Source organism: Rhinopithecus roxellana, chromosome 1 (assembly GCF_007565055.1).
Source record: "Rhinopithecus roxellana isolate Shanxi Qingling chromosome 1, ASM756505v1, whole genome shotgun sequence".
Classification (NCBI taxonomy): domain Eukaryota; kingdom Metazoa; phylum Chordata; class Mammalia; order Primates; family Cercopithecidae; genus Rhinopithecus; species Rhinopithecus roxellana.
Genome location: NC_044549.1, coordinates 132,574,746 through 132,863,103, shown reverse-complemented (window position 1 = coordinate 132,863,103; position 288,358 = coordinate 132,574,746). Strand labels below are relative to the sequence as shown.

General features: G+C 38.6%; 2 pseudogenes; one reads left to right on the top strand and one right to left on the bottom strand.

Annotated features, from left to right (window-relative positions):
- Window positions 1–110,802: 110,802 nt before the first annotated feature.
- Window positions 110,803–111,456, bottom strand: LOC104662511 (annotated as a pseudogene).
- Window positions 111,457–167,054: 55,598 nt separating this feature from the next.
- LOC104664668 lies at window positions 167,055–285,243 on the top strand (annotated as a pseudogene).
- The last annotated feature ends 3,115 nt before the right edge of the window (window positions 285,244–288,358 follow it).

Below are 288,358 nucleotides of genomic sequence, written 5' to 3'. Positions count from 1 at the left end.
TCCTGAATTTGAATGTTGGCCTGCCCTACTAGGTTGGGGAAGTTCTCCTGGATGATATCGTGAAGAGTGTTTTCCAACTTGGTTCCATTTTCCCCCTCACTTTCAGGCACCCCAATCAGAAGTAGATTTGGTCTTTTTACATAATCCCATACTTCTTGCAGGCTTTGTTCATTTCTTTTTCTTCTTTTTTCTTTTGGTTTCTCTTCTCGCTTCATTTCATTCATTTGATCCTCAATCGCTGATACTCTTCCTTCCAGTTGATCGAGTCGGTTACTGAAGCTTGTGGATTTATCACATATTTCTCGTGTCATGGTTTTCATCTCTGTCATTTCGTTTATGACCTTCTCTGCATTAATTAGTCTAGCTGTCAATTCTTCCACTCTTTTTTCAAGATTTTTAGTTTCTTTGCGCTGGGTACGTAATTCCTCCTTTAGCTCTGAGAAGTTTGATGGACTGAAGCCTTCTTCTCTCATCTCGTCAAAGTCATTCTCTGACCAGCTTTGATCCGTTGCTGGCGATGAGCTGCGCTCCTTTGCAGGGGGCGATGTGCTCTTATTTTTTGAATTTCCAGCTTTTCTGCCCTGCTTTTCCCCCATCTTTGTGGTTTTATCTGCCTCTGGTCTTTGATGATGGTGACGTACTGATGGGGTTTTGGTATAGGTGTCCTTCCTGTTTGATAGTTTTCCTTCTAACAGTCAGGACCCTCAGCTGTAGGTCTGTTGGAGATTGCTTGAGGTCCACTCCAGACCCTGTTTGCCTGGGTATCAGCAGCAGAGGTTGCAGAAGATAGAATATTGCTGAACAGCAAGTGTACCTGTCTGATTCTTACTTTGGAAGCTTCCTCTCAGGGGTGTACTCCACCCTGTGAGGTGTGGGGTGTCAGAATGCCCCTAGTGGGGGATGTCTCCCAGTTAGGCTACTCAGGGGTCAGGGACCCACTTGAGCAGGCAGTCTGTCCGTTCTCAGATCTCAACCTCTGTGTTGGGAGATCCACTGCTCTCTCCAAAGCTGTCAGACAGAGACGTTTGCATCTGCAAAGGTTTCTGCTGCTTTTGTTGTTGTTGTTGTTGTTGTTGTTGTTAACTATGCCCTGTCCCCAGAGGTGAAGTCTACAGAGACAGGCAGGTTTCCTTGAGCTGCTGTGAGCTCCACCCAGTTCGAGCTTCCCAGCGGCTTTGTTTACCTACTTAAGCCTCAGCAATGGCGGGCGCACCTCCCCCAGCCTCGCTGCTGCCTTGCGGTTAGATTGCAGACTGCTGTGTTAGCAATGAGGGAGGCTCCGTGGGCGTGGGACCCTCCCGGCCAGGTGTGGGATATATTCTCCTGGTGTGCCCGTTTGCTTAAAGCACAGTATTGGGGTGGGAGTTACCCGATTTTCCAGGTGTTGTGTGTCTCAGTTCCCCTGGCTAGGAAAAGGGATTCCCTTCCCCCTTGCACTTCCCAGGTGAGGCGATGCCTCACCCTGCTTCAGCTCTCGCTGGTTGGGCTGCAGCAACTGTCCAGCACCAATTGTCCGGCACTCCCTAGTGAGATGACCCCAGTACCTCAGTTGAAAATGCATAAATCACCGGTCTTCTGTGTCGCTCGCGCTGGGAGTTGGAGACTGGAGCTGTTCCTATTCGGCCATCTTGCTCCGCCCCCTTTAGATCTTAAGTTCAAAGAACACAGACATTATTCAACAACTCTTAGATATTTTTATTTTATATCCTAACAAAGGATTTGATGTGACTTACAATTTTATAGCACTTGTAAAGTAGCAATCATTTTGAGGCAGAACAGAAATCACCTAGGAAAAAAAGCATTATTGTGTCAGGAAGCTACAACGATATTGTTTCTGATATTGAGTATTAAATATAGCCCTGAGACTCCTGGCAGTCAATGCAACAAGGGGAATGTGAAGCCTTACTCTCTTATAAAGGAAGGTATGTAGTTTATTTGAAAGGGAAATACTATCTTATTGCTAAAGTCTGGGAGGAATGTATTACCAATGGAAAGAACATTGCATAACATAATGAAAAATACCTTTAATTCTTTTGTTCATCCACAACTTGGAGAACTTTGCTGATTTCAACTCATGCTGAGACTAAGGTCTCTCTACGGTGAATTTTTAATTCACCTTCGTTTGCTGAGATTAATCAGACCAAAATGATGTGCCCATTCTATTTAGAGAAATGTATACCTGCTACAATCGCTCAACATGGGAGAAAATACCAGCACTGATCTTTCCACTTTCTGGCTTTGTTGATGTCTTAGCATACACAATCTGTAAACCTTGTATTTTAATTCCTCTTTGGTGCCAAGTACAATGCTTAAAGAATCATTTGCCCACCTATATTGTTCCCAATGCATCACATTCTTAAAAGGAAACATAGTTAGTAAAACCCTCTTGAAATTTAAGGCATTTGAAGGAGTTATATTCTTAAGGCATTAATTCATCATATTAAGGTATATAAGCAAATTCTTATAAGCTTTCACATGCCCAATTTGGCAAGGGATCATCCATATGAATAGTCCTTTGTTTTCACTCCAATGATGTGTACAGGTTTTCACAGAACTCAAATTGATTCTAGTAATTATTTAAAATTCCTCAGAAATACCTTAAATCTCGTATCTTCATTTCTGAGTAGGGACAATGCCAAAATGCCAACAGCTGAGTACTTTTAGATTAAAGGCAACATCCCTTTTGACAGCCTTTCACACAGATCCCGGCAAACAGCAATTCATATAAATCACACACATCTAGTGTCTCGCTTTATATGACCTGATGGGGAAATCCTGTGGTTGACTAGTGGAAGATACGAACCTGGGCAATAATTTCTTGAGACTGCTTCAAAGCCAGTCCTACTCAAAAACGATGCTACATGCAACAGGTCATGTTTTAAGTAGACGGTTGTACGTTGAGGTCTATTATTGCATTGCCTTGTAAGATCACATATCAACTTTTTTGACACTTTTAATTATAGCTATAGCAGCAAATTATGTCATACCTATCTACATGTCTACATTTTTAAAGTATTGCCCTTTATTTGAGAAATCCTCCTCATAAATATACTGAGTTGTTTTCTAAGAATACACCTAATGTTGAACCATGCTCTCGTTTCCTCTTCAGACCAACAAAATTTGTCATGTACAATAACTGGATGGGGTTCAAGACTCAGTCATTGAACATGAACAGAAAGGCATGGAAACAGTTTCACATGAAAATGCAGGTCACAATCAACTTGCTGAATTTTCCAGAACAGAGATGGCAAACACACTTATACACACTAATGCTTTTTACAGAAAGTGGACGTAAACTAATTGATCACACATGTTTCTACCCAAGAGTTTGGACATGGTCTCAGAACTCTCTTCAACCAAGCACATTATGTAGACATTAATGATTGATCAAAGGGGCACTTTGTTGAAACTGATTTGCCATCCCTCTCCCAAGTCCTCATATTGGCATAGGCCCAGGAGGGAACCAACCCGACCCATCTTAACAGCCCAACTCAAAATTGTATAAACCCTTTCACAAACATCTCCAGCAAGTAACCAATCAGCTTCTTCTTGAACATCTTCACCAACATGCTGAGTGAACCAGACACATGCAAAAGGGTCCACAAACTCATGTGCAAAAAGACTGAATGATTAACTGACTGTAAATAAGTAGAAACAACTAGAAAGGTATGAATTACCTTCTAGGTAGACTTCTATTGCCATGCTTACTATTCACTCTTACCACAGCTCTTTGAAAATAAAGGCAGTGGAGGTGGAGTTTGGGAGGAGGTGAGGTTAATTGCTTTGTACTTTATTTCCTAAGAAGAATATTTTATACCTAGGAGTGAACTCTCAACTCTCTGGCATACTTGCATTACTAGGAACAGTTTGTAGAGTTCTCTAAGGATAGGGCAGTCTAAAAATTATCTTAATAAAGGGAAAGATGAGTTGGGAAGGGTCCAGGGATAGAAGAGTCTGGGGAAGGGGCAGGAGTCCCATGCCTTTTGGTTCAGTTTTTACCGTGATTATTCTTGTCCCTTATCCAGCTTCTGTGACATCAAACCCCCTCTTCCTTTTATCTCCAAAATACTGCATCTTATTGAACTAATTAAGGAAATTTACACTAAAGTATAACTAACCAGCACTTTCAGAAAACATTTGAATCCAAAAGAAAGACTTGTTAATGTAAATGAACCTCTAATTTTTGAATGAATCTCTAATCACATAGCTTATCATCTCTTAATTTCCCTACCCAAGTCAATTAGTGTCCCAGGAAATAAAATTCATGGTATTTGCTATCATTTCATAAATTGCAGCTAAATGCTGTACCTTTCCTAAACCTTAAAAGTTACTGTGCCTTCCAGCATTCCAGTGTCCATGAACACTTGAAAATCTTTGAAACGCTTCTATTAAAAATATTGTACCCTAGAAACTACAAATTCTTGCAAATCATCAGCATTGTTTGGGGCGGGGGTGGAGGGAGTTAAATAGCAACTTTCCTTGTGAAGTTTCTAACTATTCTTCATTCAGTGTAGATCTCAACCAAAGGTTAGTTGTTTAGCTGTAAGATGCATATACTCAAAAGCAAAGACATAATCACAAAAGGAAGTAATACGAGTACTTCTAAGATCTAAACAACATTGCAGGGATTATTCTAATTGTACTGGTGGCCAAAAAGACTGCAGTGATTATTCTAGCGTTCTATGTGAATTTTATTGGCTGAACCACATAATTTTTGTAGTCAAGGATATTTGGAAATTGTAACTGTGACAAAGGTTTTTTTTAAATAAATATGGTATATATACTGTCTTATCTGATAGCTGTTCCAGATATTTATAGGAAACTCCTTTCTTCAAATGATTTGGTGAGGCATAGTCATTGATGTGCCCTAAGCCTAATGTAAAGCAGGCAAAATGGAATAAAAGTTAAGTCATACACCCAATATTAAAGGTGGAGTTGATCCCTTTTATGCCTAGGATTTCATTCAGCCCCTTCGGTTAATAATAATAATTAATGGCATGCCTCAAAAGATTAGAAAACCAGCTCCTCTGCATTTCAAATAAACCAAGTCTTACAAGAGCACAAAGTATGAACAGGTAATTTTTGTCATGAAAACGTTCATCTTTTTCTTTTATACACAAGTAAAAGTATCACGTCTCACATTGAGTTGATGAGAACACATCAGTCTCTGATCACTTGGTACTTTAAGAGCAGATTCTGGAGGACTCGTCCATTCAACAAGTTTATTTGTATGGTATAATTTCTAAGTTTATTTTTCCCCTGAACCCTGGGGCAAAAATGTCACCTTCTGCTACCATGCTAATTCAAAAATAAGAGGCAGGTAGTTGTCCCTATGGTGACAGAGTCTCATTTTACCCCCCAGTCCATCTCCAACCTGTTACTAAATTACTAAGCACTGGAGCGATGCATCAAAGAGCACAGGGAGATGCTGTTAAGGTAATGAAACCAAAAACCATTCACTTAAAACATGTTGTGTCAGCTTGGAAATAAGGGTGAAATAAACCCTTTATTTTCTATTGCCATCCTTCTAGCCAACCACCTAACAACTGTTCCATTTTCTAGGTTACAGAACCAGGTCCTCACCCGGCACAAAAAAAAATTACCTCCCAGAGGTGGAACTGACTTTCTAAAGCTCTTGCAGTTTGGGCATAAAAATTATTTTTTAATATGCTCAAAAACATGTATTTTGACTTTTTCTCATCTTCATTATGCTATATTAAAAATAAGCAGTTAGACATACTTTCTTTGGAAGCAATTTTAAGTGTCTATTAGCTATAAAAAGCAATTACATTTCTTTAGAGCATCTAAGAATCCAGGAGGCCAAGAACAAGATTTTTCCCTCAGTCATGGTTTTCAAAGGGTCGGCCAAGAGAATTGGGACAGGCTGCATTCCTTACTAATAGTGCACCACAACACGCTTTAATATCCTGCCGAGAAGAATCTTTTACTTTGAAATTTAAAGTCTCATCTGACAGGACCCATGCCTGCAGGAGCCTCAATTTATCTGCTCTAGAGGAAGAACGGCAAAATCCAATCTGAGAATCCAAACCTTTGTTTCCATGGTGAGGTTTCCAAAAAGCTACTGAACGTTCAATTCTGCCCACTATAGTTATGGGGTGCGGGTATATTTAAGAATCTACCTTAAGTTAACACAAAGGCACACAAAACATCAGTCATTTCTGCAACTAGAAGCGAGGTCATTGTGGGATGACATTATATTTACCTTGAAAGGTATTGGGATTGTGTGCACCTGTTCACTTTTCTGAAAAATGAAGGGGTTGAACTAGATGATCTCTAGGGTCCATTTTAGGTTACACTTTAACTAAGAGGTTAGCTAACACTAACCTTGATCAAGTCACTCAGCCTCACCAATGTGTAAGTTTCCTTCCAGTTCTAAAACCAGTCCACAAATCTCTATATTATTTTAGGGGGTATTTTTTCCTTTAATATAAACAGATAATTTTAGAAATAAGATTAGTGTTCTCCATACTATCTGAGATTGAGGGTGGAGGTGAAGGGTAAGGAGCAACTTTTTGTTCCAGTAGTCACCTTTGTGGGGAAGTAAGATGGGCAAATAAATAACCAGAATTCAGATCAAGGAAAACAGGTTTAAAAAGGTAAAAATATGGTAATAAAATAAAATAACAATTGTGAAAAGCAATATTTCCCTTTGAAACTAATGTCATAGGTCTTTGCCTACTTGCCTTTTTAATGTCAAAAGTCTCTTCCCAAGCAGCCTTAAGTTTTTCAATGAACATACAACTAGCTTTTTCAAGAGTCATTACTTGAAACTACTCCACCAAGTTTAGGTAGACTTGGGACCAGTATGAGGTTTCCCTATAGACTAGGAGATATATTAATTAACCTGAGGCCCATGCAACAAAATAAAATTCCTGAAGACAAGACAGTGTGATGTAACAAAAGGATGTGGAATTTGGGTTTAGAGGGCCCAAGCAAAGTGAACTTTGTATTCCTCACTCTGTCCTTTTCTAGCTGTGAAGTTGGACAGTGCTTTTAACATCTCTGGGCTTTGGTTTCATCATCTGTAAAATGATGGATAATTACCCTCCAGAAATTGTTGTCATAAGGATTAAATGACATAATGGGGTAAGTGGTACAACTTCAATAAATACTTGAATTACCTGTTGAATTTATTCAATTTCAACTCAATAAATGTTTACTAATGGCCTACAACATGCCAGGTACTGCATAAGGTGCTATAGATTAAATGATGGGGGGAAAAAAAAACCCCATGCCATTGTTACTCTCTGAATAGAAACAATCCAACATGGCCATTGGCATCTGAAGAACTGACTTGTCAGATTAGACATCAGATGCTATGCTGCTCACTTGTTCCACAGCGTAATCCTTAAGAGGAAACAGTTGTTTAAACTGCCCAATCACACCATTCTTCAGAGGCATGATATTCTCCTTTGCTCAAGAAATACTGATAGATCAACTGCTACATGTGGAACACAAAAGTCTTAGCTGTAGTTTCAGCTGTTAGGATGTATATACTTCTATAGGGAAAGAAGACAGTAACCTATGGCAAGAGTTAAGAAAAAGATGTAACTAATTAAATTTAGGAAATGCTCACTATGTCTTCAGAATTTTGCTAGGGCTCTAGAGGATAAAGTAGGAAATACATATGGCTTCCATCCTCAAGGTATTTACAGTCTATTGGAGAGAAGGGAACTAAGGCACATAATTTGCTCCTACAAAATAGTGCATGATTATATGTCAGTTGAATCAATGAGATGCCTAAGCAGAGGTTCTGTTGTTGGCTCTATAGGAACTGTGGGCTACTATCCTCAGAGAATGACCTAAGGAGAAGATTAGGTTTTGCTGAACTTTTAAGAATGGGTAGAATTTTAAATAGATGACAATGACAGGAGAAAAGTTAAGGTTAGGGGAACCTATATCCGAAAGTCTTCATGTTAAAAGAAAAATGAGCACAGCATATTCAGAGGTTAAGGAGCAATATAAGATCAGGGTGGAAAGACAGGGCACCTTCCAATGGTAGAAGAATCTACAGTTCTACAATTTTGTGTTTTAAGTTCTACAGTTTAATGTATTCTACAATTGTTTTCCCGTGGTCCTGTGGCAGATAGCCGAGAAACCCACTGTTACTTCGTGTTCCTGTCAATTGAATACTTAGACCATGAATGATGAGTTCCACCAAAATGTACCAGTTATTATTATTATTATTATTATTATTATTATTTTGTTACTGAAAATATGCCCAAAGTTCGAACCACTCAGTCCATTAAAGAAGCTGTATTTTAGGGCCTAATTACCATTTGACAGTGAATAAGGTGGGGATACATTCAGACAAGGCCCAGAAAGGAAATTGGAAAGGGGGCAAGGGATCTGGTTCTCAAAAGTGAGGGTATTTTTACATTACTGTTTCCTATTTCAAAATACAAAACAGTGGGGAAGTGTTGGAGCCAGATGTAAGGAAAGAGATCAAGAGTTGAGAATATGGGCACTGCTTCTGGACACTCCAACTTACTCAAGCTAATATTTTACTCCTTTAAAAGCCATGTTTATATACATTATCTTTTCCCCAATACATGCCTTTGCAAGTGACTTCTAAGTACATATTAAAAGTTGTTACATACAACCTTTTCTTTTACTTTTCTTTTTTTTTTTTTTTTTTGAGACGGAGTCTCGCTCTGTCGCCCAGGCTGGAGTGCAGTGGCCGGATCTCAGCTCACTGCAAGCTCCGCCTCCCGGGTTTATGCCATTCTCCTGCCTCAGCCTCCGGGTAGCTGGGACTACAGGCGCCCGCCACCGCAACTGGCTTGTTTTTTGTATTTTTTTAGTAGAGACGGGGTTTCACCATGTTAGCCAGGATGGTCTGGATCTCCTGACCTCGTGATCCGCCTGTCTCGGCCTCCCAAAGTGCTGGGATTACAGGCTTAAGCCACCGCGCCCGGCCTACATACAACCTTTTCAAATAAGGAATCAATAATACCTGTATGGATGGCTGAGTGCACTTTGAATTAAAAATGTATGCATATATTTACTAATCATTATCGAGCCTCAGTGAGAACCTTAAGGTTTTTCTAGAGTGGTGGCAAAGGCCCAAGGCTCTTAAACTAACTACTCCACTTCAGTCATCTGGAAGTACCAGTGATATAGAAATATAGAGAGAATATATAGAAAAATAGAAAAACCGAATGAAAATAATACAACTCTTTCTCTTCTAATTCAGTGTCTGATTTAAGCATTTGAACATTTTTCAAAGTAATCATTATCTAATATGATGTTGTTTTGGCTCAATTTAACTTAAGAAGTCAATTTTAATAAATCTGTCTATCCTGGAACCCTTATGCTAAATATTGCTGAAAAGGTATATATAACAGAAAGCCTTGAGTTTCTCTGTTTGTAAGATGATAAAAATTTATCATAATTTGAAAACTCTTCTAGGTCTTTTTCTACAACCCAGCTACCTAACAGTATCAGGAAATAGGACCAAAGGAAAGATAATTTTAGATAGTTAATGTGCTAGTAGTAGGTTTCTCCCTGCAAGCAAAACCTGGAACTTAGCTTTAGATGGCAGATAATTTCCCCCCTCCCCTGCCTGCTAACTTGTTTGTTGTTTCTAAACAAGCCCTTCAGTTGATATTTATTTTTAATTTAATCTATAGGTCCTTTGTCTATAATTACAATTTATTTGAGCCAGTCCTTTGTGACTGTAAGTTTAAAGGTAAAAACATTTTAACCAGGTGCATTTTACCATTTTGTTATTGCTATTGTCAAAAGAGTAAGAAGGAAGGAGGAAGGAAGAGCACATAAGGCAAACGTGTCATGTGGAATACCTAGATCAGAGAGCAGAGCATATGTCCCAGAGGCAGGCTGTCGAGTGCAAATCCACAGTGCACTATGAGACTTACTATTGGAATTCAAAATTATAATACATCTCTTTTGGATGAAAAAGTTCTGCTACATTGGCAATGGCTAGTACTATTGAAGACTTGCTCACCTTTGACCCAGCAATTCTAGTCCTTGGTATATAGATAGAAAAACTTTCATACTTAGGCACAAAGAGACATGTAAAAGATCTTAAAGAAATAAAAACAATGCTGACAAACAACATACATACTCATCGTTAACAGGGGAATGGATATAGCATGTCATGGTCATACAACTGATAAAGTAAAGGGAATTAACTAGAACTCTGTGAACCAACATAGAAAAAAGCTCACAAACACAATTTGGAGCAAAATAAATAATACTTGTACAAGTAGATATGTGGCATATTACCAGGTATTGAAACTTTTAAATTGTGCAAAACAACATTATGTAGTGATTATTGATACAAACATTTGTGGTAAAAGCATAAAAGCAGTGTAGAGTACTGAATGCAATAGTGGAGGGGTAGACAGTGGACTTCACCTATGTCTGTAAAGGTGTATTTCTCAAATAATTTGAAGCAAATATGGCAAAATGTTTAGAAAACCAAAAAGGGATACTTAGGTATTAATAGAGTACTGTACTTTTCTGTAAGGTTGTAATATTTCATTTAAAAAAATTGAACAAGAACAAAAGCTTACTGGCCTTGATGAATTTTTTTTAAGTTTTAAAAATTTTATGGGAGGGGCAGAGCAACATGGCCGAATAGGAACAGCTCCAGTCTCCAACTCCCAGCACGAGCAACACAGAAGACCGGTGATTTCTGTATTTTCAACTGAGGTACTGGGGTCATCTCACCAGGGAGTGCCGGACAATTGGTGCTGGTCAGCTGCTACAGCCTGACCAGCGAGAGCTGAAGCAGGGTGAGGCATCGCCTCACCTGGGAAGCGCAAGGGGGAAGGGAATCCCTTTTCCTAGCCAGGGGAACTGAGACACACAACACCCGGAAAATCGGGTAACTCCCACCCCAATACTGCGCTTTAAGCAAACGGGCACACCAGGAGAATATATCCCACACCTGGCCGGGAGGGTCCCACGCCCACGGAGCCTCCCTCATTGCTAACACAGCAGTTTGTGATCTAACCGCAAGGCAGCAGCGAGGCTGGGGAAAGGGCACCCGCCATGGCTGAGGCTTAAGTAGGTAAACAAAGCCGCTGGGAGGCTCGAACTGGGTGGAGCTCACAGCAGCTCAAGGAAACCTGCCTGTCTCTGTAGACTCCACCTCTGGGGACAGGGCACAGCTAAACAACAACAAAAAAAAGCAGCAGAACCTCTGCAGATTCAAACGACTCTGTCTCGACTCTGTCTGACAGCTTTGAAGAGAGCAGTGGATCTCCCAACACGGAGGTTGAGATCTGAGAACGGACAGACTGCCTGCTCAAGTGGGTCCCTGACCCCTGAGTAGCCTAACTGGGAGACATCCCCCACTAGGGGCATTCTGACACCCCACACCTCACAGGGTGGAGTACACCCTGAGAGGAAGCTTCCAAAGGAAGAATCAGACAGGTACACTCGCTATTCAGCAATATTCTATCTTCTGCAACCTCTGCTGCTGATACCCAGGCAAACAGGGTCTGGAGTGGACCTCAAGCAATCTCCAACAGACCTACAGCTGAGAGTCCTGACTGTTAGAAAGAAAACTATCAAACAGGAAGGACACCTATACCAAAACCTCATCAGTACGTCACCATCATCAAAGACCAGAGGCAGATAAAACCACAAAGATGGGGAAAAAGCAGGGCAGAAAAGCTGGAAATTCAAAAAATAAGAGTGCATTTCCCCCTGCAAAGGAGCGCAGCCTGTCGCCAGCAACGGATCAAAGCTGGTCAGAGAATGACTTTGACGAGATGACAGAAGAAGGCTTCAGTCCATCAAACTTCTCAGAGCTAAAGGAGGAATTACGTACCCAGTGCAAAGAAACTAAAAATCTTGAAAAAAGAGTGGAAGAATTGACAGCTAGACTAATTAATGCAGAGAAGGTCATAAACGAAATGACAGAAATGAAAACCATGACACGAGAAATACATGACAAATGCACAAGCTTCAGTAACCGACTCGATCAACTGGAAGAAAGAGTATCAGCGATTGAGGATCAAATGAATGAAATGAAGTGAGAACAGAAACCAAAAGAAAAAAGAAGAAAAAGAAACGAACAAAGCCTGCAAGAAGTATGGGATTATGTAAAAAGACCAAATCTACGTCTGATTGGAGTGCCTGAAAGTGAGGGGGAAAATGGAACCAAGTTGGAAAACACTCTTCAGGTTATCATCCAGGAGAACTTCCCCAACCTAGTAGGGCAGGCCAACATTCAAATTCAGGAAATACAGAGAACACCACAAAGATACTCCTCAAGAAGAGCAACTCCACGACACATAATTGCCAGATTCACCAAAGTTGAAATGAAGGAAAAAATCTTAAGGGCAGCCAGAGAGAAAGGTCGGGTTACCCACAAAGGGAAGCCCATCAGACTAACAGCAGATCTCTCGGCAGAAACTCTACAAGCCAGAAGAGAGTGGGGGCCAATATTCAACGTTCTTAAAGAAAAGAATTTTAAACCCAGAATTTCATATCCAGCCAAACTAAGTTTCATAAGTGAGGGAGAAATAAAATCCTTTACAGATAAGCAAATGCTTAGAGATTTTGTCACCACCAGGCCTGCCTTACAAGAGACCCTGAAGGAAGCCCTAAACATGGAAAGGAACAACCGGTACCAGCCATTGCAAAAACATGCCAAAATGTAAAGACCATCAAGGCTAGAAAGAAACTGCATCAACTAACGAGCAAAATAACCAGTTAATATCATAATGGCAGGATCAAGTTCACACATAACAATATTAACCTTAAATGTAAATGGACTAAATGCTCCAATTAAAAGACACAGACTGGCAAACTGGATAAAGAGTCAAGACCCATCAGTCTGCTGTATTCAGGAGACCCATGTCACATGCAGAGACATACATAGGCTCAAAATAAAGGGATGGAGGAAGATCTACCAAGCAAATGGAGAACAAAAAAAAAGCAGGGGTTGCAATCCTAGTCTCTGATAAAATAGACTTTAAACCATCAAAGATCAAAAGAGACAAAGAAGGCCATTACATACTGGTAAAGGGATCAATTCAACAGGAAGAGCTAACTCTCCTAAATATATATGCACCCAATACAGGAGCACCCAAATTCATAAAGCAAGTCCTTAGAGACTTACAAAGAGACTTAGACTCCCATACAATAAAAATGGGAGACTTCAACACTCCACTGTCAACATTAGACAGATCAACGAGACAGAAAGTTAACAAGGATATCCAGGAATTGAACTCATCTCTGCAGCAAGCGGACCTAATAGACATCTATAGAACTCTCCACCCCAAATCAACAAAATATACATTCTTCTAAGCACCACATCGCACTTATTCCAAAATTGACCACATAAGTGGAAGTAAAGCACTCCTCAGCAAATGTACAAGAACAGAAATTATAACAAACTGTCTCTCAGACCACAGTGCAATCAAACTAGAACTCAGGACTAAGAAACTCAATCAAAACTGCTCAACTACATGGAAACTGAACAACCTGCTCCTGAATGACTACTGGGTGCATAACGAAATGAAGGCAGAAATAAAGATGTTCTTTGAAACCAATGAGAACAAAGATACAACATACCAGAATCTCTGGGACACATTTAAAGCAGTGTGTAGAGGGAAATTTATAGCACTAAATGCCCACAAGAGAAAGCAGGAAAGATCTAAAATGGACACTCTAACATCACAATTAAAAGAACTGGAGAGGCAAGAGTAAACACATTCAAAAGCTAGCAGAAGGCAAGAAATAACTAAGATCAGAGCAGAACTGAAGGAGATGGAGACACAAAAAACCCTCCAAAAAATCAATGAATCCAGGAGTTGGTTTTTTGAAAAGATCAACAAAATTGACAGACCGCTAGCAAGACTAATAAAGAAGAAAAGAGAGAGGAATCAAATAAACACAATAAAAAATGATAAAGGGGATATCACCACAGACCCCACAGAAATACAAATTACCATCAGAGAATACTATAAACACCTCTATGCAAATCAACTAGAAAATCTAGAAGAAATGGATAATTTCCTGGACACTTACAGTCTTCCAAGACTAAACCAGGAAGAAGTTGAATCCCTGAATAGACCAATAGCAGGCTCTGAAATTGAGGCAATAATTAATAGCCTACCAACCAAAAAAAGTCCAGGACCAGATGGATTCACAGCTGAATTCTACCAGAGGTACAAGGAGGAGCTGGTACCATTCCTTCTGAAACTATTCCAATCAATAGAAAAAGAGGGAATGCTTCCTAACTCATTTTATGAGGCCAACATCATCCTGATACCAAAGCCTGGCAGAGACACAACAAAAAAAGAGAATTTTAGACCAATATCCCTGATGAACATCGATGCAAAAATCCTCAATAAAATACTGGCAAACCGGATTCAGCAGCACATCAAAAAGCTTATCCACCATGATCAAGTGGGCTTCATCCCTGGGATGCAAGGCTGTTTCAACATTCGCAAATCAATAAACGTAATCCAGCATACAAACAGAACCAAAGACAAGAGCCACATGACTATCTCAATAGATGCATAAAAGGCTTTTGACAAAATTCAACAGCCCTTCATGCTAAAAACGCTCAATAAATTTGGTATTGATGGAACGTACCTCAAAATAATAAGAGCTATTTATGACAAACCCACAGCTAATATCATACTGAATGGGCAAAAACTAGAAAAATTCCCTTTGAAAACTGGCACAAGACAGGGATGCCCTCTCTCACCACTCCTATTCAACATAGTGTTGGAAGTTCTGGCTAGGGCAATCAGGCAAGAGAAAGAAATCAAGGGTATTCAGTTAGGAAAAGAAGAAGTGGGGCCGGGCGTGGTGGCTCAAGCCTGTAATCCCAGCACTTTGGGAGGCCGAGACAGGCGGATCACGATGTCAGGTGTTCGAGACCATCCTGGCTAACACGGTGAAACCCCATCTCTACTAAAAATACAAAAATCTAGCAGGGCGTGATGGCAGGCGCCTGTAGTCCCAGCTACTCGGGAGGCTGAGGCAGGAGAATGGCGTGAACCCGGGAGGCGGAGCTTGCAGTGAGCTGAGATCCGGCCACTGCACTCCAGCCTGGGCGACAGAGCAAGACTCCGTCTCAAAAAAAATAAATAAATAAAAGAAGAAGTCAAATTGTCCCTGTTTGCAGATGACATGATTGTATATTTAGAAAACCCCATTGTCTCAGCCCAAAATCTCCTTAAGCTGATAAGCAATTTCAGCAAGTCTCAGGATACAAAATTAATGTGCAAAAATCACAAGCATTCTTAAACACCAGTAACAGACAAACAGAGAGCCAAATCAGGAATGAACTTCCATTCACAATTGCTTCAAAGAGAATAAAATACCTAGGAATCCAACTTACAAGGGATGTAAAGGACCTCTTCAAGGGGAACTACAAACCACTGCTCAGTGAAATCAAAGAGGACACAAACAAATGGAAGAACATACCATGCTCATGGATAGGAAGAATCAATATTGTAAAAATGGCCATACTGCCCAAGGTAATTTATAGATTCAATGCCATCCCCATCAAGCTACCAATGAGTTTCTTCACAGAATTGGAAAAAAACGGCTTTAAAGTTCACATGGAACCAAAAAAGAGCCCGCATTGCCAAGACAATCCTAAGTCAAAAGGACAAAGCTGGAGGCGTCATGCTACCTGACTTCAAACTATACTACAAGGCCACAGTAACCAAAACAGCATGGTACTGGTACCAAAACAGAGATATAGACCAATGGAACAGAACAGAGTCCTCAGAAATAATACATCTACAGCCATCTGATCTTTGACAAACCTGAGAGAAACAAGAAATGGGGAAAGGATTCCCTATTTAATAAATGGTGCTGGGAAAATTGGCTAGCCATAAGTAGAAAGCTGAAACTGGATCCTTTCCTTACTCCTTATACGAAGATCAATTCAAGATGGATTAGAGACCTAAATGTTAGACCTAATACCATAAAAACCCTACAAGAAAACCTAGGGAATACCATTCAGGACATGGGCATGGGCAAGGACTTCATGTCTAAAACACCAAAAGCAATGGCAGCAAAAGCCAAAATTGTCAAATGGGATCTAATTAAACTAAGGAGCTTCTGCACAGCAAAAGAAACTACCATCAGAGTGAACAGGCAACCTACAGAATGGGAGAAAATTTTTGCAATCTACTCATCTGACAAAGGGCTAATATCCAGAATCTATAAAGAACTCAAACAAATCTACAAGAAAAAAACAAACAGCCCCATCAAAAAGTGGGCAAAGGACATGAACAGACATTTCTCAAAAGAAGACATTCATACAGCCAACAGACACATGAAAAAATGCTCATCATCACTCGCCATCAGAGAAATACAAATCAAATCCACAATGAGATACCATCTCACACCAGTTAGAATGGCAATCATTAAAAAGTCAGGAAACAACAGGTGTTGGAGAGGATGTGGAGAAATAGCAACACTTTTACACTGTTGGTGGGATTGTAAACTAGTTCAACCATTATGGAAAACAGTATGGCAATTCCTCAAGGATCTAGAACTAGATGTACCATATGACCCAGCCATCCCACTACTGGGTATATACCCAAAGGATTATAAATCATGCTGCTATAAAGACACATGCACACGTATGTTTATTGCGGCACTATTCACAATAGCAAAGACTTGGAATCAACCCAAATGTCCATCTGTGACAGACTGGACTAAGAAAATGTGGCACGTATACACCATGGAATACTATGCAGCCATAAAAAAGGATGAGTTTGCATCCTTTGTAGGGACATGGATGCAGCTGGATACCATCATTCTTAGCAAACTATCACAAGAACAGAAAACCAAACACCGCATGTTCTCACTCATAGGTGGGAACTGAACAATGAGATCACTTGGACTCGGGAAGGGGAACATCACACAATGGGGCCTATCATGGGGAGGCGGTCGGGGGGAGGGATTGCATTGGAAGTTATACATGATATAAATGATGAATTGATGGGTGCTGACGGGTTGATGGGTGCAGCACACCAACATGGCACAAGTATACATATGTAACAAACCTGCACGTTATGCACATGTACCCTAGAACTTAAAGTATAGTAAAAAATAAATAAATAAAAAAAATTTCTTTATATTTAAAATGGATGTTCCTAAATATAATGACACCTGTGCCTATAATTGTTACGTATATCAAATTTTATGCAGCCAGAAAAATAAAATGCAATATGTAAAAAAAAAAAAAAAAAAAATTATGTACCACATTTCTTTCTTTCTCTCTTCTATTTAAGTTTTTGCTTCTCCACACGCACATGCAAGAGCTTTAGAAAAAAGATTTACTAATAATTCTTCAAAGAAATTAAACAGGGAATGACAAACAGAAGAATCTTCTATAGTTCTAACCAGATTATTTTCAACTGGGCTGAATTTTTGAAATGATAGGTCATTTATCACACATATTAAAGTTAGAGAATTTGAAGACTTCCCAAAATATCAGAGCCCAGAAGGCTCTGAGGATGCTCCAAGCATTTGAAAATGGTTGTCTATTTTCTCCTCAATCATTTCTAGGGGCTTTAACTTCTCAAGTTTAACTAAACTTCTTCCAATATTGCACCCCTCATCAGTGTCATTCTGGAACAACATATTCTCTTTGGGCACATGTGCACTGTCCATTTTTATCTGCATCCACTTTTGAGAGCTTTTAATAGTTGCCTTTCAGGCTACACAGTAAGGTTTGCCATTCTCGTGGAAAAATGAATGAACGCTTACTTCCTTTCACCTGTAAGGTAAACTGAATCTAAGTAAATCAACTTATAAAGGGTTGGTCTGGCCCCATGAAGTTTCCATTTGCAGATGAAAGTTTTCAATTTAATCAATCTGTACTTTGAAAATAATCAAAAAAGAAAGAAGATATCAAGGTAGGATTCCTCTTATTAAAGATATGTTTTCCATGGTTACATTTCTCTATTTTCTTATTTTTTATTTCTGAGGAGCTCAGTGTCGTGTAATCTTCAACAGAATGGAAAATTCTCCAACCAGCAATAATCCAGGAAGACATCAAAAACACCCAGACGGAATAAGGCTAATATTTCTTCACCAGGTGTCTAGCCTCTTAATCTAGTGATAATATCACATTCCAAAGGAAAAGGCACTGAGACCCTCCCAACTACTGCTCTAAGCACTTACTTCTGCACCTAGGATTACCAGCTTGTTGAGCAGCAAACATTCTCACCTGCACCTGAGGTGGGGGCTGATCTCCAGTTGCTGAGAACAGCAGCATTTAAGGAGTGAATGAGAGCCCAGGAAAGATTTTTCTTTAGAAACCAAAACTCAGCAGCAAACTTGCTGGTTTCAGGTGCAGGTGTCAAATTATCTGGGGATTCATTTATGCTTCCTGAGACTGTGGCCTTTCTCTGGAATTTAGAATTTAAAAGGTGGTCTTTTCTGAAAGGGTGTATTTTAGGAGGCTGTATTTTATTGGTGTGTTTCAGATTCGGTTAAAAGGATGGCACGGCACACCCTCCTTGTCAGAGGATAAAGCCAGAGACTCCTCTGTGGGTGATATCACATCAGACCCTGAGTAGGCCAACGGTCTGATCTGATAGAATGCTTGGTGAAGAGAAGTACAGGGAAACAAAGCAAAGGACATTTTGGATCCCATGTATTGTCCTGTTGCTGTGAACTCACCTTAGACAATACAATTTCCCTCTGAAAAATAAAGCGTGGCTATCAGACTACCCTTTGTAGGATTGCTGAGTGATCACTCCGAGGCTGTCTTGTGGAGGAGAGGACACAGAAATGGAGTAAAAAAACATAGGTTCTAACACAACTTAGCCACTAAATTGCTGTACCATTAGAGAGGAAGGGCCTGAGTCAAGAAATCTGAATTCCAGCTACAACACTTTGGAATCACTTGGAAAGTTAAAAAGTAACAATGCCCTGGCTGGCCTCTCCCTAGAATAACAGAATTAGCATCTCTGGGAGGTGGGCCTTGCATTACGATTGGTTAAAAGTTCCCAAGATGGCTGGACGAGGTGGCTCATGCCTGTAATCCAAGCACTTTGGGAGGCCGAGGCGGGTGGATCACGAGGTCAGGAGTTCGAGACCAGCCTGGCCAAGATGGTGAAACTCTGTCTCTACTAAAAAGACAAAAATTAGCTGGGCGTTGTGGCAGGCGCCTGTAATCTACTTGGGAGACTGAGGCAGGAGAATCGCTTGAACCTGGGAGGTGGAGGTTGCAGTGAGCCAAGATCATGCCATTGTACTCCAGCCTGGGCGACAGGAGCAAGACTCCATCTCAAAAAAAAAAAACAAAAAGTTCCCAAGATTATTTTAATATGGAGTCAGATTGAGAATTCGGGTAGCATTTTCATACTTCAAGTAAATCACCTGGGAGCTTACTAAATGTAGATTCTGATCCAGTACGTAAGGGATGAGGCATTTTTAACAAGCTCTCAAGTGACGCAATGCTGCTGGTGCACAGATCATACTTAGAGTAGCAAGACACTGGATGATTTCTAAGCACCCTTCCAGCATAGTGATTCAGTGAGTCTAGTTTAGCTTTTGCTTTCAACAGAACAGCCCCACCACAGACTGTTGTTGGATAATTGAGAAACTTAAGTCTCCCTTGCTTTCTCTGCCTCACCACTGCTGCTCACTCAAGTGAGCTACCTCACCCTTCCCACTCAAGATCGCCTAGATCAGAGAAATGCTTTCTCTATTACAATGCGCTATGCTAGGCTTTGTTAAATAATGTCATGTTCTTTAGAATTTAGGAGATACTTTAGAATCTTTTGTTGCTTACGTGACACCAAGGATATTAATTACCATTGAGTGGTATGATAGATATAAAAACTACAGGAGATTTGTGGGGGATTCACACAAATAACGAGGCGCTCATGATGTGCAGAGCTGAGGCTATGAGGGGATACGTACTGGAACATCTCACCCAGGAAGGTGGATGCACGTGGGTGTACAGGAGTAGGATGCAGGCTGGAGATTGGAGTGGCTTAGGGAAAGCTTCCCAGGGAAAATTACTTTCAAGCTAAGATCTAAAGATGAGTAAAATTTGGTGGTTGGGAAGGGTGTCCAAGCAGAAGAAATTGTGGTGTAAATGCCTATATGTGAAGGACACACTGAGGAAATTGGAAGTAGCTCCATTTGGCTGGAACATTAGGAAAAAAAAAACATGAAAATTGCAGCTAAGGGGTAAGCTGTGGCTAGACAAGACTGGGTAAACCATAAGAAGGAGTTGAGTCATTATTCTAAAGGAAGAGGAAGGCATCAAACGGTTTTAAGCAGAAGAGCAACATGACACGCATTTTCAGAAATGACTTACCGTGTGCTGTGTGGGCAATGGATCATGGAGGCAGGCATATGCGTTAGAGGATATCTCAGTATGCTAATACTAGTGAAGAGTGAGTCAGGCCAGCTATTCCATGTCCAAGAAATTCTGAAGATACTTACATGCACAAAGATGTTTGAGCACTAATGCTTATAATAACAGAAATTTGGAAACACAAAAAGTGTCTATTAACTTGGCACCAGTTGTATAGTTTCTGCTATATCCATATTATGAAATACCATGTGGCCATTAAAAAGAATATAGTAGATCTGTATGTACTAACATGTAAAAAGTTCCAAGACATTTTATACAGTGAAAAAAGCAAGTCACAAGATAATTTATATAGTATGGATCCCATTATATAAAAACAAAAATAATATATTCTCTATATTTATATTGTATATGCGCATGTAAATAAGTAGAACAAGGACTGAAAGGATACATCTCAAACTGAGAACAATGGCCTTCCTTAAGAAGAGGAATGGAAGATAAAGTGAAACTTTCACTCTCTATGCTTCTATTTCGTTTAAGATATTTACAAAAAGTAGTTACCACTTGTGTAATAGAAAAAAAAGAACATGAATGAATTGCTACATTGCATAGTTTAATTCATCAATAGCACGAGTTTTATCTTCATTATGTCTGACGATTCCTATGATTTTGAATTCCAAATTTCTAAACAAAAATTAAAAATAAAAAATCTTTTAAGAATTTAAGATTCTAAAAATTCCTCCTCTTTCCCTTCCAAGGCTATGTCCCAAGGCCACCTTTCTTTCCCCTTAACAATCCTCTTCACTTTAATCTTTCCTCTAGTTTTCACTATTCAGCTACCCTAAACCTAAGATAACTCAGGACACAATCTAAACTTCCAGCAGTTGAAAATAATTTTAAAAGATTAAGTAACAAACAGAAATCAACAGAGATTGAAAGAAAGAAGTTTTTCTCTTCACCCTTCTGGGCACTGAGAATTTTCAGTGCTGCCATAATTTTCTAGAAAGATCCTCTGATGACCCCTGAAAACAATCCAGGACCCCCCACAGCTGCCCTTGGATCCTAGTATAACCAATTCAGCTGTGCACTGAAGAGAAAGTTATAAATTGCTTAGAGGAGGAGGTTACAAAAGAGAGCGACCAGCCTGGCTTTTGTTAGGGTAAATCTGGGCTCCCCAACCTGTTAAGATGCTTTGAAAGAGGTAACAAAATGATCTATAAAGGCGAACCAGTGGGTGTCATTTCTTTAGATAATCAAAAACCTTTTGATTGGGGAATACACAAAAGGCTGAGGAAGGTTAGTAACCCTGGGATAAAAGAAAAATTTCCTTCATCAATTAAAAAACAGTTATGGAAAAATGGGAACTAGAACTCCAATTTCCCAAATGGAGAAAGATTAAAATCTTGGCACCATTCAACATTTATTATATTCAATGTACAATTTAAGGGGATCTCTTGTAAGAAATCAATTACCTAAAATTAATTTGAAATATTGTAAATCAAAACATGAAGTGTAAAAACAAGGATTTATTTTCTAATTAATAAAAGTAACAATAAAGATTTTTATTTCCATTCTAGTAGACATTCTTTGGCCTAGTAACCTAAGATGCATTCACCAGCACTGACACAGCATCACATTCTAATATTGTTCATCCTTTTCTCTCCTATTCTTAATTTTTTACTTGCATTTTATTCAAATTCTGTGGAGACTCCAATATTTAATCTGAATTGTTTTTGCTGTTTTACTTAGTTCAAAGTCATTAAGTATTAGTCTTATCTAAACAAAGTCAGCACAAAAATGACAGCAACACTAAGCTTATAGATAATAAAATTTGTAGCTTGTTTTTTTTTCCTAGAGAAACTAAAAAACTCTTCAAAGACACTTACCACTTAATAATCATTTAATATGGCCAATGTGCTAATATGGTACATGTGTTAGAGAAAGAATAACAAAGTCAGTATCATACCAATTTAATCCTACAGTCTCTAGAAAACCTCCAAATTGGTGAAGCATCATAGAGGCATTGTATTTGCAATGGGTACTTAGAATTATTTGGCTGGCAAAGGAGAGCAGAGCAAGAAGATGCCAACCATATGTAAGAACAGAGTTGACACAGTGACGGCCAAAGCAGCATGTCTGTCTCATCAGCCGGCTCCAAAATACAAAGGCATGCAATGGAGCCAGCTTCTTGAAGGCCAAGGAGTCTATGTGAAGAGGAGATCAGAACAAACTCAATGCTTTACATCCTGTAGAGCAACTAAGATGGAAAAAAAACCCGACTATCTCCAGGGTTGAATGATAAATAATCCAAGTACACAGATCTGATACAGTAAAGTACCCGTACAATGAAGGATATTACCCAATGCAGGATAACTATGGCAAGGGCTGACACTTTGTTGCAGCGTTGCAAGAACTTGAAGAGGATTCCAGCAATCTGGAGTCTTCTGAGCCTGCTCATAGTTCAGCAGCCGGCTTTACATGCACTGAGTTTCTCCTACAGCATCCTGCGCAGTTCCCTACCACCAGTTCCAACCCAATGCCTATCTGTGACCCTGTTTTCACCACTCCATGGAAAAATCTGAAAAATATGGGCAATAAAGTGACATTTTTTTAAAAAAAGTAAAACTAATTTATTTATTTTCAAATGCTCTTACCTTTATGAAATGATGGCTATAAGAGATAGTGGTGACATTGTTGCAGTAATTGTTGTGTTATTGCAAAAAAAAAAAAAAAAAAAAAAAGATGTGGATAAGCTGTGGTTTTTTTCCATTAAAAAATAATTTGTTAAATCTAAAGATTTGGCGACTTCTGATGAAATGGTAACAATTCTGGCTGAAATCAAGTAGATTTGGTCAAGTCTCAGCTCTGTCACTTTATTAGCTAGGTGACCTCTTCTAAGTCTCTGTTTCCTCACCTATTAAGTAGAAATAACAGTAGTGCCTACTTCATAGGTTGCCATGAAGATTATTGAGATAATGCTTAGCACAGAGCACAGTATAGAATAATGCTCAAATGTTAGCTTTAAAGAAAAAAAAAAGCCGGAAGAAACACTAGTCATCATTTCTGGTCCTCAGTTTTTTCATCTCTCAGATGAGGCATTTGGCCTCAGAAATGTCTACATACCCTCTAAATGTGGCATCCTATATTTCACCCCATGATTCTAGTTCTAATTCTTCTCATCTATTCAAATCCACAACTTTTCACAGGCTCAGGCTGAATAAATTATGATCCATCCATATAATGAACCACCATCCAGCCATGGGATGACATCCACATATATTATTGAGGGGGAAGAACATAGTTACAAACAGTTATTAAGAGCATAATTTGATTTTTATAAAACCAAATAACAGCATAATTTGATTTTTATAAAACAAAATACATAGAAATGGTAATTTCTAACTCATCCTCCACCCGCCCCGATTACTCTAGGCCAACACTGTCTCATAGAAATATAATGTGAGCCACAATATAAGCCATATGTGGAATGTCAAATTTCTAGTTGCCACATTAAAAGAAACAGATGAAATTTATTTTAATTATATATTTTATTTATTCCAATATAAGCAAAATATTCTCATTTCCATATGTAATCATTACAAAAAATTATTAATCAGATATTTTACATCTTTTATATTGTCTTTGGAATCTGGTGTGTATCTTATACTTACAGTACCTTTTAATATAGACTAGCTGTAACCAATAGCCACATGTGGTTAACGGCTACTACATCAGACAGCAGCTCTATGCAAGTAGTCCCCCTCCTCACATTGAATTGGAATTGTCAGACTGAATGGAGATTCCATTTTATTTATCTCATATGCCTATTGTCTAAAACCATTTCCAATGCCTATTGGATACTCAACAGCGATTAATTTGAATGAATACATTTAGTTCCAAGATGGGAGACTTTGCGTTTTTAGTCCCCATGTTAATCATAGAATAAAAGGCATTGCACAACTCCTTAAGAAAGAGCATAGAAATTTGGAAAAGCATCTCCCCTAATCACACCTCGCAAGTCATCTCCTACCTTGTATAGGAGTAAAATCAGCCATACAGAAATGTAAGATATGCCCACAAAATAACCAAAAAAATTTCTAAAAGACTAAAGCTAATATCAAAATATGTATTATAGACAAACAAATGTTAAAAGATAGGTGGGTTAAAATAAATGAATAATAAAAATTTTATTAAATGCCTATTATGCTTTAAATAATTTACATATCTCCTTTATAATCTTCACTAAAGCTCTGTAAGGTAAGTTAAGTTGGAGGAATGACAGAGGAGAAAAATTTGGCAGTGAAATTGTTAAAAGAAACAAAACCACTTTGGGTTTAAATCTTAGCTCTATGACTTAAGGCAGTTTTCTTAATGTCTCGGTTTTTTTGTCTATAAAATGATCATTAAAATAAATACCCTTGATTGCTGTGAGGATTTGATTAGTTGTCACATAAACTTGTGAATGATAGCTAGCATTATTATAGTAGGACTCAATTAAAAACAGGAGCTACTGTTATCATCTTGGTTTACAGAAGGAGAGACAAGTTCAGAGGAATAAAACAGCCTCAGTGTCATGTGGCAAGTAAGTAGATGAGCCAGAATTCAAATCCAGATCTGCCCAACTTGGTGAGCCCATGCACTTTGCACATTACCATGCCTAAGAAGGTCTCATGGCAGAGACCATAATGTTTGAAAACAGGAAAGACATTTTACAAGCGTATTCACATGGCAAAGGATATAGACTGAACACGATTTCAGGAAAAAGGCATCACGCTGAACTGAATCAGATCACAGCAGGGAACTGGAGGAACACAAGGTGAGTCAGTACAGAGAGTTTGGCTTAAGGAAGGCCTTGAGCCAGTTGGAGGAGTTGAGACTTGATTGCCGCCTCAATCCAGGCATAAATCTGAGAAACAGTTGACCAATCTCTGTGCAATTATGAAGCTCTTCTTTTTCAAAACTTAATTCCTTAGGCTGATAGGAACATTCCTTTATTCAAGTAAAGGCTGAACATATGCTTCTCTACACTTTTCAAATCCTACCCTAAATTTGTCTTAATCCTTTGAGTCTACAGGAGGAGTGGCGTTCATGTTCCCGTATATTAACTGGGTTGTGAAAGAAACACCGACCAAACTCTTTTCTGTGGTTAAAACATTGCAACAACCTTGCTCAGGTTAGATCCTTTAGCAGAACCTTTAAACCATCACAGCTGCTCACCATTAGTTACCTTTTCTCATTTGGCTGTTTGCCTGAACCACCTCATCAGTGAGGTATGAGCTACCACACCTGGCATGTTTATGTTTGAACCTAGTCATGTGAAGAATGTTATAAAAATATACTTTTTTAAAATGAAGAAAGTGCAGGTATGTATATTTAGAATCTGCATATAAATATGCATGCACCCATATACACATGATAACATATGTTTTTAAGAAACACATGTAACCAGGGAGTCTCTCCAATTGAAAAGATTATTTACCAAAAACATTCTAATTATTTTGTTTTTCTAAAGGCTATTCTGTATTTTAAAATTGTTTATTCTTTTTCTCAAATGATTTACTTTGGCATACATTATTGACTAACACACATAATGAAACAAAAATCTACTAGCAAAAATTACTAGTAAAAAGAGGATAAAGTTTCAGGGAGATTGTTATTAACTTTTAATAAAAAGTTATGCCCTGTGATATAAGTTCATAGGCAATTATTTCCCATACTTTTCTAAAACAAATATATATGTGTGTGTGTGTGTATATATACACTTGCCAATTTGAAATAAACTGGACAAAAGATTAAAATTGACATCTTATAAATATTTTTAAAGTTTGCAGTCTTCTCAACAAGAAAACAAACTAGACATTACTGATAAACTGAAACATGATTGAAAAGCAAAAAGTATTGTAATTACTCAAGACATTTTCTCCTCCTCTGGCTTGTTAGAGTCCTGGTGGTTTCATTATGTGACACTTTTCAGCACTTTTAGCTGGTTTGTGGCGCAACGCCCCCCCCCCCCCCCCGCAAAGAAATAAGAAGAGTAATTTTCAAAAGGAACTTTTATTTTTAATATGGATTGATTTTTTTAAAGGCAGCTCCAAGCAGCCCAGTATATCAAACAGGAGCCATCACACCAATCCCAACACATCAAGGGGCAGTTTTAACACGTGAGGTTTGTTGTTTCTAGCAGGTATCCATGTAGCGAGAGAGGTCACCACTCAGCGAGGTGCTTTCTTTCTGGTGTATAAGAAAAGAAATCACCAGGAATAAGGGGGGAAATGGGCTTGGGAAACAGGAGGGGACCTTGTCAATCTCCAAGATGCTAGAAAATGATCGTGGAAGTCTTTTGTTAGGGAATCCTATAATGGTATTGCTGCTCATCTCTTGTGGACACGAACAGCAACTAGCCTAAGATGGTAAGGGCGATAGAGGATTAGACAAATCGTGAAAAGGCCCTGGAAAGGACATTACTGGTGTTTGGAATCATAAAGGCCAAAATTGTATCATTATTTACTCTCAACAGCAGTGTCCTTATAAACACAGGTGCTTGGGAGGAAAAAACCGAAGGCATACACAAAATGTTTATTAGGAGTGTATGTGTATAAATTATTTTACAAATGAGGGAAGAACAAGCTCTTATAGGACTATTCTTACATATTCTTAAGGGTCATAGGCAGCTTCTTTTAATGTTAAGAATGTACGCTACTTTTAAGAGAAGGATGTTAAGCTTGTTCCCAATCCCTTTTATTTTAAACATATGTATCCCTGAGAAGGTTAGCATTGTGCTGGAAATAATTTTGATGCATATAACAAAGCTATAAAAAAGAACAACAGGAAGAGACAGATAAATTTTTGAGGTTTCAAAATAGCTGGTAGGCTTGTAAGATCACATAGCAGGTTCCTGGCATTACCCACTAGGGAGAATAACAGAATATTCCTGAATCTTGGATTTCAGGAAACTACATTATAGAGCACTAGTTTCTGAACACACAAGTCAGTCTCAGCACATATCTGTCAATCACCCCACTGACACAATTGAAAAGGAGAATATTCTATAAGTATTTTTATAGAAGACAGAATCCAATTTGTGTTATTTAATAAAGGTAAGTGTATTTTGACTAAGATCAAACAATATTTCATCAACTAACTAAATCCCTTTTCCCTGGGCATTTTTTCTAAAATGATTGTTTGGGGGAAATTTAAAATTCATTATTTACCAGTAATTTGGATGAGTTTTTTTTATTATTCAAGTAATAATAGTAAATACAAAAACAGCAATAGTTACAATACTAATCATGAGTGTTTGTCTGATAATGTAGAGTCACCGTTGATGTGCCAAGCACTTGCTCAAGCCAAGGGGGGGTACAGAGATAAATCAGTCCCTGCCCTTATAGATTCCAGACTAATAAGGGAGATAAACATGGACCTAAATGATTATAATACAATCAGATAAGTAATCACAGAGTTATCTGTAAAGACCATGATGACCTGGAATTCCGTACATGCAGGAATTGCTATTAAGGGCTTTTTGAATGAAGAGAGTAGCCATCTGCCTGATCAACCTGCATATACATTATTCTGTCATTCTCCCCTTCTCTTGGTTGGACTCCACTTATAGCCTATTTGACCTATGTCCCTGGCCAGACCTTCGGCCAATTTCGTAGACCTAATTCATTCTAGTCATTAATATCCTGTTGCATCAAAATACAGTACTGGGTGGGGAAAAGTACAGTACCGGAATTATTTCTCCCAAGAAGAGGCAAACCAAAGCTTCCCTAATAACAATTAAATGTTTCAGAAAGCACAATAACTCTTTTCCATATGTTGGGAAATAGGGCAATCTTATTAGACAATTAGAAGAGTCCTGGACTTGGATAAGGAAACTAATTCATTGTGAGTCTATAGGCAAGACATTTTCTGAAAATCTGCCCAAGATTTATATCACTTCTGTGCTTAACTGGGTTTGCAAGGCTATTTTCTTTCTATGCATTTATTTTGCATTTAGGGTAAGAGACCACCAGGTGGACTCATGAGCCTTTTTCATAGCCTCACGGTTCAAACAGCTAGGCTCCCTGCAGGTATAGTTCACAAAGAAATCCAGCTTTTCTTCCCCCATGAAAACAGAACTTTTATTAAACCGGAAAATCTCTTCTTTCTAATTCAAATGCTGAAATGATGGCCCAGAGTAGCTCAGTGACTTTACTAAGGCTACACTGCCAATCCAGGGAAGAATTGAGAGCAGAATCCTAATCTACGAGCTTCCTATTACTCTTCTACTGAACACGTTCCTCACATAACTTGTGTCAATGACTCTTTACAACCCACCAAGGCTTCTTTTCACACTCAAGTTAAGATAGGATATTTCCTTAAATTCACCTTGAATCTCTTAACCCAAGTCTGTACACAACTTTGGGACTTTTTAGGACATTCAAAACCCCTGAGGATAAGGCCCCACATAATAACTCCTCACAAGACAGCTCTTATCTTCCTGCTTATAACTCCTTAAGAACTGCCACCATTGCCTGCATACCTCCTGCTCCTAGTCCTTGTTTTACATATAGTGGCAACGTCAAACAAGAAAAGAAAAAAAAAAAAAAGAGATACGAATGATAATAATTGCTTATACAATTGTCTCAAGCAAGTGGAGAGGTTTTATTTCTTTTCCATCTGGACTAATTCATCCCAAACTTCTCCATATTCTGACTTTTTGATACTTTCAAATACAAATATATTGTTATGTTTACTCTTTAAGCATTTGTTCCTTGAAGAGACGTTTTCAAGCACCTATTAGGTGCCAAGCAGGGTTACTGGGTACCGGACCAGCAGCAAAGCCACACTGTGCCTGCCCTGATGATGCTGACACTCTGAAGGGGAGGGGGGCCAGGGAATGAGCAGCATGCAAATAAATATGTATGTTTAGATTATACCGTGAGTGTAAAGGAAAACAATGAGGGAAGTGAGAATGAATGCTGTGGGTATCTACTTTAAATTGAAGTGGCAAAAAAATTACAGCTTCTTTCCTGTGATTTTTATAATTTGTCTTTGTGACAAAATCTGTACTTTTCCAGTGGCATGCTACTTGTTTTCTCAGAATGAAACTTTCAGAAAAAGAGACACAAAATCATTTCTCCATATCACCTTAACTTCCTTGTCTATAAAATAGACAATCATAATGCTCCTCAGCCTACTGACCTCATATAGGTACTTTGTGAATAAAATAAGTCCATAAATGTGAGGTTGCCTCCAATATGTCACATATTATTTAGAACAACTAATAGCATTTATACTGAAGTAGACTTTTTAAAAAAAGAATAACAGCAATACATTTGGAAACATCGTGACAAACTGAAAGAAACATTATGTCTCACCACAGGTTTTGATGGCAATTAAAGATGCCCACTTTCTAAAAATGTAACAAAACTTAGGATTCCCAAGTGAGCCAGCAAATGTGCCCCTTTCAGCTTCTGTGCCAGTATTATAGACTCTGCCTTTAATTTTGTTTAACTGTAATAAAAGCTTATCATGCAGCCAAATCCCCACAGCAATGGCCTCAAAGTTCTGCATGTGGAAGCCTGCTACCTTTCAGCTTCCCCATTAAACACCTGTTCTGGGCTTGGGCCATGCCTCTGGTTTCTCATTCAGGTGGAGAGTCTTGCTTAAGGGGACAGGCAGGTATTTTTGCTGTCACCAAAGACAGCTAATTGGGGAAGCCTAATCTCACAAAGGGGCCAAGTTTCACCTCTCACAGTGTTAGGTTTAGAGTAGAAGGAACTCCACCCAGAAATGCAACCTGAATACTTCCCCCTTTGCCCCTCTCCTGTCATTGCTGAGAATCCTCTAAATAACTGACACGTTTTACATTACAGATCTCAGGCAACCAGGTCTGCATGGGAAGCTCCCATTCTTTCCTGTCACCGTACTAATTTAATACTTTCCTCCTCAGATGGATATAGCACTCTTGACAAGCAGTTGCCTTGTGGTTTATTTCCGTTAATTCAAACGCAGCAATAAGGTGATAAATTAGTTATGGGGATTGAAGGAAGGAAGATTTTACAGGTGTAAATTCTTAGCCATGTCTGATCCAAATATTTCCAGAGGAATCATATGCTAGGCAAATACCATCTCCCCACTTTCCAGGCCTTTGCATCTCTGAATAGAAAAAGATGTCTTTTACAGCGACAATTTTGCAATTTTGTTTAACCATAAGGATGAATCTTTGCCTGTCCTCCTTTCCAAAGCACTACTATGGAATAAAAACCAAGTTTCATTCAATAGTTTATTGGATAATAAGGGTGGGTGATGCCAGTCACTGATTTCATTTCCAAACTGTGACTTAAAATGTATAACAGTGCTAGCAGCTGTTGACCATCTTAATGCTGGTGAGAAACAAAAGGAGTTACTCTCTATCCCAGACCATTTTGATTTTAGAATGGAGAATTCTGTGCATAAAATATTAGCTTGAAGGATTTTGTCACTAAAGTTTTGGAGAAAGAGCAAATAATGTCTCAAGCACCTGCCTACTCAATCATAATCACTATTTCACAAGTAGGGAAATAAATTCTCAAAAAGCTGTGCATGATTTTTATAGTCCCCAGAAAATTCTGATGGCAGATTAGCCTTGAGAACAATTATAATTGAGAACATGGTTGGACTCTCGATATTCATTTATTTATTGAGCATCTACTATATTCCAGGAACTCTGGATCATCTGTGAACAAAACAAAGATTTCTGCCTTTATAGAGCCTACATTCTTGTGGTTTTCAAGAATAACGTCCATATATTTTTGGGGAACTATGTCGCTGTTAATTGTTTCACTACATATTTTTGTTCTACAGTTCTGGAAGATGGAGCCAACACACACACACATACACACAATGCACTAAGTACACATGAGCATGTTTATAAGAATTGGAGTAAAACCGGAGTGATGAGGGCCTCCTAAAATTAATCAGGAAAAGCCACTGGGTTTAACAAGCCTCGATCCTCTGTTTTGTTTTTGTTTTTATTTGTTTGTTTTAGAAAGCAATAGCTATTAAAACAGGCAGGAAAGAGAAAAAAGTCCCAGGTGGGGAATACAAGAGGAAGCGCACACAGACTGGAAAGAGAACACAAGCCCAAGAAACAAAGGGAACTATTACAGATAAGGCCAGAGTTCAAAAACAACTTGTTGTGGAATTTTACCTTGCCCATTTTCCTCACAGAATAATTAACAGAAGCATTAAATATAATATGTTAATATATTGACATATTATAGGATGGCTTTTCAAGAAAGAAGTGTGTTTTCCAAACACCAGCCATGGACAAAACCATAGGTTAAGGTCAATCTCCACAAGTCAACAGGCTTTTGTGAGATTAGAGTCTTTTGGAAGAGTTAACAAATTTTCAGTGTCTTCTCAGGCAATTAGAACTTATATTTTGATGATTTACCTCAGTCATTTATTAAGTTGAAAAGATTTAATGTGCAATGCAAATGTTTAAGGTACATAATAAATTTGTTGTAAGGTCAATACAAGAGATGTTTTCATAAAACATATTTGGCATAATGTCACCACCCTGCTCACCAGGGAGATGCTTAATAAATGACAATCTGTAAAAGGTATCTCTAGAGTCCACTGGCCCTATCAATTATGATCAAGTAAGCAGGTGCTTGAGAAATTACCAGTGATTTTCAATGTTTCCAATAAGCCAATCCTTTTTAATACTAAAGAAAGCACCTCCCAACCCCCAGGTAGTCACTTTTTTTTTTTTTTTTTTTTTTTTTGGAGATGGAGTCTCGCTGTGTCGCCCAGCCTGGAGTGCAGTAGTACGATCTTGGCTCACTGGCAGTCATTCTTTTATCATTACCATGCAGACACTATGTGGCGCTTGTACCTATTTCAGAAGCCCACACTTCTGAGGTAGAGATGTGGAAGCCCAGTTAGCTGATCGTGGCCTTTCACCCACGCCCACCTTTCTGGTTATCACAACATTAGCACAACTATATATCCAGCATAAACCGTTCTGCTTTAATCTGCTAACTAGTGATGCTTGCGGTACTCAAAGTAAAGGCTCATTGGTATGTAGAACTTGGTTTTCTTATCCCCAAATATATAAACATATATTGAATAAAATATAAAATAATTTTTCCTGACCCAGGTTTTGGCTTTAAAATGATGTTAAATAGAAGCCCAGATTGGGGGTTCATTCACTCTAAAAACACATGTGAAGGAAAGGCATTGTGTCTTCTGTGCATTTGTATTTCCAATAGGTTTTACAAGGTTATATAGGTTGTAGAAAGATTCAAATCTTTACAAAATCTTCAGAAAGGTTTCAATGTCATGTGACCAGACTATCAAATGGTATTTCAAGTTATTTCCTAGAAAGGCCAAGCAACCTATGGAATATCTATTAATAATTTTTTTTTAAAGCTGTGTATCGAACTCTATAGCTCTGCCTCGCTCTCTCACGTGTTCCAGTCTGCCAATTCACTTCATTGCAGTCCAAAGCAGAGGGGAAGGCAAAGACTATGGTCTGGCTCTCAGGGCTCACTCTACTATTCACTATTTACATATGTAATGTTAACTCTCTCCCTTTCTCACAATCTCTCTGTCATGAACTTCTTCAATGGAATCACAGTGAATCAAATCTGGAGCTCTTTCCATCCCTGTTGCTAACAGCCTCAATGTACATCTCTGCATGGGTGGTGGAATGGAGACTGAGGATTTCCTCCTCCTACCACACCACCGCTGGCTCTGTGCCATCAAGGTGAGGACAGATATTTACCTGCCAAAACCCCACTCTCCAAAACCTCCCTCACTAATTTAAAAATGGTAAGCCGGATAGGGCACAGCAAGATGGCCAAATAGGAATAGCTCCAGTCTCCAACTCCCAGCGCCAGCGACACAGAAGACCGGTGATTTCTGCATTTTCAACTGAGGTACTGGGGTCATCTCACTTGGGAGTGCCGGACAATTGGTGCTGGTCAGCTGCTGCAGCCCGACCAGTGAGAGCTGAAGCAAGGCGAGGCATTGCCTCACCTGGGAAGCACAAGGGGGAAGGGAATCCCTTTTCCTAGCCAGGGGAACTGAGACACACAATACCTGGAAAATCGGGTAATTCCCACCCCAATACTGCGCTTTAAACAAACGGGCACACCAGGAGATTATACCCACACCTGGCCGAGAGGGTCCCACGCCCACGGAGCCTCCCTCATTGCTAGCACAGCAGTCTGCAATCTAACCGCAAGGCAGCAGCGAGGCTGGGGGAGGGGCGCCCACCATTGCTGAGGCTTAAGTAGGTAAACAAAGCCACTGGGAAGCTCAAACTGGGTGGAGCTCACAGCAGCTCAAGGAAACCTGCCTGTCTCTGTAGACTCCACCTCTGGGGAAAGGGCGCAGCTAAAAAACAACAGGGGAAGCAGCAGAGGCCTGTGCAGACGCGAACAACTCTGTCTGACAGCTTTGAAGAGAGCAGTGGATCTCCCAACATGGAGGTTGAGATCTGAGAACGGACAGACTGCCTGCTCAAGTGGGTCCCTGACCCCTGAGTAGCCTAACTGGGAGACAGCCCCCACTAGGGGCAGTCTGACACCCCACACCTCACAGGGTGGAGTACACCCCTGAGAGGAAGCTTCCAAAGTAAGAATCAGACAGGTACACTTGCTGTTCAGCAATATTCTATCTTCTGCAACCTCTGCTGCTGATACCCAGGCAAACAGGGTCTGGAGTGGACCTCAAGCAATCTCCAACAGACCTACAGCTGAGGGTTCTGACTGTTAGAAGGAAAACTATCAAACAGGAAGGACACCTATACCAAAACCCCATCAGTACGTCACCATCATCAAAGGCCAGAGGCAGATAAAACCACAAAGATGGGGAAAAAGCAGAGCAGAAAAGCTGGAAATTCAAAAAATAAGAGCACATCTCCCCCTGCAAAGGAGCACAGCTCATCACCAGCAACGGATCAAAGCTGGTCAGAGAATGACTTTGACGAGATGAGAGAATAAGGCTTCAGTCCATCAAACTTCTCAGAGCTAAAGGAGGAATTACGTACCCAGCGCAAAGAAACTAAAAATCTTGAAAAAAGAGTGGAAGAATTGATAGCTACAATAATTAATGCAGAGAAGGTCATAAATGAAATGACAGAGATGAAAACCATGACACGAGAAATACGTGACAAATCCACAAGCTTCAGTAACCGACTCGATCAACTGGAAGAAAGAGTATCAGCGATTGAGGATCAAATGAATGAAATGAAGTGAGAAGAGAAACCAAAAGAAAAAAGAAGAAAAAGAAATGAACAAAGCCTGCAAGAAGTATGGGATTATGTAAAAAGACCAAATCTACGTCTGATTGGGGTGCCTGAAAGTGAGGGGGAAAATGGAACCAAGTTGGAAAACACTCCTCAGGATATCATCCAGGAGAACTTCCCCAACCTAGTAAGGCAGGCCAACATTCAAATTCAGGAAATACAGAGAACACCACAAAGATACTCCTCGAGAAGAGCAACTCCAAAACACATAATTGCCAGATTCACCAAAGTTGAATTGAAGGAAAAAATGTTAAGGACAGCCAGAGAGAAAGGTCGGATTACCCACGAAGGGAAGCCCATCAGACTAACATCAGACCTCTCGGCAGAAACTCTACAAGCCAGAAGAGAGTGGGGGCCAATATTCAACATTCTTAAAGAAAAGAATTTTAAACCCAGAATTTCATATCCAGCCAAACTAAGTTTCATCAGTGAAGGAGAAATAAAATCGTTGACAGATAAGCAAATGCTTAGAGATTTTGTCACCACCAGGCCTGCCTTACAAGAGACCCTGAAGGAATTCCTAAACATGAAAAGGAACAATCGGTACCAGCCATTGCAAAAACATGCCAAAATGTAAAGACCATCGAGGCTAGGAAGAAACTGCATCAACTAACGAGCAAAATAACCAGTTAGTATCATAATGGCAGCATCAAGTTCACACATAACAATATTAACCTTAAATGTAAATGGACTAAATGCTCCAATTAAAAGACACAGACTGGCAAACTGGATAAAGAGTCAAGATCCATCAGTCTGCTGTATTTAGGAGACCCATGTCACATGCAGAGACATACATAGGCTCAAAATAAAAGGATGGAGGAAGATCTACCAAGCAAATAGAGAACAAAAAAAAAGCAGGGGTTGCAATCCTAGTCTCTGATAAAATAGACTTTAAACCATCAAAGATCAAAAGAGACAAAGAAGGCCATTACATAATGGTAAAGGGATCAATTCAACAGGAAGAGCTAACTCTCCTAAATATATATGCACCCAATACAGGAGCACCCAGATTCATAAAGCAAGTCCTTAGAGACTTACAAAGAGACTTAGACTCCCATACAATAATAATGGGAGACTTCAACACTCCACTGTCAACATTAGACAGATCAACGAGACAGAAAGTTAACAAGGATATCCAGGAATTGAACTCATCTCTGCACCAAGCGGACCTAATAGACATCTATAGAACTCTACACCCCAAATCAACAGAATATACATTCTTCTCAGCACCACATCGCACTTATTCCAAAATTGACCACATAAGTGGAAGTAAAGCACTCCTCAGCAAATGTACAAGAACAGAAATTATAACAAACTGTCTCTCAGACCACAGTGCAATCAAACTAGAACTCAGGACTAAGAAACTCAATCAAAACCGCTCAACTACATGGAAACTGAACAACCTGCTCATGAATGACTACTGGGTACATAACTAAATGAAGGCAGAAATAAAGATGTTCTTTGAAACCAATGAGAACAAAGATACAACATACCAGAATCTCTGGGGCACATTTAAAGCAGTGTGTAGAGGGAAATTTATAGCACTAAATGTCCACAAGAGAAAGCAGGAAAGATCTAAAATTGACACTCTAACATCACAATTAAAAGAACTGGAGAGGCAAGAGCAAACACATTCAAAAGCTAGCAGAAGGCAAGAAATAACTAAGATCAGAGCAGAACTGAAGGAGATAGAGACACAAAATACCCTCCAAAAAATCAATGAATCCAGGAGTTGGTTTTTTGAAAAGATCAACAAAATTGACAGACCACTAGCAAGATTAATAAAGGAGAAAAGAGAGAAGAATCAAATAGATGCAATAAAAAATGATAAAGGGGATATCACCATGGACCCCACAGAAATACAAACTACCATCAGAGAATACTATAAACACCTCTACGCAAATCAACTAGAAAATCTAGAAGAAATGGATAATTTCCTGTACACTTACACTCTCCCAGGACTAAACCAGGAAGAAGTTGAATCCCTGAATAGACCAATAGCAGGCTCTGAAATTCAGGCAATAATTAATACCCTACCAACCAAAAAAAGTCCAGGACCAGATGGATTCACAGCTGAATTCTACCAGAGGTACAAAGAGGAGCTGGTACCATTCCTTCTGAAACTATTCCAATCAATAGAAAAAGAGGGAATCCTCCCTAACTCATTTTATGAGGCCAACATCATCCTGATACCAAAGCCTGGCAGAGACACAACAAAAAAAGAGAATTTTAGACCAATATCCCTGATGAACATCGATGCAAAAATCCTCAATAAAATCCTGGCAAACCGGATTCAGCAGCACATCAAAAAGCTTATCCACCACGATCAAGTGGGCTTCATCCCTGGGATGCAAGGCTGGTTCAACATTTGCAAATCAATAAACGTAATCCAGCATATAAACAGAACCAAAGACAAGAACCACATGATTATCTTAATAGATGCAGAAAAGGCTTTTGACAAAATTCAACAGCCCTTCATGCTAAAAACGCTCAATAAATTCGGTATTGATGGAATGTACCTCAAAATAATAAGAGCTATTTATGACAAATCCACAGCTAATATCATACTGAATGGGCAAAAACTAGAAAAATTCCCTTTGAAAACTGGCACAAGACAGGGATGCCCTCTCTCACCACTCCTATTCAACATAGTGTTGGAAGTTCTGGCTAGGGCAATCAGGCAAGAGAAAGAAATAAAGGGTATCCAGTTAGGAAAAGAAGAAGTCAAATTGTCCCTGTTTGCAGATGACATGATTGTATATTTAGAAAACCCCATTGTCTCAGCCCAAAATCTCCTTAAGCTGATAAGCAACTTCAGCAAAGTCTCAGGATACAAAATCAATGTGCAAAACTCACAAGCATTCTTATACACCAGTAACAGACAAACAGAGAGCCAAATCATGAATGAACTTCCATTCACAATTGCTTCAAAGAGAATAAAATACCTAGGAATCCAACTTACAAGGGATGTAAAGGACCTCTTCAAGGAGAACTACAAACCACTGCTCAGTGAAATCAAAGAGGACACAAACAAATGGAAGAACATACCATGCTCATGGATAGGAAGACTCAATATCGTGAAAATGGCCATACTGCCCAAGGTTATTTATAGATTCAATACCATCCCCATCAAGCTACCAATGAGTTTCTTCACAGAATTGGAAAAAACTGCTTTAAAGTTCATATGGAACCAAAAAAGAGCCCGCATTGCCAAGACAATCCTAAGTCAAAAGGACAAAGCTGGAGGCATCACGCTACCTGACTTCAAACTATACTACAAGGCTACAGTAACCAAAACAGCATGGTACTGGTACCAAAACAGAGCTATAGACCAATGGAACAGAACAGAGTCCTCAGAAATAATACCACACATCTACAGCCATCTGATCTTTGACAAACCTGAGAGAAACAAGAAATGGGGAAAGAACTCCCTATTTAGTAAATGGTGCTGGGAAAATTGGCTAGCCATAAGTAGAAAGCTGAAACTGGATCCTTTCCTTACTCCTTATATGAAAATTAATTCAAGATGGATTAGAGACTTAAATGTTAGACCTAATACTATAAAAACCCTAGAAGAAAACCTAGGTAGTACCATTCAGGACATAGGCATGGGCAAGGACTTCATGTCTAAAACACCAAAAGCAAAGGCAGCAAAAGCAAAAATTGACAAATGGGATATGATTAAACTAAAGAGCTTCTGCACAGCAAAAGAAACTACCATCAGAGTGAACAGGCAACCTACAGAATGGGAGAAAGTTTTTGCAATCTACTCATCTGACAAAGGGCTAATATCCAGAATCTACAAAGAACTCAAACAAATATACAAGAAAAAAACAAACAACCCCATCAAAAAGTGGGCAAAGGATATGAACAGACATTTCTCAAAAGAAGACATTCATACAGCCAACAGACACATGAAAAAACGTTCATCATCACTGGCCATCAGAGAAATGCAAATCAAAACCACAATGAGATACCATCTCACACCAGTTAGAATGGCAATCATTAAAAAGTCAGGAAACAACAGGTGCTGGAGAGGATGTGGAGAAATAGGAACACTTTTACACTGTTGGCGGGATTGTAAACTAGTTCAACCATTATGGAAAACAGTATGGCAATTCCTCAAGGATCTAAAACTAGATGTACCATATGACCCAGCCATCCCACTACTGGGTATATACCCAAAGGATTATAAATCATGCTGCTATAAAGACACATGCACACGTATGTTTATTGCGGCACTATTCACAATAGCAAAGACTTGGAATCAACCCAAATGTCCATCTGTGACAGACCGGATTAAGAAAATGTGGCACATATACACCATGGAATATTATGCAGCCATAAAAAAGGATGAGTTTGCGTCCTTTGTAGGGACATGGATGCAGCTGGATACCATCATTCTTAGCAAACTATCACAAGAACAGAAAACCAAACACCGCATGTTCTCACTCATAGGTGGGAACTGAACAATGACATCACTTGGACTCGGGAAGGGGAACATCACACACCGGGGCCTATCATGGGGAGGGGGGAGGGGGGAGGGATTGCATTGGGAGTTGTACATGATATAAATGATGAATTGATGGGTGCTGATGAGTTGATGGGTGCAGCACACCAACATGGCACAAGTATACATATGTAACAAACCTGCACGTTATGCACATGTACCCTAGAACTTAAAGTATAATAAAAAAAAAAATTTTTTTTAAATGGTAAGCCTAGTAGGAAAAATTAGAAGAAATAAACAACAATACAAGTGATGACTCATCAAAGTTTAACTCTCAGTGCAAGGTAATCTACATTGCATTGAATCCTCTAATGATTATTATGTTTTTACACTTCACAATTGTTGCAGATAAGCAACTCTGTTCACATTATTAGCACTCTCCAGCTTCAGCTTTCAGGATCACACGGTTGCAAGAGGGTACATAACAAGCCAGTTGGGCCATTTCTGTTGAGTAACCTTTGTTGTCTTCTCATTATTATGCTTCTGTGACCTTGGCATTCCTGATCATGACAAAATTGTGTCAACTCACTGAAGAAAGAAGGACCATCAAACAGTACTCCAAGCCATGTAAAGGGATTGTTCAAAACTTCTTTAAAATCAAATGAGCCAGACATGGTGGCTCACATCTGTCTGCAATCCCAATATGCTGGGAGTCTGAGGCAGGAGGATTGCTTGAGCCTGAGTTAAAGACCAGCCTAGGCAATACAGCAACACCCCATCTCTACAAAAAATAATATTTTAAAAAACTTATTTAGACATGGTGTCGCACACCTGTGGTGCCAACTCGGGAGGCTGCTGCAGGAGGTTTGCTTGAGCCGGAGAGATTGAGGCTGCAGTGAGCCATGATTGTGCCATTGCACTCCAGCCTGGTTGACAGAGTGAGACCCTGTCTCAATTAATCAGTCAGTTAATCAAGTAATCAATACTCTAAGTGAAGGAGAATAATAGAGTACAATCTCTTAAAGAAGGGAGCCACAGTCCTGTGTCACAGATTAGGTTTAGCTGAGTGTTTGGAAGCCACTGCACTTAAGGGAAAGCTGTGAGTTTAAGACAATGTCTAGCCTATGTTAAGTTCAACCATGAACATGTTTTAATCATACTGTTTGGCCCAATCCCTTCTATGTTAGTGATATTATTTGCCCCAATCCCTTTTATGTTGGTGAAAAAAACTCACTGTGACTAGGTAAGCACGCGTAATGCCATTCAGATATCTTTATAGAAAGATCTAGAAATTGCACTTAATTCCTCTCCCTTTCCTCTCCACCTGTTTAATTAAGTCTTAATTTTTAGTAAGGCACCTCCCTGACTTTTTCTTTCTGCCCCAGGACATGCTTGAAAGAAGTAGCTACATCTCAGAGGAGGCTCCTTGGCAAAGCATTAACTCAGGGACTGGCATTTCACTTTCTTTCTTTTTAAGTTCCTTAGGAATTGAGCTGTTCCTTGGTCCCCTGGAGTTTTCACCCACTGCTGACTGCTGAGGGACCTCAGCCTGGGTCTGCAACCTGGAGAAAGAGCCCTCCTCCTGCAGCAAAGCTCAGGCCACGGTGGGCAAAACATCATTGCACAATGGTGCAGTCTGGAGAAGGACCCCTCTTCCTGCAACAAAACATCAGGCCAGCCTGTTGTGACTGCCACAGAGTTGATGCCACCAAACAGACTGAGGAAAGAGTTGGCAGCCACAGCTTCACACAGAATTTCTACTCAGTCTACTAGAGACCCACAGCCCATGGGGGCAGGGAGTGATGGTGGAAGTAAGGATACATAATCTTATCCCCTCTAGAACTCCAGCTAGGATGCCCAGATATTCAGGCTAGTGAGTTTCTTCAGTTTTGCCTTAACCGAGACTTTCTACTTCTAAGAAAAGATGGGAGAAAACTACCAAAGACTTTTTGGACACTTTAGACTCTTAAAAAACAACCATTTTATGGTTAAGTGTAAATTAAATAATGAAACATGTGGGTTGAATTTTCCTTAAAATGCCCAAGGGTTTTACAATTAAGTGGAAAATTCTCCTGCAAAATGCATTTAGAATTTGGTTTCTTGCCATGGTATAAATATTTGAAACAGAAAAACATCTCAAAACATAGTTTAAAACTTTCAAGAAACTCAAAATAGGACTTTATTCTGGCATCCTGGTATTAATAATTGTGCTACTACTCTTTAGACCATGAAACTGAAGCAACATTCAAAAGACTCTTTTGTAATTCATTATGTAATTCAATTAGTCATATATTAATTTAACAAACCTTTCCCAGTCACTTACTATGGCTCAGGCACCATCCTAAGCTTTTTCTATCCAGGTCTATGAGGTGACATTGCATCCTAACAGTATTTTGATATTGGAATTAGCTCTCAAAAGGATGAGTCTAAAAGATGTGCATTAAATCCTGGACTAAGCTCCAGAGGGATAGGGGTTGTGTTGTTTTGAGAGAGCTTTGGCATATTTTGAGAAACCTTTGACAGATTTTGTAAGAATCTATCACTTTGATAAAGAAACTATTAGGTTAGAGGTAAGGAAATAGCTAACATGCGTTTTCTTGCCTCTTACCTGCAACTGCCCATATAAGTCTGACAAGTGAACAACAGATCACTTTCTATGGTTAACACAGAGAAGGACCACTCAGAAACCCTTTCAAGAAAGTGATTGGTAGCCAGCTGCAGGCAGTGTGGTGAGCTGACATCTTCTGGCTGGAGGCTTCTTCAAGACTGGCCCAAGTCTTGGAGCTGAAGTCACACTTTGTTTCGGGGTCCCCTGGCCAATGACTAAGGCAGTGACACAAAGCCAGTAAGACAAGTCGCAAGTGGGCCTCCTCTAATGTGCAATCTTTGCTCCAGAGCTCCCTGTTGGGTTCACAGAGCCTTTGTCAGGCCTACAGCACAGTCTGATGCCTCCCTCTGCCCACGCCTGCTTCTCCCTTTCCTTTCCCAGGGTTGGCTGCCTGGAGAGCCCATCCTGCAGCACTTCTGACAACAAAGGTTTTGCTGTCAAATATTTTTTGTTTCATTGTCAAAACAGATATTTAGGATCTAAATTCTAATAAAACTGTTTTCACTAAAGAAAATTTCATTCCCTACTCTGTAGGCACTACATTTCTATGTTAGAAATGAACAATAGATATCTAGGCATCTGCTAGATGGACTGTTTTCTTTTGCATTTCTCTGACATAGAAATTTCAGGACACGCATTCCAAAAACGTAACACTAAACTAACAATGACCACATGGGCAACTCAATAAAGTATAAGAATCAAATAAACCTCTCTATTTATTCACATACTATGATTCATAGGAAAGAAAAGGAAAGAGAAAAGAGGGGGAGAAGAAGGACAAATAAATCTGGGAGGAGACCAGGAAAGAGAGGGGCAGCACACTGGTGACCAGGGACACAAGTAACTTGTATTTTTCTTCTGAATTTAACAGGAACTCAGGCCTATTATTTTCCTTTACTTGTCATAATTTCTTAAAAGTGAAAAATCTGTACTCTTACAATAAAATGTAACAAAAGAGTAAACCTTTGGTTTCTCTGGGACAAGTATTCTATATGTCTTGTAAGACATTTTATTTAACTGTAAACCATGAAATTCGGCCTTTTAAAATTGCCTTTAATACCACCTTGAAGTAATGGAACATATACTGGTCACACTTATATAACTTTGTGCTTGTTGTTTGAATTCTTCAGGTAAAGCAGAGTTGGTGAAGGACTGGCTGATATCATTATCTGCAGTTCTTGGCTATTCACATGCAAATGACAATGACAGTAAGTCACTGACATCCTCTTTCTTATTTGCTCTTTACCTTCCCTTGTATCAATCATTCTTCTCAGATTTTGCACACTAAAATCATACTCAATGGATAGGAGCCATCTTAAAAAATATGGATGCCTGAAAAGGGTTTGAATAAATATTTCTTCAGAAAAGATATACAAATGGCCACCAACCACATGAGAAGATATTCAACACACTTAGTAAATACAGAAATGCAGCCGGGTGCAGTGGCTCACACCTGTAATCCCAGCACTTTGGGAGGCTGAGGCGGGCGAATCACCTGAGGTCAGGATTTGAGAGCAGCCTGGCCAACATGGTGAAACCCTGTCTCTAATAAAAATACAAAAATTAGCCAGGGGTGGTGGTGGGCAGCTGTAATCCCAGCTACTCAGGAGGCTGAGGCAGGAGAATCTCTTGAACAAGAGAGGCGGAGGTTGCAGTGAGCCGAGATCGTGCCACTGCACTCCAGTCTGAGTGACTGAACAAGACTGTCTTGAACAAAAAAAGTAATTACAGAAAAGCAAATCAAAACCACAATGAACTGCCACCTTACACCTACAAGGGTGTTGTAATTTTTTTAAAAAAGGAAAATAAGTGTTTGCAAAGATGTGAGAAAATTGGATCCCTGGTACATTGCTGCTGGGAATGTAAAATGTATCTGCACTATGGAAACAGTCTGACAATTCTTCAAAAAGTTAAACTTAGAATTACCATACAACCCAGCAATTTCACTCCTGTATACCCACAGAATTAAAAACAGGTACTCAAACAAATACGTGTACACATGTGTTCACAGAAGCACTATTTACAATAGCCAAAAGGTAGATATAGCCCAAATACTCATCAACAAATAAATGGATAAACAAATTATACTATATCTATAGAAAAGAATATTATTCAGCCATGAAAAGGAATGAAGTGCTGATATGTGATACAACATGATGAACCTCAAAAAGATTATGCCAAGTGAAGGAAGCCAGACACAAAAGGCCACATATTGTATGATTGTGTTTACACAAAACATCCAGAATAGGTAAATCCATAGGGACAGAGCACATGCTGGTGGTTGCCTGGAGTTGGGGGAGGATGGGAATGAGGAGCATCTGCTTAACCCATACAGGGTTTTATTTTGTGATGATGAAAATGTTTCAAAACTCAATAGAGGGGATGATTTTTCAACATTGTAGCTATACTAGATGCTACTGAACTGTTCACTTCAAAATTGTTAATTTTATATTATATGAGCTTCATCTTAATTTAAGAAAGAAAGAAAGAAAGAAAGAAAGAAAGAAAGAAAGAAAGAAAGAAAGAAAGAAGAAAAAAAGAAAGAGAAAGAGATAAAATGTCTTACAAGACATATAGAATACTTGTCCCAGAGAAACCAAAATGTTTACTCTTTTGTTACATTTTATAGTAAGGGTACAGATTTTTCACTTTTAAGAAATTATGACAAGCAGAGAGAAAAAGAAGAGAAAGGAAGGAAGGAAAGAAGGAAGGAAGGAAGGAGGGAAGGAAGGAAGGAAGGAAGGAAGGAAGGAAGGAAGGAAGGAAGGAAGGAAGGAAGGAAGGAAGGGAGGGAGGGAGGGAGGGAGGGAGGGAGGGAGGGAGGGAGGGAGGGAGGGAGGAAGGAAGGTGAGCAGTTCAAAAAATATATATGGGTGCCTGGTTCCCGCCCTGGATTATGTAAGTAAAAATCTCTTAGAGCCGAAAATTCACTAATTTTAAAAGTTCTCTTGGTGGTTTTATTGTGCAGCAAGGGTTGAAGTGGGCCTTAGTTGTAGCTTTATTAAGATGACTAGGGCCTGGTGTGGTGGCTTATGCCTGTGGTCCCAGCACTTTGAGAGGCTGAGGTGAGCGGATGACCTGAGGTCACAAGTTTGAGACCAGCCTGACCAACATGGTGTAACCCCATCTCTACTAAAAATACAAAATTAGCCAGGCGTGGTGGCACACACCTGTAATCTCAGCTACTCGGGAGGCTGAGGTGGGAGAATCACTTGAACCTGGGAGGCAGAGGTTGCAGTCAGCTGAGATTGCACCATTGTACTCTAGACTGGGCAACAAAAGCGAAACTCCGTCAAAAGAAAGAAAGAGAAAGAAAAGAAAGGAAAAGAGAGAGAGAGAGAGAGAGAGAGAGACAGAGAACACACTAGCTAGATATTCAAAGTATTAATACTTTAGATTTTGAAGGTTACTTTTTTGGGCTATTTATTGAAAAAATTAACAGAGCATTTACAATGTGCATCACACTACCTGGTACTTTAGACAGATACTTATAAAGAAAGAAAGACGAAGGGAAAGATAATTCTTACCGAGAGTTCTTATTAAGCACAATAGTTTTATTAAATAAAACTACTGCTTACTACTATTTATATACTTTATTAAATATTATCTCAATTACTCCAACAGTTACAATTACTTTGGGAGCCATTGAGTTAACATTTAATAAAGTATATAAACATCAGTAAAGTAGCTTTCTTTACTGACCAGGAAAAGGAAGGTCAAAGAAGTTATATATACTTTTACAGGGGCCCACCATCTATTGAGGGACAAAGCAGAGGTCACTTTCAGTTCTCAAGTGTGTAACTAATAGCATCCTGAGGCTCCTGGCGTGGAGGGAGGTACAGATCTACCTGCGGAGTCAAAGTCCCTATGAACTGTGGATGAAAGCAGAAGCTTTGGAGCAAAACAGCCCTGGATTAAAACCCCAGGTCTGCCACTTATTCATCTGCCATATGACAGGAGCCAGGCTAAATAATCCAGGTTTCCTCATCTGTTTGATGGGATAATAATTCCTACCTATTTAATTGTTGTAAGGATTTAAATGAGATAATATCTTTTTTTTTTTTTTTTTTTTTTTTTTTTTGAGACGGAGTCTCGCTCTGTGGCCCAGGCGGGAGTACAGTGGCCGAATCTCAGCTCACTGCAAGCTCCGCCTCCTGGGTTTACGCCATTCTCCTGCCTCAGCCTCCCGAGTAGCTGGGACTACAGGCGCCCGCTACCTCGCCCAGCTAGTTTTTTGTATTTTTTTTAGTAGAGACGGGGTTTCACCGTGTTAGCCAGGCTGGTCTCGATTTCCTGACCTCGCGATCCGCCCGTCTCGGCCTCCCAAAGTGCTGAGATTACAGGCTTGAGCCACCGCGCCCGGCCGAGATAATATCTATAAAGCACTTAGCATAGTGCACGCTCCATATAAGCACTCAATAAATGGCATCTCTTATTTTTAAATTTAATTTTTGATAATGCTGCTCCTAGTTCCTAGGGAAGGATGAACTCTGACCCCCTAGCCATCCCTTTTCATGGTGAGCAGTAAGTGTCGCCAGAACTGGACCCCTAACCATCCCACTTATTTTCTTCAGGACAGCCTAATACTATTGTTCTCTCCTATTGTTCTATCCAAGTGCTAATTTCTAAGAGACTTTAAAACATTTAAATAGCAGAATTTACTGGCACAAGTTGATCATAAATTCAACAGACATAGGAACTAAAGACATGCATCTATTTTAGGGATAAACAAGCTAATTCTAGCCTAATTTTGTTCATTCTTATAAGCACACTTTTTTTTGTAATGTGAACAGATGAATTTTACTGCAGGACTAATTTTATTTTCTTATTAAAGTTTTTTTTTTTTTTTTTTTTTTTTTTTTTTTGAGATGTGCTAAAGGACACATTCCAAGAAGCAAGAGTGTAATTATAGATTTAGCATCTCCTGTATGGCCTGACAGAAGTCTACCATCACTTAAGAAGCCATTACAGCATATACTTAATGTCAGCTTGATAGAAAAAAACACTTTCATAGGTTCTCTTTGATTGACACATTTGAAATGACATCAGTTTCCAGCTTTAAAACCTACTGTTATTAGGTCTCTGTTGCTATTTATGTTAGAAATATGTGCACGTGTGTCAAAATAATATATCAACTTTGCTGATTGGCTGCATCTAGATTCTGTTGCCAGGGGTAACAGAACAATTGCTTTTAATCTTTCCAAAATTGCTTCTTGTGTGTGTGTTTCTTTTTAATACTTGGGGTTTTCAGGGATTTTTTTTCACCCCAGGGCAAAAATAAACAAATTTTGTCTAGGGAGAAAATGAATACATATTGTCTGTGTATACTAAAAGGAAAATTAGATACAAAAGTGTAGTTGTTATATGTGCAAATTTCTATAGCCATCTATTGTAGATACTGTGATAGTCCTATATCCTTAAGGCTAGATTGACGAGGAAAAGGCAATCTTTCCTTTCAAATGATCCAGCACCCAACCATTTGCCCCTCAGGTTCAAGGTCTTTTCTCTTATGGTGGAAGGCCAACTTCATATACGTTGTTGAAGGGTAAGAATGTATATGAAATAAAATAATGTGTCTTCAAAGCTTTGCTCCATCTTTCCTGCCTAATTGACTGGACAGAGAGTCATGAGCAACTTCTTATTGATTATGAATCCCAACTCCAGCCTCTGAACTTTTGAAAGATTGAGAAAATTGATCTACATGCTCTTGTGTATGTACATGCTATGCCTATAAATTAAACAGACAGATTTTTCTGTATAAGGTTTTGTTGTTTTAACAGCTCAGACTTCATTAGGGTATCTGTTAGAATGGTCCTGAATATCAACTTACACTAATTTAGGATCATGAGGACTGTGATGGGACCCAGGAATTTGGTTTTAACCATTGATTCTGAGGCAGATAGTCCAAGGTCTACACAGGAAGAAATATTGCTTTGCTTTGCACTTTCCACATAGCACATACTTTCCTAAAACAATTGAGCAAAGACTCCAATGACTATGCTCAGTCCTGTACTTAGATGAAATGACAAGTGCCTCCACAGTAAGGTTTTCTCAAAAGCACCATCCCCTAGTCCTTACACCTAACCTCGCTCCTGAAGAACGAATCAACCCAAACTAAATACCCCAAAATGTATTCTGCTGGATAGCCTCTCCCATCCATTTTTGCAATATTTGAGACTTTAAGAAAATGCGAGTAGGCTTGGGAGGTGTAACACCTCAAGTTATGACCTATCACCCTCCCTTGAATGTATAAGAGGCTTTGGCATAATGAAGAAAGATGACAAAAAAGCATAAGAAAACTGGATACCTGATGGTTTTGGTTAAATTGTGCCCTTCCAAAAATATGTTGAAGTCTTAACTCCCAGTACCTAAAAGTGGCATCTTATTTCCTTACTTTGGAAATAGGGTGATTGCAGATGTAATTGGTTAAGATGGGGGTCATTAAAATGAGCCCTAATCCAACATAACTAGTGCCTTTTTTAAAATAAGAAATTTGAACAGTGCATATCTATAGAGGGGGGAAACAGTATGAAGACACAGGGAGAATATAATCTACAAACCAAGGAGAGAGACTTGGAACACATCCTTTCCTCACAGCCCTCAGAAGGGACTCACACTGCCGATACCTTTATTTTGGACTTTTACCCTCCCAAATTGTGAGAATAAATTTCTGTTGCTTAAATCACCCAGTTTGTGCTGCAACTTTGTGACAGCAGTCCTAGGAAACAAATACACCTGCGACAAAGAGTCAGCAGAGGAAAAACAGAGCCAAAGATGATTGTCTATGAAAACAAACTCTTCCTGTTTATATTGTTGCCTCTGCCTGTAGTTGTCTTGCTTAATAGAGTGAAATGAAATCAGCATTTCTAGCCAGATGCAAGGCCATAACCCTAGAAATGGGGAAATTCCTTCTTACCCAGAAACAATCTAAAAATCATAACTTTAATAAGTTATGCATTTCCTTGAAGGTGATAACTGTCCAGCAATACCACCCAAGGCAGCATTTTAAGATATTGGCAGCCAGAGTTTCATATAAAAATAAAATAAAACAAGTTGTTGTTTAAAATTCGATGAAGGCATGTACTTTGTAAAAGAGAAACAATTGCAAACACAACCTGCGGGAACCAGATTCACATGGCAAACATTTCATTTCAGCAAACAGTGAAAGAAATCATTTGGAGCTTTCCAGGGTAGCTCCACAGGAATCATATTTCTCTGAAATTGTTGTTTGTGTTGCCAAATCTGTTTTTAATGTTGTCTCACCACTGCTTCTCCTCCCTTCACAGAGATGTCTGTTGTGGCACAATATTTGGCCAAGAGCTGACATAATCTCAACCACCAAACTCAGACCATGATCAATCTGCATAAATCTTTAGACAGAAGGGTTTCAGGAATAGTTTACTGGGAAGGAAGGAAAAAAAAAAAAAAAAAAGAAAGCAAAGGATTGAGTTATAGACTTACACACAAAAGATGATATAAGATATGCCATCACACATTTCACCGGTAAAGTAATCAGTGTGAAAACCTGGAGGGAGAATCATTTACCTGTGACAGAACAAGGTGAAAGAACTATGGTAGTGGACTTTAAGTTTCCTAGTAAAAAGAACAACACAGTATAATCAATCAGATCAACATGCAAAGAGTGATGATGAAAATGTAATAACAATGTGGTCTTTAATTATAATGTGAGGAGTTGAATGGAATAGAGGACCAATTATATATTCAGTAGAGTAGTAGAAAATGTCAAGCTTGGAAGGAAAAGAGAATTTAAGTGTCATAAAAAGAAGAAAGTGATGAGGAGTGAGAAATATACTAAAACATTTGTCCTGTTTTGCAACCTCAGAACAGTTCACAGCCTTTTTATTATACCCCCAGATGTACCTCTGGTGTATGGGGCTAAGAGAAACAAGTTAGTGTCAATGCTCAACACATTTACACTATCAACTTTTCATGTGACATGGACTCCATTACGGCAAGAAAATAATAAAGCATGGTATTAATTTTTATGTCCACTACTAAACCGCAAACAAATAAAAAGAATTTACTTAACCCTTTCCCACTGCAGAATTAATCCTAACCATTTGAATAGAAATCTTTTTCCCTTTTTCAGAAATTATGTAAAAAACAAAATTTAAAAAAAACCCCGAACACCTGGAGACACTTCCTTTTATAATCAATTTGATTTTGTTGCTCATTATGGCTTATTGTAGAACAAGATCTAAATTACATTTTGTTGGAACAAGAAGCCAGCTCCGTTTTTCTAGTTCTTTGACTTTATTCCCTTTCTCTGCCTGTCAGTCATTCTCTCTATTTCTCCCTCTCTTTCTTGCACTCTCTCCTTCGCTTGTCCCCCCAATTCACTTTCAGATTTTAAACTTGCCCACGTACCCAACATCATAAAGGACATTTTACTCCATCTCTAGTTTTGTGGCTGAGGGTTACAGTGTCCAGAACAACATGGCACAAAGTTGTTGTGAGGATTAAAATAAATAATGGATAAAGCATGCCATGTAAAGCTTCAACAGTAGAAAGCTCTCAAGAATTATCATTATTGTTTCAAGTTTTGCTTTCTCATTTTTTCCTCCAATGCTTGAGTTTATTTCTTCAGATCCAGGTTTTGGTATGTTTGCCTGAGATGTGGAGTGGGAAGGAGTGGGGAAGTAGAAGAGGCTAAGCAAAAACTCAGGCAGGCAGAAGGAGGGAACTATTGAGTTCAGCTAATAAGGCATAAAGCAAAAGCCAACCAGAAGCAGGCACAGCAAACAGCGGCAGGTATGCAAGTGAGGAGCCAACATCAGGAGCTGCTGGTCAGAAAGAGACCACAAAGGGTCTGATGGGCTGGGACATTGTCATTCATGGGAGGTAGAGGAGGTAGAGGTAGCCTCAACAAGACTAAGTTTTGAGGCAAAGCCTGAAGCATTTATTAAAAACAGCAGTTGTGCCAAAATAGATATGCTCTGAATGCAACCTTTGAGAAGGGTAACCCAGGGCTTCTTGGGACCTTCCGCCCTAGGCGTAGAGGTCTATGCTTATTGAACATCTGCTTCTACGGTCCAAAAGCTCGATTATTTTTCAGTCTTTTATTCTTCAACTCTGAAGGAAGACTGCCCCAAGTCCCTCTACCTCCCCTACACCCAGTGGGGCCTTTTCCATATCCACTTTCCTTGTTAAATATTTGCAGTGTCTGTTAATACCTGGCTCCTCATGGGTGACCAGAAACAGTGTTTGAATGAGTGAACAAATGGACATCCATGAGGTCCTTTACACAAATCTCTTCTCTGTTCTATTCCTCTCTCTTTTTGACAAAAATCTAACACAATCTCTAAAACCCTCTAAGCATCAGCTTAAGGAAAGATAAGCTGTCTTTCCAGGCTCTGCTTCTGAGTCCCTGAGAGGAAAGTGGTGTGGTCGGATGGATGAGCAGAAACTTTGAAGTACTTGATAAATAGAACTTCCCGTCTCTTAATATGTTCTAGCATTAAATTATTTCATCATTTTTCCAAAGTTGAAAAATTTCCCCATTTTTATATATTAGAAAATGCAAGAAAAAAGAAATTAAATAAATTTTTCAAACCCACACATTTCACAATAGAGCCTTTGGGAAATAAAATGATCAGACCAATAAAATATATTAGGATGCCAAAGATCACATCACATTTTAGAAATAGACCTATTTAATCAGGGGAGAAATAGGCTTGCACCAAAAACACAGAACCAATACTACAAAGGCAGAAAAATGAATAAAACAACAATAACAACCTAATAGTTTAGTTTAATATTAATCTGGACACTGATCTTATGTCTTCCATAAAAATTGACTTAAAATGGATCATAGTCCTAAATGTAAAATGCAAAACCATAAAATTGGACTACATCAAAATTAAAAATTTCTGCTCTTCAAAAAACACTGTTAAGTGAATGAAAAGACAAGCCACCGACTGGGAGAAAATATTTGCAAAACAGGTCTATCATAAAGGATGTGTATCCAAAATACGCAGTGAACTGTCAAAACTCAGAAATAAGAAAACAACCCCACAAAAAGTAGGCAAAAGACTTGAACAAACACAGCACCAAAGAAGATATAAAGACAGCAAATAAGTATATGAAAAGATACTCAGGGGGCGGAGCAAGATGGCCGAATAGGAACAACTCCAGTCTCCAACTCCCAGCGCGAGCGACACAGAAGACCGGTGATTTCTGCATTTTCAACTGAGGTACTGGGGTCATCTCACTAGGGAGTGCCGGACAATCGGTGCTGATCAGCTGCTGCAGCCTGACCAGCGAGAGCTGAAGCAGGGCGAGGCATCGCCTCACCTGGAAGCGCAAGGGGGAAGGGGATCCGTTTTCCTAGCCAGGGGAACTGAGACACACAACACCTGGAAAATCGGGTAACTCCCACCCCAATACTGCGCTGTAAGCATACAGGCATTCCAGGAGAATATATCCCACACCTGGCCGGGAGGGTCCCACGCCCACGAAGCCTCCCTCACTGCTAACACAGCAGTCTGCCGCGATCTATCCGCAAGGCAGCAGCGAGGCTGGGGGAGGGGCGCCCGCCATTGCTGAGGCTTAAGTAGGTAAACAAAGCCGCTGGGAAGCTCGAACTGGGTGGAGCTCACAGCAGCTCAAGGAAGCCTGCCTGTCTCTGTAGTCTCCACCTCTGGGGACAGCGCACAGCTGAAGACCAACAGGGGAAGCAGCGGGAGCCGGTGCAGACGCGAACGACTCTGTCTGACAGCTTTGGGGAGAGCCGCGGATCTCCCAACGCGGAGGTTGAGATCTGAGAACGGACAGACTGCCTGCTCAGGTGTGTCCCTGACCCCTGAGTAGCCTAGCTGGGAGAAATCCCCCACTAGGGGCAGTCTGACACCCCACACCTCACAGGGTGGAGTACACCCCTGAGAGGACACTTCCAAAGGAAGAATCAGACAGGTACACTCGCTGTTCAGCAATATTCTATCTTCGGCAACCTCTGCTGCTGATACCCAGGCAAACAGGGTCTGGAGTGGACCTCAAGCAATCTCCAACAGACCAACAGAGAGTCCTTCTGACTGTCAGAAGGAAAACTATCAAACAGGAAGGACACCTATACCAAAACCCCATCAGTTCGTCACCACCATCAAAGACCAGAGACAGATAAAACCACAAAGATGGGGAAGAAGCAGGGCAGAAAAGCTGGAAATTCAAAAAATAAGAGCGCATCTCCCCCTGCAAAGGAGCGCAGCCCATCACCAGCAACGGATCAAAGCTGGTCAGAGAATGACTTGGACGAGAGGAGAGAAGAAGGCTTCAGTCCATCAAACTTATCAGAGCTAAAGGAGGAATTACGTACCCAGCGCAAAGAAACTAAAAATCTTGAAAAAAGAGTGGAAGAATTGACAGCTAGACTCATTAATGCAGAGAAGATCATAAACGAAATGACAGAGATGAAAACCATGACACGAGAAATACGTGACAAATGCACAAGCTTCAGTAACCGACTCGATCAACTGGAAGAAAGAGTATCAGCGATTGAAGATCAAATGAATGAAATGAAGCGAGAAGAGAAACCAAAAGAAAAAAGAAGAAAAAGAAATGAGCAAAGCCTGCAAGAAGTATGGGATTACGTAAAAAGACCAAATCTACGTCTGATTGGGGTGCCTGAAAGTGAGGGGGAAAATGGAACCAAGTTGGAAAACACTCTTCAGGATATCATCCAGGAGAACTTCCCCAACCTAGTAGGGCAGGCCAACATTCAAATTCAGGAAATACAGAGAACGCCACAAAGATACTCCTCCAGAAGAGCAACTCCAAGACACATAATTGCCAGATTCACCAAAGTTGAAATGAAGGAAAAAATCTTAAGGGCAGCCAGAGAGAAAGGTCGGGTCACCCACAAAGGGAAGCCCATCAGACTAACAGCAGATCTCTCGGCAGAAACTCTACAAGCCAGAAGAGAGTGGGGGCCAATATTCAACGTTCTTAAAGAAAAGAATTTTCAACCCAGAATTTCATATCCAGCCAAACTAAGTTTCATAAGTGAAGGAGAAATAAAATCCTTTACAGATAAGCAAATGCTTAGAGATTTTGTCACCACCAGGCCTGCCTTACAAGAGACCCTGAAGGAAGCCCTAAACATGGAAAGGAACAACCGGTACCAGCCATCGCAAAAACTTGGCAAAATGTAAAGACCATCGAGGCTAGGAAGAAACTGCATCAACTAACGAGCAAAATAACCAGTTAATATCATAATGGCAGGATCAAGTTCACACATAACAATATTAACCTTAAATGTTAATGGACTAAATGCTCCAATTAAAAGACACAGACTGGCAAACTGGATAAAGAGTCAAGACCCATCAGTCTGCTGTATTCAGGAGACCCATCTCACATGCAGAGACATACATAGGCTCAAAATAAAGGGATGGAGGAAGATCTACCAAGCAAATGGAGAACAAAAAAAAGCAGGGGTTGCAATCCTAGTCTCTGATAAAATAGACTTTAAACCATCAAAGATCAAAAGAGACAAAGAAGGCCATTACATAATGGTAAAGGGATCAATTCAACAGGAAGAGCTAACTCTCCTAAATATATATGCACCCAATACAGGAGCACCCAGATTCATAAAGCAAGTCCTTAGAGACTTACAAAGAGACTTAGACTCCCATACAATAATAATGGGGGACTTCAACACTCCGCTGTCAACATTAGACAGATCAACGAGACAGAAAGTTAACAAGGATATCCAGGAATTGAACTCATCTCTGCACCAAGCGGACCTAATAGACATCTATAGAACTCTCCACCCCAAATCAACAGAATATACATTCTTCTCAGCACCACATCGCACTTATTCCAAAATTGACCACATAATTGGAAGTAAAGTACTCCTCAGCAAATGTAAAAGAACAGAAATTATAACAAACTGTCTCTCAGACCACAGTGCAATCAAACTAGAACTCAGGACTAAGAAACTCAATCAAAACCGCTCAACTACATGGAAACTGAACAACCTGCTCCTGAATGACTACTGGGTACATAACGAAATGAAAGCGGAAATAAAGATGTTCTTTGAAACCAATGAGAACAAAGATACAACATACCAGAATCTCTGGGACACATTTAAAGCAGTGTGTAGAGGGAAATTTATAGCACTAAATGCCCACAAGAGAAAGCAGGAAAGATCTAAAATTGACACTCTAACATCACAATTAAAAGAACTAGAGAGGCAAGAGCAATCACATTCAAAAGCTAGCAGAAGGCAAGAAATAACTAAGATCAGAGCAGAACTGAAGGAGATAGAGACACAAAAAACCCTCCAAAAAATCAATGAATCCAGGAGTTGGTTTTTTGAAAAGATCAACAAAATTGACAGACTGCTAGCAAGGCTAATAAAGAAAAAAAGAGAGAGGAATCAAATAGATGCAATAAAAAATGATAAAGGGGATATCACCACTGACCCCACAGAAATACAAACTACCATCAGAGAATACTATAAACGCCTCTACGCAAATCAACTAGAAAATCTAGAAGAAATGGATAATTTCCTGGACACTTACACTCTCCCAAGGCTAAACCAGGAAGAAGTTGAATCCCTGAATAGACCAATAGCAGGCTCTGAAATTGAGGCAACAATTAATAGCCTACCCACCAAAAAAAGTCCAGGACCAGATGGATTCACAGCTGAATTCTACCAGAGGTACAAGGAGGAGCTGGTACCATTCCTTCTGAAACTATTCCAATCAATAGAAAAAGAGGGAATCCTCCCTAACTCATTTTATGAGGCCAACATCATCCTGATACCAAAGCCTGGCAGAGACACAACAAAAAAAGAGAATTTTAGACCAATATCCCTGATGAACATTGATGCAAAAATCCTCAATAAAATACTGGCAAACCGGATTCAGCAGCACATCAAAAAGCTTATCCACCATGATCAAGTGGGCTTCATCCCTGGGATGCAAGGCTGGTTTAACATTCGCAAATCAATAAACGTAATCCAGCATATAAACAGAACCAAAGACAAGAACCACATGATTGTCTCAATAGATGCAGAAAAGGCTTTTGACAAAATTCAACAGCCCTTCATGCTAAAAACGCTCAATAAATTCGGTATTGATGGAACGTACCTCAAAATAATAAGAGCTATTTATGACAAACCCACAGCTAATATCATACTGAATGGGCAAAAACTGGAAAAATTCCCTTTGAAAACTGGCACAAGACAGGGATGCCCTCTCTCACCACTCCTATTCAACATAGTGTTGGAAGTTCTGGCTAGGGCAATCAGGCAAGAGAAAGAAATCAAGGGTATTCAGTTACGAAAAGAAGAAGTCAAATTGTCCCTGTTTGCAGATGACATGATTGTATATTTAGAAAACCCCATCGTCTCAGCCCAAAATCTCCTTAAGCTGATAAGCAACTTCAGCAAAGTCTCAGGATACAAAATTAATGTGCAAAAATCACAAGCATTCTTATACACCAGCAACAGACAAGCAGAGAGCCAAATCAGGAATGAACTTCCATTCACAATTGCTTCAAAGAGAATAAAATACCTAGGAATCCAGCTTACAAGGGATGTAAAGGACCTCTTCAAGGAGAACTACAAACCACTGCTCAGTGAAATCAAAGAGGACACAAACAAATGGAAGAACATACCATGCTCATGGATAGGAAGAATCAATATCGTGAAAATGGCCATACTCCCCAAGGTTATTTATAGATTCAATGCCATCCCCATCAAGCTACCAATGACTTTCTTCACAGAATTGGAAAAAACTGCTTTAAAGTTCATATGGAACCAAAAAAGAGCCCGCATTGCCAAGACAATCCTAAGTCAAAAGGACAAAGCTGGAGGCGTCACGCTACCTGACTTCAAACTATACTACAAGGCTACAGTAACCAAAACAGCATGGTACTGGTACCAAAACAGAGATATAGACCAATGGAACAGAACAGAGTCCTCAGAAATAATACCGCACATCTACAGCCAGCTGATCTTTGACAAACCTGAGAGAAACAAGAAATGGGGAAAGGATTCCCTATTTAATAAATGGTGCTGGGAAAATTGGCTAGCCATAAGTAGAAAGCTGAAACTGGATCCTTTCCTTACCCCTTATACGAAGATTAATTCAAGATGGATTAGAGACTTAAATGTTAGACCTAATACCATAAAAACCCTAGAAGAAAATCTAGGTAGTACCATTCAGGACATAGGCATGGGCAAGGACTTCATGTCTAAAACACCAAAAGCAACGGCAGCAAAAGCCATAATTGACAAATGGGATCTAATCAAACTAAAGAGCTTTTGCACAGCAAAAGAAACTACCATCAGAGTGAACAGGCAACCTACAGAATGGGAGAAAATTTTTGCAACCTACTCATCTGACAAAGGGCTAATATCCAGAATCTACAAAGAACTCAAACAAATATACGAGAAAAAAACAAACAACCCCATCAAAAAGTGGGGAAAGGATATGAACAGACATTTCTCAAAAGAAGATATTCATACAGCCAACAGACACATGAAAAAATGCTCATCATCACTGGCCATCAGAGAAATGCAAATCAAAACCACAATGAGATACCATCTCACACCAGTTAGAATGGCAATCATTAAGAAGTCAGGAAACAACAGGTGTTGGAGAGGATGTGGAGAAATAGGAACACTTTTACACTGTTGGTGGGAGTGTAAACTAGTTCAACCATTATGGAAAACAGTATGGCAATTCCTCAAGGATCTAGAACTAGATGTACCATATGACCCAGCCATCCCACTACTGGGTATATACCCAAAGGATTATAAATTAGTCTACTACAAAGACACATGTACACGTATGTTTATTGCGGCACTATTCACAATAGCAAAGACTTGGAATCAACCCAAATGTCCATCTGTGACAGACTGGATTAAGAAAATGTGGCACATATACACCATGGAATACTATGCAGCCATAAAAAAGGATGAGTTTGCATCCTTTGTAGGGACATGGATGCAGCTGGAAACCATCATTCTTAGCAAACTATCACAAGAAGAGAAAACCAAACACCGCATGTTCTCACTCATAGGTGGGAACTGAACAATGAGATCACTTGGACTCGGGAAGGGGAACATCACACACTGGGGTCTATCATGGGGAGGGGGGGGGGGAGGAGGGAGGGATTGCATTGGGGAGTTATACATGATATAAATGATGAATTGATGGTTGCTGACGAGTTGATGGGTGCAGCACACCAACATGGCATAAGTATACATATGTAACAAACCTGCACGTTATGCACATGTACCCTAGAACTTAAAGTATAATAAAAAAAAAAAAAAAATTAAAAAAAAAAAAAAAAAAAAAAAAAAAAAGAAAAGATACTCAATAACGTATGTTATTCGGGGAATACAAATTAAAACAACAAGGAGGCCAGGCTCAGTGGCTCACGCCTGTAATCCCAGCACTTTGGGAGGCCGAGGCAGGTGGATCACGAGGTCAGGTGTTTGAGACCAGCCCGACCAACATGGTGAAACCCCGTTTCTACTAAAAATACAAAAATTAGCCAGACTTGGTGGCCCGTGCCTGTAACCCCAGCTACCCGGAAGCTGAGGCAGGAGAATCGTTTAAACCCAGGAGGCAAAGGTTGCAGTGAACTGAGATCATGCCACTCCAGCCTGGGCGACAGAGCTAGACTATGTCTTGAAAAAGAAAAAAAAAAAAACAAAAAACAATGAGCTATCACTACATACCTATTAGAATGGCCAAAATTGAGAACACTGACAACACCAATACTGGTGAGGATATGGAGCAACAGGAACTCTTGTTCATTGCTGGTGGGAATGCAAAATGGCACAACCACCTTGGAAGACAGTTTGGCAGTTTCTTACAAAGCTAAACATCATCTCGCCATATGATCCAGCATTTACCCAAATGAATTGAAAGCATATGTCCACACAAAAACCTACCTGCAAATTTTATTGCAACTTCATTCATAATTGCCAAAAATAGGTAACCTTTAATAGTGAATGAATAAACAAGCTGTGAAACATCCACATATTAGAATATTATTCAGGAATAGAAATAAATGAGCTGTCAAGCAGTGAAAAGACATGAAGAAACTTTAAATGCACAATGCTAGGTGTAAAAAGCCAGTGAAAAAATCAATGGTCGTCCGGGGCTGGAGGAGAAGGAAGGTGTATCACAGGGGGATTTTTAGGGCAATGATTCTTTCTGTTTAATACTCTAATTGTAGATAACATGACATTATGCTTTTAGCAAAACCCATAGAACAACACAAAGAATGAATCCCAATATAAACTGTAGACTTTAGTTAATGCTGATCCATCAATATTGGTTCATAACTTGTAATAAATGTACCATACCAATGCAAGACATTAATAATAGGGAAAATGAGTGAGAGAGAAGAGGGAGAATATGGGAACTTTCTGTACTTTTTACTCAACTTTTCTGTAAGTGTAAAACTGCCCTAAAATAATATCTATTCATTTCAAAGAGAGAGAGAGAAACCAATTGGAGTTGAAGTCTAATTGTTTTTGCTTAATTTCAATTCTAGATAGATAATATGGTTTGCAACTCTTGGAGGGGATAACAGCTAATACAAGATTGTTATTCAGTAAGTTACCAAAAAGATATCCAGGCTGCCAGATCTCTCCCCATGTTATATTAGAATAGCATGACAGGCCAGGCACGGTGGCTCACGCCTGTAATCCCCAGGACTTTGGGAGGCCAAAGCAGGTGGATTACTTGAGGTCAGGAGCTCGAGATGAGCCTGGCCAAGATGGCGAAATCCTGTCTCTACTAAAAATACAAAAATTACCTGGGTGTGGTGGCAGGTGCATGTAATCCCAGCTACTTGGGAGGCTGAGACAGGAGAATCACTTGAACTTGGAAGACGGAGTTGCAGTGAGCTGAGCTCGCGCCACTGCACTCCAGCCTGGGTGACAGAGCGAGACTCCATCTAAAAACAAACAAACAAACAAAAATGACAATACAAGAGGTGTATGCAGAAGCCTAGTACACACCCAGAAGTAGACATTCCTACAGGACTATCTAAAAGTGGTATAGAAAGAGGAAACAAGGAGAGCAAGGAGCTGGGCTGTATATATGACTTTCTGGAACTCAAGATTCTGGTGAGGTCACTGCTGGGCATACCTGCTTGGTGGAAACCTTGGCCTGAGATAGGCAGAGCTGGCTCTCCTGGCATCCTTGTGTGCAAGCAGGGTCTTGCACACAAGGATATACAGGACATTCTGGAAGGTTGCTGCTGAGATACATCTTCCTGTCCTTGTCATCCTCATGGAGGGCTGGGCCTGTCCAGAGTTGGGTATATAGCCAAGTGCCAATAAGGCAGAGATTGAAATCTGAGTTTCTCTGAGCCCAAAGCCCTTGCACTTTCTGACTCATCCCACTGTCTCTCTCAACAATTTTTTCCCTTTGGGCCTCTATCTTGAGCCCTCTATGTTTCTCCCTACACAACACCCAACCAACACAAAAGAGGCTAATACCTCTCTGTACCTCTCCATTACATAGTTTTTAAATTTAACACTCCTTTATTAAGCAGTAACTTTGTGCCAAGCCCTGTTAAGTTGGAGATACTAAAAGAGGAATAAGATTAAACTCAAGGATCTCACAGTCTAGAGATAAAGACATGTAAATTACAGTGAAACAAGATATTAATTGCTATAAATAAAGGGAAAAATTTTATTGGAACCACAATAATCCAGCACTTTGAACTCTACAGGATATTATGAAACTCTATGAAAGTCCACGTCATCTACATTTTTTTGTACCTCTCTATCTAGCTTTTTGCCAGAGCCTCACATTTAAAATTCCTTTCAAACCTCTCCCTCCTATTCATATTCTTCAGCCTTTTGTTTCTTCCTCAAGATTGCTAACTCTTGCTGATTTTCCAATTCAGTCAAACTGCTAGGCCACTGTATGCACATTCATCCAACATAATTACTGTGATTCTTTCACCTGCAGGAAAGAAGAAATGAGCTTTACCCACGGCACACTGTCATTAAGCAGGGGGGATTACCAACGTGCAACCTCAAGGCCATATTCCACAAGGAGGGTGATGTGGCCAGAAGTGAAATGATGCTATGGAGTCTAGATGACAGAGCCAGCCAGTTCCTTCCCCCTGCCAACCCCTGTGTTAGGGCCAAGCTCCAAGGTGGAACAGGAAGGATGCAGAGCAGTGAGCAACTAGTCCCAAGCCCCACATATCAGGGCTTTTCTCCGGCGGTAGACAAGGGGAGGAATCAGGTATTGACAGTTCCCTGTTTTTCACACTGCCACAGGCAGGCCATGTTATGCACTCTTGTCTTGGGACAACTTATCACCAAATGCCTCACACAAAACCTCTACCTGCTTCTCTACATTCCTTTCCTGTTACTGTCCAGATTCCCAGGTTGCATTTTAGTAATACCATGGGAGGAGATGCTCCTCACAATCACACTGGAATCCTGGCTTTCTGCCTCAACTCATGCCTTTCCTTCCCTCCTGGGATCTCTGAACCTTCTTCTGCACCTACCTTGACCTCTACTCACTATTCATTTGGCCAGGTTCAGATCTCCTGGGATCTTTCCTCAACCGTCTTCATGCCCACACATCCTTCCTCTATAATATCTTTGTAGTGAATTAATCTGTTTTCAATTCTGATCCTTTGCTAGACTGTGGGCAATTTCAAGTCAGGAGAATTTTGTCTTTCCATTCCTAATGCCTAGCAGTGCCTAGAACTGTGTAGACAACAATGTATTTGTATTACTTCCTAATGTGTAAATGTATGTGATGTAGCATGTGGTTGAAAGTACACATTTTTGAGCTATCCTGCTTAGGTTTGAGTCTTGATTCAGTCATTTACTCTGGATTTGGGGGATGCATCTAATGTTATTCTTCCTCAGTGTCCTCAAATGTGAAACAGGAATAAAAATATTTATCTTATAGGTTTGTTGTGGGATTTGAATGAGTAGATAGATGATAGATAGATAGATAGATAAATAGATAGATAGATAGATAGATAGATAGATAGATAGATAGATAGAATTTTGAATGATACCTGACACATATTAAGTGCTGGATAAGCATTAACTATCATCATTGTCATCATTACCATTATTATTATCATTATCATCAGATTTGTAGTCCTGACAATACAGCACAGCACAACAGAGAATAGAGTTCTTGGTTCCCCACAATGCCTTTCTTGAGATTACGAAAATACTTGCTTAGATCTATCTGACTTCCAGATTATTCAGAATAAACAGCTAATACTGACCCTTCGTGTTCAGATCTGCTGACACAAGCTTGCTCCACAGGGGTTTCTGCTGATTTAAATAAGTAGAACAACTGTTAAACAGTACTTTAGACAAAACCATAAACTCTTCTCTCAAATGACATTTATAATTAAAGAATAACTGGCTATTTATAAGGGGGGAAAGCCACCAGAATATTTTTTTTTTAAAGGGGGGAAAAAGAGAAAATTGTGTTATTATTGGTAATGACTTTGGAAAGATAAGAAATGTTTCTTAAAAGGAAAATTAGTGAGGCTGTTAATTTTAGAATATTACATTCAATATGCTGGATTTCTTTAGAATGATACAGATATTGAGAAGGAAAATGCTAAGGGGAAGAAAAAGAAATTTAAAAAAAAAGCTATCCAGGCAACTGCAAGAAACTCAAGCCAATATGTAGCATGCATCTGCTGGCAATGCCCTCATCAAATAAGGAAATAAGATACAAAACTGAAATTGCTATTCAAAGAAACTTGATAAACAAAATAATCCATTCAATATAACAGATGTCTGTACAATAGTGTGTGCCATGACTAAAATATCTGACCCACCCACCTACCCACTGGCATTGCTACCAAAAACATCAATTTAAACTGGGCAACCTGAAATGTGCAAAATAAAACTGGCTATAACTACAATGTCAGCAAAACATATTCACGCGGAAAAGACTGGAAGTATTTAAAAGGCATCATCTAAAAAGTGTGCTTCCAAATACTATACTCTCTCTCCTTGGCCCAGGTACATGTTCTGTCCTTATGACATTTTTACCTCTAGTTCAGTTCATTGGTTCTGCAATTTTAATGAGATAAAAGAAGCTATGCTCAATTTAGTTCACTCAAAAGATATTTGTTACCCGTCCTGTATTGCAGGCCCAGTGGTAGTTACTGGAGATACTAAAATGAATGAGGCATGTTCAAGGTCTTGAAGAGTTGACACTGTAGTGCTATATCTGTTTAGGAGTAAACCGAAGCATCACTTTGAATCTATTTGAGTCTCTGCAAATCTGGACGCACTAGATGAATGGTTCCTATTTATCTCTTTGGTGGAAAATTATCAAATTTTCTGGACTATTATATTTCCATTAAGAACATGAATGCCAGGTACCTAGTTTAAGGTTGCTGTTATGGACTAGCCTAAAAGATTTGGTATAAGGCAAGAGAAACTTCAGCACTTTGCGATCCAAATCTAATCAGTAGGAAAGTTACTTCTTATTTTTCATGTTTTCATATACAAAACGGAAGGTTTGAACAATGGCTTTTTATACCCACTGTGCCTTTCTGGGATACTGTGAATATTACCAGAGTGAAGCAATTCTCATATTTCAGGGGGAAAAAAAAAGACAATACACAAATGATAACTGTCAAAACAAAATTAATCATCACATTTTCCTGTTGCCTAATTTCTTGATTAACTTCTGATGGCCCTCTGAGACAACGAATAAAAATGCTCAAACAAAAAGGACCTTAAAAGGAGGTGAACTTTCATTGCACAGTGTTTCTGACAGCTTGCTCCTAAGCAAAGCAACTGGCGTCCCTGGGGACTCATTCAACATTCATTTGAATCATGGAGAAAGAGACCCAGTTTGGAAGATGTTTTTCTGCAGTACAGAGGGGGACTTTGATCCTAGCTCAGATAACAGCTGCTATCCCTGAGAGGATTTTCTGGTCGTTCTATCCCTCAGGCCAGGTAAGTCTCAAGGGAGGTGTCTAGTTGACCTCAGAGCTCAGCCAAGGAACTGATACCTGAGGGAGGGTCTTTGAGTGGGCAAAGGAGCCTGGCATCGAGTGTTATCATTCTGTCAGTCTCTCTCCTGGCTGGAGACAGAGCACACAGGAAAGGAACTCCTAAATGGAGTCAGGTCTCACCTGGATTTTCCCCCTCATTGTAAAATTAAAGGAAAGCAGGAAGTCAAAATACCATGATAGATTTTGGTCTCTGCCATTATGTTTTCTCACTATTCTGGAATTGTAACAAAGTGTTTCCTTTGAAATTCCTGACCCTTAGCTTTTAAATACAGAAGCAAAGGTGAATATGTATGATTAATCTCTTAGAAGAAAATAAAATATGTTGTATAGTTAATCAAGTAGCATGGAAGAATATAAGACTACATCAATATATCACCTTGTAGGAAACCATTTTTCTTTTTTTTTTCTTTTCCTTTTTTTCTTCCTTTTTCTTTTTTAGAGATGGGTCTCACTATATTGCCCAGGCTGGCCTCAAACTCCTGGGCTCAAGCAATTCTCCCTCCTCAGTCTCCCAAGTAGCTGGGACTACAGGCATGCATAACTGCACTTGGCTCATTTTCATTTTAGAATTAGGTATATTTGAAAAAGAATTGTAGTTTAAAATGTAAAAAATGACATTTATGCAGCCAACAGACACATGAAAAAATGCTCATCATCACTCGCCATCAGAGAAATGCAAATCAAAACCACAATGAGATACCATCTCACACCAGTTAAAATGGCAATCATTAAAAAGTCAGGAAACAACAGGTGCTGGAAAGGATGTGGAGAAATAGGAACACTTTTACACTGTTGGTGGGACTGTAAACTAGTTCAACCATTGTGGAAGACAGTGTGGCGATTCCTCAAGGGTCTAGAACTAGAAATACCATTTGACCCAGCCATCCCATTACTGGGTATATACCCAAAGGATTATAAATCATGCTGCTATGAAGACACATGCACACATGTGTTTACTGTGGCTCTATTCACAATAGCAAAGACTTGGAACCAACCCAAATGTCCATCAGTGATAGACTGGATTAAGAAAATGTGGCACATATATACCATGGAATACTATGCAGCCATAAAAAGGATGAGTTCATGTCCTTTGTAGGGACATGGATGCAGCTGGAAACCATCATTCTCAGCAAACTATCACAAGAACAGAAAACCAAACACCGCATGTTCTCACTCATAGGTGGGAATTGAACAATGAGAACACTTGGACACAGGGTGGGGAACATCACACGCCGGGGCCTGTTGTGGAGTGGGGGAAGGGGGGGAGGGACAGCATTAGGAGATATACCTAATGTAAATGACTAGTTAATGGGTGCAGCACACCAACGTGGCACATGTATACATATGTAACAAACCTGCACATTGTGCACATGTACCCTAGAACATAAAGTATAATAAAAAAATTTTTTTAATGTAAAAAATTAATCTACACATTGACACTGTGAGGTAAAACTACATCTTTGTCATTGTATTTATGATATGAAACATCAGGGAAATCACTGAAGTTACAAAGACATAAGAAAAACACTTTTATGATAATTTGTTTGAAAAGGTGACTATCAGAGAAAACTCCAGCCATCACAAAATTATTCTGCCACTCATAGTTTAATAAGCCTTTAGTTTTCATTTGTGTAATCCTCTAATAAATAAAGGAGTTAACATTTATTTGTTAAGCACTTATTATGTGCAAAGCATTGTTTTAGATGCTGTGGGGAATAAAGATATTTATAACAGTCCCTAGATTTACTAGAGGGATTAAGACTGTACATGGTAGGAAATGGTAAATACCATAGAGATGACATAAACTAGAGGAGTTAAAAAATGTCTCCCAATGACCACCAGTCCCATACGCAGTTTTGATTTCAACTATTAACTCAATTGAAAGCTAACTTCAAGATATCAGGATATTTAGCCGATATCTTCCCCATCACAGAGGCAAAACGAGCTGCTGTCAGCCCACAGAGAGAGGCTTACACCTCTCCGCAGATTTATGAAGGCGAGTGAAGATAGGCAATTTGCCTATCTTTCTCCGCTCCCCTCTCTTCTTTCAACCTTTATATTCAGGTATGAAGTGTGGCACTGGCTGCAGTAAAGGAAGCTGAAACAAGAAGAGAAAGAAAGTTGCTTCTCCAGTCTTCTGCAAGCCATCTTGCATTCTTGAGCAAACCTCCCTGGCTCAGCTGGGAATATGTGTTTGAGAACCTACATTCTGAAGGGAAGTCTGGCAATACCAAGGGTATCTTCAACTGATTCTTCTTAACAGGTCAAGAGCCAGAGCCTTAATGAGGGAAAGAGAGAAGATATTTTTGTTCTGTCTCAAGGAAAGTGCCTTCCTTTGAGTCTCTGAGACTAAAAACGTTGTCATTGTAAGAACCATTGACAAACATTCAGCATGACAGGAATGTGTGTTACATACACAATTGTGTAGAAAACACAAACTCCACATGTGATGGATTTTGTGTTCCAATTCAATAAGTTAGTTAGATGTCTTGCAGTATATGCTGGGCACCTGTTCAATATTTCTATTCTTTGGGAGAGGAGATCTTTACCACTTAAAATAACTAGATCAGTGAAAAAGACTCATTCTTACTCGAGCATTTATACCAGTTATATCAGATGTGTTCATTCTTTCCCCTTTTTTTCTACTTTCTAATACTTCAGATTGTCCATAATAGGATTCAATTAGGAAACCTACTTTGTACCTTGTGTCTTAACTTGGATTCTTAACCTTTTTATCTTTTATCCTTTTATGAAGATTTTACATTTCCCCGTTTCTGATATTACCCTTCTTCTAAAGACTTTCAGTGTGAATATCTTTTACAATCATCTCTACATAATAGTGCTTTTTCACATATGTCCAGGTCCCCCCATCTATATCTGCACATTACATACCTATGAACCCATATCAATACCCCTGCCTACCTACCTATCATGCTAGGGTTGCAGGACGAGCATTCCTCTCTTTTCTGTGTGGACTCCTCTTCTTGTACAGCCAACCAGAACATCCTTGATTGTTTACAAGATGTAGCCTTGTATTTTCCTTGTCTTCTTTTGATACTTTGCCTCATTAAGTTTTTTTTTTCTGTTCATTATTATCATTGTCAAGTTCAGCTGGTAAGGTCAGTAATACACCTTCACGGTCCTACCTCAGAGCTGTATCAACTCTCCAGTCAGCCTTATGTCATAATTTAGATCACATTGTCTTTCCCTCTTCCCATCACAAGACATCACACAGGTCCATTACACTGAGGACATTATGCTGATTAGACCTTATGAGCAAGAAGCAGCAGCTACTCTAGACTTATTGGTAAGACATCTCAAAGAGTGGGAAAGAAAGCCTAAAATACGGAGGCGTTCCACCTCACTCAAATTTCTAGGGGTCTAGTGGTGTGGGACATGTCCAGATACCACTTCTAAAGTCAAGGATAAGTTGTTGTGTTTGTTCTCTCCCACAACTAAGAAAGAAGCACAGTGCCTACTAGGCCTCTTTGGATTTGCAAGACAGCATATTCCTCGTTTGGGTGTGTTACTCCAGCCCATTTACCAAGTAACCCAAAAAGCTGCTAGTTTTTAGTGGGCCCCAGAAAAAAAGAAGGTTCTGCAACAGATTTAGGCTGCAGTACAGGCTGTTTTGGCACTTGGGCCATATGAGTCACCAAATCCAGTGGTGTTTAAAGGCTCAGTGGCAGATAGGGATGCTGTTTGGAGCCTTTGGCAGGCCCCGTAAGTGAATCACAGTGCAGGACTTAGAATTTTAGGATAAGACCCTGCGATCATTTACAGATAACCACTCTCCTTTTGAGATACAGGTATTGCCCTGCTACTTGGCCTCAGTAGAAACTGAACATTTGACTGTGGGCCATCAAGTTACCATGCGACCTGAGTTGCCCATCATGAACTTGGTGTTATCTGACCCACCACGCTATAACATTAGGCATTTACAGCAACACTCTACAGTCAAATGGAAGTGGTTTATACATAATAGGACCCAGCAGACCTTGAAGGTAAGGGACATGAAGAAATGGCCCAACTGCCAGGAACCCCACTCATGCTACACGGATTCTCTCTCCCAGCCTGCATTTCTGGCCTCATGGGGAGTTCCCTGCAATCAGTTGAAAGAGAAAGAGAAGACTTGGGCCTGGTTTACAGATAGTTCTCCACAATAAGCAGGTACTACCTCAAAGTGGACAGTTGCAACATTGCAACCCTTCTCTGGGCCATCTCTGAAGCACAGCAGTGGAGAGAAATTCTCCCAGTGGGTGGAATTTGAGGGTACACCTGGTTGTTCACTTTCTTTGGAAAGAGAAATGGCAAGACAAGCAGTTATATTCCGATTCATGGGTTGTGGCCAGTGATTTGGCTGGATGCTCAGGGAAACAGAAGGAACACGGTTGAAAATTGGTGATAAAGAAATGTGGGAAAGAGGTAGGCAGATACACATCTCTGAATGGACAAAAATATGAAGATATTTCTGTCCCATGTGAATGTTCACCGAAGGGCGGCCTCAGCAGAGGAGGATTTTAATAATCACAGGGATAGAATGACCATTCTATAGATACCAGTCAGCCTCTTTTCCCAGCCAATGAGCTCATGAACAAAGTGGCCATGGTGGCAAGGATGGAGTTTATGCACAGGCTCAGCAACATGGACTTCTATTCCCAAAGGCCAATCTGACTATGGCCCACTACTGAGTACCCAGTCTGACAGCAACAAAGACTAACGCTGAGCCCCCAATATGGCACAGTTCCCAGGGGTGATCATCCCGCTACCTTGTGGCAAATTGATTATATCTGACCATTTATTTCTATCATAGAAGGGGCAGAATTTTGTCTTTACTGGAATAAACACTCTAGATATAGATGTTTCTTTCTTGCACACAATGCTTCTGCCAAAACTACCACCCAAGGACTTACAGAATGCTTTATCTACTGTGTGGCATTCCACACAGCATTGCTTCTGATCAAGAAACTCACTTCACAGCAAAAAAAAAAAAAAAAAGAAAGAAAGAAAGAAAGAAAAAAGAAAAAAAGGTGTGGCAATAGGACTATGTCTGTAAAATTCGCTGGCCTTATCATGTTTCCCATTATCCTGAAACAGGCATGATAAAACAATGGAATGGTTTTTTGAAGATTCAGTTTTTGCCCATTCATGATATTGGCTGTGGGTAATTAAACTAAAGAGCTTCTGCACAGCAAAAGAAACTACCATCAGAGTGAACAGGCAACCTACAGAAAGGGAGAAAATTTTTACAATCTACCCATCTGACAAAAGGCTAATATGCAGAATCTACAAAGAACTTAAATTCACAAGAAAAAATCAAGCAACCCCATCAAAAAGTGGGCGAAGGATATAAACAGACAATTCTCAAAAGAAGACATTTATGCAGCCAATAGACACATGAAAAAATGCTCATCATCACTCACCATCAGAGAAATGCAAATCAAAACCACAATGAGATACCATCTCACACCAGTTAGAATGGCAATCATTAAAAAGTCAGGAAACAACAGGTGCTGGAAAGGATGTGGAGAAATAGGAACACTTTTACACTGTTGGTGGGACTGTAAACTAGTTCAACCATTGTGGAAGACAGTGTGGCGATTCCTCAAAGATCTAGAACTAGAAATACCATTTGACCCAGCCATCCCATTACTGGGTATATACCCAAAGGATTATAAATCATGCTGCTATAAAGACACATGCACACGTGTGTTTATTGCAGCACTATTCACAATAGTAAAGATTTGGAACCAACCCAAATGTCCATCAATGATAGATTGGATTAAGAAAATGTGGCACATATACACCATGGAATACTATGCAGCCACAAAAAAGGATGAGCTCCTGTCCTTTGTAGGGACGTGGATGAAGCTGGAAACCATCATTCTGAGCAAACTATCGCAAGGATAGAAAACCACCCCAAACACCGCATGCTCTCACTCATAGGTGGGAATCGAACAATGAGATCACTTAGACACAGGGTGGGGAACATCACACACCGGGGCCTGTCATGGGGTGGGGGGAGTGGGGAGGGATAGCATTAGGAGATATACCTAATGTGAATGATGAGTTAATGGGTGCAGCATACCAACATGGCACATGTGTACATACATAACAAGCCTGCACATTGTGCACATGTACCCTAGAACTTAAAGCACAATAATAAAAAATAAAAAAAGAAGATTCAGTTAAAGTGTCACCCAGGAGACAACACCTTGCTGGACTTGGGAAAGGTTTTCCAGAATGTTGTATATGCTGTGAATCAGCATTCAGTATATGATGCTATTTATCCAATAACCAGAATTAACAGGTTCAGGGATCAAAGAGTGAAAACGGAAGAGGCACCACTCATTATTATCCCTTGTGACCCACTAGCAAACTTTTGCTTCCTATTCTCATGACTTTATGCTCTGCTGGCCTACAGATCTTAAGCTGGAAGGAAGAATGCTTCCAGCAAGAAACAAAATAATTCCACTGAACTGCAAGTTAAGACTTTCACCCAGCTACTTCGGGCCCCTTATGCCTCTGAATCAACAGGAAAAGAAGGGAGTTACAGTGTTGGCTTGAGTGAATGATCCAGGCTACGAAGGGGAAATTGGACTTCTCCTCCACAAAAATAAGGAAGAGTATGTCTAATATACAGGAGATCCCTTAGGGAATCTTTTAGTATTACCACACCTTGTTGTAAAGGTCAATGTAACACTACAACAACCCAATCTAGGCAGGGCTATTAATAGCCCAGATTCTTCAGGAATGAAAGTTTGGGTCACCTCATCAGGCAAAGAACCATCACCAGCTGACATGCTTGCTGAAGGCAAAGGGAATACTGAATGAATAGTAGCAGAAGGTAGTTATAAATACCAGCTATAATCATGTGACCACTTACATAAATGAGACTTTAATTATCATAAGAATTTTCTCCTTATTTTTTATGAATATACTTGTGTATATACATATATATACACACACATACATTAAGCAGATATCTTTGTTTTCTTTCTGTTCTTATTTTCTTATTATGTAACGGAAGATGTATTGACTTTATGGCAGTATTTAAGTACTGTTATTTTTATATCATTGTATTTAAGGAATATCAGGGGAAGAATAAACATCACTAAGAACTTTTACTTCCTCTTTTGGGGAAGGGATAAGTATTAGTACCTTTTCCTTGTATTCAAGATAGTTGTATCATGTTACGCAAAATAATGACTTTGTTATTATCTGTATTTGGAGATTAAGCATGATTTACAAGAATACATGTCCTACCAAGGTGACAAAGAGTGGACTTGTGGTGGTTAATTTTACATGTCAACTTGACTAGGCAAAGAAAAGCCCAGATAGCTGGTACATTATCTCTGGATGTGTCTATGAGGATGTCTCCAGAAGAGATTAGCATTTGAATCGGTAGACTGAGTAAAGATCATCCTCACCAATGTGGGTGGACTTGACCTTGTCTGTTGAGGGACTGAATAGAACAAAAAGGTGGAGAAAGGGTGAATTTACTGTCTGTGCTTGAGCTGGAACATTCATCTTCTCCTTCCCCTGGACATCAGCACTCATGGCTCTCAAGCCTTCAGACTCCAAATGGGTCTTACACCATCGGCCTCCCCTGGATCTCAGGCCCTCAGGCTTAGACTGAAATTGCACACTGGCTCTGCTGGCTCTCCAGCTTGCAGGCAGCAGATTGTGGGACTTCCAAACCTTCAAAATCATGTAAGCCAATTCTTCTTAATAATTTTTTTTATCTATCTATCTACCTATCTATCTATCCATCTATCTGTCTACCTACCTACCTACCTATTGCTCCATCTATAGCCTATTGGTTCTGTTTCTCTGAAGAACCCTGGCTAACGCACCTTTTATAAGGGCTTTACTTTTCTTCTCCTTTTTCTAATATTATCCTTCTTTCTGGGAAATTTCAGTGTGAGTATCTTTTAAAATCACCCCTACATCATTGTGCTTTTTCACATGTCCATCTACCTATATCTACATATGTGTAAAGATATGTGTTTGTGTGTTTGTCTATCATGCTAGGGTTGCAGTATGAGCATTACCCTTTATTCTGTGCAGATTCCTCTTGTTATACAGCCAACCAGAACATCCTTGATTGTTTTCAAATATGGATATCTGATGGGTATGTAATATACATTTATATAATCAATAATATATGAGACATATAATATACATACAATGTTTTCAAGATGTACTCTTGCCTTCCTTTCCTACTTTGCCTCATTTAAAAATTTTTCTTTTCATGCCAGTCATGGTGGCATGTGCCTGTAATCCCAGCTACTCAGGAGGCAGAGGTGGGAGGATCACTTGAGCTCAAGAGTTCAAAACTGCAGTAATCTATTATCGTGCCACTGCACTCTAGCCTGAGTGACAGAGCAAGGACTTTTATCTAAATAAAAATGTATACACATACTCACGTAAAATATTTTTCTCTACTCTTCATCATTACATTGTCAAGTTCAACTCTGTACTCAGATATCAGCTTGAGGTCACCTTTTCTTAACTTGTCAGTCAATATACATTAAGGAATTACAGTGTTTCCAAAAGTGACTCTCTAAAATTTTTAGCGTAGGCATTAATAAAAATATTTCTGATCTGATCGCCCCTTTGATATTGTTCAACAAAGTATGATAATGAACAGATTCAATCCTCTGAAAATTCCCTTATTTTTCTGTTTGCAAAGATAGCCCATCCCACACTTGGCAATGTGACTTCACCTTCTCCCATAGCAAGGTGAAATTTCTTCCCCCTCTCTTTACCTCTGGGCTGGCCTAGTGACTGGCTTTGGTTTAAACACTGCAATGGCTGTCTCTGTGCAGGCTTCTGAGCCTCAGCTTCAAGGGGCCTTGTGACTCCTGCTCGCATTTTCTTGAAACTCAGTAGTTATTATGCCGTGAAAAAGACCCGAATGGAAGACCGTGTGAAAAAGAGAAGTGAGCCGTCCCAGTCATTCCCAGAATTGCAAATGATACTTCAAAATGTGCAAGTGAGACCCTCCTAGACTCACCTATCCCAACTGAGCCCACACGGGATTACGGTCTCGAGAATGAGACCAGTTGAAAAAAGCAAAACAGCCTGGTCAACACACAAAATAATGAGAAAAAATAAATTGCCATTGTATTAAGCAATGAATTTTCTGGTGATCTGTTACTCAATAATACAAAATTGATATAATCTTCATTGCACCTAGTACCCTACTAGTTCACATTAGGTACTCAAAAGGATTGAAAATATGTGTGGCAAACAAGCCAATAGAGATCAGAGGACCACCACCTTTGACTTCATTCATTCAATATTTATGGATACATAGATAGATAGATAGATAGATAGATAGATAGATAGATAGATAGATAGATAGATATCTGATGGGTATATTTATATAATCAATAATATATAATACATAAAATATATACAGTCATAGGTCCATATAATCACATATATATTCATTATATCTATAAAATCAGGCCCAGTCCTCACGCCGGGGTACAACATAAATAAAATTATATCCTTGCCATCAGAAGTCTCATGATCCACTGGAAGATGGCACAGATGAAAATGAGTAATTATACAGCCACATGGAAAAGTCTGGCAGATTACTACAGGGGCACAAAGAAAGGAGTGATTAACCTTGACTGAGAGAAGAGAGGGGTGGGTAGGAAAAATTGAGAAGAAAAAATTCAGAGCATAGTTACTGAGTTAAAAGCGGAGACAGTGGCAACAGCATGGAGCTCAGAACCATGCTTAGGGGAAGCAAAATGTACCAAGCTTCTGGTCCATGCACCATCTTCTGCCATACGGACTTGGAGTTAAACTGTTTGAATAAGAAATCACCTGAAATTCTTTTCGTGACATGTTTGCCCTCTCTTCCCTTGCCTATTTCAAACTTTATTCCTCCAAGCCTTTTATTCTATTCTTTTTTTTTTTTTGAGACAGACTCTCACTTTTTTTCCTTATTTTCTTTTGTCTTTTCTTTTTTTTTTTTTGAAACAGAGTCTCACTTTGTCACCCAGTGGCATAATCACAGCACACTGCAGCCTCAACCTTCCAGACTCAAGCAATCCTTCCACCTCAGCTTCCCTAGTAGCTGGAACTACAAGTGTGTGCTACCACACTAGACTACTTTTTAAAAATTCTCAGTAGAGACAGGGTCTCACCCTGTTGCCCAGGCTGGCCTTGAATTCCTTGGCTCAAAACATCCTCCCTCCTAATCCTCCCAAAGTGCTGGGATTACAGATATGAGACACTTACAAGCTTGCTTTAACACAGTATGATTTACTTCTAATACTAACGAGATGAATCTTGCTATTGGTTAGTATACATTTTAACACTAATTTTCCATAACATAATATGCATCTATTTATTCAATTGGATAAATACTAGCTGTGTACTTCATCAGGCACACAATTAGGCCACAAGTATCTTGAACTCAACATGTCCCAGACTGAATTTATTTTTCTCTAAAACATGCTCTCTCAATTTTCTATCACTGTAAAGAGAGCTACCTACACAGTCACTCCAGCCATGAACCTGAAGGTGTCCTTAACTCTTTACTCCTCAGGAAGTTCCCTCGCAAGTTTCATCCCCATGCCAGCGTAACTCTGACATCTAATCAATCATCAGGTCCTGTTAGTTTCTAAACACTGCTGAAGCCTACCGCATCCTCTTCATCCCATTTCCTGAGTTCAGGATTCTGACTGCTTTCTTGGGTCATTACCAAAGCTCCATTATCTATCATTCTGCTTCCACTTTTGCTTTCCTTCATTCCATCCACCACATCACCCTCAGAGGCATCTTTAGAAAGTGCAGATTGAATCATATTAGTTCTCTGCTTAAAGTCTTTCCATGACTCCCCCTGCTTCAGAATAAAATGCAAACTTCTAGGCATAATATACAAGGTCCTTTATGGTAAATCTACCTTTATGATCTCAGCTCTCTACTCTCCCATCCCCAACATTTACCACTCACTTTCCAGCAATAGGATTATTTGTAGTTTCTCTTGCTGACTGAACAATAGTTCAAGCTACAACTGAAGCTTCTAAATTTTTCACATCAGCCACTAAATACGATTCATATCCTGATCTAGCTACAGAGCAGCAACTCATTGTTTAAGGCATATCTCACCTCCTCTGGAAGCCTATCCCTTCATCTATTGTCCTAATTCCTTTGGCCCAGTAGTACAGAATGGACCACTCCTGCCTTTGTGCCCCAATTATATTCTGAACATACTTGTATCATAGTGCATAGTTATATTGCACTTTATTTCGTGTATTCATTTATGTCTCTGCTTCCTTCCCTCCAATCCTGCCAGCACCAGGCTGACCTCTTTAGAGACATGAAACATCTTTTATTCCTTTGGTATTTACATTATGTCACACATTGCCTGGATCATAGTAGGAATTCCATAATGAAGATGAATATTTTCCAAATAATTTGAATATGATAAATTCAGACAGAATTTAAAACTATACCAAACATAACTTAAATTTGCTTTCTCGATTGTGATTTTGTTAGCATTATTCTAGTTGTTTGAATTATAAAAGTGCTTAAATTTTGGACAAATGAGAATTTTCTGTTTCTTTTCTAGTTGGTATAATAACCAAGTCTTTATAGTGCTTCTGTGGAATAGCAGAGTTATACAATTTAGAGTTACAATTTGAGTGTCCAGAAACCAGATTTCTGGCATATTGAAAGCCACCAGTCAATGAATAGCAAAATGTCTCGAAATTCTTACACTAAAACGCATACATGGAAAACCGCTGTCTTAGAACTCTGTATTCCAAAGCTGCAACAGAGTACAAGCAGAAAATTAAAATGAGAGCAAGAAACAGCTACCAGCAAACCCAGAAGCTGTAGCAGGAAATGACAGCTGTTAGCCAGGGAGAAGATATAAAATTAAGAAAAGCAGGCAGGGCATGGTGGCTCACGCCTGTAATCTCAGCACTTTGGGAGGCTGAGGCGGGCAGATCATGAGGTCAGGAGTTCAAGACCAGCCTGACCAACATGGGAAACTCCGTCTCTACCAAAAATACAAAAATTAGCCAGGGGTAGTGGCACGTGCCTGTAATCCCAACTACACAGGAGACTGAGGCAGGATAATTGCTTGAACCCAGGAGGCAGAGGTTGCAGTGAGCCAAGATCACGCCACTGCACTTCAGCCTGGGTGACAGAACGTGGCTCCATCTTGAAAAAAAAAAAGAAAAGCAGATCTACGATTTCAAAAAGGGCATTATCCAGTGCCAGTAAAAGCAGGATAAACAGTAGCCTCTACCTTAACTAGCCTGTGAACATTACTAAACTATTCTACCCAGTGAGTATATAGCATATAGTGTACAGTTACCATTTACATTGACTACACTGGGGACCATGATTTTTCAACTAAAGTTATGTTCAGTATACTCTACATAAAAAGAGGAATTATGTAAAAAATATTAGAACATTTTCAAAATTATTAATTTTAAAAAGCTGTTTAAATCTTTATCCAAAATATTGAGAATTACCCACTTTTAAGTCTTTCATATGAATAAATACTAAATAAAGGTACCATTTATTGAATACCTTGGAGCTATACATGCTACACTTTACACTAGAGCTTAAAGGATAACTCTTATTATCCTCATTTTACAGATAAGGAAACCGAGGCTCAGAAAAATGAAGTAAATCACCCAAGATCATACAGTTAGTAAGCAGCTGAATAGACATGTGATACAAGTTCGTTAGCATTCTGGTAATCACTGACGTTTCAATGACTGAGAGTTCCTAAGATTAGTAATAAATGGATCTGTGGTTCAACTCAAGTGCTTACCTTCAATTCACAAATCTGCACCACAATTGAGTGTCCTTTCACAGTGAAAAAACATTTAAAATAATTTCTCTACCAAGATAATCTCAGCAAAAGCAGACATCATCCAGGATGAAGTGTTTATTACATAAATCCATGCCTATTTGCTAACAGGGGTATAAGCATTTACCGAAGTTAACAGTTACAAAAACTCATGTTACAACATAAAAATACTGCCCTTTCTCACAGGCGGTCAAGAGTTGGGGTCTAAAAAGTTATAACCATCTGCAAACTACAATCGTTCTTCTAATTAAAGACATATGAAATACACTAGCAGGAAACATATAAAAGCCAAAGCAGCTGCTATAACTGATATCTTTAAAAAAAATAAGGGGTGGGCAATTTTAATTTAAAAAAATAGATTAATATTAACCTTTTAAACTGTTAGTATAATAGTTAAAACACAAGAAATGTCCCCAAGAGTTATTTATTTAAGGGCTTTATTCTTGAAAGTCATTACATTATTCCAATAAAGATGAAAGAGGTTATTTTCTCTAAATTATTTAGTTGTAAGAGTTAGCCTTCAGACAGGTGTTCTATTTATGCAGATGGCAAAATAAATTATTCAGAAATAGAGGCAGGTGAAACAGATGGAAAAGCAGGGTAAACCAAGAAAGCCATGAGCAGCTGCTTAATAGGCCCCCAGTACAGCACCCAATTCTGTACCATGGTCCAAGTTACTTTGTTAGGGACAGTTCTCGATACGTACACTGTCATCCACGTCTCAATAACTCCTTTGAGACCTTGTATCAACTTCACTGATATTGTTATTGTTGTTATTAAAGTAAGTCATCCAAAATTCTTTATGGAAACTTAATTTTAAGTGTCTTCACCTAAACTATAAAATATTCCTGTGGGCATTTTTCCTTCCAGATCTGAGAGTGAATTGCATTTCTAAATTACTTACTTGAGGCTCTTTTTAAAAAGTAATTCTTATATTCTAAACAAGAAGAGCTATATTAGGCTTCCTCCTAGCATCTTTCATAAATTGATGGAGTTGCCTATTAAGATTCCCTTTTAACAATAAAGGTCTGTTTCTTACTCCAACAATTTGCCGATTCAATCCCTATGGGTAAGCGTGCCAGGAACACCTACTTTTTGGTAAATTCTGCTCTAGGAGAATACTATAGTAGCGTGCCATCATATAGCATGATGATCTTCTGAAGAAATTCTGGGGAATATCTGTTTACAAAAATGGACCATGAAGGGGAAAAAATGTTCAGGATGTGCATCCCTGCCTTTGTTCAGTTCATTTAATAATGCAAACAATTTAAAGACTACCCACTTAAGGGAGGTCAGTTCAGGCATAGGGGTTACAGGAACAGAGAGGAAGAAATGCTGAAGGAAAGACCAGCAGCATTCCCCAGAATGATACATTCTAGCCTGAATGCCAGGAGACCTGGCTCCTAGTCCCTACTCTGCCTTAATCTGGCCTTAAGACCAAGGCTAGTTAACTTCTCTCAGCTCCAGTGTTTTTATTCACTGAATGAGAAAGTCAGAATATTACCAAGGTCCCTTGAGCTCTTCTGCTCCATAAGTCTATATGAATTTGAGAAGGGAAAAAGGTAGTCATACATCCATAAATAAAAGCACTTAATGTGCATTGCTTGCATTAGTTTTTAATCTAATAGTTATTTCAGAGGACACATTTTAGTTGTAAAGAAACAATTATACCTGCTTTTCACAAATAGAAGAAGAGGAAGGCTATGATGTAAATTAAAGATTCAGTCTCCTAAATGGTTTCTATGAGTTGGATGTTTGGTGCTGATAAAGTTGACCATTCAAAAACTTGACTGAATTTTTCACTTTTTACTGAAACTTTTTTCATATGATGTAGACATTGCCTTTAAAAAACTTGTTTTGAACCAATGTCCAAAATGCATGTCTAAATACTCACTGATGTATTTCAAATATTGAGTATTAAAGATGTCTTCATTGTTATTGCAATGTTGTCTAAACACCATCTTAGCATTAAAAATTAACCCAGGCCCTTATCTGGGCAATATCCAAACCGAATATTCCTTTTGAAAGGACTGTTACTTCACTAGAGGAACTAATGGTCTAAGAGGAGAAACAAATGTGTAAGCAAATCATTACAACTCAGTGGGACAGTCTGTGATCATTGTGCTGGCTTTGTGATGGCTTTAGGCCCATTTCAGGCCTTATTTAATGTTCTGTCTTTAAATAAACTTGCTGTTATAGCCTAATACGTTTCTCTCAGAAGTATGTTTTATATCATTTATACATATGGAAAATCAATAATAGCAAGTCATATGAATTAAATGTATAACCACTGAAGTAAATATATTTGTTGGTAAATTACCACAAAACCTCCTGCACGCCATCAGCAGAATTCATAAAATACAGATGCGCCTTATTGATCATACTGAGTATCCTGGACTTTTTCTTAAATAATTCATTCTTTACTTCATTTAAAGAATAGATATTTAGTACTTATTAGGTGCCAAGTACTATTCTCTGTGGTAATAACAATCTATTTAGGGACTTTAAACAGCATGACAGCATTTAGACAGTTTGGTTTCTAATTTGGTTTGGAAGACTAATTGAAAGGACATTGAGACTAAGAGACCAGGGCTTAGTTAGATGTCTACTGCAAGTTCAGACAAAATAAAGGCCCAAATAATGAAAGTAATAGTTGCCATGGAGATGGAGATAATCACTTCAGGGTATGAGTAGGAGGTGAAGTCAATAGGACTTGGGGACTATTTAGCTGTAGGGAGTAAGGAAGAGAAAGGTGTCAAGGTGATCAACCGGTTTCTGGCTTGCACGAGTGAGTGCAGCTTGGTATCACATTCCTGATTCATCTCGTACCGGGAATGTTTAATGGATCATTAAAGGTTGTTATCTCCACCTTAGAGATTTACTGATGAGATATTATGGTATTAAGTTCTCTATGCACTATTATAAGGGTAAGTTTACCAAAATAACTATGTGGATATTGGTGGATTGGGGCCAGAAGATCAATTGAATCAATTGTCTTAAGACATGAAGTAGACCTCAAACTACATTTTGTCTTTCTGAAAATTGAATTCACTCAAAGACTTTGTGCAGAAGCCATCTAAGATGGCCATAGACTCAAGACTAAACTCACTTGACTATCTAGAAAGAAACAAAAATCCAAGACTGAATAAATAATGTGGTCTTTGACTTGCTCATTTTCCTTTTAAGGAAAAAATAAAAATTGTTGCAAATGATGAGGAACAAATGGTAAAATCATTAATACTGCAGATAATGTCACTGGAAACGTCCCCATCCCTTCAGGTGTGGCCTCCACTTCTGCTGCCTCAGTCAACAATAGATATTCCTGGTGAACCAAGCAAAGTTATAAAGATACCTAATTATTACTCAGAACAGAGATATCAGTCAACACAGCGAAGAAAACCACATTGACCTTCTGTCAACAAGAAGAGGATCCTGTTACAGTCGCTCTTTGCTGCATGATCCAACAGGTTATTATCCAGCCACTCTTTAGAGTAAAAGTAAACAAGTCAAATAAATGGTCACTTTCAGTAAATTGACATATAAATTATGAGACACTATGTGCATACTCTTAAGGTAATTACTTTCATCATTAGGAAACCATTATTTATAATCTTCTAGGTAGGGCATATTGAAAGTTGGAGATTTATGGATATGATTAATAGAGTGCAGTGGAAACTCAGAAAAAAAAAAAAAAAACCACTAAGGTTGTTTAAATGTTTAGGATCTCAGTATTTCTGAAATACTTTTTATATTGATGAGATCCAGAGAGGATAAATGACAGGCATAACTAGAAAGCGGCAAGATTTGGGGGGAAGACCCAGACATGCTGATTTCTAATTCATTTCACACTAACAAAAAGCAGTTTTCCTGAATGTCTCCAGGCATGCATCCAGCTTTTAGCAATTAAATTCAAACATGTATCTACTCTTTAGGAAGACCAGAGCCTATACCCACAACCCCAGGCAGTCATCTTTCACACATGGCTCCAACAGTATTGTTGGGAAAACAGCTCAAAGTGCCAAAGACATTTAGGCAGGATCCAAGGCATCGCCTTTATATAGAAAGCACAATGCATTGGATTTTTTTAATGTATCTATTAATTTCTACAGGGAGTTCTTAGAATTTCATTGTAACAAAATCGACACTTCACCATTAATGAAAGAATGACTTTTAAGCAAATCTTTGATCCAGGAAAATCATTCTCGTTCTGTGAAAGAGCTAGTGTGCATAGGTTTACAAAAATGAACCCAATATTGAAAAACTTCACAGAATCTCACTCCAGAAAGTGGGGCTCAAAATGGCTAATCAGAAATTTTTTCCTCCCAGAATTGCCTTTTAAAGAAAGCTAACCCCAGATCCCACCGACTTTTTAATGCTAACATAATTCAGAAGCTTTCCTTCAGCAGGAGAATTAGAAGTCTATCTTAATAATGCCTGGGGCTAGAGAGTTGGGAAATTAAATGTTATTTAGTTATCTCTATGAGCAAGAAAAGAAACACTCTAAATACCCAACTGAATTTTTTAATCCTTGAAGAAATATGTGATATATATCAAATGTGTATATATGATATATATACAAATTTTTATAGTTTAATATATTTAAAAGATTCATTAAAGGTTATTATCAATTGATTCCATTTATCCTGTGGTCTCAACTCACCAATATCCACAGAGTTATTTTGATAAACTTACCATTATATTAGTGCACAGTGAATCTAATATCATAGTATCTCATCAGTAAATCTTTAAGGTGGAGATAACAATCTTTAATGATCTTAAAGTTATATGTAAAAGATTATATATAATATACAAATTTGACACAGTTATGCTATATATCTATTACCATATATAGTTATGCTATAGTTATACTATGTATCTATAAATATATATAGTTATGCTATATATAGTATATATATTTGTTATGACTCTTTTTATGGTTAAGATATACATATATAGCAAAACTATATCAAATTTAATATTACAGTCCTTAGACAACTACAAAAGCTAGATCGTGGCAGTCTCATTTTGTTTAATGAAGTATGAGAGCCTACTATGTGCCAAGCCTGGTGCTCAAAGAATGATAGAGAAATAAATAAACATGATCACCAACTCCCAAAGACTTTATAAGGTAATGGAAAGACAGCTGTAACAATAAGAAATAGAAAGAGGTACTGAACATGAAAGTATTGACATTCCGCCCTAGAACTGTGTTACTGAGTCCTCTCTTGATCAGGAGATTAGAAAGAAGTATTTTGAAATCCTCTCTATGTGCAATAAGTCATTTGCTAAATCATTTAACCATTCTTTGAGCAAATATTTATTGAAGATCAACTACATGAACAAAACAAAGTGCCTAGCTTATCAAAGCTTCATTCTAGTGAAAGAAGGCAGATAACAAGTAAGCAAACAAAACAAAAGACAAATAAATTATGTGAATTTTGTTTCAGTAACAATACTATGAAAAAACACCAACAGGGCAAATAGGATACACAGCATGCAAGAACGTAAGACCGGCCCCACTGACGAGACCAGAGCTGAAGAGGAGGTATTAAAGGGGCAAGCCATGTGGGTATTTAGGAAAAGGGTATTCAAGACAGCAGGTGCAATAGCCCAGGGACACACCAGGAAGGCCTATCTGTCTTGAGCAGAATGAGCACAGAGCAGACTGGTAGAAGGTGAAGTTAGAAAAGTAACTGGAAAATAGACGCAGATTGAGAACGTCTTCACTAGCAAGGGTCACTAACTTGAATATTAGGTCATATGTTTATACGAATTTTCATTATGTCTAGTAGGCAAACAGTAAACTGGTAAAATCACAACAGATGTGCTTAGAAGACTTCAGAGGAAAAGTACATCAAAATTAATATTTTAGTCCCTAACAATCTAGTCATACCTTATAGAAGAGTTGATTAAGGAACAATGATTAATAAACATAGAAAGAAAAAGAATAAGATGAGCAAAATGTGATGCCAACTTTCAAGAAACTCTCAGTTCAGTAGATTCCTCTGACCCTTACAACAACCTAATGAATTAAGTATTATTACCCCCATTTTTAATTGAGGAAATTGATGTAAGTAGCTTGATCTAAATTACATACATGGTGGACAAACCGGAATTTAATACCAAAATTTTTAATCTCCAAGTCTTGCGAATTTTCATTCTAAAATGACCTACTTAAAAATATCACTTTTTCTCTCCACCCTACCTTTGTAGAAATTGACTTAAACCAATTCACTTTGAAAGAAAGTAATGTAAAATATAACTTTTATAACTGTGTGCTTGTTTATAGAAGAATGAGAACTAAAGGTAGAATGTTTTAAATTGTGTCTATAAGATCTTAATTCATTAGTTTGATAATGTGGAAAATATGTCTCTATATTACATTCAAAAGTACCCATAATTTGTTGAAGAGTTCATTTTGTGATATAATAAGAGAAAAAAAGATGGGAATTTCTGTTGTCTAGCAATTTTCATTGGTTGAACAATTTATACGGAATGAACTCTTTCAAAAGAAAAAAATTAAAACTAGCAGAAGTCCACTTTCCCATTAACTTAAAAAAAAAAAAATCCCTAGGATTTGTTTTTAAATATAAAGAAAACCGTTAAATAATTATTTCCTAGTATTCTGTGCTGTCCCATAGAGGACCTGATTAGAAGGTTTCAGAGAGAAACAAGTATAGTAAAATTAAGAATGAAGGTAGATTTTACTTAATAAGCTAATTTCTTGTAGTCTGTATTATTGCAACAATAAAATATATATAAAGTTAAAATTCACCTTCTTCTATGTGTGTCTTCTTGCAATCTCTTGAGGCAGGGTGCCTCAGGAAGAATACTTCACTATCTTTAAAAAAAAATTTAATTTTTTTTAAGTGTATGTGTTCATTCACAACTGTTACGTTACCAACTCCTTCCCTGAGTAGCTGAAATTTTCCCTGCAGTTAGATGTTCCTCTTCTTTTACATGCTTTGTAATCAGATAAGCAAGGGAGATCACAAATGTTCTGTCCCAGCCCTGGGGCTGTATCAGGAAAGAAAGGCTACTTTCTTTGCCTTAGCTTACCATATGCATTTTCACATCGTGAGTTCTTTACTGCTTGAAAAATTAACACAGGTGAATCCCTTTAACCAGCCCTGACTGGTTGAATTCGGGAAAGGTGCCAATTATACAATATTCCTGATTTCCAGAGTTCACAAAGTGCACATTGTCTGAGAAATAGACACATTTTATTTTCGATTTACTTTTATTTATTTTTTTATTTTTAAATTTTTTTTTTTTTGAGACGGAGTCTCGCTCTGTCGCCCAGGCTGGAGTGCAGTGGCCGGCTCTCAGCTCACTGCAAGCTCCGCCTCCCGGGTTCACGCCATTCTCCTGCCTCAGCCTCCCGAGTAGCTGGGACTACAGGCTCCCGCCAGGTCGCCCGGCTAGCTTTTTGTATTTTTAGTAGAGACGGGGTTTCACCATGTTAGCCAGGATGGTCTTGATCTCCTGACCTCGTGATCCGCCCGTCTCGGCCTCCCAAAGTGCTGGGATTACAGGCTTGAGCCACCGCGCCCGGCCACGATTTACTTTTAAAGACGTATACCTCTAAGCAATAAAACATCTCAGAATTTATTTATTTATTTATTTATTTTTATTTATTTATTTATTTATTTTTATCCCAAAGAATTACAGTACACATCCCCAGAATCCATAAATGTGTTCCTGGCCCACTCTGTAATAGTTCAGTAGAATTACCATTAATTACATATACATTTTACCTATCCACAATATTCAAAAAACAACTTGGCATTTTTTTTTTTTTTTTTTTTTTTTTTTTTTTTTTTTTTTGAGACGGAGTCTCTCTCTGCCGCCCAGGCTGGAGTGCAGTGGCGCAATCTCGGCTCACTACAAGCTCCGCCTCCCGGGTTCACGCCATTCTCCTGCCTCAGCCTCCCGAGTAGCTGGGACTACAGGCGCCTGCAACCACGCCCGGCTAATTTTTTGTATTTTTTTTTTTAAGTAGAGACGGGGTTTCATCGTGTTGGCCAGGATGGTCTCTTTCTCCTGACCTCGTGATCCGCCCGTCTCCGCCTCCCAAAGTGCTGGGATTACAGGCGTGAGCCACCACGCCCGGCCTAGAATATTTTTATTAGGTGATCCTTGACTCACTTTTATTGTTCAGAATGTGGCAGAAATACTGGCTGGGAAAGGGAAGACCCAAATTCTAGTCTTCTCATGGTAAAATTAGTGATGGTGGTAGTGACTAGGTCTACAAGGTCCCCTCCAGATCTAAGTAAGATTCCCAAAGCTGTGCTGGCCACTGATGAGCTTGTTTCTCTGACGTCCAGCTTTGCCATTTATCTATAGCATTGTCATTAAGCAGTGGTGAACTGTTTTACTGAATCCCTGTTCTAGCATTTCTGGAGAATATTCCAGTTAAGCGGCAGTGCCATTTATCAGGGAAAAGATGCGGTAAGTTGTTGTTATCAACTTAGAGAATTTACTTTTATTCAATTATTTCCTAAGATGGATGTGCACTTTTCTCTAACTTTGGGAAGGGGGATATAGAAGAATAAGGCTTATATTTTAACTTTTAATTCCTCCAAATGTAAATGTAGACACATTTGTATCTCTGTAAACTTTTTAAAAACCATTCTCATTATTTCAACAATTTAATTTAAAACAATGTTTGGGGACAACTATTCCAGATATGACAAAGTTTTCAGTGCCTCATTCTCTGACGTTTTCAGCAAGTTTACAGCCACAACGAAGGTTGAAGTTTGGCAGTACGCTTTTGAAACCGCAGCTGTCTTGAACATGCTTTAAATCGTCTTGACTGCACAATGTACTAGTACAATGAAGTCAATTCTGCAATCCCAGTGAAATGTTCAAGTTTTCTATTTTCTTTTAATTGACTTTGAAGAGCAGTTTATATTTTCTGAATGAACAGGTGATTTTTTGGCTATTCTTAATTAGATTCTCCTTTTATTGCTTTATAATCAGAGAATATGGTCTATATGATTTCTGCTTTCTGCAATTAATTGAGATTTTCTTTATAGGCCAACAGTACATGGTTAATTTTCTATGCTATTTATGTTTCACGAGACAGTATATTCATTCCTTTTTGGATACAAAGTTAAACATTAAACATGTTAACGGTGTTATTTAGAACTCTAGAGCCTTTCTTGTTTTTAGCTAATTGTTCTGTTACTTTCTAGGGCACTGTCTGCTACTATAATAGAAGATGCATCACTTTTTCCTTGCATTTTTAGCTGTTCTTGATTTACCTCCTTTAAAGCTATACTGTTAGGTACAAAATGTCCATGACTGTTACGTATTCTTGGGAATTTTTTTCCTTTCCTCAGTGTGAAATATCCCTCTTTGTCACTTTGGCTTTTTTACCTGACTTCTGTTTTGTCTTAGGTTAATTTAAAGATACTTAAACTTTATTTTTCATTAGTGTTAACCTGGTATGTATTTCTTGACTTTTTAATTTTTCTAAGTAATTTATTTTGGATATCTGTTATCAATAAAATATAGTTAGATTTTTTAACCCAAACTGAGAGTCAAAGTAATAGGAATACATTTATTATAATTTCTTATGTGTAAACTTCTTCTTGCCATAGTAATTTAAATTTTGCTTGTCTTGTTTTGTTATAGATTGAATTTTTCTCCATATTGTTGTATTGATTAAAGCTGTTGTAGAAATATTTTATTAATTTGGAGATAGAAAGATTTGTTCTACTGACTTTTCTACGTGGTTCAAAGGTTATGCATTCTGTTTCAACTTTTCCAGCCTTTCCCTTATACTTCTAACATATATACTTAATGTGAATTTTCTATCAGTGGCAAAATTTAATTATAAGTGAGAACCCTTAACATACTTTCATGATGCTATTCAGATCATTAAGTTTTTTATTGTGTCCTCAATTTTGAAAAACCATTTTTTTAACTGATAGTACACCACATAAGAAAAAAATTAAAAGGTACAAAGAGGAATACAATCAAATCTGTCTCTCTTCCATCTCTGTCCCCTAGCCTTTCAGCTCACTTCCCCAGAGGTGACTACTAGTAAGTATTTTTTGTGTGTTCTCACAGAGATAGTTTGTGCATTTATAGCCTTGTAGTCAAGCTTTTTTTTTTTTTTTTTTTAAGACAATGGTATCATATTCTATACACTGTTCTGTGTGTTTTGTGTTTTATGTATATAGTTTGCTTTTGTTTTCAGCAATATATTTTGGGCATCTTTTAACATAAACATAGGAAACCCCTTTGTTGGTCTGATTGCTTTTTGCTTTATTTTTTTTAACTGTTTTAAAAGGAAATATATTTATTAAAGAAGTAAGACATCCATATGTCTTTTTTAAAAAAATTAAGACACGCAGTGAAAACTCTAGCTTCTACTCTCTGTTTGCCCACTTTCAGCATCAAACTAGGAAATCGCTATTTTCATTTTCTTGCATTTTTCTGTTGTTCCAGAGTTTTTCTGTACAAGTACAATAAAAATGTATATGTTTTCCTCCTCCTTACTCACAAAAGATAATATAATATAGTTGCTCTCTGAACAACATAGATTAGAACTGTGTGGGTTCACTTACATGCAAATTTGTTTCAGTAAATATCTAAGACAGTTTTTTTTAAAATTTGTGACAATTCAGAGACTTGCAGACAAATCACATAGCCTATAAAGAGTGAAAAATTATGAAAAAGTTCAGTGGTGAATGTATAAAATATACATAGATACTAATGTATTTTATTATTAACTATCATGAAGCATACACAGGTCTATTAAGTTAAAATTTATCAAAACTTCTATCCACAAACATAGACCATACATGGCACCATTTGCAGCCCAGAGAAATGTGAACAAATATAAAGATGCAGTGTTAAATCATAACTGCATAAAGTTAACTGTAGTGAATACTGTACTACTGTTATAGTTACATTGCTACCTCCCGTTGCTATTGTGGTGAGCTCAAGTTACTAGTTATTAGTGTTTATTTCAAATGTCGTATGCTGTGGGATGCTCATCATCTCCACTTGAGTAGTTCCTCTCTCCACTAAATAGTGTATTGCAATAAAAAGTGATCTCTCCCAGTTCTCAGATATTTGTCATCATATTTAGTGCAATACTGTAAACTTTGAATAACACTATGGGACTCATACAAAGTGCCGTTGGTGATGCTGGGAGTGCTCCCAAAAAGCAGACAAAAGTCATGATATTGCAAGGAAAAAAAAATCGGCAGATATGAACTATAGATTGAAGTTTGCAGCTACAGTTGCCCGCCATGTCAGTACAGTATCAATGAATATAATACAGTACTGTAAATGTGTCTTCTCTTCCTGATGATTTTCTTGATAACATTTTTTTCCTCTGGTTTTTTTTTTGTAAGGATACAGTATTTAACATACAAAATATATGTTTTAATTGATTGTTGATAGGATTGGTAAGGCTTCTGGTCAAGAGTACGCCATTAGTTGTTAAGTCTTGGTGGAGCCAAACGTTATACATGGGGAACAGAAAATCAAAAATCTCATATTCTCACTTACAAGTGGGAGCTAAACACTGAGTACATACGAACACAAAGAAGGAAATGACAGACACTGAGGCCTACTTGAGGATGGAGAGTGGGAGGAGGGTGAGGACGGAAAAAATACCTATTGGACGTTTACATTAACTGGGTGATAAAATAATCTATACAACAGACTCCCACTACACACAATTTACCTATATAACAAAACTGCACATGTATCCCTGAACTGAATACATATATATATATCATTTTTTTTTTGGACAAAGTCTCACTTTGTGTATGTGTGTGTGTGTGTGTATATATATATATAAATATATATTTTTTTTTAGACAAAGTCTCACTCCTTCACCCAAACTGGAGTACAATGTCACAATCTTGGCTCACTGCAACCTCCACATCCGGGATTCAAGCAATTCTCCTGCTTCAGTCTCCCAAGTAGCTGGGATTATAGCACGTACCACCATGTCCAGCTAGTTTTTTTTTTCTTTTTTGTATTTTTAGTAAAGATGAGGTTTTGCCATGTTGGCCAGCCTGGTCTCAAACTCCTGTCCTCAGGTGATCCACCTGCCTTGGTCTCTCAAACTGCTGGGATTACAGGTGTGAGCCACTACACCCAGTTGAAAATAAAAAAAAAATAATTTTTAAAAACACACACAAAAAAGTTAGTTTTGGTTTTTCACCTGTGTGAGGAGTTGGTGTCTCTAACTTTCATGTTGTTCAAGGGTCAACTGTATATACTTGTCTTTTCACATAACAACATATTTGCAGAGAACTTTCAATATTTTACCCTCCTAGTTTCTACAGTCATTTTTACAATGGTGTGGCACTTCATCATGTGAGTGTACAATACTTTATTTAATCAGTCTGCTATTAATAAACATTTGGTTTTTATCTAACTTTTTGGAATTACAAAGATGCCTTTTTTCATTTCATATATAAATACCTTTTTTTCATATATTATTTTACTCACTTCACAAATATATCTGTCCAAATAAATCACTTATGTGCAAGAACATCTGTAGGGCAAATTCCCATATGTAGAATTGTGCTGTCTTCTTTTTTTTTTTTTTTTTTTTTTTTATTATACTTTAAGTTCTAGGGTACATGTGCATAATGTGCAGGTTTGTTACATATGTATACTTATGCCATGTTGGTGTGCTGCACCCATCAACTCGTCAGCACCCATCAATTCATCATTTATATCATGTATAACTCCCCAATGAAATCCCTCCCTCCTCCCCCCTCCCCCCTCCCCATGATAGGCCCCAGTGCGTGATGTTCCCCTTCCCGAGTCCAAGTGATCTCATTGTTCAGTTCCCACCTATGAGTGAGAACATGCGGTGTTTGGTTTTCTTTTCTTGTGATAGTTTGCTAAGAATGATGGTTTCCAGCTGCATCCATGTCCCTACAAAGGACGCAAACTCATCCTTTTTTATGGCTGCATAGTATTCCATGGTGTATATGTGCCACATTTTCTTAAACCAGTCTGTCACAGATGGACATTTGGGTTGATTCCAAGTCTTTGCTATTGTGAATAGTGCCACAATAAACATACGTGTACATGTGTCTTTGTAGTAGAATAATTTATAATCCTTTGGGTATATACCCAGTAGTGGGATGGCTGGGTCATATGGTACATCTAGTTCTAGATCCTTGAGGAATTGCCATACTGTTTTCCATAATGGTTGAACTAGTTTACAATCCCACCAACAGTGTAAAAGTGTTCCTATTTCTCCACATCCTCTCCAACACCTGTTGTTTCCTGACTTCTTAATGATTGCCATTCTAACTGGTGTGAGATGGTATCACATTGTGGTTTTGATTTGCATTTCTCTGATGGTGAGTGATGATGAGCATTTTTTCATGTGTCTGTTGGCTGTATGGATGTCTTCTTTTGAGAAATGTCTGTTCATATCCTTTGCCCACTTTTTGATGGGGTTGTTTGTTTTTTTCTCGTATATTTGTTTGAGTTCTTTGTAGATTCTGGATATTAGCCCTTTGTCAGACGAGTAGGTTGCAAAAATTTTCTCCCATTCTGTAGGTTGCCTGTTCACTCTGATGGTAGTTTCTTTTGCTGTGCAAAAGCTCTTTAGTTTAATGAGATCCCATTTGTCAATTTTTGCTTTTGCTGCCGTTGCTTTTGGTGTTTTAGACATGAAGTCCTTGCCCATGCCTATGTCCTGAATGGTACTACCTAGATTTTCTTCTAGGGTTTTTATGGTATTAGGTCTAACATTTAAGTCTCTAATCCATCTTGAATTAATTTTCGTATAAGGAGTCAGGAAAGGATCCAGTTTCAGCTTTCTACTTATGGCTAGCCAATTTTCCCAGCACCATTTATTAAATAGGGAATCCTTTCCCCATTTCTTGTTTCTCTCAGGTTTGTCAAAGATCAGATGGCTGTAGATGTGCGGTATTATTTCTGAGGACTCTGTTCTGTTCCATTGGTCTATATCTCTGTTTTGGTACCAGTACCATGCTGTTTTGGTTACTGTAGCCTTGTAGTATAGTTTGAAGTCAGGTAGCGTGACGCCTCCAGCTTTGTCCTTTTGACTTAGGATTGTCTTGGCAATGCGGGCTCTTTTTTGGTTCCATATGAACTTTAAAGCAGTTTTTTCCAATTCTGTGAAGAAACTCATTGGTAGCTTGATGGGGATGGCATTGAATCTATAAATAACCTTGGGGAGTATGGCCATTTTCACGATATTGATTCTTCCTATCCATGAGCATGGTATGTTCTTCCATTTGTTTGTGTCCTCTTTTATTTCACTGAGCAGTGGTTTGTAGTTCTCCTTGAAGAGGTCCTTTACATCCCTTGTAAGCTGGATTCCTAGGTATTTTATTCTCTTTGAAGCAATTGTGAATGGAAGTTCATTCCTAATTTGGCTCTCTGCTTGTCTGTTACTGGTGTATAAGAATGCTTGTGATTTTTGCACATTAATTTTGTATCCTGAGACTTTGCTGAAGTTGCTTATCAGCTTAAGGAGATTTTGGGCTGAGACAATGGGGTTTTCTAAATATACAATCATGTCATCTGCAAACAGGAACAATTTGACTTCTTCTTTTCCTAACTGGATACCCTTGATTTCTTTCTCTTGCCTGATTCCCCTAGCCAGAACTTCCAACACTATGTTGAATAGGAGTGGTGAGAGAGGGCATCCCTGTCTTGTGCCAGTTTTCAAAGGGAATTTTTCCAGTTTTTGCCCATTCAGTATGATATTAGCTGTGGGTTTGTCATAAATAGCTCTTATTATTTTGAGGTACGTTCCATCAATACCGAATTTATTGAGCGTTTTTAGCATGAAGGGCTGTTGAATTTTGTCAAAAGCCTTTTCTGCATCTATTGAGACAATCATGTGGTTCTTGTCTTTGGTTCTGTTTATATGCTGGATTACGTTTATTGATTTGCGAATGTTGAACCAGCCTTGCATCCCAGGGATGAAGCCCACTTGATCATGGTGGATAAGCTTTTTGATGTGCTGCTGAATCCGGTTTGCCAGTATTTTATTGAGAATTTTTGCATCAATGTTCATCAGGGATATTGGTCTAAAATTCTCTTTTTTTGTTGTGTCTCTGCCAGGCTTTGGTATCAGGATGATGTTGGCCTCATAAAATGAGTTAGGGAGGATTCCCTCTTTTTCTATTGATTGGAATAGTTTCAGAAGGAATGGTACCAGCTCCTCCTTGTACCTCTGGTAGAATTCAGCTGTGAATCCATCTGGTCCTGGACTTTTTTTGGTGGGTAGGCTATTAATTGTTGCCTCAATTTCAGAGCCTGCTATTGGTCTATTCAGGGATTCAACTTCTTCCTGGTTTAGCCTTGGGAGACTGTAAGTGTCCAGGAAATTATCCATCTCTTCTAGATTTTCTAGTTGATTTGCGTAGAGGCGTTTATAGTATTCTCTGATGGTAGTTTGTATTTCTGTGGGGTCAGTGGTGATATCCCCTTTATCATTTTTTATTGCATCTATTTGATTCCTCTCTCTTTTCTTCTTTCTTAGCCTTGCTAGCGGTCTGTCAATTTTGTTGATCTTTTCAAAAAACCAACTCCTGGATTCACTGATTTTTTGGAGGGTTTTTTGTGTCTCTATCTCCTTCAGTTCGGCTCTGATCTTAGTTATTTCTTGCCTTCTGCTAGCTTTTGAATGTGATTGCTCTTGCCTCTCTAGTTCTTTTAATTGTGATGTTAGAGTGTCAATTTTAGATCTTTCCTGCTTTCTCTTGTGGGCATTTAGTGCTATAAATTTCCCTCTACACACTGCTTTAAATGTGTCCCAGAGATTCTGGTATGTTGTATCTTTGTTCTCATTGGTTTCAAAGAACATCTTTATTTCCGCTTTCATTTCGTTATGTACCCAGTAGTCATTCAGGAGCAGGTTGTTCAGTTTCCATGTAGTTGAGCGGTTTTGATTGAGTTTCTTAGTCCTGAGTTCTAGTTTGATTGCACTGTGGTCTGAGAGACAGTTTGTTATAATTTCTGTTCTTGTACATTTGCTGAGGAGTGCTTTACTTCCAATTATGTGGTCAATTTTGGAATAAGTGCGATGTGGTGCTGAGAAGAATGTATATTCTGTTGATTTGGGGTGGAGAGTTCTATAGATGTCTATTAGGTCTGCTTGCTGCAGAGATGAGTTCAATTCCTGGATATCCTTGTTAACTTTCTGTCTCGTTGATCTGTCTAATGTTGACAGCGGAGTGTTGAAGTCTCCCATTATTATTGTATGGGAGTCTAAGTCTCTTTGTAAGTCTCTAAGGACTTGCTTTATGAATCTGGGTGCTCCTGTATTGGGTGCATATATATTTAGGAGAGTTAGCTCTTCCTGTTGAATTGATCCCTTTACCATTATGTAATGGCCTTCTTTGTCTCTTTTGATCTTTGATGGTTTAAAGTCTATTTTATCAGAGACTAGGATTGCAACCCCTGCTTTTTTTTTTTTGTTCTCTATTTGCTTGGTAGATCTTCCTCCATCCTTTTATTTTGAGCCTATGTATGTCTCTGCATGTGAGATGGGTCTCCTGAATACAGCAGACTGATGGGTCTTGACTCTTTATCCAGTTTGCCAGTCTGTGTCTTTTAATTGGAGCATTTAGTCCATTAACATTTAAGGTTAATATTGTTATGTGTGAACTTGATCCTGCCATTATGATATTAACTGGTTATTTTGCTCGTTAGTTGATGCAGTTTCTTCCTAGCCTCGATGGTCTTTACATTTTGGCATGTTTTTGTGATGGCTGGTACCGGTTGTTCCTTTCCATGTTTAGGGCTTCCTTCAGGGTCTCTTGTAAGGCAGGCCTGGTGGTGACAAAATCTCTAAACATTTGCTTATCTGCAAAGGATTTTATTTCTCCTTCACTTATGAAACTTAGTTTGGCTGGATATGAAATTCTGGGTTTAAAATTCTTTTCTTTAAGAACGTTGAATATTGGCCCCCACTCTCTTCTGGCTTGTAGAGTTTCTGCTGAGAGATCTGCTGTTAGTCTGATGGGCTTCCCTTTGTGGGTAACCCGACCTTTCTCTCTGGCTGCCCTTAAGATTTTTTCCTTCATTTCAACTTTGGTGAATCTGGCAATTATGTGTCTTGGAGTTGCTCTTCTGGAGGAGTATCTTTGTGGCGTTCTCTGTATTTCCTGAATTTGAATGTTGGCCTGCCCTACTAGGTTGGGGAAGTTCTCCTGGATGATATCCTGAAGAGTGTTTTCCAACTTGGTTCCATTTTCCCCCTCACTTTCAGGCACCCCAATCAGACGTAGATTTGTTCTTTTTACGTAATCCCATACTTCTTGCAGGCTTTGCTCATTTCTTTTTCTTCTTTTTTCTTTTGGTTTCTCTTCTCGCTTCATTTCATTCATTTGATCTTCAATCGCTGATACTCTTTCTTCCAGTTGATCGAGTCAGTTACTGAAGCTTGTGCATTTGTCACGTATTTCTCGTGTCATGGTTTTCATCTCTGTCATTTCGTTTATGATCTTCTCTGCATTAATGAGTCTAGCTGTCAATTCTTCCACTCTTTTTTCAAGATTTTTAGTTTCTTTGCGCTGGGTACGTAATTCCTCCTTTAGCTCTGATAAGTTTGATGGACTGAAGCCTTCTTCTCTCCTCTCGTCAAAGTCATTCTCTGACCAGCTTTGATCCGTTGCTGGTGATGGGCTGCGCTCCTTTGCAGGGGGAGATGCGCTCTTATTTTTTGAATTTCCAGCTTTTCTGCCCTGCTTCTTCCCCATCTTTGTGGTTTTATCTGTCTCTGGTCTTTGATGGTGGTGACGTACTGATGGGGTTTTGGTATAGGTGTCCTTCCAGTTTGATAGTTTTCCTTCTGACAGTCAGAAGGACTGTCTGTTGGTCTGTTGGAGATTGCTTGAGGTCCACTCCAGACCCTGTTTGCCTGGGTATCAGCAGCAGAGGTTGCCGAAGATAGAATATTGCTGAACAGCGAGTGTACCTGTCTGATTCTTCCTTTGGAAGTTTCCTCTCAGGTGTGTACTCCACCCTGTGAGGTGTGGGGTGTCAGACTGCCCCTAGTGGGGGATTTCTCCCAGCTAGGCTACTCAGGGGTCAGGGACACACCTGAGCAGGCAGTCTGTCCGTTCTCAGTTCTCAACCTCCGGGTTGGGAGATCCGCGGCTCTCCCCAAAGCTGTCAGACAGAGTCGTTCGCGTCTGCACCGGCTCCCGCTACTTCCCCTGTTGGTCTTCAGCTGTGCGCTGTCCCCAGACGTGGAGACTACAGAGACAGGCAGGCTTCCTTGAGCTGCTGTGAGCTCCACCCAGTTCGAGCTTCCCAGCGGCTTTGTTTACCTACTTAAGCCTCCGCAATGGTGGGCGCCCCTCCCCCAGCCTCGCTGCTGCCTTGCGGATAGATCGCGGCAGACTGCTGTGTTAGCAGTGAGGGAGGCTTCGTGGGCGTGGGACCCTCCCGGACAGGTGTGGGATATATTCTCCTGGTGTGCCTGTATGCTTACAGCGCAGTATTGGGGTGGGAGTTACCCGATTTTCCAGGTGTTGTGTGTCTCAGTTCCCCTGGCTAGGAAAACGGATCCCCTTCCCCCTTGCGCTTCCAGGTGAGGCGATGCCTTGCCCTGCTTCAGCTCTCGCTGGTCAGGCTGCAGCAGCTGACCAGCACCGATTGTCCGGCACTCCCTAGTGAGATGACCCCAGTACCTCAGTTGAAAATGCAGAAATCACCGGTCTTCTGTGTCGCTTGCGCCGGGAGTTGGAGACTGGAGCTGTTCCTATTTGGCCATCTTGCTCCGCACCCCCCGTGCTGTCTTCTTCTTTTTTTTTTTTTTTTTTTTTTTTTTTTTTTTTTTTTTTTTTTTTTTTTTGAGGCGGAGTCTTGCTCTGTCGCCCGGACTGGAGTGCAGTGGCCAGATCTCAGCTCACTGCAAGCTCCGCCTCCTGGGTTTACGCCATTCTCCTGCCTCAGCCTCCCGAGTAGCTGGGACTACAGGCGCCCGCCACCTCGCCCGGCTAGTTTTTGTATTTTTAGTAGAGACGGGGTTTCACCGTGTTAGCCAGGATGGTCTCGATCTCCTGACCTCATGATCCGCCCGTCTCGGCCTCCCAAAGTGCTGGGATTACAGGCTTGAGCCACCATGCCTGGCCCAAACTTGTTAATCTTATAGATGAAAAGTGTTATCTAATTGTACTTTTAGTTTGCATTTTTCATAGTATGAATGAAGTTGGGTATATTTTCAAATATTTAAGAATCCCTTATATTTCCTTGCTTTTACCTACTTTTCTATTATATTATTGGCCTTTTTATTGATTTATAAGAATCCTTCATATATTGAGGATATTGATTTTGTGTAACAAATATTTAATCTCCAAAATCTCTCATTATGTATTCTTGGTAGATGCAATAACTCCTTGGAACTCTCTAATATTAGTTGTCCTTATTTTAAATTAGTCTTCTGTTTGTTCTCTTACTCCAAGAATATGGGCTAATCTTTAAAAATTCCTGTTTATCTGTTTTCTGTGTTTACTCTAAACCAGCCTCAGGGATTATGGAGGAAAGATAGAATGTACTGTCAGGTTATATTTTATGTCTTGGTATAGAGTCTCCACATCCTTCCTGGGGGAGAGAAGTAAATGCCTTGGGCAATATTCTGCCCCTCTGGCCCCAGAGCCCCCTCACCTTAGCCTGTGGGCCAGTTCAGCTGCTGCCTACTTTAGCATACATAGGTTGGAGAGACAAGAGGCAGGGACTGCCCTGTCACAACAGTGGGGCTGCCAATTACACATTCTGACGTGTGTCTGCAGACCCTTCCTTCTCCTTGTAACCACTGACTCTGAGCTTCAGCTTCCCTGGAATTGTTTCTACCTAGGGATAAGTCCAGACATACTTCTTTTTAGTATGTTTTGCTTTATTGTGCTTCGCAGTCACTGCATTTTTTATAAATTGAAAGTTTGTGGCGACCCTGCATCAAGCAAATATATTGGCACCATTTTTCCAAGAGTATGTACTCACTTCGTATCTGTGTCACTTTTGGTAATCCTTGCAATATTTCAGATGTTTTCATTATCATGTCTAGTATGTAGATCTGTTATCAGTGATCTCTGACGTTACTACTGTAGTTGTTTTGGAGTGACACGAACCATGCTTTTATAAGACAGTGAACTTAATAGGTAAATGTTGTATGCATTCTGACAGCTCCATCAACTAATGGTTCCCCCATCTCTCCCTTTTCTTGGCCCTCCCAATTCCCTGAGAGAAAACAAAATTGAAATTAGGTCAATGTCCTCTATGTCTTCCTGTGAAGAAAGAGTTGCACATCTCTCACTTTAAATCAAAAACTGTGAGGTAGACATGTCAAAAGGTGAGAGAGGTTGAAAGCTAGGCCAGCAGTAAAAGATTATGATTCACTGAAGGCTCAGACAATCGTTAGCTTTTTTTTTCTAGCAATAGGGTCTTTGTAAATTAAGGTATGTACTTTTTTTAGACATAATGCTATTGCACACTTAATAGACTATAGTGCAATGTAAAAGTAAATTTTATATGCACCGAGAAACCAAAAAAATGTGTGTGACTGACTTTACTGTGGTATTTGTTTTATTGCAATGGTCTGGAACTAAACCCACAATATCTCCAATGTATGCGTCTACTCTTTTGTTCAAGTTTTGGGCCATATCTTCTACAGGTTATTTCTCCCATAATTTTATCCTATATAGTCATTTTGTTTGGTGGGCTGGTTTTTTGTTGTTGTTGTTTGTTTTAATGTTGAGGAATCCTCAAGATTTATGGTCTGCTATTACCATTTTCTTGATAATAAAAATAAATCAGCATAGTTACTGACGTTTCAGTCCGAAATACTGTTTCTCTCTGTGGCATGTTTTTTTTGTTGTTGTTGTTGTTTGTTTTTTTGTTTTTTGGCAACAAGAGAGATGCGTGCTCAGGATACAACCTTAATAAAACCTCCCCAAATTGTCTTGAAAACCCGAAAGGTGGGAACACTACCTACATTTCCGACTGGATGGTTTTGCTCATTCTATGCTTCTTGAGGTCAGAGTTGATAATATCTACAAACTTGGGACTTACTTAACATGGTGTCTGGCTCATAAGAGGAATTCAATAAATGTTTATTGCATGATGAAAGGAAGGAAAGAAGGAAGGAAGAAAAGAAGAAAGGAATTTTAAGAATTATTTTGATTAGGGTCAACTCAACATGTTTTTATTGAGTATATTACTACATGCCAGGTCCCTCTAGGCACAAATGTTATAAATCTGAATAAAACACTTTTCTTGCCCTCCTAAAGCATGTGTGTATAAGCAGGGGAAGATTAGAAGCATTCTTCCTAAAGTCTAAGGTTAATATCCTCAGAAAAAAAAACTGATATAAATATATTGTAACTAAATCAGGCTTTAGAGGAGAACAGAGAAGGTAATTACTTGGTAATTTGGACAAATAGAGAAGCTTATTTCTAGGTGACTAAAACTAGAGGTAGAGGGGGAGAGAACAGAGGTCTAAACCATATGTTTTATTATAGGCACAGGAAAGGTTTTGCAGATGTATCGCCAACTTTTCCATATACTCTCAGTCATAAAAAGGAGCAATAACTGCATATTTTTAAAAGATGATTTAAAAGTAAAGTTTCTTGGAAATACAGATGACAGATAAACTATAGCAGGCAAGAATTATTTCAAATATTAAAATAGTCTTTTGAACTTTGTTAATTTTAAAGTAAATTTTGCTTTTGAAACACATTAGGCTTGTGCTTTTAGGAAAGTGGTTTAAAATTAGCAAGCAAGAGGTTTGCTTTTCTGGTGGGTGCAGCATTCTGAAAAACTTAATAGCTCACTTCTGTTCTCCACTATGCATAAATTCTGTAGTGTGAACAGTTCTCACTGGCGTAGCCTAACACAAGAGCAGGAGCAGGATGCCTGCAACCAGGATACTGCGAAGCAACAGGAGGGGTGGAGGCTAAAAGGAAAGCAGACAGCAGGGAGGCCAAGAGAAGAGAGATTCTTGTGCACCCATCTGAGACTGATCTTATGATCTAAAAGGTGACAATGCATTAAATTCTAAAAGTATGTTTTCCAACATCCTCCAAATGTTGCCTTCTCATGTTCTATGGCATGTGAGATTGGGTTCTTTCTGATAAATAAGCCCTCCTGCATGCACAGCCAGATACTGTAAAGCACGGCAGTGGGGCAGCATACAGAGCTGTCCAGCATGTGGCCATCTTTTTGCAGGATGGCGTGAGATGAGAACAGAGAAGAACTGTAGGTGGGGCGTGGTCTAAAGAACCAGCAGTGGGGACAAACACCCTGGAGAGTGTCATTAAGTTGCTTGACTTCTTTCTGCCTCAGCTTCCTCATTTACAAAATGGGGGTAATCACGGTAATTAGCTCTTACGATTGTGGACAGGATTAAACAAAATCACATACTTAAAACTCTCAGCATAGTTCTTGGCACACAGTGAATATTTGATAGTGTACTCTTTTTATTATGATTAATTTCTTCACACCACCTAGCTGCAATACCTTAAACAGGCCATTCTTAAAGTTGCTGTCTGGTGATCCCCAAAGGTTCTGAAACCCTCTCAGGGGGTCCACGAAGTCAAAACAATTTTTGTATAGATATTATTTTCAAGATAATAATATGTTCATAACAATAAAAAATGACTTGCCTTTTTATTCTCATTCTGGCATGAATGCACAGTGAAGTTTTCCAGAGGCTGCATGGTATATAATGCCACAGGAGATTGAATGCAGGGGCAGATATGAGAATCTAGCTTCTTTCTGTGAAGTCAGGCATTAAAGAGATTTGCAAAAGTGTAGAACAATGTAACCCTTCTGACTAAATGTTTTTGTTTTAGGAAAGTATAGTTACTTTTTACAAAAATATGTTACATGCACTTCTAGGGAAGCTGAGGCAGGAGAACCGCTTGGACCCGGAAGGTGGAGGTTGCAGTGAGCAGAGACTGTGGCACTGCACTCCAGCCTGGGTGACAGAGCAAGACTCCTCAAAAAATACAAAATGAAATAAAATAAAAAATTTTACATGCAATTAGTTTATTACTATTTTTAATGAATTAGTAAACAAACATTTTATAAATTTCTTACTTTAAATTTCTAGTACTGTAAATGTAAATATATGGAACCTACATAAATAAAACCTCTTTGGAATCCTTAATTTTTACTAGTGTAAAAGGGTCCTGAGACCAAAAATTTTCAGAACTTTTGCCTTAAATCACACAGGTAATCATTAGTATAATTCCTTTTTTCTCTATTTTTATTGATTTTTAAACTTTATTATTTACAAAGGCGATGGGAAGATTTAGAGTACAAAAATAAGTGAAAAGAAGGATTAAACATCCTATAATCAAACCACTCAGTGACAGTCATTATTAATATGTTGGCCTATATACTTCTGGTGTTTAATTCATGAATATATCATGCACATATAATTAAAATATAATAATATGGGACATAATGTTTTGGGACTTTTTTATTCAAAATATATCATAAAATCAACCTATGTCATTAGCTGTTTTCCTACAATATCCTTTATAATGACTGTATTATCATTTATTTAATTAAGCTCCTATTTTGGGCCATTTATGTTGCTCACTTTTTTTTAACGTTATACAGAATGTTACAGTGAACATCCTTTATATGCATACTTAACAATTTCTTAGAATGAATTCCTAGAAGTAGAGTGCGGTGGTGAGATCTTGGCTCGCTGCAAGCTCTGTCTCCCGGGTTCAAGCGATTTTCCTGCCTCAGCCTCCAGAGTAGCTGGACTACAGGTACACGCCAGCACGCCAGGCTAATTTTGGTATTTTTAGTAGAGACGGGGTTTCACTATGTTGGCCAGGATGGTCCCGAGCTCTTGACCTCGTGATCTGCCCACCTCGGCCTCCCAGAGTGCTGGGATTACAGGCGTGAGCCACCAGAGTCTCACTCTGTTGCCCAGGCTACAGTATAATGGCGCAATCTCGGCTCACTGCAACCTCCGCCTCCTGGGTTCAAGAATTCTCATGCCTCAGTCTTCCGAGTAACTGGGATTACAGACACGCACCGCCACGCCCTGCTAACTTTTTTGTATTATTTTTAATAGAGATGGGTTTTCACCATGTTGGCCAGGCTGGTCTCCAATACCCGACCTCAGGTGATTCACTCGCCTCGGCCTCCCAGAGTGCCGGGATTACAGGCGTGAGGCACCGTGCCTGGCCAGAATATCCATATTTTAAGGTTCCTAATATCTGTTGCCAAATCACTCTTCAGAAATATTGTACAAGCGTATATATAGGCAGTTTATAATTGACATCCTTGCATTATTTCATATCTTTGCCAATCTGATAGATTTAAAATATCTCATTTTTAGGATTTATATTTGTTGGATTACTAGCATGTTTAATTATTTTTTCATATTTATCCTGGCATTTTATAGTTTACTTTCTGTAACATGCTTATTAGAATAATGTATTTTTATCGAATTGATGTAACTTCTAAAAGTTGCTCACTTCCCTCAAGTATTATATACTGGGTTACACACTGGCTTATTAAACACCAGTGATTACATAGCTGTATAATATTTAATATCTTTATAAATATAAGCGAAATCCTATTGGGTAAATTCAGTTGCTGCAAACCCTCCTCACTGTGTTTTATCTCTATGAAAATTTGAATTTCGAAGAACCAGGTAGCCATCATTTATATGATCTAAAAATTAGGAGTATGTAATGGAACAGTACAAAATTACAAAATGCTATTTAAAAGTAAGTAAAATTATTTTTTATTTTTAAAAATTATTTTTCAATATTTGAAAATATTCAAAAGCAAATAAAAATAAATATTTTTAGTTAAATATTTTTTGGTCACAAATAGTTCCCCAAGCCTAGCATGGTATTAGCCAAATCAGGCAAAACTCCCAGGAATGTTAACTAATGAGAAAAGAAACCATGCCTGTGTGGCACAGGAAAGAGAAAGACAGCTAAGGATAGAATAGTACAGGGATAGATAGGGTTGGACAGGGCCACCTGGGGCCCGGCAGACAGTGGTGTTCACAAGTGCTGGATGCGCCTGGGCTGAAACAAAAAAGTGTCAGGCAGTGCGTTAGTCTAAAGTTGGGCTGGCTACAGCCTTATAGTCCCAGCATGCATACCCTCTTATCTCTCCTCAACCCCTACCTGTCCACTATCTGAGGCCAAAGTAAGAGAGACAGGACTCATGGAGAAGAAGCCGGAAATAGCTGAGCAGAGCAATAGCCCCCAGATTAGCAGGCTGGGGTTCAGTCCCGTGAAAGGCTCCAGCAGGAAGAAAAATCCATGCTGATTGTATGGCTCAGTCCACACAACAGAGGCAGAAGACTTCTATGGAGTTTAGTTTGTGCCTCATACCAAGTGAACAACAGCAAGCTCCAAAGATCCTCCCTGTCCTTGTTAAGAAGAGCTAAACAAGTAGGTGAGACCAAGGCTGTAGCTGCAAAGAGCTGAGGAAGGAACAGACCAACTGAGTACCAGCTGCTTCTAACTGTAATACCATTAATCTCACTCTGTCCCTGAAACTCTAGGCAGAATCCTGCACACAGTGGGGCCTGCAAATATTTGATCAGTATTCTTAAGAATTTTTGTTAACTCTTCAAAACAAGGATTTTGTTTACTAAAAATAGTGGGAAAATAAAAGTTACTCCCACTTACGTCACTGATCATTTTATCTAAAGTGGGGCCTGCAAATATTTGATCAATATTCATAAGAATTTTTGTTAACTCTTCAAAACAAGAATTTTTTTTTTTTTTTTTTTTTTTTTTTTTTTACCAAAAATAGTGGGGAAAATAAAAGCTTTACTCCCATTTATTTCAATGGTCATTTCATCGGCTTAAGTTTCCTACTGGGAATCCTAGTAAATATTTAAGCCATTCCGATCTACCTTGCCAGTTGCTACTTAGGGGGAATTAAGCAGTGGATTACAAGAATGGTTTCTTCAGAAGCTTTGAAGTCTACTGTTTTAGGCTTTACAATCACAGGAATGTCTCATCCACTTCCCCTTCTCCTTTCTTTTATAATCTTTTGTTTTTTTAAAAAAATAGCTATAAACACACCAACCTATGTTGCTATAATGATTTTCTTAGTGAACACTGTAGTTAAGGTTATATGCAGACTTCTATTATAATCCCTTATCTTCACTAGTTCCCAAGTTTTTGAACACATCCCTTTACCGTAAAACTTTCCAGGCTTTGTTCCTCATTCAGATAAGCTTTAAACTCAGTCTGTTCAGCTACTTCTGAGAAGGGAGCAAACAAGAGTGTAATGTTTTGCCCATGGGTATTGGAAAGCCTAATTTACAAAAGTTGACATATTCAGCAGGGCCACTCATTACTTGGAAAAATGTCATCATCCAGGGAATTATCAAAGAATCAAAAGAACAGGAGAGAGCAGTCAAATGATGTGTAAAAGGCCAATCAAGTTGGCTCCTACTCAGACATCACAATTCAAAATATCTGAAAACCAGCCTATTGATAAGTGGATATTCCATATATCAGCATTTTCTACTCTAAGAATGAATATCATTAACTTGAGTTCTTTTAATGTACTTGAGAGTAGTTTTTGTGCACAGCTACTACTCTTCAGTGGTTTACTTTGGTTTAAAAATTAATCTTCAATTCACTATGGTTACAAAATTAAAACTTCCTTAAGATTTTACATTTACCACATAAAACTTATAAGCCTAATATATTTTAGCAAACATTTTAAGGGCCTTAAATTAATATTTTGTCCTACGTACAGAATTGATTAAATACCTTAAAATATTCTTAATTATATTTACTAATTCAATATATCCAATTTTCCTTTAATTATAGCTTTTTTGACTCAATAAGCTTTTCCAAAATGTTTAAATAATCATATAAATATGACAAATAAATTTAACTTAAAAATCTCAAATCTAAGCCAATTACTTAATTCCACATTTAAAAGTTGAATCATAAGTCTGTCATTTACTCTAAGATGCCAAATTTTCTTAAAACAAACTATAAATGCTTGAATTAATAACCAGCACAGATTTTTTATGCAAGAATGTCAATACTATGAGTTTGGATTTTATAAACACTGTGTATTTAATTTTGTATTGAGGGGAGTTAAAACTTGTTTACTCGATAATAAGTAATTATGTCATCCTAAGCAAATTTTAGGATTACTTCTCAGTTCCTCAAGACACTTGTCTGCTTCCATCATGCCAGTAATTCTTTTCTGAGTTATTTTCTTTATTTCTTTCTTTTTTTCTTAGTTATAGTACCCGCCTGCTGCTACCCAAAATCCACAATTACCATTAATATCTTAATGCAAAGCAATTTAGCCATTCTGGCTAAATTTCTCCTAATTGGACCTAACCAGGTCTTCTTTTCCATCTCAAAATTTCTACTAAATTTTGTAATGTAATAAGCCTTAAAAAAAAAAAATCCAGTGGTCTTTGAGATATCTGGTGCCTTAACTAATGCTCCTGATCTAAAATGTGGAAGCAGAGTAAGATATTTCATTCTAAATAGTGTTTATCTTCCTTCCAGGTTAATCAAGTGTTAAGCCTCCTAACGACAAAGATTATAATTTTTACTCTTTTTTATTTTTATTACTTACTTATTTTTACAGACAGGGTCTCACTATGTTTTCCAGTCTGGAGTGCACTAGCTACTCATAGGCACAGTCACAGTGTGCTGCAGCCCTGAACTCCTGGCCCCAAGTGATTCTCCCACCTCAGACTTCTGCGTAGCTGAGACTACAGGCTCATGCTACCATACCTGACTTTACTCTCTTTTCAACTCCGCACATACAATGGTCTTCTAACAGTGTTTCTGTTGATTCATGGGGGCCCAGAAATCATTTTGGTGTCCTACATAGTGGTATCTTTTGAGAGGAAGTGCAGAAAATTAAAGATAAGTACAAAGTTTTTGCTACTCATTCCATTGAGAATTGGAGTCTATTTCCCCTCCCCTTGAATCTGGGCTGAACTTAGTCACTTATTTGACCAACAGAGTAGAGTAAAGGCAAAGTTAGGCCAGCTTCAAGGCTAGGCTTTCAGAGGATTGGTAGCTTCTGCCTTGCTCCCTTGGAGCCCTGTGCATTGTGATATAAGGTGACATACATATTTGGTCTCTGACGCCGGTCACTCTGGCACGAGCTTCTAAACCCTTGTACTTTCCTGAGTAATCAGGGTGCTAAGGGATGCATTCATTCTAGTATTTGGTCTTTGACCCCAGTTCTTGACACAGAATTTCTAATCTCTTGGAATTTTGTGGGTGCTAGGAGCATTTTTTTGGTGCCTCTTGGTGGGCTCCTGAATGTGTGCTAACCCATGGTTAATGGGGACTAACCCATGATGAGAAGCTTGAACTTTCAGCCCCACACCTCATTATCTAGGATGGGGAGAGGGGCTGAAGATTGAGTTAACAGTCAATTATGCCTACATAATGTAGCCTCCATAAAAATCCCAGAACTTTAGCAATCAGAGAGCTTCCAGGAGGCTGAACATATGGAGGTCCTGGGAGGAAGGTGCACTCAGAGAGTGCATGGAAATTCCTCACCCCTCTCTAAATACCTTGCCCTGTGCATTTCTTTCATCTGCCTGTTAATCTGTATCTTTTGGTGTATTCTTTATAACAAATCAGTAAATGTAAGTAAACCACTTTCCTGAGTTCTGTGAGTCACTCTAGCAAATGTTCAAACCCAAGAAGGGGGTTGTGGAAAACTCCAGTTTGCAACCACGGCAGATAGAAGCTATGAGTAACCTGGGAACCTACTACTTATGATTGGCATCTGAAGTAGGGGGCAGTCTTGTGAGACTGAGCCATTAACCTATAGGATCTAATGTTATCTCCAGGTAGATGGTTTCAAAACTGAGTTGAGTCCTAGGGCACTTAGTTGGTGTCCACGGGATAACTGCTTGGTTTAGGAGAACTCCCACATTTTGGTGACCAGAGATATTCTATGTTGATAGTATAACAGGAGAAAACAGTTGGGAGTTTTCCTATTATATACCACTACCAACAAAAAGCCTGACTTCCCTGAGGCTGCTATAAACTGAGGAAGCTCAAGGCACGTGAAGAGGTCACACATGGGTGCTCTGTCCAACGGTCACCCTCACTACTAGATGTTTGAATGAATTATCTTGTGCATACAGCTCAGTCAATACTTCAGAGACTCTAGTTGATCTCTGACTGTAACTACATGAAAGACCCCAAGCAAGAACCATCCAGCTGGGCACAATCAACCCACAGAAATATGAGCGATAATAATATAATGTTTTTGTGAGCCATTACACTGTGGGGTGGTTTTACTAGGAAGCAATATATAATTGGCATAACAGATAATCATGACTACGGTTTTGGGGTTTTAAAATTTTATTTTTAATTGATACATAATAATTGTACACATTTATGGAGTACATGTAATAATTCAATATATGTATACAATGTTTAGTGATCAAATCAGAATAATTAAGATATCCATTACTTCAAACATGTATCATTTCTGTGTGTTGAGAATGTTCAAATTTCTCTCTTCTCGCTATTTTGAAATATACAACAAATTATTGTTAACTATAGTCACCCCACTGTGCTATATATAGAACACTAGAACTTATTTCTTCCGTCTAACTGTAATTTTGTACCTCTTAACAAACTTCTCCTTACTCCTCCTCCCTTCCTAGCCTCTAGTAACTATTATTCCAGTCTCTACATCTGTAAGATCAGTTTTTTTTAGCTCCCACATATAAGTGAGCACATGTGGTATTTTTCTTTCTGTGCCTGGCTTTTTTCACTTAACATAATATCCTCCAGGTTCATCTATGTTGCCACAACTGCAAATGAGAGAATTTCATTCTTTTTTATGGCTAAATCATATTCCATTGCATATATATATATACACACACACATACCACCTTTTCTTTATCCATTTATTTGTTGATAGACACTTATGTTGATTCCATATCTTAGCTGGGATATAATACTGCAATAAACTTAGGATTGTAGCTATCTCTTCTATCTCTTCAATATACTGATTTCCTATCATTTGGATATACCCAGTAGTGGGATTACTGAATGATATGGTATTTCTATTTTTAGGGTTTTTTTGAGGAATTTCCTCACTGTTTTTTTAATGGCTGTACTAATTTACATTCCCGTCCATCCGTGTATAAGAGTTTGCCTTTCTCTTCATCCTCACCAGCATTTGTTATTTTCTGTCTTTTTGATAACAGCCATTTTAACTGGAATGAGATAATAGATTATTGTGGTTTTGATTTGCATTGCTCTGGTGATCGGTGATGTCAACTATTTTTTCACATACCTATTGGCCACTGTATGTCTTCTTTTGATAAATGTCTATTCAGATTACACGCAAATTTTTAACAGGACTATTTGGATTTTTTGCTGTTGGGTTGTTGGCTGTTGATTGTTGGTTGTTAAGTTTCTTATATATTTTAAATATTAATCCTTTGTCAGATGGATAGTTGGCAAATATTTTCTCCTATTCTGTGTATTGGCTCTTTGCCCTGTTGTTTCCTTTGCTGTGCAGAAGCTTTTTAGCTTGATGTAATCTTGTCTATTTTTGCTTTTGTGGGCTTTTATCATCTTACTAAAAAAATATTTGCCCAGACCTATGTTCTGAAGCATTTCCCCAATGTTCTCTTCTAATAGCTCCATAGTTTCAGGTCTTACATGTAAGATCAATTCTAGTCTAATTTTGTATATGGTGAAAGACAGGGGTCTACTTTTGTGCTACTGCATATGGATATCCAGTTTTCCTAGCATTATTTATTGAAGAGACCATCTTTTCCACAGTGAGTGATTTTGGTACATTTGTCAAAAATCAGTTGGCTGTCAATGCATAGATTTATTTCTGGATCCTCTATTCTGTTCCACTGGTGTGTGTGTCTGTTCTTATTCCAGTACTATGCGATTTTGGTTACTATAGCTTTGTAATATATTTTGAAGTCAGGTAGTGTGCTGTCTCCAGCTTTGTTCTTTTTGTTCGGAATAGCTTTGGCTATTCAGGGTCATTTGTGGTTCCTTACAAATTTTAGAATTGTTTTCTGTAAAGAATGGCATTGGAATTTTGATAGGGATTGCAGCGAATCTGTAGAGTATAGCCATTTTAACAATATTAATTGTTCTGACCCATAAACATGAAATATCTTTCCATTTTTTGCATGTCCTCTTTAATTTTTAATAAGTGTTTTATAGTTTTTAATTGTAGAGATCTTTCATCTCCTCAGTTAAATTTATTCCTAGAAGTTTTGTTTGTTTGGTAGCTATTGTAAATGGAATTGCTTTCCCGATTTCTTTTTCAGATTGTTTGCCATTGCTGTATCGAAACGCTGTTGATTTTTGCATCCTGATTTTGTATCTTGGATCTTTACTGAATTTGTTAATTAGTTGTAAGAGTTTTTGGTGAATTTTTAGGCTTTTCTAAATATTAATTTATGGCATTTGCAAACAAGACAATTTGACTTCCTCCTTTCCAATTTGGATGCCCTTTATTTCTTGCTCATGCCTAACTGCTCTGGCTAGAACTTCTACCACCATGTTGAATAAAAGTGGTAAAAGTGGGCATTCTTGTCTTGTTCCAGATCTTAGAGAAAAGGCTTTTTTCCCATTTGGTATGATGTTATATATGGATTTATTATATATGTCATGTATTGTTTTGAGATATGCTCCTTCTATAACTAATTTGAGACTTTTTATTGTGACACAATAATGAATTTTATCAAATTCTTTCTCTGCATCTGTCGAGATTATCATATAGCTTTTGTCCTTCATTCTGTTGAAGTGATGTATCACATCTATTGATTTGCATACGTTAAACCAGCCTTGCATCCTTGGGGTAAAACCCCCTTGATCATAGTGTATAATCTTTCTCATGTGCTGTTGGATTTGGTTTGCTAGTATTCTGTTAAGGATTTTTACATCGGTGTTCGCCAGAGATATTGGCCTATAGATTTTTTGTTGTTGTTGTATTGCGGTTGTTGTGTCCTTGTCTGGTTTTGTTATCAGGGTAACACTGGCCTCCCAGAATAAGTTTTGAAGAATTCTCTCTCCTTCGATTTTTTGGAATAACTTGAGAAGAATTGGAATTAGTTTTCTAAAAGTTTAGTAGAATTTAGCAGTGAAGCCGTTTAGTCCTGGATTTCTCTTTGTTAAAAGATGTTTTATTACTGATTCAATCTTGTTACTTGTTATTTACCTGCTCAATTTTTCTGTTTCTTCATGATTCTGTCTTGGTAGGTAGTATGTGTCCAGAAAGTGATTCATTTCTTCTAGGTTTTCCAACTTGTTGCCATATAGTTGTTTGTAATCGTCTCTAATTATCCTTTATATATCTGTGGCATCAGTTGTAATGTCTCTTTTATCGTCTCTGATTTTATTCATTTGAATCTTCTCTCCATTATTCTCACTTTCTAGCTAAAGGTTTAGTGATTTTGCTTATCTTTTCAAAAAATAACTATTGAGTTCATTTATCTTTTGTATTTTTATCTCAATTTCATTTACTTCTGCTCTGATCTTCATGTTTCTTTTCTTCTAATAATTTTTCATTTGATTTGTTTTTGCTTTTCCATTCTTGAGGAAATGGAAATCATAGGCTGTTTATTTGAAATATTTCTATTTTTATGTATTTGTTTATTGCTATAAACTTCCCTCTTAGTACTACTTTTGCTGTATCCTATAGGTTTTTGTATATTCTGTTTCCATTTTCATTTGTTTCAAAATGTTTCTAAATTTCTTTATTAATTTTTTGATTGACCCATTGGTCATTTCCAAGCTCCATGTATTTGTATAGTTTCCAAAATTCCTTTTGTTATTGATGTTTAGTTTTGCTCTACTGTGATCAGAAAATATAACTGTTATCATTTGAATTTTTTTTAATTTTTCTAAGCTTTATTTTGTGTCATAACAATGTTTCACATGCTGATGAGAAAATGCGTATTCTGCAGCTATTGGATGAGATATTCTGTAAGTGTCAGGGCCACTTGGTCTAGAGTGTAATTTCACTCTAATGTTATATTTTTATTTTCTGTCTGAATGATATGTTGTTTGCTGTAAGTGAGGTGGTGACGCTCCCTATTATTGTTGTATTGCCAGTCTATCTCTTCCTTTAGATCTATTAATATTTGCTCTAAATATTTAGGTGTTCAGTGTTGGATGCACAGATATTTACAATTGTTATATCACCTTGCTGAATTGCTCCCTTTAGCATTATATAATGACCATCTTTATCTCTTTTTACAATTTTTGACTTAAAATTCATTTTATGTAAGTATAGCTATTCCGCCTTTTTTGGAGGGATTTTATTTGCATAGAATGTATTTTTTTGTCTCTTCATTTTCTTTTATTTTTTGCACAAAACTAACGTTTATTCCACCTTTGTGTCATGTTCCTGGATCCTTCACCAATGTTACATGAGGAAAAGAACAAAAGCAAAACAAATGAAAAACTGAAATCAGAATCACTAATGTTATCAAGTAGAAAAACAAATAAGTTATAATTTAGTAGCCATCAGCAAGAGTATAGCAAAGACAATGCTATAAAAAGAAACAAAGAAAATTGCTAGAAAACTATATGCATCATAATCTTTCAAACCAGCAAAATATGCTCCTGCATACAATAGAACATCAACAGTATATTTTTTGTGTATAAAATATAAAAATGCCAAGTTGGGTCGGGCGCGGTGGCTCAAGCCTGTAATCCCAGCACTTTGGGAGGCCGAGACGGGCGGATCACGAGGTCAGGAAATCGAGACCATCCTGGCTAACACGTCTCTACTAAAAAATACAAAAAACTAGCCGGGCGAGGTGGCGGGCGCCTGTAGTCCCAGCTACTCGGGAGGCTGAGGCAGGAGAATGGCGTGAACCCGGGAGGCGGAGCTTGCAGTGAGCCGAGATCCGGCCACTGCACTCCAGCCTGGGTGACAGAGCGAGACTCCGTCTCAAAAAAAAAAAAAAAAAGCCAAGTTGTTTTTTGAATATTATGGATAGGTAAAATGTATATGTAATTAATGGTAATTCTACTGAACTATTACAGAGTGGGCCAGGAACACATTTATGGATTCTGGGGATGTGTACTGTAATTCTTTGGGATAGCGGACACGCTAGTCAAAAAAACACCCAAGTGCAAGACAAAAGCGAATGAGACTTCTCTTATATCTTAGCAACATTTAGATGGAAATCATATTTAAATGCAGTCCACTCTGCTTTTTGAAGAGGCTTTGGTTCAGCTCCCAAATCTCGACTGCTTGACACGGTCTCCTATGAGAATACTCAGAAGGTGTCTACTTAAACAACAAACCTATTTTTAGTGGTGGAGTGGCTTTTAGTAGCTCTGTCTGCGTGGGACTGACAACCAATCACTATCTTTGGAGGAAGCCCTAACCTTTTCTTGTATACCCTCCCTATATGTGTAACAGCTTTTCTGTTATCACATTCAGTAGTCCATACTGCTATATTATCACCTTTAGCTCTAACATTAATAACAGCACCACATACATCATTACTGTAGTCATCAAAAGATTCTCCAATAAGGCACAGCAGTGTCTCTAGCCAAAAGCGATCGAGGTCACTTCATCTCTGCTATTTGTTCAGTGTAATTAGCCATCATCCTCCCAGTTTGTTTTTCTCATGTTCCCACATAGGCTCAATACCACCCTTAAAAAGTGAGTAGTCACAGCCAGCCATTAAATTATGAGACAACTGGATATGGTTGTACAGAGCCCAAAGTCTTCAACAGTATCAAACTCAGAGATCAGCCACAGGTTTGCTTGCCAAGTTTTGCTTTTATCATTTTAAAAAAAACCAGAGGGCCCATCTGTTCTGTAGAGGATGTTTAATATAGTGTTCCGGGGTAGCAACCTCTTGAATAGATTCTGTTTTCTCCTCTTCTGTAGTCGTGGGATTAGAAGTAGGGGTGTTTTCCTGTTTAATAGTCACCATCTTTGATCGATCTCTCCCTCTTCATTTTCAATCTGTGTGTGTCCTTACAGGTAAGGTAGAGCCTCTTGTAAGCAGTATATATTTGGGTGTTTTTTTTCTTTTTTTCTTTTTTTAATCCTTTCAATTACTCTACGCTTTTTTTTTTTTTTTTTTTTTTTGAGACGGAGTCACACTCTGTCGCCCAGGCTAGAGTACAGTGGCACCATCTCAGCTCACTGCAACCTCCACCTCCTGGGTTCAAGCGATTCTCCTGCCTCAGCTTCCCAAGTAGCTGGGACTACAGGCACCCACCACCACACCCAGCTGATTTTTGTATTTTTAGTAGAGATGGGGTTTCACCATGTTGGCCAGGCTGGTCTCGAACTCCTGGCCTCAAGTGATCTGCTGCCTTGGCCTCCCAAAGTGCTGGAATTACAGGCATTAGCCACCACGCCCAGCCTCCATTCAATTACTCTACACTTTTAACTGGAGAATTTAATCCATGTACATTATTATTTATTATTGATAGGTATGAACTTATTCTTTTAAATTTGTTAATTGTTTTCTAGTTGTTTTGTAAATCTTTTGTTCACTTCTCCCTCTCTTGCTTTCTTCCTTGTGGTTTGATGGCTTTCTATAGTGGTATCCTTTGGTTCTTTTTTTTTTTTTATCTTTTGTGTATCTATTATAAGCTTTTGCTTTGTGGTTTCCCTGAGGCTTACATAAAACATCTGATAACAGATTTATTTATGCTTAGAACAGCTTGATTTTGATTGTATACACAAACTCGCCACTTCTACTTCCCTTCTTCCCATGTTTTATGTTTTTGATTTCACACTGTACATCTTTCTATAATATATTCCATAGGTAATTATCATAGCCTTTTAAAAATAATGTTGCATTTTGACCTTTATAGTACAGATATAATCAATTTACCCACCACCATTATAGTATTAGAGTGTTTTGTATTTGACAACATGCTTACTTTTACCAGTGAGTTTTATACTTTCATATGACTTTATGATACTAATTAGCATCCTCTTCCTTCAACTTAAAGAACTTCCTTTAGCATTTTTTTGTAGTGCAGATCTGGCATAATAAATTCTCTCAGAAGTTTTTATCACTCTTTTGCTTTTGAAAGACAAGATTGCCTGGATATAGTTTTCTTAACTGGCAGTCTTTTTCTTTTAGGATTTTGAATATATTATTCAGTTCCATTCTGGTTTGCAAGGTTTGTGCTGAGAAGTTCACTGATAGATTTATGGGGGTTCCTCTATATGTCACAATTTGCTTTTATTCTTGCTGCTTTCAGCACTGTCTTTTTGGCTTTAACTGTTGACAATTTGACTATGGTATGTCATGGTGTGGATCTCTTTGGAGTTCTCTTGTTCAGTGTCCTTACAGGGTTTTTCAATCTATCTTTCTAATTTATTTTCTAGACTTAGAAAGTTTTCTGCCATTATTTCTTTGAATATATTTCTGTTCCTTTCTCTCTTTCTTCTACTTCTGGCACACCAATGATGCATAAGTTGTTCTTCTTGATGGTGTTTGATAAGTCATTTTAAGCTGTCCTCACTCTTCTTCATTTGTTTTTCTTTTCTGCTCCTCAGATTGGATGATGTCCAGTACTCTGTTTTCAAGTTCACCAATCCTTCCTTCTGCTTAACCTAGTCTGCTACTACCATTGAACCCCTCCATTGAATTTCTCAGTTCAGTTACAGCGTTCTTCAGATCTTTCATTTCTGTTTAGTACTTTTTTATACTTTGTTGAAAATCTTTGTTCTTGTATTGCTATCTTGATCTCTATGAGCATCTTTATGATCATTATTTTCAATTTCCTGTCAGGTAAGTCACAAAACTCCACTACATTTGGGTCAGTGTTTGAAAATTTATCTTGTTCTATAGTTTGGAATACATTCCCTATTTCTTCATTTTACTTAATTCTCTGTGTTGGTTTCTGTACATTAGATAAGACACCTACCTCTCCATCTTGTTAGACTAAGCTTGTATGGAGAAGGTTTTCACTAATTAATCCAGCCAGAGATTTTAAGATGCCTCTCTAATCCTTGTGTTTGTCCAGATTGCTATCTCTGTTTCTGATGGTCCTTGATATGGTTTAGCTGTGTCGCCACCCAAATCTCATCCTGAATTCCCATGTGTTCTGGGAGGGACCTGGTGGGAGGTAATTGAATCACTGGGGCAGTCTTTTCCCATGCTGTTCTCATGATAGTGAATAAGTCTCATGAGATCTGATGGTTATATAAAAATGGGAGTTTCCCTACACAAGCTGTCTTCTCTTGTCTGCTGCCATGTGAGATGTGCCTTTCACTTTCTGGCATGATTGTGAGGTCTCCCCAGCCACATGGAACTGTAAGTCCAATAAATCTCTTTCTCTTTTAAATTGTCCAGTTTCAGGTATGTCTTTATCAGCAGTGTGAAAATGGACTAATACAGTAAAATGGTACCAGGATTGGGGTGCAGTTGAAAAGATACCTGAAAATGTGGAAGCGACTTTGGAACTGAGCAACAGGCAGAGGTTGGAACAGTTTGGAGGGCTCAGAAGAAGACAGGAAAATGTGGGAAAGTTTGGAACTCCCAAGAGACTTCTTGAATGGCTTTGACCAAAATACTGATAATGATATGGACAATGAAATCCAGGCTGAGTTGGTCTCAGATGGAAATGAGGAACTTGTTGGGAACTGGAGCAAAGGTGATTCTTGTTATGTTTTAGCAAAGAGACTGGCAGCATTTTGCCCCTGTCCTAGAGATTTGTGGAACTTTGAACTTCAGAGAGATGATTTAGGATATCTGGCAGAAGAAATTTCTAAGTAGCAAAGCATTCAAGATGTGACTTGGTGCTGTTAAAGGTGTTCTGTTTTAAAAGGGAAACAGGGCATAAAAGTTTGGAAATTTTGCAGCCTAACAATGCCATAGAAAAGAAAATCCCGTTTTCTGAGGAGAAATTCAAGCTGGCTACAGAAATTTGCATAAATAATGAGGAACTGAATGTTAATCACAATGACAATGGGGAAAATTTCTCCAGGGCATGTCCGAGGTCTTCATGCAGCACAGGGACTTGGTGCCCTGCATCCCAGCTACTCCACCCATGGCTGAAAGGGGCAAATGTAGAGCTTGGGCCATGGCTTCAGAGGGTGCAAGCCCCAAGCCTTGGCAGCTTCCACATGGTGTTGAGCCTGTGAGTGCACAGAAGTTAAGAACTGGGGTTTGGAAACCTCCACTTAGCTTTCAGAATATGTATGGAAACGCCTGGATGCCCAGGCAGAAGTTTGCTGCAGGGGAAGGATTCTCATGGAGAAACTCTGCTAGGGCAATGCAGAAGGGAAGGCCTACACAGAGTCCCTACTGGGGCACCAGCTAGTGGAGCTGTGAGAAGAGGGCCATGTCCTCCAGACCCCAGAATAGTAGATCCACTGACAGCTTGCACCGTGCACCTGGAAAAGCCACAGACACTTAACGCCAGCCTGTTAAGGCAATCGGGAGGGAGGCTGTACCCTGCAAAGCCACAGAGGCAGAGTGCCCAAGACCATGGGAACCTCTTGCATCAGTGTGGCTTGGATGTAAGACATGCAGTGAAAGGATATCATTTTTGGAGCTTTAAGATCTGACTGCCCTGCTGGATTCTGGACTTTCATGGAGCCTGTAACCCTTGTACTTTGGTCAGTTTCTCCCATTTGGAATGACTGTATTTGCCCAATGCCTATACCTGTACCCCCATTATATCTAGGAAGTAACTAACTTGCTTTTGATTTTCCAGGCTCGTAGGTAGCAGGGACTTGCCTTGTCTCAGATGAGTCTTTGGACTGTGGACTTTTGAGTTAATGCTGAAATGAGTTAAGACTTTGGGGGACTGTTAGGAAGGCATGATTGGTTGTGAAATGTGAGGACATGAGATTTGGGAGGGGTCGGGGTGGAATGATATGGTTTGACTGTGTCCCCACACAAATCTCATCTTGAATTTCCACATGTTGTGGGAAGGATCTTGTGGGAGGTAATTGAATCATTGGGGTAGGTCTTTCCTGTGCTGTTCTCATGATAGTGAATAAGTCTCACAAGATCTGATGGTTATATAAAAACGAGAGTTTCCTTGAACGAGCCCTCTTCTCTTGTGTGCCACCATGTGAGATATGCCTTTTACCTTCCACCATGATTGTGAGACCTCCCCAGTCACATGGAACTGTAAGCCCAATTAACCTCTTTTTTTTTTTTTTTAATTGCCCAGGGTATGCCTTTATCAGCAATGTGAAAATGGACTAATACAGCCCCCTAAAATTTAGGATGTACCATGTCTTGTCAGTGTCCCAAGATGAGTTTGAGGGAAGTCAGACTCTTTAGATGTAGCTGGAAAGCTTGGGGGATTGGGTGTGAATTCCAAATCTTTCTGTCTCACAGTGAGGCTGGGTTCAGGTGTCTATATCGCACTCTCTCTAGACTAGTCCAGGAGAAGAGCTGTGGCAAATGCCTTGACTCATGTTCAGATTGCACCTTCTGATTCTGGAGAGATAGCTTCTGGGAGTAGGCCCGTCATACATCCACCTATTTGTTTTCTATGGCCCTGGGTTACTTCAAATAGCAAAGTCCTCTGATCTTCCAAAGCAAGGTTGTTAAGGAAACAGTCCCTTGGGTGGGAGCTATGGAAGTTGTGGCACATGATGCCTGGCCAAACTCCTCCCAGAAAGACTGGATATGCCTGAAGTTATCTCTGTGACAAGCCAGGGAGATAAGTGCCAAGCTCTGGTTTCAGCTAATGGAGAGGTACTGTTTGCTTGCCTCACGGGCTCCCTGATGCAAGTTTATTAGAGGCTAAGCTGTCAAGTAGTCACTGAGTGTCCATGTGGTAAGGCCCTTATGAAGAGAAAGGGAGAGCTCCATGTGCCTGCTTCTTTCCTGCACTGCCCCAAGAGGTTATAGCCCCTGGAAGTATTTGGATGCCCATTTAAAATCACCTCTTTGTTCTGAGATCAGGGAAGACTGACATATGTTTATTTCCTTCTGTTCCCAGAGCTATTAGGTTTAGGATGGAGCCCTTCAAGAGGAAGCTTTAACAATTTGGTGCTCTCAGTGTGTGTCCTAAACCCCTTCTGGTGGAGAAGCAGGGAGTTAGCTGCACTATTTTAGGCCGCTTCTCTGCACCACTCCAGAGGGATGAAGTCCCTGATGGTGCTTGCATGCATGTTTAAAGACACTATTTTTCTCTTGCTATCTAGGGAGATGTGTGTATGCTAGTCCCCTCTGCTCCAAGAGTCATGAGATTAATCATACAGTCTTTTAGGTGGATGTGGTAAAAGTTGAGGTGCTTAGTATGGGTGCAAACTCCTTCCAGACTGGTGGTGAGTTAAAAATTGGCTGTCTCTTTAACTATACAATGCAAGTTAGCTTGAAGCCAGGCCACTTGCCTGCTTGGCAGCCACTGAAAGTGTTTTCCGGTGAGAGTAGGCAATAGAGGGCTATGGTTTTTTAAAGCCTCTTCTGTGCACTGCTCCTGGGAGATGAAATACCTGGAGGTGCCTGAAAATCTATGTAAGACCACCACTTTATTTCCTATAGCCTGAGGGGACACGTGTGTGTCTAATCCCCACCGTGTATAAAACAACAGGGAAGCATGAGGTCAAGGCCCTCTGTGTGAGTCCAGACACTCTTCTCCACGGGGAGAAACTGGGTGTTGGAGACTCCTTTTTCCAATTTTATGGCATAGTGAGGTCTGTGCCCAAGTGTGCCTGGGCATCTCCTACCTGTTTTATGTTGTGTTCTTAGTCGCTCAGTGGATGGGAGTCTCTCAACTAGTCTCTGACTTTCTCTTAGAGAGAATTGGTCCATGGATAGATGTTTATTTGGTGCACCTGTGGGTGGAGGGCGAGTCAGAAGCTTCTATTTGCCATGCTGGTGGTGTCACTCTCGTGACTATAGTTTTAAACCTGAACCTTCGGCTTTACTTGAGCCAAAGTCAGTGCTGAGTTCTTGAAATATGGAACAGTCTTACAGCACATTCAGAAAAACATTTGCTTTCACACGGCCTCTGGCATGTTTCATACCTTTATTCATAGCACCCTGGTAGCTGCAGTCTCTGTCTCTCCCTTTCTTTCTTTTCTTTCTATAATTTTAAAATCATTTTCTTTGGTTTTTATATCTTTCTTTCTGTCTTTTTTCTTTACACCTTTTTTACGTTTTCCCTGCTTTCCATTCTCCCCTTTCTTCTGTGTCTCCTCCTTCTGTCATTGGTTAGTATTTTTTTTTTTATGGAGACAATTCTAAGAAAGCTATTTTTAAAGTAAGTGACATTAGCTCTAGCATTAACACTGTAGCTAGCATGAACTGAGAACACGTTAAATGCCAGAATTATCTCATTTATCCTTATTGTAACCCAATGAAATACGTGTAAATACTTTCAAGTTAAAGGAGAAAACTGAAGCTTGAATTGTCATCTGGAATCGTTAAGTTAATCATTCCACAGAGCCATGATGGCATCTTAGATCCCCTGGTACAAGAAACAGCTTAGTTTCTTTATCCAGCTGGACTTGAAAGTTCTCAGTATTCTCTTTCCCATAGTGTATATTTACTTTTTTTTGTTTTGTTTTGTTTTTGAGATGGAATTTTGCTCCCATTGCCCAGGCTGGAGTTCAATGGCTTGATCCCATCTTACCACAAACTCCACCTCCCAGGTTCAAGCGATTCTCCTGCCTCAGCCTCCCGAGTAGCTGGGATTACAGGCATGTGCCACCACGCCTGGCTAATTTGCATTTTTAGTAGAGACAGGGTTTCTCTATGTTGGTCAGGCTGGTCTCGAACTCTCATCCTCAGGTGATCCATCTGCCTCACCCTCCCAAAGTGCTGGGATTATAAGCGTGAGCCACCACACCCAGCGTATATTTACTCTTTTAAAGGAATTGGCTCAAGACCATCTCATGCTGAGTCCAATGGGCTCGAGTATTTACCCTGTGGTAATTTTTTCAGTTCCTAAGTGTATATATTTAGCCTTTTAAAAGGCCTTTCATTGGTTCCCTGACCTATTAAGTAAGAGTTATTATGGTAAAAAGCACCAAGTGGAAGCTCCCATAATTTCAACCCATACCTTAGCTAAGATAGCAAACCAGATGCAACCGTTTGATCCAGCAATCATGTTTCTTGGTATTTATCCAATGGAACTGAAAACTCATGCCCACACAAAAACCTGCATATGAATGTTTATAGCAGCCTTATTTATAATTGCCAAAACTTGGAAGCAATAAAGATACCTTTCAATAGGTGAATGGATAAACTGTGGTACATCCAGACAATGTAATATTATTTAGTGCTAATTAGATACATGCATAGCACAGGTAGAAGAGAAAGCCTATAAAGATTTAGGGGTCTGACATATCAACAAATGTTTTTTCTTGTTATTTTATTATAAACATTTCAAACATACAGAAAAGTTGAAATGGTTTTACAGTGAACTTCTGAGTATTCACCATCTAGATTTTTATTGAGAATATTTAAATTTTTAAAATTTTTTAAATTTTTATTTCAATAGATTTTTGGGGAACAGGTGGTGTTTGGTTACATGAATAAGTTCTCTAGTGTTGATTTCTGAGATTTTGGTGCACTCATCACCCGAGCAGTGTTCACTGTGCCCAGTGTGTAGTCTTTTATCCCTAGCCACCCCCTACCCTTTCCCCTGAGTCCCCAAAGTCCAATGTATTATTCTTATGCTTTTGCATCCTGATAGCTTAGCTCCCACATATGAATGAGAACATATGATGTTTGGATTTTCATTCCTGAGTTACTTCACTTAGAATACTAGTCACCAATTCCATCCAGGTTGCTTCAAATGCCATTATTTCATTCCTTTTTATCGCCGAGTAGTATTACATGGTATGTGTGTATACACACACACACACACACACACACACACACACACACAGATATACCACATTTCCTTTATCCACTTGTTGATTGGCAGGCATTTGGGCTGGTTACATACTTTTGCAATTGCAAATTGTGCTGCAATTAACAAGCATGTGCAAGCATCTTTTTCACATAATGGCTTCTTTTCCTCTAGGTAGATACCCAATAGTGGGATTGTTGGATCATATGGTAGTTCTACTTTTAATTCTTTAGGGAATCTCCATACTGTTTTCCATAGTGATTGTACTAGTTTACATTCCCACCAACAGTGTGAAAGTGTTCTTTCCACCATATCCAGGCCTACATCTATTTTTTTTTTTTTTTTTTTATGGCCATTCTTGAAGGAGTGAGGTGGTATCACATTGCGGTTTTGGTTTGCATTTCCCTGATAATTAGTGGTATTGAGCATTTTTGCATTTGCTTGTTGGCCATTTGTATATCTTCTTTTGGGAAGTGTTTATTCATGTCCTTAGCCCTCTTTTTGATGGGATTATTTGTTTGTTTGTGTGTTTGTTTGTTTCTTGCTAATTTGTTTGAGTTTGTTGTAGATTCTGGATATTAGTCCTTTGTCAGATGTATAGATTGTGAAGATTTTCTCGGGTTGCCAGTTAACTCTGCTGATTATTTCTTTTGCTGTGCAAAAGCTTTTTAGTTTAATTAAGTCCCATCTATTTATCTTTGTTTTTGTTACATTTGCTTTTGGGTTCTTGGTCATAAAATCTTTGCCTAAGCCAGTGTCTAGAAGGGTTTTTCCAATGTTAGCTTCTAGAATCTTTATGGTTTCAGGTCTTAGATTTCAGTCTTTGATCCATCTTGGTTGATTTTTGCATAAGGTGAGAGATGAGGATCTGGTTTCATTCTTCTACATATGGCTTGCCAATGCTCCCAGCACCACTGGTTGAATAGGGTGTCCTTTTCCTACTTAATGTTTTTGTTCGCTTTTTCGAAGATCAGTTGGCTGTAAGTATTTGGGTTTATTTCTGGGTTCTCTATTCTGTTCCATTGGTCTATGTGCCTATTTTTATACCAGGATCATGCTGTTTCAGAGACTATGACCATATAGTATAGTTTGAAGTCAGGTAATGTAATGCCTCCAGATTTGTTCTTTTTGCTTAGTCTTGCTTTTGACACCCAGATTTCATAATTAACATCTTACCACACTTGCTTTGTCATATTTGATGAAGTGTTTAGGAGTCCAAGAATTTGGAGCATGTCTAAGATAACCTCTCCAAGAATTTGGAGCATGTCTAAGATAACCTCTCTGAAATAAAAAATAAGTTGATTCATCTCACATTCCCCACCACTAAGAAAAAGACAGAGTGCTTAGTCATCTCTTTTGGATTTTGGAGACAGCATATACTGCTCTGAGGAGTACTACTGCTTATTTTTTGGGTAACTTGGAAGTCTCACAGTTTCAATGGCGTTCAGAGCAAAAAGAAGGCTCAACAGCAAATCCAGGCAGCACTGCAAGCTGCCTTACTCTTCAAACTATATAATCAACGGAATCCATGGCACTACCTGTATCCACGGGGAATATATTGATCCGTAGTAAACACAGGTGTAAGGTCTCTGGAAAATGCCAAAACAAAACCAGAGCAGAAAGGTCCTTTATATTTTGGAGCAAGACCCCATCTTCTATGGCATAAACTGCATTCTTTTTTTGCAAAGCAGCCCTGGCCACTACTGAGCCTTTACAGAGACTAAGTGCCTGCCAAATGGCTATGTAAGTTTTGCTGCCCATAATGAACTGGCATTTTAGATCTACCAAGTCATAATGTCAGACAAATCCAGCAGCAATCCATCATAGTATAGAAATGGTTAAAAATCAGGACCAAGCAGAGACAGAGAATACAAAAATGCTACATGAGCAGGACTTCTGATACTCACACCACCTAACTCTATGTCATCAATGTCTAAACATCAACTCACACCTAAAATCTTGTTGAGGGCATGGGAAGTATTTATACAGCCAGCTGATGGAGGAGAAAAACAATCTCGGTCTCAGTTCACAGCTGGGTTGTATACACTATGTCAGTACAAACTGAAAATGGACTTCTGTTGCACTATGGCCCCACTTAGGGATGGATCTAAATGTTGGTTGTGAGGGACAGTCCTTCCAGTGGACAGAGCTGAGAGCAATAAATTTGATTATTTACTTTTTATGCAAGAAGAAGTAGCTTAAGAAGGATATACATGGACTCCTGAGTATTGGCAAATAGCTTGATTGGTTGGTCAGGGCCTGGAAGGAACCAATTTGGAAGATCAAAGAGGAAAAAGTTGTCTAGAGAAGCAAGTGACAGACCCATTGAAGTGGGCACAGATCTCATGCTACTGCCGACTAGAGAATATCAAAGTCAGAGGAGACACCAAACAACCAGGATGACTCATCCTGTGGATGTCAGACAGCCACTGTCCTTGACCGCCCAATGTGCTTATCCATTAGGTCCAATAATGAAGTCCCAACAGTAACAGGAATAGAGGTTGTGCATGGGAGAACCCAACAGTATGGGCTCCCACTACTTAAGGCTGCCGTTGAATACACAACCTGCCAAACTCTGTTAACAACCTGGCATGAATCCTTTGATAGAGCAGCAAAACCTAAGATCAGCCAAACACTCAGTAGCAGGTTGATTAGATCAAATTCCTTCCACCCTGGTGGGGGCAATGATTCATCCTTACTGGAGTCGATACTTACTCCCATATGGCTTTGATATTCCTGTCTGCCATGTCTGACAGCACCACCATTCAAAGGCATATAATGCACCTTGTTGATTATATGGATTCCCATATATTATCAGTAAAAATCAAGGGTTCCATTTTACAGAGAAAGTTTGCAACAATCAATTCATGACCAAATGATTCATTATTTCTACCACATAGTGCATCACCTGAAAAAAATCACCTACTTATAATGATGGAATTGCTTATTAAAGGTTCAACTAAGGTGCTAACTCAGGGCAAAGACCTCTGTGAAGCTGGGACATTGTCCACCAAGAACAAGTATATAAATCAAACAAATAGTCGTGCTATGCCCCCAATAACTGAAATAAACAGGTCTATATAGTTGTCTGACCCTCTCACCATCATTCCCAGTGGATTCTCAGTGGTCTACTTACAGAATGTGTGCTTCTTGTCCCTGCACCTTTAGGTTTTATAGGATTCAGAGGTTCTGATACCCAGAGGAGTACTGCTTTCACTAACGGAAATGATAAGAATCTCAATGAGGCGGAAACTATGACTACCGCCTCTACTTTGGGTTCCTCATGCCGGTGACCTAACAAGCAAAGAAAAGAGTTACTATACTTACAGAAGGTAATCAAATGTGATTATCTTGAGGAGTAGGGTTTCTTACCATACAATGAGAACAGAGAAAATCTGGAATACAGGGATTCACTGGGGGTCTCTGGGTACTTCTATGCAAAATGATACTGGTCAATAGTCAATTTTAGCAACCATAGCCCAGTAAGGACAAGGAAGCTAAGAGCTCAGATCCCTCAAGGATGGAGATGGCATGCCAACTGAGGAACTGAAGTTTTGGGCAAGGGTGAGGGAAATCTAGAATGGATGTTGGAGAAGCTAGATGATGAGTACCAATTATGACCTCAGATTCAGTTGTGGCAGTGGAGATTGCAGCTTAGTACACTAATCCTTTGCATTAAGCTTCTTTTTGGAGTGATTGCAGCTGCCAATACTTTGAAGACTCAGTGACAAATTGGTCTTAACATATGCAGAGAATGGATTGAATCAGGTGCCTCTTATGTTCTGCCTCACTTCTTCTCAGTCTTCTGTTGCCATTTGCAGTTGTGGCTGTGGTGAATAATTACATGGTAAAAGGGGTGAAGAGTTCCAGCACTGACCACATATTTCCTCAGGCATGTCATTGACCTTCTGTGGCATTTTTCTGGTACTGAAGAAGTGGGATACCCACAGGAGTTTACTGGGCATGGATGCACACACAGCTCAAGTGCAGGGTCTGAGATAACCACCCAAGGCAACCCTCAATGGGAGATGTGAGTCAATGAATGACAAGTGCTTCCACTTACTGATTCCTTGGGTCACTTCCCAAAAAAACTACCTGAATGCAAGCTCTTTTCTCAATCTCTGCTTTCCAGGGTAACCCAGGCTAAGAAAGAAGCCAATGAAAATCCACACAGCTCTTGCAAATAAGGTATAAAATGCTGCAGAGCTGAGCGCCATGGCTCACACCTGTAATCCCAACACTTTGGGAGGCTGAGGTGGGAGGATCGCTGAGCCCAGGAGTTCAAGTTCAACATAGTGGAACGCCATCTCTACACAAAACAAAATTTAAAAATTAGCCAGACATGGTGGTGCACGCTTGTAGTCCCAGCTATGCAGGAGGCTGAGGCAGGAAGATGGCTTGAATCCAGGAGGTTGAGGTTGCAGTGAGCCGTGATTGTGCCACTACTGCACTCCAGCCTGGGTGACAAAGTGAGACCCTGCCTCAAAAATAAATAATAAATAAATAAATAAATAAATAAATAAATAAATAAATAAATAAAATAATAAATAAAATGCTGCAGAAAAACAATAAAAACTTTCATCTTGCAAACGTGCTGGTTTCAAGGGTAACAGAAAATATAATTTTTGACTCATTCCAGCCAATTCCTCTATTATCATAAGCCAAAAGTTAGGATAACTCTGTATTCCCTTACAAATTCTTCCTCACCAAAAGTTAATAAAGAGAAATTACTATAGGAGAGAGAATATATTTTGTATTTGTTTCCCATTGCTGCTACAACAAATTATCAGAAATTTGGTGGCTTAAAACATAAATCTATTATCTCACAGTTCTATAGGTTAGAAGTTCAGCACAGGTCTCACTGAGCCAAAATCAAGGTGTCAGCAGAGGTGAATTCTCTCTGTAGACTCAGGGGGAGAATCTGTTTTCTTGACTTTTTCAGTTTCTGATGGCTTCCTGCTTTTCTTGGCTTATGATGCCTTACTCCATCCTCAAAACCAGCAAGAGGAGATCAACTTCTTTTTACATCATATCATTCTGACCCCTCTTCAGTCTTCTTCTACTTTTAAAGACTTTCGCAAGTATACCAGGTCTGCCCAGATAATCCAGTATAATCTCTCTATCATAAAATCACCAAATTAGCAACCTTAATTTTAGCTGCAATCTTAATTTCCCTTTGCCATGTAATGTAACATACTCGTAGGCTCCAAGGATTAAGACACGGACATATTTGGGGCAGGGTGGAGAGCATTATTCTGCCTATCACAATATTATTCTGCCTATCACAATATTAAAGAAAAAGAAAGTTTATAAATTTCCTTTTAGGTCTACTGTCATATATACTTTAGACCCAAACTCTCATTCAGTTTAATCCAACTTAATTTTTAACTTCAATTTCTTGGCTGTACTTATATTGACTTACAACATTTGATTACATCAGGTCAGTGAGTCCATTTTCATTTTGTAGGTGAACAGAATGGGATATGAAAAGCAAAAGCCAGAAATTACCCCCCAAAAAATGGGGGAGGAAAGGAAGGAAGGAAGGAAGAAAGAAAGGAAGGGAAAGAGGGAGGGAGGGAGGAAGGGAGGAAGGGAGGAAGGGAGGAAGGGAGGAAGGAAGGAAGGAAGGAAGGAAGGAAGGAAGGAAGGAAGGAAGGAAGGAAGGAAGGAAGGAAGGAAGGAAGGAAGGAAAAAACTTGGGTTTTATTTTTAGGTAAGAAAAATATGCTTAGATACTCAACCCTAAGGTCATTGGGTTGGAGAAGGCTGTCCCAGGAGGAAGTACTCATCTGCTTGAAATTAATCTCTTTTAAACTCAAAGTTCTGATGAGAGATCCTCGTTGTAACAACTAGTCAAAACTCTAGTCAAGTAGGAACTTTTACTAGCATTATCTGTTAAAAATAATAATAATGAGAGAACTCATTATTTAAAAATCATAATGTAAGTTACTTGCATCTTGTCTTTCCAGCTCAAATTTTCTTGAAGCAACTCTTTTTTCTTGATCATGATATTATGGACAATATTAAAGAGTAGATGGTAGACCATAACATCTCTTAGAAAAACAAAAAGGCATGAACTGATAAAATGTATCTTATAGGCATCTTCAGTAATTGCCATTCATTGTTCTCCCGCGAATTGTTCATATTTTGTAGCCTCCCAAATCTGATCTGTTAGATTAAATGTGATGAAATGTTTCAGTTGACAACATGTAATATTTTCTTTTACTATTGATCTCAATCCATGTGATTAAGAGTAATTTTGTAAGACATATTTCTTTTGTACTAGTAAATCCAACAAAAGTGATAAAGAAATGGCATGGAGGCGACATCCTGAATATGCATTTGGCACTTCAAAACAAATGGATTGTTAAAAAGTTATTTGAGATTAGTTGAGCATGAGTAGGTATTTATTGCCTTCTTCTTGGCCAGAAACTTGTTAGTGAAATAAGGCTAATGGTAGAAATATTTCCTCTTGTAAAGCATAATCATCTCTTCTTGAGAAGATTGGTTTTAAAATATCCTAGTGCTTTTAGATATTGTACCTTTTTGGTTATGCCAAATATCAGTTCACTTTGGAAAGCCAGTAATAGGAATAATGAGGTCATTCATCATTAGTACAGAGGATTAAAGAGAAAACTGGAATGAGAAAGATGTCTCAGAAAGGGAAATCAGTGTCTGGGTCTGTGTTGTACTATGCCATTCCCCACCTAATTAAGTGACTTAATTCCTTTTGAAACTATGAATTTCCACTCCAGGAAGCATCTATTTATAAAGAACCCTTTTCTCTGCCTCATTCTCAAATTATTTCTTTTTGTTGTTGTTGTTATCCTTATTTCTATCGGCAAAAAATATCCATTGATATTCAAACAATATTAAGACCAAAAAAAGTTGGCCATATTTACAACTAATCTTACTTGTAAAGATGGAGACTACCTGAAACAAAAAATATTTAAAATCAGAAAATTTGTTTTTTTTATGATTTGGAGGATCAGGAAGGAAACTATTGGGGAACTATATGCGTGCATTATACAAATGATCTTTGGAACCTGTATTTACTATTCCATTCTTAAAGGACATTTATCCTTAAAAACATTATTAAATAAACTTAAAAAGCAAGCAGATCCACTTCTTATTTACTTAAGAGTCAAGTTCTTGAAAAGTGAAAGGAAATTAAATTATAAATAATTTTGTTCAGATGAAATAAATGTAAAATGGGTAAGTTATTTCAGTTGAGGACAATGTGAATTGTCCCATTTTCCATATTTCCATAATCTAAGCAGTAACAGAAAGGTTTTAGAGAAAATAAATACATGAAAAAAATTTGTCATAAATTGCATTTTAAAAGTCACTGGTAATCTCTAGTCAATCTGCAGACAATGGTAGCATCTTTAGCTCTTTTACTTTTCATCAAATCCATTAAAGAAATTCTCAAACATGAAGTCTTTGACATATATTTGTTCACCAAATTCTAATGAGTATCCCTAGGCACAATAAGTAGGACACTACAATGAGGAGATTTATTTCACCCAGGAAGAAGGCAAGGTTAGTGAATTTCTTACATTGTATAGTGCTCTGTCCACAGAACCCTCTAATTTCCACAATCTTACTTGACAAACTCTACAAACTTGATATCACCAGGAAGGCATCCCCCTCCATAATTACAGAAGAAGCAAGTGAACCCAAGAAGTCTTAGTTACTTACCAAATAAGTGCACATTTAAATATGAAACCTGTGTATCCCCTTCCATAATTACAGAAGAAGCAAGTGAACCCAAGAAGTCTTAGTTACTTACCAAATAAGTGCACATTTAAATATGAAACCTGTGTTTTATCCAACTCACTACGTAATTGCTCAGAGAACTCATTATCTAAAGACATAGTAGCCATTAAAAACACAAATACACCTAAAAAAGGCATAGATAAAATTCATATGTAACAAACCTCTGATGGGTGTTATTTTGTGTGTAGCTATTTAGTTCCTCCTTTAACATAAAAATAATGTCCTTTATGAGATATTTTTCATGTTCCATAGTAAAAAAACCATTTACCATGTTCTGGTAAAAACCATTATATTTGCCATGTGATATCTTCCATCAATTTTAGCAGGAGAGTTCTTTAAACATAAGAGACATGTAATTCTTTTGATGAGGAAGTAGAAACTTGCACTACTATATATTCTTGGTATATTTATTTGAATTAATCACAGTGTATTAGTAATGAGAACATGAAGCATACCTTAATACCAGTACTGACATCTATCATAACATCTGCATTGTATATAGGGGCTTGTCTGTACGTAAAGATTTAATAAAACAATCTTCATGGATTCCCATTTCTATTAGAATTATCAGATTAGGAGGTTGGCTGATTTCCATTTCCAAACATCTCCATGTTAAAAAAAAAATATTTGTACGTTATGATTACTGCCCTTTGTGGTTGTGAGAGTTTTAAATTCAAAATAATATCACCAAATCCCAGCTAGTCAAAACACTGAAAAATGCACACTGCTCTCTAGGATTAATAATAATAAATTCCATGTTAATGAATGTCTTTTACTAAAGTGCACACACTAGTCAGTTTATTTCATTTAACCCTCATCTCCCTGAGTAAACTCCTTAACTAGGTGTTAATATCCCATTTTACAGATGATAAGTATAAGACTTTGCAAACCATGTAACTTGCCCAAGAATACACAACTAATAAATGTTGAAGTTGGCATTTGACCAGAGTCAGGTAACTCAAAATTCTTGTACCACTAGTTTAAATTATTTTTAAAAATTATCATGTCAACAATTATCATAGAAGTTTTCCTAAGAAAGAGTTTTATTTACCATACTAAAATATCAGCATAGCAAACCCAATTACTTCTAATTTATCTGCAAGTGTCTTTTACACACTTTGAAACTATCCTCTCTTCTTAGAAGACAGGCTAGTCTATCTATATTTTGCTTAAATGACAAATCAGAACTTCCAAACATTGGGTTCAAAACGGTATAACAAGAGGCAAGAGATATCCTCGCACACATATATTATACACAATATTGGCAGAGAGCATTAAACTGCATCTTCTTGTAGTGAATTACACAGATATTAAGGAGGATGATCAGTTGAAAGGGACACAACTCTGCTTTCAAATCACGGTAAACCCATCAAATGACTGCACGAAGTTCCATAGCAAGTTACTCTAAGCAAGATAAAGCTTATCTTGCTTTATCTTGCTGACCAACCTAAAGAATCATCAAACTACATTTCAAAATTATAATAATCCCAAAGCACACATTTGTTGAAGACAGGGACACAATGTACAGCTTCGGAGAAAGCAACAAGAGTCTTGCCATTTAATGATTTTTTTTCAGATTTACAAAGTATAAAGAAATTAGCAATGGGCTTTTGACTCACTTTGAACTGTAGGCCCAATATTATGGCTGGCAGGTATCCCCATAATAAGGACATGTTAGTGCTGCAGCCCCACCCACAGACAGCCATACTGTACCTGTCCTTTTCCTCCCAGTGGGTATGAGGGGCATCTCCCCTGAACATCCCTGAAGATAAGCTCTTGTTACTGGTCTGGCCTTAAGCTCCCAGTTGGGGGGATGCTGAAGTCTCCCACAGATTGAACTATGGCCTAGTTTAAAGTAGAAATCCTGGAGTCAACACTGAACAACAAAGCCACCTGAAAGGGGCAAAGGGAAAGACTGAGACAGATAATCTAGGTTCAATTCCTGTTCCTGTCCTTGCTAGTCTGCATTTTTGGAGAAATTACCCAACTCTTTGGAGTATTTGTTTGCTAGTCTGTAAAATTACAATTGAATAATAAAAACATAAGTGGTATTGTGAAGCTGATAGAATGCCAAAAGACTTAGCATAGTGGGTTCTCAGCAATTTTTCTTTCCTTCCTTCTTCCTCCCTTCCTTCTTTCCTTGCTACATACCTGTCACTATATCCAAGGTTCTCCTCCTGTCTGCTGGGTGGTAGGACCCAGAAGCTTTAAAGAAAGCACTATTCTGTCATTTAAAGCTTGCACTCCTCAACCTCCTCATTTGGCTCCATGTCCACGTTTGCAGTTTACCTTTACTACATCTAACCAAGGAAGTGAAAACTGGTAACCCTCCTTCTCAGTCTGTTTCTATGGAGCCCTAGGGTCATTGTGAGCAGGTCTGGGGAGGATTTTTTCACTAATGCTGAACTAAATGATGCATTAAATTGGGTGAGGGCTGCGTTCAGGTGAAGATGAAAAGTACCCTGGCTGCCCTAGGAGAGAATGCTTCCCCCAGGATGTTTTCAGCTGCACTTTTCCATTCCACTTTAAATAGCACAGGTGATAAGGACTTTATGTGCATAACCCTCTGAACCAGCCCAGCAGCCCAGTGTCACCTTCTGCTACACAGAAAGAGAGAAGGGAAGGTTGTGCAAGAAGAGATGCTTTAGCTTTCCTTTCAATTTTTTTCTTCCTCACTCCCCTATTGGAAGGAAAGAAAATACAAGCACAAAGAAGGTACCACTTATTTTACCAAAACTTCAAAAGATACCAAATCCAGGTAAGTTTCTGGAGTATTCCAGTTATCTTTGATTATAGTTCCAATTAGGATAAGTTCTGCTAAAATGAGTTAGGTATTTCTCTGTGCCTGCCGTGGTCATATAATGGAGACAATCAGTCATTTACTGTACACATCAGTGCAGGACTCAGGGAAGGCTTTTAGAAGATGTGGGACTCCATCTTTTCAAAGGGTCAAAGGGCAGATAATTTCACAATAAAGGGCAGAGAGACTTGGACCTCAAGGTTATGGGAGAAAACCTGCTATCTGATCAGAGTGCAGATTGCTCTAAGGATTGGCTGTCAATCACAGAAGAATAAGTAGACCATTATATTTTATTGTCTGCTGCTTGCATAAATTAATTAAAGCAGTTTGTGTACTTTTTATCACTTTCTTTGTACTTCATGCTGTTAAAAAAATGAATATGGCTTATATCCAGTTTTGCCATCAGAGCTTCAAATACAAAGAATATTGACAGAATATTTTTAATAATTTTTTTAAAAATCTTCCCTGGCTATATAAGAGATAAAGCTGTTTTTTTTTTTTTTTTTTTTTTTTGAACCATACAAATAGAAATTACAGGAATTAGCCCTAAAAATATGGATACTCCCTACTTAAAGCTTACATATTTTTACAAGTAAATGGTAGAGCAGGGCTTTAATGCAGGTCTGCCCAAACTCATACCTCACAGAAAATTGTGAAAATTAAATATAAGAACTCTAAAAACTAACTAGAGCAGTGCCTGGCACGCAGTAAGCACTCAGTAAAGAACATGCATACACACATTTCATTTCTGCATTTGTCCACAGGGCCCTACTCACTGTATACTCCGAACTCCATAGACATCAAATACAGCTACTTAAGTGACACGGTAGCCCAGCAGCTGGTTAAACATCAGCAAGTAGAAATGACAGAATGGACAAAGAGGCTATAGAGAAAGGAAGGAATAGTTTTTAAGGTGTGCTACCTGGAGAAAAAGAAGGCTCTGTGAGGTAGCCTAGATGAGGATGGGGGAAAGGTTCTTTTAAAAAGACAACAGGTAAGGGAAATGGTACTGGCTTAGTGGCAAGTAGGAAGATTATAGGATGCAGTGTGCAACTGAGTTCTGCCAGCCGCTAGACCTTAATAACAGCCTGTCTCTGAGTCTCTTTTTCTGAAGATGGAGGTCATAGGTGAAAAGAGGGTATGTCGAAACCCTGAGTAGATGTACGACAGAAGTAGAAACAAGGTCTCCTCTTTGTTTGCCCTGGGATGTAGCCCTATTTCCCTTATGACCGTATCCCCTGTCTGGCTTGCAGACTACTGTACAGTTTTGGCATTTTTTCTTCAGAAATGACTCACAAATGCTATATTATTTTACCTTACACAAATTGCTTTCCATAAACCAAAAAAGGGGGGGCTTGGAGCAATATTATAAACATGGCACATCTGTTTTTAATAAATGAAGAAGTATTATAAAACCTTCACTTTGGGGAAATATCCAGAATTTTATCCTGAAGAAAAATTGTATCCATCTGGTCCCATGAGAGCTGCTTTTTACATTAAGGAATATTTGTTGGTTGGGTGATTGGAGAGTGGGAGTAGGGAAAAGGGGGAAGTTGTTAGATCCAACACTTATCGTTAAGTGGAGTTAGTTTCTAAAAATGTAGCATCCAGAAACTGGTGAGTAATCCTTCTTCGTAGTGCAATATTATGTCACCAGATCTGCTGAGCTAATGCACAATAAAATTAATCCTCCATTTCTGCAAATGCTGGTGATATGGCAATCACAGATGTGCTGAAATAGAAGTGTTCATGCCAGGCAGAGTTCACGAGCCACAGATCTAGCCAATTGTCAAATTTCCGGTCCACACTTCACTCCAAGCCCACACTATCTGAAGGGAGGAGGAAGTGGCTGAAGATTCACTTATCAGCTTTCCAACCCCATCTCATCTCTTTCTCCAGAGTTGTTATTGCACATTTTTGCCATTATTTTAAAATTTCCAGCCAACTTGGCAACATACTATTTATGAAGACAGCATGCGGTGGGGTTTGGGCAGGAGAAGTGAAAGTAGGCAAGAGCAAAGTGGGTAATGCCCATGGGCATGGGCATTAAATAGGGCCGTCTAGATTTAAACTTCCCAAAAACCTTGTGGGGCTGCTGTTACACTTCCAATTTTAGACTGGGGGAAACTGCCCAGCAAGCATACCAAAATCAGCACAACCCCAAGCTCTTTCCATTATACCATGCTGATCCAGTCAGTATGTCTATGCTTACATTCTTCTTCTTAATGATCCCTATTGATTTCCAAAAAGGAAGCACTAGGTGAAAGGAATTTAGGGTCAATCTAGTTTAATAACCCAGCCCAATGAATGGCAAAGTAAAGCAAAAGATACTCTTAACTCACTGGTCCAGTCCATTATGGGTGTTCACGACTATTCTGCGATATCAATGGGGATCTTCTTTCCAGAATCTGGCCACATGCTCATGGAATCAACACCAAGCCCCTCAAAACTCCAGGAAAGAGATTCTGATTCAGCTTGGGTCACAAGCCCACTTCCTGACTAGAGAAAGGCAGAATCTCTTGACCAATATAAGACCACATGCCAAGGAGAACTGGGTTGCTGTTACCAAAAAGCCAAAATAAAAGATAGCCGCTAGAATGGTACTTTTAGAACCCTGCAGTTACCCCGTCTGTTGTTTGAAATTTGTATTACCTCTCCCTCTCCAAAAAGAAAATGGGAAACTAAACTCCATGAGGGCAGAGCCATTGTCTGTTTTGTTCCTCTCTCGAAACCAAACATTAGCACAAAGCCCGATACGTGTAGGACACGTGGTAGACACATGTCTATTATATAAATGGACCAGGCAAGATCTACATGTTGCCTGAAAGTCTCATCATGAGAAACTAAATGATTTGAGTTTGGTGTTTACTTCAAACCAAGTGACTTGGAGAGCTCCCGTGAAACTTGTTCTTTTTTCAGATGAATCTCAAAATTTATCATGACTCCCAGCAGGCCCAGCAACAGTGAGGAAAAAGCTGCCCAGCAGTAGCTTTAGCCCTCCCGCAGAATAAACACTCAACAATTCTGAGTGCTTGGATGGCCAAAATCGCCCCAGTCAGGTGAGCTTTAGCAGTTCTCATTTCACTGAAAATCATTCAACATCCTTTATTTTTAAGTAAGAAGCTTAGCTACCATATACTATGCAATATATCTGTTTCATGTATTTATGACCATTTTAGCTTGTGTCTTAACGTCATAGAAGGAAACCTCTTTTAATTGGGAGGTTGATACACTTTTTAAACTGAAAATCAGAAAGCAAGGATTTCCCCCACCTCATTTTTATCAACCCACTACCTCCTGAAAATGTCATTTTTATGTTTCTTCTTACTGCCTTTCTCTGAAGCTCTTTAAATTAAAGAAGAATGTCTTATTTCCTGTTATATCCGTAGCACCTAGTACAGTGCCCGGCACACAGCTGATGCTCAATAAATAGTTGTACTGAATGAATAAGTATATCAGCATGCTTTTTCTTTAAATCAGTGTCCAGTATATACAACCAATTGTTAAATGCCAACTCTATGCCAGTCAGGGCACTGTTAGAAACCTAGAGGGAATGTGCGTTTGATGCTTTTGTTAACCAACATAGTCTTTTGTGTTTTTTCTCAGAGACTCGCTGTCAGTAGAATCTACAGTGAGAAAACACTAGTAAGGAAAAAAAAAAACAGGTTGTCTAGTAAAGTCATTTAACTTGCTTCAATGGCCTCTTTGGGGCAGGACCACATGATGACTTTCATGGGGTCCAGGCATTTTGCCATCATCCCTTCTTCCAAAAAATAATTAAAAGTTATATTTTACAACTCTACTGGTATAAAGATGAATATAAACAAGGCTGAATTCATCATCATATATTCATTATCATTAGGTTCATTTTTCTTCTTTGTTTTACATGTAATTAAAACATTGAAAGTACCGTAGGCCCCGTAAACACTGCCTGCTGCACCTAATGGATAAGTCAGCGCTGCTTTGGGGGCCATTTGAACAGTACTATTCCCCAAACAGAGCAAGTTCTCCTCCTCCCTCCTTTTCTAATGGAATAAAGCTTCACCCCAAGGAGCTGATCTAGGCTTTCCAGTTAGAATCCTAACTCAGAAGACCTCTCCTTTTCTTGTCTAACATAAGAATACTATGCTGAGACCTAAAGGGGGAAAAGCCCTACCTGCATTAACCTTCTACCAGTTCTGAATCATGCTGACTCTTATCTTTTCTGTTGCTAAGCTGTGGGACTATTATGCCTCCCCAACACTGCAGAGCCCTCCTCTTGTTTATGTAAAGACTCCAATTAAGCCAGAAATAGAATTTCACACTGCAAACGTCATTTAAAAAATGTTAAGACATTCAGGCCTGTGTTCCTGTTCATTATTCTCTGCTGAAACCTAATATTAGTAACAGCATGTACCGAGGACCTGGACCATGAATTAAAAATGAAGTACTTGTACTGGAAAATATGTGAGCACCTAGTTACTTTATTTGGCAGGCACCTGTAGGGACAGGAGTTTGCTCTGTCTTACACAGCACTTTCAGTGATAGTTTTGCAGAATAAAACTAGAAATCAGTTCTTTCCAAAGGATTACCTGCAGGGGAAAAGATAACCAAACATTAATCTACCACCTACGCTCTTCCCTGCTCCGATGCCATAGACACAGGGTTCCTAAGAAAAGTTCTGGTCCAAACCACTTCTTCCCTGAAACTTTGACTTTCCTAAATCACTTAGTCCTGTTGATATTTTAACAAGTGTAATGTCAATTATTTCTTCATCTAGTGTACTCCACCACGGGATTAAAACCACCTAAGGACAAAGAAAGACTTGTATCTCTATTCGATCTCTAGAAAATGTGGGAGAACAGTTACGGACAGAGTTCCTAGATTAAATCCAATGTAGACTGAAATTCTATCTATCTCTATGGCTCACCACATAACCGAAGCATGATCATGAGCAAATCATTTATCTTCTTTGATCCTCAGTTTCTCCTTCTGCAAAATGGAATAATTATCTTCTTGAATTAATGTGAGGATTAGGATAAATGTAGAGTGCTCAGTACAGTGTGGTATGCCGTGAGTACTACATAAATGGTAGCTGTTATCATCATTATCATTATTATCATATCTCATTATCTTCTTTGTATCCTTATCTTGTAGCATGGTAATTAGTACATACTAATGTTTGCTGTGTAAGTCACGGAATAGAGTTCATGCAATTATTTGATCCAAGAAGAAGGACAATTTGTTTTGTTTGCCTTGGTTTCTCTTTTTGTTGTTGCTGTTGTTGTTTGTTTGTTTGCCTTGGTTTTTAACAAGATTAATTTTCACCTGAGTTTTCTCCTTCTTTAGTGCATCATCCCTGCTTCCTGAAAAGATTTGTTAAATACCTGATAACAATTTATCAAGGATATTTTTCATTTCTGATGGATTTTACTCCATTGAAACAAACTCCCAGCCAGACACGATCATAGCCCCTCTTGTAGCAATCAAGAGAAATGTAAATCTGAACATGAAAATAGGTTTGTGTACAGAGATGTCAAGCTTTTGGTTCTGTATATGTTATTACAACTTTAAGGATTATTTGGTTTATTTCTTGCAAGGCAATTCACTCACCTGTCCCCAAAGACCAGGTTTTTGTTGCTTCCTGCACATGTAAAAAAAAAAAAAATTGCCTTTCTACATCTGCAGAAAACAAGTAGTTGTTGTCATCACTATACTTGCCCTGTGAAACCTTAGCAAGGGGATAGAGTTACACATTCCGCTCCTTTTAAGAGGAGCAGAGCATTTCAGCTCCATCGATGGGGAGTTGCAGCCAGTGGCTCTAATAACCTTGGTTTTTAAGTTTTGTGAATTTAGACATTAAATTATGTTTTAAAATATCACAAAATCCAAAACAGTTTTCAAAACCAAAAAAAAAAGATGAAATAAAAATAAGGGGTTAGAATGATCTCTGATGAAAACCAATTCATAAAGAAAGGTTTAGTTTCTGTTTTTGTTTTCTTTTAAGCTATTACATAACTGATTGTAGTATGCGGTACAGGAAATAATTTTGCCCATGCACCTGCACAGAAAAACCCAAATCAATGAGTTTGCTTCAGCCATCAATCTGTGGGACCAAAAGCTAAGCCTGAAAGCAAAGGTGAAATAAAATACGAAAATTGCACAGCAGCCGCAGAGGAGTCAGCTATCCAGAGGCCCTACTGAAACCCCATCTTTAGGGTAGAGTTTCAGACACATTTTGATGTTTTGGTCACCTGACCCAAGCTCTGGAGCCCAATTGGCCTCCAAATTTACAGGCTAAGTAATGATGTAACTAGAGTGTGTGGGAACGAGGAGGATGAGACAGATACAATTTTTCCCAGTCGTTTATTAGACTTGGCTACTAATTCTGCTTGTTCTTCAGTTTGACTCCTGGTTATCAGGAAATTCGAACTACTTAAAGAACATAATGAGTTTATCTATAACCAGGGCAGAATTTAGTCACATTCATGTAAATTTAAACCACAGTAACAGAAAATAGTAATTTGTGAAATTCAACTATTTATATTTGAATTTGATAGCAGATATATTTAAATGTATCTATATTTTGTTTTTCTGTACTCTTTTTTTTACTAAACATTATTTACAATATCACTTATTATATCATTCTTATATAGCCTGAGAAAGAAATCCATCAAAATAAATGTGTTGGTTTATCCATGATTTTTCTAAACCTTTTCTTAATCTTAGAGCATTTTTGTCTAAACAGAATAAATGTTTATACTCAAGTAATTTGTCACTATGGTAACTTTTGACCTTTAAAATGCTGACACTATATCAGAGACGACCAAGAGAAGAAATTATCCTTGTTCAACAAGAATAAGCAGAACCAGTTTGGCAAACTTCAGGATGCCTAGGGATGAAAAGCATTTGTTGTTCTAGCAATGCTACTTCACGTCAGGAAAATGAGAGCACATCCTGGTTTCATGACAAAAACAGGAGCTCTAACACTAACAGCAAAACTTAAAGATTGAAGACTTTTTTCCTCTAAATTTCCTATAACACTTCCCTCCCCACCCCCAAGAAATCATGTAATTTCTAATACTCACACAATATTATCTTTCTAATGTGTAGGCATGAGTTTTAATAACTTTTCTGACTCGTAATCTTAAATCTTTTGAAGATAGTCTTACAGTTGTACCTCACAAGACTTTATCCACAGTTTCATAACAGAAAATGTAATATGTCTCCAAATGGAATGGTATGACTATTTATAATGAACTCCCTGCCTATTTTTTAAATTAAAGGATGTTCTATTTTGATGTCATTCATACTCATAGAAAGTATTTCCCATTCTCAAAATATTTAATCTAGTTAGCAAATATCTTTAGGAAAGAAATCTCTAAAAATCCTTCTTTATCACTCTCCTTGTTTAAGTGTGTATCATGCCAAACACACACACAGTAGATATGGTGTCTGACATCTTCTGAAACCTGTTGGGGACTATATCAAACATTAATGGGGATTAGTGTTAGAACTGGTGTAAACATAGCAAACAATCTGCTGAAAGTGCATACTCACATTTCCATATGTTATGCAGGAAGCGGAGTCATTTAAGAAGTGAGGTACTCAGGGAGATGGTGTTCAGGTAGTGAGTATTTGGTGAAAAGTAAACACACCCTGGATGTATTTACTCCATAGTACCAGCATATTCATATCTACCCGACTCCAGTCCTTAAGCTTCTCCTCAAGAGACAAGTCAAGTTTGAGATATGCAATTTCACTACACAAAGCTTCTAAAACATAGATAAAAATGATTTAGTACTTCCAGGTGCACTGTAATTCTTGGCAGAAAAAGTTAATTCCAGGTGTGTAATCTCCTAAAGAAATCTGTTGTCAAAGCTGGATAAAACCATCATATCAGAAAAATAAAAGTTCACCTATGAACAAAGTATAAGGTATGGCTAGGAAAACTCTCTGCTCCATGTAGAAATTACAGCATAAAAGTGAAACTCCCTTTTACTTATGTAAACATTGCTGGGCTTTGGGCATCATTTCAAAAGAGGTAGAGCTGAACATGCATGAGCATATAGAAATATGACATACTCTCGGTGGGAGGTTTGGGGTGGGGTTCTAGTGCCAAGCCAGACTCTAATACACAGACAAAGGAAGAAAGAAGCTGCATTTTATAGCTTACAGATTTTTTTTTCTTTATTTTTTCAGGCCTCTGAACCAACCAAATAACTCAATCAACAACAACAAAACCGAGACGGGCCACAAAGTGGAAAATGTTATAACAGCTTAAGGAACAGGGAGGTGGAGGGGGGGGGCCCTGGCAGGGATAGGAATGCTGGTGGAGGGTGCAGGGAGGAGAGACCCTGTATTATGGAATATTTATGCTTTGCGATTCAATGCACATTTATTAATTGGTTTCTTTTTAAGAGACACTTATTTATGACAGGTTTATGAACACTATAGCATGTACAGAACTGAAGTTCTCCCATGGCTTAGTTTTATTTCCATATGTTTAGACAAAATGAACATCACATTTAATATGAGTACTAGCAGCTCTTGAAGTGTTTGCCAGTGCTACATCCCTTGGGAGTTGTTACCACCAGATGAATATCCTGTGGGTCACTTAATTTTAAAAACCACATTATAGAGGCATTGTGTGATTAGATGTACTGCTTTTACAAGCCAGTTGGAGTGCGTCCTTTGCGTCTGGTTCAGAAAGGCTGGTGAGGGTAACTTATATAGACCTCCAACCTGGAGTGTCTGAGCAGCCAATGATTGTACAGACACATGGACGAGCAGAGAAAAATGTGTCCTCTGTCCACCATCAGAAACTGCCTCGAAGACAGGATCTAAAAGAAACAACTTGCTTAGTCAGAAACCGGCCTGAACAGCTGGGAGAAATTGGCCACTTCAGAGAGTGAGGGGTGGTGCTATCATACCCTGAATCAGGCCTGTTTGTCACAAAATGCTCATAGTAAATAAACAGCCATGCTATTTCCACACTCTGCTATCAAAACCAAGTTCTACCAATCAGAGAGTATTTTACTTGAGAATTCAAAATATGCTCTTTATTTTCTCTGTTAAACATTCTCAGGTCTAGGTATTGGAAAGACCACCCAAAAACAACAGGAAGCATGCTTTTTGAGTGAACAAGAGGAATTTGCCACGGGCTTCAAGGACACTTGGAATGGGATGCCCAGTATTTCCTGCGGGAGTTTCAAATGGCATCAGGTGCAGTGGCTCCAGGCAACCTGGAAGTATTCATCATCATTTATAGTCTACTTTTGATTCTATGAGGAGATGATTCACTTAGGCTTCCTCCAGGCCAGGCCCAAAGAGGTGGCAGGCTATGAGGAGAAGAAAGCCTAAAAGGCATCAATGGTGGGACCTTGTGAACTAGAGAACCCATGTATGAGTTAGATTGCAAGTATCTCTGGTCACATTCACAAGCCAATAAAAACAATGCTGTCCTCCATGAGAACAAATCTAATTAGAACAAATCCCAATCCTTTACAAATATTGTAGACTGAAATGCTTGTTTTAAAGATAAAGACATTTGGCCAGGAGTGGTGGCTCATGCCTGTAATCCTAGCACTTTGGGAGGCTGAGGCGGGCAGATTACCTGAGGCCAGGAGTTCGAGACCAGCCTGACCAATATGAAGGAACCCTGTCTCTACTAAAAGTACAAAAATTAGCCGGGCATGGTGGCATGCACCTGTAATCCTGGCTACTCAAGAGGCTGACGCAGGAGAATAGCTTGAACCCAGGAGGCAGAGGTTGCAGTGAGCAGAGATCTCGCCATTGCACTCCAGCCTGGGTGACAGGATGAGACTCCGTCTCAAAAAAAATAAAATAAAATAAATACAAAAATTAGCCGGGCATGTTGGTATGCATCTGTAGTCCCAGCTACTCCAGAAGTTGAGGCATGAGAATCGCTTGAACCCAGGAGGCGGAGGTTGGAGTGAGCCGAGATTATGCCATTGCACTCTAGCCTGGGCTACAGAGCAAGACTCCATCTCAAAAATAAATAAATAAAAATAAAGACATTTGTTCAGCCCTTCAAACTGTCAAATGAGTATGTTCTTGGAAAGGTTCCTTGTCATCAAATATAAATTGCAATGATCAAAGGCGAACTACATATCAATATGTAACGAAAAAGAGTTTACCAGGAGTCTACATTGGAGGAGATGAACTTGACGCAGAAATGGTGCACCTCTGGGTTTGCCAAAGCAGAAAAATTCTTGACAGCCTTCCCAAAAGTACAACCAAGTTCTTGTGCCCCAGAGTGGGGTGAGATCTTAGAGAAGAAAGGCATCTGAGGGATTATTTTTGAAGTCTTGTTCACAGGTTTAAGCAGTTACAATCACAAGTCCTTCTGCTCAACCACGACCATCTAGGTTTGCCCATTATTTTTTAATCTGACACAAAAGGAAAGATGCAGAGGTGAAAAAGGGAGGGGTAGAAAGGTGAATCATACTCTCTGTATCCTGTTCTACCACTTGCCACATTTCTAAAACACCATGATTCCCAGGCACAAGAGGATGTGTGAATATTTTGTTCTGTTTTTTTTTTTTTTTTTTTTTTTTTTTTTTTTTACTCAGTACTAATAATACACAAGAGCTGAATAGTTACTGAAACTATTTCCAGTTTCTTGCATTTGATAATAGATGGAGACCCGATTCGAACTGACCTAGACCCTTAGATAACTATCCCAAACAGAGCCATCCCTGAGTAGGTCACAGAGCTTCTCTGTGTCTGTTTCTTTATTTGCAAAATCATATTGTATCACCTGTCAAATTCACAGATTGTTAAGAATTAAGTAAGTTCATGACTATGAAACACCTTTAAAACTATGAAGCACTAAAACGAATTCAGTGGACAGTGGCAATTATGAAGAGGATGATGATGGAAATGAGAGATACTACAAATGAAAATTCTGTATATTTATGAAATTATGGCTTAGTATTTGTCATTTGAGAATTTCAATGGTTTTGAACATGTAGGACTGGGATCATAAAAATTCATGAGCATATTGGTGAGCCTCAAATAAAATCTGTTTTAAATACACAATGTACACTTTCCAAAAGAAAATTCGTGATATGCATATTTATATATTTACTGGCACTATCAAAAGGTACCAAAGACATTAACACTAAGTTCTAAGCATTTTGCAGACTTCTGGAAGCTATTCTTCCCTGCTTTGCCTACGTAAGTCACCTCCCTTGAATGATACTTGGGAAGGCCTGGTCACGATCATCTTTAGACATTTGATCTGGCTGAGATAATGTCCTGCCCTATGAAGGTGCTGTGATTTCTGCCAAAGAGCAAAATAAACATTTTTCTCAGTATCATTGTCCAGGAGCTTTTACTTTTGACACTCTGGGTCTGCCTCAAGTGGCGGCTAGGTGATGGAGGATGAAAAAGAGAAGGAGTGCGTAAAACCTGAAGCGAGAACCAGAAGTTTTCCCTAAAAGAAGCTAAGTTTTTTTTAGGATGAAGATAAAGATTTAATTTCGCAATATTAATTTCTACTGCCAGTATAAAACTTTATCTTTCTAGGTATCTGTACATGTCTCTGTCCAAAGTACCCTCCTGCTACTAAGGCAAAGGAAAAGCATATTGATTTTTCTGCAAACTCCCATACCTTACTTTCAAGTTGACTGCTTGGAAATCTGTTCAAATTGGAGACTACATCCTGTTTAGGCAGTTGAAGTTGACAGCAGAGCTTTAATTAATAAGGCATGCAAGGACAAAGACACCAGGCCCAAATCAGATGCAGGCGACATCTTCTTGCGGCTGCTCTAAGAAGCACTGGCAATCATTTTACTCTACCTTGGTGCTCAGACGGAAGAAATAAGGCTAGAGTATGAAGAGCAAGGCTATCTACCAAGATATGAGAATCATAGCATTCTAGATGAACAGAGTTATATTATCCCTGCTTTCAGATAAGTAAACCAAGAATCAGAGTGCATGGATTACTCTGCAAATGGAGGTAGAAAGCCTGTGCCCTATTTTCTTGTCCATCTTCAATATCCTGTGCTGGGATTTCAAGAACACTTGAAATCCTCTTGCTTTCCTCCTTTTGCCCATTATATTCCTTATCTACGGTGGGCATTTTCAGTGCTGCCAACAGTGCCTATGAATCTATGTTCTAAATGTCAGGACCTGCCAAGGTTTGTTAATTATCCTAACTCCCCCTGCTGGCGGATTTAACTACAACCCCAATTCAAAACTCAGTGGAACACAGTAACTGTTTAAAACGTTTTTCAACCTAATTCACATCATAAAAGAGTAGGTCCGAAAAAGGAAGAAAACTGGAAGGTGAATTTTAGTTGAGAATGTAACTCACTATAATATAAATAAACTGGAGGTTTAATAGCATTTTTTAAACTAGCCTCTGGGATAAGATTTGTGAAATATGAGGTAGATAAATGTCGGTATAATTTTTCCCCATTCTCTTTTTGTTCCCACACTCCTTTTCATTTTTGTGGCTTGTGATATTTCCCTTTGTCTCTAAGCTCTAGACTTCTACTTAATAAGTACCAATAAAGATTGTATGTTATCCTTAAACAGTGGTAGCATTCCCCACCTGCTAATTGCTTTATTTGTACTTACTGTTTCCGCCCTCTCATCAACAGGGGCTTTAGTATAAAGGGCAATGAAGTAGAACGTGATGAGGCGAACAGGAGCCAGCCGAGTGAATGCTTCTGTAATTACACAGTAGCCTGGAGTAGCTCTTCTCAAATCAAATTATGAGCCTGGATTACCTAAAACTCTCAGGACACAGCCCGGGTTTTCATTTGTCTGTAGGTTACTGTCGACAAGCAGCCTTCTTTCCCCTTGCCATTATTCTTCACAGAGATTATCAAAGCTCCCATTCCACTGCAATATTCCCAAAGCAATGAGATGCCATGGAGAAGGCCATTTTCTTAAATGGCTTGCCTGACCCCATGTGCTTTACCACTTACATTTTTTTAATTTAAAAAAAAAAAAACTTTTTTTCATGTTTATAACCACCTCTGTCATTTGCATATCAAAGTTGATTTCCAGCTGAGCTTATTCATGATTCTTTGGCAAATATTTATGCTTTGTCAATGTCCCAACCACCCATAAGGCAACAGGAACAAGAGTCAATAGGCCTCAGCAATGTTTGGATCCTTGTTTGAACACCTGACTATACCCTCGGAACTGTACACTCCACTGGAAACAGCATAGTAATAGGAGGACCAGACTCGAGGTCAGGCCATCTGGAATAGGGGCACAGATCTGATGCTGGCTAGCTGTGTGGCCCTGTAACACCCATTCACTTCTCATTTACTCCATCTGAAAGCCAGGGCAATTGAACTAGATAATCTCAAAGGTCCCTTCTAGTTCTGTGGTTTCATAGACTCAGCACAGTGCTGCACGGATCATGTGCACAGGAGACTTAGTACATATTTAATTGCAGCAGCTAAGCAAAGCAAAATAGCAATCTATTTCTCAAGTGGTTTAAACGTTTATTAAATCAAGATTTGGTAAAAAAAAAAAAAAAAAAAAAAAAAAAAAAATGAACAAAACATGTTGAGATTTGGTTGGTTAGTGCCTCCTAGAGAGAGAATCCAGGCTCAAGTTTTAGCTGTGTGCAGTGTTGGGGTCGGTCTACTAAAGCTTCTAAGAGGAAAGGACTAGATGATCCCTACAGCTGTTTCCAACATTGAAATTACAGCTCAAAAAGATAAAATTCAGGTCACCAATTCCTGTGTGTAATAGTCAGTGTGTAATAGTCAGTGTGTAATAGTGTGTAATAATGTGTAATAGTATGTAATAGTGTGTAATAGTCAGTGTGTAATAGTATGTAACAGTGTGTAATAGTGTGCAATAGTCAGTGTGTAATAGTCAGTGTGTAATAGTGCACTTTATCTTCTTGAGGAAAAAATGGATATTTTTATGAATAATTGTTTTAAAAATTCTCCATTCTGTAACACTCTATAATAAAGATTTTTCATTTGGTTTAAAATAAGTATTTAAAATGGGCATAGTGATCGGGAAGACAGGTAAGATCATAACCATTACAAAGTTAAGAGAATGTTTCAGATACGGTCATAGTGATGCAGGCTGAGGTCACACGCCAATTTGTTAAGGTGACGCTTAGCTATCACCAGAAAGGTAATGAGAATTTTGTTTTCACAGGTAGTATCTTAATGTAGAACGTTATACCAAACAGAACTTACATTACTAGTTGCATTTCTGTTTAAAAAAAAAAAAAAGCCATGTTTCCCATACTTAAAAAAAAAAACAAAACTACTCATTAGCAAAAACGTTACAAAATAAACCTAGTTTTAAATTGTTTCCACTTGAGAACTAAAGAACTTTGTTAATGATGAAAATTTAATTTAGGTTTACGTATTATTGTTCCTAATTGAAAAATTATAAGCATAAGTGCTAGCACTTTCTAAGTACTTCTGTATTTACTTAAAATAAAAGCTATATCCACAGGACTAACCCACCCAACAAGTATGATATCAATAATACCACAGTCCTTTTTTTTCTTTTTTTAAGGAGCCAGAGTCTTGCTCTGTTGCCCAGGCTGACAGCAGTGGTGCAATCTCTGCTCACTGCAATCTCCACCTCCCGGGTTCAAGCGATTCTCATGCTTCAACCTCCCCAGTAGCTGGAATTACAGGTGTGTGCCACCACTCCTGGCTTTTTTTTTTTTTTTTTTTGTATTTTTGGTAGAAATGGGGTTTCACCATGTTGGCCAGGCTGGTCTCAAACTCTTGACCTCAAATGATCCACCTGCCACAACCTCCCAAAGTTCTGGGATTACAGGTATGAGCCACCACACCCAGCCTAGAACCACTCTTAACACTTGAAATGGCAATGGCCCCAACACGCACGTGGTACTTGTGAAAAATTATCATCCTTTGTGAGGATAATGGTGAGGATAAAACAGATGGATGGGCAAGTGAACATCATTTGGGAATGCATTAGATAAGTAGATACAAAAGAATTCTTAACTTCCAAGTGCACACCTTACACACAGATAACAGGAATTTAAATTCTGGTCGTTCAAGTCAAACCTGAAATCCTTCTTCCAAAATTTTCCTGAAACATTTGCAAAACTTTTAAACCTACTTTGCAAACTTGAAAATTTACAAAAACAATGAGATTAGTTCATTTGGGTTTGATTTTAACCAATGTTTTTCTCCCTTACTTATGGTTGAAGCAGGCAGAGAAAATAAATTTTACCAGTAATTAACTATATAATAGTTGTTGCTTTCCAATTACAATATCCTTTCCTTTTATCTTATTTACTTCCCATTAACAATACTATATCTGACTTGGTCTCATAAACTGCTATGCATACACACACAGAGAGACACAAATTTTGTGTGTATGTGTGTATATGTACTTAAAATATGTATTTTATGCATATAAAATTATATGTAACATGTACTTATACTGCACACACAAGCACACAGACAGCATGCAAAAGGAAGTATTGCTTGGTTTTCAGGTTACTCTGTTTTTTAAAAACAATGCATTGTTTTTTTATACCTCCATTTCTAACCAGCAACTTACTCTCAAAACTTTCTCCTATGTATGCTTGTAAAACATTCTTGTATGACATAATGGTTATGCATCCAGTATCTGAAGCCAGACTATTTGGGTTACAATCCTGGTTTACTTTCCTTTATCTGGATAACCTTAGGAAGTGGCTTGACTTCACTGTGCCTCAATTTCCTCATCTATAAAATGGAGATCATATGGCATTTGCTTTGTAGGATTTCTGTGAGGATTAAATAAGTTCATATGCATAAAGTTTAGAATAGTACCTACCACATAAGAAGCAATGAACAATTAGATACTACTATTATCGTTGCCATTGGCTTAGTTAATGCTAGGTGTCTACAGCTAAACGACTTTATTTGTTAAAGATTTTCCAAGTACATCAATCTTTCCCTTTACCTCCACCATTCTTCACTAACATAGAAGAGTTTCACTACTGTTATTTTCCACAAATACTTCTGCCAAATAAAGTTCTCAACATGGTTATAGAGAGGCACAGTCCAACAGAATTTTCTTTGATGGAGGAAATATTCTATATCTGCATTGTTCAATACTAGCCACCAGCCACATGCAGTTAATGAGCACCTGAAGTTTGACTAAGGAATTGAATATTTTATTAAATTTAATTTTAATTTTAATTAAAAGGGCTATAATGGCTAATAATTATCATATTGAACAGCACAGTTATGGAGGATTTCGCAGTTACACCAAGACTTGAATATGTGGCTCTACCCCTTACCAACTCTGTGACATCTCATTTCTCAGAGCTTTAGTTTCTTAATATGTAAAATAGAATAATACCTCTCACCTAGGAAAAATGCAGTCATTATAAAGATCCTAGTTTAGTGCAATTTCTATGAGTTTTCCCATCTCCCTACCCTGTGTTAAATTGGTATTATTTGGGCAGAATGGCTCTTAGAATGGCCAGACACAGAGCAGAAAGAACCTTTTAGCTCTTTTTAGATTTCAAAATTAAAAGCACTACCCCCTCAAGTTTTCACTTGCTCCACTGTAACTTTCAGTCTTGAGTGGAAATGTGATGCTGCTTTTTGTTAGAGACCCCTGAAAATGTCTGAGCATCTCTCAAATGGCAAGAAACTAAAAGAATCCTCAGGACACTCTCACACTGCTAGAGCTGCATGTGGGGTCCCCAGCAGCCGTGGTCATGGAGAGCTCATATATACAAGCTCCCCCAGATGGTGCACTGTGATCCAGCAGCCTCTTGCTTGCTCGTCAAAAAGCAATCATTGGAGCCTTTGTTCCAACCACCTTGTGATCTGGCATCAATATCTTCATTATATGGAACCAATCTTAAATAGTCGGGGCTTCCAGGAGATTCTCTTTACATTGAAAACCCCTTGCAATTATGTTTTTTAAAGGTGATAGAAGAAATATTCATGTATCGTGGAAAGAGATGTGCAGTCTCTTCCAGCGTCCTCAAGGATGTGGTCATAGGGGTCTGGGAGACACAACCTCAGGACAAATCTAAGCAGTAAATCACAATCCCAGGTCTACTGTGAAAAACTTTAGGAGTACAGATGGAGGCATTAGCACTCCTAAAATTGGAACTTAATTTCAGAAGGGCAGATTTCAGGGAGTCTAAGATACTTTATCAGCAGCCTCAGTCCTTTTCTGGAGTTATATCCTCTCTGGTGAGAAAACCTTTTACTTCTTTTTGATGCTTTAAAGGTTTTAGCCAACTTGAATTCTTACCAGATCCTGAACATAAAGAGTTTCTGGATATCCACAACTGTATCAGAATGATATATCATGATTGTACCAAAAATAGGAAGAACTATACATCCACCCAACCATTATAACCTGTATGCCCAGTGAATTGGGGGTTGGGGGACAGCATGGGTGAGAAATATTGATTTCACCCAACTCTGAGATAATCTATCCCTAAAGGAAAAAAATGTCCAAATTATGTGAGACAGCATGATGCTGTGGCATAGCAGTGGCTTGCTGTCATAAAGACCCACTCCTTATCACTCAGTGACTTTATTTGGGATTTGAGTCCAGTTACTTGACTTTTTAAGCCTCTGGGTCTGTAATATGTAGATAATACTACTTTATTTTGAGGATTATAAGGATTAATTAGGCAACGTTGGAGCGCTTAGCACAATAACTACTATGGGTTGACAGTCAACAAAGATTTGATTTCTTCACTTCTTAGATATTTTGAAATGATATTATGATCATTCAGTTTAGTTTCCACAGCTAGCCCAATCTGTCCAAATGTATTCACTTTACCTTTTATCCACATTTCAAAAATGGGTTAATTATGTATTAAGCTGGGATATCAATGTCAGCAAACTTTGATTAAGATTTAGAATTTAGTAGTCCTAAGCAGGTAATAAGGATTTTGTTTTTCCCTGATGCATAAATTAGAGGAGTAAAACATCCAAAATACAGGTTTGGGGCACGGTTTGCCTGGATTAATACAATTTCTTCACCGAACTCCAGCCTCTTATTGTTGTTACTGAAGAGATCATCTCACTATCAGTTTTGATTACATCAACCCTATTCTCCTCTAGAGCCTTCTTAAATGGACTACACATAAGGAACAGACCCTTTTGAGCAGCTTTGGAGGCCTCTTCTGGGTCATGATTACATCCAAGGAAGGCCTCACTTCCTGTGTCTCCTTCTGTGTCCCTTGACAGGCTCCTCTCATGCCGACTTGACCAACATTTTATTCAAAACAACCTCTGAATTTGCCTCAATTTTTAGATGGAATTAACCATACAGTGGGAAGGGTTGAAAAAATGATATTTCAGGCCCATTCCAACTCTACACTTTTGTGATTTTAAAGTTATCCAAGTGTCTCAACCATCACTTATTCACTCTCCCATCATAGCTATTTTATTCTTTTCAACAAGTACCAAAGTGGAAACACACACCCTCCTTTCATTCCCATCCTACTGCCTCCACAAAGCTTTATCCAGAATGGAAAGTAAACTTCTTTAGTTTCCCAACTTAAAACTGTAATTAATAAAAAAAAAAAAAAAAAAAAAAAAAAAAAAGGTTCTTCCTGATTTTTAGCTATTTAACTTGGAGAACACCCAAACCCAGTGCTGAGCATGTAATTACCACACCATAAATACCTGTTAATTGATTGGCAATGTTAATATTATCATTCTTTTCATTTCACATACTTGTTCAGTGTTTTACCTGTTGTCTATTTATCCTCCGTGCCTACCTCCATTGTTGTTTTCTCTTAAACTACAAGCTGCAAAGCATAGAAGCCATGTTTCTTTGACTCAATGTGAATAATAGGCTATAGAGAGATGCTTAAACAGGCTTTTCAATTGATTGATTAATACAACGATTGATGGATGGATAGAGGAAAGGGTGAATGCATTATAGCATTCTCCATTTGCTATTCCAACAGGCTAAATTTACCAAAAGGGTCTCGCTTTGCCTCTGCCCCCTGAACAAAGCGCCAGAGGTAGGTGAGTGAGAGGGGTCAAGGAACAGCCATCCCTACTGCACACAATAGAGGAGGATGTCTTGCAGATACGGCTTTTTCTTTGGCTAATTGCTGCAAGACATCTTTTGAAGCAAAGTGGTTATTTTCTATTATTTCTTGGTCAGTTTTCCCAGGGTAACTTACACTTTTTAAATTGAAAAAGAAAGAAAAAAATCCAGTGAACCCTACATTTTTTAACCCCACACTTCCGAACTTTGAGTCACGTTAAGTGCAACTGATTCCCCTCCCATTGACAACATATTTATTCATTTCCTAGAGCAGTACACATTCCACCTACAGACTGTGTAGGTTTCATAGGTTTTTATATAGGCTTCATAAACCTATTTATTAAGTTGCCAGATTTAATTTATAATGCAAGTTAATTGCAAGTTCAAATTAAGGACCTTGGGACTCAAAATGTTTTTTTCTTTGTTTGTTTGTTTGCTTGTTTGTTTTCTCTTTTGACCAAATTGAGGAGCAGGCAGGACTAGACACATAGGAGCAGAAGACAGATAGATCTCAGGGTTTTCATGAATTCTGGCTAGAAGTATAAAACCACGTTATCTGCTCATGTGTGTTACTTCCAGTGCAACATGCAAAAGAATGAGTTCCTTCTGGAGATACATCCCTGTGGGCATTCCAAGGGCACTGACTAAAAGTCCATTACTCTCTCTGACGCTTAAGAAAATGCAAACTAGAAAACAGTCAAATGCATTTTTTAATTGTTCATTCATTCATTCATTCCACAAATATATATAATCTACAATGTGCCACGTATGGTGCTAGTTACTGCGGATCCACAGGTGAAAAGATAAACAAACTCCCTGCTGTCATGAAGCTTACAGTCACATTGTTTGGCCCTTGGTTTGCTAATAGTTAATTAATTTGACACAGCATACCTTGGTTATTCTGATTTCTTCTCTTTGGCTCCTTGGCCCTGGTCTGTAGACTGTAGAAAGAAGAGAAAGAAGCAGGATTTAAGCTAATGGAGGGATATGACTCAATACTCAACAAACTCTCAAAGTCCACTGGGTAGGGAGGAACTGGCCAGGATGGAGCCTGTGCCCTTCCCTTTAGCACTGGGGCCATCACAGTAATGTGGCTCTGTAGTCACTCTAGAGATCGTCATTAACCATTCATGGTCAATGGAGACTCATGGCTCTTAGTAGAGGCTGCCATAATATGCTATTGTAGAAGAACATTTCACGACAAGTTATGGTCAGATTGTTAACTATAATTTATAAAGTAATTTATAAAATATTATCTGCAGTATGATACAATTTCAGTTAAAAGAAAAAGCATCTCTATGCACAAAAAAAGATACCTAGAATATATGACAACGTGTTGGCAATGGATATAGTTCTGTTTAGGATTGTAGGTGCTGTGTGTGCATTTGTGAATACATGTGAACATGTATGCATCTGCTTTTCAAATGTTTTCTAAATTTCCTGCAAAGAAAATGTACTAAATTATTTAATGATAAGGAGAAAAATTGTATCCCTCTCCCCAGAAATCTACATCAAATATTAGTGTAACAGAAGGTGGGCTCCAATGAAAGAGGAGCCAGACGCCTATCTAGGCAGCCTCTTCCTCCTCTGTGATTTAGGAGGTGATATTGCTTGACCTGTCCACACTTGGAAGTAAAGCTCTGAAGTTTTTCTTGTCAAATTTTACTTGGACCTATTAGAGCAAAGTAGTAACCACAACTTTTCAAGCCCTGCTATTAAGTGCAGTTATGGTGGTATTTCATCACCTATGAATAGTTGGTAATTTTTACAATAACACTTAATCTACCAAAATAAATTATACATGTATCAAAAATGTCATTAACAGAAGCTTAACACAATGATATCAAACATATGACCTTTCAGCAAGTAAGATATGTATGTGTTTATATATATATATATACCCACACATATATATATATCACCCTTTCCTCTATCCATCCATCAATCATTGTATTAATCAATCAATTGAAAAACCTGTTTAAGCATCTCTCTACAGTCTATTATCCACATTGAGTCAAAGAAACATGGCTTCTATGCTTTGCAGCTTGTAGTTTAAGAGAAGACAACAATGGAGGTAGGCAAGGAGAATAAATAGACAACAGGTAAAACACTGAATATGTATATATATATATATGTGTGTGTGAATATATATATAGTATTTCTAAATCAGCCAAGGTGTTATCCCAACCTGAGACATATATATTAAAAAGAAAGAGTGTGCTAAAACAAAAACAATGGTATAGCATACTTTCTTCCATTTTAGTTTGTTTCTTCCAAACCGAATCCCCACTCCCTTTGCTTGGAGGAAATACAAGGCCATTCTCCAGTGAGGGGAAAGTAAATGATTGTGCAAACTCAGACAGAATCAGCCTGTCACAAATTGGCAAATACAATTAATGGTTAGTTATCTACAATGACTTCAGTCTGGTCACTTTTCTATTTTCTGGTCAGCATTCCAAAAAGGAACCAACTCTAATTAGTAAAATAATTCTTCAGGTCTTTCTACAGCTGATTCTCTGTAAAGCTCTGTGAAAAGCGTATTTTTGTTTTGTTGTTTTGTTTTAAAGGTTATCATAATTCCCTTACTCCAATATGAGAGATAAGAGCACTTACATACTTAACCTACCTTCTAACTAGAAAAAATATTTTCAACAATTACTATTATTTTTTTAAGCACGCCTCTAGGCGCACTGAGTTTCTGCCGCACAGAGATTAGGTAATCTGTGCTGAATGGTTAAAAAAAAAAAAAAAGCATGTAAACCCCACAGACAAAAAGTTGTATTTGAAAGCTAATATGAGATTTGCTTCACCCATGTGAATCATCTCTGGATAATAAAAGAATCTGATTGAGAAGATGATATGTATAGCAGCACATAGTCGAAATTACAGATGTACGTGTAAATGGTTAAAATTAATTACTGGCTCTATTTAGAAAAGAATCTCCTCTGGACAAAAGAGGGTTTGAGTACATCTCCCTGTTCTTCACTCCTCTACCTTTGAGCTTTTGGGGGGCCAGAAATGCTAACCTTAATTAATGGAAGACCCACTAGACCCCAGGCAAGGGTTTGGGTCCCAGGCCCAGGTCTCCTCCTGCGCCTCTCCCGGGAGTAACGAGCAAGCGGGCTTCATTACTGGCAGCTGAGGGGAAGGGTCACTGGGAATGGATTTGCAGGGCCCTCATTGAGCGATCACTCCATGCTGAGAGGAGCTGGCCGTACTCTGGGACACCTGGTCATTAACATTGCTAATTAGCAGCCATTAATCAGGACGCTCGGTTTTTTTTGTTGTTGTTGCATGTCACCGGCTCAGAGGAACCAAGTGAATAAGAAGATTGTTTCATTACCTCCACAAGAGGTAGAATGAAAGCAGTTCCCATCAGCTCAAGATGAGATGGATTAAGGGAAAGGTTAGACAACAGTTTGAGATGAGCTGGGGAGGGGGCGGACGGAGGGGGCTGGGAGACCTGAGCTGTCTGCCCAGGGAAAATCAGTCACCTATAATTAATGAAATCTTCTGCAACCTAATTCTAATCACCGTGTGAGCGGTTCTTCAACGACCAAATTTTTGTATTTTAAGAGCTTTATTTTTTTTGTTAGTACAGGGAATTATCTTTAAGTTATTTTAATTCTGTTTAATACTCAGTAGGTTTTAAGTTTGATATTTTCAGCCTTCTCATTCTAAATTCATCTTCTCCTTCCCAAAGATTATGAAGTCACTTAAAATTTTAAGTAGTTATAACTAAAACACTTTTAGAATATCTTCACTATTTTATGATTACTTTCCAACCAATGGTCAAAAAGTAATTTTTAAATAATTTATTCTACAGTTTTTAGAATGGGAATAATATGAAGAAATGATTTATTCTTACTACTAACTGCACCCAAAAGTCAAAAGGGAATAAAATGACTCTATCGATTTGTATATAATAATACTGAGAAGAATAACATGTTATTGAAAAGGGGTATGGAGTGTGTGTGTGTGTAAATAAGTTGAGTTCTTCTTGTTAATTCAAATGTAATGTGATAAGCATTCTTTAATGGAATGTTTTCTCTTCTGGAATGTAGTGTTGTGTGTATATACCATATTATATTTATCTTCATTTTTGGAAAATGGAAATCCTGGTAACAGGTTGCATATCTCACAGTTGTTTTAGTTGTCGTTTTCCATCTAGAAAAAAATGCTGTGAGAATACTTATTTAATTAGCAACTAGTTAGCTATGAATTCATTCTTTTATTAAAATGTGTTCACCCAAGAACTGCAAAACAGATCTTGACTCACATGGGAAGCTCTCTTTATTAAAGAAATAGTGAGCATTTCATCCAGCTTTTTGCTATGTTTTGCTCTGAGTTCCATGGTGGGTTACAAAATGTGGTTTGCAAGTGGCACTAAGTGACTAGAAAGCAGAAATTGCCTAAGTATTTCGCAGTGTTGTGACCTCATTTGGACATGTGTAATAAATATATATTTGCACATATAATATGTACCCCTACATTTTCAAAGCAAAATTATTCATTTAATGCGCCCTACATTTCAAACAATAAAAGGCTAAACCTCTTTTCTATGTACTAATTTGCTCTGTTTATGAAGAACTATGAAGTTTTGGGGGGAAGGAGGCAAGTATGTAAAACTAATCTGTAGAGCATTTCAATTGGGTTGGAAATCCATAATATGATTTCTAGGACTTCATGGGAAAGTTGAACGCTCAAGGGGAAATTACACAAAGAACAGCTGAGAAAAAGTTGCATTCTGGCACAGAATCATGCAAATGGGGCACATTCTTCAGTTTTCTCATGACGGATTGCCTCTGAAACCACTGAGCCAAGCTGCAGCAATGCTAATGAGGGAGATGCATCAATGAACAGTGTCATCCCAGGGGCTTCTAAAGGGGACAAGGGGGGAGTGGGGAGGACAAGAAGGACTTGGAGAAGGAGGAAGGAAGAAAGGAAGAAGAGAGGGACAGACAGAGAGAGAGAGAGGGAGAAGAGCAACTGAATTTTTAATACTTAGGCCTAGGTTATTAAAAAAACCAACTTAGCAGGTAGGATGGAAGGTACAAAATGAACAGTGCTATAATTCTATCCTTTTAAGATTTGAAGGATTTTAAGAAACAAAATAAGATGGGAGAGAAAACTTTTTAAACTATCTGCCCATTGAACAAAAAATGAAATTAAAGTTGGAAGCTAAAATGCTTCTGCCCAGAGAATAACTTGTGTGTGGTTTCTTTATAAGGACTCCAGACTACAGTGAAAAAGACTAAGGGATCATCTATGCCAGGAAAAAAAAAAAAAAAGTAGCACTGTTTCAGTCTAAACTTCTTTGTGATTTCTCATTTAAATATTTTTTAAATTGTAAAAGCATATATTTGAAGCTCATTTACAGAAATGAAAGATAGTTTGCTTGTCATATCAATGATGTTTTGAAAGATTTTTTAATCTTTATGAGCATACACAAAAAGATTAGTTTTTTAAAGAATATTTCTCTTGAGAATAGCAAATGATTACTTGTGTAGAATTCTGTGAGCAGATACATCTTTCTTGAGTTGCCAAAACCATACATATCACTTGCTTCCATACCCACCTAGTAAATACCAAGTTGATAATTTGCTTTGCATTTTACTTCTTTTCTGACTTCCAGTGCAATATGTTTCTGGTGGAAATTAAATCAATAGCTATTTACTGAGTGGTTATTACATGTAAGGCACTTAAAGGTATTTTTATTAAAAATTTTTTTAAAAAACACATAACACTGAAGTTTCAGAGCTTTAAAGTGACATCGAGTTTCCAGACATTATGAGTTAACTCCCTTTATAATAACACCACGGTGAGCACAGCCAATTTGGTATTGATGTGAATTGCGTGGTTTACTTCCAAAATGTCCCAATGAAATGTACTCAGTGCTAGTTCAATCAAAAGTAAAGTTAAAATGCATTATTGTTTTCTCTTCAATATCTTATTTTATGAGCATTTAGCTTTTTAAAAATGTGAACAGTCAACTGTGCCCCCTGTTTGCTAGCACTGCTAATTCAGGTCCTTCAGCTAGGTAAATAAACAATTTAAATTGAAAAAAAAAAATAACTGCAGCAAATTTAAATCCTTTAAGCAACAAAGAGTATATAAGGAATTCTGCTCTAACACATCAGTATAGGCTGGTGCTGGAATAAAATCCTTTTTGTTATTTTGCTCAATTTCAACCAACAGGAGCTACATGATTCAGAATTAAAGCTGGAAAAAAAAACCCAATTCGCTCTATTGTGTATTATAGTTCATATGGTATAGTTTCCAAGACCACCCACAGTTCTGAGACTGCCTAATGGAAGATTGTATCAGCTGCTGTACCTAATGACAACTAGATGAGTTAAGAATGAAGTGTTAGCCTTCATAGTACTTGTGGGCATAAAACAGATTACTCACATCATTTTAAAGATAACCTTGAATGAATGCAAAACGCATTCATTCATGTGACACACTTCTAATCAAGTACATTATCTATTAAAATTAGCTCAAAAAATACATTTCTAAGATAAAAAATTAAAATATATTGTATTAAAGGATCTGTTAACACGTATTTAGACAATTTTAAATCATACATTAATGGAAAATGCAAGGCATGTTTCTGACATCTCACAAAGTTATTTAACAGCATAATCATGGACAATGTTATTAATTGATAGTTCACTATTGTCCGTCACACTTCTAAGAGATCCCAGAATGTCTCAAAAACAAAAACAAACAAACAAGCAAAAAACAGAAAACTTGCCCTCTGGAAAATCTCTAAAGGAGAGAGAATACATTTAAACCACAAGACGCACGTGATAAAGGCTGAGGCAGTCCCTTTTCTTGCTCTCCTGCCTTCTTTCCAAGAAAAGGTATTTCTTTGAAGTTTCCTGTTTTGTTCATTAAATCCCTGTGGTTTACTCTACAATATGGCCATGTTAGGCTTAATATAAATATGATTTAAATGACTATTTAATTTGCTTGCTTGCTTTTAAATCTTAAAGTAAAAATGATACTCCAGGAAGATGCATCGTGTTAATTCCACTGGGGAATACCGTTAGCCAGGATGAGCAGGTGTGGCCATCAATGAGCTTGCCTCTTATCAGAAGAAACTCTGGTCCGAAGCTGGGCTGCAGACGCACTGTGTGACTTTGGGCAGGTCAGTCCTGTAGCTGCTTTTGTCCTCAGCTTTCTCATGTGTAAAATAAAGGAGTTAGATTAGGCATTTGATCTGTAAACTCTTTTCACTATTTGGATGTTGTAATAGTTCTGGTGACACATTTTGTTTTTCAGTAAGAGGAATGGCTACTAAATAATTAGGGTAGATTAACTCTGTGCATCTTTTCCAATTTGAGGATTGTGAAAGTGCGTGGCCTCCATATGTGAAATGTAAAAATTAAAACCCTACTTACTGTTTTGGCAGATTTAATCCTCCAAAAGTTTAAGTAACAAAACCTGGAAAAAATATCTTACTTGTATTTCCTTTTGCTTTTGTATGTTTAGTAAAACCAAGTTTAATTTGAAACAAGTATTCCTAACCCTTATTAATCAAACCTTTTTCGTGCAGCATAATTCCAAGAGGAAGATGCAGGAAGAAACCAAAAGACTTTTAATTGTTTGTGCTTGTTCATTTTAAAAATGTCTAATTTGTACACAGTTAATCCTTAGACTCAGTGTCCAATACATCCTTAACTGTGGCAGTTTGGTTTCTAGATCAGGCTCTGAAATCAACCCTGGGTTGAAATCCTACCTCTATCATTTAGTTATGGTGTTATTTACCTTCTCTAAGCTTCAGTACTCTCATCTGTAAAATACAGTTAATAATAACAAGACCTCATTGAGTTTGGGGAAGGAAAAATGAGATAATACATGTCAAGTGCTCGGCACAGTGCTTGCTCCAACGTAAGTACCTTATTAATGTTATCTTTTATTAATATCATTACCACATGGTGAGAACTCATGCTCCCCTTAACATTAAAGGCTCACTGTCAAAGTAAAACAGGTTCATGAAGCATACTGGACATTTATAATAGGAAAGTAACTCAGCTCACTTAGCCAAATGTTGTCCAAAAAAATACTGTCCCTGATCAAAAATCTTCAAAAAATACTGTCTTTGATCAAAAACCAAAGGGCTTCCATACTTCCTACCCCACTCGCCTGCATGATCTCACCCCCAAGCCATTGTCATGGTGCTCAGCTTGTATATAGGACAGTCCTCTCTGCTGGGATGGTGATGACCTGCACTTTTGCCATCAGTCCCTGGAGATCATTTCGAGGTTATTGCCTATCCTAGCTGGCCCAGTGTGACGCACCCTGCAAGCACCCTCAGGCTCAATTGGTCAGATTCCTCATCATGTTTCACCCTCCCCTCTGTGCCATCACCTACATTTCCACCTCCTCTCGCTCCTCTCCAGGGCAGCCTTTCTTCCCAGATTTGAGTCTGGCTCTCTTAACTCCTTTATTAGCTCTCTGTTTCACTCAGCATCAAATCTAAACCACTTCGCATGGCCTTCAAGTCCTGTCCTTCTTCAGCTTCAGTTTCTGTCTCTGCTCTCCACCCACCTCCCAGTCGGCAGCTATAGTGATCTACTTAAAGTTCTCAAAACTCCCCATACACACCTTCACCTCCAGGCCTTTAGACTTCTCCCTTTAGACTCCCCTCACTGATTCCTGTTGTGGCCTTAAGTTCTCAGCCTATGTGGAAGCCTGTCCCGACTTTAGATTTGGTTAGGGGCCTGCTCATGTGTTCTATGAAGTTACAGTCCTTAGCCTTATCAGAGTTTTCATCAAATATCATTGTAATAGACTACATGCTTGTATCCCCACCGCAGAGTCTTTCACATAGTAAGTCCTCAGCTAAATATTTGTTAAGTAGGTTTGTTTGTTTGTTTGTTTGTTTGTTTGTTTGTTTGTTTTTTGAGACAGAGTTTCGCTCTTGTTGCCCAGGTGGGAGTGCAATGGCTCAATTTCAGCTCATTGCAACCTCCATCTCTCGGATTCATGCAATTCTCCTGTCTCAGCCTCCCGAGTAGCTGGGATTGCAGGCATGCACCACCACACCCGGCTAATTTTTTGTATTTAATAGAGTTGGGGTTTCACCATGTTGATCAGGCTGGTCTCAAACTCCTGACTTCTGGGATTACAGGTATGAGCCACTGCACTCAGCCTAAGTAGGTTTCTTTTCTATCTGTCACAGTACTTAGAACAATGCTAGGATCATCTTCACTTACCAATATAAAACAGACACATTGATCATAAAAGTCATCTTTATCAGGCCGGGCATGGTGGCTCACACCTGTAGTCCCAGCACTTTGGGAGGCCAAGGCGGGTGGATCACCTGAGGTCAGGAGTTCAAGACCAGTCTGGCCAACATGGCGAAACCTTGTCTCTACCAAAAAATACACAAATTAGCCAGGCGTGGAGGCAGGCACCTGTAATCCCAGCTACTCGGAAGGCTGAGGCAGGAGAATCACTTGACCCAGGAGGCGGAGGTTGCAGTGAGCTGAGATCATGCCACTGCACTCCAGCCTGGGTGACAGAGTAAGACTCCATCTCAAAAAATATTAATAATAATAATAATAATAAGCTTCATCAACTTTAGAAACTGCCATTAACCAGCCAACCACAGAAAAATATAAGCCTAAAGAAACACATCAGCGCTCACCATCCTGCCATATTGTCCTGGAGAATAAAATCATGGATGTTGTAAAGAAATCATTTTACTAAATTTCTACTGAAATTTCTACTGAAGAAACATTTTCTAGCTTATTTATGCATCTTCGAGGCCATCCCTTCCATCTGAAGGCTGAAGAACATGGTGGGAGGAGTGTCATGGGGAGATAAAGGCAATATAGCCATTAAGAATGACTGGAAAGATTTACATAGTAAAGTCATAATGGGCTTGTGGAAGGGTTGGGGATGTAAATCTTTAGAAAATGTTTTATTTATGATTAAGAAAAACTGTGAGGTTTACCAACCCTTTTGCCTCTATAGTGCATTCGGGTGTGGGTGTATGGAGGTGAGCTGAGGAGTTCTCAGCATTGTGTTTTATGACTCACACTAATTAGCTAAGAATTGCTCTTCTTTCTCTACTCTGATTTTACCCAGTGTTTTACCCAGCCATTCTCTCTTGCACATCACCTGCTACTACATGAATATCTCAGACACCTCAGCTCTGATCACAAATGCTTTTTTTTCTGGAATATCCATCTCAATCCATTTCTGACCATATTTCACTTTCTCCAGACTTTTGATCCCCTTTTGACTCCCCATTTTAGTTCCTATTATGGCCATTTGGATCCTAGCACTTGTTTCTCCTCGTTTTCCCCTTGATATTCTTTTAGAACTTTGGTTTGCTCAGTATTTGACTAATCTACGACTAGACCCCAATTCTCCTGTAAGAGCAATTGTTTTTGTCTCTCTCTTACTAGAAATACATAGTTCATACACATCATGAGCCAACTTTAAAAAATAAATAGCCATTTTAGAGCCAAATATTCATGGTGTACGTCGGGCCACCTGAGCCACAAACAACACGTTTGTGTGGAGTACGTTTCCCAAAGCGCAGGACCTGCAATGCGCAGGGACATGCCCCAGGAGGACAGCAGTATGCAGTGGTCCACTGGCATGGCATTAAATGCCGCTGGTCCACAAAGTGAGAGAGTTGTTCTCTTTTCAGTTCTCTTGTAGCCCTTCTGATCATAGTAAGAACAGAGTCTCAGTGCTCATCTTAAACACCTTTCCTACACTTTACAACACCTCTAACATGAAACAAGGTAACAGCAATTGTTTGCATTTATTTAATTTTTATAGTTACTTTGTCTTTATGGTAAATTGCATTTGTGTACCGTTGATAGAAGTGATATTTTTGTAGCAATTAATTTCTTTTGCAAGTAGATTATATTTAAAAGGAAAGTCCATATAAAGAAAATACTATTTAAACAACAGTTTAGGTATTCGTAGCATGTAGCTGTGATAAAAATCATGACAGCGGTTATGAATAGCTAGATTTTGATAATGAAAAAGGCCAAAGTTGTAGATGAAAATTACAAATTAGCAGAGGTGGCAGTAATAGTTTAGATATTTTCTGACTCTCAAAATATCAGATTTTTTAAAATCAGGAATAAAAGTATTTTTTACTAATTGTCTAAGCATTTTTAATGTCATGAAAAAAATAGAATCTCCCCATATTTTTATGCCTCTCCCTTTCTTCCTCAAAACCATGAAATGATTGTTCCATAGTCTAAAGCACTCATGGGTAAAACAAAAAGAAAAAAGAAAAAGGACCTTTTAGTCTCATAATTACCAAAGGAATAAGCAGAACCTTGAGAAAACAAGCTGGTGTTCAAGAAAATAATTTTCTTTGCCAGCACCTAACCACCAGCCTCTTTCTTAAGAAGAGGATGAGGCCCACAGGATAATAAAAGACCCTATAGAACCACATAAAAGTTCCACATGTGCTACTCCCTGAGTGGCCTTCAAGGGGGTTAGGACTGGAGGGGGCCAGGGGACAGGGCTCAGAGCAAAACAAAACAAAAACAACAACAACAACAACAACAAAAATCTTTCTTCCAGAGAAGCAACTCATCTTACACAAAAACTAATTAACATGACAGTTTCCTGTTTGCAGAAGATGTCGTTATCAGTGAAAAACAACAATAATAATTGTAATAATAATATGAGCCCTAGCAGTTGGGGTTTCTGCAATTACAGTGTGAATTGCATGAGAGGATTATATGAAGTGCTCTTGGCTTGGAGGGGGAAGTAAGACGCTTCAGCTTGCAAGTCACAAGCAGCTGCTTGGGGGCCATGCACCTGCCGGTTCCAAGGCTGTTTTCACCTCGAAAGGAAAACAGGCCCCTTCTCTTTCCCATTCACAACCCCCAATCCAAAAACCACCGCAAAGAAGGAGGGAGAAATGGAGAGGAAAATGGAAAGGAGAGAAAGGCAGACAAAAAATAAAACTAAAGATGTTCATCCATAGCAAGCAAGTCTTCCCCACTTAGGAAGAAAATTGTGGGGCTGGAGAGCAGCAGGGAAGGGGGCAAGTGGGAGGGAATGACTTCATTTTAATGCAGCAACAGACAGAGTGCGATCTGATATTGGCAAAGTTTCAACGAAAATGGGGGGCGAGGGGGTGGGAGGAGAAGAAAGGACTCTTTTACTGTTTCATGCTTCAAGTCTTCCCGAGAAGCATAAGCTCCGCTCGACATTCTGGGAATAGCAATGAGGCACACACAACAATCAAAACACACTAAATCTGTTTGATGATTCAAACACATCATGCATCTGCACCCACAAAATAGGACTTCAATTAAATAACCTTGCAGATTTGAACAGAAAAAGAAGGGAGAGCATGAGGGTTTGTAATTAGTAACTCCGAATACAAGCAGTTTTGTAAAAATTAGGTGTTTGCACACTACACTTCATTCTAAAGTGAGTTGTAAGCGTGTGCTGTTAGAGAGCTCAAGCAGTTCCTCCCTGACGTTTGCTTGAAGTTGTGTTTTCTGTCCTCACCAAGAAAGCTGTAGGAAGTTGTTTCAACCAGGCCTTTACCAAAGAAGTGAGAAAAAGTCTAAATGAGGCTTTTTTATATCCACATTCACACAAATAAATGCACATACACAGACTATTCTCAGTATTACAGTAAAACCCATTGTGGTTTACTAAAACAAAACAAAACACACACACACACCCCCCAACACACAATAACCAGAAAAAGAATAAAAGCTCCGCATCTCAGATCAGGTCATGTATAAACCACAATTTCTGTTCCCAAGAATTTTTGCTTCCAGGGATTTCTATTTCCACAGTAAGGGATAGGTTATTTCCCTACATAAACATGATTTGGTCTTTGCACATGTGACCTATCATATATGTTTGTATCCACGCTGAACAATAACACACACAGTCTGCTCTGAACGATGTGCTTGAGTGCCCCAGAAAAGGCCTTTTTTGTTGTTGTTAGAGAGATCCAGATTCACCTATTTTCAGACTGACCTCCAAATAAGCTTGGCCTGGTCTCTGCTTGCTTTGAAAAAATCAAAAAGGAAATAATTCATATTGAAAAGTGGGAAAGTGTTTGTAGGGCTGTCTCTTTGGACTCTTAAAAACACTTCTCTCTTTTTTATTGAAAAATTATTCTACCCGGCAACCCAAACAGAAATCTGAAGGAATGGGAAGAAGATTGTGAAACTCACTAGGACTATGCTCCCTCCCCCAGAATGACTCCAAATGCCACCATTCTCTGATTAAATAAAACCTATTTCAAATATAACCACTTTTCTCAGTCTGGATCTCTGGGATTCATAAACAGACTGTTTTGGCACAACAAGAAAGCCAAATTTGGGAATTAGTAAGACATGAAAATTAACTAAATCATTGTTTGGGGTCTGAAAATATAAATGAATCACAAGAAGAGAGGCAAGTTCAAGAGAGGGAGCATATAGCTAAAATGCCTCAGCACATTCCTATTTACAAGAAATTATTTGAGCAACTGGGGAATTTGAGCTATGGTGGAGGTGATGCTTTTTTAGAAAGTGTACAACTTTTGGTCAAAAACAGAGTGAAAAAGGGACCCAAGCCAGGGACATTGGACATGCTCATCAGTCCCAGGGAAAATATGCCCATTTTGAAAGCCTGCAAGCCTCGCAGGCCCTTAAAATTGACAATTTGGTTAATCATGGAAGTGAAATTACCTGCACTCATGGTAACTTGTGGAAGTTAAGGAGAAAAGCTAGACAGCATGTTCTTTTCCCTCTGCCATGATTAAAATCCTCAAAGTGGTGAATCTCTAATAATGCACAGCTACAGTGGAAGCTCTTCAGAAAGTGAAGAGCATTTTTAGTCTACTCACAACTCCTTCCCCAACTCAAAACCTTCACCCCATAGTAAGGCACTACTATTAATTGGATTGTGTCTTATCAGGTGGTAGAAGGAAAAAAAGATGAAAAACCATGGTGCTTCCTTACCTCCCACCCAGCCAGATTAAACCTATCTTTCAAGCTTCCATTTTCCTTCAAAAAGATTTTGCAGCTCATCCCATATTAATCTTTCTCCTTTTCAAATTGGTGCCATGCAGAGTCTGGCTCTCATCTGGCATTAATTGTACTTTGTGACATATTTTATTTTATTTTATATTTTTATTTCACTTTTAAAGCAGCATTTGCTCTGGTATATTACGAGGTGTTTCTTGACATGACTTTGTGGTCAGAATCTAGTACAGCTAGATTAAACAAAGTTGGACAAATTTTACAGTAAAAACATTCCAGAGCAATTAATAAACTCATGTACATTATGACATTCCAAGTGGCACAGGTAGCAGTCTTCCCAGCCTTATTTAAATTAAAACCAAAAAAGAAGCCTTTAGCAGGAAAGATTTTCCGATCTCTATAAAAGAGTTCCACTTAAGAATTAAGATCCAAAAGTTCACTTCTTTGTTTGATCATTAAAGCTACAAATATTTATCAAATATCTGCTTTGCATCAGGCACAGCTACGCTAGGCATGGAGATATCACACGGGTAATTCCCAGGCCTCCAGTCCAGTGGGGAAGACATAATAACAGCTTATCATAATGCAATGTGATGACTTTAGTGACCATGCTATGCATATGATAATGTGAATGTCAATGGAGAAGTGCCTACCTGGTAGGAGAAGAATGATAAGGAACTTAGAGAAAGGTTTCTCCATGGGGTGACCTCAAAAGAGAGAATGGCAGGGAGCTACCAAATTCCTGACATATGTACAACAATTCACAATTCATAACATTTTTCTCATATATTACTATAATACTGCCTTTTTCATATCCCATTGAGCACTTGTAATATATTTGATATCGTGAATTTATCTGTGCTTTAGTTTACCTTTCCAAGAAGGTGAATTTCCTTCAGAGTTTTCTCATGTATTTTTTTCTATCTGTGAAATCCATCTAACTAAACTCAGCCTTCAACCTGAGGTCATAGTAAAAGACAAATTAAGTTTGGGTCTCCCATATATGTCTTTTTTTCCCCATATATTCCTTAGAGCAAAATTTTTTGAGTGCTATCTATTAAATTTTCAAGAAAAGAATAAGATAATATTTTTTCAAAAGAGTGAGATTTAAGCATTCAAAGTCTGTGAACAGTTTAAATCACATGAAGAAAGTTTTTGTTTGTTCCTAATGAAGGTTTATTTGGAATTCTTTGGTGAAATACAAAAAGGGAGACCTTGAACCCTGGAGGAGTCTCGCTTGACAAGGAGAAAGTAGTTTTGTCTATGGAAACCCTTAAAGATACTGCACTGCAGGTGGGACCAAGGCTCACCTCATTGGCTAATGGGTATTGCTAATCTTTCAGCCTACATCGTAGTACCATTTACAGCCCATGTTTTAACCACCCAAATCTATTTGATAATAACCTGCGATTTATTGACATTCAGTGATACACTGTTAGCAGTTCTCATGATGTGTCATCTACAGAGGTGGCACCTCTTATTGCTCCTTTAAAATAAAAATTTAAGACCCATCTAATTTTCTTCAGTGACATGTTAGACTCATGACATAACAGCCTACATTCTTCCTTCTTTAGAATAATTATTAAGAAAGAATATAAGGTAGGTCTTTCCCATCCCTACCAGGTGCAGGAAAGAAGACATCTTTCCCGCTGCATCATCCCTGCATGTCTGTGTAGAGAAATCTTCTACGGATTTTTTTTTTTTTTTTTTTTTTTTTTTTTTTTTTTTTTTGAGGTGGAGTTTCACTCTTGTTGCCCAGGCTGGAGTGCAACGGCTCAATCTCGGCTCACTGCAACCTCCGCCTCTCAGGTTCAAGCAATTCTCCTGCCTCAGCCTTCCAAGTAGCTGGGATTAGAGGCACGAGCCACCATGCCTGGCTAATTACGTATTTTTAGTAGATATGGAGTTTCACCATGTTGGTCAGGCTGGCCTCGAACTCCTGACCTCAGGTGATCCGCACACCTCAGCCTCCCAAAGTGCTGGGATTACAGGTGTGAGCCACCGCGCCCTGCTCCTTCTATGGATTTTTAAAATCAATTACAGAAACTTGTTGGGATCATGGGGTGGTAGAAGGCAGGGCAGCATGTGGGGAGCATAGCAATCACTTCTGTGCATGTGGCCGACTCTCCATTCATTCTGCAGTGAAGGGAGCAGCACTACGCTAGAAGTCAAACAGCCTGAGTCCTAGCCCAGCTCTCCCTCTTACTAACTGTGTGACTGTGTGACCTCCCTGCTCTAAAGCTTCATTTTCCTTGTCTTCAAATGGAATGATAATGCCCTGCCAGTGTCATCCCCGGGACGCTTAAGAGAGGTTCAAAAGAGTCAAAACAGGTGAAAGCACTGTGAAAAGTCTAAAGTGCCAAGTGCTGTACCCGAGGCCTCTCTTGATTATGTACACTATTTGGGCAAGAGCCTGGGCCCCGGGGTCGAACCCATCTGAGTTAGAATCCTGGCACTACCTCCTGTCAATGGTATGACCTTGCGCAAGTTTCACTCTCTAAGCTTCATGTTCTTCATCTATAAAATGGAGAGCACTCACCCTCAAAGAGTTGTAAGGATTTAATGAGATCATAAATGTGGCACCCTGACAGTGTCTGGAATAGAGATTTCTCAATGGATGCTGGCTCATATCATTAGTGAAGAGCTACAGCTGTATGGATCAGATCACCCTTTGCTGCAGTGTGAGAGAATGAGACTCATCAAGTGTGCTTGGAAATCCCATCAGATATAAAATTCATATGTCACTTCCTCGTTGGAAGATTTTTCTCACTCCCCAACCTCTGCGCAGTTTACTAGTCTCTCTCCGATACCACTTTTGTTTGAATATTCTATTGTGCTTAGTAGGCACTATTTTGTAATTTATTTACTTACATGTGTCCTCTACTAGACCGTAAGAAACTTGATGCTGGAACTCTGTACTACTCATCTCAGAACTCATCTCAGAATCGTTCATGCCTAAGACAGTGCTCACCTCACAGTAGGCACTTAATGAATGCTTTGGAACGGGATATGTGAATATATGCTATTCTGTTGTAAGTCAGCCTTCAGATAAGTGATGGAGACATAAATACAAAGAGCTGTGACACAGGAGAAAAAGCAACATCCTCAGGGATTCATAGAGCTTTCACTCCGGCCTTCTCTCCCACTCTTCTTTGTAATGTCAAGTCAGAGATCTGGTGGCTCTGCTATGCAGTTCAAGCAAATATTCATAACTCAATTATTTTACTGGCCCTATAAAACCAATAAAAATGAAGCAAAACGATGCTAGAAATAAATATTTAAAATTCAGTTAACTCCATATTTTGCCAGATTTTGTATCCCTGATAAAATGTCACAAAATCCTGAACTTCAAAGAGAAAAAACAGTGTCAGAATCATGAAGGCTAAAGCAGAGGATAGTACTAGATGAAGTGGCTATCTTCCCACACAGCGTGATTTCCAGATACAACCACAAGACCCTGGCCTCTTGATAATTTATTCCCATTAGTCTTTCCCTCTCTTTCTACCTAGCCTGATGTTCATGCCATCGTAAGTTTACATGTGTTTGTGTGTATCTGAGGTGGGCAGGGGTGGGCTAGATGCAGCATTTTCAGAAAACGCTTGCACAAATGCCTGTTTTCTTTTCACATGCCTTTTCCCATTAGCATATTAACATCATCCATGGGAATGTGCCTTATAATCATAAATATTATTACTATTGACACAGAATAATTCATCAGGTCAACATTTTGGTGCCACAAAAGATAGCTTAGCCTTTAGGGAAGGAGATAGAGAGGTAGATTTTAATCACAGGCCTCAGGTTGCTGTGAGCTTGGAACCAGGTGCAGCCTGGAGAAGGTAGACCAAGGGGAGGTAACTTAATTAAAGCCTGGGCCCTGGGGACCCGGGGAGAAAGCCAAATAATGGAAATCAATGTCAGTCAGTCAGTATTCGATCTTGTTGTCCCTTGAGTCTATTCATGATTCTAGTTTGCTGTTGTTGTTTTCCAGTAAGGCTTACTAAGCACTGTGTGCTAACAGGAGGATGGGCTTGGTGTACGGTAGTGTATGACTTCTTCTCTTCTTCCAGGAAACTGACCCTACCGCTACTTCAACCATATGACTTCAATAGAAAGTGTCAATCACAGTTCTTCCTCCCAATTCCCAACCTCAATTGATAGGCTTGGGAATGGGTTCATGACCCATTTGGACCAAACCAAATCCTACCCCCAGAGTTTTCTAACTGGAGCTCAGAGGGGATTAGCCCCCTCTCTAGGGGTAAAGCTGAGAGATGTGGGCCTGAGAGCAGTAGAAGGTCATCTTTCAAGCCAAGTAGGAGTGGGGCTGAGAAAATACAGTCAGGAATCTAGGAGAAGAGTGGAGAAGAAAGATGAAGAGTGTCCTGGTGATGGTCCCCCAGAGAGCCCCTGTTTGAAGGCATTTCTGAGACAAGCTGCTGATTGGAAAGGGGAAACAGTAAATCCCCCTCTTGCCTAAGTTAGTTCAAGTGGTGGATTTGCTGCTTGGAACCAAATAATCTCCAATATGCTAAATTTGAATGCCTCCTGTGAATCTTTAATCAAGTATAAGCCACCACGCTGGATTCAGGGTTGCTAATAAAGAAGAAAGAAACAAGAGCTGACACATACTGAACGTCCACTACATTCTGGACAGTATATGTAAGTTACTATATTCTTCTTCACAGCAACTCTAAGAAACAGGTATTGCTTTTAGGAAAATGAATCTTAATGTGGTTGGTAACTTCTATGCTAAGTTACCAACCACAGTAAGTTCTCATAGAAAGCAAATAGAGACAAAATCTTAATTTAGACATCTGACTCTGTATCCATATCCTGTTTTTATTCCTCTGCTACACATTGCCCTTTATGTGGTCTTATAAAATAATTCAGAAAAGAGAAATTTATACCAAAAAATGTAATAAGATATGAGATAATGCAAATGAGAAGAGAGGAAACATTGAGTATGCATTGACCCACTGTCCAAAGGACCACCCAGATTCTAGGTACCAAATCAGAATCTTGAAACCCTATTACTGCTTTTAAACCCTGTCCTTGCTATGAACGTAAAAATGTCATTGTTACAAGATGAGAGCCTTAGTCAAGGCTTTTCACCTAAATATGTTCAGATCTGTAAGTTGGAGGTAGAAAATAAAATCTTCAAAGACTTCAGCAATTTTATTGGGAGAGGAGTAATGTTTAACCACGTCGATAATAAAATGTGGAAAGATCAGCAAAATACAGCCACCCAAAGACAAGGCAGGGAAGATGGGTCTGAACCACAGCAGAAATTACTTAAGTTCTTCCAATGGGAAAACTGCTGGCTGATAGCGAGGGCTGTTAAACAATGAAATGGGTTACCAGGGCAAGCTAAAGAATCTCATCTGGAGGCCTTTAAAATAGTAAAAATTTTCTTGGTCTGAATGGCTTTACGTGTGGTCTTCCTTGAGTCGGGGTGGGGTCAGAGAGCTACAGAGGAGGGATGACCCCTCCAAATCCTTTCCCAAAGGCTGGGATTCTCCCTACCTGACTGTCATCACCTTGGGGAAGGGGGGCTTTGCCATTTGTCAAGTGCCCCCTTTCTTAGTTCTTGCCTACCTTAGTAATGCACTAATTCACAACTGCTGCAGAAATCATTGAAATATTTAGACATAATGGGGGGAGTTTAATAGGGTCCAGTGGGAAACCCAGGTGTTTAGATCAGCTTAAAAATAATAACCACCTCCCCTGCCGGGGTTTTCCATTCACAATCAGCTCCGCTTTTATTCTTAACCATAAAGGCTACCTCAGACAGGAAATTATTCACGTGATTGGTCTTTACAAGTGCTGTTGGGTTTAAACTGAGGGCTGTAGAGGTCATTAGTGGGCAGCCATGTGATTAACCTTTGCTAGCCTGTTGCTTTTCACACTTTGTTAACAGCTTCCATTATTGCCCCTCTGAGTCTTGAGGAAGCTGTTTATTGACAGTATTAAAAATACATTGCTACAAATTCTTAAGAGCCTTGTGTTAAAGAAAAAATCACCCTCCCAACATCTTATAGCCAGCCGACTGGGGAAATGGGAAACCTCTAATTTGCCATAAAGGTTTATCAAGAAGCACTAAGTAATACTACATTTAACTCAAAGGTAGCACCTGACATCACTCCTTGTCATACTTAGTTGTATGTTATGGTGACACCAGAGAATTTGAGGAGTGAGCTGTAAAACGTCTGGACAAATTTGAGACTCAGACTCAGTTATTTCGAAGGAATTTAGATTGTGCATAAGTTTAGGGGAGAAGGAGGGAAAGAGACTTATAAGAAAAATGTTCCTCTTGAGGAAAATAAAGCCCTTGCCCACATAAGACGACCAAGAGTTTTGGGAAGAATGTGTATGTGTGAGTCAGTATGTAATCTGATGTGAATAAATGATGGTTGTTGTAGTTTTCACCCTCCCGCCCCCAGCCTGGGCTGTGAAGTGTTTTGGGAGACATTTCCTACAATTGTCTGGGCAAGAAAGACCATATTGATGTTTCCCTACCAGTGATGTGCTTAAAACCTCCTTAAAGGATGGCATTCTTCAAATGATCCTTGGTCCATGACTCCTCCCACTGCCCCCATGACCTTCCTGTAAGAATTCAATGGCCCTTCTATGACCCCCTACCTCAGCATAAGATTTTTTCCCAAGCACTTTCCTTTTACTTTCTGAATTCCATGGGGGAAATCTAACTCCTGGCTTCAAAAGTATCTAAAGCTTTTTCCCTCCTACGTTAGGGTCCATACCCAAGGAAGTGGAAGTAGAGGATGACTCTTCAGGAGATTCATGCCCTGCTGTTACATGTATACATACAAGACATATATATATAAGGAATGCATAGGAAAGGAAGGCAGAATTCCACATGAAATTTCTGTGCTTAAAAGATTAAAGGAGACAGTGTACAAGAAGAGAGATCACTGATTCTCCATCCACTGCCTTGACTCTATGCTTGCTTGTTTTCTATTTTTGTACTGTTGCTCCACTTATTCATATGCTGTTTAAAACGTGTAGCTATAGACCCAAATATTTTTCCTGGGAATGATGACATGGCAAGTATTATTTCTCTCAAAGAAAAACATAAATTAATTAATGTTCTTAAAAGGAGAGAAGCATAGTAAGTGGGGCTACTCCCTTCTTCCAAAACTGCCTGTTGGACATTCTAATGACCTCTATGTTTGTGTGAATTGTACAATAGCTGGACTTTAGTTCTCACATACACACTCTGGTCAACAAATCCAAACAAACAAACACAAAAGGTTCAATTCCCTTTTAAAATACCTTTATAACTTTTTAAACTGACAAGCCACATATTCCTATATTTCACGATAGAAAGGTGGAGGGGAAATTTTTGCCAGAATAAGAGTTTGTATTTTATGTCAAATTGTATCTGGAAGCTCATTTAAAAAGTGGAATTATACACCGCCCACCCCCCAAAAGCAAAGATTTGAGATGAAAATGCCAAGATAACTTTAATTATAGGTTTGTTGGGGGTGTGACATTAAAATATCAGTCAGTGGAAAACTTCGCATTGTTAACATGTCACTCAAAACTTTTGAAATTTGTGTTATACCATTACTATTTATTTGTACATTCTTGGTCTCCAATGCACATACTTGCTAGGATAAGAGCCCAAGTCATTATAACAAGTGATCCAACATTTTCACATTTATTTTAAAATTAGAATTGAATATAAATTGATGTAGGCTCGTTAATGTAGAACCTTGGTTTCACTTATTGCAGATTTTCAAAATTAGGCTGAAATAATATATATTTTTTCAATATAAAAAATAACAAATTTTAGGCCAGGTGCGGTGGCTCACGTCTGTAATCCCAGCACTTTGGGAGACCGAGGTGGGCGAATCACAAGGTCAGGAGTTCGAGACCAGCCTGGCCAACATGGCGAAACCCCGTCTCTACTAAAAATACAAAATTAGCTGGGCATGGTGGTGGGTACCTGTAATCCTGGCTACTCAGGAAGCTGAGGAAAGAGAATCGCTTGAACCCGGGAGGCAGAGGTTGCAGTGAGCTGAGATCACACCACTGCATTCCAGCCTGGGAAACAGAGCAAGACTCTGTCTCAAAAAAATAAATAAATAACATTTTTAAATTTTACCTATAATCTGTCAGTTTTTCTACAAAATTTAAAATAATATTGTGGCACCAGGGAAAAAAAACATATAGTAGCCTCTAACATCAAGCTAGACTTACTGTAGCTAATAATTGGTTTTCTCTGCTCCCTCTTCCAAACCGCATAAGAAAGGAAACCATGGAAACTGGGCCACCATAAAGCAAAGCTTTCCAACCTCAGCTCAGCTCTCACTGATCTTCAAAAATGATTTTACACATCTCTTGTTGACTAATTATTGCAGGAGGCCACAGTGGCTGTTTTAAACATTCGTCAACCTCCAGGGACCACCCCTTAACTTCCTTCAACTTAACCTCACTCCTGGGAGATGACCTATAGGCCAATTTCACTGAGGAAGGCCAGGCAGCATGAGCTCCTGGTGCTGGTGCATGACCAAACTAGACCTGGGCTTTGGGCTGCCTGGCTGGGTCTAGGGAATATAACTGGCTGAAGTTCTCCCTGCCTACATTCCCTACTCTGATTAGGCAGCCTCAGTTTGACAGTTCATGCTTCCTTAAGGCCTATATGCTGCTGCCTGGTCCCAGCTAACCTTGATCCCTAGTCCATTATAACTTTTTTTTTAATTGGCACATAATAACTGTACATATTTATGGGGTATGGTGTGGTGTTTCAATACACGTATGCATTGTATAAAAAAAAGCAAATCAGAGTATTTTACGTAGTCATCTCCTCAAACATTTATCATTTCTTTGTGGTGAGGAGATTCAAAATTCTCTCTTCTCGTTATTTTGAAATTTAAAATGTAATATTGTTAACCATAGTCACCCTACTATGCATTTCTAACAGCATTTTCTCTCTTCTGCTGGTGGCCCCATTCTTGTGTCTGAGAACATGACCAGCTCTTCCTTATCCTTACAGATTTCCTTTGAGGACTCTTCCTCTACCATTATTTCCACTTCTCTAAGGCTTTATCTTTGGCTTTTGTCCTTAGTTCTCTCTCTTTTGCAGCCCTTCACTGTCCTCCTTAGAAATCTGACTACATATAAATGACAATATTTATCAAAATGAAGAAGTGGAGAAGAAGTACTAGTTTGACGAGGAAAGAGAATTTTAGTTTGAGGGACTAATTTCTCAGTCCCTAAACTCACATTTCTCACTTTCAGAGCCATCAAGTAATTCCTCGAACAGAAATTGTTTTTCCCCATCAGACTAGCACTTCTTCTCAACTTCCTCATTTTGATAAATACTGTTACTAATGTTCCAGAGCCATGAGTGTTCTTTCTCTCTCCATGGTCAGTAAATTACCATCACACTTAAAACAAAATTCAAACTTCTTTCCGTGGCCTAAACCTCTCTATGTGATCTTGGACCTCATACCCATTTACCATCACCTGGTTTGCCATGATTTGGCCATTCTGGCCTTGTTTCTGCTTCTCAGACACACTAAACTTGTTCTTTCCTTGGGGTTTCATGTGGCACTTCTCTCCTCCAGGTAGTTTCTTGTCATATGGTCAAAATACCACCGCATCAGAGAGATGGTCCCAGAAACTCTGCCACATCACACTGTTTATACTTTCCCCATCACAACTCTCATGACTGATATTAAACTCTTGTTTATTTTTAAACTTGTTTATTGTTCATCTCTCTTCTCTGGAATAGAAGCTCCCTGACACTAGGAACCTGTGTGTTTTGCTCACTACAGTAACTTTGTGGACATTAGTGTCCTATAGATCTCAATAACTATTTGTTCTATGAATTAATATGTAAGTGAAGTCTGATGGATTCAACTGTCACAGCACCCCTCACATCCATCCTGCCTTTGTCTTCCCACTGATACCAGCATAGATCAAGCCCTTACTATGCAATGCGTTGGCACTGCCTGAGACATTTCATGTCCCATCAACACTTCATGCTACCACTAGGTTAATACATGAGCAGCAGTTCTGATCCTATTACCCTCTTGATAAGTGTTTAACAAATGGAATATTTCATAACCCAAATTAAGTATAAACTTATTACCATAGTTTTTAATATCCATCCACTTATTCAATAAACATTTTGGGTACAATTGTACAAAGAAGACACTGTGTGGAATGTTGCACCTATGAAGATGAAGCATACCACATTAGAGAGTTCTATTATAGATATGTGCCCCAGATTTGAAGATGAGCAGAAGAGAAAACCCTGAGTGAGCCTGTAGGAAGTGATACTTCAGCTGACTCTTGACCAACCAAGCAAAATACATGAATGCAGGTGGGAGAAATGGGCAACTATTTTCTAGGAAGAGAGACTAGCATATGTAAAAGTAAACAGAGTATTGTGAGCTATGTTTGATGATTATGACAACTGGTCCAGTTTGGCAGGGGAATGGGGGTGGGGGAGTTGTCAGTAGAGCAAGAATTGAAGCAGATTGGTCAGTGGAGACCAGATCAGCAAGGACCTTGAATTCTGTGCTAGCAACAAAAAGGCAGCATAGAGTGGCAATTAGAAGCATATGCCCTGGACTAAGATTGTCTGGGCTTACTGCCTACCCCAACGGGGCAAATTCATTACCCTTTCTATACCCCTGTTTCCTCATCTGTTAAGTGGAGATAAAAACATAATAACAGTTACCTATCTCATAGGATTATTATGAGAATTAACATATGAATTAATATATGTAAAGCAATTAGAACAGTACCTGGCACACAATAAACACACTATTTTCCATTGTTATTCTATAAATAATGGGAAACTATTGAAGAATTATATGCAGGAAAGCAACCTAAGATTACTATCTCTTAAAGATAATTGTTAGAGTAATATATAAAATGAGTCTTGAGGAGAAAGAAACTGGAAGTACAAAAAATCAGTTAAGATTTAAAATGATGAGTAGCTAAACCACAGCAGGAAAAAATGGGTGGGCAAAAGAAAAGAGAGGCTTGAGAGTCATTTAAGAAGCAAAATCAGGAGAATTTGGTGACAATGATGTGTGTGGTAAGGGTGAAAGAGTTATCGATGATTTCCAAATTTCTGACATAAGAGATCAAGTGTGTGGTGAAAGTGGTAAGCAGAATCAGAAACACAAGAGGAAGGACTGATTTTGGAGGAGAGACAATAAATTCAGCACATCAGTGATAGGCTGATGTGATATCCACAGAGCAGACGCGAAAGGCTTCCACAAAGCAACTGGAATGTGGGTCCAGAGCTCAGGAAAAAAAAAAAAGCTTTGAAACTGCATGAGTCGAAGACATTGGGTATGAAAAATAAAATCAGAAGAGCTACCTAGAGATCACCAGAGAACACCAACATGAAAGGGAAAAGACTGTCATGAAGTAGGACAGCAAGGTAAGAAGGAAATTGTGGAAAGGAGTTTTAAGAATAAGGGGGAGATCGGCTGGGTGCAGTGGTTCACACCTGTAATCCCAGCACTTTGGAAAGCCGAGGCAGGTGGATCTCCTGAAGTCAGGAGTTTGAGACCAGCCTGACCAACATGGAGAAACCCCGTCTCTACTAAAAATTCTAAAATTAGCTGGGCGTGGTGGTGCATGCCTGTTATCCCAGCTACTCAGGAGTCTGAGGCAGGAGAATCACTTGAACCCAGGAGGTGGAGATTGTGGTGAGCAGAGATCGTGCCATTGCACTGCAGCCTGGGCAATAAGAGCAAAACTCCATCTAAAGAAGAAGAAGAAGAAGAAGAAGAAGCAGAAGCAGAAGCAGAAGCAGAAGCAGAAGCAGAAGCAGGAGAAGGAGAAGGAGAAGGAGAAGGAGAAGGAGAAGGAGAAGGAGAAGGAGAAGGAGAAGGAGAAGGAGAAGGAGAAGGAGAAGGAGAAGGAGAAGGAGAAGGAGAAGGAGAAGGAGAAGGAGGAGAGGAGGAAGAAGATCAACAAGATCAGACCTTAGATGTGTTGCCTGAGATAAGAACTTTAACATGCCCACTAGACTTGCAGTTGTGACATTAATGAATTCAGTGAAATATGTTACAGAGGCAAGGTAGAAGCTCACATCAGGCCACAGTAGATTGAACAGTTAAGAAGCCAAATGTGAGGGTAAGAAAGAGACTTCAGATAAATCTCAGGAAACTGAGGTATGAAAGAGAAAAGAGAATGTGACAGTTAAAGAGGAATACAGGATGGAGGTAGGTTCTTTCTTTTTTTTTATTTTACTTTAAGTTTTGGGATACATGTGCAGAATGTGCAGCTTTGTTACATAAGTATATATGTGCCATGGTGGTTTGCTGCACCCATCAACCCATCATCTAGGTTTTAAGCCCCACATGCATTAGGTATTTGTCCTAATGCTCTCCCTGCTCTTGACCCCTACCCCCCGACAGGCTGCAGTGTGTGATGTTCCCCTCACTGTGTCCGTGTGTTCTCATTGTTCAACCCCTACCTGTGAGAACATGTGGTGTTTGGTTTTCTGTTCCTGTGTTAGCTTTCTGAGAAGGATGATTTCCAGCTTCATCCAGGTCCCTGCAAAGAACATGAACTCATTCTTTTTTATGGCTGCATAGTATTCCATGGTGTAGATGTGCCACATTTTCTTTATCCAGTCTATCATTGATGGGCATTTGGGTTAGTTCCAAGTCTTTGCTCTTGTGAATAGTGCTGCAGTAAACATACTTGTGCACTTAGCTGTGTTGGTGTGTTGAGGAAAAAAATGGCAGACTGAGAGACAGAGACTCTCAAGTTCTTTCTGTCTGCCTGTCCCAATATTTCCAGTTTTATCTCACACTTCTCTCTAGCTCACTCCAAATGCTCCCAAACTAGAACTATGGAGTTGAAAGAAAACACTGGAAGGGGAGGAGCTAGACAAGAAACCAAGAATCCCTGCCTCATCATTATGCCTCCAGCCAGTGCCAAATACCTGAATTGCAACTGCTGGATGATTCAGCTGTTTCTCCCGGTGTGTTGTCACATGTTTACCCCACCCAGACTGAATGCTGTTTGGGATTCAGAGGGTGTGTAAGGGAATGTGCATGTGCCTTGGAAGAGAAAATGTTCCAAGTGTCTTAAACTCAAAATGATGAAGCTTAATCCCTCCCCCAACTCCCACAAAAACCTTCTCCATTCTTTTTTTTTTTTTTTTTTTTTTTTAGATGGAATCTTGCTCTGTCGCCCAGGCTGGAGTGCAGTGGTGCTCGGCTCACTGCAACCTCCCCTCCTGGGTTCAAGCAATTCTCTGCCTCAGCCTCCCAAGTAGCTGGGATCACAGGTGTCTGCCATCACACCCAGCTACTTTGTTTTGTATTTTTAGTAGAGACGGGGTTTTACCATCTTGGCCAGGCTGGTCTTGAACTCCTGACCTCGTGATTCACCAGCCTCACCCTCCCAAAGTGCTGGGATTACAGGCGTGAGCCACCGTGTCCGGCCAAAACTTCTCCATTCTAAACAAACATTTGTCTATATATTGAAGATTCTTAGTGCACTTTAAATAAATTTCTAACGTTTAGCTACAAAACTATTTAATGTTCATTAATATCATTCCCATTAGGGAAGGAAAAAAAAATGAAAGAAAAACTAGTCTTTTCAAAGAAGTCAATATTCTTCTTTCTTGTTCTCATGGCACCTATGCTTCTCATAAAAACATTGTAATCTTATAATCCTCTTCCACGTTGGGCCTTCTGGACCTCAGCCTCCTTAATTAGCTCTCAAATAATAGCTACCAACATGGCACCTGAAGCAGATCATCTGGCCGTATGACCTTCAGCAAGTCACTTTACTTCTCAGAGTATAAATTATTTACTCAACCTACTTCCAGCTCAGTTACATTGTGACCAAATCACATGTTAGATCTTTATCACCCGCTCTACTGCAGGTGAGGCATACTGCAAACCTACTGAAAAAAATCTTTTAGGATAGGTAGGAGAATTCCTGTTTCAGTTTCAAAGTCACAGCAGAAAGTTGAAACTTGCAGCCTTGAGGGAGCTTACAAGGTCATTCTAAATAATGGAAAGATCAAATAATGTTACTGCAAGCTGCTATTGTAATTCATTCTTCCATAAAGATTACCTCTGTTGTACTAGCAAGTTCAGCAAGACCTTGGGTTATCAGCCAAATAAATGCCACTTCAGTAAGTTATTGCTGCCTGGGGCCAGCTTTAACTTGCATCGTCAACTTTTTTCCTTTCTAAAGTTGTACTGTAAGTTTTACATTCATAAACCGTATTCCCTCTCGGCTTTATTCCTTGCCCTCTTGACTTTTCCCCTCCTCCTGGTTACTTAAGAGAGCTCCATTGTGTGCACTAACACTCGAGAGCTTCACCCAGTGATGTCAAAGAGTCACATTCAAATATTTTGGGGGGATAGAACAAAATGTAAAGGCCCGCTGAATACTTTCTTACTATGTGAAAATTGCTGCCTGCATCTTTGCACCACAGTTGTGGGAATTCTATTCAAAGGAGATGTATTCAAAAGTATATAATTGTGGCTCCCATGTATGATCATGAAACAATAGAGGAAGAATAAGCTCTGTGACAATTTTTCAGATTTACGGTTCTGTGCAAAATTTACCAACTTTCCATTATTGAACTGAATTCAAAATGGATTCAGAAAATGTGGTACTTGCCTAAATGACAATAAATGATAAATTTTGTTTCAACAGTCTTTTCCCCCACCCCTTTAAATTGATGGTTAAGTGTATAACAAAAGGAGAAGACAAAAAAAAAACAACATATACATACTTGTCTGAAAAGGCCAAAAAATGCCACCCACATACACAAAATACCACACACAGTTGCTTTATGAAGAAAAGTCAGATGCCATATAGGGTAACTATTGAATGTTGATGACATTTTTTCAACTCCATACAAATTAATCCTGCTAAAGTGCATCCAGCTTGTTTTTGTCAGTTTCTGTCCATTTAATTGTCAAGTGTAGACTCAAGACATATCCTAGGAACCTTCTTCATAAGAACATTTCTCTCAGTGCTACTTAAACATGGCCTCTCACGTACATGCTCTGTGTCACTGGCCTTTGATAGTCAGGAAAGTGTTTCTGTTTGAAGAAAAATGAGTAGAATAAGCCTCTTCTAGGAAAAATCAATAGGTGTAAATAGGTAGTGGAAGTTGAGAGTACAAAGCCCAGAAACTTAAGATGCACTCTTTTTAAGGACATACTGTTCTCCTATGATATGAAAATGCCTGACATTGCCCTAATATGTTCCCCCATGCATCCTAAATTGTTCTAGAGCATCTTCCACTAAGTTGCTGGAACTGACGACTTTAAAAGCATCACCCTAGTCCCTCATGTTAATAAACAGAAACCTGGTTAATCCCCACAAGGCAGATTATACTGATTTGAGGAAGGGAGGAAGGAATTCTTGTACTTATATCAAATAAGAGTATGCCTAGAATGTTTGGGAATTGATAACTCTGCAGAGTTCTCAGCAGAGAAATAAAACCACACTGTAAAGTTTTGTGTTCTCCACTTTGCCTCCTTTGCTTAACTCATTCTCTCTTTCCAACTCCATGCTAAGCATTTATTTATTAATTCAACAAATGTGTATCGTGCACTAACCTGTGCCAGGTACTGTTCCAGGCACTTCAATGAAATAGATAAAAATTCCTGCTTGCATTCCCCACCACTCAGACTTACGTAACAAGTCAAAGTAGAGCTGTCTTTTCTCCCTCAGATCTTGCTGATCTGCACTTTCACTGGGGAAGAGGGTCAATTGTTTAAGAAAAACAGTGTTCTCATTTATTAAACAAAGGTCTCCAACAATTATTCAGTCATTCACCCAACAGTTATTGATGAGCATCATGTAGATGCAGGATCTGAGCTTCATACTGGGAACAGCAAGATAAAAAATACTCAGTCCTTGGCTTGACAGGAATTACGTATATATATTTGTAATGTGTTTCATGTGAACAAATTGACTATTGATAGTTTTCTAATTAAATTTGAAGTTTCAAAGTCTGCTGATAGCTGGGTGTTAACTGCTTTTCCTTTTTCCCAGGCCAAGTATTTCTCATGATGCACTTAAGTATAGACTCTGGGGATAATGGCCATGTTTTGAAAATGTGCTATTACCCAGCTTAAAAGGGGTAAGATAGACTTGGACGTGCATCTGAGTGTTTTCACTCCATTTTCTATAGTCACAGCTCTTGCTGTGTTTTCAATTAGCTACAGTAACTAAAGTTAATATTGCATTACACTTTTTTGATCATGCTTTAATTTAAGCAACAATAACGATCAGTGCATAAAATAGCCCAAGTCCTTTGTTTAGGGCTTGGTGAATAGAACCATATGCCTGACCTCAACTCTTTAGGGAATGGACATTCAGACAGTATTTTCACGGCCCCTCAACTTTTTTTGTTGTTATTTTCCTGTTGCTTTTTTGGTCTATGTGACTTTGTTTACTCACTATATGTGGCGGTGAGGATGGAGTTAGAGGGTTTTACTTCTGGAATTATGGCATTTGAGAATGTTGGCCATTTGTCATCTATTAGTCCTCTTTTCTGCTAAATGTTTATTACAGAAAATTTTGGTGGAGTTGTACACAGAAATTAATCCAATTAATCAATTTTTCTTTTCTTTTTTCAGGTTGATTGTGTGTACGCATTTGTGTGTGTGTGTGTGTGTGTGTATGAATTAGCAGATAAACAGATATACTTTAAAGTGTTGATATCTAGATATTCCACCTAGAGTAGGTGTTTGACAATCTATAATCGAAATGTCCTATGGGAGGCCTGCAGGGCCCTGTTAGAAGATCCCTGTCATTCCTCACCAAGGGATTATACTATGGATTGGAGTCAGACATTCCTGAGAGCAAAACCTGGCTCTCCCACTTAACAGTGTATGGCTGGTCAAGTTATTTATTAACCTCACTGAACCTGTCTGCTCATCTACACAACGAAAACAATAAATATTCCTGACCTTGCTGGCTGGGTTGTAAAGATTAGAGATAACACATGTGTTGAACACAACATGGAACCTCTATGATAGGCATTCAATAACTGGCAGGTATCATAAACATTATTGATTTTATTTCTTCCTTTCCCTCCATTATTTTCCTTGCTCACATCACCTGACCTCTCCCATTTCCCTTTTTTCCCTTCCTCTTGCTTTCTCATTATCCTATTCTCTACTCTGTCCTGCCAGTGTCTCAGCTCTGTGAGTGCTGTCCATAGGCATTGCTCACCCACCAACAAAGCTCGGAGAGAAAGGTATTATGGAATCTATTCTATATCACCAGCCAAAGGAGAAACAACCAGAGAGAAAGCTATCCAGGAAAGATTGTCTTGTGTAGACAACGCCCAGTATATTCAATCAATGCAGCATAGCGGAAATTATCCTGTTGCCTAACAATGCAGATTTTTTTCCTATGGGTAATATCAATCCTCAGAAATTTAGCATTTATTTATTCATTATTTATCCATTGTAAAATCTCTTAAAGATATATGATGGTCTGGATTCTCTACTAAAGTTAAAGCTGTGAAAGGTGTGTTTCTTATTTATCTTTGAATCAACTCACTGTACTGATAGTTGCTGAATAAACCGCAAGTGAATGATGACCCAAAGCTTCCAGGTTTGAAGACACTAAAGAGAAAAAAGTGAAATTTTTATTCATGAATGTAGGTCATACATATTACAGCTTCTTTTTCAATAAAATGAATCAGCAACCTCTCTGTGTTGGGCTCTGAATTGGACACGAAAATACAAAGATGAAAAGACACACATGGTCTCTGCTATTCATTCAATCATTCATTCATTCAGTAAATGTTTTCAAATGCCTACTTTGTGCCAGAACTGAACTAGGGGCTGCAGATACAACAGCCCTAACCGAGATTGACTTGTACCCTAATCTCATGAACTTTATTTCCTAGTATGAAAACTGTAAAGTAAAACAAATGAACCAAAAGAAAAGAAATAAAAGGATTACAAATTATGAGGAGAGCCATAAATGAGGCAACAATGGGCTAAAATGGACAGGACATCTACTACAGATAGCTTAGTAGGAGATGGGATGAATAATCTGATCATTATAATTCAATATTTGCTTCTCTGCCTGAACCTACTGGTTCATCATTCCCTCCTTCACCCTCAAACAGTTTTGCAGAAGCAATAAAATATTGTAAGCTCAGTAAAGAAGTAAACAGTGCGATGTGAACACGACTGAATGAGCAAACAGATCTCTGTGGGCTCTCAATACTAACCCAGAAATACAAGAGAGCAAGTAATACATTTAGAATAAAGGCCAAAGGTACCACAAAAACAGGGACAGTAATAGGGATGGGATTGGTGGGAAGCCATCTTCTAGCCCAGGCCTGTGCCAAGTGGTAGCAGCCCTTATCAGATATTGTCATCGAAAGCGTCACTGTGACACCAAGACCTTTGACCTGCATGTGTGATTTCTTTCTTTTTTTTAGATAGTCTTGCTCTGTCACTCAGGCTGAAGTACAGTGGCATAATCTCGGGTGGCTGAAACCTCCGCATCTGTGGTTCAAGCGATTCTCATGCCTCAGCATCCAGAGTAGTTGGGACTACAGGTGCACACCACCACTCTCAGTTAATTTTTTGTGTTTTTAGTAGAGGTGGGGTTTTGCTATGTTGGCCAGGCTGGGCTCGAACTCCTGGCCTCAAGTGATCTGCTCACCTCGGCTTCCCAAAGTGCTGGGATTATGGGCATGAGCCACCGCACCAGGCTGATGTGTGATTTTTTTTTTCTTTTTTTTTTTTTTTTTGAGACGGAGTCTTACTCTGTTGCCCAGGCTGGAGTGCAGTGGTGCGATCTCCCCTCACTGCAAGCTCCGCCCCCCCAGGATTATGCCATTCTCCTGCCTCAGTCTCCCAAGTAGCTGGGACTACAGGTGACTGCCACCACGCCAGGCTAAATTTTTTTTCTTTTCTTTTTTTTTTTTTTGTATTTTTAGTAGAGACTGGGTTTCACCATGTTAGCCAGGATGGTCTCGATCTCCTGACCTCGTGATCTGCCCGCCTCGGCTTCCCAAAGTGCTGGGATTACAGGCATGAGCCACCGCACCCGACCAATTTCTTAATAGCATCTCAGTGACCCTGGGGGTGTCTATCGCCTGATCTCTGAGACTGTCACTTGTCCTGCCACCGAAGGAGCCCTATTTTGGCATTAGAGGGCCTAGGCTCACAGTCCAGCTCTGACACTCATTAGCAGTGAGATCTTGGGCAAGTTGCTTCCCATCTCCAAGTCTGTTTTCTCTTGTGTGCAATGGATCTATTTGCCAGATCAGAAATACAGAAAACAAAATCCATGCTAACTAATTAAAATAAGAAGAAATGTATTACTGAGTTGCTTTCCAAAATATTGGAAGGGTTGGATAAATAGGCCTCTGCTGTGTTCTGACACAACCACTTACCTCTGGCATCTTCCTTATTAGAAAGATAGATGCCTCATGCCAAATCTCTCTCCCTATATTCAACTCTATTACTAACCCAAGTCTTGTGAGAGTACAAGTGGTAAAATTGGAATTGCATCCAACCTCACAGCTGCAAGGGCATGTGGAAAATGTCATTGCTACTTGTACAGCCTCTGTAGATGAAGAAGGCACGCCAGAAGGGGTGGGAAAAAGCAGAGCAAGCCTATCCATACAGTCTGTCATAAGGGACAACAATGTATCCATTACAGGGTTATTAAAGAATTGGTATCTATGAATATGTTTCCATTTAGTAAACACTGACTTGACCTGACGACATTGGCCAGCACTCCTTGTTCCCTGACACCGGGTGCCAAAGGTATTGAGTCCAGCCTGGGAGCCCAGCTCTGAAACCCCACACATCTGCCAATGCCCTGAGGCTAGACCTTGCTTCCTGTCTGATGGACCCTGCTGGCTTACAAACTGGACCCCACCCAGAAAGACAGAGATTCCTGCCCCCAAGCAACTTTATGTCTACGAGGTAGAGTGACGAGTGCTCAAAAACCAGAAACCCAGATAAGGAGTGAAAACATAGAAGGTGAGTCACTAATTCTGCCAGTGTTTGGTGAGACATCACATTTCATTATCCTTGATAATACGTAGTGCAGTTGGTAGAATAGAATATTACTTATCAAGAAAGACCTCGGCCAGGCGCCGGGGCTCATGTCTGTAATCCCAGCACTTTGGGAGGCCAAGGCGGGTGGATTATGAGGTCAGGAGATCAAGACCATCCGGGCTAACATGGTGAAACTCCGTCTCTAATAAAAATATAAAAAATTAGCCGGGCATGGTGGCGGGTGTCTGTAGTCCCGGATACTCGGGAGGCTGAGGCAGGAGAATCGCATGAACCTGGGAAGCGGAGTTTGCAATGAGCCGAGATCGAGCCACTGCACTCCAGCCTGGGCGACAGAGCGAGACTCCTGTCAGAAAAAAAAAGAAAGACCTCAAAAAGTTTCAGTGCTTCAGCAAAAGAAATAATCAGCAAACAGAAAACCCACAGACCAGGAGAAAATACTCAAAAACTATGTGTCCAACAAAGGACTCCTATGCAGAATCTACAAGGAATTCAAACAAATCAGCAACAACAACAACAACAACAACAACAACAAAACAAATGATCTCATCAAAAAGTGGGCAAAGGACATGAATAGACAATTCTCAAAAGAAGAGATACAAACAGCAACATACGAAAAAATACTCAAAATCACTAATCATTAAGGAAAGGCAAATCAAAACCACAATGAGAAGCCACTTTACTTCTGCAAGAATGGGCCATAATTAAAAAGTCAAAAACAATGGATGTTGACACAGATGTGGTGGAAAGGGAACACCTTTACATGACTGGGGATTGGAATGTAAACAGTACAACCACCATGGAAGTCAGTATGAAAATTCCTTAAAGAACTAAAAGTAGAACTACCATTCTATCCAACAATCCCACTACTGGGTATCTATCCAGAGGAAAATGAGTCATTATACGAAAAAGACACATGCACATGCATGTTTACAGCAGCCCAGTTCACAATATCAAAGATTTGGAACCAACCTAAGTGCCTATCAACCAACAAGTGGATAAAGAAAATCTGGTATATCTAAACCATAGAATACTACCCAGCCATAAAAAGGCATGAAATAATGTCTTTTGCAGCAGCTAGATGGAAGTGGAGGCCATTATCCTAAGTGAAGTAACTCAGGAATGGAAAACCAAATAGCATTATGTTCTGATTTATACATGGGAGCTAAGCTATAAGGGCGCAACGGCGTAAGAATGATATAATGGATTTTGGGGACTCAGGAGTAAGGGTGGGAGGGGCTGAGGGATAAAAGACTCCACATTGGGCACAGTGAACACTGCTCAGGTAATGGGTGCACCAAAATCTCAGAAATCACCACTAAAGAACTTATCCATGTAACCAAAAACCACCTGTCCCCCCAAAAACTATTAAAACAGAAATTAATTTTTTAAAAGTTTCAGTGGTAAGAGCTACTTGTATGACATATAAACTGTTACATGAGAATCTAGACCCCGCATACTAAGCTTGATCAAAAAGAAGGATCTCTCTGCATTCTTAATCATTTTTTAAATCAAAATTTTAAAATGTAGTTTTTCTTATTATGAAAATAGTACATGCTTATTAAAGAACTTTTTGAAAATACGGAAAAGCAGAAATAAAATAACAACTACTTTTTATCTCATTATCCAGCATTAATGACTGCTAACCTTTTGGAAATATTTCCTTCTGAGCAAATATGAACCAAAAGAAGCTGATGAACCTATATTAATATCATGTAAAATAGACTTTAAGGTCTAATAGTGCTAAAAAGCACTATTAGAAATAAGAATGGTCACTACATAGTAATAAAAGCTTCAATTCACAAGGAACATATAACAATTTTAAACTCTTAGGTATGTGTTATGGCTTCAAAATGTATAAATATAAAATTGAGATATCAGTTAAGGGAAGGTTATATGTTCATACACTTTAACACACTTCTCTCAGTAATTGATGGATCAAACAGTCCAAAAACAGCAAGGATATAGATTTGAACAACACAAAATAACAAGCCTGATCCAAAGGACTTATTTTTAGAACACTGCATCAAACTACTTGTCAAACACACAAGGGCTATTTACCAAAATTAGCCATGCATTAGGCTATAAAGCAAGTCTAATACATTACAAAGACTCTCTACACACCACATCCTCAGCCTACAATGTAATAAAGATAACTTTTCAAAAACAAGATAACAATCTATTTCATTGGAAATTTTTAAATACATTTTAAATAACTCATGGCAAAATAAGAAATCATAATGGAAATTATATTATTGTATAATTTTTAAATAAATTATGTATGAAAAATGAACATCAAAACTTGAGGGATGCAGCTAAGGTATTTCTTGGAAGAAAATGTATGTCTTGCATGCCTACAGAAAAAAAAAAAAGAAAGGCTCAAAATTCAATAAGTTAAACATGTATGTTATGAAATTAGAAAATAATTAGGTTTAAACAAAGCCAGAATGTAGAATGTAGTCACTGAAAAGACTAATAAAATTGAGAAGTTTTTAAATAATGTTAATGAAGAGGAAAAAGAGAGAAGAAATAAATAAACAATACTAAAAATTATGAGGCCGTAACTACAGATGTTATGTAAGTTAAAAATGATAGATTAATAGTGTGATGACTATGCCAATACATTCAAAAACTTAGGTAAAATAGATACATTCCTACAAATACGTAACAAAAGTGAATGAAGAATTTTTTAAAATAAAAAAAGGTAAAAAAAACCTGAATAGGTCCATAACATTATGGTTCAGCCCAAAAATGCAAGGTTGGTTTACTGTTAAGAAATGTTATATTTCAGACAATGCAAGTATCACAATAAATAAAAGAGGACAAATAATCTCCTTAAGTGAAAAATATCATTTGAAGAGAGGTAGAAAAAAAAAAACACAGGAAATAAATGCAACAGTTATTTATGATTTAAAAAAAAAAAAAAAACCTTTCAGCAAACTAGAAATAAAAGGACCTTTCTTAACCTAACAGCAGATAATCATAAACACCTACTACAAATGTCACACTTAATGGTGAAATGTTGGAAATATTCTTTGGAAATACATTCCCATCATTATTATAGCATTATTTATTAATTACAATGACCTCTTTACATGTTTGTCTCACCTCTCCCAGTTCCCTCTACCCTGTCCCCAATGCTGTACTGGGGACAATACCCTGTCCCCAGTACAGTTCTTGGCACAGTGCAGACATGCCATTCATGCTTGGTGAATGGATGGATGAATGAGTAAAGTAGAGTTCTTTAGTGATAATACGCAGGTTAAATAAATGTCACCCAGTAAATTCTAATTCCCCAGTTGTATCAATTTAGCATTCAAGGGCTCTTTACATGATATTTGAGAACTGCAACTGTATTTCCTCGTGACACTTAAGAAATTCCAGACTATTGGGTAAACATATTCCCAAGTTGTTTTCATTTACTTAGCCTTTCCGAAAATCAGTTCTCTCTCTGTAAATGGGAATATAATAATATGCTTGACTCAGAGTTGTTGTGAGAGTTAAATGAATGCTCATGAAGCAGTTAGCACAGTTCTTGTAATCTAACACGTATGCAACAAATGTTGGTTATTGTTGTGTGGTTGCAGTTATTAGTGGCAGTTGTGATTATTAGTAGCATTAGGCTATTTCAGATTTCCATGGCATCTAGTATAGTGCTTGCACATAAAAGCAACTTCTCAAAAAATGCTTGCTACATGAATGATGAATCTGCAATGCTGAGATTTACTAACGGCTTTCAAAACAACCTGCATTGCCTCATTCATTCATTCATTTAACAAAAATAAATTTCATACCTGCTGTCAGATACTGTACTAAACATTGGGGATACAGAGATGATTAATGATTAAGACATGATTCCAGCCTCTGAAGACTTCATAGAGTATCTAAGAACTAGATAGCATGAATTTATTTTAATTTGAAAAATCTACATTGGCAGGTCTCTACTTTTATGCTTATCTCTCATAAACAAGATACATTGACCCTTATCAAGACAGAATCAGCATGGAGAAAAACCAAGCTATGTAAGAGCAGAGTCCCTCTCAAAATAATTAGAGCCCAGTACTAGAGAGACTTCGTCTGGTTGAAGTAGTTGATCTTAAAAAACAGACAGAGAATCAAGGACATGGTATCCAAAGGTAGTCACAAACTGAGGCATGGCTCAGAAGTTATTAGCAAGTGACCGTTCCATCTAGAGGCTGCGCTGTGGCCACTAGGGATGTTGGGTACCAATTGGAAGTCACCATTAGAATACACATTTCATCTTGAATTAATCTTCGTATAAGGAGTAAGGAAAGGATCCAGTTTCAGCTTTCTACTTATGGCTAGCCAATTTTCCCAGCACCATTTATTAAATAGGGAATCCTTTCCCCATTTCTTGTTTCTCTCAGGTTTGTCAAAGATCAGATGGCTGTAGATGTGTGGTATTATTTCTGAGGACTCTGTTCTGTTCCATTGGTCTAGATCTCTGTTTTGGTACCAGTACCATGCTGTTTTGGTTACTGTAGGCTTGTATAGTTTGAAGTCAGGTAGCGTGACGCCTCCAGCTTTGTCCTTTTGACTTAGGATTGTCTTGGCAATGTGGGCTCTTTTTTGGTTCCATATGAACTTTAAAGCAGTTTTTTCCAATTCTGTGAAGAAACTCATTGGTAGCTTGATGGGGATGGCATTGAATCTCTAAATAACCTTGGGCAGTATGGCCATTTTCACGATATTGATTCTTCCTATCCATGAGCATGGTATGTTCTTCCATTTGTTTGTGTCCTCTTCTATTTCACTGAGCAGTGGTTTGTAGTTCTCCTTGAAGAGGTCCTTTACATCCCTTGTAAGTTGGATTCCTAGGCATTTTATTCTCTTTGAAGCAATTGTGAATGGAAGTTCATTCCTGACTTGGCTCTCTGTTTGTCTGTTACTGGTGTTTAAGAATGCTTGTGATTTTTGCACATTAATTTTGTATCCTGAGACTTTGCTGAAGTTGCTTATCAGCTTAAGGAGATTTTGGGCTGAGACAATGGGGTTTTCTAAATATACAATCATGTCATCTGCAAACAGGGACAATTTGACTTCTTCTTTTCCTAACTGGATACCCTTGATTTCTTTCTCTTGCCTGATTGCCCTAGCCAGAACTTCCAACACTATGTTGAATAGGAGTGGTGAGAGAGGGCATCCCTGTCTTGTGCCACTTTTCAAAGGGAATTTTTCCAGTTTTTGCACATTCAGTATGATATTGGCTGTGGGTTTGTCATAAATAGCTCTTATTATTTTGAGGTACGTTCCATCAATACCGAATTTATTGAGCGTTTTTAGCATGAAGGGCTGTTGAATTTTGTCAAAAGCCTTTTCTGCATCTATTGAGATAATCATGTGGTTCTTATCTTTGGTTCTGTTTATATGCTGGATTACGTTTATTGATTTGCGAATGTTGAACCAGCCTTGCATCCCAGGGATGAAGCCCACTTGATCATGGTGGATAAGCTTTTTGATGTGCTGCTGAATCCGGTTTGCCAGTATTTTATTGAGGATTTTTGCATCAATGTTCATCAGGTATATTGGTCTAAAATTCTCTTTTTTTGTTGTGTCTCTGCCAGGCTTTGGTATCAGGATGATGTTGGCCTCATAAAATGAGTTAGGGAGGATTCCCTCTTTTTCTATTGATTGGAATAGTTTCAGAAGGAATGGTACCAGCTCCTCCTTGTACCTCTGGTAGAATTCAGCTGTGAATCCATCTGGTCCTGGACTTTTTTCGGTGGGTAGGCTATTAATTATTGCCTCAATTTCAGAGCCTGCTATTGATCTATTCAGGGATTCAACTTCTTCCTGGTTTAGTCTTGGAAGAGTGTAAGTGTCCAGGAAATTATCCATTTCTTCTAGATTTTCTAGTTGATTTGCGTAGAGGTGTTTATAGTATTCTCTGATGGTAGTTTGTATTTCTGTGGGGTCGGTGGTGATATTCCCTTTATCATTTTTTATTGTGTCTATTTGATTCCTCTCTCTTTTCTTCTTTATTAGTCTTACTAGCAGTCTGTCAATTTTGTTGATCTTTTCAAAAAAACCAACTCCTGGATTCATTGATTTTTTGGAGGGTTTTTTGTGTCTCTATCTCCTTCAGTTCTGCTCCGATCTTAGTTATTTCTTGCCTTCTGCTAGCTTTTGAATGTGTTTGCTCTTGCCTCTCTAGTTCTTTTAATTGTGATGTTAGAGTGTCAATTTTAGATCTTTCCTGCTTTCTCTTGACTTAAATGTTAGACCTAATACCATAAAAACCCTAGAAGAAAACCTAGGTAATACCATTCAGGACATAGGCATGGGCAAGGACTTCATGTCTAAAACACCAAAAGCAACGGCAGCAAAAGCAAAAATTGACAAATGGGATCTAATTAAACTAAAGAGCTTCTGCACAGCAAAAGAAACTACCATCAGAGTGAACAGGCAACCTACAGAATGGGAGAAAAATTTTGCAATCTACTCATCCGACAAAGGGCTAATATCCAGAATCTACAAAGAACTCAAACAAATATACAAGAGAAAAACAAACAACCCCATCAAAAAGTGGGCAAAGGATATGAACAGACATTTCTCAAAAGAAGACATTCATACAGCCAACAGACACATGAAAAAATGCTCATCATCACTCGCCATCAGAGAAATGCAAATCAAAACCACAATGAGATACCATCTCACACCAGTTAGAATGGCAATCATTAAAAAGTCAGGAAACAACAGGTGTTGGAGAGGATGTGGAGAAATAGCAACACTTTTACACTGTTGGTGGGATTGTAAACTAGTTCAACCATTATGGAAAACAGTATGGCAATTCCTCAAGGATCTAGAACTAGATGTACCATATGACCCAGCCATCCCACTACTGGGTATATACCCAAAGGATTATAAATCATGCTGTTTTAAAGACACATGCACACGTATGTTTATTGCAGCACTATTCACAATAGCAAAGACTTGGAATCAACCCAAATGTCCATCTGTGACAGACTGGATTAAGAAAATGTGGCACATATACACCATGGAATACTATGCAGCCATAAAAAAGGATGAGTTTGCGTCCTTTGTAGGGACATGGATGCAGCTGGAAACCATCATTCTTAGCAAACTATCACAAGAACAGAAAACCAAACACCGCATGTTCTCACTCATAGGTGGGAACTGAACAATGAGATCGCTTGGACTCGGGAAGGGGAACATCACACACTGGGGCCTATCATGTGGAGGGGGGAGGGGGGAGGGATTGCATTGGGAGTTATAACTGATATAAATGATGTATTGATGGGTGCTCATGAGTTGATGGGTGCAGCACACCAACATGGCACAAGTATACATATGTAACAAACCTGCACGTTATGCACATGTACCCTAGAACTTAAAGTATAACAAAAATAAATAAATAAATAAATTTAAAAAAAAAGAAGGAATACACATTTCTTGCATTAATGTCCCCCCAGTACATGGGAAAATGAATTTGAGAGAAGAGACAATGTAAGGGAAGTGATAAGGAGTAAGGTCCTTTATTAGGAAAGAGAGATGTCAGAAATGGCAGGGGTGGTCCAACCCCAAAAGCCCAGAAAAAGCTTTCACATCCTACTATGTTACCAGACAGACTAAAATAATTGGCATAATCAAGACATATTGTTTAATATTGGCTAAAATTAAAAATTTAATGCTTACAGAATATATTACATTTTGTCATATTTTCTGTTGCTCAGCTCCTTTTGAGAGTCCTTATGAATCTCGGCTTCTCAAAGTAGAGGCTAGAAAACAAGTCTCCCCAACTCCGTAGCTCCTAAGGTGTAAGCATGAGACCTAGGATCTGCCAATCAAATGCAGCCATGTGAGACATATCCAAAAGTAAACAATACAAAGAAAATTTGTGAAAATCACCTTCCAGAGAACATGTGACAAACACATCCATGTCTTAGAGGGCGGCAGGGGCAAAGCTCCTGGTGCCTATTCCCTTATGTTATCAGTGATAGCTTCCCAGTGTTTGTCAAGCCATGGAGCTGTGACATGAAATGTCCTGAGCACTGTTTTTGCCAGTAAAGGTCATTGTCGCATTGTTGGTCATTTTTACTGGTTGTGTAGAACTTAAGCCAGAATTTCCACCCCACTAGAATATGGGGGTCCTTTACCAGCCTTACTGGATTCTTGCAAGCAACAATCTTGACACATACACTGGGTTAGACTGACAACTGAAAAAGGATCAGCTCTGGGAGGAACAGACATGGGCACCTAGGGACTGACATGGACACCTAGGATCACCTCCTGGGTCACTAAGTGCCATCTCTCACTGGTGATGTGCCTTGATCACCAAATTCTGTTTCTGCAAAATATGGCTTAACTCAGGGGGTCTCTATATTGTATACTGTTTTCTCCTCTCCAGGAGACTCAGGAGTCAGGGTTATCTTGTGGTCTGCTGGTCAAAGACCCAGGAAAAAAGAAGAAAATGAGAACCTGGGGAAGTGAGGCCAATTAAGCCTCCACCTACCTTTCAGAGCTACCCTAACTTCTCCCCATATGAATTCTGTGTTAATACTTGGAGAGTTCTTCCTGCAAACAGGTATTTCCAAGAAAAACTGACACTTAGAAAAGGGGGAAGAGGAAGCAGAATTTTCTCACTTACTACAAGAGAACTGCCCTGACTGCTTTTAGAGAATGAATGCCTTGCTTTCTGCTTATTCCTGTGGTTGCTTGTTATTAACTTTCAAGGTACATTTGATATGAGAAATATTTCAATTTCATTTCTTCACCAGCATTAAAAAGCTTGATATCAAAAGTCTAACTGCTTATACTTCTGTGATAGAAAAGCTGAAGGCTTCCCTTCTTGTAGTAATCCATGAGCTTAACACAGGGGTATAGAGATGAAGAAGACCTAGGTTCTACCTTTAAGGAGCTGGATTGAGCAGAAATCACATAAAGGTACCTTAATGAAATAAGGTGTAATATATACATAAACAAAGTATTATGAAAGCTATGCTTGGCTTCTCCACAAGTGGGGAGGGGAAAGCTTTTGAAGGCTTTATAGAAAGAAGTGACATTTTGGCATTTATGCGTGAATAGAATTTTGATGAGAAAATGAAGATGTCCCGGGAAGAGGAAGCAACATAAACATAGACATGGAAGTACAAACTTTCAAGTAGTTTTCAAGAATCATTGAATACTTTCTGGATTCAAGCATAGTTTGTGTTTGTACTAAAGGAATGGAGTGGTGGGAAGGACAGACTGCTTGAGAGAGGTAGAAAGAAGCCAGACATTACCGGTGTTGATTGAAAGATTATGGCACAGAATCACTAAAACTTTGAAATAGAATAAAGGCAAAAAAAAAAAAAAAAAAAAAAAAACACTCAGAACCTTCAACCCAATATCCCATACACTAAACTCTTCAAAAATCTCTGACAAACTCCCTTTTGTTGCATGTATTTTTGTAAACTTTTATTTTAGGCCTCGGGGTACATGTGAAGGTTTGTTACAGAGATAAACACGTCATTGAGGTTTGTTGTACAGATTGTTTCATCACCCAGGTATTAAGTTCAGTACCCAATAGTTATCTTTTCTGCTCCTCTCCCTCCTTGCACCCTCCCCCACCAAGTAGACCCCAGTGTCTGTTGTTTCCTTCTTAGTATCCATAAGTTTTTATCATTTAGCTCCCACTTATAAGTGAGGACATGTGGTATTTGGTTTTCTGCTCCCGCGTTAGTTTGCTAAGGATAATAGCCTTCAGCTCCATCCATGTTTCTGCAAAAGATGTGATCTCATTCTTTTTAATGGCTGCATAGTATTCCGTGGTATACGTATACCACATTTTCTTTATCCAATCTGTCATTGATGGGCATTTAGGTTGATTCCATGACTTTGTTATTGTGAGTAGTGCTGCAGTGAACATTCATGTGCATGTTTCTTTATGATCGAATGACTTATATTCCTCTGGGTGTATACCCAGTAATGGGATTGCTGGGTCAAATGGTAGTTCTGTTTTTAGTTCTCTGAGGAATCGTCTACTGCTTTCCACAATGGCTGAACTAATTTACACTCCCACCAACAGTATATAATTGTTCCCCTTTCTCTGCAACCTCACCAGCATCCGTATTTTTTGACTGTTTAATAATAGCATTCTAACTGGTGTGAGATGGTATCTCATTGTGGTTTTGATTTGCATTTCTCTAATGATCAGTGATATTGAAGCTTTTTTTCATATGCTTATTGGCTGCATGTATGTCTTCTTTTGAGAAATGTCTGTTCATGTCCTTTGCCCACTTTTTAATGGGGTTGTTTGCTTTTCTTTTGTAGATCTGTTTAAGTTCCTCATAGATGCTGGATACTAGACCTTTGTCAGATGCACAGTTTGCAAATATTTTCTCCCATTCTGTAGGTTGTCAGTTTACTCTGTTGATAGTTTCTTTTGCTGTGCAGAAGCTCTGAAGTTTAATTAGATCCCACTTGTCAATTTTTGCTTTTGTTACGATTGCTTTTGGTGTCTTTGTCATAAAATGTGTGCTCGTTCCTGTCTGACAAAACTCCTGCTTTGCTTGGTAAAACACGAGGTTTTTTTTTTAAGTGGGAGGTTCTTTGATAAGATTTTTGAAGGTATTTTAATTCAGTAAAAGTTAGCATCATGATGATGGCGAGGAAAGCCCAGAATAGGTTGAAGTACTGCTGGACTGTGAAGAGAAAGAGGTCCTAACAGGGAAATATTCAAACTTGAAACTCTGGACCCTGAAATGGCTAAATGTTCAGCTACTCCAATTTCCTCTTGACTGGTTCACACACTTCTAGTTCCTTCCCTACCTCACCTAAGCCCTCTTTGCCTCCCAGAAAGTGGGAAATGTCCCTCTTAAAGAGATCAAATGAAACAAGAAGAGAAACTATATATTTTGTCTGAATCCCCGATCAGCTCAGAAAGAAGGCAGAGTTGACCTAACTTAGCACCATAAACCTCACCTTTCACCTGGTACCTTTGTGTACCCTTTCCTGATGCCAGCAACTCAGCCCATGTCTCCCACTCAGCTCTCCCAGGCTTCTTAGAACTCAGATTCCCAAGACAAAGGACAATTGAGGCCCAGTTAGTGCTCAGGTTTACTGAGAATTAAGCCATAGGCAGATACCATCAAAACACATCTCACTTGTGACCTTTCACAGCCAACGAATTGGAAGGATTTTCCTTTGCTGGGGATTGAATTTAAAACGACTTCCCAGAAGTGAAAGGTCAGCCCATGGAACCATGATATCCAGTTAAACACAGCTAAATAGAACGTTTTAGCATGACAATAAATTGAGTTATATTTAGCTGATTCGGGAAACTATCTGGCTGAGGGAAAAGTAGTACAGAGATTCTTCATCTACCACCCCTCCTCCCCTGGCTGGGAAAAGTAATGGAGTAGTACAAAAGTGAAGAATTTTACCAAATCTGTCTGGAGAGACCGTTTTTGCTTTCCCAATATCTACCATGTTCTGAGTAGGACATGTTGGTTGAATGGCATAAAGGCTATATTGTTTTCTTGATGCACACATGAAATTCTTATTAGCATGACTAGAGCAAGATGGGTTCCAAAGGGAGAACATATCCTCAAATAACTCTCTAGGCAGCTTTGATTTCTAGATACGTATGAGGTGAAAGCACATTAGCCGAACTGGCTTTGATAACAAATGCATTCTTCTTTAACAAGGAAAGACTAAAGGGAAAAAATACTTGGCACCCCACTCCCTTAACTTGAAATGCCCCATGCCATTTTGAAATAGCCTCATATTTTGCTGTTGTTAACTGACAGATGGTTTTGTTAGCCGGTGACTGTTTCTCTAAATAACTCCTGACAATAAAAGGCTGTGACACATGAGAGCAAAATGGGGACCATAAGTGGTAGCCTTTTACCTCCAGAATCTTACCTTTTCGTTCATTCTGAAACTTGATGTGTGTAATTGCAGCCACTGGGAAGGTGTGGAGTGCTACAGCATCACAGATCTGCCAATAGTTAGAAGAGATTAAAGGTGTATGTTGTTTTTTTAGAAGGAAAAAATATATTTAATTGAAACCGATTTAGAAATCAGGATACCTGTGAGTTTAGAGTGAGAATGTTTTCAATGAAACACTGTTTCATCTTGGCTATGAAAGACTCATACCGTTTCTCTCCCAGACTACGTGTGCTATTTGATAGGGAATCCACTGTTTATGCTTGTCCTGCAAGACCCTCTTTACTACACAATGAATTGGTACTTTCGGTAAATATAATCCCATAGTGATTTAGCAAAACCCATCAGTCTCAGCCTTAGCCTTGTGGATTCCATCTAACATTCAGTTTCACTTGTAGTGGCTGATCTCTTTGTTAACAAAGTCTTTTTCATACAAAGCTGCCATCTTCCATTTTATCTTTATCTTTATCTTTTTTTTTTTTTTAATCAAATCTCACCTAATCTGGCTATCTGTACCTTTATTACTAATTTTTTATTCTGCCTTTGGATAGTCCAAATTAAGCATGACCCAACCTGTTTGGACATAACAAGGCCACTTTTAAATCTCTAGCTAAGGAAAAGGTATAATCAAAGAACTTAACTAAACTCGTAGAACTGATACTCAGGCTTCAAGCCCTTGGCTCCTAAATGTCTATACTGGCCTAGCCACTTTGAGTCAACTCTCAACGTCGGAAGACCTTGATACCACATAAGCAAGACTACAGTCTATATACAATTCAACAAACATGTCCTACTTAGAACTTGGTAAGTGCTGGGAAAGTAACCATCTTACTTCTCCAATTTTATTTTGTTTTTTTCTTGTCTATTGCTGACCTCTCATTGATCTCTTAATACCTTCACCCAGCCTCTAAGGCATGAAGCACTATTCTGTTATGCCTAGAGTCCAAAGACAGCTGCATTTCCCATTTAATAATTTAATCTCCCATCCTTGGTTCAAAGAGTTCCAGTGACAACTTTAGCCTGGCACTAAAACAAACTGTGCCAATCTGTACTCTTCACCAGTTCTGTGGCAACCCGTTATCAGCCTATTTCACTCTGCTCTGTACCCTCTAGGACCCAAGTCATCCCCAAAAGCCCATGGCTCCAAGAGGTCTGGTTATGCAGAGACAACATGAGGTATTTCCTTTTAGGTACAGCTAGAATATTGTTGCAGCAATCCCGTCACTGTGGTGGTAGCAATAGGAAGAAATAAAAAATGTCATATTCAAATGTTATGGTGACAAAACCAGCTGACTGATTGACTGAAGGACATAAAAAAGAGTGAGAAATCAAAAGTGACATTCAGATTTCTGGCTTGGAGAAGGTATTAAATGTTGGATGTGGAAAAAAGAATAAGCGGGTAAAAAGTTCGGGATTTGAAAACGATTGAAACAAGGGCTAGGTAGGCATATGTCTTGGTTTTATCCCATTATTTATCAAGGCTCTTATTTGTTTTGCCAAGTAGGCTTCTCTCTTGAGAAGGGGTTATGGTCACTCATCTACAGAAATAACAAAGTGCCTATTTAAATCGTGTTCAGTATAACGTGTGTTTGAGTGAATCTTCTCCAGGCCCTTAAGAAGACCAGCCATGGTTAAGTGGTGGAAAGAGTTCTAGATCAAGTAAGAAAACTCGTGGCTTAGAATTTAAACCACTACTTACAAGCTATGAGATCAAAGACATCAAGTAAATAGAGGGTTCAAGAAAATGATATTTTCCAATTTCAATATTTTATGACTATAATGAATATTTTATGACTCCACTTAGACAAGAAGACTAAGTGGAGTTTTTTAGTGTGCATCTAGTTCTTAGGACTAGAATTCCCAGCCTTTGTTTATTTTGTCTTCTCTCTCCCATCTAACTCATAAATAATGAAAAGGAAAATATTTGGGAGACAGTAGTGGGTCAGAAATTGCAGGCCAGTTGGGCACAGTAGCCCACACCTGTAATCCTAGCATTCTGGGAAGCCACGGTGGGAGGATCACTTGAGCCCAGGAATTCAAGACAAGCCTTGGAAACGTGGTGAGATTCTCTACAAAAAAAATGCAAAAATTACCCAGGTGTGGTGGCACACACCTGTGGTCCCAGCTACTCAGGAGACTGAGGTGGAAGGATCACTTGTGCCTGGAAGGTTGAGTCTGCAGTGAGCCGTGATTGTACCAGTGCACTCCTAAAAAGTTGCAGGCAACAGAAACGCTTTAAAAACTGAGTTCCTATAAAAATTGGATTCACTTACAGTATTGGCTCTCAGCAAGTATGCACCCACTAAAGAAGCATAGACATACTGTAATATCTCTGTACAAATATGCAGGACCAGGGCATACTTCATTTGAATAAATATCAAAACGTAGGGCATGGGAATTTTTGATAAAACTTTTATCAAATCACAGAACTTTAAATCCCAGTTCCCTTGTCTGTGTTACCACATCAATATCGACCCAAGATTTTGGTTAACATAAAGCACACTTTTTACAAAGCACCTACTACAGTGTCTGGCACTACACTCAATAAATGGTAGCTACTATTATAGCTATGTTTTGGAATCACTTACTATAATCTGAAGATTAAGTCAGGCAATTTAAAAACCAAAAACTAGCCAGGTGCAGCGGCTCATGCCTGTAATCTCAGCTCTTTGGGAGGCTGAGGCAGGCAGATCATTGAGGTCAGGAGTTCAAGACCAGCCTGGCCAACATGGTAAAACCCCATCTCTACTAAAACTACAAAAATTAGCAGGATGTGGTGGCACACACCTGTAATCCCAGCTACTCAAGAAACTGAGGCACGAGAATAGCTTGAACCCAGGAGGTAGAGGTTGCAGTAAGCCGAGATCACACCACTGCAGTCCAGCCTGGGCAACATAGTGAAACTCTGTAAAAAAAAAAAAAAAAAAAAAAATCCTGAACCAACAATGGAGTGTTGAAGAATGCAAAAGGTACCCAACCTAGACAGTGATCTTATGGAGTCACTACGATTATTTATTGTTTACCTAGCACTTTAGCCCAGCAAAATTCAAGGTCAGTTATTATTGTCTACAGAACACAGGAAATAAAAATAGCACTTCACAAATGGGAAAAACACAGCACCCTTGCTGGTAGGAGTCATATGTTTAACTCAAAGAAGTTCAAACACTTGATGGTCTAAAACCATTGTCAATAACCATCCCAAGACATCAAAAAAACAACCCAAAAGTACCTCTGGCCTTTCCCCCCCCCCCCCCCATGAAAACAGAGGGGGGAAAATTATACCCAATTGGGAAATTTATACCCAATTATATAAATTGGGAAAATTATACCCAATTATAGGAAGACTCCAAATTCCAAAAAAAGTACAAAGTAAAGGATTTTAGAATTCCGATTATTAACCACCAAGTATGAAACAACCATTAATAAAAGGTTTCATCCTAATGACCATAGACTTGAGTTTCATTTAAATTGGGCCATGCAATCAATTATTGTCTCTGCAAGAATCAATTCGAATCCTGCAGCCTAAACTGGTCTCAATTTTTTTTCTTTATGTCTGGTAATATTACTACAACTAGGATGATTACTGCAACCCTAGAAATAGTATCTTCTTAGTTATAGCACCCAGGAAGGCAGTGTTGGGAAAGGTATAAAATTAAAGTCTTAAAAATGAATAAAGAGAGAGAGATAATTAAGAAACAAATGCAAATCCATTCCATGGTATTAGAACTTTCATAAACACTTTTAGTGTAAGTTTTTACATGTTTTGTAATCACTGATATTTTGTAATCATTGTGATATTTTTCATGTTTGGTTTGTTTGGAGGCATGTTTAAAATATTTAAGAGAGTAATATATATTAAGTTTTGTAGATCCAATTAAAATCAAACAAAGGGATTAAATATGTAATTAATTTTTATTGGTTGGGATACTTATTTTGACAAAGCCGTTAAGTATCTTCATAGTAGGTGGGTCAGCAGTGCGAAAATATTTAGACCAGAAGTTAGCAAACTTAGTCTAAAAAGGGTCAAATAGTAAATATTTTAGACTTGCAAGCCAGACTGTCTCTGTCACAATTACTCAGCTCTACTGTTGTAGCATGAAGGAAACCATAGATAATAACTAAATGAATGGGCATGGTGTGTTCTGATTAAACTTTATTTACAAAAATAGGCAGCAGGCTAGATTTAGTCCTTGGGCTATATTTTTTTCAACTTCTAATTTGAAGGAATAGTAATGGTTTTATATTTTAAAGATTTTAAAAATAAATTCAAAAAATAGGCATTAAACAAGATACAAATGGTACTGAGTATTTTTTCCACATACAAAATTCCCTGAGATTTGAAAGAAATCAATCCATCTAACCCCAAGTCCAATCCACAGCCAACCGTAGATTTTTAGAGGCCCAACTCCCCCTTCTTTTCCACTATCCTATGTTGATAATGTATTAGCATTCCCTCATTCTGCCCAAGTTATGAGATATACTTTGCCTGTGATATGCTACTTCATAAGTCACAGTCTCAAAATCTGCTTCTACATTTTCTTTCATTATACACGTACATTATAAATTATTCTGACCAATGAAAGATGGATGGAAAGACAAGGACAAGGTCATGAAGAGACTTTTTGAGACATCAGTTTGCTAAGAATTGGAAAATAGTCATGAACTACACAACCTTATGGAATACTGGATAAATGTAAAAGAATAACTTAGTTAGTGCTGTTATAATGTAAGTTCTATTCAAAATATCAATCTTATCCGCTTTGTTTATTCCCATATCACTAATATCTAGAACCGAAGTGCTTTGAACATAGAAAGCACTCAAAAATATTTTAAAATAAGTCAAATAAGTGAATTAATTCATGAGTGTGGCTACTTGGGTCCAAATTTGCCATAATGGTTGGTCCATATGATAGCTAGTCTGCAGCTCTGTCAGTGCCAGCACTCCTGGAAGCAGACACAAAGATGGAATTAGAAGTGCAAAGGTGTACTTCTCTGTGGAGGATAAATAAAGCAATTGTAGGAAGGGAAAGACTTTGTATCAAAATGCTGATCTAACACCTATGAAAAGAGTGTAGGAAGGAAGGAGGTTTGAGAAAGAAGTGCTTCAAACAGCACTGTAGCTCGAGAAAGTCCCAGCCAGGCCAAGGAAAGCCACAGAACAGACTGTTTTTTAGGGGAGTCTCTCACTGGGCAGAAGTGGCCTGACTCACAGAACCCCTCCTCTGCCCAGCTACTCACTGGGAGCAGTTCTAAAAGGGCACAGACTTGAAGTTGAAGGCTGTGGTGGATTCCAAAGGTGCAGCATCTGGAAGCTGTCTGCTGATTGCACTCTTGAGCAGGCTCTGCCTTGAGGGAAGGTCTGAGTGACCCACCTCCATGACCACAGAAACAAAAAGGTTCCCGGTTTCTAAGGGTGAGCAGATCAGATTCAATTCCAATACTCAATTTTCTCTCCCATTTGTTACCATGAGCTCTGTGAGCTTTTTCTTCTTGAATATAGGAGGGCGGTTCTTGTCATGTCGCTTCACCATTGGTAGTGAGGCAACGCTCAAATCAGTTGGAGAAGGGAGAGCCAATTAAAACAGGTGGAGGTTCTCTTAGAACACAACTTAGGAAGGCGACATGTCTAATACATGTCTCTCTTCTCATTCAAATGTGTGCATGGATTTAAAGCCTTTCACTTACAGAAATGTTTCTTTCATCAAGAAAGTTGACAGATGTCGACTTTTCAATTTACACATAGAAATGGCATCTCTATGTGCCAGTGCCATTAAAGACTACAAAGCCATTCCCTCATCTGACAGATATCCCCCACCTAAGTGCTGTTTCCAGTAAATAACCACATCTAGTTTGTAAACCAAAGATGGCAACCCTTTGCTTCTATACCTAATTCTGAGACACTTCCTCCATTAGTCCAAATAAAGTGACAATGTACACAGAAAAGTAACTATATATTGTATAGAAATATAGCTATAAAATTATGCAAAATGCATAACAATTATATACTACTAGATAGTAAAAAGCACTAATGAAATTGCAAATAAGTTCTATGGTTGTTCAAAAAAATATTATTTCCAACTGTGAAAACTGGGGGAAAGTTTCATGGAGAACATGGCATTTAATCTGGGCCTTGAGAGATGAGTAAGATTTGTATACATGGAGATGAGGTAAATGATACTGACAGAATCACAGACAAAAAAGCATGGACCCAGAAAAACACAATTTTATTTTTAAAATCAGGGCAAAATAGTTTTCATGGCAGCAGGATCGATAACCTACTAATTTCAGGCAGCTCTCTGGTTCCTAAATTTTAAATTGTAAGACACTGATGCCAGTCACTGATAGATACACCATTATCGTTATCTGTTCATAAGTTTGACATCAGAAAAATTCACTTGAGCATAGAAGATTGTCTCTTGGCCGCAAGGGCCATTCTGTCTTGAGGATATATTTTGTTAGCAGGTATGACATAAGTTAAAACAGAACTGAAGACACCCATAAAGTATAGTGATTGCATGACAGAGTGTTTAAAAATAAGTTTAAGAGGTGTCATTAAGTTCAAGTGGTGGCTCTGACACCAAATAGCTCCTCTTTGACGCATCTGAGAATGAACACATTCTCTCTGCACAGTGTTCCATTAGTGATTTTAATTGCACGCTAAGCTTTATAATTTGTTGCTGTCATTGAGGTTCATGTACTGTGCTAATATTTATTCTGCATATTATTTAACACCTAATTAAGTTTATTGCCCGCTTTCTATAAACTTTTTCATCTGACTTGCATGTGAAGAGCTAACTTACATATCGATTAACAGTAGTGCTTGAGTTACAGGTCCTGTTAATATTCTCGACAGTTGTCTAACTGTTTTAAGTCTATGAAAGGAAAAACAAAGGATAGTTTGTTTCCTACATTTTAAAATAAACTATACTTACATCCTATTATGTAATATTTATGCCCTCAGGACCACCAATAATATAAATGCTAACTACTTAGTTGGTTTTTTACACCCCCTCTCCGCCTGCACCCCTGCCATGGAGATGTTTCTGACAAATGGGACGAGAATATGTACCCTCCTTTAACTCACATCCAATAAGTGAAGGATGCTTTCTTTATTTTAAGTGCCTGGCACAGTGTCTCACACATTGTAGATAATTAAGGTTTAATGAAAAAAATAAAATGCAATATATTAAGAGTTACTTTCTAAACATCCCCTGCATCACATCAGATCTTATGTTGTATTCTCAGTACATCACAGTAGTGGCAGAGACACAAATCAAGAAGATAATTACAGAGCAACAACACATTCCTCATCATTATCTCACCACATATCCTTGCCTCTCCCATCAACTTCCTTTAATCCTTTCTCTACTTTTTTCTAAACCTAAATCTTTGATGCACTAACTCCTGCTGAACATCTGCCATCTGAATATTGAGAAAAATGTGTGAGCACTCAAGAATACTTCTGTGAGGCTTCTGTCTTCTTCCCTTGCTTTCCTCCAATTTCTTTCTCAGCAAACTATCACAAGAACAGAAAACCAAACACCGCATGTTCTCACTCATAGGTGGGAATTGAACAATGAGATCACTTGGACACAGGAAGGGGAACATCACACACTGGGGCCTATTGTGGGGAGGGGGAAGCGGGGAGGGATAGCATTAAGAGATATACCTAATGTAAATGACGAGTTAATGAGTGCAGCACACCACATGGCACATGTATACACATGTAACAAACCTGCACGTTGTGCACATGTACCCTAGAAGTTAAAGTATAATAATAAATAAATAAATAAATAAATAAATAAATAAATAAATAAAAGAAAAATATATCAAAAACATGAATGGGTAAGTCCACAAATCCTATTCTTCCTATCAAACAAAAAAATGTAATAGAAATGTTTTTATTCATTATAGGCCAGAGATAATCACCGCATGATAGGAAAGTTCCTAAGATGATAGGTGCTCTTTTCTTACAAGTGTAAGTTAAATTAGATAAAAGTCTATGAACAGCAAACTTTGTATATTTATGCTCTAGAGATAATGTGATTATTCTGCGGATGCTGATACAGTCATCACTTTTCCATAATTCTACTGACCCACCGAAAGTATCGTTCTTACCTTCACTGACTTGTTTGGTAAAAGCAGGATTCAATGGCAGAGAATGGGCTGGCTTGCGTGACTCCCACCAATAAAAATAAAACGTGTCACTGCTTCCCTGGTAATAAGGGCTATGGGCACAGAACAAGCATGGGCTCTAGAGCCAAGTATACCCGGTTTGAATCCCAGCTCTTCTGTTTAGTATCTTACTCAACCTCTCTGCAACTCTGGTTCTCAAAGGTATGAGATAAGGTAGTAATGCATACTTGATAAGGTTATTGTTAGGGTTAAATGAAAAAAAAAATGTCTTATGAAGTGTCAGCCACAGAGCATGTACTCAATAAACGGTTGTTTTCATTTTTAAGTTATGTTATTTCCTGTCCTTATTTTTCCTTGGTTCCTTTAAAATTGCCCTAGAATAGTTTGTTACACACACCTGAAGCGACGGCATTCCTGGAAAACTCTTGTCATGTCACTTCACCATTGGTAGTGTAGCAACCCTCGAATCAGTCGAAGAAGGGAGAAGGGAGAGCCAATTCAAATAGGTGTAGGCTTTCTTAGAATACAACTTAGTAAGGTGACATGTCTATCGCAAAGTATGTGTTTCAGGTGAGTTTTACATCTTAAAAGAACCCAGAATCTATATTATGAATACATTACTGCTACTTAAATCTTTTTTGAAATCTTGGGTTTCTTATCATTTCCCACAAGTAAAAATGCTATACAAGTGGAGAGGTGACAGGGAAGAAACTGAATTAATGGCAGTAAGTTATGGCCCTGTTTCATCTGTTGCTAAAGAGCAAATTCAACAGAGAACGGGAAAGGAAGTGCAAGATGGAAAAGAACAAGAGGTGCATTTGACAGTATGGTATATCAAGACATCAGTATCTAGCTTATTTTTTTCAAAACTCACTAAAAATACACATCATTAGAAGATAAATATAATCCTTATTATCAAGGAGCTTATGAGGAATGAATTAATATTTTTGATTAATGCAGATGTGTTCAGTGGAGAAGCCTAGGTTAATTTCTCACCCCAGATGCCGCCCACATGATCAGAGAGTGGAGAGCGGAACACAGAATATTTCAAGCCTGGCTATGCTGTCAGTTATAAACCTCGAAGTTTCTTGAACGTATCACATACTCAAATGTAATTTCTCCAACATGTATGTTCACTTCATGTCATTTTAAATCTATACTAAGCTGTTGAGATAAACAAGTTTTGGTTTAATTCAAATAAGTCTAAGTTGGTTGATTGTCCTACCTTGTTGCTTTGAAGTAAAAAGAAGGTAAGTAGATGATTTTGGAAAAATTAAACTAGTCACTAAAATCTTCAAAATGAGACCTACTTAATATGTTTGTTATGGTGGTGGTTGTTTTATGCTCCTGTTGTTAAAAAGGGAAATCTATTTTTAAAAAGATGTCCAGGATGATCTGAGAGTGATTTAGATCAATACAGTTAAGACCTCATTACAATGCAACATAATATCTTCAAAGAAAACTTCCAGGCACACCTAGCCAAACCTTAGGGGTTCGTTGTTCCGGAGGGTGGAACTGACTGTGATGGTAAAGAAAAATAACCTGTATTATCAAGGCCAATGAACCAGAGGTGCAAATATAGTTAATGATGTGTTTTTACAACAAATTCTCATTTTTCCTTTTAACCCTACTGAGACCATGGTCATTTTGACATTTCCGTATTTGGTGCTAACCTAACAGCTAGTGTGTGTTTTCAAATGGAATAGCTAAAGAATTTCAGAATAGAAGCTCTACCACAATGCAGCTTTTAAATATACTTTCAACTATTCTTTGATCTTTTTGCAAGGAAAACTTCTTATGAACTCTAAAGTGTTCTTTCATCTATTCTACTTTAGGTGACCTGTTCGTTTTATTTCTACCTTCATCATGCATATCCATCACCAAAAGTATATGCTTTATTTGTTTTATTAAGTCACAGCATTTTATTTTCAATTGCCTGATTGTACATGATATAAAAAAAATGTATTAATATTTGCATGTCTTACCTGACTTGCAATTAGGGTTATTAGCAGCGTTATATCCAAGAAACATTCTGTGTAAAATAGGTTCTGGGCTCCTGGGTAACAGATAAAAAAAAAAAAAGAAAAAGATATTCAGGACATTTCCTTCACAACAATCTCTTTCCATCTTCTTGTCTTTTGTTGGGTCTTTTCATTTTAGATTTTCTTCCCCAGAAAGTAGGTAGATACGACTGCTGGCATCCCTACAGCCTTTTGTTAATACAGTAATGACAGAAGTAGACCATTCAAAGGTGTGCTTGAAGTATGCAATTTCCAGTTCCTTTTCAATGGTTCAATATACACCCTTTGCTTTTTATTCAGACTAAACACAATCAAAAATGTCCCTTCAGAAATTGTAGATTTTATGCTTTCCAACTCCACATTTCCCATTTATGTTGAACTAGAAATCAGGAGGTTATCAATATTACACCAAGGAAAATGTGGGAAAGAGGGGATATCCTTTCTTTTAAATAACAACTAAGAACTCTACTATATTCATGGTGATTTTTCTTTATGGCATTTTACTAGGATTCCAAACCACCATGATCCTACTTCACTGTAATAAAGTACCCACATTATTAGGTGAAGCAACTAGGAGACATGTACTTCTTCTATGTTACCAGAGTAACTTTTACCATCCAAAAGATACTTGGAACCAGGGAAAGTAAAGATAGCATGTTGATTCTAAAATGCATTTTACTGCATATTTCCAAGTTCTTCAAAATCTAAGACTTAGTCCTGGAAATTAGCCAGCAAATCATTTTTTATTAATGATTAGAAAAAATACATAATAAATGAATGCATGGTTCATTTTTTATCTCTGATTTATTTTATTTCATTTTATTGATTTTTGGTTAGCCAGCTTATTCTGATATTGAAGAAAATGACACTGACTACTGGGATCACTAGGAGGTCCCAGTCAAAAATATTCCCCTCCAAATTGAGCTTTAACATTTATTTGGTAAAAGATTGTTTTCCTAGCTGTTCGGTGGTAACAGTTGATACTACTAATAGTCATTTAAGACTGAGCGTGTTTTAGAGGATTTTAGAGAGTATTTTGGCAAAGAAATGGGAAATAAAACATGAATGCACTAAGAAATCCAGAAGATCTGGGAAATTGGTGTTGATCATGTAGGAGCTCCTTTTTCACCACCAATGGATGATGTGTGTGTGTGTGCACGTGCACGCACGCGTGTGTGTGCATGACCTACCAATCATGACACAGGATTCTCTATAACATAATGAATAACTAATCCAATATTCTATTTGAATATTTAATAGAGTTTGCACTTAGGAAAATTACCAAGACCTGGTGGATTTGAGATTAAGCAAATTCACCATGTGAGAAGATTAAGGAATGAAGATTATTTATTATCAAGAGTTATTTAATTTTCCATCTATTCTTCAGTCAATTCTGATAAGTTAAATTTTCCAAAACAACTGTTCACTTTAAGATTTCAAAGTTATTGATTTAAAGTTCATATTAGTCATGTTTTTAATCTCTGTAATTAATATCTCCAGTTTTATCCTTAGTATTGTTTTACTTTGTACCTTTATCTTTTCATTTTCTTGATTCATTTTTCTAGATCAGTCTATTTTTAAAGTATGTATTTATAAAACATATAAAAGTTCCCATCTAGTAGGTTACATAGTATACAATGAAAGTAGAAAAAATAGATCTCATATAGGGAGTACTTGGAAAATAATTTCTTTGTGAGGTGCAGAAGCCTATTTCTATATATTAGATAAAGTGTTAATTTTATTGCTCAAAAACACTTTTTGGTTCATTTTTTCGTTCATAATTTTATTGCTCAAAAACCCATTTGATTCATCAGTTTTTGACAAGGATGTGGTAATCTTCACTCTAAATGAAATTTCCTTTTTAATTTAGTACATACCAGTTCGTGGCTAAAATATTTCTCTTCCTAGATTGTTCCATTTATTGTTTGCCATGCCCCTCCTTCTTTCTTTTTTTAAAAATTAATTTTATTTTATTTTAAGTTCCAGGATACATGTGCAGGATGTGCAGGTTTGTTACATAGGTAAACATGTGCCATGGTGGTTTGCTGCATCTATCAACCCATCTCCTAGGTATTAAGCCCTGCACACATTAGCTCTTTATCATTATGCTCTCCCTCCCCCAAACCCCCTCACAGGCCCCAGTGTGTGATGTTCGCCTCACTGTCTCCATGTGCTCTCATTGTTTAGTTTCCACTTATAAGAAAAAGCATGCTATGTTTGGTTTTCTGTTCCTGTGTTAGTTTGCTGGGGATAATGGCTTCCAGCTCCATCCATGTGCCTGCAAAGGACATGATCTCATTCCTTTTTATGGCCGCATAGTATTCCATGGTGTATATGTACCACAGTTTCTTTATTCAGTCTATCATTGATGGGCATTTGGGTTGATTCCATGTCTTTGCTATTATGAATAGTGCTGCAATTAACATACGCATGCATGCATCTTTAAAATAGAATGATTTGTATTCCTTTGGGTATATACCCAGTAATGGGATTGCTGGGGCAAATGATATTTCTGGTTCTATTTGAGGAATAGCCACACCATCCTCCACAATGGTTGAACTAATTTACATTCCCACCAACAGTGGAAAAGAGTTCCTGTTTCTTCACAGCCTGGCCAGCATCGGTTGTTTCTCAACTTTTCATTATGATCGGTGTGAGATGGTATCTCATTATGGTTTTGATTTGCATTTCTCTAGTAATCAGTGATGTTGAACATATGTTTGTTGGTCACATAAATGTCTTCTTTTGAGAAATCTATTCATGTCCTTTGCCCACTTTTTAATGGGGTCGTTTGTTTCTTTCTTGTAAATTTGTTTAAGCTCCTTGTAGATTCTGGATATTAGACCTTTGTCAAATGGATAGATTGCAAAAATTTTCTGCCATTCTCTAGTTTGTCTGCTCACTCTGTGATAGTTTCTTTTGCTGTGCAGAAGCTCTTTAGGTTAATTAGATCCCATTTGTCAGTTTTTGCTTTTGTTGCAATTGCTTTTGGTGATTTCATCATGTAATCTTTGACCATGCCTATGTCCTGAATGGTATTGCCTAGGTTTTCTTCTAGAGTTTTTATAATTTTGGGTTTCACATTTAAGTCTTTAATCCATCTTGAGTTAATTTTTGTATAAGGTATAAGGAAGGGGTCCAGTTTCGATTTTCTGCTTGTGGTTAGCCAGTTTTCCCAACACAATTTATTAAATAGGGAATCCTTTCCCTATTGCTTGTTTTTGTCAGGTTTGTCAAAGATCAGATGGCTGTAGATGTGTGGTCTTAATTCTGAGACCTCTATTCTGTTCCATTGGTCTACTGCCTGTTTTTGTACCAGTACCATGCTGTTTTGGTTACTGTAGCCCTGTAGTATAGTTTGAAGTTGGGTATCATGATGCCTCCAGCTTTGTTCTTTTTGCTTAGGATTGTCTTGGCTATACAGGCTCTTTTTTGGTTCCGTATGAATTTTAAAGTAGTTTTTTCTAATTCTGTGAAGAATGTCAATGGTAGTTTAATGGGAATAGCATTGAATCGATAAATTACTTTGGGCAGTATGGCCGTTTTCATGATATTGATTCTTTCTATCCATGAGCATGGAATGTTTTTCCATTTGTCTGTGTCCTCTCTGATTTCCTTGAGCAGTGGTTTGTAGTTCTCTTTGAAGAGGTCCTTCACTTCCCCTGTTAGCTGTATTCCTAGGTATTTTATTCTCCTTGTAGCAATTGTGAATGGGGGTTCATTCATGATTTGACTCTCTCTGTTGGTGTATAGAAATGCTTGTGATTTTTGCACATGGGTTTTGTATCCTGAGACTTTGCTGAAGTTGCTTATGAGCTTAAGGAGCTTTTATGCTGAGATAATGGGGATTTCTAGATATCCTTATTTCAATGAATGCCTTTGTCTTGAATTATTTTTCTTTTGATATTCACGTCACTACACTAGCTTTCTTTTGGTTGTTTTTTTGTACGACATTTTAACTTTTTTGCTCTTGTTGTTTGTTTGTTTGTTTTTTGGACAAGGTCTCACTCTGTCACCCAGGCTGGAGTGCAGTAAACCTCCTAGGCGCTTTATTCTTCTATGTCTTTGCTGAAATTATTTCTTTTCTGAGGCTTTCTATATTTTCATTTGTTTCAAGTGTGCTTGCAGTTGCTCACTGAAGGATATTTTTCATGGCTGCTTTAAATTTATTTTCAGATCATTCTAACATCTTTGTCATCTCAATATTGGCATCTGTTCATTGATATTTTTCATTCAATTTGAGTTCTCTGCAGTTTCTTGTTATAACAAATGATTTTCAATTAAAACCTGGACTCTATATATATATACACAAGGTCTCACCCCGTTAGAGTGCAATGGCATGATCATGGGTTACTGCATCCTCAACTTCCCAGCCTCAAGCAATCCTCCCACCTCAGCCCCCTGAGTACTGGAACTACAGGCATATACCACCAAGCCTGGATAATTTTTTGTATTTTTTGTAGTTACAGGGTCTTACTATGTTGCTCAGGCTGGTCTTGAGCTCCTGGGCTGAAATGATCCTCCCACCTTGGCCTTCCAAAGTGCTAAGATTATAGGCATGAGCTACAGGGCCCAGTCTACTGTTTAACTTTTAACAGGTTTGTGAGACTTTGTTTTAATCGTATCCTTTAAGGAACATGTAGATGGATTTATTTAAATCTACTTTAGTATTCCCTATCTCCTAATATTTAATTCACTAACATATACTATGATTACTGATATATTTGGCTTTATTTCTACCATTTCATTTTGTGTTTTCTATTTAGTATTCTGTTCTTTTGCTTCTGTTTTTTTCTCCATTCCTACTTTCTGTGAAAGTGATGCATTATTTTCTGTTGCTAATTTTAAAGCTAAACATTAAGTTTCTATTGATTTAGTGCTTACTCTTAATTTTTTGTTTCCACATTTAAATATAAAATTTTATAACAATTACTAAATATATTAAACATGCTTTTCACTTTTCCCAAACACTGAGTTATTTAGTGTGCTGATTATAAAACACCACTCTCCTGTTGACTTTTTATTCTCTAGTTTTAGTTTTACACATTCGAGTTGTTTTTGCTTTGTTTTGTTTCATTTTTTACTTGCTATAAGCTATTAAATTTCCAAATGTATTTATATCAGTGTCTATGTTCATTCTTCTCCCTTTTATCTCAAGCTTTCTCTCTGAATTCACTTTTCTTTTTATGGAGATACATATTTTACCAGATTTTTTAGTAAGGATGCACGGGTAGTAAGTTCTCTTGGACTACAACCGAAAATGTTTTAATTTTTCTCTCATTCCTGAATTGTGTTTAATTGAATATAAAATTATAATTTGTATTTTCTTTCATCACTCTAAATATATTATTTTGTTTTTTTAAAGATATTTCTTCTTCTGGGATTTCTACTGTACATGTATTGAAGTTTTTTCTCCCCTCCATGCCCCTTTTTTATTTCTTTCCTTCTTCCCTCCCTAGATCCCTCCTCTTTCTTCTTTCCTTTCCTTCTTTTTTTATCTCCTTGTCTCTCTGTACGCTTTATTGGACAAATTACTCACCAGCAATATTAGAGAGTTCTAGTTGCTTTACATTTATCCCATTGTTAAGTATGGTCCAATGTTAAGTATTGTCAGCTTTTTAATTTTTTTTCTTTCTTTTTTTTTTTTTTTTGTAGACATGGGGTTTTGCCATGTTGACTAGACTGGTCTCAAACTCCTGAGCTCAAGCCATCTGCCCACCTCAGCCTCCCAAACTGATGGGACTACAGGCATGAGCTACCACACCTGGCCAGCGTTTAAATTTTAGTCATTCTAGTAGGTGTGTATGTTCATTGTGGTGTAAATTTGCATTTTCCTAATGACTAATTATGTTAGATATCTTTCATTGGTCATTCACATATCTTTGTTGGCAAAGTGTATTTTCAAATCTTTTGCCTGTTTTATATTGAGCTGTCTTTTTATTATTGAGTTGTAAGATTGCTTTTATATTTTTATTTCTTTATACTCTGGTTATGAGCCTTTTTTAATGTAAGTTTTATAAACATGTCCTCCTAGTTTGTAGCTTGACTCTTCTTAATGGTGACTTAAAACCAGAAGACTTTCATTTTGTTAAAGACTTTTATTTGAATCAATTTTTTTCTTTTATGATTAGTGTTTTTCTATGTCCTGCATAAGAAATCTGTGCCTATCTCAATATCATGAAGATTTTTGTCTATGTTTTATTCTAGATGTTTTTTTAGTTTTAGGTTTTATATTAAGCCTGTGATTCATTTGAGTTAATTTTTATATATACTGTGAAATAAAAGTCAAGATTTATTTTCTCCAACAGAATAGCCAGTTGTTCCAGCATAGTCTGTTGAAAAGACTTCTTTTCCCATTGAATTAGCTCACAATTTCAGTCAAAAATCTATTGACTTTATATGTGTTTATCTATTTCTAGGGTCTTTTTTCTGTTCAGTTGATCTGCATGTTTATTTTAGTGCTAATACTATACTCTCTTGGCTATTTTAACTTTATAGTAAGTCTTAAAGAAAGGTAATATAAATATATCTGCATGTCTACATTCATATATGTTTTAGACTCAGTTTGTCAATTTTTTTAAAAAGTTGCTGAGTTTAGGGGATTTTTTTGTTGAATCTGTACATCAGTGTGAGAGAACTGATATTTTAACAAATTTGAATCGCCTGATTCGTGAACATAGTATATTTCTTTATTTATTTAGATCATCTTTAATTACCCTCAGCAATGCTTTATGGTTTCAGTGTACATATTTTTTAAAGATATCCCTAAGTATCTCATGTTTCTATCTATTATAAACAATATAGTTTTAATGGTTTCTATCTTTAATGATTTAGTTGCTAATATTTTTATATTAAATTTTAATCCATGACTTTGCTAAACGTATTTACTGATTCTAGCAGTTTTTTGTGGATTTTTTAGAATTTTTGCATACATAATCATGCCATTCTTGAATTGAGTTTTACATCTTTATCCCAAAAACATATGCTTTTTATCTTTTTTTCTTGCCTGTTGCACTGACTAGAACCTTCAGTAGTAGGAAAGCAAATGTCTTTGTCTTGTTCTCAATCTTGGGAAGAAAGCATTCATTCTTCTACCATGAAATATGATGTTAGCTCTAGGTTTTTAGTAGATGCTCTTTATCAAATTGAGAAAACACCTTTTTATCTTAGTTTGCTAAGAGATTTTAGCCTGAGTGAATGTTATATTTTGTCAAATGCTTTTTATAAACATGTATTGGAAAAATTATATAAATTTTCTATTTTATTCTGTTAATATGAATTATATCGGTTATTTTTGCATGTTCAGTTAAATTTGCAGTCCTCAAATAAATCCCTCTTTGTTATGATATATTGTCAATTTTATATGTTGCAATTCAATGTTAGCTACATTATTACATTTAAAAAATTGTTTCATCTATGTTGCAACATAGATGAAAAATATTGACTAAAATTTTTTTCTTATAATGTCTTTGTTTAATTTTAGTATCAGATTAATGTTGTCATCAAAAAAATGCTAAGAAGTCTTCTCTTGTATATTTTGAAAGTTTGTTTAAAGTAATACCATTTCTTTCTTAAATAGAGGGAATTTATCAGTTGAAAGAACCTAGGTCTACTGGTTTTTTGATGTGAAAAAAATTTAAATCATGAATGCAAATCCTTTAATAGGGCTTCTGGTATTTTCTAATTCTTCTTGTGTCCATTTTGGTAAACTGTGTCTTTCAAGGAAATTGTTTATTACATATAAGTTGTGGAATTTATTGACATTATTCTGATATGTTATTATAATTTTAATGTCTATAGTATCTATAGTGTGTCTCCACTTTTCATTTTTGATAACTGGTAATATGTGTCTTCTCTCTTTTAATCTCAAACTTTGCAGTTAGAGTTTATACATTTTTTTAAATGTTTTCAAAGTACCAGCATTTCGCTTCATTGATTTTCTCTATTGTTTGTTATCTGTTCCATTGGTTTTGCTACCTTTTTTTAATCACATATCTGTAGCATTTAGAGATTTAACTTTCTTTATTGCTTTCTTTTTCCACACACTAAGCTCTTCTTTTTCTAGTTTGATTTGCTCTTCTTTTTCTAGTTGTTAGAGCAAAAGCTTAGAAGCTTCTATACCTTCCATTTTTCTACTGTATAAGTATTCACTGATACAAATTTCTCTCAAAACACTGCTTTACCTACACCCTATCGATTTTGAAATGTTGTATAGTATCATTTCTTTTGTGACTTTTTTGACCCAGGAGTTGTGGAGAAATGTGTTGTTTAAGTTCTAAATATTTCATGACCTTCCAGATATGTTTTTGTTATTCACTTTTATTTTACTTCTGCTATGGGCAGATAACATATTTTACATAATTTCAACCCTTTAAAATTTGTTACTTTGTTTTTTGGCCCAGAATGTGATCTATTTTGGCTAATGTTTCATATGAACTTGAAAATAATGCATATTCTGCTATTACTTGGTGAAATGTTCTTAAAATGCAAATTAGTTGATTAGTAGTATTGTTCAAGTCATATATATGATTTCTGATTTTTATCTAGCAATTACTGAGAGGGAGTCTAAAATGTTTGACTATAATTTGGAATTGTCTATTTCTCCCTTTACTTCAAGAGTTCTTTTATCAGATATTTTAAAGATCTGTCATTAGGCATATATACATTTAGGCTTTTTATGCCTTCTTGATGATTTGACCCTTCAGTCATTATGAAATCTCCTTATTTATTCTTTTAATCAAAGAGTGTAGTCCACGTATTGATATGGCTGGTCCTAAGTCTGCTATGTTGCTATTTGTTTTGTATTGGTCCCGTTTGTCTTTGTTATTATTTTGTGCTGTTACGATTTCTGGAAGATTAATTAGGTTCTTTGTGATTTCATTTTGTCCCTCTATTGGCTTATTAGCTGTAATGGTTTTAATTCTTAATGTTTTCTCTTTTGAAAAAAGTCAAAATATGCATGTTTAACTTTTCACAGTCTGCATGCAAATATATCATACCACTTCATATATAATATAAGATCATGACAACAGTAATCTTCCACTTACCACTGCCTCGTCTTTTTTTTGTGGTATTGTCATACACTTCCACATATGTTATAATCAATCTCCTTAATATATTGCTACTATTTTTGCTTTAGACATTACCTTATCTTTTAAAAAGATTTTAAAAATGAAAATATCTTTCATATTACCCACATATTTTCTATTCCTGGCAGAATAGAAATTTTAGAACAGAAAATAGAAATTCATTCCTGGTACAATGAAATTTTCTACTGGGAATAGAAAACATGTGGGTAATATAAAAGATATTTTAATTAAAATTTTCCTTTAATATTTTCACAAAGCTCATGTAATATTTGGTAATGCTGGTATCAATACTCTCACCTTTGGTTTTTGAAATATGTCTTTATTTTACCTCCTTTTTAAAAGATAGCTTTGCTTTATATAGAATTCTAGGTTGATGTTATGGATTGAATGCTTATGTTAGCACCCCTTCCCCAATCCCCCATCCCGGCACACAAAATACCTATGTTGAAGCACTAACCCCCATTGTGGCTATACCTGGAGATGTGTCCTTTAAGGAAGTAATCAGGATTAAATGAGATCATAGAGTGGGGCCCTGTTCTAATAGGATTAGTGCCCTAATAAGAAGGGACACCAGAGTATTCTCTGTCTCTTTTCCTCTCTCTCTCTCTCTGTCTCTCTCATTTTCTCTCACTCTACCTCATTCTCTCTCTATCTGCCTCTCTCTCTCCCACCATGCATATGAACTGAGGAAAGGCCATGTGAGGACCTTAATAGAAGGCAACCATCTACAAGCCAAGGACAAAGACCTCACCAAAAGTCTAAGCAGCTGGCACATTGACTGGAGACTTCCAGCCTCCAGAACTATGGCAACATGAATCTCTGTTATTTAAACCACCCAATCTATGGTATTTTGTTATGGAAGTCTAAGCTAACCAATACAGTTGATCTTTATCTTTTTTATACATTGTAAACATGTTTTTCCTTTTCTTTTTGCTTGCATTATTTCTAACGAGAAGACATTTGTCATTCGTGTCTTTGTCCTCCTGTATATGATGAGCATATTTTCTCTGGCTTCTTCCCAGATTTTTCTCTTTATCATTGGTTTCTGGAAATTTTATTATGTTGTCTCTGTGTGTGATTTCATTTGTGTTTATCATGCTTGGAATGTATGGATCTCTTACAAATACAAATTTATAGTTTTAAATTTGTACGTTTTTGACACATTTTCTTCAAATATTTTCTGCATCATTTCCCCATACTTTTTTCTGTCCACATGGGTTAAGTGGCTTGATATTTTCCCATAGGTCTTTGAAGTTCTACACCTTTGTTTGCCAGCCATTTTCCTCTCTGTGCCTCAATCTGGAGAGCTACTACTGCCCCACACTTCAAGTTCACCGACATTTCTTCTGCACTGTCTAATAAACTGTTAGCCTCATCCAGTAAATTTTTCATTTCAAATTTTGTATTTTTTAACCTATGAGTTGATCAAATTTTTCAAAAATACTTTTATATTAATTTGCTAGGGCTGCCATAACAAATACCACAGGACTGGGTGACTAAACAATAGAAATTTATTTCTTCACAGTTCTGGAAGCTACAAGTTCAAGATCAAGACGTCAGCATGGTTGATTTCTTCTGAGGCCCCTCTCCTTGCCTCCCTGTGTTTTCAGAGGGTCTTCACTCTATGTATCTGGGTTCTAATCGCCTCGTTGTATGAGGACACCAGTTATATTGGATTAGAGCCCACCCCAAATACCTCATTTAACCTCAACTACCTCTTTAAAGACTCTATCTCCAAATACAGTTACATTCTGAGGTACAGGAGGTTAGGACTTCAGCATACAAATATTCAAGGAACACAATTCAGCTCAAACAACATTCCATTTCAATTTTCATTATTTTAGCATTTTCATATTTTGATTTAAATCTTTGTGCATACTTGTAATAGCATTTTTGATACCTTTGTCTGCTAATTTCATCACCTCTGTCACTTCTGGGTCTATTTCTATTACCTGACTTTTTTTCCTGGTTATGGATCACATCTCCCATTTCTTTGCCTGTGTAGTAATTTTTTCTTTCTTTTTCCCCCCTTCAACTTTTATTTTAAGTTCAGGGGTACATATGCAGGATGTGCAGGTTTGCTACACAGGTAAACGTGTGCCATGGTGGTTTGCTGCACAGATCATCCCATCACCCAGGTATTAAGCCCAGCATCCATTAGCTATTCTTCCTGATGCTGTCCTTACCTGTACAATAATTTTAAATGACTCCACAAATTTTTTCTTTGTCATCTCGAGTGTCTGGATTTTGTTCAGTCTCTGGATGTTGTTTTCTTCCTTTAAAGAGTGTTGAATTTTGTTTTGTCAGTCAGTGAAGCCACTTGCAGATAAGCCTGATCCTTTTAAGGATTACATTTAGGCTTTTCTAGGATGGATCTAGAGTAACCTTCGTTATAGAGCTATTTGAGCCCTAGAACTAAGGTGTAACCTTCTTGAAGTCATTATTAATAAACTGGGTGTGTGAAGAAATCTCTTTGCTCTGTCTGTTTCCACTTAAACATTTCCTAGCCCCCGGTTGAGCTCCCTCGTGGTTGTTCTTTCCCTAGTAATTTTTCTTTGCCCATCCTCATGGATTCTCCTTCTATGAATATGTAGCTTATTCAGCCAGAGTCAAAGGAACTCATGTGCAGATCTCTGGAGCTCTTTCTCTGCACAGCTCTTGTCTCTCTAATACTCTCCTCTGAAAATTCCACGTGCTTCAAACCCCTGAAACTTTGATTTCTGTCTTCAAATCAGTGAGATGGCTCTGCTTCTCCTCCTGAGCTTCCCATTTCTATGCTACAAAGTTTAAATTGCCTCCAGAAAGAAATCCAATGCAGTCATCAAGCAAATGTCATTTGTTTCCCTCCTCTCAGAGATCATAGACCTATGTTGCCCTATTGTTTAGTATCTGAGAACAATTATTTCATATATTTTGTTCAGTTTCCTATCTGTTTTACAGAGCAAGGTGAGTCCACTACCAGTTACTCAATTACAGCTTAGTCAACAACTATGTAATGAAGTCAATGACTATGTTTTTATTTCACTTGTTACAGAACAATCCTGCTCTTGGAATTTTCATTATTTTGATTGGTAACAAGTTGACTTTTATAACGTTTAAGGGTGATTTGCTATACTAAATAATTTGCTTATCAACTAGAAAATAAGTTAGGGGCATTACTATAAATCTATGAATCACCCATTGTTCCAGTGTGGGTGAAAATTAGTAACCCTGAATGAAAATGGCCTAATAAGTTAATCTAGATAAAGGCTTATTTGTTCTGCTCACCAACACTATGATAGTGAGGAGGACTGCTGACTGACAGGTTTTCTATACCTCAGCTCTCAGTATTTAACACTGCATCATTGTGGCTTCATGTGGAATGGCATGAGCACCACCAAAATATTACAAAATGACACAAGTTACAATGATAATAACTTTTACCACTTAATCTCCCAAAGTGAAATAGTACAAGGAAACCAAACTTTGTTTTTAGTCTTCACCCAGTGGAGATCTTTGGGATAAAGCAATTTAAAAGTTTATCATACTAAGTGTTTGGGAAGTGTACAGAAAAAAATCTATTCTAACATTTATAAAAGATAAAAAGTTATGAAAACTAGAACATAAAAATATAAGATTTCTTTGGTCTGAATGAGTAAGTCCTAATGGAAACAGAGTCACTAACACTGGCAGGGTGGTGTGTGTGTGTTTGTATGTATGTGTGTTAAGCCTGCTAATAATGAACAAATTCCCAGCAATGTCTCCACTGTGACTAGCATGGCTCACTAGCACATGACTAACAGTCACTCCTTAGTAACTACTTAAAATCTTTCAACCATCACTTGTTTAACACTATGAGAAACTTTTGCTGTATTCATATTTCATCATCTCTGCAAAGAGTTGTCCGTATAAGATCAAAATAAGAAGAAAATGATCAGAGGAAAAGCAAAGATGAAATATATTGGTAAGAAGCAAAAGGAATAATGAAACATTTGTAGAGATGCTGTTTGCTCTCTGTTTTTGAAAAAGCCTGAAAGCCAAAGCTAATTGGATTAGTGTAAAAGATGAACCACCATTTGGGGGAGACTGATAAAATAAGGCTCAGACTACCTGGATTTCAAAGGCTGGCTCTACATTTAGTATTTGTGTAATCTTGGCTGAATCACTTAACTTTGCTGAAATCCTGTTTCTTTATAAAATGACAAAGTATTAATGATTTTCAAACTGCTCTACAGAGGCCTAGGAGTTTTTTGGCAGCAATTTTTTGGAGTTCAGTAGGAAGGGGTGAAGTTAAGAGGAAGTCCCTACTCATCCTCAACTTCAACCAAAGGAGCTCTACTTTCTCAGACATTGGGCTTCCAAATATAATTTTTGTTTCCAAAAGTATTTTGAAACCACTAAACTGGCAAAGGTAAAGAAAAAAAATCAGCATGATGTTACGTATCTGGATTGAAGAAGAGCTATCATAGTGCAACAATAGAAAATCTAGATGATCTCAACATGTGAATGTGAAGAATTTCCGCTATATGAAGATGATGGGATGGAGACATCTTGCTGAGCTCCAGCTGAGACACAGGGATGGCTCTAGTAATCATACAGTGCTGGGTGAGGGAGTTAGCTAGGATGCAAGAAATGAAAGCCTCCCTGGGAAACTTTTCTGTTTAAACATTTTAAATTTCATAATAATGCAGAAATAAATTGCTGTAAAAGAATCAATTAACATAGAAATATGTAAAATGTAAAATTTCCTGTTTATCTGCCCATCCCACAATACCACCCTTTTCACCATAGGTAACCACTCTTTTCATTTGGTCTGTGCTTTCACAAACCTTTCTTTCTATGCATATGTATTTTATACATGTATATATACACATTAATCTTTTTAAAAAATAAATGAAACCACATGCATTGCTGTGCAATTTGCTTTATTTACTCCTTAATATGTCTGGGAAATTTGTTGTATCAGTACACGTCTATCTGTCTTATTCTTTCTAAAAGAATTTTATTGTATTTCATAATATATACAAACCATATTCATTTAATGATTCCCAAATGAATGGGCTTTATGATTGTTTCCAGTTTTTCATTGCTATAAACAATGAACATCATTGTACATAGATCTTTATGTACAAATGTGAATTCTTCTGTAGGATAAATTATTAGAAGTGGAATTAAAATGTTTAAGATTGTGAAAAAAATTTAACTGCATCTATTTATACAAACACCAATAGGGTGTTTTCCAACAATTAAAGTTTCTTAATTTTTATCAAATTGATAAAGAAAATCTTTGTATTGTAATTTGCATACCTCTGATTACTAGTGATATTGATAATTATTTTATCTACTTGTTGACCATTTATGTTTGCATTAGTTAAAGAAAACACTAACTATGGGAATTTAAAGACTAGGTTTGGTGCTACATTTATAATTAGGTTTGCAGACTTTGATAAACTAAACTCACCTTTCTGATCCTCACTTCTTAATCTGACAGAAATAATAATTCTAGCTCTGCCTTAATTTAGAAAGTTATTGTGTTTATTAAAATAATGGATGAAAAAGCAAGTATAAAACCCTAAAATTCTAGAAATGGGATTTCTTTTAGTTTTAAAAATGTGCAACATTGTTGAACAATTCTGTAACTGGGAGTTTTCTAAACAAAAGGTAGTTGATATGTGCAGCTACTCATTTACAGACCAACTTTAGTGTCTCCTCAGAAAAGTCTGTGGGCAGAGTAGAAAGCAAAGATACTTGTTCAGGTCCAAAAGTACTCCCCATCCCCACCTGGCCTGGATGAAGACAGGAGAAAGCTTTCTCCTTATTAGATGTTTAATCTAAGTTTGGAGTTTCAAGGAGTGTGGGTGGGGGTGGATACCCTCCCACTTCTTCGGTTCATCCATCAGCAACAACAATGCCATCTGGTTACCGGGGACCAGTGAGGCATAAAAACCCCAGAAAAGCAGCTGTCTTCTCCTTTACCTGTGTCAGAATTACTAATTAAATGACAAATTTGCCTTTAGCCATAAACGAAATTTTGTGCTGCTGAAACTAGTGCAGCTCTTACTCTTAATTAACTATACTTTTTTGTAACTACAATGCTTCCCTTAAAAGAAGTGTGTACCTCAATTAAACAAGGATTAAAATTCTCATCTGACTCTCTTTTTTCTTTCTTTTAGGATGATGTATGTAGTAATTTGTATAAACTTTTAAATGTCATCTTGCCTTCATGTTTTACCCTGAGGTAAAACCAAATTGCCTGTTCATGCTGCTTCCTTTCCCCAGTTTGCGTTTCTAAGATTGCACATGGCAGAATTTTCATTTCCATTTTTGTTCCGCCGATTCAAATTGCCAGCATATCACATATACCTGGATGTGAAGGTGGTATGACTGAGACCTTAGTCATATGACCCTTCACAAACTTTGTAAAATTTCATATAAATATAAATAGGCTATCTCATACTCACAAAATGTCGGCACTAATGTTACTGGAATTCATTGGTAAACCAGAAATTACAAAATCTGAATTGGATTAGATTTTAGATACTTTCCATCCACAATCAACAATTCTACTGAACAATCTAAATATTTTTGGTAACTCATATGCAAAAAAGAGCAATACATTTTTCAATGTCCAGCACAAATACATTTATTTCCCAAATGTCAGCTTCTTCATGTGTAGCAAACTCTTTCACCTCATGCTCCAGGTTGCATCTCTGGTTTTTCTTACACCTTAGTGGAAAGTTAACAGAACCATGAAAACCATGAAAATAATATCTCCTTCACTTTTAAGGTTTTCTCCTTCGTTGTGATAATTTTGGGTAGACATGTAACCCTTGGATGCCCAAAATCAAAAGGATGCCCTCAGATTATGATATCTTTTGTTATTGCCTTGAAAACCTTTTCTATTTGGTAACTTCCCTCAAGGCAGGATTAATGTGGATCAGATTGTACATTTTGTGATGTAACCCAAATCCCTAGAGTCACCAAGGCACTTTCCTCTCTGTGATTTTTGTTATAAAATTATTGAGCACTTTATTTTCCCTAGAAAGAGCAATGTTGTGACCCTTTTAAACATACTGCATCTACAGGCAATGGTTACCAATTCAATGCAACCATCACTTCTTGAGCTTTGGTTATGATAAAAAGTCCTGGGCTAGTCAATTGAAGGGGATAAATATGAGTACTTTACCCACTTCAGTAAGTTTGTTATCTAACAAAAAAGCTGTCCTGCCATATATAGCTATAGTATAAGACAAAATGCAGAGTTTTCCCTAAGATGGGTGCCAACCAGATACCCAGCATAAGAAAGTCATCTGATCACCTACTGGATCCTCTGGAACTACTGGGTTGTCCTGTCTGCAAACACCAGTTAGTGCTCACGCAGTCTCTACCTCTGTGCTCCAATCTCTTTTATTTCACTCCTATGGCTCAGCCTCTAAGTTCACCTCAGTACCATTGAGAGTGGGGAGTGCTTAATGGTGTTTTAGAGAAAATGTCAGTAAGAAGATTCATTTTCAGCTAGCACTCCCAACAGGAAGTAAGTCATTAAACCAAAAAGATTTACAATGCTTCTCAAACTTCACTGTGCATATGAATCATCTGAGTAACTCATTAAAATAAAGATTCTAATTCAGTAGTTCTTCGGAGGAGCCTGAGAGTCTGTATTTCTAACAAGCACCCAGGTGATGTCAATGCTGCTGGTCTGCAGCCCACACTTTGAGCAGCAAAGATTTTGAACATTGCTCCCACAGCTGCAGAAGATGCTGATCATGGCAGAGAAAATGTTGTCAAAGAGAGTTCAGACTGAAGAGAAATGGAAGAAAGCAGAACCCCACAGTCACTCTCATTAACTAATAAAGCCGCAGTCAACATTTCACACACATCATGGGAGGAGGCAAGGGCTTGTACACAAATCAACTGAAAAGGACTCAGTACTTAAAAGCTACATTTTGGGCAAGACATGGGCAAACGTTCAGAGCAACTTCATCATTAGAAATATGGGATATGAAGCAAAAAGCTGGCATCCCAGACAACAACAAGCCTATGGACACAGGAAACATAATTTAAACTATATCACATTTTCCCCACCACAAGTTACCAAGTCTCACTAGTTCCTTGGTAAGCAAGAGTTGAAGCCTGATCTAAGAACACACTCTACATCCTCATGCACTGCTGTACATACATGGAGTAAACTTTACAGGGTTGTTACTGAAGAGCGAGGAGTCAGTCACCTTCAACAAGTTGTTTTGCTGTCTTCATGAAGTACTGACCTAAAGGATCTCCTCTGTTATTAACACAGAGATAGGAACCTGGTAGAACTTAAGTACTAAAAATCAAGATCCTGGTGCCTAGATTATTGATTTGATATATTTGTGTTCAAATATGGCTATTTACTTCAGAAACAAGAAAATTAAAGTAAGATGTTTTTAGATCTGGTCTTTTTGTTCTAAAGTACATGGCAAAACAAAAGGATCTTGTTTTCAGATTCTTATACTTCTAAGGAAAAAGACCATGGCATGGACCTGGAGGTGGATTTTATAACCATGTTCCAGAGTAGCATATTTTCTTAATGATAATAGCTGTTGTGCCTGGCTGCTAACTCTGGGTAGAAGTCAAAGCCAGACAAAGCAGATTTACTCTCTTTCTGAAGGGAGATTTTTATCATATTATTTTCAGGGAAGAGGCTAAGCATGATCTTCAGTTGAATTCTGAACTTATTACCCAATAGACTTAAAGTTTCTTCTACTACCCAAAGGCTGAGAATATTTTATCTAATGTGGAAAAATAAAGGGATAGTTATATCAATCTTAGACTGCTTTAAGACAACTACTTTAAAAGTTCAGTTTAAATAGTTTCAATGAAAACTGGCCCATCATCACATTCTGTTGAATCTTTTCGACCTCCAATTAACAAATGGGAATTATGGTTTATTCTTTAATGTACATTAATTTGATTCAAGTAGGATCCAGACTGCACAGCTCAGCATTCTACTTGAATAAAGAAGAAAGCGTTCAATCCCCCTCCAGAGCAAATTCAGCCTTCCACAAGTCAGTTCTGCCAGTCAGTGATGGCTGCATTGCAAAAACTGCTTTGCAAATGTTTTGCTGGGTTTTGTTGCTAGGTGATGACTGGGAAAACTTTGCAATTCCTGCTGAGAGGTTTAAAAAAATGTGCCTGTAACCAGTTTCATATTAAAGAGGAGGAAAAAAATAGGGCAGCCTGCACCTTAATTCCTCCAGGTTTACTCCTTGCCCTATACTCCCCCTTAGCTGCCATGTAGAGAAATTGTGACCATCAGGAAATGTATACATACAACACTTGAGGAAAAAAAAAAAAAGAAACAACGTTCAATTTATCACCAACCAAACCAGAGTAGAGTTAATAACACAGAACTTGTCAAATGTCTTCCTTTTACTCTGAACTAGACTTTAAATAACGGGATGGGGGAGGGAATAGCAGAGGAAGCGGGTGAACGGAGCAGAACCAACCCATTCTCCCAATGTTCTTTTCTATTCTACACATTAGCAAAGACCCTCTGCTTAAGAAATTGGCCTGAAGCTAGAGTCAGCTTGTACCTGAGCTGTGCTTCAGAAACCCTTGGCCTGGATGCGACTTTCCAGCCAAGCAGCAGGGATTCCTGGGAAAGCCTGGAGGCCTGTCTGAGGCCTCGTCCTATGTCAATGATTGATGAGGACAAGTGCGAGAGGTGACGCACTGTGAAATCAGACTGTGGCACAAAGAGTTAATCCTTGGGCTTTTTCCAAACTGGATCCTTTGAGAGAAAACATAATATTTATTCCTTCCTTTGTTAATTTTGCAGCTAAAAAAGCACTCTTGATATCTTATTCACTAGGCGAGATGCCAGCCTGCAACCTCCATAAAATTTCAGGAGATAAATACCACACTAGTGGCAGTAATTATTTGTCCTTGCGTTATCATCATCAAATTATTTTAAACTGCTGATTTAACAAGTACTGTATTATAACCAATAGAAAGAGAAAAGCAGTTGTTTCTGCATACAAATTTCTTTCCACAGATTAAAGAACCTACCTACAAATCACAAAAAAGAAAAAAAAACTGAAAAATTACAACTCTGCCACCTTGGGCTTCTCTATTCTTAGAAACTTGGAAACAGCTTGGTGGTAAGAGATCCTTTTCTCTCCTGCACTAACTCATTCACTCTTTCTCACTCCCCACTGGGTTCTCTCCTGGGAGGACAGGGAAGGCCATGTGTGTTTTTGACTTGGCTGCAAAGGCGAGTTTCTTGTACTTTCGCACCCTCCATAGCAGATGCACAAACTTCGGCAGAGTCTTTTTAACACTTCATTAATTATTGAGCTGTGCCAAGAGTAATTATTGGGCTATGCCAGGAGTCCTTTTCTCCCACATCAGTAAACAGTAATTTAGAGAAGGGGGGTTATAACCTTAGGGTGAGCAACGTTTTCCCCCCGCAGCTGTGTGGTGAGCTCAACAATGATGGATATGCTTCAACAAATGAGGAGGTCCACAGCCCAGCCTCTGTTACATGCAGGAAATGTTATGGGCCAGCAAAAAGAACCCACCATGCTAATTCTGTGACGCAAAATTTGGAACATGTCATTTGCTAACAGATCCAAGATCTGTTCTGACTTTGTGCTTTTGCCCTAATTTAATAATAATAATGATATCCAATAACAGCGAGGGAATTGACTTTCAGGATATTCGCGATACGTTGTAACGGGAACACGCTAACATTGATATAACACTTTCTCTTAATTACTAAGATTTCTTTTCTTTTGCCATTATTCAGTAAAATGTTAATTATCTACATGTCCTTCAATTAACAAATGTCATTTCATGGTCACTTGACAACCCTAACCAACTCTGAGACTCGGCAAAATAGAAATGCCTTTTTTCAACATTTTAAAAGACAAATCAGACACAGGAAAGGCTAGTTTGAGCTCTTGTTCCTCGGGCTACTTAGAGCAGTGGTGAGAGTTTGCGGTTTGCATTTCAGAAAAACAGAACCATGGGGTTAGAAGGTTACTTAGTGCAACACTCTTCCCATGCCATATGACAGTAAAATTCCCTCCAAACAACCCCCCAAAACATGATTATCCAGTCTCTTTTTCAATGGAAGAGAATTCTTTTCTGTAAGATACAACTCATTCTACTTTCAAATGTTCAGCATTTGAGTGTTGTTCATTCTCCTAAAGTAAAATGAATTTGTCTACTTTTAGCTTCTATTCATCAGTCCCTTAGTGGAGATGTAAAACATCTCTGGAAATATTTCATGTCAGCTAGCCATCCCTAAATTGGTAGTTTTCAAACTTAAGGGTGAATAAGAAACACATACTGCTAAAAATGCAGATTCCAGGGCCCCCATAACCTAGAGGCTTGATCGTAGGAGTTCTTCAGGCGGTCCACAATAACACCTTGAGCAACACCACTCTAAAGCTTTTCTTCCCGAGGCTAGATTTATTTTTATTAATTCTGAGGAACTACAGGTCACCAAAGAGTTCTACGTTGCCATATCCAATGACCAGTTTTCTGTTCTCATCTTATTCATGTTGGTCATTCTGTCCTTCTTGAAATGCTTTATTTACTTTTCCTCCTGCATCATTGTCTACTAACATATCACAATGGCTTCCTTGGGTACCCTCCAGAACGTATGAAGCAAACTCCCACCTCAGGGTTTTGTCCTTTCTTTTTCCTCTGCATAAAATTGTCTTCTTCCATTTATCTTCTATTTATGATGCCCTCCCTTAGCTATTTAAGGTTTCTGATCAAATAGCAACTCTTCAGAAATGGCTTTCCTGACCAACTTATCTACAATAGCTCCTGACTCATTCTCTACCCCCTTACACTGCTTAATTCTCCATTACCAGTCATCATTGACACAATATTTATTTGCTCACGTGTTTTCTTTTGCCTCTCCAGTGAGATTAATGTAAGCAACAAACACACTGTTTCTTAAATTGCCATTCCCTCAGTGCCTAACACACGCCTGCACATAAGCCCTCAAAAAAAAAAATACATGTCGAAAAAATGAAAGAAAAGTGGTACTGAGTCCTTTCACGAGTCTGATTAAGCCTGTCTATGTCCCCCCAAAGGTGTGCTGCCCAGAACTCCTCACAAATTCCACATGTGGCCTGACCAGAATAAAATGGAATAATCTATCCCCTTGTTTGCAATACTAGATTTGTACAAACATGGCATCCGTTTTCATTCACTTTTAGGGGCAGCTATGTCACATTATTGAATCACATTGAGCTTATGCAGCTGCTAAGCCACATTGCCCTGTGCAGCTGGATATTTGGAACCAAGCTCAGGATTTCACATGCATCCCCTGTTAAATGTTCTCTGATTAAATTTGCTCCAGCCCATTAAAATTCTTTGGGATACTAATTCTGTCGTTAAGCACGTTCCTACATCAGTAGCTCTTCCACATTCATTTCATATGCCTACTGATGCATTTTCTTGTTCTAATCATTATTGAAAAACCTAGACAGTGAAGAGGAGTTAAAAACCAAAGTTTGTATCTGAGTACTACCATTTACTAGTTGTGCGACCAACCCTGGTGAAGCTAATTAAGTTCTCTGACTCCCTTTTCCTCATATATAAAATGGAGATGATAACTGTGATAAGTCTATTGCATAATTAAATAAGATTATGAAATGTTTAGTACCATACCTGACATGTACAAGGCAGTGTTATCCTAACACTCAGTGCAATGCCTGACACACAGTGTGCACTAAATAAACTTTTGTTGGTTTTTGACCAGGACAAGGACACAATCTGTGTGGTAGGACTCTAGAATTGTATATCAGGGTTATCAACTATCCATTAATTAGCACGCTTTGACATTCAATTAGTTCCTTGACTGGTTATGAATATATACCCTGGTGTTATCATCCTATTTGCCTTTTTCCATTTTATTTTTTAAAAATTCAAGAGAAACAGTCAAATGCAATCTTGAAGTAAGGATACTCTATGTTTGGTGCAGTCTCCAGAGCTACCAAATATCCCTGTCAAAACCACAAAATTTGATGGACGAGGTCAACAATTTCCTAACTAGGCATCCCTGGCGCTCATCATCCTCACAAAAGAGGACCAAGGCAACAGATAAACAGCTAAGAGTTGACTGCTGTGTTGAAGGGATAGCACTGGAGTGCAGTGGAGGAGTAAAGACATAGGTGTGGTGATTGGAAGCCAGAGGGCAGCATGAAGGTACTTGGCCTCTGCAGCGCCATCTCCCCTGCCTGGATCAGATTTTCCTGGAGTCAAGAGGGAGGTAGAAACACATCAAACAAGAAAATGTAAGCAGAAGAATCCCAACTGCCCCGCCACCACCACAAAAGCCTACTCTCCTTACTGTAAGAGAATCCCACAGTCCTCACAAGCCCTGATCCCAGTTAGGAAAGCTGCTGGGAATTTATGCAGCTACATTGTCCCAGATTAGAAGTACAAGGTTGTGCATTATCCCCCTCCCACCCAGGCCCTGTGGGCCAAGTTGCTGCAGCATAGCACTATTTTGAGACCAGAGCCACCTCTGGGGTATGCCATGCTCTGGGGCCTAGTAGCCACTGCAGCTCTCCAGCATTGGGCCTCCATCTTCTTTCTACCAAACCCAAACTGGGGGCTGAACACCACAACCCCGGCAGTGCAGAGGCTGGGCCCAGGATTGGCTGTGACTCTGGACCTGCACAGCAGGGAACCAAACCTTGCCATCCACACTTCCAGCTGGAGAAATAGTCTGGCAATACCACCCAAGGCAAACCCACCCTTGAGCTGACCAAATTGTTGTATACGTTCTCCTAAGCAGGAAAGGCCTTCAAGCCTCCAAGCAGCTGACGCTCTCCAGGCCAGCACAGCAGCTACATATTCATACCCAGGACTGATTAATAGCCCTGCAGGGCCCCCACCCCCTGCCAACAAGTCTCTGGCATGACCAATGACTCTATACCTGCAATCGGGGTCTGAGAAACAGCTCTGAGGGCAGGCCCTGGCAGACACACCCCCAGGCTGGTCAAGCTACTGTGCATCCACATCCTGGGCCTGAGAAACATTTCTGCAGGCTACCCCTGGAAGGCAGGCTCCCCGGTCAGCCAAGAAGCATGGTGCCCACATCCCAGGCCTGAGAAGCAGCCACATGGGCCATGCCTAGAAGGCATGCCCACAGGCCATCCAGATAACTGCGTGCATACACTCCCAGTCAGAGTAACTTCCCTGTAGCTCCAACCCCAGCCCCAAGTTGGTTAACCCACTACATGAACACATGCACTCCTGAAATGAGAAATAGGCTGGCAAGCCCACCTCCAGCAAAGCCACACCACCTCTGCCACAAAGTCTCTCAGCCTAGGCCACTGAGACACTCACAAACATCACTAGCGTGGATTACAGCTAAAGAAATTACACGAGAATATACTACTGCATCCACATAGAACTAAAGCCAATACATCCCAGTAAAGTGACATTTTAAGACCCATTTACATAAATGAGTCTTTCCTGATGAAACCTACTTCCTAAAACTGGAAGAAACAGCTCTTTCACCAGATGCATAGAAATCAAAATAGGGACACATTTAACATGAAGAAGCAAGAAAACATGCCACTTCCAAAGGAACATGTAAGTTTTTGATAACAGATGCTAATCATAAGGAAATATACAAACTGCCACAAAAAGAATTCAAAACAATTATCTTTTTTTTTTTTTTTTTTTTTTTTTTTTTTTTGAGACAGAGTCTCGCTCTGTCGCCCAGGCTGGAGTGCAGTGGCCGGGTCTCAGCTCACTGCAAGCTCCGCCTCCCGAGTTTACGCCATTCTCCTGCCTCAGCCTCCCGAGTAGCTGGGACTACAGGCGCCCGCCACCTCGCCCGGCTAGATTTTTGTATTTTTTAGTAGAGACGGGGTTTCACCGTGTTAGCCAGGATGGTCTCGATCTCCTGACCTCGTGATCCACCCGTCTCGGCCTCCCAAAGTGCTGGGATTACAGGCTTGAGCCACCGTGCCCGGCCCAAAACAATTATCTTAAGGAAATTCAGTGAGATATGATAGAACACAGATAGAAAATTTAATGAAATCAGGAAAACAATTCATGCATGATTTGAAGGAAAATATTCAACAAAAAGATAGATATAATTAAAAAGAACCAAACAGAAAATCTATAGCTGAAGAACTCAATGAATGCAATAAAAAATACAATTGACAGTTTCAACAATAGACTAGATCAAGCAGAAGAAAGAATTTTTGAAATATGAAGACAGTTCATTAGAAATAACACAGGCAGACAAAGAGAAAAAGAATGAAGAAAGCCTACAGGATTTATGGGACATGGTTAAGTGAACAAATATTCACATTTGGGCATCCCAGAAGGAAAATAGAATGGAAATGGTGTAGAAAACGTATATGAGGAAATGGTAGCTGAAAACTTCCCAAGTCATGGGAGAGAGATGGACATTCAGATTCAGGAAGCTCGAAGAATCTCAAATCCATTCAACCCACACAGATCCTCCCTAAGGCACATTATAGTCAAATTTTCAAAAGTCAAAACAAAGAAAGAATTCTAAAAGCAGCAAAAGAAAAGCATCAAATCATATATACAGGAATCCCCATTAGATTGACACTGAATTTCTCAGCAGAAACTTTACAGATATATATGTTCAAAATACTGAAAGAAAAACACTCTCAACCAAAATATTATACCCAACAAATATACCTTTCAGAAGTGAAGGAGAAATAAAATCTTTCACAGACAAGCAAAAACAAGAAATTAATCTCCACTAGACCAGCCTTACCAGAAATGCTCAAAGGAATCTTACATCTGGAATTGAAAAGACAACTACCACTCATGAAAGCATGTGAAACTATAAAACTCACCAGCAGAACTAATAAACAAAGGAGAAAGAAAAAGTAATCAAGTCTTATTGACACAGAAAACCACCCAACCACAAAAATAAATAATAACAGAGAAAGTAAAGAAGAAAGGATATATAAAACAATCAGAAAACAATCAATAAAATGACAGGAATAAGTTCTCACTTATTATTAATAACCTTGAATATAGACTGATTAAATTCCCCATGTAAAAGATATCAGCTGTCTAAATGGATTCTTTAAAAGCCAAGACTCAACTATATGCTGCCTACAAGAAAGTCACCTCAATTGTAATGACACACATAGATTGAAAGTGAGGAAATGGAAAAATATATTCGATGCGAATGGAAACCAAAAGCAAGCAGGAGTAGCTATACTTATATCAGAAAAAAAAAAAAACAGACTTTAAGTCAAAAAGACACTAGGAAAGACATTATACAATAATAAAGGGACCAATTAAACAAGAGACTATAACAATTGTAGGTATATATGCACCCAAAACCAGAGCATCCAGATATAAAAGCAAATATTATTATATTGAAAAAGAGAGATAGACCCCAATACAATTATAGTTAACGACTTCAGCACTCCAATCTGAGCATTAGACAGATCAGCTACACAGAAAAATCAAAAAAGAAACATCAGATTTCAGTGACACCATAGACCAAAAGGACCTAGCAGACATTTATAGAACATTTCACCCAACAACAGCAGAATACACATTATTTTCATCAGCACATAGAACATTCTCTAGAATTGACCATACGTTAGAACACAAAACAAGTTTCAAAAATTTTTTTAATTGAAATCGTGCCAAGTATCCTATCTGGCCACAGTGGAATAAAATCAGTAATCAATAACAAGAGGAACATTTGAAACTATACAAATACATTGAAATTAAACAGCACGTTCCTGAAAGTTAAAACATCACATGTTCTCACTTATATATGAAAACTAAAAGAAAAAGTTGATATCATAGAGGGAAAAAGTTGATATCATAGAGGGAAAAAGTAGAACAGATAATATTAGAGACTGGGAAGGATGGGGGAAGGTCAGATAGGGAGACATTTGTTGAAGGCTACAAAGTTACAGCTAGATGAGAGGAAAACATTCTATTGTTCTATAGTACTATAGGATGACTATAGCTAACAATAGTATATTATATGATTTCAAGTAGCTAGAAGAAGGATATTAAATGTTCCCAAAACAAAGAAATGATAAATGTTTGATATGTTAATTACCCTTATCTGATTACTTACATTATACATATCACATCACTACCACACAAGTATGTAGTATTAATTTATTTATTGGGTATTAATTTTGAAATTTTAAAAAAGAAAGAAAATTTAATTTATTTGGCATGACTTAGTGAACCCACTGCTTTCTTTTCTATATATCCATAAATCCTAGTTTCTTCTGGGATTGATATTTGGATTACTAGTTTGTTGCTAAGTCATATGTCCCTCTTCTAATGCTTTCTCCATACTCCATAGTTCCCTAAGTACTAAGCTTATGCACAGTTTTTCTCAGTGCCCTGGAATAGGTAGCCCAAAATAGAAAACTAGTACTTATTTGTTGCCACTTAGATGCTCCCTTACAAATTTAACATACCTGAAGTTTCAAGAGTCTCTTACCAATATTATTCCTGCATTTGTTAGTTTATTCCCAGCCATCTCTAAGAAAAGTATGTATCTACACGGGCACTTCAAGAATATGTATCAGAGAAGCAGAGTTTGTACAGTATGAGCTTCTCTTCCCCTTTTCATCATATTTCAAAAACAGGAAGGCAGAGACCTTCCTATTTTTCTGAATAAATATTTTGAATACATAGTCAGAATTGTTTATTTCATTAACTGAGACTTAAATCTTCATGCCAGGCTGCATTGTTGAACAGCCTCTCTACCCATAGGCAGGGAAGATTCCTATCAGCTTTGATGGTAATCCTTCCAGATCCAGGCTTTCCAAGACTAGTCACTTACTGGGTGATATGGTTTGGCTGGGTCCCTGGCCAAATCTCATCTTGAATTGTAGTTTCCATAATTCCCTCATGTTGTGGGAGGGACCCAGTGGGAGATAATTGAATCATGAGGGCGGTTTCTCCCATACAGTTCTCTCAGTAGTGAATAAGTCTGGTGAGATCTGATGGTTTTATAAAGGGAAATCCCTTTCACTTGGCTCTTATTCTCTTCTCTTGTCTGCTGCCAGGTGAGATGTGCCTTTCACCTTCCACCATGATTGTGAGGTCTCCCCAGCCACATGGAACCATGAGTCCATTAAACCTCTTTTATTTGTAAATTGCCCAGTCTTGGGTATATCTTTATCAGCAGCGTGAAAATGGACTGAAACACTAGGCACCCTGTAAATATCAGTTTTCATTATTAGGACTAATTAGTCTTCAGAAAACCTAATATTGATCTCTTCTAAACTCTCGTAACATTTTATCCACACTTCATATGAGAGCTTAGTCTGATATTTTCTGTATTGTAAGAGCCTCAAGTACAGACTGCAGTTTATTTTTTACATTACAAATTCCTTAGTAAGTGAATCCAAAAATTACAACTGTGACTTTATTAATATCTTTATTGTCTGCAATAACTAAATATTTCTAAATTACCTTAAAGGATACTCTTTTTTTGATTGTTTTAAACAGCTAATCTTCATTTCCTTGGTGAATAATTTTCCGACGTAGAATACAAAAGTGAATTTTATTTCAGGATATTCTGAATTATAGTAACTGTTGGAGGTTAGCGGACTGCTACCGGCTACAGTTTATTTATTTACATAGCTTTTAAAGGTGTGCCCATTCAACCTCTGGGCTCACCACCAGAGAATGCAAATTTTTGTCACTTTGAAAATTAATTAAATGAACTAGGAGGATAAAAAATGTTTTCCATCACCATATGGTAGCTTTTTTGTTCTTATCAATGGATTTTAACTTTGATAGAAAATAGTCTGCACATTTCATTTCACCTCTCCAGAGCAATTAGGAGCCAATTTACAAGACATTCTCCTACTAATAGTAGGCCATTGATAGCCACATAACTTTTCTGAACCTATATTTCTAGGCAAGATGAACAAAACATGCATATGTATGAGCAGGCATGTTCACCTCAAAGAGCTAACACAATTCTGAATGATGTTTCTGTGACTATTGACTGGTTTGTTCTTTGGGTGATTTTACTCTAAAGCCAAGGACCTTCCCACCACACCACATTAGCACTCTGAAAGAATGCAACATGGCTTCTGAGCACCAAAAGTTTCATTCATCTAAAACAACATCAAGAAAATCTGTTAAAACACATCAACCAATGGAATACAATAGAGAGCCTAGAATAAACCCACACATTTGTGGTCAATTGATTTTTGTTAAAAGTGCCAAGAACACACAATGGAGAGAAGACAGTATCTCCAATAAGTGGTGCTGAGAAAACCGGATATCCACATGCAGAAGAATAAAATTGAACCCTTATCTCATCTCATACAAAAACTAAGTCAAAATAGATGAAAGACTTGAATGTAAGACATGAAATTGCAAAACTACTAGAAGAAAATATAGGGGGAGATTTTCACAGCATCGGTCTGGACAATAATTTTTTTGACATGATCTCAAAAGCACAAGCAACAAAAGCAAACCTAGACAAACAGAATTGCATCAAACTAAAAAGCTTCTGAACAACAAAGGAAACAACAGAGTGAAGAGACAACCTACAGACTGGGAGAAAATACTTGCAAACCATACATCTGATAAGGGGTTAATATCCAAAATATCCAAGGAACTCAAACAACTCAATAGTAAGAAACAATCCAATGAAAAAATGGTCAAAGGGCCTGAATAGTCATTTCTCAAAAGACATGAAAATGACCAAGTATATGAAAAAATGCCCAACATCACTAAATATTGAGGAAAATACAAATTAAAATCATAATGAGATATCACCTCCTATGTGTTACAATGTCTGTCATCAAAAAAATGAAAGATAAATAAGTGTTGGTGAGGATGTAGGGGGAAAAGGAGCTCCTATACACTGTTCATGGGGAGGTAAATTAGGACTGCCATTATGAAAAATAATATGGAAGTTTTTCAAAAAAATTTAAGAGTAGAATTACCACATGATCCAGTAATCTCACTACTGGGTACGTCTCCAAAGGAAATGAAATCACTATCTCAAAGAGATATCTCCATTCCCATGTAGATTGCAGCATTATTAGCCAAGATATGAAATCAACCTAAACATCCATTAATGGATGAATGTATAAAGGAAATGTGGTACATATACACAGTAGAATACTATTCAGCCTTAAAAAAAAAAAAAAAAAAAAAAAAAAAAAACAAGAAATTCTGTCATATACAACAACACAGGTGAAACTGCAGGTCATTACGCTAAGTGTAATAAGCCAGGCTCAAATCTCATTTATGTGTGGAATCTAAAAAGGTGACTCACAGAAGTAGAGAGTAGAATCCAGTGGGGGAGGAATGGGTCCTCCTCATTCCTTTGACCCCATTGGTCAAAGGGTACAAAGTTTCAGTTAGACAGAAGGAATACGTTTTTGAGCTCTATTACACAGCATGGTGACTATAGTTAAAAATAATGTAATGCATATTTCAAAATTGCTAAGAGAATAGATTTTAAGGGTTCACACCACAAAAAAAGTATGTGAAGTGATGAATATATGTTAGCTTAATTTAATTATTTTATGCTGTATACTTGTATCAAAATATCACATTGCACTCTATATACATATCACTTGTCAATTAAAAATAGAAATTTTAAAAGAAAATGTGAAAAGATGCCTTGTTATTAGCGACAATTATTTAACTTTATGAGGAAAAAATTTACTGACCATTTAAACACACACTTGAAGATGCCAGGTACATGGTGGTGTGTAGTCATTTGAGATTTTGCATTGTAGTTACAATGTTTACAGTAGTGGAAAGAATTGTGTCTTCACTGCTTTTCTTACAGTGGGAATTATGGTTGAAGTCAAATTTCGCATGCATTGACATGAACAAATATTTGGTGCTTTTCTTGATATCTTATTTGTATTAGTTTGTTTTGCATTGCTATCAATAAATACCAGAAACTGGGTAATTTATAAAGAAAAGGTTCGCAGGCTGTACAAGCATGAGACCAGCATCTGCTCAGCTTCTTGTGATGCCTCAGGCAGCTTTTACTCATGGCAAAAGGTGAAGGGGGAACAGGCATATTGCACAGTGAGAGAAGGCGCAAGAGAGAGGGGAGAAGGTGCCAGGCTTTTTTTAGCAATCAGATCTCACAATAACTGATAGAGTGAGAACTCATTTATTACACTGAGGACAGCACCAAGCAGTTTATGAAGGATCTACCCCAATATCCCAAACATAAACACCTCTGACTAGGCCCCCACCTCCAACATTAGGGATTATACCTCCATGAGATTTGAAGGGGACAAACATTCAAACTATATTACTATTACTATTCATTTGTCCTTGGAGTTTTCCTGCTTTATGTGTGGTCCAGGGTCAGCTAAAGATTTCAGAGGAGTTTATGTGCAGATTATGACATTACATAATAGAGAGAAATGATGATAGGAATGATAGGTGACAATTTTTCTGCCTAGATGCCATAAAGTTCAATAACTTAATCATGATGTATCTTTATATAGATGATTTTGTGTCAGTTTTCTCTGGTATGTGATCTTCAGGTTCAGTTTATGGGGCATTTCTCTGTGATCCAGCTTCTTGGATTTCCCTTCACTCACTTCTTCACTTTTTAGCTGCTTTGGTAGCTTCAAACTCCATTCTCTGACTCCTGAGCCAGGAAGACGGTGGCTTCTTACTTAGAAATAGTTGTGATGTCCTGTGTAAAACCGATGGTGATAATAAGTGATAAGCTATATATAAATGTAAATGTTGCCCAGAAAATGATCCTTTTATCAAAGATCAACTCCTCTCTAGTTTTTCCTACCTCTTCAATATATTAAGCTCATTAAAATAACTTTTGCCTAGATTTTGTAATGTTATCTGTGGAAGGGTTAGTCTGATAAGAGATACTCTGCTATTACTGAAAACAGAAACTAGATATTAACTTTCACAATGTCAGTTATATTATAATATTTTCATTTGTTTCTGCATCCAAAGTTCCCCAAAGAATAGTCTTTGTTATATATTTAAATGAATTAAAATATCACCATTGTTTCTTTTACCATATTTTATTTAAGGACGATTTCTTTATTTAGGTTTCACACTATATTATGAGTATTTTGTTTCCTGAGTTCTTTCATGTTTAAATATATATGGCCTGCAAACTTTCTATTTGAATGGTAACATAGATGGATATAATATTCTTGGTCACTGATATTTTTTCCCTTCAACTTTGCAGCTTTTTCTTCATTCTTCAGTCATTGAGTGATGATCAAGGGATGCTAAAACTAGAGGGCAACATTTTGATGAGTCATAGAATATAAAATAATCTCAGAATATTTCTGCTCAATATACTTAATAATTAGAAAGGGGGAAATATTTCTTCTATAGAAGAGAAATTTAGTGAACACCGTCTTAATTATGTAATTAAGATTAGCATTACCAATGCTAAGACAAACGAACATCTTATGCTTGCTAATCTGATGCCCTGAAAAAGACACATTGGCTCATGGTATTCTTGCCAAAAATACATAACCTGAATCTAATAATGAGGCAACATTAGACAAATCCAAACTGAGAGACATTCTACAAAATAACTGCCCTGTACTCCTCAAAAATGTCAACATCAAGAAAACTGAAAGGTGGAAGAATTGCTTTGGATTAAAGGAGACTAAAAAGACAGGATGACTAGGCAATGCATGGTCCTCAATTGGATTCTATATGAGGAAAACATGTCAATAAACAGTACATTATGACAAATGACAAAATTTGAATATAAACTGCAGACTTAAAAATGGTGTGGTAACAATGTTACCTGCTTTTCAAAATTGTCCCTGTGATTATTTAAGATAACGTCCTTGTTCTTTGGAAATATATAACTATGTATCAAGTATGCGTCAGACAAAAATTATATACATCTATGTAAAATATAGAGAGAGAATAATAAAAATGGGGCAAAATATTAAAAATTGATAATTTGGGGTAAAGCATATATAGGAGTGCCTTTCATTATTCTTGCAACATTAGAGAAAAATTAAAATTATATTACAATTGAATACAATCAGAACAAAAAATACAGGTGAAGCACAGAGAGAAAGTAGGGTAAAAATATTAAAGGCTTTACCTTTCATAGGAGGAAATCAGTCAGTACTGTCAAAAATTGAAATATTTTCATTTCAAAAAGTAATATTGCTTAATATTTTCTTAATGGTTTTTAAAATCTTTCTTTAAGCTTTGGATCTTTGAGGAAGTAATATGTCTTGTGGAGAAAAACATCAAAAACTCAAAAATCCTGCATTCAAATTCTAGTAAATTAGGATAAAATTAAATGTATTTTTACTAACTGGTAGGTTGTGATTCTATTTTTATGAAACTATTTCTGTATATGTATATGTATCTATCTATTGCTCCACCTATCAATGCATCTATCAGTCTCTATATGTGCATATAGGTTTGACTGTAGTAGTGTTCACCAAATCTTATACTACATTACTTCTAAGTAATTTTTTCTTTGTACTTTTCATACGGCTTAAAATTTTGAAAAGTATGTATTATTCTTATAAAACTAAAATGTGTACTCTAACATATATAAAGGCACTTACATCACATTTACATTTTGATTCTTAAAACATAATGGTGTTAATTTTAATTTGATAAAATATTAACATGCTAAAGTCATTTCCAGTTCTATAAACAAACTAAAAACCCAACACAAAGTATCTGCACCACATTTCAAGAGTAATGAGTTCAATCATGTTAAGGTTATAATTTTGTTAGTCTGTTCATTTTTTTCCTCTCAATGCAACTAGAAATTAATTCTTTGTCAGTCTTAACAATTAGTGTTCTTATCTTTTTTTCTGAAATAAAGATGACATTAGATCAAAATCTTTTTATTTTTCTTCTTTTAAAAAAATCCACTGTAATAGCCTAGTCGTGACAAGCATTTGATAATATCATCTGCATAGAAAAATAAAATTCAGTGATTTTACAATCATTCCTACCAACTACTCCATTTGGTATATGGCTAAATTAAAAGTTCTCTCTCAGATTCATCTTCAATTCATCCTTTATTTGAATTATCCCATGTAAGCTACAGCACACATTTTTAGTTGTAATTTCTTTCTGCATCCACCTAGTACATCTGATGAATTCTAACTGGACTCTAAGTTCCTTGAGAGGAGGCACCTTATCATAATCATGTGTATACCCCCAGAAAATTAAGATAAATTCTGACATTGAAAGGCCTCTTTACTGGTTGACCAAGAGCAGTCTGCTTGCAAAAACTAACAGACACAGTGGCTCTACGTAACTCCAATGTTGGGGCCAAATGTATGTATCTGCCTTCTAAAAAATGAATATCACACGTTGTGGGACCTATGTCCTCCTAAACAGATCAGAGAGGTTTGAGTGACCAATTACTGCTTCATTTTATGTGTGTGTCTGTGACAGAAACTTGCTCTATTGCCCAGGCTGAAGTGCAGTGGTGTGATCGTAACCCATTTCAGCCTCTACTCCTGGGTTCAAGCAATCCTCCTACCTCAGCCTCCTGAGTAGCTGTGCCCAGCCGAATTACTGCTTTTGTGTTCAGCCCAAGAAACAATTGAATGTTCACTGTATACCAGGCACTGTGTAAGACACAAGGAATATAGCTATAACTAGTAGTACTTTCCCAGAAGGACTTCCCAGACTAGTGAGTGAGATGGATAAGTAAAACAGTTGTCCGAACCAGGTCAGAGCCCTCCCTCACTGTCCATAAAGGCTACAACCACCCTTTAATAAATAATTGTGCTTGCCCTCTGTAGTCTAGGAAATCCTGGAAATTAAGCAAGGCCTGATAAAGTGACTCCTTCAAGAGTCACCTGTGATGTTCAGTGAATCAACAAAGCCTTGACAGTTTTCTTACAGCCTCTACATCCTATCTATAACCACATTCTTTCCAGTCTCTCTCCAATTCCTCTTAGATTCATTCCCTTTTTTGCTTTCCCACCTATACTTCACAACTGCATTACGTTGTATCTCCATCACTTTAATCCTTTCACGGCAATGTAAGGTTCATGTTTTGATTCACCCTCAAGATCTTCTTATTAGAGAAGAGGGCCCATGCCTTCTTTGTCTCTGTTCCCTGGCAGAGCCTGTTCCAGAGTCCTGTGTGCTGTAAGAATTTCATAAACTCTGTTGAATGAATCAGAATTCTAACATAATATCATCTCCAATAATCAATATTGATTATGAAGCTGATAAAAAAAATGGGTTTGTCCAACTAGAGTCACCTGGAACGTTTCCAGTGACTCCAAAGATGAGAATTACCACATGTACTGCTAAGCAACCATAAAATCCAGCAAGCAAAAACCATCCAAACTGTCTCTGACTCATAGCACTGTTCATCAGTAGGACTGCATCTTTGTCTACTCTAGTTGTTGACTCACTTTCATCTCTGGATATCAGATTATCGGTTCCCTTATAAAATAGCTTCTAGTATCTCCTCATATGATACTCAGAACCCACTGATGTACCCACTATGACACTACCTCCCGGATCTTGGCCAAATCCTGATGTTGGAAAGAATACTAGGTCCTAAATCATCATGCCTTTGTATTTTATTTATGTCACATTCCAAGTCTGGTTTGCACTTATTGATAAGAATTGCCCAGTCTTCAGTTTTAAATACTGATTTATGTGTCCCATTAAAATCTCCTGGGCTAACATTGTGCTTGATGATATAGAACACAGAATCTTCACATCTTAAAGACCTTTCATCAGAGTTGAGCCAATAATTATTTTCTTTACTGATACATACGTTTATTTATAAAATTAATTCATGAAGATGTACATATATAATCTCAGAAATATAGAGAATAATAGTGGGTGTCTACTTTCACTTCCCCTCCAGTCAATCTTATTCCCAGAGGTAACCACCAATAACAATTTAGTATATATTCTACCAAACATTGTTCTATGCATTTAAATATATAAATAAATATTCATAACTATACATGCAATCTACTCTATAACTTGTTCCTATATAGTTATTTTATATAAATGTAGTAATATGATAGATTATTCATTCATTCAACATGTTGCATCTGTTCCTACTGTGTGCTGTGTAGTGCTATAGGTACTGAGATGCAGCAATGAACCAATGAACAAAAGAATGCCCTTGGCCTCAAGGAGCTTACATTCTGTTCAGCATACTTACACACTGAAGTATACTTACATACCTTACATACATATTATGCATAAATGGTTTTTTACCAAAATAGATTATACTACATCTTTTTTAGTACTCTTGGAGCTTCTTCAGAGCATATCAGCTCTATCAGAACATAAAGTACATATACATCTACATCACTGTAAACAAATAATAGATTGACAAAAAATTGCATCTTATAAAATAGACTAAGATTTTATATCCAGAATATATGTTTAAATCCTACAAATTAATATCAAAATATATAAATAAAAACAGGTAGAAGCAACCTAAGTGTCCACCAATGGATGAATGGATAAAGAAAATTTTATATATATACACACATAGAGAGAGAGAGAGAGAGTATACACACATATATAAACAAAATATATATAAACATTTTATATATAGTATATATATATATAACATTTATATATATATAGTATACACATACACACACACAATGGGATATCATTGTGTGTATATAAAAAACCACCAAAAAAATGAAATTGTGTCATTTGCAGCAACATGAATGGAACTGGAGGTCATTATATTAAGTGAAATAAGCCAAGCACAAAAATGCAAACATCACATGTTCTTACTCATATGTGGAAGCTAAAAAAGGTGGATCTCATTAAGACAGAAAGTAGATTGGTGGTTACCAGAGGCCAGGAAGGGCAGAGGGGAGGGGGGATAAAAAGAGGTTAATTAATGGGTATAAATATACAGTTAGATAGAAGAAATAAGACCTAGTATTAGATAGATCAGTAGAGTGACTATAGTTTGTAATAATCTATTGTACATTTCAAAAGAGCTAGAAGATAGTAATTTAAATGTTTCTATCACAAAGAAAAATTAAATATTTAGGGTGATGAATATCCCAACTACCCTGATTGATCTTGACACATTATATGAGTATATTAAAATATTACATGTACCCCCAAAATATGTACATCTATTATGTATCATTAAAATAAATATATGAATAAAATCCAAAAAAACTGAAAAATATGAAAAAATAATTCACATTTTTAAAACTAAATATATAAATCTCAAAAACTACCTGACATTGCTATAAATAAGGAAAATTAAAATTAAAATCAAAACACTTGGAACTTCTACTTCCAACAAAAATGGAGTAACAAGGACCAGAGTTAGCCTCTGCCCAAAACAACTTTAAAAACTAGACAAAATATACGCACGTAAAAGAACAGCTTTCAGACATTAGAATCAGGTGGCACAAGAAAGAGGGGAAATAAGGGAAGTCCAACAATCATTCCAGCTTACTGTTTGGAGGAATATTCCAGGTCAAAGTGCAGGGAGAACTCAGAACTCAAATGTTGCCCACACATCTTTCTGAATAGAAGACAATGAAGAAATGGAGTTGACAGTCTGGGAGATCAAGGTGAAGTACAGAGGAGAAAGCTGAACAGAGAGAGAACTCTAGAGATCTTCAGAGGGTCCTCTTTGAGTCTTTTAGCTAAGTACTGATCAGCACATGCTTGTGAGGAAACTGAGGCCAGGAAAATAATTACTTGAAATGATTAAAAGGTATAAGCCCAAGAACTTACACAGGGCTAAAAGCAGTTCCTGTTCTCATCATCAGATTGAATTAAAAAGTAAAATCGAACTATATGTTGTTTGCAGTAAACTTGCTTTGAATAGAAAGATACAAGTAGATTGAAGTTAAAGGATATACCAGGCTAATACTAATTGAAAGAAATCTGGAGTCCCTACATTAATCTAAGAAGGTCAATACACTAAAAGGACATAATAATCCTAAGTGTTTATGCACCTAATAGAGCTTCAAAATATATGAAGTAAAACTGATGAAACTAAAAATAAATAAGCTATTTATAAATAATTTAATTATTTAAATAAATATTTTATTTAAAATGTTAAGCAAATAAACTCACAATATAAAATTTAAGTTTTAACAACTTTGTTTTCAGAATTGACGAAAGAAGTAACAGAAAGTCTTTAAGGACATAGAAGACTTGAACAACACTATCAATCAATTTGACTTAATAACATTTGTAGAAGACTCCAACCAATGAAACCAGAATATATGTTTTTCCAAAGGCAAACAGAACATTTACCAAAATAGACCATATTCTGTGCAATAAAGCAAGTCTCAATACATTTTAAAAGACTCAAATCATACAAAATATATTTCCTGTCTAAAACAGAATTAAATTCGAAATCAACAACATAAAGACAACTGAAAAATCTTCAAATATTTGGAAACTATATAATATACTTTTAAATAATCCATATATCAGGAGAAAATCAAAGGGGAAATCAGAATGCAATTTAAACTGAATAAAAACAAAAACATGCCATATCAAAATTTGTCGTATGCTGCTAAAGCAGAACTTAGAGAAAAATGTATAATACTAAGAATTTATATTAGAAAGAAGAAAGATCTCAAAGATTTCAGCTCCCATGTTACAATTGGGCAAAAAAGAAAGGCAAGTTAAACCCAAAGTTGGCAGAGAAAAATAAATAATAAAGAGAAGAATAGAGACAAATTAATTGTAAACAGAAAAACAATAGAAAGCCATCAATAAAATTAAAAACCTGGTTATTCTTAAAGACAAATGAAATTAACAACACTCTAGCTAGGCTGATCAGGAAACAAAGAGAAGACACAAATTACCAATAACAAGAATTTAAGAAATGACATAATTATAGATAGTTTTGATTATAAAAGAACAGAAAGGGAATGTTATTTAAAAAATTATGTCGATAAATTTAACCACTTAGATAACATAGGCAAATACCTTGAAAGGTGTAGCCTTCCAAAGCTCACTGAAGAAGAAACAGCCTGAGTAGCCCTGTATCTATTAAAGAAGTTAAGTGGGGAGCGGAGCAAGATGGCCGAATAGGAACAGCTCCAGTCTCCAACTCCCGGCGTGAGCGACACAGAAGACCGGTGATTTCTGCATTTTCAACTGAGGTACTGGGGTCATCTCACTAGGGAGTGCCGGACAATCGGTGCTGGTCAGCTGCTGCAGCCTGACCAGCGAGAGCTGAAGCAAGGCGAGGCATCGCCTCACCTGGGAAGTGCAAGGGGGAAGGGAATCCCTTTTCCTAGCCAGGGGAACTGAGACACACAACACCTGGAAAATGGGGTAACTCCCACCCCAATACCGCGCTTTAAGCAACGGGCACACCAGAAGAATATATCCCTCACCTGGCCAGGAGGGTCCCACGCCCACGGAACCTCCCTCATTGTTAACACAGCAGTCTGCAGCGATCTATGCGCAAGGCAGCAGCGAGGCTGGGAGAGGGGCGCCCGCCATTGCTGAGGCTTAAGTAGGTAAACAAAGCCGCTGGGAAGCTGGAACTGGGTGGAGCTCACAGCAGCTCAAGGAAACCTGCCTGTCTCTATAGACTCCACCTCTGGGGGCAGGGCTCAGCTAAAAAACAACAGGGGAAACAGCAGAGGCCTAAGCAGACGCAAACGACTCTGTCTGACAGCTTTGAAGAGAGCAGTGGATCTCCCAACACGGAGGTTGAGATCTAAGAACGGACAGACTGCCTGCTCAAGTGGGTCACTGACCACTGAGTAGCCTAACTGGGAGACATCCCCCACTAGGGGCAGTCTGACACCCCACACCTCACAGGGTGGAGTACACCCCTGAGAGGAAGCTTCCAAAGTAAGAATCAGACAGGTACACTCGCTGTTCAGCAATATTCTATCTTCTGCAACCTCTGCTGCTGATACCCAGGCAAACAGGGTCAGCAGAGGACCTCAAGCAATCTCCAACAGACCTATAGCTGAGGGTCCTGACTGTCAGAAAGAAAACTATCAAACAGGAAGGACACCTATACCAAATCCCCATCAGTACGTCACCATCATCAAAGACCAGACACAGATAAAACCACAAAGATGGGGAAAAAGCAGGGCAGAAAAGCTGGAAATTCAAAAAATAAGAGCACATCGCCCCCTGCAAAGGAGTGCAGCCCATCGCCAGCAACGGATCGAAGCTGGTCAGAGAATGACTTTGATGAGATGAGAGAAGAAGCCTTCAGTCCATCAAACTTCTCAGAGCTAAAGGAGGAATTACGTACCCAGTGCAAAGAAACTAAAAATCTTGAAAAAAGAGTGGAAGAATTGACAGCTAGACTAATTAATGCAGAGAAGGTCATAAACGAAATGACAGAGATGAAAACCATGACACGAGAAATACGTGACAAATCCACAAGCTTCAGTAACTGACTCGATCAACTGGAAGAAAGAGTATCAGCGATTGAGGATCAAATGAATGAAATGAAGCGAGAACAGAAACCAAAAGGAAAAAGAAGAAAAAGAAATGAACAAAGCCTACAAGAAGTATGGGATTATGTAAAAAGACCAAATCTACGTCTGATTGGGGTGCCTGAAAGTGAGGGGGAAAATGGAACCAAGTTGGAAAACACTCTTCAGGATATCATCCAGGAGAACTTCCCCAACCCAGTAGGGCAGGCCAACATTCAAATTCAGGAAATACAGAGAACACCACAAAGATACTCCTCCAGAAGAGCAACTCCAAGACACATAATTGCCAGATTCACCAAAGTTGAAATGAAGGAAAAAATCTTAAGGGCAGCCAGACAGAAAGGTCGGGTTACCCACAAAGGGAAGCCCATCAGACTAACAGCAGATCTCTCGGCAGAAACTCTACAAGCCAGAAGAGAGTGGGGGCCAATATTCAACGTTCTTAAAGAAAAGAATTTTAAACCCAGAATTTCATATCCAGCCAAACTAAGTTTCATAAGTGAGGGAGAAATAAAATCCTTTACAGATAAGCAAATGCTTAGAGATTTTGTCACCACCAGGCCTGCCTTACAAGAGACCCTGAAGGAAGCCCTAAACATGGAAAGGAACAACCGGTACCAGCCATTGCAAAAACATGCCAAAATGTAAAGACCATCGAGGCTAGGAAGAAACTGCATCAACTAACGAACAAAATAACCAGTTAATATCATAATGGCAGGATCAAGTTCACACATAACAATATTAACCTTAAATGTAAATGGACTAAATGCTCCAATTAAAAGACACAGACTGGCAAACTGGATAAAGAGTCAAGGCCCATCAGTCTGCTGTATTCAGGAGACCCATCTCACATGCAGAGACATACATAGGCTCAAAATAAAGGGATGGAGGAAGATCTACCAAGCAAATGGAGAACAAAAAAAAGCAGGGGTTGCAATCCTAGTCTCTGATAAAACAGACTTTAAACCATCAAAGATCAAAAGAGACAAAGAAGGCCATTAAATAATGGTAAAGGGATCAATTCAACAGGAAGAGCTAACTATCCTAAATATATATGCACCCAATACAGGAGCACCCAGATTCATAAAGCAAGTCCTTAGAGACTTACAAAGAGACTTAGACTCCCATACAATAATGGGAAGGCCGGGCGCGGTGGCTCAAGCCTGTAATCCCAGCACTTTGGGAGGCCAACATGGGTGGATCACGAGGTCAGGAGATCGAGACCGTACTGGCTAACATGGTGAACCCCGTCTCTACTAAAAAATACAAAAAACTAGCTGGGCGCGGTGGTGGGCGCCTGTAGTCCCAGCTACTGGGGAGGCTGAGGCAGGAGAATGGCGTAAACCCGGGAGGCGGAGCTTGCAGTGAGCTGAGATCCGGCCACTGCACTCCAGCCTGGGTGACAGAGCAAGACTCCATCTCAAAAAATAATAATAATAATAATAATAATAATAATGGGAGACTTCAACACTCCACTGTCAACATTAGACAGATCAACGAGACAGAAAGTTAACAAGGATATCCAGGAATTGAACTCATCTCTGCACCAAGCGGACCTAATAGACATCTATAGAACTCTCCACCCCAAATCAACAGAATATACATTCTTCTCAGCACCACATCGCACTTATTCCAAAATTGACCACATAATTGGAAGTAAAGCACTCCTCAGCAAATGTAAAAGAACAGAAATTATAACAAACTGTCTCTCAGACCACAGTGCAATCAAACTAGAACTCAGGACTAAGAAACTCACAACCGCTCAACTACATGGAAACTGAACAACCTGCTCCTGAATGACTACTGGGTACATAATGAAATGAAGGCAGAAATAAAGATGTTCTTTGAAACCAATGAGAACAAAGATACAACATACCAGAATCTCTGGGACACATTTAAAGCAGTGTGTAGAGGGAAATTGATAGCACTAAATGCCCACAAGAGAAAGCAGGAAAGATCTAAAATTGACACTCTAACATCACAATTAAAAGAACTAGAGGCAAGAGCAAACACATTCAAAAGCTAGCAGAAGGCAAGAAATAACTAAGATCAGAGCAGAACTGAAGGAGATAGAGACACAAAAAACCCTCCAAAAAATCAATGAATCCAGGAGTTGGTTTTTTGAAAAGATCAACAAAATTGACAGACCGCTAGCAAGGCTAATAAAGAAGAAAAGAGAGAAGAATCAAATAGACGCAATAAAAAATGATAAAGGGGATATCACCACCAACCCCACAGAAATACAAACTACCATCAGAGAATACTATTAACACCTCTACGCAAATCAACTAGAAAATCTAGAAGAAATGGCTAATTTCCTGGACACTTACACTCTCCCAAGACTAAACCAGGAAGAAGTTGAATTCCTGAATAGACCAATAGCAGGCTCTGAAATTGAGGTAATGATTAATAGCCTACCAACCAAAAAAAGTCCAGGACCAGATGGATTCACAGCTGAATTCTACCAGAGGTACAAGGAGGAGCTGGTACCATTCCTTCTGAAACTATTCCAATCAATAGAAAAAGAGGGAATCCTCCCTAACTCATTTTATGAGGCCAACATCATCCTGATACCAAAGCCTGGCAGAGACACAACAAAAAAAGAAAATTTTAGACCAATATCCCTGATGAACATCGATGCAAAAATCCTCAATAAAATACTGGCAAGCTGGATTCAGCAGCACATCAAAAAGCTTATCCACCATGATCAAGTGGGCTTCATCCCTGGGATGCAAGGCTGGTTCAACATTTGCAAATCAATAAACATAATCCAGCATATAAACAGAACCAAAGGCAAGAACCACATGATTATCTCAATAGATGCAGAAAAGGCTTTTGACAAAATTCAACAGCCCTTCATGCTAAAAACGCTCAATAAATTCGGTATTGATGGAACGTACTCAAAATAATAAGAGCTATTTATGACAAACCCACAGCTAATATCATACTGAATGGGCAAAAACTGGAAAAATTCCCTTTGAAAACTGGCACAAGAGAGGGATGCCCTCTCTCACCACTCCTATTCAACATAGTGTTGGAAGTTCTGGCTAGGGCAATCAGGCAAAAGAAAGAAATCAAGGGGATTCAGTTAGGAAAAGAAGAAGTCAAATTGTCCCTGTTTGCAGATGACATGATTGTATATTTAGAAAACCCCATCATCTCAGCCCAAAATCTCCTTAAGCTGATAAGCAACTTCAGCAAAGTCTCAGGATACAAAATTAATGTGCAAAAATCACAAGCATTCTTATACACCAGTAACAGACAAGCAGAGAGCCAAGTCAGGAATGAACTTCCATTCACAATTGCTTCAAAGAGAATCAAATACCTAGGAATCCAACTTACAAGGGATGTAAAGGACCTCTTCAAGGAGAACTACAAACCACTGCTCAGTGAAATCAAAGAGGACACAAACAAATGGAAGAACATACCATGCTCATGGATAGGAAGAATCAATATCGTGAAAATGGCCATACTGCCCAAGGTTATTTATAGATTCCATGCCATCCCCATCAAGCTACCAATGAGTTTCTTCACAGAATTGGAAAAACCTGCTTTAAAGTTCATATGGAACCAAAAAAGAGCCCGCATTGCCAAGACAATCCTAAGTCAAAAGGACAAAGCTGGAGGCGTTACGCTACCTGACTTCAAACTATACTACAAGGCTACAGTAACCAAAACAGCATGGTACTGGTACCAAAACAGAGATATAGACCAATGGAACAGAACAGAGTCCTCAGAAATAATACCACACATCTACAGCCATCTGATCTTTGACAAACCTGACAAAAACAAGAAATGGGGAAAGGATTCCCTATTTAATAAATGGTGCTGGGAAAATTGGCTAGCCATAAGTAGAAAGCTGAAACTGGATCCTTTCCTGACTCCTTATACGAAGATTAATTCAAGATGGATTAGAGACTTAAATGTTAGACCTAATACCATAAAAACCCTAGAAGAAAATCTAGGTAGTACCATTCAGGACATAGGCATGGGCAAGGACTTCATGTCTAAAACACCAAAAGCAACGGCAACAAAAGCCAAAATTGACAAATGGGATCTAATTAAACTAAAGAACTTCTGCACAGCAAAAGAAACTACCATCAGAGTGAACAGGCAACCTACAGAATGGGAGAAAATTTTTGCAATCTACTCATCTGACAAAGGGCTAATATCCAGAATCTACAAAGAACTCAAACAAATATACAAGAAAAAAACAAACAACCCCATCAAAAAGTGGGCAAAGGATATGAACAGACATTTCTCAAAAGAAGACATTCATACAGCCAACAGACACATGAAAAAATGCTCATCATCACTCGCCATCAGAGAAATGCAAATCAAAACCACAACAAGATACCATCTCACACCAGTTAGAATGGGAATCATTAAAAAATCAGGAAACAACAGTTGTTGGAGAGGATGTGGAGAAATAGGAACACTTTTACACTGTTGGTGGGATTGTAAACTAGTTCAACCATTATGGAAAACAGTATGGCAATTCCTCAAGGATCTAGAACTAGATGTACCATATGACCCAGCCATCCCACTACTGGGTATATACCCAAAGGATTATAAATTATTCTACTACAAAGACACATGCACACGTATGTTTATTGCAGCACTATTCACAATAGCAAAGACTTGGAATCAACCCAAATGTCCATCTGTGACAGACTGGATTAAGAAAATGTGGCACATATACACCATGGAATACTATGCAGCCATAAAAAAGGATGAGTTTGTGTCCTTTGTAGGGACTTGGATGCAGCTGGAAACCATCATTCTTAGCAAACTATCACAAGAACAGAAAACCAAACACCGCATTGTCTCACTCATAGGTGGGAACTGAACAATGAGATCACTTGGACTCGGGAAGGGGATCATCACACACTGGGGCCTATCATGGGGAGGGGGGAGGGGGGAGGGATTGCACTGGGGAGTTATACATGATATAAATGATGAATTGATGGGTGCTGACGAGTTGATGGGTGCAGCACACCAACATGGCACAAATATACATATGTAACAAACCTGCACGTTATGCACATGTACCCTAGAACTTAAAGTATAATAAAAAAATGAAAAAAAAAAAAAAGAAGTTAAGTGGATAGTTTAAAGTCTTCTCACTAAGAAAACCTCAGGCATAGGAGGCTCCACTGGTGAACTCCACTGATCATTTAAGTACTCTTTTAGAAAATTGAAGAGAAGGTAGTGTTTTCCAATTTATTCTATGAGGTGAGCATTTCCATGTTATCAATACCTAATAAAGGCATTGCAAAACAAGAAAATGATAGATCACTATCCCTCACTGACATAAATGTAATCATCCTTTACAAAGGTTTAGCAAACTGAATTCAATATAAACAGAAGAGATAGTACATCGTGGCCAAGTGGAGTGGTCTTATTTCAGGAATATAAAGTTGATATACCATCCAAAGTCAATCAATGTGATTTATCATATTAACAAACTTTTTTTAAAAGACCATATAATCATCTCAACAAATGCAAAAAAAAAAAAAAAAGAATTTGTCAAAATTCAACATCTATTACTGATTAAAATTTCTCAGACAACTAAAAACAGAAGCGAATTTCTCAAATTCTCAAAAGGGCCTCTGAAAAATCTATAGCTAATACACAATATATGAATATCTTTATATAATATACATATATATTATATCTGTAGATAATATAGAAAAATCTATAGCTAAAATTTAATGGTGAGAGGCTGAATGCTTTCCCCCTCAAATCAGGAAAGCGATAAGGATGCTCACTCTTACTTCTAGTCAACATTATTCTAGACATTCTAGACAATACAGTCAGTCAAGAAAACGAAATAAAATCTTCCATATTAGAAAGAAGTCTACAAAGAGCTATTAGAACTAACAAGTTTAGCACATTTGAAAGAGACATGGTGACTATACAAAAATCAATTTTATTTCTATATACTAGTAGAGAAAATCAGAAACCAAAATTAGAAAAACAGTTCTACTGTTGCTGTAGCAAATTACCACAAACTCCGTGGCTTATAACAACATAAATTTATGATCTTAAAGTTCTGTATGTTAGAAGTCTGACACGGGTCTCATTTGGGGTAAAATGAAGGTGTTGCCAAGGCTGTTTTCTTTTCTGGAAGTATGAGTGAATCTATTCTAGCTCCAGAGGCTTCTGATTCCTTGGATTGCAGACCACATTCTCTACCTCCAAAGCCAGAAAGTGACCTTGAGGTTGGCAATAATTTCTTAAACACAACAGAAAAGCACAAACTATGAAAGAAAATAATAAAATAAATTTGATGAAAGTTAAAAATAGTTGCTCTTTGAAAGACACCATTGCCAAAAAAGAAGACACGTCACAAATTGGAAGAAAATATATACAAAACAGATCCAACAGAAGACTTGTATCTAGAATATATAAAGAATTGTTACAACTCCATAATAAGACATACAATTGAAAAAAGCAATGGGGAAAAGATTCAGATACATCACCAAAGAAGATACATGAATGAAAAATAAGCAGCTGAAAAGATGTACAATATAATTAGTCTTTGGAGAAATACAAATTAAAATGACAATGACATACCACTACACATCTACTATTAATAGAATAGCTAAAATTTGAAAGATTGACTGAGTGTTGAAGAGGATGTGGATCAACTGGAACTCTCACTGTGGGAATGTAAAATGTTACCATCACTTTGAAAACAATCTGACAGTTTCTTTAAAAGTTCAACATAAACCTGTCATACAACCCAGCTCTTCCACTCCTAGGCACCCAAGAGAAATAAAAGTATACAGACACACAATTCTAATAGCAAAGAAATTTGAAAACAACCCAGATGTACATGAATAGGTGAGTGGAAAGTAAATTGTGGTATATCCATACAATGGGATACTACTCCTCAATTAAAAAGTTATAATCTATTAACACACAATATGGATGAAAGTCAAAATAATTATGCTGAAGGGAAGAAGCAGACTATCAAGAAAACATAAGGTTTGATTCCATTTAAAGAAGACTTGAAAATAGAATAGTGACAGAAAGGAGATCATTGGTTACCTGGGGACAGTGTGGGGTGGGGGAGGGAGGAAATAAGGAAGAATTACAAAAGGCACAAGGAAACCTTTAGAGGTAATAGTAATGTTTATTAACTTGGTTGTGGTAATGGTTTCTCTTTCTCTCTCTCTCTGTCTCTCTCTCTCTCTCTGTCTCTCTCTCTCTCTCTCTCTCACACACACACACACACACACACACTAAATTACAAGTCAAGTTTATTGTATGTCAATTATACTTCAATAAAATTATAAAACAAAAAATGAAACTACAGGAAGTTGTATTCACTCATCAAATGACCAAAACCTAAGAGTCCAGCAGTGGAGAATATAAGGGTATGAAGATTCTCATGCTGTGTTCATGGAAGGTTAGATCTCACAAAATCTGTCAATTAAAATACACAATCCCTTTAAAACAGCAATTTCACTTTCAGAATAGAATCTTATAGAAACATTTCCACCTGGGTACAAATATAAACCTTGTCTGTAATCATATAATAGATCACTCTTAAATGTCTATCAATAACAGAATGGTTAAATAAATTATGAATAATTAGATGACGGAAAACAATTCTTTTCTAAAATAGGTTTTCTTTTACCTCACTATATAAACACCTATTTTATTTTTATAGGCATTGCATAACTAAATTAGTTTTGTCCCCAAGTTGGATTTTGCTTAATAGGTGAGGGGTGTGTGTGTGTGTGTGTATGTGTGTGTGTGTGTAGGATCAAATTTTATCTGACAGATGTAAGTTACTTGGAAGAGCTCATTTGATTTATTGGACACAGAATAATATGCTCTTCAAAAAAGAAACGTGCATGGATATTTGCTTGACAGATTGAAATGCTGCACAACTAGCACTTTTTTCATATATATATGAATGTTCTCCTGGCCTAATCATTCAAATAAACCCAAAGAAGTTATTTGAGCATCTTGAATAAATATCACCCATTTCATAACTTTTCATTAAAGCAAAATATAAGTATCACCTACACATTGCATACATCGTCTATAAACCTGTCATTGGAGTACAGATATATGCAAATTATTTACAGTCATGTATTCATACCTACTATCAAAAAGCCAAACAATAGATAGAACATAAGAGTGGAATTTTCTTTTTCAATTGTGAGGCTTGTATCACATTTCTTTTTGCATATTGGTTCTCCTATGCTATGTCTCAAGCTGGCAACCGTGTAAATTTCACTGTTCTTCATTTGCCTCACCAGACTTTGCAGTTTGATGAGCCTTAATATATTTATTTATTTATTTATTTATTTATTTATTTATTTATTTATTTATTTTGAGACGGAGTCTAGCTCTGTCATCCAGGCTGGAGTGCAGTGGCGCGATCTCGGCTCACTGCAAGCTCCGCCTCCCGGGTTTACGCCGTTCTCCTGCCTCAGCCTCCCGAGTAGCTGGGACTACAGGCGCCCGCCATCTCGCCCGGCTAGTTTTTTGTATTTTTTAGTAGAGACGGGGTTTCACCGTGTAGACCAGGATGGTCTCGATCTCCTGACCTCGTGATCCACCCGTCTCGGCCTCCCAAAGTGCTGGGATTACAGGCTTGAGCCACCGCGCCCGGCCAATATATTTAATTATATGATTGCTCTTCCTCAGGAAGGGTCAAGAGAAAATAGCACACTTCCTGATTCACTAATTTCTTGGAAAGGTGGTGGTGAAATATCCACGATCATAACTGCAGTGGAATTGTGCTTGAGATGAAAGTGAACCTGTCTTCCTTAGCCTCTGTTGGAGTTCAGCTTCACACTGCTTTTACTTGATGCCCTGTTTCTCCAAAATGTGGTAAATAGCCCTAAAGAATCTTGTAAGACCTGACAGGAGGCCAGCACCAAGGAGAAAGAGAGACAAACTAAATTCAAGACAGATGTGAGAAGCAATAACCGAAACATGCCACAGCCTGAGGCTTCAAATACGGATGAAAGCCAAAAGATTCCAGTGACAAACTGGAGGGAAAAGTTGTCGTAATTCAGCTTTGTAGACTCAGAGGTGAAACACCATAGTTCTCTTAGCCACACAGAGCAAGACAAGGCAAAGTGAAATGGGCCTCAGAAAAGCAGCTCCAAAGGTAATTGTAGATGACTAGCTAGAAGTCAGGCAAGACGTAAGGGCAGAGTTCCTAATTATATTGAAGACAAAGGCAGAGAAATAAGTGTTAATAGGTTCAGACTGGGACCTTTCCCCAACTAGACAAGGATTCTGGAATTTATTTATTCAAATATTTCTGGTTTTTTTTTTCATTTCCATTTTTGTTTATTTATTTATTTATTATTATACTTTAAGTTCTAGGGTACATGTGCACAACGTGCAGGTTTGTTACATATGTATACATGTGCCATGCTGGTGTGCTGCACCCATTAACTCATTATTTACATTAGGTATATCTCCTAATGCTATCCCTCCCCCCAACTCCCTCCCCACAATAGGACCTGGTGTGTGATGTTCCCCTTCCTGTGTCCAAGTGATCTCATTGTTCAATTCCCACCTATGAGTGAGAACATGCGGTGTTTGGTTTTCTGTTCTTGCCATAGTTTGCTGAGAATGATGGTTTCCAGTTGCATCCATATCCCTACAATGGACACGAACTCATCCTTTTTTTATGGGCATAGTATTCCATGGTGTATATGTGCCACATTTTCTTAATCCAGTCTGTCACTGATGGACATTTGGGTTGATTCCAAGTCTTTGCTGTTGTAAATAGTGCCACAATAAACATACGTGTGTATGTGTGTTTATAGCAGCGTGACTTACAATCCTGTGGGTATACCCCCAGTAATGGGATGGCTGGGTCAAATGGTATTTCTAGTTCTAGATCCTTGAGGAATCGCCACACTGTTTTCCACAATGGTTGAACTAGTTTACAGTCCCAAAAACAGTGTAAAAGTGTCCTTATTTCTCCACATCCTCTCCAGCACCTGTTGTTTCCTGATTTTTTAATGATTGCCATTCTGACTGGTGTGAGATGGTATCTTGTTGTGGTTTTGATTTGCATTTCTCTGATGGCGAGTGATGATGAGCATTTTTTCATGTGTCTGTTGGCTGTATTAATGTCTTCTTTTGAGAAATGTCTGTTCATATATTTTGCCCACTTTTTGATGGGGTTGTTTGTTTTCTTCTTGTAAATTTGATTGAGTTCTTTGTAGGTTCTGGATATTAGCCCTTTGTCAGATGAGTAGATTGCAAAAATTTTCTCCCATTCTGTAGGTTGCCTGTTCACTCTGATGGTAGTTTCTTTTGCTGTGCAGAAGTTCTTTAGTTTAATTAGATCCCATTTGTCAATTTTGACTTTTGTTGCCGTTGCTTTTGGTGTTTTAGACATGAAGTCCTTGCCCATGCCTATGTCCTGAATGGTATTACCTAGGTTGTCTTCTAGGGTTTTTATGGTTTTAGGTCTAACATTTAAGTCTCTAATCCATCTTGAATTAATTTTCGTATAAGGAGTCAGGAAAGGATCCAGTTTCAGCTTTCTACTTATGGCTAGCCAATTTTCCCAGCACCATTTATTAAATAGGGAATCCTTTCCCCATTTCTTGTTTTTGTCAGGTTTGTCAAAGATCAGATGGCTGTAGATGTGTGGTATTATTTCTGAGGACTCTGTTCTGTTCCATTGGTCTATATCTCTGTTTTGGTACCAGTACCATGCTGTTTTGGTTACTGTAGGCTTGTAGTATAGTTTGAAGTCAGGCACCGTGATGCCTCCAGCTTTGTTCTTTTGGCTTAGGATTGTTTGGCAATGCGGGGTCTCTTTTGGTTCCATATGAACTTTAAAGCCGTTTTTTCCAATTCTGTGAAGAAACTCATTGGTAGCTTAATGGGGATGGCATTGAATCTATAAATAACCTTGGGCAGTATGGCCATTTTTACAATATTGATTCTTCCTATCCATGAGCATGGTATGTTCTTCCATTTGTTTGTGTCCTCTTTTATTTCACTGAGAAGTGGTTTGTAGTTCTCCTTGAAGAGGTCCTTTGCATCCCTTGTAAGTTGGATTCCTAGGTATTTTCCTCTCTTTGAAGCTACTGTGAATGGGAGCTCATTCATGATTTGGCTCTCTGTTTGTCTGTTACTGGTGTATAAGAATGCTTGTGATTTTTGCACATTAATTTTGTATCCTGAGACTTTGCTGAAGTTGCTTATCAGCTTAAGGAGATTTTGGGCTGAGACAATGGGCTTTTCTAAATATACAATCATGTCATCTGCAAACAGGGACAATTTGACTTCTTCTTTTCCTAACTGAATACCCTTGATTTCCTTCTCTTGCCTGATTGCCCTAGCCAGAACTTCCAACACTGTGTTGAATAGTAGTGGTGAGAGAGGGCATCCCCGTCTTGTGCCAGTTGTCAAAGGGAATGCTTCCAGTTTTTACCCATTCAGTATGATATTGGCTGTGGGTTTGTCATAAATAGCTCTTATTATTTTGAGGTATGTTCCATCAATACCAAATTTATTGAGAGTTTTTAGCATAAAGGGCTGTTGAATTTTGTCAAAGGCCTTTTCTGCATCTATTGAGATAATCATGTGGTTTTTGTCTTTGGTTCTGTTTATATGCTGGATTACATTTATTGATTTGCATATGTTGAACCAGCCTTGCATCCCAGAGATTAACCCACTTGATCATGGTGGATAAGCTTTTTGATGTGCTGCTGGATTCAGTTTGCCAGTATTTTATTGAGGATTTTTGCATCAATGTTCATCAGGGATATTGGTCTAAAAATCTCTTTTTTGTTGTATCTCTGTCAGGCTTTGGTAAGGATGATGTTGCCCTCGTAAAATGGGTTAGGGAGGATTCCCTCTTCTTCTATTGATTGGAATAGTTTCAGAAGGAATGATACCAACTCCTCCTTGTACCTCTGGTAGAATTCGGCTGTGAATCCTTCCAGTCCTGTACTTTTTTTGGTTGGTAGGCTATTAATCATTGCCTCAATTTCAGAGCCTGCTATTGCTCTATTCAGGGATTCAACTTCTTCCTGGTTTAGTCTTGGGAGAGTGTAAGTGTCCAGGAAATTAGCCATTTCTTCTAGGTTTTCTAGTTTATTTCCATAGAGGTGTTTATAGTATTCTCTGATGGTAGTTTGTATTTCTGTGGGGTTGGTGGTGATATCCCCTTTATCATTTTTTATTGCGTCTATTTGATTCTTCTCTCTTTTCTTCTTTATTAGCCTTGCTAGCGGTCTGTCAATTTTGTTGATCTTTTCAAAAAACCAACTCCTGGATTCATTGATTTTTTGGAGGGTTTTTTGTGTCTCTATCTCCTTCAGTTCTGCTCTGATCTTAGTTATTTCTTGCCTTCTGTAGCTTTTGAATGTGTTTACTCTTGCTTCTCCAGTTCTTTTAATTGTGATGTTAGAGTGTCAATTTTAGATCTTTCCTGCTTTCTCTTGTGGGCATTTAGTGCTATCAATTTCCCTCTACACACTGCTTTAAATGTGTCCCAGAGATTCTGGTATGTTGTATCTTTGTTCTCATTGGTTTCAAAGAACATCTTTATTTCTGCCTTCATTTCATTATGTACCCAGTAGTCATTCAGGAGCAGGTTGTTGAGTTTCCATGTAGTTGAGCGGTTTTGAGTGAGTTTCTTAGTCCTGAGTTCTAGTTTGATTGCACTGTGGTCTGAGAGACAGTTTGTTATAATTTCTGTTCTTTTACATTTGCTGAGGAGTGCTTTACTTCCAATTATGTGGTCAATTTTGGAATAAGTACGATGTGGTTCTGAGAAGAATGTATATTCTGTTGATTTGGGGTGGAGAGTTCTGTAGATGTCTATTAGGTCCACTTGGTGCAGAGTTGAGTTCAATTCCTGGATATCCTTGTTAACTTTCTGTCTCGTTGACCTGTCTAATGTTGACAGTGGTGTGTTAAATTCTCCCATTATTGTTGTAGGGGAGTCTAAGTCTCTTTGCAAGTCTCTAAGGACTTGCTTTATGAATCTGGGTGCTCCTGTATTGGGTGTATATATATTTAGGATAGTTAGCTCTTCCTGATGAATTGATCCCTTTACCATTATGTAATGGCCTTCTTTGTGTCTTTTGATCTTTGATGATTTAACGTCTGTTTTATCAGAGACTAGGATTGCAACCCCTGCTTTCTTTTGTTTTCCACTTGCTTGGTAGATCTTCCTCCATCCCTTGATTTTGAGCCTATGTGTGTCTCTGCATGTGAGATGGGTCTCCTGAATACAGCAAATTGATGGGTCTTGACTCTTTATCCGATTTGCCAGTCTGTATCTTTTTTTTATCATTATTATTATTATTTATTATACTTTAAGTTCTAGGGTACATGTGCCTAATGTGCAGGTTTGTTACATATGTATACTTGTGCCATGTTGGTGTGCTGCACCCATCAACTCGTCAGCACCCATCAATTCGTCATTTGTATCAGGTATAATTCCCAATGCAATCCCTCCCCCCTCCCCCCTCCCCATAATAGGCCCCGATATGTGATGTTCCCCCTCCGGAGTCCAGGTGATCTCGTTGTTCAGTTCCCACCTATGAGTGAGAACATGCGGTGTTTGGTTTTCTGTTCTTGTGATAGTTTGCTAAGAATGATGGTTTCCAGCTGCATCCATCTCCCTACAAAGGACACAAACTCATCCTTTTTTATGGCTGCATAGTATTCCATGGTGTATATGTGCCACATTTTCTTAATCCAGTCTGTCACAGATGGACATTTGGGTTGATTCCAAATCTTTGCCATTCTGAATAGTGCTGCAATAAACATACGTGTGCATGTGTCTTTATAGCAGCAAGATTTGTAATCCTTTGGGTATATACCCAGTAGTGGGATGGCTGGGTCATATGGTACATCTAGTTCTAGATCCTTGAGGAATTGCCATACTGTTTTCCATAATGGTTGAACTAGTTTACAATCCCACCAACAGTGTAAAAGTGTTGCTATTTCTCCACATCCTCTCCAACACCTGTTGTTTCCTGACTTTTTAATGATTGCCATTCTAACTGGTGTGAGATGGTATCTCATTGTGGTTTTGATTTGCATTTCTCTGATGGCGAGTGATGATGAGCATTTTTTCATGTGTCTGTTGGCTGTATGAATGTCTTCTTTTGAGAAATGTCTGTTCATATCCTTTGCTCACTTTTTGATGGGCTTTTTGTTTTTTTCTTGTAAATTTGATTGAGTTCTTTGTAGGTTCTGGATATTAGCCCTTTGTCAGATGAGTAGATTGCAAAAATTTTCTCCCATTCTGTAGGTTGCCTGTTCACTCTGATGGTAGTTTCTTTTGCTGTGCAGAAGTTCTTTAGTTTAATTAGATCCCATTTATCAATTTTGGCTTTTGCTGCCATTGCTTTTGGTGTTTTAGACATGAAGTCCTTGCCCATGCCTACGTCCTCAATGGTATTACCTAGGTTTTCTTCTAGGGTTTTTATGGTATTAGGTCTAACATTTAAGTCTCTAATCCATCTTGAATTAATTTTCGTATAAGGAGTCAGGAAAGGATCCAGTTTCAGCTTTCTACTTATGGCTAGCCAATTTTCCCAGTACCATTTATTAAATAGGGAATCCTTTCCCCATTTCTTGTTTCTCTCAGGTTTGTCAAAGTTCAGATGGCTGTAGATGTGTGGTATTATTTCTGAGGACTCTGTTCTGTTCCATTGGTCTATATCTCTGTTTTGGTACCAGTACCATGCTGTTTTGGTTACTGTAGCCTTGTAGTATAGTTTGAAGTCAGGTAGCGTGATGCCTCCAGCTTTGTTCTTTTGACTTAGGATTGTCTTGGCAATGCGGGCTCTTTTTTGGTTCCATATGAACTTTAAAGCCGTTTTTTCCAATTCTGTGAAGAAACTCATTGGTAGCTTGATGGGGATGGCATGGAATCTATAAATAACCTTGGGCAGTATGGCCATTTTCACGATATTGATTCTTCCTATCCATGAGCATGGTATGTTCTTCCATTTGTTTGTGTCCTCTTCTATTTCACTGAGCAGTGGTTTATAGTTCTCCTTGAAGAGGTCCTTTACATCCCTTGTAAGTTGGATTCCTAGGTATTTTATTCTCTTTGAAGCAATTGTGAATGGAAGTTCATTCATGATTTGGCTCTCTGTTTGTCTGTTACTGGTGTATAAGAATGCTTGTGATTTTTGCACATTAATTTTGTATCCTGAGACTTTGCTGAAGTTGCTTATCAGCTTAAGGAGATTTTGGGCTGAGACAATGGGCTTTTCTAAATATACAATCATGTCATCTGCAAACAGGGACAATTTGACTTCTTCTTTTCATAACTGGATACCCTTGATTTCTTTCTCTTGCCTGATTGCCCTGGCCAGAGCTTCCAACACTATGTTGAATAGGAGTGGTGAGAGAGGGCATCCCTCTCTTGTGCCAGTTTTCAAAGGGAATTTTTCCAGTTTTTACCCATTCAGTATGATATTAGCTGTGGGTTTGTCATAAATAGCTCTTATTATTTTGAGGTACATTCCATCAATACCGAATTTATTGAGCGTTTTTAGCATGAAGGGCTGTTGAATTTTGTCAAAAGCCTTTTCTGCATCTATTGAGATAATCATGTGGTTCTTGTCTTTGGTTCTGTTTATATGCTGGATTACGTTTATTGATTTGCAAATGTTGAACCAGCCTTGCATCCCAGGGATGAAGCCCACTTGATCATGGTGGATAAGCTTTTTGATGTGCTGCTGAATCCAGCTTGCCAGTATTTTATTGAGGATTTTTGCATCAATGTTCATCAGGGATATTGGTCTAAAATTTTCTTTTTTTGTTGTGTCTCTGCCAGGCTTTGGTATCAGGATGATGTTGGCCTCATAAAATGAGTTAGGGAGGATTCCCTCTTTTTTTTTATTGGAATAGTTTCAGAAGTAATGGTACCAGCTCCTCCTTGTACCTCTGGTAGAATTCAGCTGTGAATCCATCTGGTCCTGGACTTTTTTTGGTTGGTAGGCTATTAATCATTGCCTCAATTTCAGAGCCTGCTATTGGTCTATTCAGGAATTCAACTTCTTCCTGGTTTAGTCTTGGGAGAGTGTAAGTGTCCAGGAAATTAGCCATTTCTTCTAGATTTTCTAGTTGATTTGCGTAGAGGTGTTTATAGTATTCTCTGATGGTAGTTTGTATTTCTGTGGGGTTGGTGGTGATATCCCCTTTATCATTTTTTATTGCGTCTATTTGATTCTTCTCTCTTTTCTTCTGTATTAGTCTTGCTAGCGGTCTATCAATTTTGTTGATTTTTTCAAAAAACCAACTCCTGGATTCATTGATTTTTTGGAGGGTTTTTTGTGTCTCTATCTCCTTCAGTTCTGCTCTGACCTTAGTTATTTCTTGCCTTCTGTAGCTTTTGAATGTGTTTACTCTTGCTTCTCCAGTTCTTTTAATTGTGATGTTAGAGTGTCAATTTTAGATCTTTCCTGCTTTCTCTTGTGGGCATTTAGTGCTATAAATTTCCCTCTACACACTGCTTTAAGTGTGTCCCAGAGATTCTGGTATGTTGTATCTTTGTTCTCATTGGTTTCAAAGAACATCTTTATTTCTGCCTTCATTTCATTATGTACCCAGTAGTCATTCAGGAGCAGGTTGTTCAGTTTCCATGTAGCTGAGCGGTTTTGAGTGAGTTTCTTAGTCCTGAGTTCTAGTTTGATTGCACTGTGGTCTGAGAGACAGTTTGTTATAATTTCTGTTCTTTTACATTTGCTGAGGGGTGCTTTACTTCCAATTATGTGGTCAATTTTGGAATAAGTACGATGTGGTTCTGAGAAGAATGTATATTCTGTTGATTTGGGGTGGAGAGTTCTGTAGGTGTCTATTAGGTCCACTTGGTGCAGAGTTGAGTTCAATTCCTGGATATCCTTGTTAACTTTCTGTCTCGTTGACCTGTCTAATGTTGACAGTGGTGTGTTAAATTCTCCCATTATTGTTGTAGGGGAGTCTAAGTCTCTTTGTAAGTCTCTAAGGACTTGCTTTATGAATCTCGGTGCTCCTGTATTGGGTGTATATATATTTAGGATAGTTAGCTCTTCCTGATGAATTGATCCCTTTACCATTATGTAATGGCCTTCTTTGTGTCTTTTGATCTTTGATGATTTAACGTCTGTTTTATCAGAGACTAGGATTGCAATCCCTGCTTTTTTTTGTTCTCCATTTGCTTGGTAGATCTTCCTCCATCCTTTATTTTGAGCCTAGTATGTCTCTGCATGTGACATGGGTCTCCTGAATACAGCAGACTGATGGGTCTTGACTCTTTATCCAGTGTGCCAGTCTGTGTCTTTTAATTGGAGCATTTAGTCCATTTACATTTAAGGTTAATATTGTTATGTGTGAACTTGATCCTGCCATTATGATATTAACTGGTATTTTGCTCGTTAGTTGATGCAGTTTCTTCCTAGCCTTGATGGTCTTTACATTTTGGCATGTTTTTGCAATGGCTGGTACCGGTTGTTCCTTTCCATGTTTAGGGCTTCCTTCAGGATCTCTTGTAAGGCAGGCCTGGTGGTGACAAAATCTCTAAGCATTTGCTTATCTGTCAAGGATTTTATTTCTCCTTCACTGATGAAACTTAGTTTGGCTGGATATGAAATTCTGGGTTTAAAATTCTTTTCTTTAAGAATGTTGAATATTGACCCCCACTCTCTTCTGGCTTGTAGAGTTTCTGCTGAGAGGTCTGATGTTAGTCTGATGGGCTTCCCTTTGTGGGTAACCCGACCTTTCTCTCTGGCTGCCCTTAACATTTTTTCCTTCATTTCAATTTTGGTGAATCTGGCAATTATGTGTCTTGGAGTTGCTCTTCTCGAGGAGTATCTTTGTGGTGTTCTCTGTATATCCTGAATTTGAATGTTGGCCTGCCCTACTAGGTTGGGGAAGTTCTCCTGGATGATATCCTGAAGAGTGTTTTCCAACTTGGTTCCATTTTCCCCCTCACTTTCAGGCACCCCAGTCAGACGTAGATTTGGTCTTTTTACATAATCCCATACTTCTTGCAGGCTTTGTTCATTTCTTTTTCTTCTTTTTTCTTTTGGTTTCTCTTCTCGCTTCATTTCATTCATTTGATCCTCAATCGCTGATACTCTTTCTTCCAGTTGATCGAGTCAGTTACTGAAGCTTGTGGATTTGTCACGTATTTCTCGTGTCATGGTTTTCATCTCTGTCATTTCGTTTATGACCTTCTCTGCATTAATTAGTCTAGCTGTCAATTCTTCCACTCTTTTTTCAAGATTTTTAGTTTCTTTGCACTGGGTACGTAATTCCTCCTTTAGCTCTGAGAAGTTTGATGGACTGAAGGCTTCTTCTCTCATCTCGTCAAAGTCATTCTCTGACCAGCTTCGATCCGTTGCTGGTGATGGGCTGCGCTCCTTTGCAGGGGGAGATGTGCTCTTATTTTTTGAATTTCCAGCTTTTCTGCCCTGCTTTTTCCCCATCTTTGTGGTTTTATCTGCCTCTGGTCTTTGATGATGGTGACGTACTGATGGGGTTTTGGTATAGGTGTTCTTCCTGTTTGATAGTTTTCCTTCTAATAGTCAGGACCCTCAGCTGTAGGTCTGTTGGAGATTGCTTGAGGTCCACTCCAGACCCTGTTTGCCTGGGTATCAGCAGCAGAGGTTGCAGAAGATAGAATATTGCTGAACAGCGAGTGTACCTGTCTGATTCTTACTTTGGAACCTTCCTCTCAGGGGTGTACTCCACCCTGTGAGGTGTGGGATGTCAGACTGTCCCTAGTGGGGGATGTCTCCCAGTTAGGCTACTCAGGGGTCAGGTACCCACTTGAGCAGGCAGTCTGTCTGTTCTCAGATCTCAACCTTCGTGTTGGGAGATCCACTGCTCTCTTCAAAGCTGTCAGACAGAGTCGTTTGCGTCTGCACAGGGTTCTGCTGCTTTTTTTTTGTTGTTGTTGTTTAGCTGTGCCCTGTCCCCAGAGGTGGATTCTACAGAGACAGGCAGGTTTCCTTGAGCTGCTGTGAGCTCCACCCAGTTCGAGCTTCCCAGCAGCTTTGTTTACCTACTTAAGCCTCAGCAATGGCGGGCGCCCCTCCCTCAGCCTCGCTGCTGCCTTGCAGTTTGATCACAGACTGCTGTGCTAGCAATGAGGGAGGCTCCGTGGCTGTGGCATCCTCCCAGCCAGGTGTGGGTATAATCTCCTGGTGTGCCCATTTGCTTAAAGCGCAGTCTTGGGGTGGGAGTTACCCGATTTTCCAGGTGTTGTGTGTCTCAGTTCCCCCGGCTAGGAAAAGGGATTCCCTTCCCCCTTGCGCTTCCCAGGTGAGGCGATGCCTCGCCTTGCTTCAGCTCTCGCTGGTCAGGCTGCAGCAGCTGACCAGCACCGATTGTCCGGCACTCCCTAGTGAGATGACCCCAGTACCTCAGTTGAAAATGCAGAAATCACCAGTCTTCTGTGTCGCTCGTGCTGGGAGTTGGAGACTGGAGCTGTTCCTATTTGGCCATCTGGCTCCGCCCCTATGAGTCCGTATCTTTTAATTGGACCATTTGGTCCATTTACATTTAAGGTTAATATTGTTATGTGTGAACTTGATCCTGTCATTATGATATTAACTGGTTATTTTGCTCATTAGTTGAGGCAGTTTCTTCCTAGCATCGATGGACTTTACATTTTGGCATGTTTTTGCAATGTCTGGTACCTGTTGTTCCTTTCCATGTTTAGTGCTTCCTTCAGGATCTCTTGTAGGGCAGGCCTGGTGGTGACAAAATCTCTAAGCATCTGCTTGTCTGTAAAGGATTTTCTCCTTCACTTATGAAACTTAGTTTGGCTGGATATGAAATTCTGGGTTGAAAATTCTTTTCTTTAAGAATGTTGACGGCCGGGTGCGGTGGCTCAAGCCTGTAATCCCAGCACTTTGGGAGGCCGAGACGGGCAGATCACGAGGTCAGGAGATCGGACCATCCTGGCTAACACGGTGAAACCCCATCTCTACTAAAAAATACAAGAAAACTACCTGGGCGAGGTGGCGGGCACCTGTAGTCCCAGCTACTCAGGAGGCTGAGGCAGGAGAATGGCATAAACTCGGGAGGTAGAGCTTGCAGTGAGCCGAGATCTGGCCACTGCACTCCAGCCTGGGCGACAAAGCGAGACTCCGTCTCAAAAAAAAATTTTTTTTAATTTAAAAAAAAAAAGAATGTTGACTACTGGCCCCCACTCTCTTCTGGCTTGGAGAGTTTCTGCCAAGAGATCTGCTGTTAGTCTGATGGGCTTCCCTTTGTGGGTAACCCGACCTTTCTCTCTGGCTGCCCTTAACATTTTTTCCTTCATTTCAATTTTGGTCAATCTGACAATTATGTGTCTTGGAGTTGCTCTTCTCGAGGAGTATCTTTGTAGTGTTCTCTGTATTTCCTGAATTTGAATGTTGGCCTGCCTTACTAGGTTGGGGAAGTTCTCCTGGATGATATCCTGAAGAGTGTTTTCCAACTTGGTTCCATTTTCCCTGTCACTTTCAGGCACACCAATCAGATGTAGATTTCATCTTTTCACATAATCCCATATTTCTTGGAGGCTTTGTTCATTTCTTTTTACTCTTTTTTCTCTACACTTCTCTTCTCACTTCCTTTCATTCATTTGATCTTCAATCACTGATACTCTTTCTTCCAGTTGATCGAGTCGGTTACTGAAGCTTGTGCATTTGTCACGTAGTTCTCCTCTTATGGTTTTCATCTCTATCAGTTCTTTTAAGGACTTCTCTACATTGATTATTCTAGTTAGCCATTCATCAAATCTTTTTTCAAGGTTTTTAGTTTCTTTGCGCTGGTTACATAGTTCCTCCTTTAGCCCTGAGAAGTTTGATCGACTGAAGCCTTCTTCTCTCAACTCGTCAAAGTCATTCTCCCTCCAGCTTTGTTCCATTGCTGGTGATGAGCTGCGTTCCTTTGGAGGGGGAGACGTGCTCTGATTGTTTGAATTTCCAACTTTTCTGCACTGCTTTTTCCCCATCTTTGTGGCTTTATCTGCCTTTGGTCTTTGATGATGGTGACATACTGATGGGGTTTTGGTGTGGGTGTCATTTCTACTTGTTAGTTTTCCTTCTAACAGTCAGGACCCTCAGCTGCAGGTCTGTTGGAGTTTGCTTGAGGTCCACTCCAGACCCTGTTTGCCTGGGTATCAGCAGCAGAGGCTGCAGAAGGTAGAATATTGCTGAGCAGCAAGTGTTGCTGTCTGATTCTTGCTCTGGAAGTTTCATCTCAGGGGTGTACCCAGCTGTGTGAGGTGTGAGGTGTTGGTCTGCACCTAGTGGGGGATGTCTCCCAGTTAGGCTACTCAGGGGTCAGGGACCCACTTGACCAGGCAGTCTGTCCGTTCTCAGATCTCAACCTCCATGCTGGGAGATCCACTGCTCTCTTCAAAGCTGTCAGGAAGGGACATTTACCTCTGCCAAGGTTTCTGCTGCTTTTTGTTTAGCTATGCCCTGTCCCCAGAGGTGGAGTCTACATAGGCAGGCAGGCCTCCTTGAGCTGTGGTGGGCTCTGCCTAATTCAAGCTTCCCGGCAGCTTTGTTTACCTACTTAAGCATCAGCAATGGTGGGTGCCCCTCCCCTAGCCTCACTGCCACCTTGCAGTTAGATCTCTGTGCTAGCAATGAGGGAGGCTCTGTGGGCATGGGACCCTCCGGGCCAGGTGTGGGATATAATCTCCTGGTGTGCCGTTTGCTAAGACCCTTTGTAAAGTGCAGTATTAGAGTGGGAATTACCCAATTTTCCAGGTGTTGTGTGTCTCGATTTCCTTTGGCTAGGAAAAGGAATTCCCTTCCCCCTTGTGCTTCCCAGGTGAGGCGATGCCTTGCCCTGCTTTAGCTCTCACTGGTTGGGCTGCACCCGCAGACCAGCACCAACTGTCCGAAATGCCCCAGTGAGATGAACCCGGTACCTCAGTTGAAAATGCAGAAATCACCCATCTTCTGTGTCTCTCACGTTGGGAGCTGGAGGCTGGAGCTCTTCCTATTTGGCCATCTTGGGTGTGCCCTAATGTGTCTCAAATATTTTTTGAGTATCTCTTACATGCCAGTCATTGTTCTTAGCACAGGAGATACAGCTGTGAATAAAACAAAGGCTGTGCCCACATGAAGCTTGCTTTCTTACAGAGAAAGACAGACAATAAAGGTGTAAACAATCCAAAACAATTTTTTAGAAAGTCAGCAGTGATTCATACTAGAGAGGAAAAAATACAGGATAATTTGAATGAGAGTGACTTTAGGTAAGTTTCAGGAAAGGCCTTTCTGAAAAGACGGTGTTTGAGTTACAGCCTTAACTACAAGGCAGAGGCAGCCATGCAATCATATGGGGAAGAGCATTCTGGAAGAAGGAAGCAATAAATGCAAGGGCTTTGCTGTAGGAGAAACCTGACCATTTCAGGGAGGAGAAGAAAAAAAAGCATGAAATGATACCAGAAAGTGAGAAGGGATTGGATTAGGTGGGGCATGTGGGTCAGCGAAAGGTGTTCAGATGTTATTCTAAGTGCAGTGGAAAGCCATGGGGGTTAAGACAGGAAATGATATGATCCCGATGGATTTTTGCTGTTAAAAGAGCACCCTGCCTGCTCTGTGGACAACAGACTGAAGGAGCAAGAGCAGAATCATGAAAAATTAGTCAGGAGGCTGTTAGCATAGTCTAGCGGAGAGACAAGAGGGGCTTGGAATGAAACAAAAGGTGACACATTGGAAATACATTTTGGATAGAGAAACACCAGGACTCACAGATGGATTGGATGTGGGGGTAAAGAAAAGAGAATAATCAAAAATAATTCCTAGGTTTTTAACCTTAGCAGCTAGATGCAGCTATTAACTAAGAAAGGGGAAGAAAAGAGCAAAACAGTTTTCAGGAAAGAAAGTCTAAGTTCTTTTTAAGCTAAGCTCTTAAGCCTAAGTTCTTTTTAAGATGGCCATTCTACCCTAACGTATTGATTATGAATTTGGCTATATGTGTCTGAAGCCCAGGAGAAAGGTTTAGATTAGAGATACTACATTGAGAGACATCAGTGTGTACAAATGGGATTTTTTTTTAATTTTATTTATTTTTTGAGACAGTGTCTCACTCTGTCTCCCAGGCTGGAGTGCAGTGGTGTAGTCTCCGCTCACTGCAATCTCTGCCTCCTGGGTTCACGGGATTCTCCTGCCTCAGCCTCCTGAGCAGCTGGGATTACAGGTGCCCACCACTACACCCAGCTAATTTTTATATTTTTAGTAGAGACAGGGTTTCACCATATTGGTCAGGCTGATCTCGAACTCCTGACCTCAGGTGATCCACCTGCCTTGGCCTCCCAAAGTGCTGGGATTACAGGCGTGAGCCACTGTGCCCGGCCTGTACGGATGGAATTTTAAACCCTGGGGCCAAATGAGAGCACCTAGACGGAGAAAGGAAGAAAATTTTTAAAATAATAATAATAATAATGAGATTGGCATAGGATTAGTTCATGGTCTCCCCAACCTTTAGAGAATGGGAAGAAACAGTTAGTAAGATAGGAAGAAAACACAGCAATTTTGATGTCAAGGAAGCTAAGAAGGGACGATAACAATGGCAGCCAATCAGGAACCCAGAAGGGCCATCTGAAGAGAATTGTAACCCTGTGTCTTGAAGAGAGCTGAAGGGAGTCTGTGACTGAGGTGACAGATATATGGAGCCCAGGCTTGCTCTGACAGAAGCAGTCCATGGGACTCTTTGGCAGCCAAGGAGAGTTAGTGAAAATGGAAACCCAGCAATTGTAATGTGCTGTCCAGTAGTTTAGTTGAGACAGCAAAACTTTAATAAAATTATGCACGTGCAATTTAGGGAAGACTACTTACATACATCCTACCTTGTGGACATCAGCTTTGGAATTGGGCTATGTTTGAGCCTACGATAGTGGTACAGATTGGGGGTGGGAGGGCCAGCAATAGCTAATCTGATTGCCAAAATTCAGGGGAAATGGCAACAGGAGAAATGAGATAGGAGATGACACAAAGGAACTAGAACATCTAAGCCCTGGCCAAGAGAAACCAGGAGATTGGCAGGATGTTAAGAGAGCAGAACAGGTAGGCAAGCCTACTTGCAAACATCAGGTGCCAGGTAGTGCTCAGGAAGAAAGGACGGTTACCCAGTTGCCTTAACCTGAAGTTCTGTAATAAGCCCAAGAAGAGAAAGAAAGTCTGCAATTAGAGTTGGGAAGGAAGAGAACACAATGGCAAACATACAGCACGTAGCACAGTGCCAGGCACATTGTAGGGCTTCAGTTTATGAGAGTCACATTCATTAATTATTGTTACTGTTTTAGTCAGAACAAAGCCCCCTATATACAAGATAATCACAGATTCCATATTTAAAGCCTATAAGAGAATAGCCTGCCTAAGATTTTGACCCCGAAATTACTTTCTTTACAGAAAAAAAACTTTGAAATTCTATTTCACAGTTCCTACTGAGTCATTGTGTGCTAAGAATACATAAATATGTTCATGCTCTCTTCAAAGGTTAAGATTATCTTCTTCCAATCATACCTTCAACTTTACATCCAGCTTCTAACAATGTTGCTAGGGAAGAAGATTAAATCAAAAGGCACTGGTGAGCCTTGAGGATTACTTACAGATTTCATTCATGAAGGCTCTATTTCCTCCCATTAATATTGGTAACAGAGAGACCCCTGCTCAATATGCTGTGTGCGTGTTACATGAGGCTGCTAATGTTCTCATGGGCCAAGGAAAGAAATCCAGAACTTGGTTGTAGTGGAATTTAATAGTCTTTAGTTCCACTAGTGTGCACCCCAGCTGCACACGTGTATTTGGAAAGACTACTAACTAGGGTGAACCACTGAGTTTTTCTTTACCCAGTCTTAAAAGGCTTCCCCTCTCCTCACACTGACCTACAGTATCCCTTTAATAGTCTTCCTCTACAAATACAGAATGACAACGTTTCATTTCCCCCCAACCCCGAGACAGAGTCTTGCCCTGTCACCCAGACCGGAGTGCAGTGGTGGGATCTCAGTTCACTGCAACCTCCGCTTCCCAGGTTCAAGCAATTCTAGGGCCTCAGCTTCCTGAGTAGCTGGGATTACAGGCGTCCACCACAATGCCAGGCTAATTTTTGTATTTTTTAGTAGAGACGGCGTTTCACCATGTTGGCCAGGCTGGTCTCAAACTCCTGACCTCGTGATCTACCCGCCTCTCCCTCCCAAAGTGCTGGGATTACAGGTGTGCGCCACTGCAACCAGCCAACAACGTTTAATTTTAAAAGGGGGATTTCTAAGTTCCTCCAAGGACTAGCAAAATCAAATTAACATTGAGAATCTTTTAGGAAACAAACTGCTTTGTAGCTGAACTCTCAGCCTGAGATGCTACCCAGATTTCTATTTCATCTTGTGCCAGAGGTTTGAACGAGATACAGGACTGGCTTCTCTCTTCTGTGACTATCAAAACTCCAAGGTGTCATTTAGTGCAATGCATTAACCTATTGGCCAAGCATAGCTAAGTAAAGCAATGGCAAAGTCGAGGTGAGCTACGTGTTAGGAGGCATCTGAACAACTGTATTTGTCCAGCAAAATCTATGCGGATGCCTTACACCCGAGAGCAGAAGTACAAAGGACATGGAAACAGCCAGTGGGGAAGGTGCCATGGATAGCTGTGCTTCCCCAACCTAGAAAATTCACATTATCGTTAAAAGGTAGCAAGTGCAGAAAGTTTTGAAGTCAGCATTTAGCCTTTTTTCTAAATCCTGCTGATAGTGAGCAGAGTGGTAGGAAATCCTAAAACAGCCACTGTTTTCTTTATGTTGGCATTAACAGGCAACATGAAGGGTTTAAGAAAAACTTTGTTGGAAAATGTCCACTTTGAACAGCAAGGGATTTGGTGTCTATTCCAATTTCTTTCTCGCCCCCTCCCTTTCTGAGAGGGGAATTCACTCTTAAGTTGAAAAGCAAACAGCCACAAAAGCATTTCCAGGTACAAAGCCACTGGGTATGTTCTAGCCTTTTGGTAGAGTCTCCTAGGTCTCTAGCCACAGTTGGTTTTATGTTCCAGGCATCAATCCACACTTCATGATTGATACCGTACACCTGTATGTCATTCGGAGGTTCACCCAGCTCGAGCAAATTATATTTTAAAACTGCACTGATCAAAAAAAAAAAATCAGGGGAAGGGATTTCCTAGCTCTCAAATAAAAATGTGCAATGGAGCGCTTACTAAGTAAACAGAAAACATGGGCAGCTGAGAAATCAATTTAGCTGAACAAACAATGTTCCATGTAATGAACTACTAATTATCCTTTTATGCCATGTCAGTCTGAGTGATTACAGAGCTGTGCAGTTTAATTTGACGTTTGAGCATTGCCTTGCTCCATTAGCTTCATATAAAGCTACAACACATTCAAAAGCGGGGGGGAGTGGGGGGTTCTGTATTTATCTGGAACTAAGTAAGCACCTGTATTAATAATAAGACTAAAATCTCAGAATCTTTTTAAAAATGTGCTTTTAATATGAGGACAAATAAAGCATGGAGAACCGGAGGGAGTGTGAAGATCAAATCAGGTGTCTTTTGGTCAGTGGAGGAAACACCCGGAAGCAGTGAAACGCACTGGGCTTATTGCAACAACCCCAGCTACTGAAAATGCCACCCTCTCCACGACGAAGCACCACCAATCCCAGGCTCCAAGCAGCTGCTGGGCTGGAAGGCCGAAAAGGCAAGAAGACACAGAGCAGGGTTGAAATGAAGAAGGAACTCTTTTTCAATGAGACTCATTACATTATGCAAATCCTAAAAAATTGTACCCTGTGTGTTGTAATGAGAATATGACTGCATGGGAAATGTGGGTTACAACTCTTGACTTTACCTGCTTTTCACATATTTTCACCTAGTGAGTAAAATCGCTGTGGGAGGAAAAGGCAATGCGGGGATTTTTATTTTTAATTCCATCCAATTCAACAAATAACTCATTGAGTTCCTGCCATGTGCCTGACCTGTGCTAAATGTATGGAGGATGAAGAGAGAAGTAAAAATATGCAAATCCTTCAAGGATTGGGCAGTCTTTATATCTGATCCACATTCCATTTCTTTAACTTGCTGAGCAAAAAAACTGGCCTTCTAAGGCAGTGGTTCTCAACTTTGGCTGCACATTGGGATTACCTGGGGACGCTTAAAAAACCCAAAACCTGGATGCCATTTCCAGACATTCTAATTTAATGGCTCCGGGAGAGTCATTACTTTTAGAACTACTTAGGTGAATCTAATGAGAAACCATTATTGCCATGTTGACTAAAGTTTTATCTTCAAATCATGCCATTTACTCAACCCACAAATATTTATTGAGTATGTATGAGGCATTTGCACTGCACTGAGACTTGTGAAACTCTGTGCAGTGTTTTCATCTGAGCAACAGATTATACTTCCAAAGTGTCGGCTCTGGTCACTAGACCACTGAAATTAGGATCTTCAGTGAGCAAGGGTTTCATAACTCACTTTTTTTTATCCCCAAATCAGACGATGATTAAGAAAACAAATTCACTGCTTAGCACTCAGTTTTTGAGCCAGTTTTTTTTTTAAAGTAAGTAAATAGAATAATGCTGTCAGTTAAATCTATGATAAAGAGTCTTACGAAAGATATAAAGCTGTGATACAAGGATTCCCCAACCAAGAGAGGAAAGAATCACCCATCTTTTCAGAGAACATTACAGGTAGAATTGCACAGCACTTCAGAAAGAAAGATCTCAGTGTCCACAAGTATTCCTATCCCTACTCAGCAGATAGACAAATGGGGTTGGCAGGATCCAGTGGCTCCCTTGAGGTCAAACATTTAGTAAGTAACAAACTGGGATTTTAAAGGCAGTTTTGGGCCTGGCGCAGTGGCTCATGCTTGTAATCCCAGCACTTTGGGAGGCAGAGGTGGGTGGATCACCTGAGGTCAGGAGTTCGAGACCAGCCTGGCCAGCATGGTGAAACCCTGTCTCTACTAAAACTACAAAAATTAGCTGGGTGTGGTGGCAGTCACCTGAAATCCCAGCTACTTGGGAGGCTGAGGCAGGAGAATCACTTGAACCCGAGAGACGGAGGTTGCAGTGAGCCAAGATCGTGCCATTGCACTCCAGCCTGAGCAACAAGAGTAAAACTCCATCTCAAAAAAAAAAAAAAAAAAAAAAAAAAAGACAGTCTTCTGACTCCTTGAATCATAGAATCTCAGAGCCGGAGGAGATCTGTCATGACCTAATTCAAACCCTTTCTGATGAGTTCCCTGAGTTCCAAAGAACATGAGTGACTTGGTCAGTCACCCAGTGGCCAAATAGCATTTAAAGCCTTAAGACTGAAATTCTGTCTCCCAACTCTCAGGGTAGTGTTTTTGTCTCAGCAATAGATTATATTAATACCTCTGATGGGCCAGCTCTGGTGACTAGACACTGAAATTAGGATATTCAGTGATCAAGGGCAACTCACTCGTTTTAATCCCAAATCAGATGATGATTAAGAAAACAAATTCACTGCCTAGCACTCAATTCTCAAGTTAAGAAAAGTAAGTAACTAGAATAATACCATCAGTTAAATCTATAATAAAGAGGCTTTTTCAGGATCCCAAATCTTTAACTAATTTGTGTACCTGGAGCCGACTCCTTCTCCATGGCTATATCTAGGACACGTAGGTAAGTATGTTCTTTATTACTAGTTAAGTCTGAAGTTCTCCATCCAGGCTGCCCATTAGAATCACCTGGTGTGCTATTTTAGACTATCCATACCTGGACCACATCCCTAGAAATTTTGATTTAATTGGTCTTGGTGGGTTCTAGGTATCAGTATTTTTGGAAAAGCTCCCCAAGTGATTCTGACGTGTAGCAGGGTGAGACCACTAACTACTAACTCAAGGAGTTGCCCTCAAATATATTGGGCCACCTATTATTTCAGGTGCTCCTCTTCCCCCTGAGCAGATGGTCAGTATGGGAGAAGCTCCAGTCTCCTTCTCCAGGCCTTCTCGCCCCCAGGATCTACCAGGATTCCTTTTTGGCCTTTTAAGACAGAAAATAGCTTCTCCCAAGCAAGGAATGATCAGGCCTCACGTTAAAAGAGAGACTTTTTTTTAATTCTAAAAATATCTGGCCAATACTCCTTAAAACTGTCAAGGTCATGAAAAACAGGGAAAGACTGAGAAACTGCCACAGACCAGAGAGGGCTAAGGAAAAAATGACAAATAAATAAAATACAGCATCCTGATTGGATCCTGCAGCAGAAAAATAAAATACATCATTAGAAAAATGGATGAAATTCAAAGGAAGTCTAGAGTTAATAGTAATGTATCAAAAAATTGGTCTCTTACTTTTGAAAAATTTCCAAGATAATATAAGATGATAACATAGGGAAAGCTGAAACTGGTTGAGGAGTAAAAGAAAATGTTCTATACTATCTGTAATTTTTCTGTAAGTATAAAACTATTTCAAAGTTTCAAAAAAAGCTTATTTTTAAAAACGAGGGAGTGGCTGGTCACAGGGGTTCACACCTGTAATCCCAGCATTTTGGGAGGCCTAGGTGAGTGGATTACTTGTGGTCAGAAGTTCAAGACTAAGCCTGATCAACATGGTGAAATCCCATCTCTACTAAAAATACAAAAATTAGCCTGGTGTGGTGGCATGCACCTGTAATCCCAGCTACTCGGGAGGCCAAGGCAGGAGAACCGCTTGAACCTGGGAGGCAGAGGTTGCAGGGAGCCAAGATCACACCACCACACTCCAGCCTGGGTAACAAAGCAAGACTCCCTCTCAAAAAACAAACAAACAAACAAAAACAGAGAGAGCAACTTTTTTAGGTGCACTCAAATATATTGGGCCACTATGATCTTCAGGGGCTCCTCTTTCCCCTGAGCAGAAAGTCAGTATAGGAGGAGCTCTCTCAAATGTGAGAATATGACAGATTGCTTACCTCACCTGGTTTTAGTCAGGATACCATTTGCTCTCCCTCTCAAAGTTTTACCCCTTGGTAGCATAGCTAATTGCCTGTGTCTGACGACTCCATTTAGTCCTTAAACTATTCCATAGCTCCAGCAGGAGATCTGAGTTCTCCTCAGAGGTTAGAAGCTATCACAGACAATTCTATCAGTTACAAGTATAGTGTTGTGTATTAGTCATGTGGAAAAAGCAGAGGATTGTAGCATTATACCGAATTTCAACTCAGAAGAAGATAGCCAGGCTGCCATACTCTGAGACATGAAGCTACACGGTGTAGTCGTCATAACAGTATCTCCATTGTGTTGGCAGCACCATTTCTACTGTCATGTTCTTACCACACTCGCATGCATATTTTATGATCTTACTGAATGCAATGTGTTCTGTACATATTACATATGTAGTCTCCAAGCACATTAAAAACAGCTGCTGCCTGGCTTCCTGTCTGTTTTCCCAGCCTATGAGCCTGGTTCCCAGGCTGACTTCCAAGACTCTTCTCCTTAAGAAAAAAAATGAATGAACTATTAGCAAGTGATATTTGGCCACTAGATCTTCAGAACGATCTTCATGGGAGCTTACTGAAGCTGAAAGGAGTGTAACTTCCTAATGAAAGAAGAGCTAGCTCCCTTCATTTCTATTCGAAGAGAAACCAGCTCATGGTCAGTGCAGTAGTTTTGTTACTAAAAAAACAAACCCACTTGGTTCTGATCTGACACCCACTAGAATTATACTACCTGTATCCCACTGGCAAAGAATGTCCTAGGAGCTTGCTAGACAGTGTCTCTTGGAAGTAAAACAAAAATAAGAGGCTGGGAGAAGAAGATGCTAAAATGCGGCCTTAAAACAAGGCTTTTTTATCCAGTCGAGTCTGTTCTCTCCCTAGAGCAGAAGAGGGGGTTTTAGCTTTGACCAGAACTTGGATAATGTTTTAAATTAAACCTCTCCATTGGGCCTGCTTCTGACTTTCCATCAGCCAGGACAGGATTTCGGTTGCAGTATGTTCCAGTGCGGAACCTAGAGGCTAGGTGGTCCGTAATTGGACCACGCACAAATTGTCTCTCCACTCAGCCTCCCGCATCCTTGTGTTGTGCGTATCTACGTTCTCCACTAGATTATAAACCCCCATGAAGGAAAGAATCATATATTATTCATTTTGAGGTCCTTTGCTATGCCTGCCACAGTGCCTGTCAAATAGCAAGTGTTCAACACATGTTTGTGGAATATGTCTTGTAGTTCCTTAAGTGGCAAGGCTTCCTATGGAGCTCGTTTACAGCTGCAGTCAGGATCCCTGTAGTCACGCCAGCAGGGGAGGTCGGGGCAATGCTCAGTCAAAACTCAAATGAATGACCCTATGTTTCGCTGCCCACCCTGGAGAGAGTATGGGTTGATTCATTGGAGGCTAAAGGGAATGCTAGAAGCATCTCAGAGGCATGCACTATGGTCCCAAATGTTTTCTCGTCTTTAAGTCAAAGGGAAATCATAGTTATTTTACTCCATGGTGCAGAATTCACTACCCAAAATGCAATGTTACAAGTATGTGTCATAAAAGAGACACAGAATACAAGGGCACTGGGGACTAAGGCAAAGAAGAGACGAAACTCTTTTAGCACAATGGTATACAGATGACTTGGAAGTAAGAGGTTGGGGTGACATCGTCCATAACAAATGGACTTACAGTAAAGCACACAAAACAAAGCCAGGAGAAAATATATTCTTTTTTTTTTTTTTTTTTTTTTTTTTTTTTTCTCTGAGAAGAAGTCTCACTCTGTTGCCCAAAATTTTTTTAAAGAGAGAGAAGGAGAGTAGAAAATAATATCACCCAGGCCAGAGTGCAGTGACACGATCTTGGCTCACTGCAACCTCCACCTCCTGGGTTCCAGTGGTTCTCCTGCCTCAGGCTCCCGAGTATCTGGGACTACAGGCATGCACCACCATGCCCGGCTAATTTTTGTATTTTTAGTAGAGACGCTCTTTCACTATGTTGGCCAGGCTGGTATTGAACTCCTGACCTTGTGATCCGCCCACCTCAGCCTCACAAAGTGATGGGATTACAGGCGTGAGCCACCGTGCCCGACCAAAAACACATTCTTTTACTGTTAAGTTGGAGACATCATCCAACCTGAGTCCACAAGGGATACAGATTAAAGAAAGGAATTTCTATTCCATTCCACCCATCTCCAGCCACTTCAACTGGCATAAAGTTTTAGTTTTATACTCTAGGACCTTCCCAACAAGGTCCCCCCTCCTTTCTTACAGAACCGCCCACTCAATCTTTTTTCTTCCACACCTCTTTGGCTTTAAAAATACTTTATTTCCTCCCACCAGGGCTCTACCTTGAGCTAAGCATCCAGGTGGCTTGTCAATCACCAACAATATGCATTTATGTTGCTGGACTCTGAAGGTAGCCAACTAAAGAACATAGAGAACCCTTAGTAATTACCTTTCATCAGGATATGGTATTTATAAATTAACCATACCCGTCATACTGCCAGGTTAACCTCTTGCTAGCATATCTCCTTTACGTCATGAAGCTAAAAAAGCATCAGATTCTTTCCTTACTTTAAATCCTGCTGCTTTCTTGTGTTCAAGCACTCCCCTTGTATTTCCTGTGTACATATCTATCTTGCTTATTCAACTGACTGTAAGGTTGTTTGAGGGAAGAACCGTGTCCCTGATGTTTATTGTAGATTTGGTATGTGCTGGGCCCCATTAAAGAGTAAAATACTTTGGGAAGCCGAGAAGGGTGGATCACCTGAGGTCGGGAGTTCAAGACCAGCTTGACCAACATGGTGGAATCCCATCACTACTAAAAATACAAACATTAGCCGGGCATGGTGGCAGGCACCTATAATCTCAGTTACTCGGCAGGCTGAGGCAGGAGAATTGCTTGAACCCGGGAGGCGGAGGTTGCAGCGAGCCGAGATCGTGCCACTACACTCCAGCCTGGGCAACAAGAGTGAGATGCTATCTCAAAAATAAATAAATAAATAAATAAATAAATAAATAAATAAAGAGTAAAGTGGTGAGGAAGAAAAGGAAAAATACCTGAGACATTCTGTGCTTTTATTTCAAGTCCTTAATTTTGTGTATTTTGAAATAAATCCTATATAAGATGCTTGTAAAATAATCTTGGCCATTTTGGCTGCCAAAATCCAACAAAGTCTGAGTCATCTTATTCATTATTTTCATGTGTTAAAAATTCTTCTCTGCACACAGGTGCAGGCTTGCATGTATATTCTTCAGCCAATCTAGACAACTAGTTTCTCTTCTAACTTGGCCTATCCTTTTTGGCCTAATATTAATCAGATTTCTGCTGAGATTATTCTGTGTAACAGGCAACCCTCAAAATCCCAGGAATTCATAAAAACTAACATTTATTGTCACTCACAGGTTTGTATATCTGCTGTCATTTGACTGATTTCAGCTGGGCTGATCCGGGCAAGGCTGGACTTAAGCCAGAGCACTTTCAGGTTTGTTTCCACGTGCCTTCATCCCAGACCTCAGGCTGAAGGGGCAACAATCACCTGAGATGAGCTGTTCTCGAGACAGACGGAAGAAGCTTCAAGAGGGCTGGCAGAAACTTATCATGCGTCTTTTGAAGTCTGTACTCACAAATACCATGCTGCTACTTCCACCCATATTTCACTGGTCCAAGACAGTTACAGGGCCAAGCCCAAACTCACGGGAGGTAAGGGAGCATGCTCCTCCCTGAACAGTTTGGAAAATAAGATGAATACCTGCTGTTTAGTGATCTAGTCTATCACAAGCCTAGCCAATTTTATGTTTACTATTTCATTTGACTGAAATGCCCCTACTATCCACAAACCTACCCATTTAAATCTGGCCAATCCTTCAAGTCTCAGTTCAAATGTCACCTCTTCCATCAAACTCTCTCTGGTATCACTGGGCAAATATAAGCATTCTTTTTTTCAAAACTGCAAAATCTGTATAGCTCTGGAAGAACTGCACTGCAACCCTCTTTATGTGTAATATCCCCTATAAAATCCTAAACACCTTTAAAAAAAAAGGTGGGGGATGTAAGCAACTCATCTTTTTAAAACCAACATCATCTAATGCCTCTAGCATGGTAGACAGCATATGTGACATAAAGAAATTAATATGGGCCAGGCACAGTGGCTCATGCCTGTAATCCCACCACTTTGGGAGGCTGAGGCAGGCAGATCAAAAGGTCAGGAGTTCAAGACCAGCCTGGCCAAGATGATGAAACCCTGTCTCCACTAAAAATGCAAAAATTAGCCAGGCACGGTGGCTGGCACCTATAATCCCAGCTACTCGGGAGGCTGAGGCAGGAGAATTGCTTGAACCTGGGAGGCAGAAGTTGTAGTGAGCCAAGATAGGGCCACTGCACTCCAGCCTGATGACAGAGCAAGACTCTGTCTCAAAAAAAAAAAAAAGAAAAGAAAAGAAAAAACAAAGAAATTAATATGTATGCCTGTGTATGAACATATGACTGGAGGGTGGGGGTGTCTACATAAAGTAGAAAATGTAACACTGATTAAAGATTAAAGATTCCAGCTCTGGCATCAGACAGATCTCAGTTCAAATCCTATCTTCCCCTGTCCTTGGCTGTGTATCTTCTGGAAAGGTAGTCAACCTATTTGTACCTCAGTTTTCTCCGCCATAAAATGGAGATTATAACAATCCACATAAAAGTTGAATACAGGATAAGCATCTAATAAGGCGAGCTATTTTATTATTACCATATACATTATGGTAAAATGTTATTTCTCTTATTATATACAACGTGATGAAAATATTTTTTAACTAAGTACATACTGACAGGGACTAAAAGGAAACATGTGTTAGGGTAGTAGGATTGTAAGTAAAACATCCTCTTTTTTATTTCCTTCATGGATAATATGGTTTTGTTTATGTAATTAAAAAAATTAAACATCTATTTTCCTTGGTGTTCAGCCAACTCGGGGAGGGGAGACACCCATATGGACCTACCCTGCTCCATAGAAATGACTTTTTGAACAGATGCTCTGTGTCAGGCCCATTATAAATCCTTTTTCTTATTCTCACAATAATCACATGAGGTAAATAATTTGCCCATTTTATAGAAGAGAAAGGTGAGATTCTGAGAGGTTAAATTATTTGTTCAGGGCTCTGCAGTTAGTAAGTGGGAAATATGGGAAATAGATATCAGGCCTGACTCTGAAGCTCAGACTTCCTTCTCCACCCCACACTCCTGTCCAGACTATTTCACAGGCAATTTATAGTGTGAGAAACAAACCAGGAGAACTACACAGATCCTGGCTCCCAGTACCATTCTCTAAAAAACAGGAGAAATGGCTGATTGTAGAACTATAGCAGGAAAAATACAAGGTCAGCCTGGACCATCTTGTAGGGCCAAAAAGTAAGGAAGTACTGGAGAAAAAAAAGTTTTGAAGAAGATACACACGCATACAAACACACAGATACAGTTATGTCTAAGGGGCATGAGAGCCAACTGAAAGAGCTTCCAGCCAAAGGTAGAACAATTTGAGACACAAAGTTAAACAGTGTTGGATTATAGCCCGAAGTATAAAATAAATACCCGTGAGTCAATACTGATATAAATAAATGATTGACTAAAGAAATAAATGAGGAAGAATAGACAAGTTTACCATGCAGAAGGCTGCCAAATAGCTTGTGTGGATACTCCACCCTAAAGGAGGTGAAATATAACTCCTTAAGTACAGACTGTACATGGTAACTTCCTTCAAAAATCACAGTATGAAAAGGGATGGGGAAGAGTAACTTTATAGCAGAGAAACCTGACAAACACTACCTCAGCCAGGCAATTAAGGTCAACATCAACAATGACAAGCAATGTTGATAGTAAGTACCCTTGATATGATGTCATGAGAATGGCACTTTACCTCTGTAGTTTCCCCGCCCCAGAACCTCGTAACCCCAGTCTAATCATGAGAAAATTCTGAGGGTTCCCTTAGTGAGACATCCTACAAAATTCCTGACCAGTACTTCTCAAAAACCATCAAGGTCATCAAAAACAAGAAAAATCTGAGAAACTGCCAAAGTCAAAGAAACTAAACTGGACAGGATTCTGGAGCAAAAGGAACAGTAGGTGAAACCTAAGGAAATCTAAATAAAAGCATGAACTTTGCTTAATAATAGTGTATCCATATTAGTTCATTAATTGTGACAAACATACCATTTTAACATAGAATGTCAGGGGAAACAGGGTGGGGCGTATATGGGAACTCTCTGTACTATCTTTGCAACTTTTCTGTACATCTAAAACTATTCTAAAATTAAATTTTTATTTAGAAAAACAAAATCCAGAGCCTATTCAGGCTAAGTAGTAAGTATAAACGAGTTTCAACTCTGGAACTGGCCCTGGAAGAATCTGGAGTGCAGGCTAGAAAAGGATTTTCTCGTTTTCTTGGAAAACAAGAAAGTACCACCTGACAAAACCCTTGCATTCCATCACATTTTAAAGCTGACTGGCCTAACCGAGTGGCTATCTGACGATCCCAAATGAGGAAGCAATTTGCCAAGTCATAAAGCAATCTATTTCATGGTTATCTGATGACATCTATCAAAGTCCCCCCTGTTATCTTTCTTATAGCACACATTATTCACTTCTCTTTTAGAACTTACCCCTTGTGAATAAGTATTTCAACAATTATCTACTCAATGTCTATCTTCCACAGGACACTGGAGTTTTAAGAGGAAAGAAACCTCTTTCCGCACTGTATTCCCAGAACTTAGCAGAGTGGTACCTGCTAGGTGCTCAATTACTATTTACTGAATGCTTGAATGCCAGTGCAGCCTAGAGGAGCAATGATTAACACTGCTAACTGTGGTGCAGGGAGAATGACAAGCCTGAGCTTTCTGAAGATTGAGGGGCCACTGGGACAAATGTAGCTTCTCTCTGAATCTTACCATCTCTTAGTTCACCCTCCAAGGCACCAAATACAATTATTTCTCTTTTTTTAACTTAAGTTCAAGGGTACATGTGCAGGTTTGTTACCTAGGTAATAATGTGTGTCATGGGGGTTTGTTGTACAGATTATTTCATCACCCAGGTATTAAACCTAGTATCCATTAGTTATTTTTTCTGATCCTCTCCCTCCTCCCACCCTTTACTTCCAGTAGGCCCCAGTGTGTGTTCCTTCCCTCTATGTGTTCATGTATTCTCATCATTTGGCTCCCACTCATAAGTGAGAACATGCAGTATTTGGTTTTCTGTTCCTGTGTGAGTTTGCTAAGGATGATGGCCTCCAGCTCCATCTATATCCCTGCAAAGGACAAGATCTTGTTTTTTTATGACTGCATTGTATTCCATGGTATTTATGTACCACATTTTCTTTATCTAGTCTACCACTGATGGGCATTTAGGTTGATTCCATGTCTGTGCTATTGTGAATAGTGCTGCAACGAATATACGCGTGCATGCATCTTTATAATAGAACAGTTTATATTCCTTTGGGTATATACCCACTAATGGGATTGCTGGATCAAATGGTATTTCTGTCTTTAGGTCTCTGAGGAATTGCCACACTGTCTTCCACAATGACTGAAATAATTTATACTCCCACCAACAGTACAAATACAATTATTTCAAAGGCTTTCAAACAAGATCAAGGAGTGAAATTTAACTTGTTTTAATCAAATCTAGTCCTAGAAAATTCCTAAAATGCAAGGAAATTATAAGATCCACATATTTTCTTTTATATGGCTCATCTATGCTCTCAGAACTGAGTCTAGTCCAGGCATCAAAAGGAAAACCAAGACCCCTAAAAACCACAGGAAACGTGGCCAAAAGCACGGTGGGGAAAAACCAAAAGCACAGCACAGATTTCAGTAGGGACACTTGATATTAAGTCTCTCTGGTATATCAATCTTCATTATTATTATTTTATTCTATAAGTGCATTCCAGATCACAGCAAGTCAGTAGTTTTGCCATATCTTTCACTGCCTGGCTTTATGTAAGTGCTGCTAAGAATAAAATTAAGCAGTGGGAGAAAAACATCAGTTTGGTGTCTAAATTTAGAAAACTTGATGAATAAATCTATTAAATCCATCATGGGGAGAGAGAAGAGCAAATCACATCTTACTGGAAAGATAAAATAAATAGAAAATAAAAGGTGATTGTCTTTATAATTTAGAACAACAGATTTAAATGTACAGCCCCCCCTCTTTTATTTACAAATGAGTATATTGGTTGATTGTGTTATTTTCATTCACATAACCCTCAACTTGAATTTTTAAAAAGACATACTGTGAGGCAAGAAACCATGCAGAGGATCACTATTGGAGCCCTGAATTCTGTATTTATTGGGGAGGGGGGGACCTTTATGAGATCCTACTTATGTGATATAAATCATCCTCTGAAGATCATGGAAAGCAGGTGCCTAACATTCTGCACTGCAGACATCTGGCAGGCTTTTATCCTCACACTCCACCCTCCCGCTCAACATCTGGCAGCTCCTTCATCCCTGCTCCCCACCCCCACCCCCAACTGCCTCCCAACATCTGCCACACACTTCTCTTAACCTCAGAAACAAATCCAGTCCAAAGCTCAAAGGCACAATGTTCCAGGGGTGGTGACCTGGAGTTACACGCTGGGTGGGAGTAAAGCAGGGTTTGTTTTTATTTTTTTCCTAAACTTTAAATGAATACACAATTCACTTGGAAGTATGCTTTCATGTCACACTGGTTCTCACTGAGAAGCTTGTTTAAAATTGAAATCCATCGTTAATATGAACCTCTTTTTATAAGTTTTAAATCACCTTGGGAATTGGAGGCCACAATCAAAAAAGTATGGGGAGGAGAATAATTTTATGCTGATGACATGCATCTTATGAGCAGGGAGAATTAATTCTGATTGGGGAAAAATGGACAGAATGCTTGTGGCTTGTCTATGAAATACAAATCACTTAAAGGAGCTGTCTTAAACCTAACCCAAAACGTTTCGAAACCTATTTAAAGAAGTGAGTGCCATTTGAATTCCACATTAGTTTAGAAATTCCTCCTTATGGCACTCCCTGGTTTTAGAACTATCTCACTCATGATCTCCCCCGGTTCTGAACAGGAAGGCAACTTCCTAGTTAGGGCTCACCCTGCAGTACTTCTCCTCACCTGAGTAAATCACCTGACTTAATGCTTCCTACTAACACATTTGTATTCCAGCTACACTACTCTGACAGTTTGCTGTTAACCATTTCACGGTACTTACCTTAGGGTTACCTGAATGAGGAAACTCCCCAACTATTTCCTCCCACACCCACTCTCAGCCACCCGTACACACATAATTCTTCTCCTCCCTTCTTCAGACCAACCCCTATTCCTTTCCTTCAAATGAAGAAATGCTCGCTGTTTCTTTTTCCAGGGGAACATGAATAAAACCACGTAACCCTGAGTGATCTGGGCACAGGTGACTTCCTGAGGTGGTCCTGGCTCCTGATGAAATAAACATTCCAAACTCAAAGCCACTCTGGGCCTTGGATGGCTGCCAAGATGCTGGATGTATCACAGAGACTCCGCAGGCCAGAGCTCTATCAAAGCATTTTATCATTTCATTACACACTTAAATTAGTAATTACTTCTGGGATATTATTTAGATTCTGTTGCAGTGTGCAATTTCTTGTTTAAAAGTTTAAATATGTTTAGTGACTATTCCTTTTTTGAAATTCCTTGCACATATGTTTGTCTGGGTTTTTTTCCCTAACAATCCTTTATTTTGGTTCCAAAGAATGCTAGAACAAAGAGATACATCAACATTGTTTTCTCTTTTGAGAGTTACCTGGAGTAGGGAAATTTTTATGCTTATTAAAATCACAGGGGATGGTAAACTTAGATTGGAAGTAGACTAGAATTGTTAATGGCCTTTGCATGTTGAAGTTATTATTACCAGGCTGATGGTGACAAAAATTAAGTCCACAGGGAGAGCACAACAAGCTGAACTGATACATGGTTTACCAGAAAGAGCATGTCAAGGGGAGACAGAGGACTTGCCTTCTAGTCCCAGTCTCCATTTTGTTAGCTCTGTGATGTTTGGGTCTTGGGTTTTCTCATCTAGAATAAGTTTGTCTAAATATAGTTTTCTTAACTTTGTATTATGAAAAAATCTAGAGTAGCTGCAACACTAGAAAGACGGGGGACCAAGAGCAAAGAAAAATCCCTTTGGTTCCAGAAAATCTCCTGAAAAAGAGGAAGGCTTATCAAGCCCCCAAAGCCATCCAGGCAAAGCAGGCACTTCTGGCAAAGAAGGAGCAGAGGAAAGGAAAAGGGCCAGGTTTAAGCAACTGGAATTATTCCTATATGATTCCTGGCAGCAGAAATGTGACAAGGTGAGTCTCAGATGACTAGAAGTGAAACCTCACGCCTTGGAATCACCAGATAAACATTCCTAGGCCTTTGTTGTATGCATCAAAAGGATTGATGGTGTGAGTTTACTGGTGCAGAGAACCATTGCAAGACTTCGCCTAAAGAAAATTTTGAGTGGTGTCTTTGTAAAAGTCATCCCCCAAAACCTAAAAATGCTGCATATAGTGGAGCGTTGTGTGACCTGGGGATTTCCAAATTGTGTGACCGGGAACTCACTTTGAAATGTGGACAAGCCCAGGTCAAGAGTAAGACCATCCCTCTGACAGACAACACAGTGATTGAGGAGCATCTGGGGAGGGTTGGTGTCATTTGCTTGGAAGACCTCATTCATGAAATTGCCTTCCCAGGGAAGCATTTCCAGGAAATCTCATGGTTCTTGCACCCTTTCCACCTCTCAGTGGCCTGCCATGATACCAAAAATAGAGTGAGCATCCTCAAGGGGATGGGCATATCTGGCTATTGGGGCAAAAGCATCAATCAGCTCATCCCCCTGCTGAACTAGACCCAGGGGGTCTAGTAGGAAATTTTTGTCAATGAAGTGGAAGCATGTGTTTTTGGTTTTTTGGGGGGAATTTTTATCAAGTATCTTCAGAGAAGATTATTTCTTGCTTTATCGTCAAAAACTGGAAAGGAAGGTCAAAGAAAAGACAGTAGCTATGTTCGTGGCAAGCATCTCTCATCACAGTCCAGTTCCAAGGAAAAATTCCAGCGTTTTCCACATTGGCTGCCGCCTCGTCTGAAATCAGCACATTCCATGGAGGAAGGAGTCTTGCTTTGTTGCATCTTGTTTCCTAGGGTTTAATGTTGCCAAATGAGTAACTCTAGCATTTGTACAAGGCTCCTAAGACTACTGCAGGAGTCAACCAAGCCCAGGGACATAATTGAATCTGGAGATTCTTAGGGCCTTGTTTTGAAAAAGACTTGAAATGCACATAGGAAGAAAGGCACACAAATAAATGTTCTCTTGACTCTGCAAAAAAAAAAAAAAAAAAGAAAGAAAGAAAAGAAAGAAAGAAAGAAAGAAAGAAAGAAAGAAAGAAAGAAAGAAAGAAAGAAAGAAAGAAAGAAAGAAAGAAAGAAAGAAAGAAAAGAAAAGAAAAGAAAGAACCTATTTATAAAAGTAGTGAGAGTAATATAAGTAATCCAGCTTCAGTAATTATCAATATATCTGGTCTCATCTCTATTGCTTTAATTTGCCCCTCCTTTCCTGCTGTTTTTTTAAAGCAAACCCTAGACATCATAACATTTCATCTGTAAATATTTGAGTATTTCTAAGAGATAATGACTTTTGCCTTAGCCACATTAATTAATCATTACATCAAAACAAACTAACTGACAAGACCAAAAACAAAAGAACAAAACCACTTAACAATAATTCCTTCAATCCCTTTCAACTCAAACATTTCAAGACCCAAAGCCTACAAGCTAGACCTGAGTCAGGTATAGCCACAGAGTCCTAAGAAATGACGCTTTTTACTCTATTCTATAAATGACTAAGAGTTTTAACATTTTTACCTGATAGGCCTTACTGGTCTCCAATTCTGGACTTCAAACCAAAGAGGAACATGAAAAACATAGAGAGCATTAAGTAAAGAGCCAACCAAAAGGTTTTGGTGTTCAAAAAGAAGGCAGATTCCTTATAAAACTTGAAAGTACTAGAATTATTCTGACTAGAAAGAAGACATGCCAATGGAGTACATTAGAAGCAAAAATCATTCACTCATTCATTCATTCATGTACTTTTTCATTCATTCATTCGTTCAACAAGCACTAATTGAGGGACAACGGTGACAGGGATGCAATGACACAAAGTGTCACCACAGGAAGTGTGACAATAAGCTAGTCTCCATCTTCAGTTAAGGAAAAAGTAACATGAATGGGAGACCAGACCAGCAAAATATTGAAGAGGGTTTTCAAGGGACACTGGGAATCTCCTCTCAGAGACAGGAGAACTTCATTTTTGTTTAGGACGGTTTAAATATGCATGGAGGATAGAAAACATTTTATGGATGCTATAGGATTTTGTAGACTCCAAATTTATCCTTTGTCAAAAAAGGTATAAAATACAGAATAGATACCATAATGATTTCTATTACCTGATATTTGCATCTGTCTCCCGTTGGGAGTTACCCTATATATAAAGACAAAATCACCCTAAAAATGTGGATTTTCTGGCTGGGCACAGAGGCTCACACCTGTAATCCCAGCACTTTGGGAGGCCAAGGCGGGTGGATCATGAGGTCAGGAGATCAAAACCATCCTGGCTAACACAGTGAAACCTTGTCTCTACTAAAAATGCAAAAATTAGCCGGGCGTGGTGGCACACACCTGTAGTCCCAGCTACTTGGGAGGCTGAGGTAGGAGAATCGCTTGAACTTGGGAGGCGGAGGTTGCAGTGAGCCAAGATTGCACCACTGCACTCCAGCCTGGGCAACAGAGTGAGACTCTGTGTCAAACAAACAAACAAAAAAAAATTTGATTTGCTCCTCTCTGAAATTGAAAATGTAAAACATAACTTCACCTCTCCAAACAGAAGTCGAAGGTGTGTGAAACACAATTGGAAGATAGAGAGGTCCATTAAAATTTATTTCAGTCTTATTTCCCCCTCAATGCTCCTGCTACTAGGATACCAGGCTCTATTATCTGATAACTGTAAGATCTATAAGTTGCTGCATCACCACAGTAATTTTGATATTGGCAATTTAAAAGCCCAGTGACTGAGAAAGACCACCTGAAATAACTCAGATACCTACAAAAAGACAGCCCTGAGACAAACAGTGACGTGATTGACACCCTTATTACTCTTCCCTTTTCTCCCACCCCATGGCCTTCACCTGGGTTAGCCGTTCACAACCTCCCTTAGATAAGGTTCTGGCTCCTGACTTCATTCTCCTGCCTCCCACCTACCTCAGTCAAAGAAATGCCCCTACCTGCTTCACATTCACCCAGAGTCATTTTTATCATGAAATTAATGTTTTTAAAAGATAATGTGAATGCAAAAACAACTGAATTTGTTTGCTCTCCCAAAATATATGTTTTCATTTTTATGTAGACCTCCTAAATTCATCAATTGGTCATTAATGTAAAACAGGTGGGTACATACCACTGAATTTACCAAGAGCTTTCTGATGCATTGTCCAATTTAATCTAATCTCCGCAGCACCCCACTGCCCTCCCAACCCAGATTTGTAGCATTTTACAGATGAAGAAACTGAGGTCGAAACAGACTAAGTTGCTTTTCCATGATCACTCAGAACTAAGAGACAGAGTCATTTCTGACTTCAAATCCTGCCTCAACATCTGGAAACCTGAGTGCTTATAGTCAGTCTCTCTTATGGAATATAAGCAGGGCCATCACCTGCTTAATTGGGAAAGAAGCAACACTCAACACTCACCCTAAGGTCTGATCCTTTGCAGACTGGTCCTTTAGATTTCTGATTCCAGATGCTTCGCTGTTGTTGTTGTTGCTCATTTATTTCATTTTGTTTCCACAATCTCAGCATCCTTAGCTAAAAAAATGCTTTAACCCTAAGAGACTTTTCATTGTGGACATCTTAAACACCTGTGGTCCTCCAGTAGAGGCAAGGCCTCCAAATGGCACTTTACACTCAGCAGAC